This window comes from Balaenoptera ricei, chromosome 20 (assembly GCF_028023285.1).
Source record: "Balaenoptera ricei isolate mBalRic1 chromosome 20, mBalRic1.hap2, whole genome shotgun sequence".
NCBI classification, from domain to species: Eukaryota; Metazoa; Chordata; class Mammalia; order Artiodactyla; family Balaenopteridae; genus Balaenoptera; species Balaenoptera ricei.
In genome coordinates, this window is record NC_082658.1 from 42,965,987 (window position 1) to 43,254,344 (window position 288,358).

At 42.7% G+C, this 288,358-nt stretch overlaps 8 protein-coding genes, 2 long non-coding RNA genes, 1 other non-coding gene and 1 pseudogene across 16 annotated transcripts; 6 read left to right on the forward strand and 6 right to left on the reverse strand.

The window, feature by feature from the left end:
• The first annotated feature begins 7,999 nt into the window (after positions 1 to 7,999).
• MMP28 (matrix metallopeptidase 28) lies at positions 8,000 to 31,841 on the forward strand. Of its 4 annotated transcripts, none has more exons than XM_059908852.1 (9): positions 8,320 to 8,340; positions 14,874 to 16,065; positions 16,475 to 16,554; positions 16,778 to 16,965; positions 22,664 to 22,888; positions 25,439 to 25,684; positions 27,042 to 27,191; positions 27,519 to 27,686; positions 28,526 to 31,841. In XM_059908852.1, exons 4-9 carry the CDS (start codon positions 16,806 to 16,808, stop codon positions 28,918 to 28,920), a joined length of 1,344 nt encoding a protein of 447 aa, XP_059764835.1. In that variant the 5' UTR covers positions 8,320 to 8,340; positions 14,874 to 16,065; positions 16,475 to 16,554; positions 16,778 to 16,805; the 3' UTR covers positions 28,921 to 31,841. The 4 variants fall into 4 exon arrangements, with proteins under 4 accessions (XP_059764833.1, XP_059764836.1, XP_059764835.1 ...); XM_059908851.1 differs by lacking the exon at positions 8,320 to 8,340 and having other exon boundaries at positions 14,874 to 14,893; positions 15,986 to 16,065; XM_059908850.1 differs by lacking the exon at positions 14,874 to 16,065 and having other exon boundaries at positions 8,000 to 8,340.
• On the reverse strand, positions 30,505 to 34,205 carry C20H17orf50 (chromosome 20 C17orf50 homolog). Its single transcript, XM_059906425.1, has 3 exons — positions 34,130 to 34,205; positions 30,987 to 31,317; positions 30,505 to 30,885 (listed from the first exon to the last, which is right to left on the reverse strand). The coding sequence occupies exons 1-3, from the start codon at positions 34,203 to 34,205 to the stop codon at positions 30,675 to 30,677; spliced, it is 618 nt and encodes a 205-aa protein (XP_059762408.1). The 3' UTR covers positions 30,505 to 30,674.
• Positions 34,206 to 43,493: 9,288 nt separating this feature from the next.
• On the forward strand, positions 43,494 to 51,006 carry GAS2L2 (growth arrest specific 2 like 2). Its single transcript, XM_059908849.1, has 6 exons — positions 43,494 to 43,915; positions 45,290 to 45,534; positions 46,387 to 46,494; positions 47,604 to 47,700; positions 48,303 to 48,555; positions 49,117 to 51,006. Exons 1-6 carry the CDS (start codon positions 43,531 to 43,533, stop codon positions 50,669 to 50,671), a joined length of 2,643 nt encoding a protein of 880 aa, XP_059764832.1. The 5' UTR covers positions 43,494 to 43,530; the 3' UTR covers positions 50,672 to 51,006.
• Positions 44,694 to 46,547, reverse strand: LOC132356101 (uncharacterized). Its single transcript, XR_009499748.1, has 3 exons — positions 46,065 to 46,547; positions 45,209 to 45,414; positions 44,694 to 44,998 (listed from the first exon to the last, which is right to left on the reverse strand). It is a non-coding gene; the product is annotated as an uncharacterized LOC132356101 (long non-coding RNA).
• Positions 51,007 to 51,648: 642 nt separating the features above from the next.
• RASL10B (RAS like family 10 member B) lies at positions 51,649 to 62,886 on the reverse strand. The gene is made up of 4 exons (XM_059907979.1): positions 62,654 to 62,886; positions 59,405 to 59,767; positions 54,581 to 54,705; positions 51,649 to 54,104 (listed from the first exon to the last, which is right to left on the reverse strand). Exons 2-4 carry the CDS (start codon positions 59,618 to 59,620, stop codon positions 53,834 to 53,836), a joined length of 612 nt encoding a protein of 203 aa, XP_059763962.1. The 5' UTR covers positions 59,621 to 59,767; positions 62,654 to 62,886; the 3' UTR covers positions 51,649 to 53,833.
• A 6,943-nt stretch (positions 62,887 to 69,829) lies between these two features.
• Positions 69,830 to 189,157, reverse strand: AP2B1 (adaptor related protein complex 2 subunit beta 1). 3 transcript variants are annotated; one of them, XM_059908701.1, is made up of 22 exons: positions 189,089 to 189,157; positions 177,960 to 178,019; positions 173,670 to 173,775; positions 170,798 to 170,933; positions 168,869 to 169,114; positions 154,805 to 154,995; positions 152,568 to 152,789; positions 151,926 to 152,046; positions 151,698 to 151,793; positions 144,988 to 145,103; positions 142,962 to 143,127; positions 141,324 to 141,422; positions 133,622 to 133,881; positions 127,702 to 127,894; positions 115,218 to 115,259; positions 114,219 to 114,365; positions 111,352 to 111,497; positions 108,155 to 108,284; positions 82,879 to 82,963; positions 81,855 to 81,941; positions 75,088 to 75,242; positions 69,830 to 70,285 (listed from the first exon to the last, which is right to left on the reverse strand). In XM_059908701.1, the coding sequence occupies exons 2-22, from the start codon at positions 177,994 to 177,996 to the stop codon at positions 70,211 to 70,213; spliced, it is 2,856 nt and encodes a 951-aa protein (XP_059764684.1). In that variant the 5' UTR covers positions 177,997 to 178,019; positions 189,089 to 189,157; the 3' UTR covers positions 69,830 to 70,210. The 3 variants fall into 3 exon arrangements, with proteins under 3 accessions (XP_059764684.1, XP_059764683.1, XP_059764685.1); XM_059908700.1 differs by lacking the exon at positions 189,089 to 189,157 and adding an exon at positions 184,079 to 184,429; XM_059908702.1 differs by lacking the exons at positions 115,218 to 115,259; positions 189,089 to 189,157 and adding an exon at positions 184,079 to 184,429.
• LOC132355951 (glutathione-specific gamma-glutamylcyclotransferase 1-like) lies at positions 103,245 to 103,896 on the forward strand (annotated as a pseudogene).
• A 101-nt stretch (positions 189,158 to 189,258) lies between the features above and the next one.
• PEX12 (peroxisomal biogenesis factor 12) lies at positions 189,259 to 192,930 on the forward strand. The gene is made up of 3 exons (XM_059908703.1): positions 189,259 to 189,905; positions 190,202 to 190,755; positions 191,578 to 192,930. Exons 1-3 carry the CDS (start codon positions 189,780 to 189,782, stop codon positions 191,975 to 191,977), a joined length of 1,080 nt encoding a protein of 359 aa, XP_059764686.1. The 5' UTR covers positions 189,259 to 189,779; the 3' UTR covers positions 191,978 to 192,930.
• Positions 192,931 to 193,498: 568 nt separating this feature from the next.
• Positions 193,499 to 196,064, reverse strand: LOC132356026 (uncharacterized). Its single transcript, XR_009499737.1, has 3 exons — positions 195,805 to 196,064; positions 195,599 to 195,690; positions 193,499 to 193,790 (listed from the first exon to the last, which is right to left on the reverse strand). It is a non-coding gene; the product is annotated as an uncharacterized LOC132356026 (long non-coding RNA).
• On the reverse strand, positions 193,911 to 194,007 carry LOC132356255 (Z30 small nucleolar RNA). The gene has a single exon (XR_009499780.1). It is a non-coding gene; the product is annotated as a Z30 small nucleolar RNA (small nucleolar RNA).
• Positions 196,065 to 203,029: 6,965 nt separating the features above from the next.
• On the forward strand, positions 203,030 to 210,607 carry SLFN14 (schlafen family member 14). The gene is made up of 4 exons (XM_059908393.1): positions 203,030 to 204,089; positions 205,357 to 205,485; positions 206,401 to 207,115; positions 209,773 to 210,607. The coding sequence occupies exons 1-4, from the start codon at positions 203,030 to 203,032 to the stop codon at positions 210,605 to 210,607; spliced, it is 2,739 nt and encodes a 912-aa protein (XP_059764376.1).
• A 14,212-nt stretch (positions 210,608 to 224,819) lies between these two features.
• Positions 224,820 to 248,887, forward strand: SLFN11 (schlafen family member 11). The gene is made up of 5 exons (XM_059908885.1): positions 224,820 to 224,938; positions 234,888 to 235,951; positions 236,869 to 236,997; positions 245,281 to 246,004; positions 246,667 to 248,887. The coding sequence occupies exons 1-5, from the start codon at positions 224,871 to 224,873 to the stop codon at positions 247,448 to 247,450; spliced, it is 2,769 nt and encodes a 922-aa protein (XP_059764868.1). The 5' UTR covers positions 224,820 to 224,870; the 3' UTR covers positions 247,451 to 248,887.
• Positions 248,888 to 288,358: the final 39,471 nt, after the last annotated feature.

Genomic DNA, 288,358 nt, shown 5'->3' on the forward strand with positions numbered 1-288,358 from the left:
CCCTGGTCCGGGAAGATCCCACATGCCGCGGAGCAACTAAGCCCGTGCGCCACAACTACTGAGCCTGCGCTGCGCGTCTGGAGCCTGTGCTCTGCAACGAGAGGCCGCGACAGTGAGAGGCCCGCGCACCGCGATGAAGAGTGGCCCCCGCTTGCCCCAACTGGAGAAAGCCCTCGCCCAGAAACGAAGACCCAACACAGCCAAAAATAAATAAATAAAATAAATTTTTTTTAAAAAGTGATTCAATATGTTTGGAGTTTACCCACGAGGAGAGTGTGGTAGGAGATGAAGCCAGAAAATTAGGGGGCTAAAGAGCTGAGACCTTGTAAAGTGCATTAGAGTTTGTGCTTTATTGAAGGAGTGGGTAACTCCTGCCAGATGATTTTAAAGAAATATCAGATTTGCATTTTCGGGCTGCAATATGAAGAATGTTTGGAGATAAGAGGTGCCTAAAAGCAGGGAGACCGATTAGGTGACCAATGCAATAATTCTGGTGAGGGATCATAGTAGCCTGGACTTGGGTTGTAGCTGCGGAGATGGAGGTAAGTGAAAAGATCCCTGACATACTTAGGTAGTAGACTGGGCAAGATCTGGTGACCAATTTGGGTGGGAAAAGAAGTGAGAAGTCCAAAAATAATAAAAAGGAAGCGAGAAGTCCTGGGTAAATTCTGAGTTTCACACCTGGACAAGTGGGCAGGTGGTGGTGTCATTCACTGTGATAGGGAACAGGAGGAAGAGCAGGTTGGGCTGGAGGTGGAGGGGTAAGTTCAGAATTACTGCCTTCAGGTCAGAAAAAGAGGCATGAGGTCATCTCTCTTCATTATACTAGCAGTAAATGAGAGCTCAGCTCTAGAGGTAGAGGGTCACAGAGCTCTCTAGGCAGGTCCAAATAAGCAAGGCTAAAGTAATAGAAATTCTTTCATGACTAAAAACGATTTAGCCATTCAGTGTACATATTGAGGAAGGCAACCCCAGAGGAGGAGATGTGCAGGAGAGAATTCGGTTATTGCCAGTGGGGGGAGCAGGGAACACGATTTCTAGGTTTTTCTTCCTCTTTTTTTCTTTTTTTTTTTTTTTAGTTTATTTATTCTATTATTTTTGGTTGCATTGGGTCTTCGTTGCTGCACGCAGGCTTTCTCTAGTTGCGGCCAGCGGGGGCTACTCTTCGTTGCCGATTGCCGGCTTCTCATTGCGGTGGCTTCCCAAACTTGAAACAGAGAACTCCTCCCAGGTCTGCATTGTTCTGGGGCTTCTTTCCAAGGGTCCTTCTCTACCACAAACTGACTCCAGATTGACTCCTGTGCCCTCCTGCCTTCCAGGCTTTTGCGAGGATGATTATCTGCCACAAACTTTAACCCTCGCTCTATGTATTTAGGGAAGACAGCAGGTACTTTTCATACATCAGCTTTAGCAGAATGCATCTGGGAAGGTCTTAGTAGTGGGTCTGTTGGCCCCTGATCCATTCCTTGGGTCCTCACTTGGGGAGCTGACCCCTGCAGGCTGGTTTCAATTTCAGAGATTCCCTTAGGCGGTAGCTTCCAGCTAGAATGGCCAGGGAGCATCTCGGTGGGAAATTAGGTGGTAGAAGAAAGGGAGGATCAAGGGTTATTTCTCCTCCCCCACCCCCCCTCTGTCTGCCACAGGAGGTGTCTCAGGCAGCACCTGTCTTCTCCAGAGACCCAGTTTCCCTTGGTGACCCTGGCTCTTGGGCTCCATAACCCTACCCCTCCCTTCATCCCTCTAGCCTATGGTTGGTAGAGTCTTCTCGCTGTTGATCATTTCTGAGTTGCCTCCACCCTGTTTGGCTTCCCAACTCGTCCACCACTGGCGTAGGGCCTTGTAGGACGCCGCAAGGACTGTGAATTTACTCAGAATGAGAAAGGAAACCAGCAGAGGGAGCCATTTATCAGAGCGCCAATAGGATCTGAGCTCTTTTACCAGGATTCCTCTGGCTGCTATCTTGAGAACAGATTGTAGGGGGCAGGGAGAGGTTATTACTCCCAACAAAGTAAAAACCAGACCCCAGTGATCTTTTGCCTCTTTCAAAATCCTGTGGAACTCACAATTGGACCACATAATTCAAGGCTTGCCTACCTGCTTAGAGGCCAATTTGTTCTGTAGTTGGGTTGCATCATTCATCTCTGAACCCCCAGTGCCTCATACAGCACCTGAAACAGTAGGCACCAAAAAAGGAGGGGGGGGGGACTTGAATGAATGAATAAATAAATGATGAAAAAAATGGCATGACTTGTCTAGAAACTCCTCAAGCTCGAAAACCTTGTCCAGGACTTCCCTATGTCTCCCATGGGGCACAGAGTAAGTGTTTGGTGAGTATTTGTTGAACACTGTAGGCCTGCTCTGTGCCAGGTGCCCTCATCACCCACCCCCACCCCACAGAGGGGTCCCTGGAGCCCCACACCTCCAGCCTCCCTAGAGAGCAAGCCTCCCACGGAGGTGAGCTGAGACTCCGCTGCGGCAGGGCGGGAGGAGGTTCCTTGTGAGTGACCGGCTGTCCTGTCCTCTGGACAGAGGCAGGCACTTCCTGTTTGGGGTGGAAAGGAACCAGACACTTTCCTGTTAGCAGGTCTTTTAAGCAAAGCCACAGATGCTGAACAGGTCCTGGCCCGGCCTTTCAGGCCAGATGCCTGGAGGTTAGATGGCCTTTATGTAGAAGGGAAGTGGGGCACAGGGCCAGATTGGCCAGCCTTTTATTGTGTTCCTGGCAAGTCCCCTGGGTCCTGGTGTGAGTAAAAAACAAACCAGAAGAGGCTGACGCCCTGCAAACTGTGATGAGGGTTAGGGTTGATGGGGCGGCTCTGAGCCAGAAAGCATTGCTTGGGCTGAGGTAGGTGTGCATGCAATTGTCCTGGGGCAGGACAGGCTTGTGTATGTCGTGTGGATATGAGTGCGTTTGAGTGTGAAACCCATGTGAAGAATACATGCAAGTCGCTTATGTCTGCACACACAATCCCCAGCACTTGACAAGACTGAACAGAAATTAATTGTCTAGCTTGCTCCCCATAGCAAATCAGGGTAGTAGAAAAGGCAGGAATTATTATTGTCCCATTTTAAATGGCAGACACAGAAAGGCTAGTTGACTTGTAAGGGTCAACAGAGTGTGAAAAAGGCAAGGTTCAAACATGGTCTGTGTCGCTCCGAATTTCTTGCTTCTTCCAGTCCCCTAGGAACATGGCAGGTGTGTATGTACAGGGTGGTAGAAAGGGAGGTATACTTGTGAATGTGACCCAGGCTGATGAGACCACGTCCACCTGTTCTGGAAAGAGGAGATCTCTCTTCCAGAGGTGGAGGTGGTTGCTAGAAAGTCAGGGCTTCCAAAATTGAATCACAGCTTAAAATGCACAGAGGTTATGGTCAGTAATAATCCAGATTTTCACAGCTAAAGTCGTCGCATCTCTGGAGAAAGCCTCCTCTTCAGCTCTCCCAAGCTAATCTCACATCCTCATTATTCCTCTGATTATTCCTATCATTGTGGTTTTCAGAGGTTGATCATTCCATTAGTGCTTTTCTCCAGAGCTCAGAATTCCTTCTGATAACATCTACTTTGTGTTCTGCACATTTCCTGGGGAGAAGGAAGGGGCAGAGACAAAGCTGATTGTTTCTCATATTATGAAGAGAGAAACTGAGGCCCAGAGGGGCCTTGTCCAGGTCCACACATCCTGACTGATTCAAGGGGTCCTGGTCAGGAAGAGGACCCAACGGCCAGCTGTTGCCTTCTGTCAGGGAGGAACGAATGACTGGGCAGCAGCCAACTATTCCCCTGGGCAGGCAACTTGCACAGGCCCCGGCATGAGTTCCTCAGAAGTTCTGTCCACTCTGGGAGGGCTGGGAGGCACTGTGGATCTAAACTGAGCCCCAGTCTAGGAGGAGGGAGGGAAGGGAAGCAGCTCTCTTTGAAGAGGAGCTATGGAGAGGACTGCCAGCTAGTTGGGTCAGGAACCTGCTCAGCCAAGATGGGGAGGGAGAGAAGGAGAGAGCCAGAGTCCCAGAAAACCTAGAGCTATTTTCCTCTTAAACTTTTTTTTTACAAATTTATTTACTTATTTATTTATTTTTGGCTGCCTTGGGTCTTCGTTGCTGCCCGCCTGCTTTCTCTAGTTGCAGAGAACAGGAGCTACTCTTTGTTGCGGTGCACGGGCTTCTCATTGCGGTGGCTTGCTTGTCTTTGCTGCGGAACACCGGCTCTAGGCCCACGGGCTTCAGTAGTTGTGGCTCGTGGGCTTAGTTGCTCCACGGTATGTGGGATCTTCCCGGGCCAGGGCTCGAACCTGTGTCCCCTGCATTGGCAGTCGGATTCTTAACCACTGCACCACCAGGGAAGTCCCTCCTCTTAAACATTGGTAACTAGTATTTAGTGATCCAGCAGGTCTGGAGTGGGACTCAGGAATCTGAATTTTTAACAAGTGTCTCCAGGTGATTCAGGGCAGGTGTCCAAGAATCACATTTTTTAAAAATGAAATCTAGGGCTTCCCTGGTGGCGCAGTGGTTGAGAGTCTGCCTGCTAATGCAGGGCACACGGGTTCGAGCCCTGGTCTGGGAAGATCCCACATGCCGCGGAGCAACTCGGCCCGTGAGCCACAATTACTGAGCCTGCGCGTCTGGAGCCTGTGCTCCGCAACAAGAGAGGCCGCGATAGTGAGAGGCCCGCGCACCGCGATGAAGAGTGGCCCCCGCTTGCCACAACTAGAGAAAGCCCTCGCACAGAAATGAAGACCCAACAAAGCCATACATACATACATACATACATAAATTAAAAGAATGTAAGCAGACAAGAATAGCATTTAAAATAAATTTAAAAAATAAAACTTACGAATTAGATATTAAATTTCCCACTTACTAAAAAAAAAAAAAAAAAAAATGAAATCTACAATTGACTTTAATGTACGACCCTAAGTAAGAACTTTTTCTTTTTCTTTTTCTTTTTTCTTTTTCTTTTTTTTTTTTTTTTTGGCCGTGAGTCATGCAGGATCTTAGTTCTCTGACTAGGGATCAAATCCATGCCCCTCAATTTCCTCATCTGTAAAATAAGGATGCTTATAATAGTAGCTTTCTCATAAGGAAACTGCAAAGATACAATAACATGATTTATGTAAGGCACATAGCACATACATGGTGCATGTTAATTCCTCAGCAAGTATTAACCATTATTATTTGTTCCAACTCCTCCTTCCCACCTCCACCCCGACTCCCACCAGAGGAAGATACAAGTCCCTATTGGATTAATATAGGGACTTGTCACCACAGTATTGTTTTGGATGTGGGTAATCTTTGGTCCTTACTTTGAGGATTCCTGCTCCAAAGCCATTCTCCTCCCATCACTCTTCTGATACACTTGCTGTGGATAATTTCTTTCCAGTAAACTACCCTGCCTTTCTCATCTCTCTTTCCTTCTCAGTCTCCCTGCCAATGGCAAACAGCCCTCCTTCCCATCATCCAAAGTGATTTGGCTCGGGATGTGTCCAGGGAAGTAAAAACATACAGCAAGTCAGTTGTGGAGCTGCGAGTAGGCCCCAGGCTTCCTGAAGATCACAGAATCTGGTGCTCCGGGACTTACGAGTAAGCTTCATAGGCGGTCAGGGAACTGAATCCTCCCACTCCCCACATTATAACCATGGATACACGCTGTCTTTTTGGGAAATAGACATATCCTGTACAGAGGCATGGTTGAAGCCCAGGGTGGGTGTGTGGGCAAAGGAAGCTCTGTTCTGCATAAACTCTTGCAGGCACTCACAAGCAGAAATGGAGTGGGGAGAGGTGAGGATGAGATGAAATAATCCAACCAAGGACACAAAGGGAAAGCAGAGGAAGTCAACTTTCGAACACAATAGTGGTGCTAGTTTTCAGGTCCCTGGACCAGAGCTAACCTCGGATGCAGAGAACGGCCGGGTCAGTTCTCTGGGTGGCTGAGCCTGCCTCCTTCCAGACACTCAGCCCTCCAGAGAACCCCTGCTTCCTGCCTTCCCCTGTCCTCCCAGTGCAGCTGAAATGGAGAAACCCCAGGGATGTGCTGGAGGAAGGGATGGCAAGATTCTCCCTGGAGAACAAATTGGCAAACCTGGGTTTGACTCCAACTTGGCCCACGGTGTCCTTACCAACTGGTGCTCCTCAGAGCTTCCTGCCCCAAAGCAGAGCCGCATCTGGCCTATCAAAATCCATCTATTAATCAGGGGCACCATGTGCCATGTCATAACTGCAACCTTCTGACACCGCCCCCCCACACACACACATGCACTCTCTAGGATTGCCAGATAAAACAGAGGATGCCCAGTTAAACCTGAATTTCAGATAAACGATGAATAATTTTTTAATATAAGTATGTCCCAAATATTGCTTTGACACATACTTATACTTAAAAATTATTTGTTGTTAATCTGATATTCAAGCTACCGTACTAGATTTAGCAACCCTTCTAGATGTTGAGCCCTTCAGCATCTCCCTCCCCCAGGCTCACTGCAGGACTTTGCCTGAATCTGTAGCTGTGTCCACCTCTTCTGTCCTTAGCTGAGAACCTTGGTTCCAGTCTGCCCGCTAGACTGAAAGCTCTCTGAGGGTAAGACCCAGGCCTTGTCCACCATCTCCGTTCCAGGCAGAGATGCTCCCTACAGATGTGCACAAGGGCACCGGCGGAGAGGGGGCATGAATTTACAAAGAAATCCACCCTCAACTCTGCCCGCCGCGGAGCCCTTGAAGGGCGCCTTTTTCTCATTGATCTGCCCAAAGGAGCGCCTGTTTCTAATTGGTTCGCCCAGAATGAGTGTCCCCTTTTCATTGGCTAGTTGTGCGGTGGGCGTGGCCTATTTCCAAACAGTCCGCCCCGGGAACGCCTATTTCTGAGAAGTCCAATCAAAGAGGCGCTTTTTAAAAATTCCTCCGTCCAAGTAGCGCCTTTCGCTAACAACACAAAAACATCTTGTGCACTACTAAGGCCCTAAGACTTCGGATAAGAACACTGCGTTACATTTGGTTAGCGCTTTATAGATTCCAGATTACCTTTACACACATTAACTCATCTAAACCCCACATCGACCCCCAGAGGTGGGTATCACTGTGCCATTTGCCTTTTACAGGTTAGCAAACTGAGCCTGGAAGAGAGACAGCAACCAGTCTGCAGTCACTAAGGCGGATAATGAAAACAGTTCACTTTTTCTCAGTACGAGTTTGACTAAACTTTTCACGTAAATCATCTGTCCACCCTTACTAGGACTGTGTGGGATATATAAAGCCAGGCACTTTACACACATGTTCTCAATCTTCATGCAACTCTGGAAACTAAATATTATTCGCTATCATTTCATTGATGAGAAAATTGACCCTCGAAGTAGTTAAATGCTTTGCCAAAGGTCACACAGCTGCGGTCTACCTTTTATTGATATAAAATGCGGACTGCATGATGCCAGGTACGGTGCTCAGTTATTTACAGGCATTCTCTTATTAAATGTTCCCTATTATCACTTGATGTCGGTATTCTATTATCCCCATTCACTGCTGAGAAAAATAGGTTCAGAGAGGGTGAGTGACTTGCCCAAGACCACACAACCAGCAGGTGGCTGAGGCAGGATTCACACGGCTAGCAAAGAAGCAGGTCTGGAGCTCAAATTCAATCCTTCTGACCCCAGCCCAGGGCTCCTTCTCTCACACCTCAGGGCCTCGGCCCCTGCCAGCCCGGCTGAAACCATCAATGACCCTCGGGTAGGCCAGAATCCCTCTTCATCGAAGCCTTAGGTAGCCACAACCGCCAGGAGAAGACGTTTCCTCCCCTGTCCTCCCCAGAGAGATCCGGATCGACTGGAGGTGGCGGACTAGAGGACGGGTTCGCAAGACGGCTGGCGCCGGGCGAGGCCACACAGCCTGCGGAAGAGGCTCTAGCACCGCCGCTTGTTCCAGGAGCCGAGGCGTGTGGGTGGGACCGGAGTGCCGGGGTCCCGCCTCCTCCTCTCTTTTTCGCCTCCCTCCCTCGCCTCTAGGTCCCTGGGCCGGCGGACCCGCGGGCAGGCACTGCCGGGCTGGACGACCTCGACCCGGCTCCCGGCGAAGCGCCGCGGAGGAGCTGCCCGGCGCGCGGAGCCCGGGCACGGGCGAGCCCCTGCAACCTTCCCCTCGGCGCTGGGCCGGCGCAGAGCTGGAGCATCCGCGGGGGCCCGGGCACGGCGGACCGACGGCCGGCTGCCCCGCGTCCCGTGCCCCGCGCCCAGCGGCAGGGACGGCGGCGACATGGCCGCGCGTGTCGGCCTCCTGCTGCGCGCCCTGCCGCTGCTGCTGTGGGGCGGCCTGGACGCCCAGCTCGCCCAGCGCGTAGGCCAGGAGCTGCGCAGGGAGGCGGAGGTACGCGGTGTGTGTGGGGCGGAGAGGGTCCGCGTGCTGGAGACCCGCCCGAACTTTGCAGTCAGGCCACCCAGCCGCCCCATCTGAGCTGACCATCGGCATGACCCTCCCTTGTCCTCCGCACCCTTCGCACTTGCACACAAAGAGCCTAGGGCAACATTCTCTCCCCTCCCACCCCATCACCCTACCCCACCCCCGAACCCCAAGCCAGGGCTGGAACCACACGGGCAGGCGGATCTGCACTGATTTCCCAGGACAAGGGGAAGGGGCAGCGAAAAGATAGGATAGACATGCAAGAACTGAGGGAGAGGGAACCCCTACACCCCAGTTTAGCGCGGAGCCACTGTCCCTCACCGCCTAGTCTGGGAGACGTAGCAGTTCATTCATCACACGTCCTCCCCAAGTGTCGGACGCTGCCGAGACTCCCAGACTGCTGGCGAGAGCGTACTGTCTGGTCCTGGCCGGGGACACGGGAAACAGCTCTGGCTTCCTGGGCCGGTGCTGCCCCTGACCAGCTGGGGCTAGTGAGCGCCCAAGCTCAGAACTTTCTGCATCTGTAAAATGGGTGAGAGTAGCACACATACTATCTCTCTCCCTTTTTTTTTTTTTTTTTTTTTTTTGGCTGTGCTGCGCGGCTTGTGGGATCTTAGTTCCCCGACCAGGGATTGAACCCATGCCCCCTGCAGTGAAAGCGCGAAGCCCTAACCACTGGACCGCCAGGGAAGTCCCAAGAGTAGCATACTCTTAAGAGTTGCTTCTAAGGAGCTTTAAACAGTGCTTCAGGACTGAACTGGAGAAAAGGGGGTGGGGAAGTGGAGGTGAACCTTAAAGATTTCCCATTTCATTTTCCTCCTTTGGACTCAACTGCTTGGTGTAGGTTGCACAAGGGGAATTTTTGTGAGGTGGGGTTAGAGGTGAACTTGGGGCGTCTACTTTCTAGATATAGGTGATTGTAATAATACACCAGTTTCATTTCTTTCTTCCCCAAAGGAACATCACTGTCTGTGTTCTTATCTCTTCTCTGGATTAGAAACTGGGGTCACGACTATTTTAAGGAGAAGGGAGGCAAATAAGTTTTAAATGACTGAGCCCAGCACTTTGCCCTGAGACTCTCACAGAGCATCATTCCTGCTGTAAAACTGCCAGTTGTGAGCTTCTCAGTATCCCCACTCCCCTCCCCTAGAAGAGAGAGACATGCTGAATTTAAGAACCCTGCAAAATGAGGAGGACCACCTCTGAACCACTCTTCCTTCCACCAGCCCTTTCCCATTACTGCTCTGGAGTATTTGGAAAAGACCCTGCTTCCACCAGGGGGTCCGCTCTCCAACTCCTTCACTCCCTCCCCATCTAAGCACTAGTCTCTTGCTCTGTGCTCTCTGCTTTTGCACATTCACGAATCACTCTGTTTCCCTGAATTTAGAGTCTTACAACATCAAGTGCAGAGTCCTCCTGGCCCCAGGAGAAGGCTTCTGTGTACCAAGCCAAGTCTTGTTAAGAGTTCCATCCCACCTTCCCCCAGGTCCCCGTCCCAGGCAATCCTTGGCGAGAGAACAGAGACCGTATCTCTGCCGCCCATGCCTGCGGTGGCCCCAGATGGAGAGAATTTCATCTTGGGGTGTGCTTGGGAAATGTAATATCTAGCCGATTAAGTCTCTTTCCATCTATTTAACATAACTGGGGGAAGGGGATTTTTTTACCTCTGAGAGCAGGAAATATTTTAAAAGCATAAAGAACTCTGGAAATGTGTAATGGGGATGTGTCCCTATATGCATATATATATGCAAATTGTGTGTGTGTGTCGGTATGTCTATATGTGTTTCTGTATATGGTCAATTGCATGGACTTCAGTGTCAGGCAGACCTGTGTGCAAACCATCAGTAAATTATTTATCCTCTCTGAGCCTCAGTTTTCTTCTCTGTGTTATGGGGGTTAGTAATGCCTATTTCACAAGATTTTGGTGTGGTTTCATGAGATAATGTATGTGAAATACATTCTAGGCTCAGCACGGTACCTAGTATGTAGAAAGCAGTCTATCAAAGGAAGTTGCTCTCAATGTTGTTCTTGTTGTTGTTATTTTAGAAAACAGAGCTTCAAATTAAAGCCCTGGCTTGGTGACTTGCTCTCCTAGAACAATAATACAGGACAAAGTATGTAAGACAACAATTTTCAGCATTTGACAACAGGGCTATAATTCTTAAGAGACGGTGTTGCAGTTACTATGGCTACATTATAAATTACTTCAAAATTCAGTGAAGTAAAAGAACCATGTATTATGTCCATAGATATTGTAGGTTAGAATTTCAAATAGGGCACATCAAGGCAGCTTGTCTCTGCTCTGCAGTGTCTGGGGATGGAACCATCTGAAGGCTGTTTACTCACCTCTCTGGCAGTTGATGATACTGGCTGTCAGCTGGGGGCCTCAGTTCTTCTCCATGTGGGCCTATCCACATGGTCTCTGCATGTGGGCTAGTTTGGCCTGCCTCCAAACATGTTGGTTGGGTCTCCAGGCTGAGAGCAGAGAGAGAGAGAGAGAGAAGAGAGCGAGAGAAGCAGAAGTTGTATCTCTCTGTGACCCAGACTAGGAAGTTGCATAGCCTCACTTCTGCTGTACTCCACTGTGTGGAATCACAAACTCCAGGTCAAGGGGTGGGAACACAGACCCCACAGTTGGTGGGAGGAGTGCTGGAGTCACATCGTAAGGAGAGCATGAGAATGAGAGATGTGATCATTTAGGGAAATACAACCATCCACAGAAAGGAACCTGCACAAAGTGAGCCCCCTGATCACCCCAGCTCTTTGCTCCGGTTCATTTCCCTGACCGCAGTGCAGGGAGCCAGACCCCAAACAAAGCACAGCAGTCCTGCTGAGCTCACAGACAAAGGTCAAAGTTCAGGAGATGGAAAGAAGGAAATAGTAAAACAGCTGTGTGATCTTAAGCTTGTCTTTTCCCTTCTCCAGTCAGCAGATTCCTCTTCTGTAAAATAAGGGAGTTAAATTTCTTAAATGATTTTTAAGATTCTCTCCAGCACTAACATTCTTTAACTTTGGTATGCTTGCACGCCTTTGCCTCTGTGTGTATGTGTGTATGCATTTCATCTACCTATGTCCATGGCTATCTATCTGGGTGTCTCTGTGTGTATTCCTGTGCCCTGCATGCATGGCTCTATGTGTCCCCTGTGTGCACACAAAGAAATAAAATCGAGGGCTTTCCAGAGTGGGCTTTGCCTGGCAGGGGACTGACGGCTTACAAAGCTGCATTGTGAACAAGTTCATTGCTGCCCACTTAAGAAAACTAGAGCTGCTCACAACATTAGCGGGCAGGAACAGTCTCCACTGCTGAGTTGCAAGATTGAGGGTTAATGAATGACATCATCACCCTGGCCCCCCTCCCATTCCCAGCCAGGCCCTATCCTGTTCTTGGGCAACACAGACTGTCCCGAGAGATCTATCTACCATGCATTGCTTGGACCTTCTTTAGCGCAACCCGGCAATGTGTCCAGGACCTGCCTTCCACTCAGTAATCAAGCACATCTTCACGGCTATTCCCAGTGTGCCAGGGCAACAGGAAGCTGGGTAGTTTGTTTCTCCAGGGAGACACTGGAGCTTCTGTGGAGTATCCACCACCAGGTGCAGTGTCTGCTTCTCATACCACAGATCCATTCATTTTATTTTGTGTGAGTCAGAAACCCAGAAGCCCGGGCATGGAAGCCTTTCCCAAGAGCTCAGCTCAGTGATTCATAGGGTGCAGACGAGGCTCTGAAGGGTCCCAGAGGACCACAAGTTGATGGAAAAGCAATTGCCAAACCAGTCTGAAAACCAAGAAATCTATTAATAGTAAAAGCTGGATGGTGGAAGCAGGAACATAGAAGGGAGAGATTGTTGGACAACTCCTCCTAAACACAATCTTGGTTAGGGCTTTATTTTGTGCCTTAAACTTTGCCCCACACCCAGTGAGGACCATGGGTCCATACAGTCTGGTTATTTGGCATTAGAAAAAAATACAAGATGGGATCTGGATTGAGACTAGCCAGCTAATGTTTTCCAACTTCCTTAAGGATGGAAAATGAAAGAAGGCACGGGGATTACAGTAAGAGGTATCTAAGTTATACGTAGACAGAACTTTGTGAATATGGGACCAGGGACAAGGGAAAGGAGGAGAAGAGGAAGGGAGTCAGACAGAAGGGAAGGGGAGGTCTTTGCCCAAAATAAAGGAAAGGGGCGGAGCTTGTCCCACTGCCCTGAAAACTTCAGTAGGTTCCAGAAGTCAGAGAGCAAAAGCAATACATTCTGGAAGCAGATGTTTGTCTTTGTGAAGAACATACTTGGGTGCTATTGAATACCTGTGGCTTGTCAGAGGGCCCCTGTGGATTGTCATGGGAGATGGGATCCTAGCCTCTTTGGAGTCCCCTGCCTGAGCAGGTTCTTCCCTCTGCTCTGCCCCTGGGCCTGCTCGCGGAGGAGACAGAAGGAATCCAGCTAGAAACACCCCCAGTTTTACCTTTCTTATATTTGAGGGCCATCTCCCAGTGGTGAGAGGAGCTTGGACCCTGCTCCTTCGGTTTTAAAGCCTCTGAGCCACTTGCTTAAATGTGAAATAAAACATCCTGGGATAGGTGTCAGAGGATTTAGATTCAAGTATGAGACACTATACTCCCTTGAGATTTACCTTCCTCATCTTTAAAATGGGAATAACAACACCTGTCCTGCCTATGTTCTTGCAAGGTAGTTGTGAAGCTCAAAGAAGGTGAGATGCCCTGAAAAGCTTTACAATAGGCAAGAGCTCACTGTGCTCCTGATTACCAGAAAACATTTTTATTTATGGGACATGCTAAGGCAGAACATCAGCTGTCATCCCCTGTGTCTTGACTTGGCTAATAATGCCACAGGTGTATCAGATGATAAACACAATCACCCAGAGTCACTATCGAAAGATTAGAATCATAATGAAACATAACAGGAGAAGTAATAGATCATAGGTGAAGCAACACGGTTTTTGCATGAGCTTGCAATTTTTTAATTCTTGGTTTCATTTTTGCTGCTGCAATTCTTTGATATGGAGGATGTCACCGCCACTCTGTGGACAGGAGACTGGAAGCTGACCCCTCCTAGACTAATCTACCAAAGGTCCCTTCCAGCAATGAGGCTCTGCGACTATAAATGGAAAAATAACGTTTTTAACGGAGCAACTATCATAAAGCTTTCCCAAAGCTTCTTCTTGCTGGATTGTCATGACACTCCTGTGAGAAACATAAAGCAGTATTCCTACCCCCATTTTATATTTTGAGGCACAGAGAAGTTAAGTAACTTTGCCGTAGTTCACATAGCTAATCAGTTGCAGAAACAAGGCTACAATAAGAGAAGGAGCTGGAGTAGATCTTAGCTCTAATCCAACCCCCCCATTTTATAAAAGAGGAAACTGAGGCCCAGACAGGCACAGGACTTGCTTAAGGACACACAGTTCACAGCAGCACCAAGAATAAAACTCAAGACACTCAGTCCAGTGCTCTGGCCCTGCCGGGTTAGTGACTCAGAGCTCGGGGATTCATTTGGCTACACCTCATTGCTAGTTTTGCCTTACTCAGTAATGGCCAGAATTTCCCCTTCCTTCAGGCACTGAACGGGCTGGGCTCTACACACACTCCCAGGACAAGTCAGGATGGATGGAGGACTAGAACCCCCGGAATTCTGATGCCTCTCAGCTTTCTGGGTCTGGGGAGAACCGTCTTCATTTTCCCCAAACACCACAGCCACTCCCAGGGCTTTGCAGAGGCAACTCCCCCAGGGAAGTGGCCCCAGCCCTGACCAAGTGGGTGAGGCAGGTTGGCGCAAGCTTTCGGACCTGAGCAAGGCGAATCCCTGGAGGGGCACAGCCCTCCAGCTTCCTCTCCATGCAGCTCCAGCCCTGGGCTCCATGGGAGAGAGGATGGGTGGAGGACAGGGCAGAGAGAAAACCTGATGTTTGAACTGTGAGGCAAAGAGGAGCAGCCTGGGCATGGCTGCCATGAAGGGGGACAGCGGTGATCCCAGGTGGAGCTCGGAGAGCCCCCGAGAGAGCACAGGACAGCCTCCCAATCCTGCGTCTTCTCCTGGGATCCCTTTGCCACGCTGTCACCTGCCCCACACCCCTGCTCTTTCTCCCAGGCAGACGGGCGTTTCTCCAACCTTTGCAGGGGAAAACAGGCACGGCAAATGGGCAAGCAGAAGAGGGTTAGGGAGGGCTGCAGGAGCAGAGGGCATCTCAACCCTGCGTCCTCCTCACCCCGGGATGTGGGTCTCCCTCCACTCAACAGAACTTTAGGACACTCAGTATTAAGGGCCCCCTTCCTGTAATTAAAAATGTTTTAAGATATGTGCATAGTGAACATAGAATAAGTATAAGGGAATTCTTAAGTCCTGATAATCCCCATTATAACACTTCGGTGCTTTTATGGAAATATTAAGTGTCAAATTCTTAACATTTCTTTTACTCATTCTTTTGGTGTCTCTTGGCTGGTGTCCTGGATACTTGCTGACTCTGCCTTCTGGAAATTCAGCTCTGCCTTGAAACCCACAGGTCAGCCCAGGACTTCCCCTCTGATGGACCCCTGAAAAAAGCCTCCACTCCCATCCTGCCCTCCACCCACCTTGCCTGCCAAAGTACCAGGCACGGCAGCCCAGCCAGGAAACAGGAGACGCCGCTCGTCAGTTTCCCCTGTCCTCCGCCTCTGTCCAAGGCTTCCAAGTTCCTGAACCGGAGCCAAGTCCCTGATAAGGGCTGGGTGGGTTTGGGGGGAGAGGTACAGAGAGTGCCAGCCTGTTAGCCTGTGACCCAGTCTCCCCCAAGTCACTCACTCAGCAAAACTGCTTCTAAGGAAACAATTAGCTGACTTCCTTTAGAAAGCCACTCTGTCCATCCTCACCAAGGGAGAGGCAAGAGGCATGGAAGAGAACCAGGCACCTGGCTGGGGTGAGGCAAGTCTGAGATAAAGCACCTAGAGGTGTAACTGCCTTGTTCAAAGCACTCCCGTCTTATAGATGGGTTGCATTCCAAAAGTCTCTTGTTAATTTCCCCACTAAGGTAAATCAACCTGATCAACTGTTTATTGAGCATTTACTATATACCAGACAACTATGCTAGATGTACATTGCTATATTTAATCCTTCTGAGAATCCTGTGGGGTTATTTCTGTTCTCACATTGTGAGTGAAGAAATGGAGGCTCAGAGAGGTTAAGTAGTTTGTCTCTGGCCACCCAGCAGAGTCATGGTTGGGAACAGATTCTTGATTCCAAGACCAGTGGCTATTCTATGACGCCACACTATGTTGAGCAGTAAAGAGTCTTCCAGATTAAGCCCCTAGAACTCCTTTAATCCATTATGCATCCCCAAATGGTATACCTATGCAAAGGGAAAGAAGAAAACAATAGTGCTGAAATACTAATAAGTTAGCTCAGGAAAACAATAAAATGGACTTGGAAAGAGTTTGTCTAGAATAAGGGTTCCTTATGGAAAGTGGCTTTATTGAGAAGAGGATGTGGAGGTCTCTGGAGACAGATATAACGAAATCCACAAAAAGGAGGGGGGATACTTGCAAAGGTTTAGGGGCTTGCGGGTCCTGGCTCTTAGTGTCTGGTTTCATTCCCAACTTGTGCCTTTTCCTTAACGCAGCAGCTATGATTGGAGTTGATCTGAGTTAAGAAATACAGCAAAGAAGAGAACAAGGAAAACAGAAAATTATTTCTGGAGAGGTAACACAGCAAGGAGGGGTAAAAATGAAGAGTCGATGTGTGTCTGTATAAGAATTCAGCAGCCGAGGTGATTTTTTTAATCCATTCGTGGGGCTTTATGAGTGAGAAGGGCAAGCAGGGAGCTGAGTGCATCATTCCCCTGAAGGGTAGGACTGGTGATAGGGATGGGCAATGAGTCACACACTTCTTTCCACTGGCTTCCAAGAACTATATCCAGCTGATCTGTTGTTGGCCTGGAACTGAGTCCAGGTTCTGACTTTGATGCCAGGACTCTTTCTGCTATAGCTCATAGACCTTGTTGGGAAAAGGCATGAGCCTGGGTGTGATGTATGTGACATGGACCCTCGGAGACCCAGGGAGGGGAAAGGGTGCCACACCGTAGGAAAGCTGACCTTTCTCTCTCCCCCAGGCATTCCTGGAGAAGTACGGATATCTCAGTGAACCTGCCCCCAGTAGTCCCGCCTCCACGCGATTCAGCAATGCCATCAGGTAAGACAGAGGGATGGGGAGGACTTGGTGGTGCTGGAGTGCAAAGCTCCGGTCACCTCCTCCCTCCTCCTAGAAGGCTGGTCTCCCACGTGTGCCCAGGGGGTCACACTCCATTGCTCCCTCCCTTGCCCCCAGCATCCTGCTGTCTCCAGGGAAGCTCCCTGCCTTCATCCCCACCAGCCAGCCTCGCACTGTGGTCCTTTATCTCAATTCCTCCTAACAGGGAGTTCCAGTGGGTGTCCCAGCTGCCCATGAGCGGGATGCTGGACCCCGCCACGCTGCGCCAGATGACGCAGCCCCGCTGTGGGGTGGCAGATACCGATAGCCAGGTGGCCTGGACCAAGAGAGTCAGTGCCCTATTTACTGGACGTCGGGCCAAAATGAGGCGTAAGAAACGCTTTGCCAGGCAAGGTGAGCACTGTTAAAATCTAGCTGGGTTGGGATTCCCCAGTGCCCTGAAGCCCCATGGCCAGAAAAATACGTCTCATCCTCGGACTGGGCTCTGTGAATAACCTCGCTCCCCTAGGGTGGGTGAATAGGACCTCTCAACCCAAGGACCATGTTTGTGAACACAGATATTTAAGTCAGAATTATGCCTAAATTGATGAATTTTCTTTCTTTTAAATTTTTCTTTATTTTTTCATTTAAAACAATTTATTTATTTATTTATTTATTTTCTGCGTTGGGTCTTCGTTGCTGCACGCGGGCTTTCTCTAGTTGTGGCGAGCGGGGGCTACTCTTCGTTGCAGTGTGCGGGCTTCTCATTGTGGTGGCTTCTCTTGTTGCGGAGCACGGGCTCTAGGCCTGCGGGCTTCAGTAGTTACAGCACGGGGGCTCAGTAGTTGTGTCTTGTGGGCTCTAGAGTGCAGGCTCAGTAGTTGTGGTGCACAGGCTTTGTTGCGCCATGGCATGTGGGATCTTCCCAGACCAGGGCTCAAACCCGTGTCCCCTGCACTGGCAGGCGGACTCCTAAGCACTGCGCCACCAGGGAAGTCACTAAATTGATAAATTTTCCTTGTGCAAGTATTTTCCAGAGCAAACCCCATCAAGCCCACTTAATGCCTTGATCAATTTGCTATGTAGGGCAGTTAAACGATTGCCAACATTTTCCTTTATATTTGACTGAAGTCATTTTCAACAGAATCGATTCTTTTTTCATAAGAATTATTCAACAAAGATGTGATTCATCGATCAGTTTTATTTTGACCACGGCACATTTTTTAACAGCATTATGGAAATACAATTCACATACCATAAAATTTACTCGCTTAAAATGTACAACTCAGTGATTTTTAGTATATTCACAGCATTGTGCAACCATCACCACAATCTAATTCCAGAACGTTTTCATCACCTCAAGAAGAAACCCCATGCCCAAAATGAAACAGTCACTCCCACTCTCCCTCTTCCCAGCCCCAGGCAACCACTAATCAATCTCCTCTCTGACTCTGCAGATTTGCTTATTCTAGACATTTTCACATTACAGTTTCTGCCATTGTGATTTTCCTTGTGTAGTTTTGGGTTTTTCCTTCCCTTCCCCTCCTCCACTTTCTCCTTCTTTGTCCAAATCCAATCTTCCAGGATCAGATATTACAGATCTACGCTTTATGAAGGAGATTTGATTCTTCTGTCAATTCTTCATCAATAACAAGTTTAACTGCGTGTAATTTTTTTTAATTTATATATTTTATTTTTATTTATTTTTGGCTGCATTGGGTCTTTGTTGCTGCATGCGGGCTTTCTCTAGTTGCGGCCAGCGGGGGCTACTCTTCGTTGTGGTGCGTGGGCTTCTCATTACAGTGGCTTCTCTTGCTGCGGAGCATGGGCTCTAGGCACGCGGGCTTCAGTAGTTGCAGCGTGCGGGCTCAGTAGTTGTGGCTCGCGGGCTCTAGAGCGCAGGCTCAGTAATTGTGGCGCACGGGCTTTGTTGCTCTGTGGCATGTGGGATCTTCCCGGACCAGGGCTCGAACCTGTGCCCCTGCATTGGCAGGTGGATTCTTAACCACTGCACCACCAGGGAAGCCCTAACTGTGTGTAATTTTAACATCTTGTTTGTACTAAGTCTAGTTTTCTCTGCTCAGTTTTCACAGTTTTCAAGATTTCTAACAAGACGGGGTTGCTCAGTTAGGTTCTCATCTCATTCATTTTACTGTGAGCACTTAGGGCCATTGCCTCTTTTAATTTGCATTAACTACTTTGGCTGACAATACCCATTATGAACAGAACAAGAGGCACACTGTTTTTATTTCTTAGTTAATTCGTAAGAAAATTGTGAGCTGTTCCCCTCAGCTGTTGGAGGACGTCTGTTTCCAGGTACTTGCCAATCCAATTCCACTGTGTCTACACATCCAGCCACTCTGGATCCCCAGTACTGCCTGACCGCATTCTGGTAAAACAAGGAGGAGCGATGGGGTCCAGACTCTGGGGTCAAGATGTCCCTGGTGTCAACATGTTCTGCATCCCCCAGAACATGTGTTTCTGGACAGCAGAGGGGAAGGACAAGGTGGAATGGAGGAGCGTTGTGAGCTGGAGCGGTGTCCCTGGATCTGGAGCTCTGAGTTTAGCTGTGTGACCTGGGCCACGTCACTTTGCTCTGTTTCCTCATCAGAAACAGCTTGTTCAGGTTGCAAAGGAGAGGCGCTGATTACTAAGGGGAAGGGCTTGTTGGGAGAACACGGTGGAAAATGGGGCAGCCCCAGAGAGTCTCAATAGCGACACTGCCAGCCTAGAGTCGGTGTCCCAGAGAACTGAGACGATGCTTCCTGAGCCCTCAGGACACGACCTGAGCACGAGGGACGCTTCCTCCGGCAGCATCTCTTCTTCTCATGCCCTAAGGGAGGAACTGATGGAGTCCGTTTGTCACTATCCAATGTGGAGCATCCCTTTTGGACAGAAATTCACGCTAAGGCACCTCCCTCTCCATCTCATTATCTGACACTGACTCCTGGTCCAGACAGCAGTGGCCAGACTAGACAGAGAATTTCTCTCTTATTCACAACATGAACCACAGCAGCTTGAATTCTTTACCTCCTGGGTGGGAAGACATTCCCTAGAAAAGAGCTGTGAGCTTGGCAGGCACCGAGCACTTCCTATGCCTTAGGAAAGAAAATGTAATAATAATAACAGTTAATACGCACTGAGCCTTTATGACCATGCCAAGCATGGTTCAAAATGGATTAACTCATTTAATCCAATAACAACCCAATGAGATGGGTACCATTATTATCCTCATTTACAGATGGGGAAAATGAGGTACAAAGAGCTTGAGCGACTTTCCCAGGGCCGCATAGCCAGAGTGTGGCCAAGCCTTCTTTTCACTGGGAGGACTGATTGCCGGATGTGAAAAAACCCAGAACATGGGAAGGTGCTTAAAACATGATGTGGATTTCTAGGCCAGTGACTTTCCATTCTGTGGGTAAATGCTATACCGATGAAATTGGGTTCCAGGTTTGCCAGATAAAATACAGGATGCCCAGTTAAATTTGAATTTCAGATGAACAACTTAACTGTTTTGTTTTCACATACTTATACTACAAAAAGTATTTGCTGTTTATCTGAAACTCACATTGAACTAGGCGTTCCGTATTTTCATTTGCTAAATCTGGCAACCTCATTCCAAGCACCAGGTCCGGACTCTGTGCCTGCAGGGCTGATCTTCAATGTCCCTACTCCCTCACACAGCTGGTGGAGATGGGGAGCCCTGGGGCGGGGAAGGGGGTGTATCTGGGATGGAAAATGAAGGAGCAGGGATATTTATTGAGCACCCACCACATGCCAGGCAGCTTTGTGCTGCCTTTTCATTTGCTATTTCACTTTTACCAGGAGGTGAGTCTTACCAACCCCACTTTGCAAGTAAGGAAACTGAGGCTTGGAGAGAGTCTATAATTTGATACACGAGGTTGTAAGCAAAGGGACTGGGATTTCAACCCACGTTCTCTCCACAGTATCAGTTGCCTGTTGGGAGTCAGGATTCCAGGGTCCCCCAGCCCCAGGCAAGGAGTCTAGCTCTCTGCCCTTCCCCATCTCCTTTTCCTTCCCCTTCCCTTTTGAATTTTGGAGCAAGGGCGTGGTGGGTGCAGTGCCAGGTGCTGCTGTGGCCTGAGGGTTGCCATGGAAACCAGCCCTTTCCAGCCAGGAGTTTGGGATGGGGGCCTGAAGTGGCCAGCCTGCTCCAAGGACACAGACCTACAAGAAGATAGGGACGAGGGCTCAGGCTGCTGGCCAGGCGGTTCCTTTCTCACCAGCAGCCCCACCAAGGACCCCCCCATCCAGCTCTGCTCTCGAGGAAAATTAGTCTCTCAGTACCAGTCCTATCTGTCCTCCGTAGCCTCCCCACTTCTTGCCCATGGAGTGAGGGGCCTCTTTAGCTGCAAAGAGGCAGAAGGAGCTGCCTCACACTCTTCTAGAAGCTTGAAGGTTTTGGGGGGGGTGGGGGAGAGTCTGAGAGTTGGTCACCCATAGCAGGGTGTGAAAGAGCCCAGCGCCAGCCTGCCCTGTGCCTGGTGAAACTTACGATTCAATGAGAAGTGTTACTGGTACCTCGTGAACCCTCAGGCGGCGCCTCTGGCCTTCCTCCAGGCCTTCCTCGGCCTTCCTTAGACTCCTTCCCTCTTCCCTCCCTGAGGGTTGGTCACTGGCTGGGAGGGGTTGGGTGGCTGCCAGGCCCAAAGGGGTGAGAGAAGGGACACCTCCTCCCCGCTTCCATGGAGGATGGAGGGGGAGGGAAACTGTGCTGAGCTCTTCTGCCAGCTGGAGAATTCAGGAGAATTTCAGCTTGCGCAGAGCCCCCGCTTTGACCCAGAGGAGCGATGTTTAGGCAAATTTATAAGCCTTGAGTGTTAGCAAACGGGCCTGCTTATCTGTGTGGTACAGTGGCCAGCGCACTGGATTTGGTGTCAGGGCCTGGGCTCAGGGCCTAGCCCCACCACTCACTCATTCTGAGGCCCTTCCTCCTGGTCTCAATTTCAGCAAACTGATGGATAAGGAGATGGCCAAACGTCCATGACTTCACTCCTCCTACCTGGTTCAGGCAAGGATATCCCCAGGACAAAAAGGCAGGAGATCTGAACCTTCACCTGCCCCCCAAGGGGAGAGGGGGCCCTGTCCTCTGGCCTGGCCTCCTAGCACAGCCGGGCCTGCCCTGCCCACTCATCACCTGTGCTCCAGAGAGTCTGGGCCATTTGGGAAACTGAGACCCAAAGACAGCATGATTCTCGGGTGCTCCCAGGAGTCCTGCCTCCAGAGCTGTGAGTCTCCCACAGTTTCAGTCCCTGAGCTTGCAGGGCTCAGAAATAGCCCACGAAAAACTCTGGGATCTGGACTTTCTGAGCACCCTGGTCCTGGGTGCAAGGCGAGCTGCAGAGGGACACGGTTGACCTGGGGCTCAGGCAAGAGGCCAGAGTCTCAGGCCTCAGGGAGGAACTGCAGTTTGAGGCAAAGGAATAGGAACTCTTAACTAAGTGGAGATGGAAAAATTTCTCTCGGTCAGTGACAGACACACCCTTTGTTCTTACTTGTTTTCACCTCAGAGCTCTGCAGAGTCCCTGAGGAAGTGAGGGGGAGGGCCAGGGGTCAGAGAAGGACCTCGAATAAATGGGTCTTGTGGTCTCTGGTCAGCAGCAGGCCCAGGGCACGGGAAAGGGAGCCAGCGGGAGGGTGTGAGGGGTGGAGAGGAGGAAGGGGGAGAGGGCAGTCATGGCTGTGGCCCCCGTGGCTCCACCCCGACACGGTAGACAGGGGCTGGGATTTGCTGCCAGCAAGAGACGCAGCACGGTTTTCAAGCTCAGCCCAGATTGTAGGGAAGATGGCCCCAGACCCGGGACTCCTTCAGGTTGGGGACTCTTCCCGGGTAAAGGCTGCTCATCCCCTGTCATACTGGGACCTCCCAGGTCGAGCCACTGGACTAGGGACCGTGCAGGACAAGCGTAGTCTTGTCAGTCTGAGAGCAGTGTCTCCACAGCCAAACAGGGGGCTTCCCATTTGGGCTGTGTTTCCTCCATCACATCAGGGACTTCCTGGAGGAGGACCTATCTCCCCATCAAAAGGGTCCGCAGGGAGCAGCCCCAGGCTCTGCAGCAGGTGTGACTGATGCGGCCTCTCTGGGTGGCAGGCAACAAATGGTACAAGCGGCATCTCTCCTACCGCCTGGTGAACTGGCCCCAGCACCTGTCTGAGCCGGCAGTTCGGGGGGCCGTGCGTGCCGCCTTCCAGCTGTGGAGCAACGTCTCGGCGCTGGAGTTCTGGGAGGCCCCGGCCACAGGCCCCGCTGACATCCGCCTCACCTTCTTCCAAGGGGACCACAACGACGGGCTGAGCAACGCCTTCGATGGCCCAGGTGCTGGCACAGAGCCTCTCTCCCACATGGCAGGAGGGAAACCCAACTAGGAGAGGCAGTCTGGGGAGGGCAGTGGAACCTTCACTCCCCCTTTGGCCTTGGCCAAGCTGCAGCCCCCTCTGAAGAACCTTCAGTCTTCCCATCTGTAGAATGGGAACAGTGGTCCCTGCCCTATTAGGTGCCTCATGGCTGAAGGGACGGTCACATGAGGTTCTCCATGGAAAGTGCTTTGCAAACTCTAAAGAGTATTATCTCTTTTGGGAGAACCTTCTGGGGTCTTGTCATCCATCCCCTGCCTCTAGTCAGGCCTGTGCCTCTCTTGTTCTCCAGGAGTGGATGTTCTCCAGACCAAGGCTCTAAAAACATCCAGAGGCCACAACAACCCCACTCCCGCCCTCCCACCACCCACTGCACAGTCACTGCCACAGGGCAAGAGGCATTCTACCCCCTCCCTGCCACCTGCTTCACACACCCACAGCCCAGACTGTTCTCCTGTTTGCCCCTGACCTAAAAGCTTACGGCTGCAATGTAAACTGCTCTCCTCCCCATCTGCCCAGCACTAGCCTTCACAACCTGAATGCAGGCCATCTGTGCATCTCCTCCCCACTAATGAGGCGAGGAGACCTGATCAGACCCCTTCACGGTGGGGACTTAAGCCCTTGTGTCGCCTGGGTACTTGGGACCCACCTCCCCTGCACTCTCCTGCTTTCCATCAAGCCCACGCAGAGCAAAGCCCACTTCCAAGCCCTGCTGCTGAGACCCAGGGTAGGACTGGGAGAGACCTAGGCTCTTCGAGAATCCACATGTAGCACACACACGTGCTTGCATGTAACTCACTTCACCCATGATATCTCCATGAGACGTTGATATCCATACCCAGGTCCCCAGGTGGAGTCTGGTCACTAAGACAGCACTGAGCTGGGAGTCAGCTCTCTGATTTGAGAGAGGTGTTTTGTCTGAGTTTATGTCTTCTCCCTTCGAAACCCGCCCATCTGTCTCCCAGGATTATTGTGAGGGTTAAACAGAAAGGGCTTACATGGCTCGAAACAGCTTGGGGCATATTCAAAATTAGAAGCATGTATTCCTCCTACAAATGGCTGGCTCTCCGTGCCCCAGGAAGCTCTCTTTAAAGGCAGCCTCCCAACTTTTGTCAGTCCCCTCTGGCCTGGACTCCAAGAAAGCAACTCCAGAAGGACCTTCAGTGGGCTTCTAGGCCAGCATCATTGCAGTGCTGTTTGCCGACTCCTGCGGAAAGTGAATTGTGAGGGAGTAGGACCCTAGAAACTGTAAAACTGCATCTGGGGCCCACTACAAGCTTGAGAATCACTGATCCAGCCCATCTCCCTCTGCTCATTCCTATTACAAGCAGGGAAGCAGGGAAGTAGAGACCCACACAGGGCCCTGGCAGAGGGAAGGCAAGAGTGAAAGAACGCAAGAATATATATACTTTTTTTTTTTTGCCCCACCGCGTGGCATGCGGGATCTTAGTTTCCCGACCAGGAATCCAACCCATGCCCCCTGCAGTAGAAGTGCAGAGTCCTAACCACAGGACCGCCAGGGGAGTCCCCTACATACGCTTCTCTCTCTCTCCTTTTTTTTTTTTTTTATAAATTTATTTATTTTTGGCTGCGTTGGGTCTTCGTTGCTGCACACAGGCTTTCTCTATTTGCGGCGAGCGGGGGCTACTCTTCATTGCCGTGCGCGGGCTTCTTATTGCAGTGGCTTCTCTTGTTGCTGAGCACAGGTTCTAGGCACGCAGTCTTCAGTAGTTGTGGCACACGGGCTCAGCAGCTGTGGCTCGCTGGCTCTAGATCTCAGGCTCAGTAGTTGTGGCGCACGGGCTTAGTTGCTCCACGGCATGTGGGATCTTCCTGGACCAGGGATCGAACCCATGTCCCCTGAATTGGCAGGCGGATTCTTAACCACTGTGCCACCAGGGAAGTCCCCCCTATATGTACTTATTAATAAATAAGCTATACCTACCCATAAACACACTCAGCACCCAGATCAAGAAACAACACTACCAACACCCCAGAAGTCTCATTAAGCCCCCTTCGGGGGTAACCACTGTCCCTACTCCTAGATCTCTTCGAAAGTAAGTAACAGTTATTACCTGCGGTAGACACTAAGTATTACATGTAACATACACAAGTACACACATCCCTTTTTAATACTCAGAACAACCCCGTAAGGAGCAACTCCCTTATCAACATGCCCATTTTTCAGATCTAAAATCTAAAAGCTAAGACACAGAGAGGTTAAGCTATCTGTCCAAGGTCACACAGCTAGTAAGCGGATAAAACCGGGATTGGAAGCCAGGCAGTTTGGCCCCGTGCTCTTTGTACACCACGCTCCCTCTTAGGCTTCCAGGCCCCATAGCCTAATCATCTGTTCATTGCTCCACACGTCAGCTTCTGCCAGACTTAATTAGGAGGGAAATTACTCATCAAAAACGCAGCCATACACACGCCAATGGCATTTGAGCCGGGCGGTGGGAAGTTGGGGGGTGTCGCGGGCGGCGGCTCCACCTGACCTCCTCGCCGCCTGCAGGCGGCGCCCTGGCGCACGCCTTCCTCCCCCGCCGCGGCGAAGCGCACTTCGACCGCGACGAGCGCTGGTCCCTGAGCCGCCGCCGCGGGCGCAACCTGTTCGTGGTGCTGGCGCATGAGATCGGCCACACGCTCGGCCTGACCCACTCGGCCGCGCCGCGCGCGCTCATGGCGCCCTACTACAAGAGGCTGGGCCGCGACGCGCTGCTCAGCTGGGACGACGTGCTGGCCGTGCAGAGCCTGTATGGTGAGCCCCCGGCGCGCTCGCCACTGCGCTCTCCCCTGTCCCCTGCGACCCGGGATCCCCAGGGCTCGGACACCGGCTCTTCCAATAGGATCCCCCATCCTAAGCGCAGGAAGCTGGCCTCCCCATCACTGGTCCTTCCCGATGCTGAAGCTTCGGGCTCGCCTCAAATCTTGAGAAACCTCATCTCCTGCTGTGCTCCACCCGCATGCCTGGCCTCTATCATCGCAACCAATTCCTGGGCACAGCCCTCCTCTGCGTTCCAGTTGCTGATTCCTGCCCAACCAGGGCCGCGCAATTCCTCTCGTATCCCCGCCCCATCACCCAGACCCAGTCCTCGGTCCCACCCAGACCCCAGAGCCCTCGCTCCTGCTCCCAGCTGCAGTGGCTCTTCTCCAGCATTTCCCTCTCCGTGAGCTGATGCCCACTTTTCCCCCAAGCCTGGGCCTCTGCCTGGCCGTGGACTTAGACAGGGTCTTCTCCCCCAGAATGAACTGACTGGTGCTTCCCGGAGATTTATCTGGACCCCAGCCCGGGGCTGTGACCCTGAGTACCTGGTGCGGTGGGCAGGGCCAGGATCCCCAGGATCAAGTCACCATTCCATCCGGGTTAGCAGTTGCTCTTGGGCAAAGCAGTTCCCCTTTTAGAGCCCTCGGTTTTATCTTCTGGGGAAAAAAAAAGGGGGGGGGGGATAATAATTGAGGCCCTGCTTACCGCCCAGGGCTGTTGTTCTGGTGGATATGAACATGCTTTGTAGCCTAAGAAACCTACACAAAGGTAATAATAATAGCTGCTATTTCACGAGTGTCTACCATGGGCCAGACACTTAACACACCCATGAGGTATCTTTTTATCCACAAATGAGGAGAATGGGGCTCAGAGACGTTAGATAACTTGTCCAAGGTCACCCAGCTAGGAAGGTGCAGACCAGGATTCAGGAGTTGGTGCCGAATTCTAAGCTTGTTAGACTCTGCCTCATTCTCATAAGTGAAGTATAGTGATGTCGCTATTATAACTGCTGTAATTATCACAGCCCAGGCCCCTGAACTCTGCCCTCATGCCATCTGCATTGTCCAGGACTTAAGGAAGAGGACCCTCTGCCCTTTTTAGTTCCAAACCCTTGTTTGGTTCCCCCACTCCGATTTTACCCTTTTCCAGACTGTTCAGCAGGAAAGAGGACTTCTGAGTTTGGTGCTATGGTTAACACCAACAACCAAGGACAGCTCTTAACTCCCCACCCCTGCCCTCCTTCCCTGCCCCTCATGTCAGATAATGAAATGAACCAAGGGGGAGGTCTCGAGCCCTCAACACACCCCCAACCAGTGTGCATTCTCTCCCGCTTCCCTCCTTCCCTGTGAAGGGAAGCCCCAGGGCGACTCAGTGGCCATCCAGCTCCCGGGAAAGCTGTTCACGGACTTTGAGGCCTGGGACCCCCACAGACTCCAAGGAAGGCGCCCCGAAACCCGAGGTCCTAAATATTGCCACTCTTCCTTCGATGCAATCACTGTAGGTAAGATGGTCCCGCCGGTTCCTTGCTTCCTTCTTCCCTCCTCCTCCACATCTCCAGGGGTCTCCGGAGCTGGAGTACAAGGTTGGGGGATGAATTATAAAATCCAGAACTCCCAAGTCACAAGCATTCTGCAGGGTAGCAAGCCCACGCCAAGCAAAACGCTTCTTTCTCCTGCACTTTTCCCTCTGCCCCAGCTGTGCATGCTGTATCCTCTCTGCTGCATCCTCTCTCGTCAGTTTGGGAAGCTGGGTTCTAGGGAAGCACCTTCCCTGGAAAGAAGGCAGGAGGCTGATGGTCACTCCTCAGCTTTCTCTTGTCTCTGGGCAGATGGGCAACATCGACTGTACATATTTCAAGGGAACCAGTTCTGGGAGGTGACAGCTGATGGCAACGTCTCAGAGCCCCACCTACTACAGAAAAGGTGGGCAGGGCTGCCCCCCCATATTGAGGCTGCCGCGGTGTCATTGGAGGATGGAGACTTCTACTTCTTCAAAGGTACCAGCCCTGGGGCAGATGAGAAAATTGAAGCCTAGAGAGGGGAGGAGTCTGCCCAAGGTCAAAAGAGGGGAGGAGTCTCAATTCCATTCTGAACCTGTGGACCCAGGAACTCTCCCAGGAGATTCCTTTAGTGATGGATTGGGGGGCACAGGTGTCACGGTTGTCCCAGAGAGAGAGAGCGGGTGGGAGAGTTTCAGAGAAGAGTCTAGAGGGAAGCAGAGGATGGCTCTGAGCTCTGCAATACAGCAGAAGGACAAACCTTCCTTGGAATCCTGGCTGTGTGAGTCTGGGCCTGTCACTTAACTCTTGGAGCTTGAATTTGTTGAACGGGGAAAATAATCCCTCAGGTTTGTTGGGGAAGGAGGATTAAAAGAACATAATGCCTGAGGAATGTGCAGTATATTACATGAGAAAATTGTGTTCATTCATTGATTCAACAAATATTGAGTGCCTTCTACAAACTCGGCTGGAGGTGTTGGGATACAGTAGTGATCAAAACAAAAATCCCTGCCCTCACAGAACTGTTGGTAGTAATGGCCGTGGAGAAAGCCCCTGGACTTCCCTGAAGTCTATTATTCACCTGGGAGGGGGCGTGCTTCCTGCCTGGGGTGGGGAGGTTCCTTCAGAGCAAGCTGCCCTCTGCGGACACCTGCTGGAAGTGGAGGCCACAAGTGTCCCTCCTCTACTGTTTACAACTGATCTATTTTGATTATCACGAATACTGACCACCTTGGGCTCCAACATGAAGGGGAGTAGGAATATGGGGGGACAGAGGTGGGGTAGAGGACCAAAGGGCGAGCGCACCAACTCACCCTGGCTCTGCCGATGTCCCACAGGGAGTCGATGCTGGAGGTTCCAGGGCCCCAAGCCAGTGTGGGGCTCCCCACAGCTGTGCCGGGCCGGGGGCCTGCCCCCCCACCCGGATGCTGCCCTCTTCTTCCCTCCTCTGAGCCGCCTCATCCTCTTCAAGGGCGCCCGCTACTACGTGCTGGCCCGAGGGGGGCTGCAGGTGGAGCCCTACTACCCCCGAGGCCTGCAGGACTGGGGCGGTGTCCCTGAGGAGGTCAGCGGCGCCCTGCCCAGGCCCGACGGCTCCATCATCTTCTTCAGAGACGACCGCTACTGGCGCCTTGACCAGGCCAAACTTCGAGCAACGTCCTCGGGCCGCTGGGCCACAGAGCTGCCCTGGATGGGCTGCTGGCACGCCAACTCGGGGGGCACCCTGTTCTGAAGATGCCCCCACCTCTTAGGGAATTGCTGGCGCTCTCATGGCCAACGTGTATCCCCAGCCCCAAGGGCAGACCCCGTCTGGAAGCCTCTGAGCCTCCCTGCAGAAGTCCGGGCAGGAAAGTTCATCTGCATTTGTTCCCTGGAGAATGTCCTTGTGCTGTCAAGACATTGATCTTTGTGGGATCAATTCAACGAGAAGCCGAAAAGGATCCCAGACCCCACGGCCCTTTGCCCAAAGACTCATTCCTTCCCAGGCCTTGGGGATTTTGTTTCTTCCCCTAAAGGTGCAGTTCCTGTCCATGAGGCCACAGCACTGGGCAACCAGGAAAGATGCAAAACTCAAGGAGAAGTTGGGACCACTTTGCAAGACTGTCCCTTCCCCTCAGGACCTCCTGGCTCAGTCCTTGGAGAATTGTGTCTTATTTAATCTCCAACCTCAGGGGTGTCAGGACCCAGAACAAGAAGGAGGCCGATGCAGGCCTGCTGGGCCCCGTTTCTTTCAGGGGTTGGGGGGAAGGCTGGAATAAAGAGGTGCTCCCAGCTGGTGGGCCTGGAGGGGGGAAGCAGCCTTCCTTGGACACGTTTCCAGTGAGAGCAGGTGGGTATGGATGCCAGGGAGGCCGCAGCCATGTTCTTCCGGTCAAAGCCGGAACCAGTGAGTTGTGCGTGTGTGTAGCTGTGATGGGGAGAGGCGCCCTGCCTCTCTCTTCAAAAATCAAAATATCCTTCGCCCACCTCATCCCTCAGGCCAGATGAAGGACCCTGCGTGGCAGGGGGAGGACAGGAGGCTCTCCGGAGGTCTGCACTGCTGCAGTCGCTGGGGGCTCTGCAGGCCGAGAGAGCTTCGTGCTCACAATGGCCCCATTCTCCTGGCCACACACGAAGCATTCCAGGAGCTCCCGCTGGCCGGCCGAGAATAGCTGGGATTCCTGGCGAAGGCCCCAGCTCCCCGGCCTCCCTGTCTTCTGTCTCAGCGGCTTCTGGGGCTGCTTCTCTAGTCCTCCCCCCTCCACACTTGCCAGTGCCTCCTCTGCACACACACTGACCTCAGCCAGACCGGGCTTCCCGCGGGAGGGGAGGAAGGTCCGGCCAGCTTCAGCCCTCAGCTGCCAGTGCGCATTCCTGGCCCGGCAGCTTCATTTTCTTCTCGGCTTGGTGGGGAGAACGGCCTTTGACTGCCCTTGGCTGCAAGTACTTTGTTCCGCCCCGTCCGGGGGGAGTTGCAGGGAGGAGGCTCTCCGCCTGCCCTTTTCCCTCTGGCTTGAACCCGGGGGAAGGGGAGGAGGATTGATCTTTATCCCACGCCACACCTCAAGGCACTGACACTTTGATTAGGGGCTTTATTGAATGATTTGAGGGAAAGGGCAAGTTTCCCAGAGGGGTTATTCTCTCTAGGCGACGCCTCTGCTCACCGGGCCCGAAGGACGTGAAATACCCCCGAGATGAGCGTGAGGCTGTACCAGGGGGCGCGAGTCAGGTGGGCGGTGGGCACTGCGTGCTGACCCGGGCGCGGGGGCCCTCGGGAGGCGCTGTTGGAGGAATGGAGCTCCAGGTGATGTTGGGCTCCGCATTGATGACAGGTGGGGCCAGTCATCAGCGGTGGGCCTGCTGGGCTGCTCGGAGGGGGGCGCTCCGGGAAGGCGGCTCTCAGGCACGTGCTGGAGAGCGCTCCGCGTCTGGGGAGAGGAGAGGGTGGCGGGGAGTTTGGAGTCAGGCGAGGATGGAGGGCCACAGAGGCCGGGGATTGGGGGGCGCTCAAAGGCCCACGGCAGCCCCTGCGCCTCCAGAAGCCCGCGCCTCCCGCAGATCCGGGTGCTCCAGAACGCAGTGCGCCACGTAGTTCGGCGAGCTGTGCAGGTTCCCGCACTTCTTGCAGAAAAGGATCTCGCAGCGCGCGCAGCCCCCGCCGCGCAGCCGCCGCCGCCGCGTCTCCAGCACGCATGGCTCCTCCGGGGGGATCCGCTTCCTGCGGGCGGGGGCCGGGGCGCTCAGGGCACCGCGCCGCCCGCTCCCGCCCGGGGCCCTGGCGCCCGTGCATCCCGCCCACGCCGAGCGGCGCTCCCTCACCTGTTGGCTGGAGCGGCCAGGCCGCCGAGCAGTGCGAAGGAGCTGAACCAGCCCCAGAAGCCGCTGTCCGCGCGCCGCAGCAGCGCCACCTGCTGGGTGCTGGACTCCTGGCGCAGCGGATAGTAAGACACGGAGCCCCGCTCCCGGCCCTCGCCGCCCTCCGCCTCCCCGCCCTCCGCGTCGCCCTCGGCCGCGCGCTCCTCCGGCGGCCTCTCCTCGTCCTCCTCCTCCTCGTCCTCCTCCGACCCCTCCTCCGCGGCCTCCGCCTCCGCCTCCGCCTCCCTGGTCCCGGGCTGCTCCAGCTCCTTCTTCCACAAGGGGGTCTTCACGCCTGCGGGGGCGGGGGGCGGGGAGGAGGTCAGTGAAGGGCCTGGGTACCCTGGTACCCTGACTGTTGCCCACAGCCCGACCGCCCGCCCCCCCCCCCAAAAAAAATAGGCAGTTGTTCGAAGGACAGTGCGCACGAGATGCCCGGGGCCAGCAGGATTCCAAGAGAGGGTTACAGAGTGTGCAGGATTTCCCGTGCAAAGGAGGGCCTGATTTTCTAGGTCCCCGCACTTCCTAGCTGAAGACTCGGGGCAAGTCACGTCGCTTCTGTCACCTCCGTTTCCCTATCTGTAAAATGGGAAAAAGTAGTGCCTATCTCAAGGGTTACTGTAAGGCAGGTATCAGATCGAGTGTGTTTGAAGCGCCTGGCTCAGGGGCGGCGGGAAGCCATCAACAAACAGGTGCAATGAGCCTTGCGAACCCGGAGATGGCGGTTCATCGCCACCTTCCTTCTAATTGGCTCCGGGGTGGGGACTGATCTCTGTGCAGGCTGTCAATAAACATTAAGTGCACTGATTGGAATTTTAATAGGTGGTTTATATTTTGTTTTCTGGTTGGAACGGGATTTCTGTCTTCAAAGTGGGCCTTACCTTAAGAAAGCCCAGCAACACCTGCGGCAGGGTGGGGCAGGCAGGTGGGCACACAGCGCCTCTGCACTGTTAGAAATGGACGCCTCCGATGAGCAACACAGGAAAAGTGCCCCTTCTGAGCGGACTAAATAGAAGTTTTCTTGCCCTCCCAGCCCGTGGGCAGACCGATTAGGAAAAGGCTGCCCTAGGGGGGAGCCAATTAGGAAAAGGCGTCTATTCCTCCTTCTAGGCTTGACCCGAACTGCCAGCTGGATTTCAGCCACAACTGTCCCCCTTGCTGGTGTTCAGGACACAAACTCCACAACCCCAAGCGGCAGTCCTGGCAGGCGGGAAGTTCCTGGACTGATGTGAAAGTACCTCTGCCGGTAGGTGTCCACCACTCACTCAGCACTGACCCAGCCCCACCATGTGCCCTGCTGTCTGCTGGATCTGGGAAGCTAGACTTGTAATGAAAAAAAGGGGGAGGAGGGCAGGGAAGACACAATTCCTGGGGTTTGCCCTGGAAAGGTCTAGAAATTTTTCTATTGATCCCTGCCCATCATGTTTAAAGAGGTTGGAGACAAAGCAGAATGATAATAAAGCTAGTGTTCCAGCCCACATGTATTGAGCACCAATTGCACGTAGTCACCGGGCTAACCTCTTCATACATCATGCCCCTTCATCTTCCCAACCCTCTCAGGTAGGTGACATGGTAGGTAACAGAGGGGCCTCTGAATTTCAAGACTTTTGAAACCTTTCAAGAAAAGTTGTTTCAAAGATTCTGCCAGTTCTTGGTATTGCTAAATGTGGAGAACCAAGATCCACTGTACCTTTTTTTTTTTTTTTTGCCTACGCCGCACGGCATGTGGGATCTTAGTTCCCCGACCAGGGATCGAACCCGTGTCCCCTGAAGTGGAAGCCCAGAGTCCTAACCACTGGACCGCCAGGGAATTCCCAAGGTCCACTGTACTTTTTATTTAGGAAAACACATGAAGGAGCCTTCTGGTTGTGAAAGGCCAGACGTAGTGCACAGCCAGAAAGGGGTGCTGGGAACATTTGGGGAGGATGAGGAATTGGAAAGGAAGGTTGGGATTCGGGGGGCCAGACTATGGAGTTTGGACTTTGTCCTTCAGCAGTGGGGAGCCACTGAACGTTTTGACACGGGGATGTGCTCAGAGCCATCCTTTAGGATGTTCCCTCTGACAGAAGGAGACAGAGAGAGACCTACTTAGGAGTCATTACAGTGGTCCAGGCCAGAGAAGACAAAGATCCGAACAGCAGCAGGTGAAGATGAGCGAGCAGATGTCAAGAATATTCAGGAAAGAGAGAGAAGAGGGCTTGTACATGGATGGGTAACTGAGAAAAGGTTGGGCTTCTACTCTGGGGTTGCCATGGTGATGGGTTGATTGGTCCACCCTGGAGTCAAGAGACCCTGTCCTCCGGCCCCACTCACCGTGTTTATCCATTCTTCCCAAAGCTGTGCTGCCCTCTTCCCTTCATCAGGCACTGGGATGAGAGGGAGTTCCCACAGAACTTGGTCTGGTCTCTAGGGCCTCTGTTGGATTATGAGGGGGCGGGGCTAGAACCCCACCTGCCCATAGGGTTCCACCCCAGAATAGTTGCCTTTTCTAGAGCTTCCAAAAGCACCCCCAAACAGTACCTTTTCTCTTGGGAAGGTATTAAAGGGGATAGAGAGCAACTTTGGCCCCCAATAGACTGGGGTCAAATCCCAGCTCTACCACATAAACATAAAAGCTACTAGCATATTATCTCTCTGAGCTTTAGCATATTATCTTTCTGACCCTCAGTCTCTTTATCTGTAAGTCAGAGATGGCAGTGCAGTACCAGACTTCACCTGGCCCACAGAAAACACTTAAAGCATTATGTTTATTTGCATCACTATTTTCTCTTTCTGTTCTATCCCTGTCCTTCCTCACCCTTGCTCCCCACCCCACCGACTTCCAGCTCATTGCTTTAGCTCCAAGGAGCAGAGGACATGGTGTGAAGTCCTGTAGGAAGCAGAACTCGGGCAAGAGCTGGGTGTAGCTCCTGGATGTTCTGTATGTGTGTGAGAGAGCTGGGGCTGAGGAAGGGAATAAAATCATAGAAACTTGGGAGACTCCTTTTCCTGGCCTGACAGTGGGGTGTGTTGGCAGAGTCAGGGGTATGGAGAGGAGCAGAGGATGCAAACCCAGATCTGAAGAGTCTCAGTCTGATGGGATACAGTTGCTGGAGTCAAGGAGATACCAGCCTGATAGGGGAACATGATATGGTCCTCCATCCAGGTCTGAAGCGGGGGGATGGGGTCTCTTCCTTCGGGCATCTCCTCGTTTGGTGGAGCCAGTTTGGTGGGAGGTAGAACAAAGAGAGCAGACCAGTCCCCAGGAATCTCATGGGGGCAACACTGTCAAGAACTGTAAAGAGTCTAAACTTTACCCTACTTGCAAATTAGCCTGCTGTACTTTCATGGGTGCTGCCAAAAAAACATGAGACTCCTGGGTTGGAGATAAAGAACCTCATTACTCAAGGCACAGCCGCATAAGCATACATACCTGTGTCATCTCCTCTTGGCCCACTGTCCCATGGGTGATAGGGATGGGTGCCAGGAAATACCTGCATATGCAGTCATTTGCATTATAAGAGGAACCCTGAGCTTAGGGAACCCTAATCTTTTATACTGCGCAGTAACCAAACCTCTCCTTTGCTCCAGAAAAAGATACTATCTCTACTTCCAAGGTTGTTCACTATATAAACACCCTTGAAAAGTCAGTACCTCTGCTTGCAAGACATGCAAAAATAGGAAAGACCCATGCAGAATTGTCTCCCCCAAAAAATCCCATTCTCCTTACATTTATTAAAAGAGGCTATAGCCACCTTGGCTCTTTTTTTTTTTTTTTTTTTTAATATGGTAGCGTGCACATTACTTTTTTTTTTGAATTTTATTTTATTTTTTTATACAGCAGGTTCTTATTAGTCATCAATTTTATACACATCAGTGTATACATGTCAATCCCAATCAGCCAATTCATCACACCACCACCCCCAGCCCCTGCCGCTTTCCCCCCTTGGTGTCCATACGTTTGTTCTCTACATCTGTGTCTCAATTTCTGCCCTGCAAACCGGTTCATCTGTACCATTTTTCTAGGTTCCACATATATGTGTTAATATACGATATTTGTTTTTCTCTTTCTGACTTACTTCACTCTGTATGGCAGTCTCTAGATCCATCCACATCTCAACAAATGACCCAATTTCGTTCCTTTTTATGGCTGAGTAATATTCTATTGTATATATGTACCACATCTTCTTTATCCATTCGTCTGTTGATGGGCATTTAGGTTGCTTCCATGACCTAGCTACTGTAAATAGTGTTGCAATGAATATTGGGGTGCATGTGTCTTTTTGAATTATGGTTTTTTCTGGGTATATGCCCAGTAGTGGGATTGCTGGATCATATGGTAATTCTATTTTTAGCTTTTTAAGGAACCTCCATACTGTTCTCCATAGTGGCTGTATCAATTTACATTCCCACCAACAGTGCAAGAGGGTTCCCTTTTCTCCACACCCTCTCCAGCATTTGTTGTTTGTAGATTTTCTGATGATGCCCATTCTAACTGGTGTGAGGTGATACCTCACTGTAGTTTTCATTTGCATTTCTCTAATATTTAGTGATGTTGAGCAGCTTTTCATGTGCTTCTTGGCCATCTGTATGTCTTCTTTGGAGAAATGTCTATTTAGCTCTTCTGCCCATTTTTGGACTGGGTTGTTTGTTTTTTTAATATTGAGCTGCACGAGCTGTTTATATATTTTGGAGATTAATCCTTTGTCCATTGATTCATTTGCAAATATTTTCTCCCATTCTGAGGGTTGTCTTTTCGTCTTGTTTATGGTTTCCTTTGCTGTGCAAAAGCTTTGAAGTTTCATTAGGTCCCATTTGTTTATTTTTGTTTTTATTTCCATTACTCTAGGAGGTGGATCAAAAAAGATCTTGCTGTGATTTATGTCAAAGAGTGTTCTTCCTAAGTTTTCCTCTAAGAGTTTTATAGTGTCCAGTCTTACATTTAGGTCTCGAATCCATTTTGAGTTTATTTTTGTGTATGGTGTTAGGGAGTGTTCTAATTTCATTCTTTTACATGTAGCTGTCCAGTTTTCCCAGCACCACTTATTGAAGAGACTGTCTTTTCTCCATTGTATATCTTTGCCTTCTTTGTCATAGATTAGCTGACCATAGGTGCGTGGGTTTATCTCTGGGCTTTCTATCTTGTTCCATTGATCTATATTTCTGTTTTTGTGCCAGTACCATATTGTCTTGATTACTGTAGTTTTGTAGTATAGTCTGAAGTCAGGGAGTCTGATTCCTCCAGCTCCGCTTTTTTTCCCTCAAGACTGCTTTGGCTATTTGGGGTCTTTTGTGTCTCCATACAAATTTTAAGATTTTTTGTTCTAGCTCTGTAAAAAAATGCCATTGGTAATTTGATAGGGATTGCACTGAATCTGTAGATCGCTTTGGGTAGTATAGTCATTTTCACAATATTGATTCTTCCAATCCAAGAACATGGTATATCTCTCCATCTGTTGGTATCATCTTTAATTTCTTTCATCAGTGTCTTACAGTTTTCTGCATACAGGTCTTTTGTCTCCCTAGGTAGGTTTATTCCTAGGTATTTTATTCTTTTTGTTGCAGTGGTAAATGGGAGTGTTTCCTTAATTTCTCTTTCAGATTTTTCATCATTAGTATATAGGAATGCAAGAGATTTCTGTGCATTAATTTTGTATCCTGCAACTTTACCAAATTCATTGATTAGCTCTAGTAGTTTTCTGGTGGCATCTTTAGGATTCTCTGTGTATAGTATCATGTCATCTGCAAACAGTGACAGTTTTATTTCTTCTTTTCTGATTTGTATTCCTTTTATTTCTTTTACTTCTCTGATTGCCATGGCTAGGACTTCCAAAACTATGTTGAATAATAGTGGTGAGAGTGGACATCCTTGTCTTGTTCCTGATCTTAGAGGAAATGCTTTCAGTTTTTCACCATTGAGAATGATGTTTGCTGTGGGTTTGTCATATATGGCCTTTATTATGTTGAGGTAGGTTCCCCCTATGCCCACTTTCTGGAGAGTTTTTAATCATAAATGGGTGTTGAATTTTGTCAAAAAGCTTTTTCTGCATCTATTGAGATGATCACATGGTTTTTCTTCTTCAATTTGTTAATATGGTGTATCACATTGATTGATTTGCATATATTGAAGAATCCTTGCATCCCTGGGATTAATCCCACTTGATCATGGTGTGTGATCCTTTTAATGGGTTGTTGGATTCTGTTTGCTAGTATTTTGTTGAGGATTTTTGCATCTATATTCATCAGTGATATTGGTCTGTAATTTTCTTTTTTTGTAGTATCTTTGTCTGGTTTTGGTATCAGGGTGATGGTGGCCTCTTAGAATGAGTTTGGGAGTGTTCCTTCCTCTGCAATTTTTTGGAAGAGTTTGAGAAGGATGGGTGTTAGCTCTTCTCTAAATGTTTGATAGAATTCACCTGTGAAGCCATCTGGTCCTGGACTTTTGTTTGTTGGAAGATTTTTAATGACAGTTTCAATTTCATTACTTGTGATTGGTCTGTTCATATTTTCTGTTTCTTCCTGGTTCAGTCTTGGAAGGTTATACCTTTCTAAGAATTTGTCCATTTCTTCCAGGTTGTCCATTTTATTGGCATGAAGTTGCTTGTAGTAGTCTCTTAGGATGCTTTGTATTTCTGCGGTGTCTGTTGTAACTTCTCCTTTTTCATTTTTAATTTTATTGACTTGAGTTCTCTCCCTCTTTTTCTTGATGAGTCTGGCTAATGGTTTATCAATTTTGTTTATCTTCTCAAAGAACCAGCTTTTAGTTTTATTGATCTTTGCTATTGTTTTCTTTGTTTCTATTTCATTTATTTCTGCTCTGATCTTTATGATTTCTTTCCTTTTGCTAACTTTGGGTTTTGTCTGTTCTTATTTCTCTAGTTCCTTTAGGTGTAAGGTTAGATTGTTTGAGACTTTTCTTGTTTCTTGAGGTAGGCTTGTATAGCTATAAACTTCCCTCTTAGAACTGCTTTTGCTGCATCCCATAGGTTTTGGATCGTCGTGTTTTCATTGTCATTTGTCTCTAGGTATTTTTTTATTTCCTCTGATTTATTCAGTGATCTCTTGGTTATTTAGTAATGTATTGTTTAGCATCCATGTGTTTGTGTTTTTTACGTTTTTTTCCCTGTAATTCATTTCTAATCTCATAGCGTTGTGGTCAGAAAAGATGCTTGATATGATTTCAATTTTCTTAAATTTACTGAGGCTTGATTGGTGACCCAAGATGTGATCTATCCTGGAGAATGTTCCGTGCGCACTTGAGAAGAAAGTGTAATCTGCTGTTTTTGGATGGAATGTCCTATAAATACCAATTAAATCTATCTGGTCTATTGTGTCATTTAAAGCTTCTGTTTCCTTATTTATTTTCATTTTGGATGACCTGTCCATTGGTGTAAGTGAGGTGTTCAAGTCCCCCACTATTATTGTGTTCCTGTCTATTTCCTCTTTTATAGTTGTTAGCAGTTGCCTGATGTATTGAGGTGCTCCTATGTTGGATGCATATATATTTATAATTGTTATATCTTCTTCTTGGATTGATCCCTTGATCATTATGTAGTGTCCTTCCTTGTCTCTTGTAACATTCTTTATTTTAAAGTCTATTTTATCTGATATGAGTATAGCTACTCCAGCTTTCTTTTGATTTCCATTTGCATGGAATATCTTTTTCCATCCCCTCACTTTCAGTCTGTATGTGTCCCTAGGTCTGAAGTGGGTCTCTTGTAGACAGCATATATATGGGTCTTGTTTTTGTATCCATTCAGCGAGCCTGTGTCTTTTGGTTGGAGCATTTCATCCATTCATGTTTAAGGTAATTATCGATATGTACGTTCCTATGACCATTTTCTTAATTGTTTTCAGTTTGTTTTTGTAGGTCCTTTTCTTCTCTTGTGTTTCCCACTTAGAGAAGTTCCTTTAGCATTTGTTGTAGAGCTGGTTTGGTGGTGCTGAATTCTCTTAGCTTTTGCTTGTCTGTAAAGCTTTTGATTTCTCCATCGAATCTGAATGAGATCCTTGCCGGGTAGAGTAATCTTGGTTGTAGGTTCTTCCCTTTCATCACTTTAAGTATATCATGCCACTCGCTTCTGGCTTGTAGAGTTTCTGCTGAGAGATCAGCTGTTAACCTTATGGGAGTTCCCTTGTACGTTGTCATTTTTCCCTTGCTGCTTTCAATAATTTTTCTTTGTCTTTAATTTTTGCCAATTTGATTACTATGTGTCTCAGCGTGTTTCTCCTTGAGTTTATCCTGTATGGGACTCTCTGCGCTTCCTGGACTTGGGAGGCTATTTCCTTTCCCATGTTAGGGAAGTTTTTGACTATAATCTCTTCAAATATTTCCTCTGGTCCTTTCTCTCTCTCTTCTCCTTCTGGGACCTGTATAATACGAGTGTTGTTGTGTTTAATGTTGTCCCAGAGGTCTTTTAGGCTGTCTTCATTTCTTTTCATTCTTTTTTCTTTATTCTGTTCAGCAGCAGTGAATTCCACCATTCTGTCTTCCAGGTCATTTATCCTTTCTTCTGCCTCAGTTATTCTGCTATTGATTCCTTCTAGTGTAGTTTTCATTTCAGTTATTGTATTGTTCATCTCTGTTTGTTCTTTAATTTTTCTAGGTCTTTGTTAAACATTTCTTGCATCTTCTCGACCTTTGCCTCCATTCTTTTTCCAAGGTCCTGGATCATCTTCACTATCATTATTCTGAATTCTTTTTCTGGAAGGTTGCCTATCTCCACTTCATTTAGTTGTTTTTCTGGGGTTTTATCTTGTTCCTTCATCTGGTACATAGCCCTCTGCCTTTTCATCTTGTCTATCTTTCTGTGAATGTGGTTTTTGTTCCACGGGCTGCAGGACTGCAGTTCTTCTTGCTTCTGCTATCTGCCCTCTGGTGGATGAGGCTATCTAAGAGGCTTGTGCAAGTTTCCTGATGGGACGGACTGGTGGTGGGTAGAGCTGGCTGTTGCTCTGGTGGGCAGAGCTCAGTAAAACTTTAATCCGATTGACTGCTGATGGGTGGGACTGAGTTCCCTCTCTGTTGGTTGTTTGGCCTGAGGCGACCCAACACTGGAGCCTGCCGGCTCTTTGGTGGGGCTAATGGCAGACTCTGGGAGGGCTCACGCCAAGGAGTACTTCCCAGAACTTCTGCTGCCAGTGTCCTTGTCCTCATGGTGAGCCACAGCCACCCACCACCTCTGCAGGAGACCCTCCAACACTAGCAGGTAGGTCTAGTTCAGTCTCCCCTGGGGTCACTGCTCCTTCCCCTGGGTCCCAATGCGCACACTACTTTGTGTGTGCCCTCCAAGAGTGGAGTCTCTGTTTCCCCCAGTCCTGTCAGAGTCCTGCAATCAAATCCCCCTAGCCTTCAAAGTCTGATTCTCTAGTAATTCCTCCTCCCGTTTCCGGACCCCCAGGTTTGGAAGCCTGACGTGGGGCTCAGAACCTTCACTCCAGTGGGTGGACTTCTGTGGTATAAGTGTTCTCCAGTTTGTGAGTCACCCACCCAGCAGTTATGGGATTTGATTTTATTGTGATTGCGCCCCTCCTACCGTCTCATTGCGGCTTCTCCTTTGTCTTTGGATGTGGGGTAACTTTTTTGGTGAGTTCCAGTGTCTTCCTGTTGATGATTGTTCAGCAGTTAGTTGTGATTCTGGTGTTCTCACAAGAGGAAGTGAGAGCACATCCTTCTACTCTGCCATCTTGGTTCAGGCTCCTACTTTTTTTTTTTTTAATTAATTAATTAATGTTTTTGGCTGCGTTGGGTCTTTGTTGCTGAGCACGGGCTTTCTCTAGGTGCAGTGAGCAGGGGTTACTCTTCAATGCAGTGCGTGGGCTTCTCATTGTGGTGGCTTCTCTTGTTGCGGAGCACGGGCTCTAGGCGTGCGGGCGTCAGTAGTTGTGGCATGTGGGCTCAGTAGTTGTGGCTCGTGGGCTCTAGGGCGCAGGCTCAGCAACTGTGGCACATGGGCTTAGTTGCTCCGCGGCATGTGGGATGGTCCTGGACCAGGGCTCGAACCCGTGTCCCCTGCATTGGCAGGCAGATTCTTAAACACTGCAGCACCAGGGAAGTCCCAACCACCTTGGTTCCTGATTGCAAAATTCAAAAGCTTACTCTGGCTAATTTAAGGAAAAAAAAATAGAGCTCACAGAATGGCTGGAAGACTTGACAATTGGAAGTCAGGTTCTCTCTCTGGGGCTGGGCTCATCTTCCCTAATTTCAAGAAAGTCCTACCTAATACCTGAAAATAGGATTTTATTAGCAAGAATGGAAAAGAAATAGCTCCTCTGTATTGGGGTAACCAGTCTCTAGAATGGCTCCCAATGACCCTTGTCTCCTGGTATTCACACTCTTATGTAGACCCTTCCCACATGAAATAAGGCCAACCTGGGTAATTGATAGGATATTGTGGAAATGACAGAGTGTGACTTTCAAGGCTAGGTAATAAAAGACCCTGTGGCTTCTGTCTTGCTCTCTCACTCTAGAGAAAGCCAGCTGCCATGTCTTGAGGACACTCAAGCAACCCTATGGAGAGGTTCATTACACTGAGGAACTCAGGCCTCCTGCCAGCTTCAGTTTTCTTGTTTCCTCATCCATAAAATGGGTACAACAATCATCATCTTGATGCCTTTAAAAGGTAATTGAGGGACTTCCCTGGTGGTCCAGTGGTTAAGACTCTGCGCTCCCAATGCAGGGGTCCCAGGTTCAATCCCTGGTCGGGGAACTAGATCCCACATTAATGCTGCAACTAAGAGTTCTCATGCCACAACGAAGATCCCACATGCTGCAACTAAGACCCGATGCAGTAGAAGGGAGGGAGGGAGGGAGGGAGGGAAGGAAGGAAGGAAGGAAGGAAGGAAGGAAGGAAAGAAGGAAGGGCAGGAGAGAGAAAGAAAGAGAGAGAGAGAGAGAAAGACAGAAAGAACGAAAGAAAGAAAGAAATTGAAAGAAAATTACCTTCCAAAAGGTAAAGAAAAGCCCTGCATAATCTGAAACCCCATTTCCTCTCTTCCTCAGAGTCTACCTGTCATTGCCATTCCTGAGATATGCTAACCATCCCCCTGCCTAGAGTTTTTTTTTTTTTTTTGGCTGAGCCACATGGCTTGTGGGATTTTAGTTCCCTAACCAGGGATTGAACCCAGGCCACAGCAGTGAAAGCACTGAGTCCTAACCACTGGACCGCTGGGAAATTCCCCTGCCTGGAGCTTTTGCACTGGCTGTTCCCTCTGCCCGAGTACCCTTCCCGAAGATATGCTTCCTCACTTCTCTTAGGTCCCTGCTCAGTCATCACCATGTCAGTGAGGCCTTTCCTGACCACCTTATAGAAAATACCTCCCCGCTTCTCCTTTAGTCCTTTAGTTTTCTCCCTGGTATTTATCACCATCTGACTTACTATAGACTTGTAAGTTTGTTGTCATCCAACACCCACCAACATATAAGCAGCCTCCATGAGGTCAGGGACTTCATTTATAGCTACACCCTCAGGGCTATAATAGTGCGTGGCACACAGTAGGTACTCAGGAAATATTTGTTGAATGATTGCATTGCTGTGGCCATGGGGTGAGGTACTATGATTGACAGCCCACTCTGGAGGAATCACGTGGGTAGAGTGGGAGGGGTGGAGAAGGTTCTCCAGAGCAAGTAGGGAGCATGGTGCACAAACGAGGCTGCTGGGAGAATCAGGGAGAGCTGGGACCCCCCCAGTCTTAATAGTCTGATACTTTCCACATTCACGATTCCTCTAATTCTTCACAACACCCTGGAGAGGTAGATATTATTATTCCCATTTTATAATTGAGGCAACTAAGGCACAGAGAGGCTAGACAGTATATGAAGGTCACAGAGGGCTTCAGGAAAGGGTCCAAGGCCAAACTCATGTGTATGGACTCTATCGCTGCATCTATTTCATCCCTGTCCTACGGTGCTCACTAAACACCAAGGGGCATGGCATGCCCTGGCCCTGCTTCTCTCCCTCATTTCCCAAAAGCCCCCACCAGTGTCAACCAAGTGAGAGAAGCCAGCCCCAGCCTTCCTCTGCTCCCCAGGCTCCAGGGCGGGCAATGCCAGGAAGGGTTAACAAGGAGTGTTTGTAGCAGTCACTGTCTCCAAGGAGAGGAAAGCAGAGTGGAGAGGCCGACAGCCAGACTCCAGGCCGGCCGGTGGCGAGTGGGATGCAGCTAGCACGGCCTGTCCAGCCCTGGGGGGAGAAAGGAGTGTCCTCACCTCCACCTGTCCTGGGAGGTGGTGACCTCTGAGCGGACTGGGCAGCTGGGGTGCGAGGTCGCTGCAGGGCTACCAAGTAGGAAAGTTCTGGCAGGGACTGAGGAATGGGGGGGGGGGAGGGGGAGGGCCTGGCCCAGCCCAGTGGCGGCAGTGACAGTGGCTGAAGCCAGCGGCAAGTAGCAGAGCTGTCCTGGGCTCCGAGAGGACAAGGGGAGCCCCTGAGTCAGGGAGAACCAGCCAAGACCCAGCAGGTGGTAGGAGTGAAGACACAGCTGTGGGAGAGAGGAGGCACCCGCCACTTCCCCGGCTGGTGGTCCAGCCATGTCCCAGCCTGGGGCTGGCAGGAGGAGGCCTGGGACCCCGAGGCCTCCGGTGCGCAGCGTCCGGCCCTTTAAGTCCAGTGAGCAGTACCTGGAAGCCATGAAGGAGGACCTGGCCGAGTGGCTTCGGGATCTCTACGGGCTGGACATTGACGCAGCCAACTTCCTGCAGGCGCTGGAGACGGGCCTGGTGCTGTGCCAGCATGCCAACGCCGTCACTGAGGCCGCCCTGGTCTTCCTGGCTGAGGCACCTGCCCGAGCCCAAAGGATTCCCCTGCCCCGGGCCGGGGTTTCCTGCAATGGGGCCGCCCAGCCAGGCACCTTCCAGGCCCGGGACAACATCTCCAACTTCATCCAATGGTGCCGCAAGGAGATGGGTATCCAAGGTAAGCACCCTGGGCCCCCCTCCCCAGACCCTTATCTTGCCAGGCGTCAATCTCCTCTCTGAGGCTCAGGCTGCATCAGGGGTCAGGAACCATGGTCCTCCTTCCAGATTTGCCTTGGGCCAGCTCATTCCTTTTCATGCCTCAGTTTCCCAATCTCATTGGAAATCCCCAATAAATAAATGTGTTGATTGGATGATTCGAGCACCTATCTCCTTTGGGTAGAGCGTCGTGCTGGGCACCGAGCGCTGAGAGGGCTGAGAACCAGTGCCAAGAAGTTTGTGGCCCAGGAAGAGAGACAGCTGAGAAGATGCATAAATTACAGCCCAACGTGGTAGAAGCTCAAGTAGAGGCATCTGTGCTGGGGAGACAGAGGCAGAAACAGCCGCCTGATGGGCCTGGAAAGACCATATAGTGGATGGAGATTTGAGCTGAGTCTTGGGGAATAAAAACAAGTTTGGGGGACAGGGAGTTCTAGGCAGGGGGGCACAAAGAAGGCGTGTGTTTGGGCTACAGTGGGGTGGGGAGGGGACGGGGAGGAGGCAAGTGGATGTTAGGGAGGGGCCAGTCGTGTTTGCGGCTTCCAAGACTCTAGGACTGATATCAGGCTCCCTCATCTCCTTGGCCTTGGACCCAGCAGCGGGGATGAAGCTGGATGCTGCACCATCCTTCAGACCAAAGGCAGTGTGGGTGTGGCAGAGGAAGGGGTCAGGCCTGGCCTACGGCCGGTGGCAACACAATATGGCACAGGACTGGAGGGCTGATAAAGGCTAGTGTTTTATCGGGCACTTACCACGTGCCAGACATTGCCTGCAAACACATAACTATCCCTACAACAACCCCATGAAACAGACTACTTTCCCGTTTTACAGAAGAGGAGACTGAAGCTGGGACTAGCCCAAGGTCATACATCTGGTGGGTGGGAGCGTCAGGATTCCAAAGCTGGCAGTCAGGCTCCAGAGCCTGTACTCACCCCAGCCTGGTTGTGTGTGGGCTGGGAGTTGAGTCTGGGGTGCCTGGTGGTTACTGGAGGTGAGAGGCGCGGACGGGAAGCAGAACAGACTGCTTCTTGCTCCTGGACCCATCCTGGCAAACAGAGCGGGGAGAAGGGCAGGTGGAGTTAGGCTCCTTCGCTTGGCTGTGTCCCCTCTTCCCCCCCACCCCCCACCCCCAGCCCATAAGGCAGCCACCTCGTCTTGCACTCAGTACCTGAGCAATTCTGTCCAGACCCTCCTAGGGGCTGGCTTGCCGCCAAGAACCTAAGACGAAAACCCCCATCCCCCAAGGCTCTCCCACCTGTTCCGCTTGCTTGCTCCGGGCAGGTCGGCAGGGATCTCAGGCTGCCTACCCTCCTCTCCCCTCTCCCGCCCCGGCCAGAGGTGCTGATGTTCGAGACGGACGACCTGGTGCTGCGCAAGAACGTGAAGAACGTGGTGCTGTGCCTGCTGGAGCTGGGCCGCCGGGCCCAGTGCTTCGGCGTCGCGGCGCCCACCCTGGTGCGGCTGGAGGAGGAGATCGACGAGGAGCTGCGGCTGGAGCTGGCCCTGCCCGCGCCCGACCCCCCGCCGCCGCCCGAGCCCCCCACGCGCCCGCCCTGCCACTTCCGCAACCTGGACCAATTGGTGAGGGCTCCGGACACGCCCCTCGGCCCCGCCTTCCTTCGCCCCGCCTCCCTCTCCCCCTCCGAATCTGGCCCCTCTGAGCCACCCCCTTCTTCAGCTCCAGTCCCTCCTCGACACTCTCACCGCGTGGTTGTTAGTAAGTCGTGTCCTCTTTGAGCCTCGACCCTCATCGTTTTCTTTATGAATCCAGCACCCCACGCCTCTCTCGTTTAAACCCCGTGGGACGGTTGTTAAGAACGCAGACTTCAGCACCTTTTCTGACTGCTTGGTTTAAGTCTTAGTTCCACTGCTTTGCAGCCGTGTGACTTTGGGCAAATTATTTGCCCTCTCTGTGCCTCAGTTCCCTTATCTGCACTGTGGGGATGTAACCGTGCCTACCTTCCACGACCGTGCTGGCTGTTACATGAGCCAGCGCACGTGAAGCGCTCAGCCGGTGTCTGGCACAGAGCGTCCTCTCCTGGGAGTTAGCTCTGACTGTGACTAGGAATCACTTCTACCACCAAGGAATCGAGCTCAGGGGGGTTTCTTACCTTGCCGAAGGCCTATAGTGCGGTGGAGGCAGGATTCCCACCCAAACCTGTCAGGTTCCAAGGTCCACCTTAACCATCACACTCCGCGGCCTCTGTCAGCTGACTCACGAGGGTGCTGGGCCGTAGGTGGCCACTCAAGGTCTTGTTCTCGTTGAGCCATTAAAAGTCTTCTCTACTTGCTTCTCAGCCCCCAGCCCTGACTCAGCAGAAGCCTTGGGGCTGGGGGGCAGGCAGGCCGCCCGTTGGGCTTGACCCAGCGTGCAGGGGGAGCTTGGCTACCTGGGCAGAGGGGAGGGCTGAACCCATTGCCCACTGCCCGCAGGTTCAGAGCCTGGTGAGCCGCTGCACGTGCCCAGTTCAGTTCTCCATGGTCAAGGTGTCCGAGGGGAAGTACTGCGTGGGAGACTCCAACACCCTCATCTTCATCCGGGTAAGTCCCAGGTCGGGGATGGAGGGCCCTCTCTGGGGTCGGCAGAATCAGGTTTCCTTCCTTGGGACTTCGCCCAGGCCTGAAGGCAAGGACAGGAAATCACCATTCATCCCCAGTTATCAGGCCTTGGGGCTTTCCTTCTCTCCCTTGGAGAATTCCAGAAGATTCCTGCCAAAGTTGGCAAGCATGTCCCCTCCTCCCATGAGGGCAGCCAGAACCAGAACCCCCCCACCATCTGCCTCCACCTTAGTTCAGAAGGGGGTCTCCCCAGTCAGAAGTGAGGATAAAGCGTACTCCCACTTTTCCACCCACAGGCTTGGTCACAGCAAGGGGCCTGAGACCCCGCCCAGTTTGTGTTCCCTGCATGGCCCAGCCGCATAGACCCCGCGGTCCACGGCTCACATGCCCAGCTTGGTGCCTTCTGAGTGGCAGTACAAGTCTGAACTGTGCCTCCCACTACTCCCCACTCCCCACCCCCTCCACCCTGCCCCATGCCTGGCCACCTGGCCAGAAACAGTCTGCACCTGGGGGTGTGGCCAGTGGCTCAGGGGCACAGCTAAGCCTTCTCCTTGGGCCGGGCCATACCTGGGGGCAGAGCCAGCTCCCTGGGTCCTCACCCAGAGCCTGAGCCAAGAGCTCTGTGAAGTAGGTGGGGATGGATTGTGGCGCCACGTTTCCACTAAGGAAGTGGAGACCTGGAGAGGCTACGTGACCTGGAATGGAGTCAGGCCAGGACTCCTGAGGGTCCTTTAACACACACACCAGGAGAGCAAAGTCAGCGCCCCCCGTTTCTGATACAAACGTGTGCAGGTGTCAACCGTTTCCCAGCGAAGGGAGAGGAGGGAGTCGGGAGGTAGACTACACAGTGCTTGGGAGATCCCTTGTCTCGCCGTGGGGCAACTTGCTGCTTGTCAGCTTGGCCTCCACCCTTGACAACGTGGTATCTGATGCCAGTCCTGGAGGGGACTCAGGCTGCAACATAGGCACGCTCCCAACTACACATGTGTGCGTGTGTACGTGGATGGGAGCAAGGGCTGAAGGCCTGCAGGCTGGTCCATGGAGAGGGGACGCCCTCACCCTGCCCTCCGCCTCACCCTTGCCCCCTGCAGATCCTCCGGAACCATGTGATGGTGCGTGTCGGGGGCGGCTGGGACACACTCGGTCACTATCTGGACAAACATGACCCCTGCCGGTGCACATCCCTCTGTAAGTCCCCTGAGAGTCCCTTCCCTATGACTCCGGGTCGGGAGGCCGGAAGCACACGCAGGAGGTAGGCCTGATCTCCAGGGGCAAGAGGTGTGCAGGGGATGGAGGAAGGAAGATACTGTAGAAGGTACAGGTGTGGGTGGCCTCTCAGCTCTAGGGGGAAAGCGGGCCAGCCACAGTGCAGTACCAACTTGAGCCACAGGATGGCGCCAAACACACAGAGAATCAGCATTTGGTCATGGGTGCATGTGGGCAGGGCTTAGGTCTGGCTCTGATGGAGGCACCAAGCATGACTTGGAAGGGTCTGTAGTCTTCCCGTAATCTCCATCAGCACCTCAAGCTACCCCAAATAAGCATGCAATCTAAGTAAAAGATGTGGGCTTGCAGCTTTAAACAAGTCCCCCAGCCAGGCCCTCTGACCAGATTTCATCCCCTAAACCCCTCCCATGAGGAAATTCTGGTGCTGTCATTGTCACAGTAGGTCCCACTGTCTCTAATGCGGGATTCAGGGTGTGGGACAGCTGGGGGAGGGAACGGTGGACCCCATCAGCAAGAGTTTAACCCTTTCCTCCTCTCCTCTCTCTGGGGGGCTGTGTTGGTAGCACACAAGACGGGCAGCTTCCTGAAGCCTCCTGTCCCACTGGTGCAGCATGAAGTGAGGGTGGAGGATGGGCCCTCGCAGCCCCAGCCTACAATGACCATCAGCCGCTCCCAGAGCCCCCTGCCCTCCGTGGACTGGAAGACATATACTTCTTCAGGTCGAAAGCTGAGGCCCCCTGCCGCCTCCTCCCCTACACCCCACCGTGAACGGAGAGCAGGGGCAGGGATCCTCAGAGAGACAGCACCATTCCCAAGGTACTGGGGAGGGACAGGGCAGGGCCTCTTCCTGCTTTGGAGTCCACATTCTCAGAGGCCACCCCACCCCAAGTTAAGGGGAGCAGGTCTCCCAGCAGTGCCCCTATCCCAGCAAGACCTCAGGTGTTCAGAACCAAAAAAGCACCCAGTACCTTTAGGATCATCTAGTTACTTCATACACCATCCCATTTCACAGATGAGGAGGCTGAGGCCCATAAAGGGAACAGACTTACCCAAGGTCCCTCTGCCATTTCATGGTACAGCAGAAAGTAAGACCCTCCCCACCCAAGACTGGTGACCTGTAGTTGTGGGATCTGAAGCAACCTGGGGTCCAGACCAGGCTGCTTTCTATCTGCTGCACAAGGAATGGAGGAGGATGGGCTTCAACAGTATCTGCTGTAAGGAAGAGTCTCTGGCAGGCACGGGGGAGAGGGAGCATCTGCTTCATTCGACATGAAGTCTGACCCCCTGGGAGTTCTGGCTGGGGAAAAGCCATCCCTTCCCAGAGCCAGGGGACTGGATCAGATAACCCTGCCGATGACCTATGATTCTCCCTTTCAGGTGCCAGGAGAAGTCACTCGCCCCGTCTTGGAGGCAGCTGCCAGCTGGGGACAGCCCACCCAGCCCCCAATCCTCACCCACTCCCAGGGGCCGAGACCCACAGTGCACCTCCTCAGGGAAGAGGGAGGACAGATGCCCCCCTGAACTCCCCAGGAGAAGGACTCCCACATCTTGGGTTCATGAGGAGACAGACAGCTGGGGAACTCGTGCCAGGACCCCCATCTCCCAGGGACTCCAAGCCCCTGAGGCCACTACCACAGGGACACCAGCAGGAGGACCATCTCCCCTGCCTTGTTCCTCCAGCCCGGCCAAGCCTGTGGGCCCCAGGCCACCACCCCGGGGTGAGGCCGAGGGTGCTTCCTCCCAGCTTAGGGAGACAGCATCTGTCCATTCTCCATCCCCTGTTAAAGGACCCACCAAAATCCCGGTCCAGTTACCCCCAGCTTGCCCCCTGACTCCAGGAAGCAGCTTTCCAGGGACTGCAAGTGGAGGTCCCAGGACAGAACTGGGGAGAGGCCCCATTCCATTAAAGGCCGTCATTGGGGACCTGTCTGGGTCCAGACATGGGGACTGCTGTGTGGAAGAGAGGCAAGAGGACCAGAAGCTGGACGTCCAGGTGACAGCAGAGGCCGGAGAGCCCTGGGGCCTGGGCCCACAGCACCGGGAGGGGAGGTGCACTCCCCTGCCCGCGGGTGGGATCAAGGAGCAAGCCACCTACCACAGCCTTGGGGAGCAGCTTTTGGCCAACATGAAGCTGCTAGAGGTGGCGGGTGCCTGCCCCCAGGGCACAGGGTCTGGAGTCATTCGTCGCAGTGGAGTCTACGTGCCCAGTCTGGGTGGGCGGTGGCCTGAGCCTGGGGGTCCTTATGACAAAGTCATCCAAGAACTGGCTCAGGGCCCCCCACCCCTCCTTAAGGTGGACCTGGGAGCCTGGAAGGCAGCCCCTACAGGCTCCCCTAAGCCGGCTGTAAGTGCAGGCCCAGGAAGCCCAAAAGGGAAACTGGGAGCCGAAGAGAGTGGGCTGAAGACAAAAGCAAGCCCAAGTGCCAAGGGTGCCAGGACAACGAAGGTCCCAGCTCAAGGGGGGCAGGACTGCTCAGCCCCTGCTGTGTCTGCCACCCCAGAGTCCGCCACACCTTCACCCTCCACCCCCAGTTCTGATAAAGCCAAGGCATGTCCAGGCAAGGGCAAGAGAACACTCCGGAAGCCCCAGAGAGTCCCATCCATCTACAAGCTGAAGCTCAGGCACAGGATTCGGCCCCGGAGAGACCACAGGCCTGAGAAGCAGCCTTCACGAATCCCCAAGCCGTTGACCTACCTCCACCTGGGTCCAGCCAAGGCACCCCCCAGGGGCAGGCTGGTGAGAGCAGTGCGGGGCAGCAATGGAGGGAGGGCAGCCCTGGTGGACGGAGCCTCGGCGGGGGAGAAGGAGGAAGGAAAGGAGAGGAAGGAGCCAGCTGCACCACTGGAGAGCAGCGCCCAGCCTTTGGAGGGCCAGGGGCCTCAGCAGCTGGATCAAGCGCCCCTCTCACCTGAGGAGGAGTCTTGGGTGTGAGAAGGCGCGTCTCCTCCCCGAGCCTGTGGGTATAGGGGAGGAGGGAAGTGAAAAGATGCCCGTGTATTCATTGCACTCCCAACTGCAGGAACAGAAAGGAAGGTCCCTCACCTCAATACAGGGCCTTGGCCAGGAGAGGTTAGAAGACAAACAGAGACTCCATCTGGTCGGTTGAGCAAAAGGGCAACCCATGAGTCCCACTCCAGTTCCAGGGTGGTAGGGCTACTGTCTCCCAGAAGAGCTCCCCAAATTCCTGTGCTCTGTCCTCCGGCCATGCCCATTTCCACAGCTCTTATACGTTATTAAACATGAGTGGGTCTGTCCCTGAGCCCCCAGCTCTTGAGTCCTTCACTCTACCCCGGCGCAGGAGGGCGAAGCAGCATTTTCCCGCTGGAGGGGAAGAGGGGGAGGGAGCTGGGGTGAGAGAGGTTTCCCCTCTGCAGCCCCAGCCAACCTTGCCAGACAGCCCTTCTCTCCTGGAAGAGGCTCCTGCCTCAGCATCACGGGCAGGGACAAGGTCGCCCCACACAGGCTCCTGCAGGACTTCAAAACTTTGCTCTGGGGCTTGGGAACTGAGATCACTGAGTCAAGAGGGATGGCTGAGAGCGTTCCTTAACACATCTTCACCCCTGGAGTTATGACGGGTGTGGGCCGGGGGGCTGCAGAGCCTCGGCCATGAGTGGGAGGAAGACACAAAGGCAGAAGCTGGGATTGAGTCCACTTCTAAAAGTCTTCCCAAGAAAGTGGCAGAGGGAGATGTTATGCTTCTCCTCTGAATGGTTTGGCTCACTTGGCGGGAGGTGGAGAGGAGATGAGTCCCCAACTCTCTCCCTTTCCCTTCATTCTCCTGGTTGACCTGGGCTTTAGGACTCAGGCCACCTCATCACCCAGACCGTCTGTCCTTCCAGAGCTCAGCAGGCAGAAACCCTGTAGGGAGTCCCTTCCTTCCCACGGCAGGAACTGAGCCAACACCTTGGTACAGAAACGAGGGAAAACACTCCCTGATTTTTAATCTGACTTCTGATCACAGCGCAGTGGGCGTCACACACACTTCCAGACCCTGTGGTGGGAAACCCTGGGGAAGGGAGGGCAGGGTGAAGGACAGACACTCAGAATAGGGGCAGAAGGAATCAAAATCAAAGATCTGGGGTGAAGCGGGGGTGAGAGGGTGGGTGAAGGGGGCCAGCCAGGCGATACATTCCAACGGCTCCCACAGGGGGCAGCCAGAGGCCTGGGTCCCTCACCCTCACCTCAGGTGCCTCAGAGCTGGGGGTGACAGTGATGGGGCAGGTGAGATGCTGTCACCACTCACCCCATCCCCCTGGTGAATCAGGGGGCAAGGACGCAGGGGATAAAGGGGGGCAGCCCCTCTTCCTTACCCGCCCAGCCACTCCAAGGTGTGGGGGGGAGGGGAGCCACCTCCTCTGCTTCAGAGGGAGGCTCAGAGAGGGCAGGTCACTTGCGCAAAGTCATGCAGCACAGCAGGGACCAGAACCCCAAAATACTGGACTGCCCAAGGTCAGGGCAGTCACTGTCGGGCTGTGTTACCCCCAGTGAGTGGAGCGGGAATCACCTGGGGAAGCAGAAGAGAGAATCGAAGCTTCCCTCTCACGCTGGATCTGGATGAGAAGTTCGCCACCCATGACGCCTCCCCCAGACTCCTCTCCATCAGCACCCTGAGCTACCTGGTTTCCTGGTCTATACGCCACAGTTTGGCTACATCGAGGCTAGGCTGTTCTATCCGTCTCTCTTCTAGTAAGGGACCTCGCTATCCTCCCACCAGAGCAGGGCTGAGGGCTCGGCCTCAGGGAGAACTTGGCTAGGCGGCCGGGGACTCGCACCATTTCTCCCGCCCCCCAAATCCCCCAGTAATCCCGCACGTCACTCCTAGTATCTTCATTACTTTTGTTATTTCTAAATCGGTACAAAACTGACAGTGATCAGCTCCGGTGACAAGAGGTAGAAACTGGCCAGGCAGCCGGAGAAAATGGGGCGGAGTGAGTCAAGGCATGGGGCCAACTGGTGTTGGGACGAGGGGGCATCAGATCCTGAGGGCCTCCATCTAGGGGTGGGGATGCCGGTATATCTCCCCTAAGCATAGGGGTTCCCATAATTCTTTTCCCGGCTCTGCCCCTCCCCAGATTAATCGGGGTAATCTGAGATTCAAGGCGGGCAAGGTCTGGGGCAGTCAGCTTGGGGTCAGATGGGGAGACGGAGTCTTCGCTGGCACGACCTGACTGCCTCCCTCCACACCCCGCCCACCACCAGACCCCCCCCCCCGCCCCCCCCAAACATCCTCCAGTCTGGCAGACCACTCAACCCAGAAGGGGACGGAGGGCTGGAAGCTGGCATCGTGGAAATAAATCTATCATTTGGGGGCATTCCCTCTCCACACTCGGTCAAGAAAAAAATGTTGAACCCAGGGGGTGATCTGACTTTAGGGTCAGGAAATGGGTGAGGGGCACCCGGCAGGGACGGACCATCGAGTTAAGGCTGGAAGGTAGCTTGTTGCGTCTATAGGGGCTGTTGGGCGGGGAGGTCTCCCTGGAAGCGGGGGGAGCTCTGCCTTCTCCCCCTGACTGATCCAGGACCTCAACCCTCGGACCCCGGTTGTGGTCCCTGGGCCACCCGCATCGCTCCGCCCCGTGCCGGTGGTGCTGACGGTCCGAAGGCTGGCCTCACGAAGAAGCTGCCGGGACCTGCGACAAGGGGCTGGATGAAATGAGAGCCCTGTGAACGAAGCTGGAGGCGGCGAAGGTGGGTAAGACAGCTGAGGACCAACTGACGCTTGGGCAGACAGACAGACACGGAAAAAGAAGACGCGGAGCAATGACAGACACACTCTCTGGAGGAGACGGGTGCGGGCCCGGCCAGGGCAGCACCTCTCCACCCCCGCCCTCCGTGTCACGCGCTCACCCCGAAGCCCCGGGGGCGGCGGCGCTCCTAGGGACCGGGCCGGGCTCTGCACGAACTACAGCACTAAAGGCGGCCGTCCCAGGAAGACAGACGCGGGAGAGGCGGGAGGACGGGGCAGTTAAGGGGAAGCTCCCTCTCGCCCTCCGCCTCTCCCGGGGAGGGCGTGGCTGCGGGGGCGGTCCAGGAGTTCTCTTCCTGCCCCTCCCCGCTCGGGCCTGCGGCGGCTGCGGCCGGCGGGGCGCGGCGTCACATGACGGCGCAGCGGTTGCGGCGCAGCGCGCCCTGGAAGCGCAGGGCGGCGTGCACGTGCTTGCAGCGGGCGCAGCCGACGCTCTTGAGCAGCTCGCTGAAGAGCAGCAGGATGTGCCAGTTGTACTTGGCCGAGCACTCCACGTAGCCGCACTTCCAGGTCTTGCGCACCAGGTGTGACACGTTCCAGCGCGGGATCACGCGTCCGCGCTGCAGGTCCCTCTTGTTGCCCACGATGATGATGGGCGTCTCCGAGGTGCCAATCACCCTGCGGGGCGAGGTGGGAATCTCAGAACCCCCCAGTCTAGTCTCACAACCCCGCCCCCCGCCAGATTTCAAGAAGGGCGGGCTGTGCCTGGTCAATACTGCTACTACCATCCATCTGTTCCAGGCGCAGCGCTGTAACTGACACCAACTGATCCAAAAGGTGGATGTTAATGTTCTCCCCATTGTACAGATCAGGAACCTGAGCCTGGCTTAAAGTCATGCGGCTGAGGCGCCCTGGAAGTCTCCTTCCCTGAGCCTCTGCTCTTAACTACTGCGCTAGACTAGCCACCCCATGGTAAGGGTCCCAAAATGAGTTAACAGAAACGGGGATGGCAAAATGTCGTGAGTGTGTGTTTGAGTATGTGTGGGAACCAGAGGCACTTGATCTGTTTCCCTCCCACTGCACCCTTTTCACGGGAAGTGGCCAGCATAGGGGCATCCACTGAGGTGGCAGTGGAGTGTATCCCGGCCCCTCACCTCGTCTCTAGGATCTGCTGGCGGATGGTCTTGACGTACTCAAAGCTGTCAAAGCAGCAGATGTCGTAGACCAGGATGTAGGCGTGGACGCTCCGGAGTCCCCTGCAGCAGGCGTCTGCCCACTCCTGCAACACCCCCAGCCAGCACCAAGGTCAGAGCAGCCATAAGCCCCCAGCCACCTCCCGCCATACACAGCACTCTCACTTGCCACTGCACCCTAAGCCTTGCACACTCACCGATCCCCAGGAAGCCAGGCCCAGGGCACAACTGGCAGAGCTCAGGTGTGGCTTCCCACCTCCAAGCCAGGATGCCGCAGGGCCGCTGTCTGTCCTGTGCACGCCTGGAGCTGAGATCTGCCTTGTCCCATTTTGTCCCCCAATCCATCCATCCAGTCCTTTGTTCGATTACATTTATTAAGCGCCTCTATGAGCCCAGCCCTGAGCTAGTTGTTGGACCTGTTGAAATCCTCTGTATCTTCCCAGGCCTCAGCTCAGATGCCTCCTCCTCCTCTAAGAAGCCTTCCTGCAAGCAGGGGACTATTCCCTTCATCTTGTGTTCTAAGAACAGTTCAATTATACCTTGGTCAGAGCTGTTTCCATTCCCAGGTCCCCACTTCTGCTGTGAGCTCCTGAGGACCAGAGTCCAGCCTTCCTCATTTTTATATCCCTCCTCCTCCTAGGCTCTTAGCAGGCTCTTTAACTGCACTACCTAGGCTGGTGAACTCTCCACAGTCCTGAATCCCACCTGGTCCGTGCTGGGATCAACCCAATTCCTGCCTGTAACGCAGCCCTTAGATTGCTACCTGATGTGCCCCTTCTGTTTGCTTCACTCTGCCCTCAAGGTTGAGAAGAAGGAGGCCTGAGGAGAAAAAGGTTGAGACTGGATGCCGAATGGGGGCTGATGTAGAGCAGGGCCCCAGGGCAGCTCCACGGAGATGGAACTTCCTGATGAACGCCTGTGGCAAATTCTCTGGGAAGGGCCCGCAGCTCAAGCTGAACAGGCCCCAGGCAAGGCTGAGTGCAAGAAAGAGAAGATTCCTTAAGAGATTAGTTAGCTAATTAACCTGCCAGCAGATGAGAATTGCAAGGGCAGCAGCAGAAAGCAGCCAGAGTGTGGAAAGAAGGGCCTCCCTGAAGTTTGGGGAGGCAGAGGCCTCCCAGGACAAGGGGAACTAGGGTTTTCTCTAGGAACTAGAGCCCAGCCCCGGCAAAAGACTAGAGGGAGAGGCAGGCGTACCTCCGGTGCCAGCTTATGAGCTGAATTGGGGTAGGGATCAGGCATGGAGGACTACAGCTGGTTCTACACTGCAGAGAAGGATTAAAAGGGGAAAGACTTGGGCGACAGTGGTGGAGAGTTCAGTATGACTCCAGAAAAGCACTTCCCGATTCAAAGGCTTAGAAGCTGGTGCAGTGGATTTCTCCAGGGAGATGATGTGGCATCTTTTCTTTGCGCTGAGTTTTAACTTTGGTGCAGGGGGAAGATGCTGAGGACAAATCTGAAATCATAGGAAACCATGAACTGGTTTCTCAGGCCAGGAAAGACTGTATTCCACTGGACACAGGACCTCTGGGAGCTTGGGACCCCAGAGTGTACGCTGTTCCTCCTCCATCCCATGCAAGGAGTGGAGATCAGCAGGAAGTGGGAGGGATGGGGAAATAGGCAGGAGGCTCCCACATTCTTCCGGCTCTCTGCTGGGGAGAGGGAACAGCTGCTAGCCTTCGAGGGTGACAGCCCCACCTCTCTCCCAACATGCTACCTCCTCAAGGGGGCCTCCAGGCTGCCTCCCACCCACTCCTCTCTGGGGGCTCCTAAAAGGGAGAGGAAGAAGGCTCCAGATTGGCTGGGTTGTCCCTTCACCCCTGATTGAAGGGAGGGAGCAAGAAAGCTCAGCTTGCCTTCCAGCTAGCTCCATGCAGCATTCCAGATGGTAAAAGACCATCTTGGGGCTGCATCAAGACAGAGAAGGAGCAATGGAAACTGAGTCCAGTTCCAAGGACACAGGAGCTGAGGGAGCCTCAGCCACCTGGGTGCCAACCATGCATTTGCTGCTCATTTCTTTGGTGGGTTGCACACGCCCTCTAACCTCAGCTTCCTTCTCTGATAGGAGGAGAGAGGCTGCAGAAGCAACAGCTGAGACTCAGACCCTAGAAACGCCGCTCTCCTGGGCTGGGTCTCATCTGGCATTGGGGAAGAATGTATTCTTATTTTCAGACAGTAACCATTGGGATTCTACTATTTGATCTTCGGGGCATGCAGGATCCTGTCTCAGCATTTCTTTGCTCAAAGTCCCTTTCTTGTGTTTCAGGGGTGAAGTCTTGGACATCCTTGGAGAGTCCAAAACTCAGCGTCAATCAGGAAGAAAAAGGCCAATGATCCAACAGAAAGATGAGCAAAGGCATTAATAGTTTTCAGAAAAAGAAAGGCAAAGGCCCTCAAACATATGAAAAGATGCTCAACTTCACTCATAATCAGAGATGTAAATAAAAAGTACACTGAGGGCTTCCCTGGTGGCACAGTGGTTGAGAATCTGCCTGCCAATGCAGGGGACATGGGTTCGAGCCCTGGTCTGGGAAGACCCCACATGCCGCGGAGCAACTGGGCCCGTGAGCCACAATTACTGAGCCTGCGCGTCTGGAGCCTGTGCTCCGCAACAAGAGAGGCCGCGATAGTGAGAGGCCCGCGCACCGCGATGAAGAGTGGCCCCCGCTTGCCACAACTAGAGAAAGCCCTCGCACAGAAACGAAGACCCAACACAGCCATAAATAAAATAAATTTAAAAAGAAAAAAGAAAATGCTCCCTATTAAAAAAGAAATTTTAACAAAAAGTACACTGAGATTATCCTATCTCATCTATCAGACTGTCAAAAATCCAAAAGTTTGTCAATACACTCTGATGGCTTTAGGGAAACAAGCGCTCATGTAACATCCCTCACAGGAGCACAAACTATGCACCTTAATGGGGGGGGGGGGTGGCGGGGTGGAATCTGGCACCTTCCAAACTCCTGTTGCATTTATCCTTTGACCTAGCAATGCCATTTCCAGAAATCGATCCCACAGATATGCCTTCCTGTGTACAAAATGACTATTACAAGGCTATTCACTGTGGCATTGTTTTGAAGCAAAAGTTTGGAAACAACCCACTTGTCCAACAAGAGGGGACTTCATAGTACATCTTTCCAATGGAATACAGTGTAGCCATGAAAAAAGAATGAAGAAGACCTCTAGATACTGACATGGAAAGACCTCCAGGTTAAAATGTCAAGCCAAAAAAACAAACAAACAAAGAAAAAACCCAAACAAACAAACAAAAGGTGTAGAACAGTTTTGTTTTTTTTTTTTTTTTTAATGCAAGAAGGGGAGTGGAATAAGAATATATTTTCTTATTTGTGTAAAGAAAAACTGGAAGTGTGAATAAAAAAACCAATGAGAATGGCTATAGAATGGGGCAAGAACTGGGGTAAAGAGAGCAGGGGTGGGACTGAGATTTCTTTGGGTGTACTTCTTGTTTGTTTGTTTTAACAAAGTTTGGGCTTTTAAATTGTATCTTCCCGATTCCAAAATCGAAATTACAATTTAAACACACAACAAAATGTGAAAAATAAACCCAGCTCAATGCACAGGACCAGAGCGGGATCTGAGCATCCACTCAGGCTACTGTTAGTCTCCTTTGGAGGAGAACTAGAACACCTGACCTTGGACCCACTGCCCTGACCTCACTGTTTCCAAGGCGTGATGTGTGTTTAAGGCTTTTGTCTTTGGTGCTGACGCTCCCACACCTGGGACGGGAGAGGCAGGTGTCCCCGAGGTTGGGCGAAGGTCCTCCTGCCCGGAGTTGCTAACACAGTGCTGAGCCTGAGCCCTTCCCCAGCCCCCAGCCCCCAGCCCCCAGCCCCACCCGAGAGATTGCTATATTTGCACAGTTACAACTGGCCAAGCGGTGGCCCCTGCCCTCCGGGCCTCCACCGTGCCTAGCCTTCCTGGAGAAACTCTGCGCTCTGGTCAGGGGCTTCTTTGGTGAGCCAACATGTCTAGGGTTCAGCTTCCCCCTGCACCCGACCCCCGCTCAAGCCAAAGGTAGAGAGCAGGAAGAAGGACCCGGTCTGCAGGCTGGACCCTGTAAGCCAGGGCACTGGGGGCATCTGAATCCAACCCCTGCAGGAAAGGCTGCCCTGAGGGCCAGTCCTGAGGTCAGGGGACAAAGCATCACTTAAGAGAAAAGGCCCTTGGGCAAGAGATCTGATTGGGGTCTCCAATCTCTGAGAACACACCTTTCCCAGGTCCCAGCCTTTCCTTCTGCTGTCCCTTCTACAGACGACGTGGGTCTGAGGCCATGGGAGGCAGTGCCCAGAATATTAACAGGCATCCGGCGCTCTATGCCTTTCTCTCCACTGCCCTTTACCTGCCCAGATCCTACCTAGCTGAGACATCACCTCCTGTGACCCCCACCCTCACACCCCTTCGTGGGATAGATGCCCCTTAAGGGCTGTCTTAGTTCCCCGCATCCCCTGCAAACATGACACTCATGGAACTATGTAATAGTTGACTGTCTTCTCACCAGACTATGAGTTCCTTGAGAGCAAACTGCTCTGTTTTGAGCACCATTCTACCCCAGTGCCCACCACAGGGCCTGGTACACATTAGACATTCATCAAATATTTGTTGAATAAACCCGTGCACAAATGAATGGATTCCTGGCACGGCTCTAAGTAGGGTGGCCCGTGCTGCAGCGCGGAGTTCTCAAAGCCAGCAATAGGGCGGGAGCCAGGAGAGGGTTGGGGTCCAGGCTCTCCTCCACCCTGTCCCCCCCACCCCCCGCCCCCCTACCTGCAGCGTGTTGACAGGGAAGGCGCTGATGGGCGGGAAGTCGAGGATCTGGAGGTCGTGCACGTGGCCGTTCATGACGACAGCAGGCAGGTAGAGGCGGCGGGCGGTGGTGGGCACGCAGACCTCGCTGAACTCGTTGTACAGGAACTGGCGCACGATGGCACTCTTGCCCACGCCTCGCGCCCCCAGCACGGCCACCCGGTAGGTGGAGACCATGCCTCCCGCCCCGCTCCGCCACCTCGTCCTCGCCGCTGCCTGGGGCTCCCCCGGGCTGCATATTCCAGGGGCTGGGGGCTCAGCCACCGTCAGGACCAATCATCGCTGCCCCTGCTTGCCCTGGGCCCTCTGCGGCCTCCACCTGGACTGTGGAAACAAGAGGTGGGCTTGGTGGGCTGCCTTCTCCTTGGACATATCCTGTACTTTTCCACCTTGGCGACGTCACTGGAGCTGTTACTCCTGCCGCTTGGGATGCCTTCCCTTCCCCAGAGCCCTTATCCCATCTATCCAGAACCTCCCCATCCTTCCTTCTCCATTCTCCCTGCCGTCAATCCCATCAGTGGGAATCAGTCTTTCTTGACTTGTATTAAGACCTGACTTTTGGCCAGTCTGACTCCCAGACCCGGGCGGGCCGCAGAGCGGAGTGGAAAGAGAACTAGACTTGGCTTCAAGTCCCAGCCTTCCCACTGAGCCTGGGGCAAGACAGCAACGCCTCGCAGTCTTGGTCTCCCGGTCCTCAGGGGTGAGACCAGGCCAGTGTGTCTCCGTGGAGGCAGTCCTGGTGTTTTGTGGAGAGAGAATTCTTTATCGAGCAGGGCATTTCACATCCCCAGCTGCCTGGAGGTACTTGCCAGCAGCAGCCTCTAGTGACCATGATGACCCAAAATGCGCTCCCCCCACCTTCCCAAGCACCCCCTGCTGAGAATCCCTGGACTGGCCGATGGCTTTGGCTCTGGAGCGCGACACTTGTGGAGCAGTTACTCTAGGTCAGCATGCCCACGTGGTTATCCTTAGTCGATACAGTATCCCCAGGTGATAGGTATTCCCACTTTGGAGAGAAGACCCAGAGGGAGGGAGACACGAGCCCAGGCACACAGCTGGGAAAGGCGGCTACTCCTTTCTACAATGTCGCAGTACTTCAGCTTCCAAGTTTAGTGATTCTAGCTGGCGAAGGCCACAGGCCAAGGGCTGTGTCTGATTATCTGGCAACCCCTTGAGTTCAGAGGACCTGGCGTGCAGCAGGTGCCCGGGAAAGGGCTGCTACAGGATTGAACCTTGACATGGATTCGTTAGCTCCTTGCTTGCTCAGTTTCAGTGACTTTAGAGCATGGGTATAAATCCCAGCTCTGATGTTTCCTGGCGGTGGGTCAGAGGGCAAATCAACTGCCTGATCTGAGCCACATTCTGCACACTTATAAAGAAGGATCATTAGCCCCTACTTCTGAGATAATCCAAGTAAACCTCTTAGCCAGGTGCCTTCTCTTTCTGTTGAGGATGGTGACCAGGGAGGCTGGTACATGCCTGAGACCTCCTGTCTGGGGACTACTCCCAGGAGGGTGACACCAGTGCCTGCTAAGTGGGTCCAAGGCAGATGGGTTTGCTGGGTTTGGATGGGGCCATGCTTTCCAGCACATATGCATGTTTTCTCTGTGGATGCATGCCCTTTCCACATATTCACAGCTCACGGCTGAATGTCCCTCAGTCCAGTCCGTCCCGGTTCAGAGGACCCAATCCACAGGGCATGTGCACATACAGCATAGTAAACCAACGGCAGGATCTGGAGTGAGATCCACCAGCGTTGGATTCTCCGCTCTGCCACTCACCTAAAGTGTGATCTTGGGCAAGGAACATCATAGGGTGTTGTGAGGCCGTGCCTGCACAGAGTAGGTGTTCAATAAACAGTGGCCATTGTTATGCACAGGGGTCCTTCACTCATCGAAGGCTTTCCACGATCACAATGGGACCTCCTAGCCATCCCAGATGGGTCACTCTGCACTACTGCACTGTTGCTCACATACATGTAGTGTGTGTTTGTGTGTGCGTGCACGCGTGCGTGCAATTCTCCCCATTTTATTGAAGATAAAAACAAAACCAAAAAAAAGAAAACCCACAGATTTAGGGACGTGAAGACCACATAGCCAGTTGAGCTGTCAATTAAGACTAGGACTCTTATCTCCTTCCAGTCCCATGCAGTGTCCTTTCCCCAACAAGTGCTTCTCTATTTCTGTGAGCTCCCAACTGGGGGAAGTACCAGCCCCTCCTCCCCATAAATCCCTCCAGGGCCCTGGGCTCCTCAGGCATCCCTGGACACTGTCAGCATGGCAGAGAGCCTCAGCTGGGTTAATTACATAACCAGCACAAGCAGGTGGGGAGGGGGCACCTTAGGGGAGGAAGAGAAGGCAAAGAATGCCAGAAGCGTCCCGGCCTCCCCCTGGGTGTGGCAACTTAGAGGGATCTAGGATGTAGCCTACCTGCAGATTCTCCTGGACAACCCATTCCCTGCCCTGAAAGCAACCCTTTCTGGGGGAATAGCTGGGAAATAAAAGCGGGGCACAGCGCTAGAGCCAGGGAGGGGGTGCCAGAGAGGCCCCTAGGCTGGGGACAGCCTCCTGGAAGTCACCAGGCCCTGACTCAGAGGTGACTGGTGTCCCTTCCCGCTTCCCAGGCGGGGGTCCTGGGTCTAAGTGTTTGTTAATGCAACATCCCCAGCTGGGTGGGGGTGGAAGAGGGCTGTCCGGAGAGGCAGGGACCAGGCCCCTGAGCCTCCCTCCCCAAGGCCTGTGCCCTGCAGTGAGTCTGCAGACAGCGCCCGGGGACATACACTGGGGCCAAAGCCTGCTTCTGGTTCCTCTACCCTGGACCTGGACGCCTGAGTCCCAGCCCCAGACTGAGGGCGGGGGCTTTGCAGGTCCCGTGGGCCGAGTCACACGTCTGCCCGCTGTCTGTCCCCATCACATTCATGTGGGAGTGGGTGGGTGCGGGCGTCGGAGGATGCTGAGCTCCCTATGACCTGATTGGTGGCAGTTCTGGGTGAGGGGGATGCCGGAGCCCAGCCTGCTCTCCGCCTCCAGCACCTCGCAGGCACCCCCCCCACCACCCCGCCAGCACCAGCTCTCACGTGGCCGCCCCGCGCCGCTTCCCAGCCAGTCCGCCGGCCCCCTCCTCCCTCCTCGCCCCCGTCGCCCCCCCCCATTCCCCCACCGACCCACCCCGGCCCCGGCCCGCCCGCTCGCCCAGCCTCCCGCCGCTTACCCGGGGCCGTCCTAGCTACCCCCAGCCCGGGCCGGCCGGCCGGTGGGGCCGCGCTCCCCCCGGGCTCCGGTGCTGCCCCCCGGCTCCCCGGCCCGGGGGGAGAGAGGTGGGAGCGCCCCCGGCTGCGCAGTCGGGGCGGGCTCAGGGCAGGCGCGGGGGGGGGTGGGCAGGTGCTGGCCGCCGAGTGGGTAGGACACCTCCAGCCCGGTTGTCCCTCCGGAGCGCGCCGCCCGCTCGCGCTGGGAGGAGGAGGAGGCGGGAGCGGGGCGGGGGGCGGGGGGCGGGGGGGGCGTGCCCCGCTGGCGTTCCGCTGGGTCCCTGAGCCTGCCATATTCACTTGGGAAGCCCTGGACAAATTCTTTAATCCCGAGCCTCGACCTTCACCCCTCCCGACTGTCCCTGCGGTATTTTTAGCTCTAACCTGGAGGGCTGGGAGAAAGGGACCGGAAAGGCCCTAAAGCCTTTGGCTTCACTCCATATCCCACCCCCGCCACACACCCCAGGTTCCCTCTCTAGGTCTCTTCTGACCCTTCCCAGTTCAGTCACTGGACGGGCGCCCACTGTGTGCCTTGCACCGTGTGCTAGAGAGGCATCCCGACTCCTCTCCTCCACCCCACCGGAGGGCTGCGAAGGGTGGTCACTTTCACCTTTCACTGCAGCAGGGAAAGAAGAGCGGAGCAGGCTGGCAAAGCAAAGCTCATCCCAGGCCAATGAATGACCTCCATCCCCTGAAACGACTGCTCCCCTCTCCTCTCCAGACGGGGTGATACCAGCATTTGCCAGGGGAGAGGGCAGAATCGCCCGTGTATTTATTCTAAAACAATCGTGGTCAGTGTCATTCCTCACGGGTAGCTAACATTTAATGAGTATGTGCCAGGCAATGTGCTCCCAGCTTCGCCTGCATCTTCAAAGTTAAGGCTCACAATACTATGAGGTAGATTCTGTTTCCCCCGTTTTACAGATGAGATAGTTGAGGCTGAGAGAGGCTGAGTGACTGGTCTTACTGAAGTGTAAAATGCGAAGACAAAAATTGGGAGTCTCTAGCGGGGCAGCCACTGACGAACTTGGCCAGGGGCCCACAGTTCATCAGGGAGGCCAGAAGCACACATGTGGCGCGAATACGTGCTGTGTGCAGAGTCAAGGTTCTGGGGAAGGGTAGAGGGAGCAGGCCAACTAGTGAGAGGAGTCAGTGGAGGCTTCAGAAGAGGCAACTTTCAAGGAAGAAGCCTTGAAAGAAGTGGATTTTGGGTGCCAGGGTGGGGGAGGGTGTGGAAGAGGAGGGTTCAGATGAGAGAAGTTGGGAGCAATTACAGGGGTTTGAGAAGGGGGTCCAGGACACAGACAGGCACGGGGGTGGGGGCGGGGGGCTGGAAGCACAGGGAGAGGAGGCTGAGAGGTTGGTGGAGGTTAAGTCACGAAGGCCTTGATTGCTGAGGAAGGAGTTGGGATCTAGCCCTGTCTGGCTGGGATAGCCTGGAAGGGTTTTGAAGCAGAGGTGCAGGGAGGAGGAGGGGGAAGCTGGGAGAGATCTCCCAAGTGCTTTTACCCCTGGACCCAGCATCCCGCACTGTGACTTCCTATTCTTTCTAGTACTAGTGGGCTGAGCACCCTCCCACTCGCTCCTCTTCCCTCTCCTGTCCAGACAGACAGTACAGTGGTTACGAGCCTGGGCTTCAGAATCAAGCAGATCTGGACTTAGGCCCTGGCCCCTACCACTTACTATGTGACTGAAGGCAAATTACCTGAACGCTCCGAACTCTATGCCTTATTTGTAAAATGAAGAGGTGACCAGTTGTCCCCACAGCATAAATGAGCCTGTGGTGTGTAGAGTCTGTAATGCAGTGCCTGGCGTGGAGTCTGTGTGGCCTTTCGTTTTTCTTTTCTGTTTTAGAGACACAGCCATTCAGAGGGAAGGTTGAACATGACCTTGGGAAAGCTTTTCCATTTACGCTAAGACGGCTCCCGCCCAGGTGTTGGGTAGGGCTTTGAGGAGAAGGGCCAGGGCAGCTAGAAGCAAATGCAGGGCTGAGAAGGATACAGGGGGCCCCCTCCTGGAGTGCCACTTTTGTTCTGGAGGCATCAGATTTACTGGCCCTGTGGAATCGCAACAGTCAACCAAGTCAACCAAGAGACTCCTAACTTGATTAAATCATCCAGGGCACTACCAATCCCCCCCACTGTATTTGAAAATCTTTCATTCTTACCCCGCCCAAGGATCCCAGAATTTATGTCTACTCCCCCAGGCTATGGCCTGCCATTCTGGTTCTATTTCAGCCCAAGGGAGACTAGAAACCAGAAATCATGCAATGCTCACACACACCTTGTGGCCAGGCTTCTCAGAATTCTCAACTTAGCTATACTAGGAGAACACAAAGCCACAGGTTCATTACGGGGCCTCACACTGGCAGGCAGTGATAGGTCATTTAAAGCATTATATCTTATATAAAAAACAAACCCATAGTGTTAACATAAAATGCAAAATGTGCCTGAATTTAAGACTCGGTTAAATCATCTTGGTTCGCTGAGAGTCACTTTGGTCTAAGGATGTACGCCCCTAGGAGCCTGTTCACTCTCTTCTATGATTAGAATTACCTTGGTGAAAAAACCTGAGAGGCTCTGTCTGTGGCTCTGGTTCAGCTGAGGACGCCTGAGGTTTAAGGGGATGGAATGCATGGGTCCACCTGCAGCATCTGAAGCCCAGACACGGAGTGGGACAGAGAGGACGAGGACCCGAACCTGCCACTCCGCCGCCCTTGCTCCATCGTAGCCGAAGATCCCACTGGCTTTCAGAAGCTGGCTAGCCAGATCCTGGTGCCTTCGACCGTAAGTGGAGAGTGAATGAAACAAGGGAGGGAAAGCCAGAGGCTAGGCTAGACTTGAACATCCTCCTCTAACACCTACCCGGTGGGAGAAGGCGGGTAGTGGAGTTCTCTCAGTCCCAGAGTGTTGGGGCAGTCCTGTCTCAAAAGGGTAATTCTGGAAATTAAGTCCATCTGGGTCTAACCAATCCCTAAATTAGTCTTCCTCTTGTTGGCAGCATCAGGAACGGCAGGGCAAAAGCTAAATGAGAAACTGAGATGGCAAGTTTGGAGCCAACTCGGAAACTTTTCAAGAAACATCCTTGTTGCTAATAACATGTCTGGGGGCTGGTGGGGATTCTAGGATTAGTGTTCAGGAGACAGAAATGGGTAACAACGGGGGAGGTGTGATATTTCCCAAGTGCCACACCAGGTATTAAAATAAACAGGCTCTTGCCTCCTGGAGCTGGGGGTGGCAGGAAAAGAAATCTGGGTCCAAGCAAAACCAGAAAAAGCATCAATGCATGAGGTGGGAGTAGGAAGGCTCCAACCCGGGAGTCCTCAGCTGTTCTCTGGTCTCAGAAACAATGTACCTGAGATCTCAGTATTTCTTAGTTGCCACTGGTGGCGGGGGGCGGGGGCAGAGAAGAAGGGTGCAATCTCAGGTGGAGGTCTGGGGGCCAGTATACCCTGCTTTTGGAGACTGAACACACTGGGACCTCAGGGGCTTAGCAAGGCTGGCTTTTGGCCTGGTGGCACAGATGAAGGGAAGCTGTAGTAGTTAAGGGCAGAGGGAATCAGAAGACGTGGCTCTGCCTCCTCTCACCTGAAAAATGGGGATAACGCTCTCAATTCACGAATGGGCAGGCATCTCGTGCATGAAAGTGCTTTACCGTTTTTCAACTGCCACAAGAGCACCATTACTGCAGGAGAGGCAGGAGGCAAACAAGTGTGAGTCTTTCTCTGGCAGTGATTCTCAATCCAGCACTTCTAGAAACATCTGAGGAGTTTTTTGAAATGCAGATTGCCCCAGGCCCCACCCGACTGGCCAAGAATCACCAGCCTTTTGTGAAAGCTCTTGGGTGATATCAATGTGCACCCAAGAGTTGAAAGCTTCTGTCCTAAGGATTTTCTTGGCCAAAATTGACATTCTTAGCTGGTGAACCCAATTAGACCTCAGTCAGGCCCATCCCTCTTCATGTCTCTGACTCTGAACCTCCGCAAAGACCACCCTGACCCCACTCCACCCCAAGTGTTATTCCAGTTAGAGCTCGGGCTAACTGCAGCCAGCACGTGGAGACAACCAAGAGCTCCTAGCTGCCAAAGGCAGCTTGTTCATGGTGTTTGGACATCCGTGTAATAAAAGCAGTTACTCTGCTGAGCACGGTGCAAAGCACCTTACCTACACTCACTCTACTGGTGAGAGAGGCTCAGGGCGTCTGGGCATTGGATCCCTCAGCCTCCTTCCCCCACTCCAGGCTGTGGGAGACTTCAGACGCTGTCCACTCATCACAACCAGGGGCAGGGCCTCTAGCTTGACCACACCTGGCTCACGTGTCCCCGGCAACACAAATGCAGGTGATTAGATCTGAACTCCTTGGCAAGTTTGCTTGAAAGCAGCATTAATTCTATCCACTTGGGAACATGCAGGCCCTGAGTGCAGATCTGAGAGGCTTTTATAAATTCACTAGTGAAACGCCCTGGGTAAGAGGACACCGATGAGCAGCTCTGCTGTGCTCCTTCTGCCCCTGTGCCTGGCTGGCCGCCTGCCCCTGGACCATCTGCTTTGGGTCCTAGCCGGGGACCTGCCAGGGAAGAGGATGGGCTCCTCCGAGCACTCCCCGCCTGCGGCGAAATGCCTGTGTGGTGACGGTGACAGGGGGCTTGGTTAAGAGGAGCCTCTGAGACATGTGATTCTTCCTCAGGCCAATCTTAACATTTCATCTGGCTAAATCCCTGGGAGGGCTAGGGCAGCCAAAAGGCAAGTTCTAATAGCATGGTTATTAATGCCCATCCCTCCCTTGGCCAGCTGTGTCTTGTCCTAGATTGTCACTTCTGGGAACAAAGTACATAGGCACAAACTTCATTTTATGTAAATGAGAGTTTATTGACGAAGACAAAGTCAAGCTTCCCCCGACCCCCACCCTCCCCAAGAACAGATCCCAACAACAAAAGAATGATAAGCCTTCTCAGGGCAACGTTTACCCCCCCTCCCCTTCTCTCCAGAGTCCCAAGGTTCACAACACAGACACACAAAACGGGCTCGGGCGAGGACAGACACTCAGGGAATCTCTGACCAGCAAGAGTTCTGGGTGTGTGTGTAGTTCCCTTGCCCTTTGGAAGACACCAGCTGACGTTACAAAGACACACTGAGGCAGAGGAGAGGGGAATACAGGGCAACCTCCACTCCGTTCCCCAGTCTGGCCAGGCTTGAGATGGGCCCAAAGGGAAGCTGTGGTGGAGGCAACAGGCTCTGTCTCCTCAGGAGAGAGGTCCTTTCTGTGGAGCAGAATCCCTCCCTAACTGCTCAGGGGCAAACCGGTAGGCAGCCTCTCCAAGGAGTGAAGAGTTCGCGCGCGGATTGGCTCAGTCAGGTCAGCTGAGAACAGCAGCTGTTTCCCCTCACTGCCGGGGAGGCTGAGAGAAGCCTGGTTTCAGGGGTGGAGGAACGTATCTTGGTACAAACTTGTCTTGTCTGCTTACCCTGACACACGCTCTTCCTTCTGGAACTGCAGTTTGCTTTGAGATGAGAACACTGCACTTGTAGTGTGGACCTTCTTCACTGCTTGTATCCAACTGACTCCACGAGAGATTTCCCAAAAAGGGGACTTCACCCACCTGCTTTTCTACCCCACCTGTCACCAACTGACCCCCCTCCCACACGCAATCCTGTGCTACTTCCTGTTCTCCACGTGCCTGAGGGGCGGTGAGCGCAGGACATGGCTCCTGACCCCCACCCCAGAACTTCTTCTCTTGGAGATTCTCAAGGTTTAAAAAGCTGCTTTGGGGGACCTGCACCCCCAAACTTTGCAACTGATATGAATCAGAGTCATTTCACTTGTGACAGGGTTGGGGGGTAGTTCCTGCTCTTGTTTTCTATGATCCCTCCTCCTCTTGGACTCACTCTTAGGTCTGGGTCCTACATGAGGCCTTTGGACCCAAGCGCCCCTGATTTGAGCAGGGGCATCTGAGAAGCAGTCTTGGTCACGGACCCTGAATCCTGGGTGCTGGTCGGCACAGGTGCCCACAGATGAAACAGTGTGAACACTGCTAAACAGACTGGTGTTCCAGGCATGAAGCATTCTTTGACAGACCACACCCAATGTGTCCAGGGGGCAGGGGGTCCTCACATCTCCCAATCTTTTGAGAGATGAAAAGAACTGCTTGGCCCTCTGAGGTGATCTCAATTGCCTTGCAGCCTAAGCAACACAAGTAAAGAACAGATCAGAGAAGTGAAGGATCAAGTGAATCTGTGGCATCCCGAAGCTCACTTCATCCCTGCACCCATCCTGCTGGCCTCAAGAACTGTGGCTCCAGGAGACTATTAGCTACTCCTTCATTCTGGCATCAGGATTTACCTTCAAGTCCCTGGAAAGATACGCTGCTGCTGCCAGATGCCAATGAATGGAGTGCCAAAATCTGTATGAAGTATGAGAAGAGCCATAAAGAAGCAGGCACAGAAAAGGTAAAAGAAAGGCATTGAAGGAAGAAAATTATGGAGACGGTCCTGCAGTGAAGACAACACTGATGAGGATTTAGGAGACCCACTCCCCCACCTCTGCTACTGATCAGTTAACAGGCCTTAGGCAATAACATCCTGTTTGTCTCTTATCTTTTTCCTTTTTAGAAAAACAAGGTTGGGTAAGTTATTACTTAAAGTCTGTTTCAACTCTAAAACTAAGATTTTAGATCTGAATTGGACCTGAGAGTTAAAATAAATCCAGAGCAGGAGATGGGGGAAGGGCATTTTGGTTCCTGTTTCCCATCTCTACTCAAATTCCTTAATCAGTGTTATTAATAGATTAGATCAGTGGAAAGGAATGTAGTAAGTTCTCATTTTTCTCAGCCTCGATGCTGACAAGCCCTATTTCCTGCACTCTGCAGCACCATTCAAGAAAGACCACCATTCCTAACTGCAGAGCATCAGAGGAGATGATAATACGGGGCAGGGGGAATCACAAGGAAAAGGAGTTTGGAGAGAAAAAAAAGGGATCAGGGACAAGGCTGCCACAGACAAAAAACCCCTAATGGGGTGGGCAAGAAACTGCGTCTCTTCCTCCAGGACTGTGCGGTTGTTTTAACACTTTTTATCAGTTACACACTATTCCCTCAATTTCTCATATGTACAAAAATATAAAACAATAAAGTGCAGTTTACGTTTCAGTGACACTTTTCCTTGCTTTAATTTTTTTTTGTCTTTTTCTTCTTTTGAAACGAGCTCTCGATTACAAAATATCAAACTACACTCAAAAATGCCAGCCACTGGCACAGGATGGAGAAGTCCACAAGTAAGGACAGATAGCAGCAGGTGGCACGAGGTGGGAAGTGATTGAAGCAGTGGTTACAAATGGTCACAGGAAGCTAAAACTATCCAACAGGTTGTGCCCTAATGTTAGCACAGGTTAGACTAGTCACTACCTTGGTGGGTGGCCTCAGTGTGTTTGGGTTCAGATTCTACACGGCAATACAATTTTCTTCCAGTTAAGAGTTCTTGGCTTGCACCGATCACAGGGTGGCCAGAGGGCACCGGACCAGTCTATTAGTTTTTCAAAATGCTGTCGTAGACCTGATAGATGTACTGGGAGACTTCAGGAGCTCTACACTTCAGCGACAGCTGTTTGGAGGAAAAGGAGAAGGAAGATTAGCACAGAGGATGGCATTAACTCGAAAGGTATCCAAGTACTCAGTGCCAAGGACACCTCTTCCTGATAAAAGGGGAGAAGAGCTTCTACCACTGAGTAGCCAAACAAAGAGATCCTGTTAATAGGTTACACGGGTTTTAGAATTTCAGTTTAATCAATGTCAAGCTGTGCTGTGTTTCCACCCACATTCTATGTGGGTCTACGAGGTTAGGAAATAATCCATATGAAAAAATGTAGGGGAAAAGATACTCTACTGCTTTGCTAAGAGTCATAAGGACTACTACCAAATGAAAAGGGAAGGGTTAAAACCCTTAACGTGGTCGTCATTTCAGCTGTCTGCTCCAGTTTCTGTCTGACAAGGATGGTTATCTCGGTCCCAATTCAGGAGGATGTATATTCAAGTAAAATAAAAGCGTAAGCTAGATACTAGCTCCAAGGTACTAGTCTTTCCTTTATTACACTGAGAAGAGTATACACTGTTAAGGAGGGAAAACAAGAACCAACACAAAAAGACATTTACTGAGTGTAACTGTACAGCCATTTATGCCAACAGCATAATCTTTCATTTTCTGCCTCTTATTCAGGCCTATCAGGTACTTCTGACACTACTCTACTTCTCTACCACCACCTCTTCTTCTAGTCTAACAATTACCAAATTAAAATTAAAACATTAAAAAGATTTCAATGTTGAACACTGAGATTTTCACTTTGTGGGTCAACAAGTGCAAAATTTAAACCCATATTTGGACTCCTGAATTGTACTAGATTAGGCAAAACACTATTAACAATAACATAACAGCAAAACCATGCAAACTGCATTTAGAACCAGAAAATTTAATACTTGTTTTTTGTATTACTGACATCATTGCTCTTGTCTATTAAGGTAGATTAACAAAAGTTGTCTTTAACGATGTATCACCATGAGATTTTAGATTACCTCTTTATTCTCTTATTAGAGACTCTGGATGATTTAACAAAGTACAAAAGGTGAGAATGTTTTTGGCAAAAACGTCAAGATGATGATTGGTCAACCCTGAACTTCTTGAGAAAACTCACGTCCTCAAAACTTAGTGATATTTTAAAAATGCAAAACGAAACAGAACCAAGCCAAACAAAAGAACATCAAAAGAGGCTCTATTTATTTGCAGCTTTAATATTCAGTCTCTAAGCCATTTCCAAAATTGCTGCTTGACATTAATCAGGAAGACAATTCTGATAAATGTAGAACAAAACAAATGAACAACTAATTTAAGAATATAAATACAAATAGAGGACTTCCCTGGTGGTGCAGTAGTTAAGAATCCGCCTGCCAATGCAGGGGACACAGGTTCAATCCCTGGTCTGGGAAGATCCCACATGCCGCGGAGCAACTAAGCCCGTGAGCCACAACTACTGAGCCTGTGCTCTAGAGTCCGTGAGCCACAACTACTGAGCCTTCACACCACAACTACTGAAGCCCGCGTGCCTAGAGCCCATGCTCCACAAGAGAAGCCATCGCAATGAGAAGCCCACGGACCGCAACAAAGAGTAGCCCCTGCTCGCTGTAACTAGAGAAAGCCCACGTGCAGCAACGAAGACCCAACACAGCCATAAATAAATAAGTAAAGTAAGTAAGTAAGTGAAAAACAAAAAACGAGTAGAAAACAGCTCCCTTCTTTGGTCAAAGTTGCAGCTATAGGCATTTCCCTGACTTTCAAGCTCCCTATAGAGGCAATCTGTACCTCCTCCTCCACAGCCTCTTCACTGTCAGTGTTGTAGAAAATTCTCGTGGGAGAGTATGTGGGTTCAGAAAAGGAGGAGGAGAGGAAGCTAAAAAGAGTAAGAACTGCCTAAGGGAGTTAACTCCCAGACTAAAGAGAGGGTAGTTCCTCCCCTTCAAAATACTGTCCTGTATTTTTTCACATCTTTGTAGCAATACTGGAACTTCCAACCAGTTGGAGATCCACTTTTTCGTTCACGAGTGATAAGGAAATGTTGCCTTCCTCAATAAAAGCCCTATCTGCCAAGGATGGCACTGGCAGGGGTCATGGACTGACCACGCCTGGACCCTGAGAATTTCAGCTGCTCTTTGGAGGGGGAAGGAGGAGGGAGGCGAAGGAAGAGAAGAAAGAATCTCTCTTTCTGGACTGTTCTATCACCTCCCTCCCCCAGACATCCCAGCCTTTAACAAATGGTTAAGTTTAGACTTAAACCCATTCCTTGCTTTCCAACTAGTACAGCTAAAACAAGACAGAATAAATTAAAAAAAAAAAAAAAAAAAGAAAAGATTTTTTTGTTGTTGTTGCTAATTCCTAAAGAAAGCAAAAGGGAAACATACATAAAGAACAAAGAGGCTAAAAAATCTGACTTAGGACTCTGGGTCTCATTTTACATGGCTCCTAAGGGAAAAGAGGCCTTACCAGGGTTTTAACTTTTGAACCGCTAGCCTGCTTATGTGACACATCTTTAACACCAACCACTCAGGAATGCCACCCACCTAGACTCACGCCCCCTGCCTAGGTAAGCCAAGGACTTACACATCCACTTCTGGTTTATAGCCTGGGACACAGACTTCTTCACCTGGGACAAGTTATCTTCCCAGGTGAGATAGAGCTACTTAGAGATATGAGGCCTCTTCCTCATGGGATAAACATACTTTCTTAATGAAATACAGTAAGGGGTTGGCGGAAGTGATTTATCATGTAGTGCACCACTACTTACTTGGTCATAAAAAAACCAAATTATTAACACATGCAACGACTTAGATAGATGTCAAGGGTATTATGTTAAGTGAAAAAAAAGTCTCAAAAGGATACAGGCTGTAGGAATTGAATTTATATAACACTCTTGAAATGACAAAATTACAGTAATGGAGAACAAACATACCAGTGGTTGCCATGGGTTAGGGCTTGGGTGAATGTGTAACTATAAAGACATAGCAAGAAGGAGTTTTTCTGTGGTGATGGAACAGTTCTGTATCCTGACCGTGGTGATGATTATACAAATTTATATGTGTGATAAGATTTCATAGTACTGTATAGTCCTTAACCAAATAAAATAAAGTAAGAGTAATGATGTAGAACCTGGTGAAATCTGAATAAGGTCTGTAGTTTAGTTAATAGTATTGTACCAATATCAATTTCCTGCTTGAAAATGTACTACGGTTGTTAAGATGTTCTCAATGAGGAAAACTGGGTGAAAGATACATGGGAACTCTATGTACCATTTTAAAAACTTTCTGTGAGTCTTAAATTAGTTCAAAATAAAAAGGTTTTAAAAATTTTAAACAAACTATGTTGTTACTAAGAGGTCCTTCTCAAAATTCTCACTACCCTTATAATGAATAGAAAGAATATGGTAGGAAGTGTTGAGATACCTGAGTTTTCTACACACCACTCACCTACCAACAACTTATGTGATCTCGAACAAGTCATTAATCATTCTTAACCTTGGTTTCCTTACCTGCAATCTGGGGGTAATCATGCTTCTTTAACCTAGCTGAGATGGAATACTATATACAATAAAATAATGGATGATTAAAAAAAACACACACACAAATATGCATACTTTGAAGAAATTTCTAGGGAAGCAAATGGAGTTATTTTACAAGACCTTGATTTTACAGTGAAAACCTGTCCCTCCAGAAAGAGCACAGAGGGGTTTTCCTTTCTTAGGGAGCTCAAGGAAAATGACAGGGTAGTTTCTTACAAAAAAAGACAAGGCACTGGTGGTGGAGGAGGTGGGTGGGAGGAGCGTACACTTTATGAGGGAAGCCTGATCTCTCTCAGCTCACAAATGCTTGGCCAAAAATCTAGCTTGGTGGGACTCAGTAGCTCACACACACACACACTAGTCCAGCTTACTTCAAGGGAGGGAACTAGTGGGGAAACACCAAGAATTTTCAGTTCTGGGTGGTATTATTTCCTTGATGTATGCTAATGAAAACAGGCTTGCCTTAAAATTAAGGAAAGGAGTCACAGACTTTTCTCAGCTACATGGCTAAAAAGCTCCCTTAATCTACTGAATATGAAGCTTCCTTAGAGTTATTCAATTCAAAAGCCTTAAACATAACAGAAGAATAAGATATTTCCCCCATCCCAAGGGTTTTTCTTGTACTTGACAAAGTGCAGATGACAAGCAGCATCCTATTGGGAGACTGCATTTTACAACAGCAAACAAACACCGGGTGCCTAGGGTATTAAAGCTCTGTTGTTTAACAAAGCAACTGGCTCCTCCCCTAAAAGTACTGCCAGGATTCCAATTTTAGTCCAGTGTGGTAATGAATGAAGTTTTCTAAACTAAAGTCCCCTTACAGGCTGTGAAAGGTATGTCCCATGTTGCTTTAACTTTTCAACAACCATTTAGGATACACAACACTGCTAAAAAAGGCTCATATGTCTGGGATTCTGATATCCTAAGAAAAGCAGGAATGAGCTTGAAATGAGCTACGGAAACAATCCTCTTAGCAGCTTGTTACAGTACCACATGCATAGATATGCTAGGTTAAGTATTAACCAATACTGATGAAGTTGCCAAGTTTTGTGAGCAACTCTGTATATACCAGGAGGAGTCTGAGACACTCGTGCTGCGAGGCACCGTGCCTGCTGGATGGGGCAGACACTGCAGACAGAAGGTCTTCTAAGGAGGCAACTGGGGACTTCTTTACTGACTGCTTGTTTTGGATACCTGGCGTCTGAAGCACCTCTACCAGGTCTTTCCTGGATGCTGAGAAAAAATGAAAGGGCTCTTACCCCCCTCCTTGAACCCATCTCACCCATTCTGAGAAAGGTCTTACCGTGTAATTGGGGTTTCCTGGCTGGATACGTAGCTCGGCCAAAATCCAAATGCCATTAGTGAGCTTCAGGGATTGGTACAGCATGTCCTGCCCTTCCACATTCCTCTTCGCAATAGTATAAACATTGTTGTTTTGCAACTTGCTGGAAACAGTGTCTAGAAACACAGATTCAAAATCCAACACCTTCAGTTAAAATACCAAACAAATGTACTATGAGTTATGTGTGCTCAAGTCTCCTGAGAAGCACTGTTACATGCATACATGCACATTTCAGAAAGCCCTTCTTCCACAAGAGCGAAGGGTAAGGAAGAAGCTCCTGAAGTGCCTGTGTATCACATTCCAGGACAGAAAACAGAATAAGGTGCAAATAAGCATTAGTGTAAGAATTACCTGTGGAGATTATGGTGGGTCTAAGGAGTTGGTAATCTTAAACTAGGTGCTAGACACGTAAAAATGCACTGATGAGGACAAAGACAGAAACAGGTACATGGGTGTGCCACAGTGACTGCCACGTCAGATTCATCTCTTCAATGCTAGTCCCAGATTCACGGGGATACAAAACTGACACTCAAATGCAAAACACTGCCTCGGAAGTTGCTACTACCTCACCGTGAGCCATTCTGGCCTCAAGTGCCAGGATCAGAAAAGCACCCAGTTGCAGAAATCCTGCAAGTCAAATTTATTAATCTGGATGTTTAAGATTTTTTTTAAAAGCAGGCAAATGATTTCTTAGGTCTTAAATTAAATTATTAATTTGGGGGAATACCATGCCCCAAATTAATAATCAAACAAACTGTCTCAACAAAAGACTCTGAGGAAGACTGAAGTTGTGCAAAGATGATCGCTCCAAGGCCCTGTAAGCCTGGCTGCCGTTGCTGGTCAGAGTGGAGGACTTCATAGTCACCAACACAGGGTAAGAACAGGTTGGTGTTTGGGGTCTTCCTTGTGACTACAGCATCAGAGAGACATGACATTCTAGAATTAAAGGTCATTTCTCTCTCCTTGTTCTCTGACTGCTAACATGAGATGTTGCAGCATCACAGAAAGAGAAACTTTAAAAACACAGATGATAAACACTACTTCTTTGTTGATAGTTTATTATGTTCATTTCTGATGAGAATTCAAATTACTCAGGGACGAAATTCTCTCCACATAAAAACCTGTCATGTTCTATTGTGCTCTCTAGGAAAAGGCTGTTGTGATGGACAGTCTTTCTGTTCTCCAAGACAGTAAGCTCTCTGAGCACAGGGATCCTAGAGTTTTTCATCACTGTATTTCCCACAGTATCTGGGACACAATGGATACCTGCCATCAATACCTACGAATAAGCCTCTGACTCAGGTGCTGGAGACGCCGATATGTACATAATGCCATAGGCATTAAAAAATATCTATTTAAGACATTTCTTGGTGTCAGTCTATTTATCTCTTGTAAAAATAAAATACAGTGTGTGTGTGTGAAAAAAAAAAATGTAGCACACAGAAGATCTTAAAAAAAAATAAAATAAAAAAAAATAAAATTATGGCTAAAAGTATACACACAAAAAAAAAAAAAAAAAAAAAAAAGAAAATTAAACTGAAGGGAGAAACGGGAACTTTAAGGCACAATTCCCTTTCTCTGCCTTGAAAATGAATCTGTCCCAGGGTGATTTCAACAAGTGAAATTTCTATAAATGACAGAAAGATAACTCTTCCTTTCTTCTTGTCATTGATAGAGGTAGTATGCAAGAGACAGGCTCATAACTGCTCCTCCTGCAATATTTTGATGGATGGTAAGCTTTCTATGAATGGATTAGTTACTATTCCCTGGGGAAGGAGGATGAGGCAAAGATGGACATGGATATTGGAAATATATTTTTTTCAAATAATTTTCCAGTTCAAAGGAATGCTTCTTATCAATGGGCCTAAAGAAAGAACTTGGGAAGAGGAGCATCTGTACTTACAAAGCCCACAGAGCTAACATCCAAAGTTAGTAATTTCCTCAACACAAAAAATGTCTAGGCACGTTTACCACACTCAGAAGACCTAGACTCATTTGTCACTTTTAAAGAATACTACAGTTAATATTGGAAATATATTTGCTTCCTTCCTGGGATGAGGATTCGGAACCTGACCTCAGGCCATTCTTTATGGATTTGCAAAGTAAGGCCCTAAATGAAAAGATGAGTCTTTTCAGTTCTTTCTAAAGGTCACCATGCTGCAGATCATGGTAATCTTTAATATGTGAGTCCCATGGCACCAGAAACACCCATGTAATACAAACTGAGATTTTTTTTTTTAAATTTTGTCATCTAGTGTTAATAAAGTTCACTTTTCAAATATACATACGTTTAAAAATCAAAAAAAAAAAAAAAAAAAAAAAAAAGACATTTCTCCAAAGAAGAAATACAGATTACCAATAGGCACATGAAAAGATGCTCAACATTTCTAATTATTAGAGAAATGCAAATCAAAACTACAATGAGGTGCCACCTCACACCAGTCAGAATGGCCATCATTAAAAAGTCTACAAACAATAAATGCTGGGACTTCCCTGGTGGCGCAGTGGTTAAGAATCCACCTGCCAATGCAGGGAACACGGGTTCGAGCCCTGGTCCAGCAAGATCCCACATGCTGCAGAGCAACTAAGTCCATGTGCCACAACTACTGAGCCTGTGCTCTAGAGCCCACGAGCCACAACTACTGAGCCCACACGCCACAACTACTGAAGCCCATGCACCTAGCAGGAGCTTTTGTTGAAGATCTACCTTGTTACATAGGCACATATTCTAGACAATATACACAGCAAGGCCCAGATGCCTACAGATGTCTCGTGATTTTACCACCTAAGTAAGAGATGATAGGCTAAGAAATGGAAGCTCACAAACACACATACACACTCACCCTCCCAGAATTAGAAAATGTGGCAAACAGCCAGGTAGAATAAGCAAGTTGAATGGATGTAACTTTACTGTGTTTGGAAGCATTCCAGTTAGGAACCTGGCTCTGCTCCTACTAAATGGCTGTATCATGATTTCTATCAGAAGACTGAATGGAGGGAGGAGGGTTCTATAACATAAGTATGTGTGAGTCAATTTTCATAAACCTTCGCTATTAGGTTTGAGCTAGAGGGTATGTAGATGGCAGGATAATCAGACTCTGCTAAATGAACCTATTAAGAATGGCAATGCGAGCCAATGTTAAGGAGGCTTCCTTGTCAGACTGGGACAGACTTCTTTACAAGATGTCAGTTTTTTGTAGTTGTTGTTGTTGTTGTTTTAAATATACCTGAACTCCTGGGAAACATGATGGAATCTTACAGTTGTGAGACTGAGAATGACAATGCAATGTTAAGACACTGAGATTTGCCCTAAAGGACAGAGTTTTAAAAGATGGTCAAATATGGTTACAACTGCATCAAGGTGTGATTTCTTTTGGTTCATTTGTCTCCTACCTCAAATCTGGCTTTGGGCCTGAGGCCTAAAGTCTTAGAAGGTGTGAATGTGGTCTTCCCCCCTTCATTTTCCTACTTAAGCTAAGGTCGCACCTCTTCCAGCAGCCGTAAGGGTGAAGAAGGTACACAGTGAGTGGGAAGGGGGATCTGTACATGCATGGGTCCTGGCTGTGGCACATACTCATCAGGAAGTTCAAAACCATTATGCCTGCTGAAAAGAACACTTTGTACCATGTGAACAACCAAACTATATTTAAGTGCTGGCTGGCAAAGCATTTGCATTTATGAAATGTTCTGAGGGATGGGGAGAACCACGACAAAACAAAGAAACAGAACTCATCCTCACCTAGTCCCTGTGGCAGAAGAAATATTTGTCCCTTACTAGAGAGCCCAACTAGTGAATATAGATACAACATGTCTCTGAGCTTTTCACAGTATAATAAACACTTAATTTAAAAAACAGGTTTGTAGACTGCTTGCCAGAAAGATTCCTTTCTGGATATGGCTGGAGATGCAACTACTTCTTGTATACTTAAGATAGTGGTCCCAGACATGTACTAAGCCCAAATACAGCTGTAATATAAGCTGTAAAACAGATTCATACAGACCGCTTGACGCCAGTAGAGATGACCAGTGCTAGGAAGCAGGGAGACCCATACATTGGTGCCTTTCTGATCTAATATTTTCTAGTATTTACACAACTAGTGGCACCATAAGCACCCCATCATATACACCTTTCTATTAAGAACTGATAAATGATTAAGGCTTAGGAAGAGGGTTTCTTTTCTTCTTTCATCTCTAGAAGAAATGGAAGAGCAAAAGTAAAAGCTCAACGCTAGGTGGTCAGCCCTTTAAGCCTGCGACTTCCTGTTGCCCTCAGAGTGTTAGCTCCATCTGTCAAATGTCTACTCTGGCACAAAAAAGCTATTTAAAGGCTTGGTGCTATTGTGATTAGGACAGATCAGCTGGGAAGGATGGTATTTTTAGCTCTCAGCTAGACCCAGGGTGTTGAATCAGAAGGCACTAAACCTGAAAATGTTCATGTTAATAGAGCTCTCAGACTGGAAGGAAATGTAAAGGCCAGGGTACTCCAGACCTTGGGGTGGAGGCAGAGGAAAAGCTAGAAAGGATTAGTTGCAGGAAGTGGTCTTGTAAGCGATTAGCAATGATTCAGTGTGGGAAACGATGGCCTCGGGCTCCTGGGGAAAACGAAGTGGCTGTTTCCCCTCTGCTCCATGTGCTGCACTGCCACGTGCTGCACTGTGTGTCACTGGAAAACTGGTTTGCTGGTATTTGGAGCACCCGAGGCAGGGAGGAACTGGCATGAGGCCACGGCAGAACTGATCAAAACTGAATTTGCTTTGGGAAGCTGTTCCAGTTTATATCAGAAGACAAAGACCCTTTGGGAGCAAGACCAGACACCCCTTCTTTGGGCAAGATCACAAATGTACACCAAGGTTCAATAAGGGTTCAGAACCCCAATCTGGAAGCAGGGGGATCTTTTCTATAACTCTGACAGGCCACAGTAAAGCCCTCAATCATCCAAACTTCCATTTTCTTTTTTGAAAAAGCATGTCCCTTTCACACCAGACCTCTGAAACCAAATCTGCTTTCCAATTACTCTGGCCTTTCTCTGCTCTCTATAGGCCAGAGTTTCCCAGATCGTGCATGTTCAAGGAACGCTGGTGTTCCATAAGACGTTAATAATAAGCATTTTGTGACTTTAAATTCCACAGTGAAAAAATTCAGTTAATGTTGAGTTAGACTGGTCTCCTCGATGCAGGAAGCCTCAGCTTCTAGTGTGCTCATGTGCTCACCCAAGACAGGCACATCATACACTGTATTTTCCAACCTTTTTGACCACAGAACCCTTTTCTGAGGGACAAGTGTTCTCAGGAGCATAATAAATGAAATGTCCTGGGACTGACTACACAAGGGTGACTATAACTCTCGCCATGAACCACTGCAGATTCTGCACCTGAAGCTTCCTGAAAAACAGCTTACACAACGGAAAACTGCCCAACCTCCCAACTCATCAAATGAGGCTTGTGGTAACTAACCAGTAAGCCTAGGAGAGAGAGAACACCGTCACCTACCTAGAATATGGCATAAAAAGCAGCTCAATTTAAGTATGACTTTTTTGTGAAAACTCAGCAAAAATCTGGTTTTGTTTAATAACTACATAACCAGTAAGGCTGAGAAACCTAGACCAAGAATATGTTCAAAAGAAGGCAGATATGTGTGTGGTATTCCTGAAGAGAATCGACAAACTAGTAGCGACAGTGGACATTACAGAAAACTATCTCCTCAAACACCTCTCCAAGGGCTCAGGAGAAGCCCTGTAAGAAAAGACTTGTCTGAACACAGAGGAGGAATGCATCATAGAGCACTCCCACTCCCCGCAAAAAAACTTTTTAAAGAACAAGTTGAGCTGAGAAGACAGTGAGTTGTTTTTTTTTTTCTTTCTGTACTGCTGTACTGCCTCTTTCCCCCACTCAATGCTCCAGCTACAGTGGGAGGGCGGCAGCCAGAAGGAGGAAATGACGGGTGAATGAAGAAAAGAGGAAAAGAGGCGGCACCCAACAGCACCAAGGCTCACTTTCATTCAAATGCCTTTCATTTCATAAGGCCTTATACTAACCTTAAAGAGAGACTGGAACAAAGGCAAGACCCTGAACAGCTGAAGGCTCCTTCCACTCCTGAGGATGCTTCAGTGAAACAAAGCCCTAGGCACTGTCAGCTGCTATTGTTTCTCCTCCTGGGTTCCCCGTTTGATGTTCTAGTACAGTAATAAAACTAACTACTAAGGGGGCTGGAGCTTTCTCATGGTGATTAAAGAGGTCAGTATAACCATATGAAAGCTGACACAAGGCAAGAAAGAAAAAGGCTACCAACTAGGCTTTAATCAACTATGATGTAGTCTTATTTACTAGTAAACACAGGATTCCAAATAAGGATCTCAGAAAGAGCCACTACTGAAGGCTGACGTAAAATGACAAACAGTCCTTTTAATTTTGGGGAGAGTGCATATCTTCAAGTGCCACTTCAATTACCTAATGCTTAGAATGTTCAAGTAACATGACTCATACATGTTCAACTACTAGAGAATTGGGTGGGTGGATCCATTCTAGTTCTTTTCTTAAATCTGTTAGTTTGTAAGTAATCTAGTACCTACATCAAAACATCCCAAGTTTTTAAAGAGAAGTTTGCATAGTAATACCATATACTCACTAGAAATAAGGTAGATGTGAAAAGATAGGTAAAGAAAAGACAAAATTTTCAAATATCTAATTTAATGCACTAAGATGAAAATGAAATTTAGAGTCATCACTCACCAGCATTTAAATGACATTCCTTAATCTGAAACTGAAGTTCATTTTCATTGGGAATATCCTTCCATGTTGCAAGGAAGACCTGGCGCTCTGTACGGGGAAGCAGAGAGAAAGGAAGGATGTGTACAATCTGTCAATATTCTGACATCTAAGCCCTTGTACCATTTCTCCTTTGGAGTGCTGGCTCTAGCAGTACAGCCAGCAGTAGCCTGGGACTGGAGTCACCTCTTAGCTATGCAGAGGTGCTACACTCCAGGTCAATTAAGCCCTCATGAGTAGCACTAAGATACACTGGAAAAGAGTTTACATCTAGGGTTTAGTTTTACCTCCAGTGTTTTCCTATTTGGGTGACTTTGGTAAGTCTTGTGAACTTTCTGATTCTTAATTTCATCATATATTATTACATCCGCCTACCCTACCCAAACAGCTACTGTAAGAATGAAACCAGTGTTAAGTGCCAATACAACTTCATATGTATCACTACAAGCTAGTTTTATTAGATGGTGGTTTCCTAAGTAAGGGAAGAGAGAAATATCAACAACCACATGGGGAATACCAATAGATTTATCACAAATTATTGAATTCTTATCTTGAGACAGTAAGAACTCAGGACAGGGCTAAGTGCTGAATTTCCATGTATTATCTCAAGTCATTATAAAAACTATTTCTGCTTTGTAAACTGGGAAACTGAAACTCAAAAAAATTAAGCACCTTGCTACAGTCACATAGCTAGTAAACAGCCAAGCTGAGATTCAAATCCACATCTACTTGTCACCAAGCCACTTACTCTGTATGCTGTGGTGACTGGCTTACTCGGATAATGGGCATTGTGACTTGGAGACCAACAGCAAAGCAAGATCAACTGTGACTCAGGAGAATATATAATTAGCAATTATTAGAGCTTTAGAATAGCCTTCCTCCATTTTTTTAAACCTCAAAATAACTTGTCCTTCTGGGGCTATGCTCTGCCTGACACATTCAGAGGAAGGGCAAAGGTATATTTGGCAGGACAGGAGGACATACTTACCCATTTTGCCATCTTCTACAAAAAGCACGTTGAGTGGGATGAGGCAGCTGAAGTAGAAGACATCAATATTGTTTTTCACAGCCACCTGCCAGGAAAGTAGCAAGGGAAAATTAGGACATCATAAGAAGCCAGGTAGGAGGGAAAGAACAGTTATGTGTCTAGAAATATATCACCCAATTTCCTTCCTCTTTTATTTATTTATTTTTAAATATTTATTTATTTGGTTGCGCTGGGTCTTAGTTAGTTGCGGCACGTGGGATCTAGTTCCCTGATCAGGGATCAAACCTGGGCCCCCTGCATTGGGAGCACGGAGCCTTAGTCACTGGACCACCAGGGAAGTCCCAAAAATCTGTTATTTATTTATTTATTTATTTATTTAGCCTCACTGCACGTCATGTGGGATCTTAGTTCCCCGACCAGGGATCAAACCTGCGCCCCTTGCATTGGAAGCGCAGAACCTTAACCAGTGGACGGCCAGGGAAGTCCCTCCTTCCTCTTTTAGACAGGGCAGGAAACCCCAAATCAAGACATACCAGCCCATACACTGCAAAGCATGTCCTTATTCACTCCACTGTCAAGAGCACCGTGGACAGCCTGCAACTCTGCCTTGCTCCAGGAGGGGCCCCAGGAGGGATGAATTCAAGGCACAAATTCTATACCTGCGACATCTAGTCAGTTGTTTTAATAGTAGTTTCTGCTACCACTTACTAAGTACCTATTAATGACAATATTTCTAATCCTCATTATAACTATCCCAAACAAAGTACTGTTACTCCCCTCTCATTTTACAGATGAGGAACTGAGGTTCAGAAAGCTTAAGTAACATCCAGTATCACACTGTCAGTACACAGAAGAACCGGGATGCAAATGCAAAATTGACTCTAAACCTTGGTTTTTTTCTCTCCACAATAACTGGTGGCATACTTCCCCTTATCTTTTCTCAGATATCAGTTTTAAAGCGCTTTCTTTTATAAAATCTTACTTTCCTAAGTCATAAGGCTGGAAAAGCTTGTTGGGTCAAACACTCGTAAATCTGATGACTCTCGGAAGGAAAAGTCTTTGAACAAATGAAGAAATGAGTTTTCTTCTCACAGTACAAACTTCTGGATTTGGGCAGGCTGTGATTCTACCATGGCCCATTCAATCCAGAGCATGCTGTTCATATTTTTTTTTTTTTTTAAGTGGTAAATGTTATGTGTTTTTTTTTTTTTTTCACACACACACACTGTATTTTATTTTTACAAGAGATAAATAGACTGACACCAAGCATTGTACATGGATGACCACAACAAAAGCAACAATGATTGCAATTACCAAACATGAAACACACTCATACTATGTCATAATATTGACATTCAGTCCAGTAATCCTCCACTGTAACAGCTCCTTCACTTTGCAGTGAAAATTGATTTGTATATTCTTTGCCTCTGAGTCCTTGTTGGATTTTTTTTTTTTTAATTCAGAATGAAAGTCACAAAAATTATACTCATCCTCATCAGTTCACTCAGTCCCATGTAATTAAATTTTTTTTTTTCATCTTGATCTTTTGTTAGCACTTTCATGAGTTCATCAGTTTTTCATTAGAGTTCTGAAAATGCTTATTCATTCAGTTCAACAGTACAGTCAGTTACCAGAAACCTGTATGAACCGTGTTCATATTTTTTAAAAAGCTATAATAAGTACTTGTGTTCAGGGGCAACACTGATTGGTTTCTCTATTCAGAAACAGGCAGACTCCACTGTGGCAGATTATAAGAGCCATATACTGTAAGAGGGGAGAGTAGAAGAACTGCTCGAAACTACCACTTCCCACTGGTTTCTGTCACTGGTGACTTTCCTATCTATGCTCTTGGCACTGCAGAAAACCATTTCTCTAGGTGAGTTTTATAATCAGTAACCATGTCTATTTCTCTCTAAGAAAATCAAGGTAAAAAGTGCTTATCCAGCACCACTATTCTCTCCCCGCCCCTTCTTGGGGCAAATGTCTATACTTCAACAGCACATTGAGATTGAAATATCCTCTTTCCGAAGTACTTCCAGTTCTTTTACATTTGTTATCAACTCATCTTCCCCACCTTTTTTTTTTTTTTGTCTGCATTGGGTCTTCGTTGCTGCGCATGGGCCTTCTCTAGTTGCGGCAAGCGGGGGCTACTCTTCGTTGTGGTGGGCGGGCTTCTCTTCGTTGCGGAGCATGAGCTCTAGGCACGTGGGCTCTAGAGCGCAGGCTCAGTAGTTGTGGTGCATGGGCTTAGATTCTCCGTGGCATGTGGGATCTTCCCAAACCAGGGCCCGAACCCATGTCCCCTGCATTGGCAGGTGGTTTCTTAACCACTGCGCCACCAGGGAAGTCCCTTCCCCACCTAAAATAGTACCTTTATTTCATCTTCCAAAATTTGATTTGGGTATGTCTCCTTGATATCTTTCTGCCCTCTTTCCTATAAGAATTCATCAAATTACTTTCCTTGTAACTTGTACATTTAACCTTTCAATGACCCACACCCAGGAGTTTCTGACCTATATCACATAATCAGATGCCCAAAATGCTGAGACAGCAGGAGTCTCAAAAAGCTAGAGTCTGGTGAATACAAGCAGAGTAACTAGCCTCAGGAAAGAGGGACCTTAGACATTCTTTAAGATGTACTAGAGCACCACTTCAAAAGATCTATACCAGCTGTGGGCTTCTGGGAAGAAGGTATTTTCTAATTCATCTGGTACTCAGCAATGAGAGAATGGGAACTCTTATTTCAAATAAGGGCACCAAGAAGACCTTGAGGGAGTGCCAGGCTCTGTAAAGGGCATTTAGAAGTGAAAACTGGAAGTGGTTCAAGTGGGCTAGTGTGGGTCACATGTCCTCCAAGAGATAATATTAGTGGTTCTCAACCAAAGACTTATATTAGAATCATCTGGAGAGATTTCTCAAAACAGAATCCGGGACTCCATCCTATATATTTTGGAAAAAGTTCCTAGGAAGATCAACCAGACAAGTAATTAATTTAGAACAATGTTACCTAAGAAGTCTGCGTGGGCTTATAAATAGATCGTTCTTCTGAGGGAATCCTTATTCCAACTGAAGCCCTTTAACAATGGAAAAGACATGAAAAGCTCTTCTAGGTCAGCAGTGCTAAAACCATTCTGCCCCAAGGACCCTTTTGACAAACAGATGAAAGTCAGGGACCTTCTTTCTGAAAACCGTACGTGCAACGTTTCCACAAAAACTTCAGGGGTTTCAGGACACCCTGAAGACTATCCCTGGACTTCTGCTCTAGAATAATTCTCTGAGAAGCTGGGACACCCAAATCAGAGGCAGCAGACACAGTGGCTCTGAACACGGACCTGGGAACCAGACCAGACCACCTGATTTCAAATGCTGACTCTGTTACTTACTAGCTGTGTGACTTTAGGCAGTAGTACTCAGCTCACTCTCCGGTCTGAAGGATGGAGATAACAACAGGACCAAATGCACGGGGTTGTTATGAGGCTAACGAGTAAATGTTTGCAAAGCACTTATAATGGTGCCTGACTTACAATTAAGTACTATTAACAAATGTTTCTCAAAGAAAAGTTCCCTCTTCTTTCACCATTTTCTGCTTTACCTTTTTACTCAGAATTTTTCATAATTAAGGAAAACCATATTAGACTTAACTGACATCTTACACATGCTCAAATGTAGTATTACAACTATGCTAACAAGAGATCAGTGAAGAAGCGTTTCATCTCTTTTACATTAGATTTTCAAAATCTGCATTTTGCAGCTCTCAAACTTTTACTCTTGGCTAGGACTGCATTTATTTCAAATATATATGGTTCCCTTGGATCTGGGCCCTGCCTACCTCTCCAGCCTATTTCCTTAACTTTAAGCACATCAGAATTACTTCTTGCTCCCCAAACACTGAAACTGACACGCTGTTTCTTGTCAGATGTTGTTCTTTCTGCTTAATATGTTCTTCTCCTAAAACTTTATCTGTCTGGAAAATATCTATTTAATCTGAAGATTTAGTTCAAGCTTGACAAGGATTTCTCAGGAAGGCTCTAGTTCCTCTCCGTAGCACCCACTCCATGCACCTCTATATAGAATAAATAATTGTTTATCTCTGCCTCACCCACAACACAATGATCTCTCAGTACAGGGGCTCTCATCTTCACTCGCATACTAGTGACTCAATAAGTATTTGCTGCATGAAATTTAAGGGGAAGAAGTTGAGCTAATGGAAGGAAACACTGGTTTCTCAACCTTTTTTTTTTTTTTTTTTCTTTTTAACCTGTACATCGTTCATATGCAAAACATAATTTCAGGGACTTCCCTGGTGGCACAGTGGTTAAGAATCCACCTGCCGGGCTTCCCTGGTGGCGCAGTGGTTGAGAGTCTGCCTGCTAATGCAGGGGACACGGGTTCGAGCCCTGGTCTGGGAAGATCCCACATGCCGTGGAGCAACTAGGCCCGTGAGCCACAATTACTGAGCCTGCGCGTCTGGAGCCTGTGCTCCGCAACAAGAGAGGCCGCGATAGTGAGAGGCCCGCGCACCGCGATGAAGAGTGGCCCCCGCTTGCCACAAATGGAGAAAGCCCTCGCACAGAAACGAAGACCCAACACAGCCATAAATAAATAAATAAATAAAATTAAAAAAAAAAAAAGAATCCACCTGCCAATGCAGGGGACACGGGTTCGAGCCCTGGTCCGGGAAGATCCCACATGCCGTGGAGCAACTAAGCCCATGCGCCACAACTACTGAGCCTGCGCTCTAGAGCCCACGAGCCACAACTACTGAAGCCCGTGTGCCACAAATACTGAGCCCACGTGCCACAACTACTGAAGCCCATGTGCCTAGAGCCCATGCCCCGCAACAAGAAAAGCCACCGGAATAAGCCCGCGCACCGCAACCAAGAGTAGCCCCCACTCGACGCAATTAGAGAAAGCCTGCGCACAGCAACGAAGACCCAACGCAGCCATAAATAAATAAACAAATAAATAAATTTATTTTAAAAACCCCATAATTTCACCAGTAACATGGTTCATTAGGCACAGAGATACTTGATGAGGCAAGGATTGGGGGACAGAATGATACGTGGGCTCTTTTGGTTTCAAATTCACTGGGCTAAAATAATATTTAGATGTTGAGGAAGAGTAACATAGGCAGTAGATCGCAACCCAAAGAATATTAGATTCTCCAAGGATATGCCAATAACTCTTCAGGAGTCTCAGCAAAAAAGATTCAAGGAAAACACAGTATGAAGCCAGTCCAATTCCAATCCAGACGGCAGCTCTCTCTCTTTTTAAAGTTTTATTTATTTATTTTGGGCTGCGTTGGGTCTTCCTTGCTGCGCGCAGGCTTTCTCTAGTTGCGGCGAGCCGGGGCTACTCTTCGTTGCAGTGTGCAGGCTTCTCATTGCAGTGGCTTCTCTTGTTGCAGAGCACGGGCTCTAGGTGCGCGGTCTTCAGTAGTTGTGGCACGTGGGCTCAGTAGTTGTGGCTCACGGGCTCTAGAGCACAGGCTCGGTAGTTATGGTGCATGGGCTTCAGTAGTTGTGGCACGTGGGCTCAGTAGTTGTGGCTCGCGGGCTCTAGAGCATAGGCTCGGTAGTTGTGGTGCACAGGCTTAGCTTCTCCGCGGCACGTGGGATCTTCCCGGACCAGGGCTCGAACCCGTGTCCCCTGCATTGGCAGAATTCTTAACCACTGCGCCACCAGGCAAGTCCCCAGACGGCGGCTCTCTTAAACAGAACTGAGTAAACCTTAGAGTATGATATTGACCGCTTCAGCGGGAGAGAGGGGAGTTCTTTGGTTTCTTATTTTGAAATTCACCATCCCAACAGGTACAGAACAGAAAGACATAATCCAGACAAGCTGGAGAAGTATTTTCCAAGAGCTTTAACATCAATGTCTAGCTTGCCTATGGTAAATCAATTATCACATATATATCCAACTGCCTACTTAGTATCTCTACTTGGATAACTACTAACAGATATCTGAAAATGAACATGTCCAAAACCAAATTCTTGATCTCCCCATCTCATCCCTAAATGGAACCTCCTGCTGACTTTCCAAACTCAGTAATATGAAACACTGCCAAGCTTTTTATGGTGTCCCTGCTTCTGCACTTGTCTCTCCCCACCCTCCCCACCTAGCTTCCCAGTCTACTGTCAACACGGCAGAGTGATCTTAAAATGTAGATCAATTCATAAATACTTCCCTGCTCAAACTTTCAATGACTTCCCAAACTTACAACTGCCTATAGTTGGATGTCCCTTACCTCTCTGTTGTCATATGCTATGACTCTCCCGTCAGCCACAGGAGCCTGCTGTTGTGCCCTGCACATACCAGGCATGCTCCTATCTCACAGCTTTTTGCCTTTGTTGTTTCTTCTGCTTGGAATTCTCTTCCACCAGAAATGTGCAAGGCCCATTCTGGCCTCCTTTAGGTCTTTGCTTTAAATCAAATATTATCTTCTCACGTAGGTCTTCCATGACCAACGTGTTTATAAAATTATACCACCCAACCTCCAACTCTAGGACTCCCTATCCCAACCTCTGCTTTTTCTCCACTGCTCTTATCTAACATATTATTTTACTTATTTGTTGGTGCACTGCCTGTCCCTGTGCCACATAATTCACCTCGAGTAAAATGTAAGTTTCACAAGGGAAGGGATTTTTGTCTCTTGTTCACTACTGTATTCTCAGTTTCTAAAACAGTGACTGGCACAGAGTAAGGGCTCAATAAGAATAATGACTGTAAAATACACTACTCAAAGTTCCTGACAGCCATTTGGGTTTAGACAAGATATGAACTTGGTCTAAAGTTTCCAAAAGGACAGGACTTCTCAAGTTTTTTCCAGTGTACTTCCCTTAACAGAGGAGGAAAGAATGGACATATATAGTGGGGTGGAGGTAGGGGTGAGGATCAGGATTAGGGGCATAATATGAAGTAGCCCATCATAAGAACAAAATTTCTTTGAAGTTCCATGCTATTCCATAATGAATCCACGTGTTTTAATATGAAAATGTGTTTCTCCATTTTCCTTTAAATAAAACTGATGCTCCAGGCGAACACACCATGTGTATTCTTCAGCCTCAAGTACCTCCTAACACATGGTGGTTTTAAAAGCCGTGGGTCACGACCAACTGGTGTTTCTTAAAATTAATTTAGTGGGTTGAAACTGGCATAAAAAATAGAATAGAAAATGTCATAGTGCGTCTCATGAAGAGTAAGTAATGTTTCCTGAAACTTTCAGTTTTATGTATTGTGTGTATACACTATGTAAGATATATCTCTTACTGTAAATTGCAGTCAAAAAAGTATAAAAACCATAATACTCATACACCAAAGTAAGGAAGCAGTGAGGAAATGGGCTCAGTGAGCTTAGGAACAGAGTGCACACCTCAGTTTCTGCTTTGAGGATGCCTAAAGCAGATCACAGATGGTACCAAGGAGCTGATTACCTAATCCTCTGTTCCTCTGGTCTGTCACGTGTGACATGCGGACATAACAATATTAACTTGCCTCTCAGGGACATCAATAAGAAGAGCAAATAGAAATGATTATGAGGCACTTGGAAAACACAAAAGCGGGCTATAAATGCTTAGTAATAATAATGATTTTTAAAAGTTACTTTCAGTGGCTGCCGGGGAAAGAGCAGCCTGTCAGCTTCAGCCTGTAACCGGCAATTAGTTTCTTTCCATAGTATAGGAAGCCTGCTGCAGGAGCTGCAGCCTCTTTATGGTGGCACAGCTGGAGAGGAGCAGGCTGAATTAATATTCTAACCTTGTTTCAGTGTGCTCAAAAGTACTATAAAAAGGTACGAGATGAACTCAGTCTGAACTCTGGCAAATGCGGCCTCTCCCCACAGATCACCACAGGAGGCACTGCCACAAGAAAATTCAAGGCAAGCGGTATATAGCTCACCTTTGAGAGTATATCATCTACTCTTCCGTGACGTCACTTGTGACCTTTCCAAGTCTCTGAGGAATTTTTTTTTTCCTCCTCTCCATTTAGCTTTTAGAAAGATTATTTGCAGGCTGGTCCAAGCCAGGACCAGGCAGTGACGCCAACCATCGCCAGTTGTCTGAGGAATGATGATTCAGATGTGTGTTAAGCACCACACCACCTGGTCAACAGAGCCTAGGGGAATGGCTCTGAGTGACAGGTTTTTAATGACACTGACTCCAACTGTGTGGTATGTCATCTGAGACTCAAGCAGAAGAGACTCTCTACTAGCTGCTGGAGTTAAATGTACCTGTAGTTCTGCATTCCTAGTCAATGCCAAAAAATATCTACCATCTTTAGTTTAAATATGGTCTTCCATTTCAAACCCTATTGACCAATAAATTATCTGAGACTTCTCAGAGACATCCTGACAAAACAGGGCTATCTATAATATTTGACAATGTCTGAATACAGTTAAAAATATAGCAGAAATAAGTCATGCAACCCACCATAGAAAATGTCAATTTACTTTCCTTCCAGTGCCAATGACATTTTAACTTGAACAGCCATCTTTAGTTTACTCCCATGGCTAAGATTCAAACAAGAAGCCTCTATTTTCTTCTTAGTTCACCCAGCAGATCAGATGGATTGCATGGCAGCTGAGCAGCCCTCAAACACTGACAATCTGCTGTCATTATAGATAAAAGCCACACTTGTTGATTTTCATTGTTAAGAGCATGTGGACGGTGGAACCTCTTACAGGGAAAACTTGACAGGTTCCTCTCTTCCTGATAAAGGCAGTAGCTCCATGTCCCTAAGCTAATTTCCCCTTGGGCAACAACATGCACTTCAGCATCTGAAATTTCCACGTTTAAGTGGCTCTCAGAATGGAAAGGAAAGCTCTGAACAGACCCTCAGATGATCTCTTAAACTTAAATCTTCTAGTGGTACACATAATTACTGGGTTTTAGAATGCCAATGAGGGGGCTTTCCCTGCTGGTCCAGTGGGTAAGACTCTGCGCTCCCAATACAGGGGGCCCGGGTTTGATCCCTGGTCAGGGAACTAGATCCTGCATGCATGCCACAACTAAGAAGTCCGCACGCCACAACTAAGAAGCCCGAGCCTGCATGTTGCAATGAAGATCCTGCATGCCTCAATTAAGACACGGCACGGCCAAAAAACAAATACATAAAATAAATATTAAAAAAAAAAAAAAAAAGAATGGCAATGAGAACCTAAGAGACAAGCTCTCTTGGTGGCCCCTGTTTTGAAAGGCGAAGAGAAACTAAAAGATACTAAAACTGATGTAACTATGACTCCTCCTGAAGTCCCCATTCGGTCATGCAATTTGCTTAATCTCAATCTCAGAAACCTCCCACAGAGTTAACACCATGAATTAGAATGTAGGCAGATTAAATCTCCAGAACACCAAAGAGAAGATTAACATTGTAAAGTGGTACACACAGACGTTAGTTTAGAAGAGGAAGGAGTATATCAGAATGATAGTCTCCAAGGCTGTACACTGGAAGAACCCTAAAGCACAGTAGGGTTAGAACTACTGGAATCAAATTCTGTAATTCTTCTGCAACTTAAGCTAGACTCTCAAGTATTGCTTTAAAAAAGAATTCCCCCTCTCCGTCAAAGCCATTTGGAAAAAAAAGTGGAAAGGTCACAATTTTCATGAAAGACTGCCTCTGTGGACAGAGGCAGTCTTTGATGAAGCTTCTTTTTGAAGCCCACCCATAGCCACCACTAAAGCCATCTGAACTGCAGAGAGTCAGCCTGAACTCACACCCTTAAAGTCCCAGCACAACCTCCAGTGCCAGCATTGTGACACCTCACCCCAGAGTGAATTTCAGTTTACGAGTCCCACCCTTTTTACTGCTTACCTCTGAACTTATAAACAATCACACCCATTCCCACCAAAGCAAACACTACTGATAGCAAGAGTGGAAAAACCTGGAACTGGGACGTGCTAGACCATTACCTTTTTAAATAAAAAAAAATTTTTTTCCCTTTTAAAGGCAAAAGTTAGACTGTTTTGAGTATTATTTGAAAAAACTGTTTTCTGAAAGCAAAGAACTGAGCGACAAGATACAATGATCATCTACTGGCAGAAGGCAAACCCCTTTGCCCTTCCTTTTAAAGCTTGCCTTCTCATCACTTCATATCCATCAGAATTAGAAAAAAGTCAGGCTTCTTTCTGGTCTCATAGAAAAAGGGGCTTGCTCAGCTCCATTTCCTGTCAGACAGCTAAATGATTCTGGTTTTCCCTGGGGCTCCAAGACACACAGAGCATCCTTAAGCTTCCAAATTTACTCTGAGAATATGATACAAAATAGTCGGAGGGAATTAGGATAATGGTTTAATAGTTGTGTGGTGACAATTTGTTTTTATTTTGAAGTGGCACACAGACATAGGTTAGTAACAGAAAAAGTTCCCCAAACGTTAGAATAGTCACATGTTCTATTTTCCTAGTTATCGCCAGCCTTGGAAAGAGGGTCCATTAACATGCTGTGATCTTGCCTTTTCAAATATCAATGAACAGAGTAATGGAAGCAGCAGCTTCTAATGTTTGTTCTGCCCATTTGAGAGAAAATGAATCTGTGACTGTAGGTTCTCAGATTAAACTTGGGATCAGGACCAGACCCACCCAAGTAAAAGGGTATTGAAATGGGCAGGGGGTAGACTGCAAGGCCACTAAGAAACAACTGGCAGACAAAGTGTTTAGGGATACCCTGTTTGCTAAGATGAGGAGATGGCCTTGCTGAGTTTGGTTCAAGAACCAGATGCACCTGATATTTGTAAACACTTTCTTAAATGAAAGCAAAAAGAGTCATTCAACAACAAATATTTATTAAGCACCTATTGTGTGCCAGGCATTGTTCCAGGCACTAGGAGATAAATCAGTGCAGAAAAAAGACTAAGACAAAAACTGTTGCCCTTTTGGAGTTTGCGGTCCAGTGACGGGGCGGCAGGAGGTGAAAATGAATAAGTACAATAAACAGTATTTAAAATGGATAAGTGCTCTGGGGGAGAGTAAGGGTAAAGGGGATCAAGAATACTGGGAGTAGGGCTTCCCTGGTGGCGCAGTGGTTGAGAATCTGCCTGCCAATGCAGGGGACACGGGTTCGAGCCCTGGTCTGGGAAGATCCCACATGCCACGGAGCAACTGGGCCCGTGAGCCACAATTACTGAGCCTGCGCATCTGGAGCCTGTGCTCCGCAACAAGAGAGGCCGCGATGGTGAGAGGCCCGCGCACCGTGATGAAGAGTGGCCCCCACTTGCCGCAACTGGAGAAAGCCCTCGCGCAGAAACGAAGACTCAACACAGTCATAAATAAATAAATAAATAAATAAATAAAAGAACATGAATTTCTTTAAAAAAAAAAAAAAAAAAAAAAAAAAGAATACTGGGAGTAGAGTGAGGTGGCCTTATCAAAAAGGTCCTACTTTAGCAAAGGCCTGAAGGAGGCAATGAGCCATGCAGATATGGCAATTGGGAGAAAGAACATTCCAGACATGGGAAACAGCCAATTCAAAGGCCTTGAGGGGGCAGCATACCTGTTTGAGGATCCACGAGGAAGCCAGTGTGGCTACAGTGGAGTGAGGGGAGGAGAAGCAGATCAAGTCAATGAGGTAAGGGGGAGGCGGAAGGCATGGCTAGATCATACAGGGACTTGTAGACCATTGTTAGGACTTGGGCTTTTCCACTTAGAAAAAATACCAATGCAAGTTCTTCCACACTGGCGATGTAAACCCATGTATAACAGGGCAGTGGTACAGCAAGAATTAAGCAACTGCCACAACTCTGATAGGACCATACCTAGGTAGAGAGGTTCACTGGCAGCTGTGTGCCTAAAAAGGAACACAGGGTCAAGGGAAAATAATGCTAAGATATACTGCATCCGTTCCTGCTCCAGGCAGCTTCCTCAAAGTTTTACATGTTAGGCAAAATAAATCAGAAACTTACAGCAAAAAGCATACTCGATCTCTTTCTGTCAATACAGAACCCACCTGCCGTGCTATACTGACCAATCTGGTTACTACCCGTAAGTAACCAAATGCTAACCAAATTCATCACAAGCCCCAAATGCTCTCCTCCTCCAGCAGCCTACAACAGAATTACTCTACGCAGTTTCAGCTGCCAGAAAGAGCCAGCAATATTTTCACAGGCCTTTCAGCCTGACAGACAGATAAGTTCCCCAAACCCAAGGTGTTACCTTAAACAGGTTCTGCCCGACCTACATAGGCTCCCACCCTAAAGGCACGATCTTTCTTTTTCCCTTTAATGACAGATTTGTGTACCTTGCTAGGACTGGGTGACGTGCCCTTGGTTGCAGCTGTTGCACCATAGAATACTATGAATACACAGAATACGAGTACACAGAATACATCAACAGCATGAACTATTTGTTATGCAGGGCTTACTGTTAAACTTTAAAATACATTTTGTACATACAGTACTGAATCACAAAATGGTGAAGGCAGGACTAATAAACTATCAGTTAAAGTTATTAGCTATTCCACACCCCAGTCTGGTATATCATGGGACTGAAGACCCAGTGAAAACTCAACAGAAGAACAGACTTCAGTAATGAGAGTGAATGAATATTATTCATTTTAAAATCCTGAGGTAAAACTGATCTAGAATCTAATCTAGGTTCTAGGTGGTAAACACACAGATTAGTTCATAGCAAGTTAGAAATCAAGAGGGTTCACAGGTGTGCCTATGTACTGCCCACTATATTATTTAACTTCAACATGGACAAAAAGGCAGGCACACGTGGCTGTCAAGATGACTGGGTACGTGGGTAAGGCCACTGTGCACAGATGCTATCTCTGGGCAGTTTTACTGGGGAATCAGGTCATATAGAGAAGGGGCAGAAACTACTGTCAGGAGCACAGCGTGAGCTATGGAATTGAGAAGTTTGGTGCTTTCATATTTGGAGTATCTGCCTTCCATCTCCCTCAATGGCTCCTGGAAAGGATTGTTGCCACTAAGCTAAGGACCACCATTCATTCACACACTTTTCAAAAATAATTAAATAATGTTTTCCTTTGTCTCCAAACTGTAACTGAGTCTAAGTACATTTACCAGTGTCTCCACTTCTTTTTTTTTTTTTTTAATATTATATTATATTATTTATCTATTTTGGCTGCATTGGGTCTTCGTTGCTGCGCACGGGCTTTCTCTAGTTGCGGTGAGCGGGGGCTACTCTTCGTTGCGGTGTGCAGGCTTATTGCGATGGCTTCTCTTGTTGCGGAGCACGCGCTCTAGGCACGCGGGCTTCAGCAGTTGTGGCTCGCAGGATCACTAGTTGTGGCTCACGGGCTCTAGAGCACAGGCTCAGTAGTTGTGGCTCACAGGCTTAGTTGCTCCGCGGCATGTGGGATATTCCCAGACCAGGGCTCGAACCCGTGTCCCCTGCACTGGCAGGCGGATTCTTAACCACTGTGCCACCAGGGAAGCCCAGTGTCTCCACTTCTAACCGTTTTTTTTTTTTTTTTTTTTAATTAGAACAATAAAACTGATATCTATTTGCAGAACACACAAACATACGTCCTTCCATAAATTTAGGCTTTCCTGAAGTGGAATAAAAGGGAAAATGAATTCAAACTGAGTATACTTTCATTATAGGCCCACCTGACTGATTTTCAGGCCGTATGAACCTTGATTCAGAGAGAAACTTGTTCTATAAAACCTCAAACTGTAGAATTAGGATCTACAGATAGAATTTAAAGAAAGACAAATTTTAGTTCAATATAAATAACTTCCTAAGAGAGTTTTAGGAAGATGGAACGGGCCATTTTAGGGTAGTAAATCACTAGTAGTATTCATGTAGATGCTGAGGCTCCAATCACAGCTAATACAAGGCAAATTCCATCAGAAATAGGGTTTGAAACAGACAATATTAAAGGTCATCCTTACAACCAGGAGATTTTACATTCTTTCTGTCTGCACACTCATACAGCTCAAAGCTTTTCTCAAGTTTTATTTTCAACATGTATGAACCTCAATACCATGAAACCTATGTATAACCTCTATATTAAAAAATTGTGAATAAAAGAAATTCTTTTCCTATCTCACTGAACATGACACCATAGCAAAATAGCAATATAAAGAGAGCAACATGAATGAGGGCAAGATATGGCTCTCAAGTGGACTTCAATCCAGCTCAGGAAAATCCCAGGGTGTTTCCTTTAATTCCAACCTATAATACACCCTAAGGCTTTGCGTAAAAATTATTAGCCATAATGAGAACATAAGTACTAGAAACAAGTACCTACTTTTTATTCAGAATTTAAAGTCCCCTATTGCAAAAAAGATCACATGGTTCAATCTATTTTCAAATCATTTATCAAACCAGAAGTACAAAACTAATTCCATTTTTCATCATCAACTCCTGACTTACTATCATGATATAAAGATGGCTGAGAATTTTTTTTAATTAATTAATTAATTTATTTATTTATTTTTGGCTGTGTTGGGTCTTCCTTTCTGTGCGAGGGCTTTCTCTAGTTGTGGCAAGCGGGGGCCACTCTTCATCGCGGTGCGCGGGCCTCTCACTATCGCGGCCTCTCCTGTCGCGGAGCACAGGCTCCAGACGCGCAGGCTCAGTAGTTGTGGCTCACGGGCCTAGTTGCTCCGCGGCATGTGGGATCTTCCCAGACCAGGGCTCGATATGGGCCCATGTCCCCTGCATTAGCAGGCAGATTCTCAACCACTGCACCGCCGGGGAAGCCCGATGGCTGAGATTTTAATAGATGAAAACACACAAATCACTTATTTTACCCTGTAGAACTACTTAGTGAAATTTATTACCATTTGCTCAAGATTCTCAGCATGGGCTTCTGTTACTTGAGTACCTTAGCTCACAGGCTCTTTTCAATGAGGGACTAGCTCCCAAGCTTGGGTGTTTTACGAACTGAATTCTGGGTTTCAGGAACAACTGTCTCCTACCCCTGAGGGCAGATTATTTTTGGCCACGCACGCAGCATGTGGGATCTTAGTTCCCCAACCAGGGATCGAACCCACACCCCCTGCAGTGAAAGCACAGAGTCTTAACCACTGGACCACCAGGGAAGTCCCTTAGAATACAGAATTCTTATCTACTGCTTATGTGTGGTTATTCAAGCAGGGCCGTTGCTATTAACAAACATATTCCTGGGACTTCCCTGCCGGCGCAGTGGAAAACAATCCGCCTGCCAATGCAGGGGACACAGGTTCATTCCCTGGTCCGGGAAGATCCCACATGTTGAGGAGCAACTAAGCCCGTGAGCCACAACTACTGAGCCTGCGCTCTAGAGCCTGCAAGCCACAACTACTGAGTCTGCATGCCGCAACTACTGAAGCCCGTGCGCCTAGAGCCCATGCTCCACAACAAGAGAAGCCACCGCAATGAGAAACCTGTGCAGTACAACGAAGAGTAGCCCCTGCTCGCCACAACTAGAGAAAGCCCGTGCGCAGCAACAAAGACCCAACGCAGCCAAAATAAATAAATAGATAAAAATTAAAAACCAAACATATCCTAAAAGAGAGTCCCAGAAGCCAGTAGTTGAGTTCCGGTTATAGAAAGACAAAAGATACTGTCTAGCAGAATCTTGATTACCCAGACAAAAAGGATAAAGAGGGTTCTTACTAAGGCCAACCTAGTGAAAAAGGAACATCTAGTATATAAGATATCCTATTTCTCAGATGAGATTAAAAGAAACATTTATAGTCCTGATGTGACATGAAAAATACATCAAATTTGAAGCAGCAATCAGAAAAAACAATTTTTTCTTTGGTGGTAAAATATTTTCATCTTTCATAACCATTACCTACATACTGCTAATGGAATATTTCAGATTCTGTCCTGTCTAACAGGGGTTATTTTCAGCATTGGATCTATCTGTGACCTGGGAATCTCTTAGAGTTCTCCTAAGATCCACCACTTCAAGGACTCAACGTCTATTCAAGCAGCATGTGGTTCCATAAAAGCAATCAGAGTGCACAGTCCTCAACTGTGGATCCCGGAAGACCAAAGGAGGCTTTAATACTGTGGTTGTTTGGCTTGCACAACAGTCAAGAAAAGTCAGTAAATGCCAAGCTGGTTTGCTTCCTTTGATGGAAGCTGCTGAAAAGGTCTTCCATTTGGAAGCATTTACCAGTTTTTCTGGTACAATAGCTACAGCTGTGGGCTTTCTGAGTGTGAACAGACATATGTAAGACATGAAATATCAGGGACAGGCACCATCTGCAACTGACTGTCTCACAGGCTGGGACTGCAATGTAGGAGGAGCAAGGGACAGACTTTTCTCAGGGCCATACACTGGCAAAAAAAAAAAACCCTTTTGGGGACTTCCCTGATGGTCCAGTGGTTAAGAATCCGCCTTCCAATGCAGGGGATGTGGGTTTGATCCCTGGTCAGGGAACTAAGATCCCACACGCTGCGGGGAAACTAAGCCCGCACTCTAGCGCCCGGGCGCCGCAACTAAGACCTGATGCAGCCAAACAAAACGAACAAAAAAACCCTTTTGGCTGACAAAGATCTTAAAGATGTGAATAAACGGGATTGTAAGACTGTGTCCTTTGCAGCTAGCATCCTCAGCACTTCCTGCCCTAATCATTCAAAGGTTAAATGAACACAGTTGATGAACACTGCCTTGTTTTAGAAGAGACATTCAAAGAAAAAAACAAGACATTATGGCTTTTCCCTAATTAATATCCACCCTCTTATTAAACAACACTTATGTGGGGGTATAAAGGGGATACAAAGATAGATAATAAATACCATATACACTATAGGACCAATTCTTTATCCATAGGTTAATCTCTAACCATAAAGTAGTATAGAAGGAAAGAAGAATTTTTATGAAGGTGCCATCAGACTTTCAGGTAAAGATAGTAGACTGAAAATCACATTTAAATTTTCTTTCTCTTGGAAGAAATTCTGCCATAATTAAAGGAAAAAAATTTAAAGGTATAAATTCATAAAGACGGGGAAGAGAAAATACAACTGCAACAAAATCTTGGTAACTGTGAAACAAATGGTGTTAGCAAAAACACCACAGAATTCTCAAAGGCTCAGGACTGGTAGCGCCTCTGGAACTGCATGGAGGGGAAATGGGGGGAGGGGATGTTAAAAGAAAGAGGATCAAGAAACTGTTACAGCCCTAGATCCCCCCACCATTCTAAGCTACCTCAGCCCCTCAGCCCCTGAATAAAACTGAAAGATTGATTCTTTCAGAGAAAATAAGATAGATGGCCCTTTGGGACTTCCCTGGTGGCGCAGTGGTTAAGAATCCGCCTGCCAATGCAGGGGACACGGGTTTGAGCCCTGGTCTGGGAAGATCCCACATGCCGCGGAGCAACTAAGCCCGTGCGCCACAACTACTGAGCCCACGTGCCACAACTACTGAAGCCCGCACACCTTGTGCTCCGCAACAAGAGAAGCCACCGCAATGAGAAGCCCGTGTACCCCGACAAAGAGTAGCCCCCTGTCGCCACAACTAGAGAAAGCCTGTGCGCAGCAACGAAGACCCAATTCAGCCAAAAATAAATAAATATATAAAAAATAAAATAAAATAGTAAGATAGATGGCACTTTGAAGGGGATGCCAGGCATGGCTGAGGGGTGGTGAAGTAAGTGAATTTATGCATATACTGAATGCTGAGACTCTCCAGCCCTCTTTCCCAATTTAGCTCCCAGGAGGCTGGTAGAAACTCTTTATATTCTAAACAGGAGAGGCAAGGATAATTTTTTGAAAAATTAAGCCAGCCCCTAAAGAAAGACATGAAAGTACTGACATAGAGGATTCCAGCTACCCTCAGTGATGGGTAACTGGAGCTCCTAACCTGGCCCTCATGGTTTAGAGGGCCATACTCTGATCTTCCTCTGGCCTCCTCGGAACCCCTGTATAGAAGAATCCACACGGCCAAAGAGACATGCCCAGGTAGAACACATAGAATTTCCTGGCTAAAAAGCCCTAACACTGTTTCCAGGGCCTGCTTGAGATACTTCTACTGGTCACTTTTCCTGAGGGTCAGTAAGCATATCCTTAGGCCCAAGGGATGGCCAAAGGGTGGAAGTTGAATAAAGGAAGACTAGGCTGTGAAACAGGATTCTTCAGTTGCACTCCTGAGTGAACAGATGGAGAATTTTAGCAAAGAACCAAATGGAAGTCCTAGAACTGAAAAGTACAGTATCTGTTGTTGTTTGTTCGGTTTTTTTTGGCCATGCCATGCGGCCTGTGGGATCTTAGTTCCCAGACCAGGGACTGAACCTGTGCCCCCTGCAGTGGAAGTGCAGAGTCTTAACCACTGGACTGCCAGGGAAGTCCTGAAAAGTACAATATCTGAAATGAAAGTTATACTGAATGGATGTAACAGAACACTGGAGCCTATAAAAGGAGAGTCTGTATACTTGAAGACAGATCAACAGGAATCACCCCATCTGAAGAACAGAAAGGAAGAAAACAAGAACAACTAAAAACCACCCTTAGTTATCTGAGTGACAATATCGAGTGGTTACACATATGTGTAAGTGGAGGTCTGAAAGGAGGGAATAGAGATGCTGGGGCGGAAAAAAATTTAAAGAAATAATGGAAAAAAAATTTCCCAAATTTGGGAGAAACTATCAATTTACAGATCCAAGCTCAGTGAACCCAAAGCCAGATAAATACAATGAAAACACCTAGGTACATAACAGTCAAGCTGCTGAAAACCAAACATAAAAGAAAAAGAGAGGGTGCCCATAGATCAGCACTGTCCAACAGAACTTTTTGTAATGATGGAAATGTTCTACTTCTGCACTGCCCAATCTAGTAACCACCAGCCATGTGAACATTTGAAATGTGGCTGATGCAACTGAGGAAATGAATTTTTTATTTTATTTATTTATTTTTTTATTTTATTTAATTTTAATTAATTTCAATTTATATAGCCATAAGTGGCTAGTGGCTATCATACTGAACAGTGTAGCTAAGGAGCCTTATGAGATATTAACCCATCATAATATGTGCACTTCACTGATTCAAACAAACAGTAATAATAAAAACAAACAAAAGTTTAAGATATGGAGATAATTAGAAACTTGAGAACTGACTGGATATTTGATGTTAATGAATTCTTGTTAATTTTTTAATGTGCACATAGTTATTGTGGTTACGTTTTTAATAAGACACCATCTGTTTTAAACATATATATTGAAATACTTACAGATGAAATGATATATATGTCTAAGATTGGCGTCAAAACAATATGCTGTGGACAGGGGTATATATGAAACAATATTAACTATGGGTTGATAATTATTGAAGCTAGATGATGGGCATACAGGGACTCATTACACTATTTTGTTTACTTTTGTAGAGTTAAAAATTTTCCATAAAATGTTTTTAGAAAGTAGAGCAAAAGGAGAAAGAGATGGAAAAGAGAATAAAAAAAGGGAGATCGGACCAGGAGGGTCAACATTCAAATAGCAAGACTTCCAATAAGAGAGACAGAGAAAATGGAGGGAGATCTATAAAAAAGAAAAACTCCCAGAACTGAAGGATACAAGTCTCTACATTGAAAGAGCCCAAAAAGTACCTAGTAAAATGGGTGAAAAGAGACACACACACCATGGGCTTCCTTGGTGGCGCAGTGGTTAAGAATCCGCCTGCCAATGCTCTGCAACAAGAGAAGCCACAGCAATGAGAAGCCCACGCACTGCAACAAAGAGTAGCCCTCGCTTGCCGCAACTAGAGAAAGCCCACGCACAGCAACGAAGACCCAACACAGCCAAAATTAAATAAATAAATTAAAAAAAAAAAAAAAAAAAGAGACACACACACCAATGAACATCACTGTGAAATTTCAGAACGTGGAGGATAAAGAAAGGATCGTGCAAGCTTTCACTGAGAAAGAACATGGCACAGAAAAGGATCAAGAATCAGAATGGCTTCATACTAGGAAGCAAATTATTTTCCTAACCTAGAATGATATACAGAAACCATCAGACAAGTGTGAAGATAAAAAAGACATTTTAAAACAAGTGAAGTCTCAAAAACTTTATTCTCTACATACCTATTCTTAGGAAGCTACTAGAGGATGTTTTTCATCAAAATGAAGGAGTAAAACAAGGAAAGAAAAATACAATAGGAGACCCAACATACCAGACAGGTGAAGGGAATGAATCCCCAGGGCTATTATGAAGGGCGATCCCAGGATGACAGTTCCAGGTGTTGAAGGAAGTCAGTTCAGACTGATGCAGTCAAAAGACTCCAAAAGGAGACTTTAAGAAAGTGAAACCGATTAAGACTATTTTGAAGGGTCTGATCTCACTGCAATTTGGGAATGAATTACAGTTACACAAAAAATTAAACAAACAGGAGCAGCCAAGCGGTGCCAGGCCAGGTGGGTACGTCCGTCGGTCCTGCCGTGCCCTCGCCGGAGACCAGCCCTGGAGGCGGCCCGGGCCCGTCCCTGTGGCCGGCACCATGAAGCAGGAGTCGGCAGCCCAGAACACCCTGCCCCCCCAGGACGATGGCGGCCCCCAAGCGCTGTGGATTTCCGGGTACGGCTCCCTGGTGTGGAGGCCCGACTTCACCTACAGCGACAGCTGTGTGGGCTTCATGCACCGCTACAGCCGCCACCTCTGGGAGGGAGACACCTTCCATCGGGGCAGCGACAAGATGCCTGGTCGTGTGGTGACCCTCCCTGAAGATCGTGAGGGCTGCACTTGGGGGTGTGGCGTACCAGGTGCAAGGTGAGCAGGTCAATGAGGCCCTGAAGTACTTGAATGTGTGGGAGGCAGTGCTTGGCGGCTATGATACCAAGGAGGTCATCTTCTGCCCTCAAGATGCCCCTGACCAACCACTCAAGGCACTGGCCTACGTGGCCACCCTGCAGAACCCTGGTTACCTGGGCCCTGCGCCTGAGGAGGCCATCGCTACGCAGATCCTGGCCTGCCGAGGCTTCTCTGGCCACAGCCTTGAGTACTTGCTGCGCCTGGCAGACTTCAGGCAGCTCTGTGGGCCCCAGGCACAGGACGAGCACCTGACAGCCATCGTGGATGCTGTAGGCACCAGGCTGCCCTGCTTCTGCCCCACTGAGCAGGCTTTGGCACTGGTCTGAGGGGCTGAGCCCCTACATGGACACAGGGGCCGAGCCCCTACATGGACACAGGGGCCAGGTCCCCACTCCAGTGCACACAGACAGACTTGATATAGCTGGAGCCCACTGAGAACACTTGGTGGGCCGACTGGGGCCTCTCTCAAGCCCCTGCCTGTCTGCCAGCCCCCAGATCTCCTACCTGACACTGACTTACTACTTGAAACTTTATTTATTGCACCATGTTGGTGTGGTGGGCAGGGTGGGGGGCCTGCCCTAGATATAGGGGCCCTGCTGAGCGGTGCCCTACCCCAGGCGCCTGGTGCCTGACCAGATTCCCCCCAGTGCTGCTGCTATCCCCATACTACCCAGGCCTCCACCTCCCCAGGGAGCCTCCAAGAGCCTTGACCCTCTGTCCCCGACTCCAGACCAACCATTCCCTAGCCCCAGAAACAACACCCGTCAAAGGTCCCAGCCTGCTGGTGAGGGTAGGAGGGAGTGAGGAGAGGGGGCCCTACAAGAACTCAGGCCGCTGCCAGCCCTGCTCATCCCCCACGTCCCCAGGGCAGAGCTGGATCTGGAGGCCAGACACAGCTGCTAGGCTGGGCCTAGGCCTCTTACCCATTTGGCTTTGTTTCCCTGTCCTTCTGTCTGTCTGTCTGTCTGGGCCACTCCTGTCTGTTTGTTGGTCTATTCCTGAGAAGCTCATCACTATAGGTCCTGGCACCTTCCCAGTCTGTCGCATACTATAATCCATAAACTGATCTCATTAAAAAGAAAATAAAAACTAAACAAATAAAAAGACAGGTATTAATGGGTAAATATCTAATTACTTATAAAAACTTTTATGGAGAAAAAATAATCACACTATATAGCTCAGCTATGAGGAGTATATATAATCATAATAACATAAACAATGAACACTGATTAAAGCAAATTCTAAGACAGCTCTATCAGGAAAATAGGAGGATTGGAAATATGTATGTAGATGGCGGCCATAAGTGGGGAGAGAAGGCTGGGGACTGGGTTTTTCTTAGCTAACTATAGAACTAGTTGACTCTAAACTGTATTTTTATAATCCCGATAAAATTAAAACTTGAAAGAATGGTGCTATCCATGTTCTCACAAGAGTTTACAGCCTGGTGAAAAAGGAGGCCAAGCAGCTGTGAGAACACTACAGCATCTATACAAAGATTGGGATGAACACGTGTTATATCATTGTTCTACTGTCTTTTTGCAGACACTGACTTGAAGAAGCAGTCACCTGCCAGGTATCAAGTTTGAAGGAGTATATTGGGAAAATGTTTCTAAGCAACTGACACAGATGAAATGAAAAACAAGGATCTCAAAGTCAGAGAAAACTCAGAGAAAATTCATTTAGACATTTGTTAAGGTTTTTGTTTTATTTAAATAGAGGGAATCAATTCTCTTTTTTTTTAAGGAATATAATTATATGATATAAATAAACTCAAGAGAGGCTCCCAACGGGGGCAAGTTAAGCTTTACTTTGTGTAATATCGATAAGCTGAATTCACAAAGGCTTTTACGACCAACATTATTAGTACAGTAGAAAAAATTTTCTAGGTTCAAATTTCTAGTAGGTATCTAAGGTATAACCTATTTTACATTTTAAGAGGGAACAGTGTCTTTCAATAATGTTTCAAAAAGACTATAAGCCAATAAGTAGTTTGACGATGTTTTTAATGAAAAGTTTTTGTACTAAATGTTACATTACAGTTTTGGCGGCTAGGTTTGATTTATCCGTCCTATGTTGATATCAAATTAGCCAAAATAGCTACAACCCACACTGTTTTCAAAATTTCATTTCCTAAACCCCCATTTTTTCTTTCCTGATTTTATGGTCTGGAGTACTAGATAAGTACTAATTTTTCCTGCATGAGCTCTTGAATTTAAACATTATGTTTGCATAACATTTAAATGCCAATCAATCTTTACCTGGCTTTATCTGGATCTTTATGGTCTAAGCTTGTTGAAGTTAAGATCTGATTCTTTTTGTTCATACTAGGACAAGAGCAGAATGGAAGCTGAAATCTAAAGTAGCCCACCACTTTAAGCTAGTCATTAGTTTCATCTTGCACTAGCAGACATTAAATAGAGCTGCTCATAGGGGGAAAAAAAACTTCACCTCTTTTCAAGTTTTTGCTTATCTTCTCCATTGGGCAATGCCAATTAATGAGAAAATAGCCATTATTATGACATCCTTGCAAGAAAAGAATCCATGGGGAAAACATGGAGAATCAATAGTTGACTACAGATGGAAATTTTGTTTTCCCTAGAGAAGCTGAACTGCTTTATTACATTCTGCTTAGATAGAAAATTTTTAAGATTGTTTTTTATAATGTCACATTTGTGAAAATGAAAACTTGCTAGTCCTAATATCATATCAATACTTTTGAGGGAGGGGTTTGGACTAAGATTCAATTTCTTTTATGAGGGTTCCTATTTGGGATGTTCATTTCACTGAATGTGAAATGCAAATGCAAATAGGGAAGTAAACGGACATTTATTTATTTACTGTTTCCTTTTGGTTTTAAGAGTAGGAAATTTGCCCTCATTTCTGTGACCCAAATTCCCTTTCCTAATTCTAAAGTAAAGCATTCTCGCACCCATGCTGACTGTCCTCAAATATTTGGCTTGAGGCTCTGTGGGCCAACAAGAGGTTAGATTTCAATGAAAAGAGAGGAGATGTAAATTTGGGTTAGTTAGTTTCTTTTAGGATTCTGTGCTGGAAAAGCCCCTTAACACATTAGTCTCATTATAGCAACACAGCCAATTCCTTCTGCACAGAAATCCTTGTTTTGTTCTTCTAGACTGAGCCAAGTTATATTGTGACTCACTCATCGTCACTCTAAATCATTACACCCTTTGCTGAGAAAGAAGCAGTCAACTGCTGAGGCAGCAAGGTAGTTAGTCAACTGGCAAGCAGGCTTGGTGCGCTGGTATTTAAACTATTGGAGAATGTTACTTTTAACTCTAAGTAATTTTATTGTTGATGTCTCACCATAAGTACTAGTATCCCACACTGGTATTTCCAGGAGATTGAGCAATGGGATCCCACCTGTCTGGATTGGAAAGTGGAAGGTTGATATTTTTTGCTCATCATTTAAAACATATCTTATAGTCTCATTCATACTATTCTATCATTTCAAGTTCTCGATAGAAGGGGATACCAATCCTCTTTGTTGCATCTTCTGACTGTCAGTCACAGTGCATCTTTCCCTCGTTTTTTTTTTGGTTAAATTGTGAGCTGACTTTCAGTAGAGATTTTCTTCTCAGATGGGAGTCCTGATGGCCTTAAAGTTCAAAACCATTGCAAAAAGGCCGTTTTGCATTTGCTTCTGCCAGGTACCCTGGGTTTCACCAGTTCTGGTCCAATTTTACACTAATTTACTGGTTTGGAGAATTCTTCACGTACACAGTATAAATTCAGGCCCTGGATTTCTCACAAGAGGTCGCCCAGAACCCAGGTCAAAGAGAACTCTCTCATCACTTGCCCCTTTGGAAATGTTTTTCTCATTCCCCTTTCATTGAGGGACTTGCCCTTCCAGGGTCTCAGCTTTGTGCAGGGATCAGTTACAGTTCCCCATCTCAGGTCAGCCCAAGGTGGTCTCTTCTGTCCTTGTGAGCACTAAAACCCTCAACTTCTTGGGCTTATATCTGTATTTTATCCCTTGAGGGTTGCTACAGCTTCAGCTTACATGCTTACTACTCTGCCTTCATGTTGCTTGAACCCCAAAAGGCTTATATTTCAAAGAGAAATTCAAAGTGGTGAAAACAAAATGATACTCTAAGCTAGGACCTTAAGCATTCTAAAAATTCAGTATTTTCAATATGGAGAGGCTCTTATAAACTTGATAAAGTTCTGAGCTCCTCTAAGATGCTGCTACACTCACCACACACTTATCATATTTAAATCCAGATAACCCAACTATTTATGGCTGTGTGTTCAAAGATGACCTCCACACAGCTCTACTGAAATCTATTTTTGTGACATTCAAATTCTCTATGAAAGTCTTAAGAAAAAAAAAAAGTTTGTACGTAACACCTTGAAACGTTTGTTTGTTGAGTAAAAAGAAAATAACTTTCCGTGTCAATGCGTGACTTGTGTGTGTATTTTTAATGAAAAATAACAGTCTTCTCCACAGATTTATTTCAAACCCTATTCCATGACCAAATCTAATATAAGAAAGAGAGGGGTTGCTTTACAGATAAAATTGGCACGATATAAACCTGTACCCCCTGAGTGAAGTAAAAGTCTAACCTGCAGGTTGTTCAGAGGCTCCATCTTCATGACTGGGCCCAAGGTGTTGAGAGGCAGGGAGACGTCAATGCTCTGGTTTGGCATCAGTGGTGTGTGGATGGCCAGAGGAGTGCTGGGGATGACACCAAAGCTAGGAGAGAGGATGAAGAAATCCCAGAGGTTAATCAGGAGGCAGCATTTAGCCACGTCTTTAGGTTTCAATGGCTCTTTACTCCATTTGAAGGAAACATAAGGAATAGCAGGCACTAAAGTGCCCAATTCTAATTTGCTGTAACACTAGTTACAACATAACCTCTCTTTTCCATTAAAAAGATTTGAGGAAGGAGAAAACATTCACAAGTACAGAACTGGTTTGCTAATGCTCTGATTCTGAAAGTTTCTTATGTTTATCATGCCACTAGAGGGACAGGTTTGATAAGCATCTTTTTTAAATACATCTTTCTTTAGATAATCTTTGGGAGAAAGAACACTTAAGAATACCCACCCTGTAAAGTATAATGATATTATTGCACTTGCTTGATAACCTGCCTGATCAGACCAGAGGATGATTTACTGGTAACTCTCATTTTCTTTCTTCTTTATTTACTTACACAGGATACAATCATTGGGAAAGAGCCAGTCTAAGTAAAGCAGAGTTGATTGGCTTAAACATTCCAAACAACACCCCAAAGATCCTTTAAGTTGTAGACTCAAATCTGGCCACTTTCTTCACCTAAGGCAGGCAGTGAGTACTCACCAGTTTGACTTCTCAGAGAAGCCTGCCTAATAATAATACAAGAATAGTAAAGAGATGGGAAAAGCCTGAGTCTCAAGTTACAAAAAAACCCAAAAATATATGAGGGAAGACAGACATGTCTTACGTCTCAGAAACATAAGAAAACAATTTTAAAAAGATGGAGCAGAAAGGGAAAAGTAGGCCCTTAGGTATAACAAATAAACAACTTAATGATATAAATTTATAATGAATTTATGTTCTAATGTGCCTCAGGAAGGAAGATGGGATTTTATTATTTATAAAATAATTATTGAGTTTATATAGGTAGTATCAATTTCAAGAGTCACAGACTAGCAGAAGAAACATTTTCCTTTTTGTAGATAAACTACACTTTAGAGTCCCAAATGTAATAAAGAAATGATTTTGAGTAGACACATCACTCATTTTGGTATCAACATTTATGGGTCAAAAAACCCTTTTGCCCTTTTTATCTTGCTCTCATGATTTATCTATGTGGAAAACCATAAGGAATCTAAAAAAAGGCTACTAGAACTAATAAGTAAGTTTAATGAAGTTTTAAGATACAAGTTCAATGCACAAAAATCAGATGTATTTCTATATACCAGCAACAACCAAAAACTAAAATATGCTACTTACTATAACATCAAAACTATAAAGCACTTAAATGTGACTAAAGATGTGCAAGATCTGTAAACGAAAAATTATAAAACACTGCAGAGAGAAGTTAAAGACGACCTAGATAAATGGGGAGATATGCTATGCTAATGGATGAGAAGACTCAATATTGTTTGATGCCAATTCTCCCTCAAACTGATCTGCACATTCACTGCACTCTCAAGCAAAATTCCAGCAGGCAAAAGACCTAGAATTGCCAAAACAATTTTTGAAAAAAGAACATACATAGTAGGAGGGTTTATACTATCTAACTTCAAGACTTACTACGGAAAAAAAAGTTTACTTTGACTCTTACTTTACACATATTATCTCACTAAAATTACCTCAAAATGAATTCTAAAAGGTAAAGGTAGGAGCTAAATCTATTAACACTTTTATTTAAAAACATTTAAAAAAATTGTAACTGTGGGTCAGGCAAAGATTTGTTAAACAGAACACAAAAAGCAAAAGACATAAAAAGGAAAAAATTGTAAAAGTAAACTTTATTTAAATAAAAAACTTGTGCTTCCCTGGTGGCGCAGTGGTTAAGAATCCGCCTCCCAGTGCAGGGAACACGGGTTTGAGCCCTGGTCCGATGAGATCCCACATGCTGCGGAACAACTAAGCCCGTGCGCCACAACTACTGAGCCTGCACTCTAGAGACTGAGAGCCACAACTACTGAGCCCACATGCCACAACTACTGAAGCCCACGCGCCTAGAGCCCGTACTCCGCAACAAGAGAAGCCACTGCAATGAGAAGCCCGCGCACCTCAACGAACAGCAGCCCCTGCTCACGGCAACTAGAGAAAGCTGGCACGCAGCAACGAAGACCCCACGCAGCCAAAAGAAAAAAACAGTGTATATGTGTCAATCGCAATCTCCCTTAAAAAAATAAATAAATAAAACAAAAAATAAAAAACTTGTTCTTTGAAAAACACTGTTAAGAAAATAAAGGCAAGCCACAAACTGGGAGAAAATATTTGCAAGACATATCTGACAAAGGACTTGTATCCAGAATATATAAAATACTTTATTACTTGATAATAAGATAATCAATTAAAAAGAAAAAAAGAAAAAGGAACGATCTGAGCAGATACTTCACCAAAGAAGATATAAGAACGGTCAGTAAGATTATGAAAAGAATGCCCAATATCACTAGTCATTAGGGAAATTCAAGTTAAAATGAGATACTACTATACATGTATAAGCATGGCTGGCATTGGTAAGAATATGGAACAGCTGGAACATTCACACTTATTACCATATGACCCAGCAATACCACTGCTAGGTATTTATCCAGGAAAAATGAAAACATACATCCACACAAAGACCTGTACCTGAATGTTCACAGGCGCTTTAGTCATAAAAGATAAAACTGGAAACAACCCCCAGTTCCACCAACTGGTGAAAGTGTAAACAAATCATGGTATAAGCATCGATGGAGTACTACTCAATAAAACAGAACAGACTGCTGAAACATCTCAAAGCGTTATGCTAAGTGAAAGAAACCAAATGAAAAAGACTCCATACTATGTGATTTCATTTACAAAACATTATAGAAAAGGTATGATTATAATGGCAAAGACAGTTTTCTTATTCTATATGGATGAGTTTTCCCAGCAAAATTCCCCAGGGCCTCCAGTGTTGAAGCTGACCACGGAACAGATGTGCAAGAGCCTCCGCTCACTCTACATCAGGCATCTGCCAACACGAGAGTTTTTACCCACTGCTAAATGGAACACTCTCTTGTTGGACACAAAGTACACTGCTGTCTCAGGATTGAGCTGGGGAACTCAGATTTCTTACCTATTCTTGTTAAACTGAATTGCAAAGTCTGTCATGTGCTGCAGAGCTTTGTTGGTGAAGTTCATTTCCATATAGATGTGCCCTTGGCGGTGAGTAAACGTTCCCGAAATCTCCAGGCCCTTAGCCTTTACTGCAGGCAGCCAGACCTGAAACACAGTATAAAGCCCAATGAAACCAGACAGGACGCTTCTGAATAAAGATGAAATTAAGATTTCACTTCCTTAGGCAACTAAGGTGATTTTTATACCATAAATACCAAGCCAAATGCAAAAGGCTCTGGATAAAGTCATATTTGCTGAATTTTGAGATCATTCTCAACTATTTAAGAACCAAAAAAAACCCACCAAAAATCAAAAAACAAACAAAAAAAACCCCAACCAAACAAAACAAAAACCCAACCCAAAACCAAAGCCAAAAACAAACAAAAAAAGAAAAACAAACCCCAAAATAGTCTCTGGGTAACCATGGCGAAAGGAGAAATTCCAATGAGCATAACATGGGGTTTCTTTGGTTAGTAGCTTTGGTAAAAGGCTTAAAAGGGAAAAACTGATCTAATGAAAATCGCATGTTTACAATATTTGAAGACTTTTAAAAATCATTACCAAATTCCTTATCAGTAATCTGTTAAGGGCAAGGACCATGTCTTATGTATATTTTTAACCTTCATTATAGTCTCTGGGAAATAGTTAAGTATTCAGATGTCGTTTAAGTAATCTGAATGCCTATTCTCTCTATATAATTCATTCGTGACCCACCTCTGGCCCCAGAATCTGTAATACTCCTGGACTGTACCAGTTTATATATATATATAAAATAAAACCAACAGGAATTCATGAACTGTCCTGACTAAAGACAGAATACCCATTAGCCAGTGGGTGGCTAGTAAACAAGAGAATATACTCAACCACATTACAGGAAAAAAAGGAAAAAGAAAAGAAGAAAATGACACTATTTAATAGTACAAGATACTATTTTTCATCTATCAGAGGGTCAAAAATTCAAAAAGTCAGTAATAATGAAGGAGAATATAAGGAATCTGGCACTATTACATTCTGCTTTGGAGAATATAATTTGATGTCACCTTTTTGGAGGGTAAGTTGGTAATGTCTTTTTTTAAAAAAATAATTTATTGTTTTATTTTTGTCTGCGTTGGGTCTTAGTTGCAGCACACAGGATCTTCGTTGCGGCATGCAGGATCTTTTTGTTCCTGCGTGGGCTCTTCGCTGTGGCACGTGGGCTTCTGTCTAGTTGTGGTGTGTGGATTTCTCTCTCTCGTTGTGGCGCACAGGCTCCAGAGCACATGGGCTCTGTAGTTTGTGGCACATGGGCTCTCTAGTTGAGGCACGCGGGCTCAGTAGTTGTTGCATGCAGGCTCAGTAGTTGTGGTGCGTGGGATTAGTTGCCCGGTGGCATATGGGATCTTAGTTCCCCAACCAAGGATTGAACCTGAGACCCCTGCATTGGAAGGCGGACTCTTTACCACTGGACCACTGGGGAAGTCCCTGTAATGTCTATTTTTAAATGCTTAAATGATCAAGCACATTCCAAGTTTATCCTATAGATATGCTTACAAAAATATACCATGATACACGTAAACAAGAATGTTCATGGTAACATCATAATAACAAAAAAGGGGGCGGGGATAGGACTAGATGAATAACCTAAATGTCCATCACCAGGAGAAAGATTAAATATGTTGTGGTACACATCAATAAAGTGGATACAGCCATTCAAAAGACTGTGGTAGAGAAAAAACAAGGTGCAAAACAGTATATCCCACTGACAGTATTTAAAGGATACAAACATACAGGTATATGCATGATCTTTTTTTCTTCTGAGAGGACACAGAAGAAAGTTAATAGTGGCTACTTATGGGGAAGTGGGGACAGAGGGAAACTTAATTTTCCACCTGATCTTTCAACATTATTTAAATTTGTCATTTCTAGGTATTACTGTAATGTTAGTAAACAAGTACCTCTTGTTACCTCTTAGATAACCTCTTAATCAATTAAAAGTCTGTGGGGATAATATCCAACGTAGTAACCTTACAACAAAGCTACTAAGTTGTGCCAAAACACTATAGATCAGTTTTGAATCATATTTCTGGTTACTCTATGTAATGGGTGTGTACACAAAGACAAGACTCCTGGGATGGACAACTGGTTTACTATCTGCAGCAGGGATTCCCCACACTGAGCTGGATGAGCAGGCAGAGAATTCAGAAAGCAACCAGGCATGCTGCCCCTCAGAAAGGCAAAATTAAAAGAAACCTAGCTTAGCCTGGAAGGCACTATTCCCAAGGGCCGAAATATGCTTCATTTACAAGGAGTTTCCCCTTCCCCTTTTGAATTTCAATCTGAGCATGACATCAAGTGAGGCTGAGACTAGAGGGACACCAATGACACGAAGCTAAATCAAAGCTCTAAAAAGGTGTAGTAAAATGCATGACAACCAAATCTGAGCAATGGCACTCTAGAATCCATATGCAGTACCAATGGAAAAAGGAGAGTGGAAAGAATGCAAAGTAAAATGTTACTTCTCTATTATGTCTTTTTCCTCCTGCTGTTGCTCTGTATTATCAGATCTACACTAGACTGACTTCAGTGTTGACAAGCTAGGCGGTATTTCTAAACTAGAGAACAAAACCTAAATACTTAGTATTTCCAATTTTAAGTCTAATTATACAAATGGTTAATAAGGATGCTATGGTGCTTCTTATTGCTAGGTTTGAGGCCGCCTTTCATCTTCCTCATAAATCCTCTAGAAAAAGAGCCCCAACCTTGGATTTATTATCAGTGAGAGTAACACAAATGTCAGATGCTAAATAATTTAGGTCCTGTCCACTAAGAAAGTGTTGTTTTACTTACAGCCTTAGGAGCCACATATCCACCAGGTGCCATGCCTATCCCCGTGGAGAGTTCAAACAGGTCATTCAGACCACTGCTGACCACGGCAGGAGTAGGTGAAGGAGCAAAGGTTGCAGGCACTGATGATGGGATGAAGGATTGTCCCACCTGCAGGGAATAAAAGGGAAGGGGAGCAGGGAGATCAGGAAGAACTGATTAATCGTCCTTAAAATGTTGCTATATATTTTAATAGTATTGATAAATCAATAAGAACACACCAAAATTACAGTATTCTTAGGCGTTTAATTCATATTTTCTTTGTCCTTCAAATCATCATGGTTATTTTTCATCATTGAAAAGATACACACACTCTTTAGAAGTTCTATCAAGAGAGTAATCAGTAGGATCAGGAACACAGTGATCCAAAGTTTTTTGTTTGTTTCCAATTTTAGCTTCCATGATTCTGTGCAAAAGGCCTACAGGTACCCTAATGAAGGGGGAATCTGTTTCTTCAGAAAGAAGGAGAAGCATCCAACTTAGACAGCAGTTCCATTTCCACTTGGGCCCAGGCAAGTCTTATTTCCCCATTTAGGCATAAATATCTAGTAGGAAACTCTCCTGGGGGAGATGGATACTCACACCCCCCTAACTCACGTACGAGGTGAGTCTCACTCTGAGTCCAGCTGACGCTCAAGCTCTTTCTAGACGACAGAAGAGAAAAGAGTATTCTCTCGTCAAGATGGGAGGTTCCATTTCCTTTAGCCCTTTAATGTCAGGAAGACAAAGAACTCTGTAGACACCAGAGCGCCAAGCCCTAAAGAGACCCCTACACCACATGTGGTGTATGGTCCCAAAGATTCCAAGTAACCCTACGCTACTTTCTACTCTTCATACACTGCTACAGAGGTTCTGGTGTACAGGGCTAGATAGCAGCGGTGGCTGGTCTGAGAACGTGTGCATAGGAAAGGCATCAAACAGGGGGCAGTGCATCCCATGGTGAAAAAAACCGATGGCACTTACTGCCGGACTTCCTCCAATGCCCCCGCCAAGGTCACTGCCAAGCTGAAAGAGAGAAAGGAGAGAGAGGAGAGAAAGGTAGAGTTCATTTAGCTAAGTACTAGATGCCCATATAGAATCTGTAAATTGCTCTACCAAGTTGCGGGGAATACATGTTATTCAACTTGACTCCCAAAGCCTAAAGAAATTCTAGATTGCAAAGAAATATAACCTAGGGGAACTGAGTAGGGGAAGTGATGGTGTGTGGGAGTTTTGAGAAAACGTGGAAAGAAGACGGAGCTGGGACATCTCAGGGATGTTTCAGATCCAGTCTTTCCACTGGGGTACATAGGCACAAACCCAAACAGGATTTAAAGAGTTTACATATTCCAAGAAGCTATATCTCTAAGTCGTAATGTTCTGAATATGTTTATTTTTTCTTTAAAAGGAAATTTAAGGGGGGAAAAAAAAAAGAAAAACTAAACTGTGTTTTGAACTACAAAACTTGCCACCCCACTGAGAAAGTGGGAACCAAACCAGTAGTGAGCTGCAATTTCAAGCTTCAAAAATTATAGCTTGAATAAGAGTGATTTTTAGAGTTTAGAACTTTCCTAAGAAAGCAAACGGCTGGGTTAGGAAGATATCCTATCTGGGTAGGAAATGCGACAGCATGCAATTCTTCAAATCTCTCCCACAGTCAATACAGCTAAGGAGAAATGCTGTGATTTATCTGGAGTAGATCATTTAAAAGGATGCTAACTATTGGAGAATTAGACTAACACAATTAGCTAGGTGACAGGAAAATAATTCCACATGGTCTTACTTCTGCCTCTTTTTCCCGTCAGGGCTCTGATATAATTCACCCTGAATTCCAGGACAAAAGCATTAAAGAAGAACTGAAGCTGAAAACAGCTACCATGAAAAAACATAAAACGTATATACCCACAACTAATGGTGCTATTCAGAAAGCAAACAATACGTTTTTGTGCTACGATTCTATACTGCTACTTCCCTAGCTCTCACTGTGCATCTAACATTCCCCTCTGAATCACCAAATGCCTTGTCTGCTTTACAAAACACTGTTTCCTTTATTGTCTGTCATTTAGTGGTAGAAACTTGGAGAGCTCTAGGCTGTGGTTGTGTTAAAAAAAAAAAATTGTATTTGTCTTCAGGATTTGAGAGAGGGGATTTATTACCTTCTCAATGGACAGATATATAAAACTGGGTTGCCAAAATCTCAAAAATAATATATATACTGAAAAATAATGGGACTTATTTCCACCACGACAGAACAAAAACCCCAGGCAGGTGTTTCATAACTGGCATGAATAAGCATGTTTTGCACTAAGCTACAGAACACTCCAAACCTCAAAGAACCAACATTTACGAAGTCTGGTTCCTGAAGACTATTTACTGGTTGGACGTGGGGCGAGAAATCACAGGCGTACAGATAAAAAGGTCATCACAACCAAGAATTTGAATAACTGGAAAAGAATGACAGCAAATAGAAAAGATATTACACACCTACCTTCTCCCTGTTTCTAGAATAACACACATCCATAGCATGACATCTGAAAAGCATGAGATTCCTTTTATTCAAACACACACTCACATTTGCTGGACATAAGGTACTATGGGGACTATAAAGATGCCGGGCGATGAGGGGAAAACATAGATGAACAAGATCCAGGCTTTGCAAACTGGCAAAAAAACAAAACACGAATGCAAAAACCATACAGAATATACTAAAGCAAAAAAAGAAAGTTCTGAATAGAAGAGCCTCCTTTTGGCTGAAGGATAATGAAAAGAAGCTTCAAAGACATGGTAGTGTGAAATTATAGAATGCAAAAATGGGGGAAGTTATTTCTCAAATAGCCTGAACAAAGGCTGAAGAAGTAGGAATAAAAGCATGATCCAGAAGGATGAGCAGGGACTTCCCTGGTGGTCCAGTGGCTAAGACTCCATGCTCCCAATGCAGGGGATCCAGGTTCGATCCCTGGTCAGGGAACTAGATCCTGCATGCCGCAACTAAGAGTTTGCATGCTGCAACTAAAGATCTCGCACACCGCAACTAAAAGATTCCCTCATGCCACAACGAAGATCCCACATGCCACAACAAAGATCCCGCATGCGGCAATGAAGATCCTGTGTAGCCAAATAAATAAATAAATAAATTTTTTTTTTTTTAAAAAGAAGAAGAATGAGTAGTCTAATTAGACTGGAGCACAGGGTAGATATGTGTTAAAAAAAAAAAAAAAGTCTCAGAAAATAAGTTTGCAAAGGCAAACTGATTATGGTAAGTCTTTAGTTTTCAATTCCTCCATCACAAAAACCTGGAGGTTTCTTAGGTAAGATTCAATCTTTCTAAGATTACTAATAACTACTTCAATTGTGTTCTATTAGCTATGGTTTTCAACCTTAGATACACAATGGAATAAACCACCTGTGTGTGTATAACTGTGGAGGGGAAGGGGATTTTTAAAAGTACTGATGCCCGAGTCTCAATCCCAGCCATAGTGATTTAATTGTTCTGAGTTGTAGCCTGGACATCAGAATTTTAAAAAGCTGCCCTAGTGATTCTAATGTACAGACAAGGTTGAAAACCACTGCCTTAGAGAATTAACTATGATCTGGAATCAGACAAGAATATATGTTCAGGAATTACTTTGGAGCTAACTCCTGAATTGAAAAGGAAGCTAGAACTTAAGCAGAAAGAAAACTCCTTTTATTTATTTATTTTTTATAAATAAATTAATTTAGTTATTTATTTTTGCCTGCGTTGGGTCTTCGTTGTGGTGCGCGGGCTTCTCATTGTGGTGGCTTCTCTTGTTGTGAAGCACGGGCTCTAGGCACACGGGCTCCAGGCACATGGGCTCTAGAGCGCAGGCTCAGTAGTTGTGGCGCACGGGCTTAGTTGCTCTGCGGTATGTGGGATCTTCCTGGGCCAGGGCTCGAACTTGTGTCCCCTGCATTGGCAGGAGGATTCTTAACCACTGTGCCACCAGGGAAGTCCAAGAAAAACCCTTTCTAAGGAAGGGAATGATGCAGAATGTCTCTTGTCATCTTGTCCTGATGCTGGTTTTGATTTAGTTTTATGACTTTCTGATGGGCTTATATATCCTCCCCCCAGCCACTCTCCTCCCTTCTGGCCTATCTCACAACTGAAGCTTGAAAGAGATGGAATTCTTTATGGACCTTGCTGGCACTCGATGGCAAGAAAGAAAAAACACACTGGAAGAGAAATGGCAGTATTATCAAATATGCTACATTCAATAAAAGGCATTGAGAAAAGGCACTCACTAGTGGTGTTATTTCCAAAGGAAATAAAGCCCATTTATAGCCCTTATTTTCTTAGATTTCATTCTTATTATATTTGAGTATTATATGAATATTATCTTAGCTGGACAGGATCTAAATGTACTCCCCCCACTCCTCCCCACCTTGCTGCTTGTCAATTTTATTCAAAAACATGTAAGAGAAACTGAAAAGTAATTCTGATACTCCTTTGTTTATGTTCAGCTTATCAAATACAACTCAGCTGCAACCCAGAATCAAGAACTCTTGATCTTACAGAGACAGAATCCAAAGGGTGTTAGAGACATGTAGCCAGAAATATAAAGGTTCACATAACTGTGCTATGTCCAGAGAGCAAAAGGAAAGGACAATTTCAATATGTTTTCTAACTAGCAAAACTATAGCTTACTCAGACTTTATTCAGCATCTTTCCTTTTGACTGAAAAGTTTCTAAGGGAGGTTATCATCTTCCTCTCTGAAAATATGACACAGGTGACAGCACAGTGTTGGGCAAGAGTAACTAACAGGGAGATGTCAGCAAGGATGGGAGCCAATTCCCCAGTGAGGGCCTCTCCTATCTACAGCGACAAGCAGGATGATGCAGATATTAATCGAGGAGGCGGGGGAAGGCTAGAAAGCTGAACAAAACACAGCAATGTCGTTGTCATGTTGGTCTGAACTAGCAACTAACCATTTCAGTTCGGTTGCTGATATCATCTGGAGTCAGACAAGAGTCATCTGTTTGGTAATACTTACTCATCAGGTAGAGTACAAAATCAGTCAAACTGGACTTGTAAAAATTCAGTGATATCTGTTATCCAGTAAGTTGGGAGAGGTGAGTGAAAAGTGCCAGAGGCATAAGGCATGGCTTTAATCTCAATCTTAGGTGTCTAAATACTGTGTACGTTTTAAGTGTCTTTTGGAGCTGTCCATTTCCCGTTATTCCCAGGACTGCCTTAATGAGGCTGCTATTTTCTCCATGAAGGAAATAATGTCAACTACAGACCAACTAAATCAGGATACAGGAAGATGAAGGAGAGGTGCCAATTTCAGGAAAAGAACACTTCAAATGCTGAAAATTGAGCAGAATTTTCCTAAAGGTCCGTAGCTGGACCCATACCCAAGTCTAAAATTTCTGATAGTGGTAAAGCTTCCCCAGCCCCCAATCTAAATCACATTAAATGGCACTAAGAATAACATTAACATTTGGCTACCGCCACAGAGTGGGTGCTTTATCATGCCTGAAGTAGTACTGAAGTAGGCTTAGTTCATGTTGAACTACAAAATAATGTGTCGCTGCACTGTTCATTCAGTAATTGGATGGAAAGTAGTGATTTCATGGTGACTTATTTTATGGGCTAAAGGGATTTCAGCACGGTTGCATGAGCTCTGCTGCAGAACCAGGTTGAGTCGAAAGTTTGAGAGCTGAGTCTGCATACCAAAAGGAAATACCTTCATCCAATGGCAACATGCTACAAAAGCAGAAGTACAGAGAAAGAACTCAAGACTGAGGTTCTGTAAGGGACCAAGTCTGCCTGACTCCAAGAAAAGGAAAAGTCTTGACATGGCCACCAAGCAGACCGAAAACAAAACAAAAACAAAAACAAAAAACCCACATGGGATTTCCCTGTTAAGAATCCGTCTGCCAACGCAGGGGACACGGGTTCAATCCCTGGTCCGGGAAGATCCCACATGCCACGGAGCAACTAAGCGCGTGTGCCACAACTACTGAGCCTGTGCTCTACAGCCCGCGAGCTACAACTACTGAGCCCAAGTGCCACAACTACTGAAGCCCGCAAGCCTAGAGCCCGTGCTCCGCAACAAGAGAAGCCACCGCAGTGAGAAGCCCGCGTACCACAACGAAGAGTAGCCCCCACTCGCCACAACTAGAGAAAGTCCCTGCGCAGCAACGAAGACCCAATGCAGCCAAAAATAAATAAACAAGTAAAAATAAAATTAAATGCAAAACCCCAAAACCCCCACAAATGTTCACAATCACTGCTCTGGGTCAGCCCCTTTGAGGTCCATCTGACCAGTCTAAAATATACCTGTCTGCTTCTGAAACTGGAGCTGAGTATCTGAAGACATTCTCTTAATTAGAGGTGTAGATCTTAAGCTCACACATTTCTTTACTCCTGTCTAGAATTATCACCTCCTTTATTTGACACTTTCCAGAACTGATTTAATTGAAGGGAGTCTAAGGAATGCTTCAGGTCATATAGCTTACCGATAGCTCTGCTAGTCAGGAGTCAAAACTACTGATTTTACTGATGTAAAAATAGTACACAATGATTCCCATCACAAACAAAACTTATACCAAAATCCTACTGGTGTCAAAAACATCAGTCTGTGTTTTTCCTATTAGTTTTTAGATTTTAGAAGGCACACACTATCTCCAAGGTAAAAGTATGGTTTTCCAGCTGTTGGGCTACAAATTTTAATTTAATCTTCAAAGAGCTATTTAGAAAAGCACCATAAAATATAACTAATCAAACTGGTGAAAGAATCTGTAACCATGCAAAAGCTATTAGACAAACTCATGGTGAGAATAGATTTGATGTGGAATAGCATAAATGAGTTGAGATCATACAAAATCATCAGAAGACTCCTTAACTTGAAGGAAAAAAAGTCTTACATCAACAGAAAAATAGGGAGATATAATAGATTACTTCCTGAGATGGGACAGGGAATAGAACGTGACAGAAAGTCCTTAGAATGGCCACTACTGGTCTCTTAGTTCAGATATAACTCAATGTTCAATGCAGTAAAAATCCACAGGAGAAGCTCCGCATCCTGTCTCATTTTCCTTTGCAGTAATTACTACCTATGTACTTGTTTGTCATTCGTCTCCCCTCACTAGAATGTATGTTTGTAAGGACTCGCCACAACTATATTCCCAGTACACAGAATAGAGCCTGACAAGGAATAAGCACTCAAATATTTACTGAGTGAATGAATTTCCATATAAGCACCACTATGGCAGTATTATTTCTTGGGCAGACAATTTGGAAATGAATCATTTTATTGGTGAAAATTATCACAAAATGGACAGAAGGCTGACAAAATTGTTTCCCCAACTGACCTAGAGCACCATATCTGCATCAACACTGCCAACACATATGAATACAACCAATTGGGGGAAAAATGACCCCACCCCCTCCGTTCCCACCCCAAGGCCAAAGCTCTTTCTAGAAAGGAAATGTATTGTCTGAGTGGTTTTGATTGCCAGTTTTCAGCACAAGAATGTCCTGTGCATCATTTATTTGCCTTCAAAGTACTTGCTTTATATCACAATTCACCACCAAATAGATGGGAACACAGGATTTTGTGGCTCTACTTGAAAGCAATCTTATTCCTTTTGCTGTCCAGATAGATGTATAAACTTATCCAATCCCTCTCCTCATTAATGAATAAACTTCTAAAGTCTTTCTCAAACTTTCAAGTGCCTCCTAATGATAAGCTAGCCCAAACTCACACACAGGGCATCTGGGAGGTATAGCATGGAGAGGCCTAGGGCAAACAAGCCTTGTGTTTTATCTTAAACATTCATGCAATTTTACATTCTAAGCCTTAATACAGTGTGTTTACATTCCTTACCATCAAGTAAGACTGACACTGCAAGATGATGAACCAGGTTTATCCTGCAGCTTCAAATGCACCCTGTACTCTGCTGTGTACTCCAGAGACTATGTACCCTAGTCTGAGAAGGACCAAAGTTAAGTGAGACTGAACTCTATTCTGGAAAATGACAATAACAAAAAAACTGGAGGAATCACAGGACAGTGGAAAAGTGCGTATAAACTTTAAACTTTTGAAGAAATCTGGGTTCAAAATCCTGACTCTGAGTCTTACTTGCTATGCAACCTTCAGTTTTTTGTAAAATGGGACCCAATACCAATTACCTTGCAGACTTATTTTGAGGATTAGGAATTATAAAAGTTCTACCACAGAGACTGGCACAGAAATAGGCACTCAGTATTTGGTAATTATTCCCAACACTGCCTGAGGCCAGTCTTCACTAAATCTATGCATTGATAAAAAGACAGTGGTTACAAAAGCCACTGAAGAATTTATCAGACAAAATTAGGCTACAATTTACAAAACTGTCTTCACAAGACTACCAACTCTAAAACTTAAGCTCTTAAATCACAGCAAATCTCTTCCAGAGGAAGAGATATGAAGATGCAAAACTAGTATGTACAATGGATTTCCCATGGGCTAAAAAAACCTCAAAATCATTACTACAATAGTTCATGAGTTGAAATATCTGAAAGGTAAAAACCTGTAAGAAACAGGGTAGGAGGTTCTGAAAAACGTACACTGGAGTCAGGAAAAGGCAGTTTCTCCTCTCTTCTACTCCATCCTAGCTGGGCACACTGAAGCACATTATCTCTGGCAGGAAACTCTTCATCAGCACAGAGAAAGGACAATCTGGATAATGCTTCCTTTCTATTCTTGATGCACAATAGCACCATTTTTCTAAATAGAATAATGCACAGCACCTTGAATAAACAGAAGGCCGTAATTTAGCCAAGGCCTGACAGTCTGCTGACAGTCTAAAAGTAATGGCAACAAATAATTGAGATTCAATTATTACTCTAGCGATCCTCAGCCATGTCAGACTCATTAGCAGATGGTGTATCTTTATAACATGTATGCAAGATTTACATACTTGGGTGCCGGGTCACCTCTCACACTACACCAAACCAGAAGGATCTGCACCACCGTCAGAAATGTCACACTACCCAAGATGAGCAGTTTCTTAGATTTGGTAGCAGGGGCATAAAAAGACACCTATACTGCTTCTAAAACAAAGAAACAAAAACCCCAATAACATCTAAATAGTATACTATCTTGCTCTATACACAGATCAAAGTTTCATTACCTGAATTCATTCCACATCAAGGTGACAGTTAAGTTTACACTAACAGAAGGAGGAAACTATCTACGTTTAGGCAAAAGAGAATACGCTAAAGGGCAAGCAAAAACTAAGGAGGAAAGTGAAGAGTATGTAGGAAATCCATTTTGATTTGAGTTTTGTGATGAAGAAGTATCATTTCAAAAAATCTGAAGCTCTGCCGACATCAATGATTTTCAAAGGCACCTGTCTCCAAAAACAAACAAAAAACCAAACAACAACGAAAACACCATCTAAAAGTCACCTGGGAATGGTGTGCACGTGTGTGTGTTTTTTACATCACAGCAATATACCTACCTCACTCTCTTTGGTTTAAGAATCACAGCTGTTATATATGAGTCACGATTATTGATGGAAGAAGGCTGGAGCCTTCAGGTAGCTTGTGACAAATAATAATAATGAATAAATAAATTGATAAGTATTTCCTGAATGATAGTTCTAGAAAAGTCACAATTCACTAAATCTCAAAATTTCACAAGTGCAATGATGAAAGAGAGCAAACAAGATCTAAAGGGAGGGTCACCAGGATATGAAAATGGAAGAGTAATACTATCCTCTAGTGAATATCAAGTTTTAAAACAGAGGAACAGAAAATGGGTAGATAATCCAAAATACAAGACAATTTTCAGTCTCCAATTATGGAACATGAGCAAGGGTGAGAAGAACCCTGGGAATAAGCAACTAAATCTAAATCGGTCAAATTCAACTCCTGGCCAATTTCTGGTAGGCTGGATCACCTAACAGCAAATCACAACAGGAAAATGTCCTGGGGTCAGGGGGTGAGGGTGTGGAGGGGCAGGAGGCAGAACAAAGGTAAAGTCAGAGAGGTCTGTTTTATAGGAGGTGCCAGAGGCTCACCAAAATATAATTCTTCTGTGGTAATCACTGCCTTGGCTTAAAGATCAATTTTTTAACGTCTCTACCTAACTTCATCTGGAGCTTCATTTGGCTCAATGTTCTCAATCTTGGCTGCAAAATTAAAATAACTTCGATTTTTTTAAAAAAATACCAATGTCTAAGGTCCTGTCTCCCAGAAATTCTGTTTAATTGCTCTAGGGTTGGGTCCAAACGCTGACAATACATATTTTTAAATACCAATTATGCAGCTAGAGTTGAGAACCACAAAGCTTGAAATAAAAGGTTAGTAGCTGCCACGCTTCATTAGCAGCACACCACTGACCTCTATGGGTAAGGTTCTGTTAGAAACCAGTGACCCAAATGTAAAACAGATAGCTAGTGGGAAGCAGCCGCATAGCACAGGGAGAGCATAGCACAGGGAGATCAGCTCGGTGCTTTGTGACCACCTAGAGGGGTGGGATAGGGAGGGTGGGAGGGAGGGAGACGCAAGAGGGAAAAGATATGGGAACATATGTATATGTATAACTGATTCACTTTGTTATAAAGCAGAAACTAACACACCGTTGTAAAGCAATTATACTCCAATAAAGATGTTAAAAAAAAAAAAAAAAAGCAGCAAAAACGCTGCTGATAGCCGTTCTGAGATGAACACCCACGTAACCTGAGTGCTGCTTGCCAGACAATCACATAACTCTAATCCAGGCCATATTTTAAATGGGGACCTGGGTCAAATTCTATCACACCCAGCAATATTCTTCTTCCTAGAGAGTGAAAGACAGACCTTTAACAAAATAATTTCAAGAGTTTCTTGCCCTCTCTCAATCTGACGCAGAGTAGGAGCCCTCTTTCCAGGAGTGTGTTTACTACTGAAGTCAAGAGAAAAAGGCATCTGGGTTTACCAACAGCTATTCAAACACTAAAGTGAAGTGGTTCACAGTGATCACAGATATTCTATGTCTTTACTATGCAAAATGTGGTCCGCAGACCTGGGTGTTCGTTAGAAACGCAGACTCCTAGGTCTCACCCCAGAGCAACAAGAATCTGTCTTGTACAAGATCTCCAGTTGATTTATGTACACATTAGCTTGAGAAGCACTGCTGTAAGGCAACAATTCATTCAAGAAACAGCACTATCTGTATAGACTAAGTAAAAACTTTGAGAACTATTTTCCTCTTTAAATTAGATAATTTACGTAAGAATAATAAAAGCATTTTAAAAATGGCATAGACTACTGCTGCCACAGAAACTAGTCTTCCACACAGCCAGATTTAGGCCTCTTCCTTGTGATGTTCTCTTAAAAGGAATCTTGGTTCTTTGAGTGATATATATTTAACTACATACAGATCCAAAGCAAAAAGGGGTTTACTCCTCATTTTGATTTCTGGGACATATTTATATCACAGAATAAGCTGAAGAAACCTGCATGTAAACACTTTCTGGGGCTATAGCACCAATTATACCATTTTAAATCCCAAAGTCAGAATAAGTTAAAATTTAGAGTTACACAGGAACGTTACTGGGCCTACCTAGCAAAGGCTGTATAATATTTAGAAATTCAATTATAAAAACAATTTATTCTCCACCCCAAAGAGAATATCCTTTGCAAAAAAAGAAAATGAAAAAAGGCCCATGTGTAACTTGGGCTACTACAATCTGAGAAAGTTCTAATTGTTTTTCTATCTGATGTAAGCTTGCCAGAATTCTGACACATGACTGGATTAGCTGTGTAAAATATAAGGAGAAAACTCACTAGTGTTAAGGGCCAGCAAGAGCTGATACAAAGCCAAATGGAAATAACATGTTTCTTCCCCTTCCATGCTAAAGTGGGTTAAGAAACAAGAGGACAGAATCCTGGGCCAGGCAACATCAAAATATAGAGCCTCTTTCTCCCCTCCATCCTTCAAACTTAATTTCTTTGTCTTCTTAGGTTCAGCGAGTCCACTATGTTGTAAACCACTAGGGAAATAAGCAGGGTTGTTAAGGCATAACCGTGAGGAGGATGTAACATTTAACTTGTAGCTCATGGGTCAACAGAATAGGATGAGCTATTTCAATGTTTATAAGGGATTTCTGAGAGTCTCCATGAATATTTCAATATTCATTTGTCAGCCTCCTGAGTCTATAAAGGAGGTTATACAGCAACGCAGGATATCACACGAGGAAGCTATTCAGTCAACTCTATTCATTAGAGATATGAAAATGAAAAGCAAATGCTTTTATTCCCAAGGAAGACAAAAGCAGTGCTCATTTGTGTCACCATTAGCTAGAGTCCAGAGCTTGGTCAGTGTATAGACTCTGGAAGCAGTGACTTCCATTAGTAAAACGCATCACCCACAAAGATATGACGGTAACCCTATCTCCTTAGGCTCTCTGTCAGCCAAAAGTAAATGTACCTGTACCAGCTGGCATAAATCCCAGACATAATACTGCTCATAAAGTAGAAGAGAAAATGCCAATGTATGAAGCAGAAAGTAAGGTCGTTTTGTTTATGTAATCTCTGAGAATATATATTTTTGTATCTATGGCATTGCCTTCCAATTTCTGATGCTGGGAAATAAATCAGTTTGTTGGGCATACTTATAGTCATCAGGTTGATGAACAACTTATTTTCAAGTGTTCAACTAAAAAAGCTCCTCTAATTACACCACAGTTAAGCATCTAATTTGCAGGGAGCCGTGTGATGAGACCTGTTATTTTTCTGGCCTTCTCTACACAGATGGAAGGTCATCCTTAATATTTCTCATTTATCTTTTACAGCAACAGTAACTAATTGGCTTCCACTGGTGGCACATATTCAGATACTCTGGACATTGGAGCCTTTTAGTATTAGAATCCTGGAAGCTAATTAAATTGGAAGTATGACAGGGTGGAGTGGGGGGGTGTGGATGGAAAAGGGGAAAAAAGAACCAATCAAGAAGTACTTCTCAACTATAAGAAAGATACATTTTTTTAAAAAAACACAAATGGCTCAAATGAACCTTTTGGAATTAGACAAGGCATAAGCCAATAAAATACAAAAAAGGCAAAAGTTTGAAAGCCTCAAAATAGGATGATCACTATGAGGTCATTTGAATGATGTTCAGGTCAAAAGGGGAATTACAGGGGCTATCCAGAGTTAAGCAGCAAGAGCAATAATAAGCTCTGGAAAGGTGACTAGGTTGGTTAAACATCAAAAGTTCTATTCAGAGGCAGGACAACAAAATAATCCTGTACACTTGTAGACATATCTCATACCAATGATGAACAGTATCAATTAAATCTCTAGAAAAAATAATCCTGTCCTTTATCAAAGGACATTGCTCTGCTCGTCAAGGAAAGGTCTAGTTCTAAAAAGCGGAATAATTTAAAGTTCTTCAGCATATCAAGAATTAAAAATAACCCCAGAAATTTAAAAATAAAAAATTTAAAATAACCAAAAGAAAGAAGAAAGATGCTTACCAGACTATCTAGTCCTCCTCCCAAGAGATCCACTGCTCCCATCTGCATGGAGGATACCTGTGGCACATTGACTGGGGGACCAAGGTCAAGGTTTAAAAGATCCCCCAGAAGGTCACCTTGAGAGGGGATAACCTGAGGCTGTTCCAGGTTGGTGGCAGTGGTGGTGCCAATAGGGCTGTCACCCGCATCAGTGCTGCAAGTCACACACAGAAAGAGGGGAAAAGAGAAAAGTCAGTTTCACCTGGGACATAGTAACAAGGCAATGGGTGAAGGTCAGATATACAAAAACGGGAGGGGGAAAAAACTCTTATACTACATAACTTCATCAGTCAATCAATTTTAATTGAGCACCTACTCTATAAGGGAGCACTGTAATGAGAACTCTGGGGAAATATATCTTTTTTTTCTTTTAAAAAAAGGAAATATATTTCCTGTCCTCAAATAACTTACACTCAAACAAACAAAAAACCAGCATTCACAAAACAAGTGAAAAGCACACTCACTGTGTAAAAGCAGAAATGACTATTGTGTGTCTGCACACTGAAAGGATACAGATGAGAAGCAAAACAGAACCAGGTGGGGCTGATCCCAAAAACTTCTGAGAATGGTTTTATGGCTAGATTTTCAAAAACAGCATAGTTATGAGGAACTACCAGGGAGAGACCTTCAGAAAAAGAAAGGATAGCTTGTGCAAAGGCACAGAAATGAACAATTTGACTTCAGGGGTGGTGAAAAAATTATACTGGCAGGAGCAGACACTGTAATTGGTAAGATTTGGGGGAAGTGAAGATGAGGGAAATACAACTCTGAAAACAGGTCTGGAGAGTTAATTTTTATATGATAGGCAATGCAGAATCACTTTTATTTGTTGAACAAAGAACTAAAATTAACATTTAGAGGAACATTACCCAAGCAGCTGTGTGTATAATGGACTGAAGTTGGGAGAATGGACATGAAGATGAGCTAAGAGTGACCTAAACCGCTACTGCTATCACACTGTAAAAATAAAAACGAAGTGGTGAGTTCCAAGAGATGTTAAATGGACTAGGCAGGGGGAAATGATCTTAATAGGTGGTGCTGGGTCAACTGAATAGCTGCGTGGGACAAAAATGAGCCTTGACTCCTACACCTCACAACATAAATAAAAATTAGAGATAAATCAGACATAAATGTGAAGGGGAAAACCAAGAGGATTTCTATGACCTTGGAGAAGACAAAAGTTTCTACAAAAAGCTCTAACCATAAAAGAAAAAAAGTGATGAACTGGACTTCATTAAAATTAAGAACATTTCTTCTTCAAATGACACCATTAAGAGAGAGTGAGAAAAGGTATTCTCCACAGACTGGGAGAAGTTTGCAAAATATCCATCTGACAAAAGACCTGTATCCAAATTATATATAATTCCTACAAATCATTCGATCATTACACATAGAATTCCTACAAAGATGATAACTCATTATAAAATAAGGAAAAGATCAGGCATGACACAAAAAAGGATATACTAGCAGTCTATAAACATGAAAAGGTACTTGCATCTTTACTCATCAGGAAAATGCAAATTAAAACTATGAGGCACCACTACAAATCAACCAGAATGGCTAAAATTAAAATGATTGACAATACCAAGTGCTGCTAAGGATGTGGATCACCTAGAACTCTTATATATTTCTGGAAGGAGTGTGCACTGGTACAATCACTTGGGAAAACTGGCAGTATCTCCTATAGCTAAATATTCATCTATTCTATAACCCAGCAATTCCACTAAGTGTACACACAAGAGAAATGAGTATATAGGTCTACCAACAGAAATATATAGGAATGTTCATAGCAGCTTTCTCCATAAGAGCCCCAAACTGGAAACAACCCAAAGATACATCAACAGCAGATATAAATAAATTGTGGCATATGCAGGCAATGGGATACTATGCACTAATAAATAGGAACACACAACTGATAACACGGCATTAGAGTAGTCTCAGATATTATACTGTGCAAAAAAGCTAGACACAGAAGAGCAAATGCTGTATGGTTCCATTTACATGATGTTCAAGAAGAGGCAAAACTAATCTACAGTGATAGAAATCAAAACAGTGGTTATCTCTGGAGGGTGGATATAACAGCAAAATGGCATGAGGAGTCTTCTGGGGTGCTGGAAATATCCTGTATCTGATCAGAGTGGCGGTTATATGAGTGTATGCACACATAAAAATCTATTGAGCTATACACTAAAGATTAGTGCACTAATACTAAGATTATTATAAATGACATATTAATTTAAAAAGTGAAAAAAAAAACAAAGAAAATTTCAGGTTCAGATGGCTTCACTGTGAATTATTCCAAACATTTAAGCAAAAAGTAAAACCAATCTTAGATAAACTTTAAAGTAGAATAGAGAATGACAATTGAAAAAATCTGAAGTAGTTCAGTTTTATTGAATGTTAAGGAATTACCCCTAATTTTGGCTTGATAATATATTGTGATTTTTTTTAAAGTCCTTATCTTTGAGAGATACCAAGTAAAGTACTTATTGTTGAAGTGATATGAGGTCTGGAATTTAATTTAAAATACTCCAGCTCCCTCAAAAAAAAAATTTGTGGGGGTGATAAATGAAACAAAATTGGCAAAATACTGATGACTGTTGAAGCTGAGTGATGAGTACACGTGTTTGTTATACCATTCTATCTTCTATGTTTCCTAAGATTTATATAATTTTTTAAAAACTAAAAAACCACTATAAAAATTCCATTAATAAACAAATGCTTTCTTAAAAAATGAAAACCCTAGGTAGGTTCTGACAACGCTTGAACAAAGAAGAATGAAGAATCAAACTCAGAAAAAACAAAAACGAAGAAGCGAAAGACTAGTGATGCTCCTTATAAGAGGAACCTGGAGGGATGATGGGGAAAATAATATGCTGCTTTCAATTCTGTTAAGTTTCAAGTGAGAAAAACAAGTAGGGAAGTCCAACAGACAGCTAAGGAAAAGGGACTGGCAGTCAGAGTTACAGAAGTAAACTTGGGAAGAAATTCACACACACACCTCAGGTGAAATGAGCAGAGTAACACCAGGGTGCTGTGGTAAGAGCAGGGCGTCTAGAATAAGACGACTAGGACCAAGCGCTGGCTCCACTAATTACCACTTGCATGCATCACCTTGGGCAAGTGAAAACCTCTCTGAGACAAAGCTTCCTCACCGATAAAATTAACAAAACAAAATTAACAGAATATATCAGTGGTAACTGTGCTTAGAAGATAAACCGCCTAAGGGAATACACAGAGAAGGTTCAGAAGGAGCCTTGTGATACAACCAGAGAAGAGAAGGAACACAAAACTGCAAAGATTAAAGAGAGAAAAACAATCTAAAAAAAAGAGGACTTAGGAGGAAAAAGTGTCAAGGAAGCCAAAAGGAGACGTATCTAGACTGGGGAGAGGGTGGGTACAAATAAAGCCAAAAATTAATAAGGAAGTCAAAAGGGGAAACAATTTCATATACACCTAGCAAGAAATATATGAAATCTCCATAAAGGGTATCCTCTGCCCATGAAATTCTATCATCTCTCAACATGTACCGTTTGGGAAATGTGACAAAACACATGGATTTATCAGCACCTTTAAATAGAAGGCAGAATAGGCACATATTTTCCTCCACTCTAATAGACAGGTAAGAGTATTATGAGAAGACAAAAGTGAGTTAGATGAAAAGAAGTAAATGATCTTACAGCTTCTACAAATTAAGAACATGATAAATCATTATTATGTATTTTTTCTAAACGGAAGACACAAGAAAACTAACATGAAAATCTTTCCCCATTGTGAAGGCATGGGAAATAACTGCATAAAACTGTCATCAAAGCAGTATTTTTAAAAGGTGAGATATTTCCAAGTTAGACAACTATTTACCATCTCACGCCCACAGAGCAGCTGACAAGTATAGTAAGCAATACTCAACTAAAAAGCACTTTTCCCTTTCCCAAGTGATTTTAAAAGACCTCATGAAGTAAGCATTTTTAAGCCTCTAAGGTTTTATGGTGCAAATGCATTTCATGTCAGAGGCATATCACTTATTACCCTTAGGACGCAGAAGAAAGCTAGGTGATGTCAGTACTCTTACAGACATGCCATTGCGGCAACATACCCATATTTATTTCAAAGGGGATTTTTCTGCACTTGTGTTTCTTTTTTAAAAACAAAAAACAAGCACAAATGGACAAAAAGGTCATCCAAAAAGGAACCACATAAGGAATTGTGAAGGTAACAAATTGAAGGCTATTCATCTGATAAAGACTTTACGTAAGAGACTGTGCTTCTTTTTACATAGTTCAAATATTGGTTCTCTCTTTGTGTTCTAGGAAGAGTTGTTTTTGTTTGTTGATTTGTTTCACTTTCCCCATCCCATTTGAGGGTCAAAGTTATCAGGAGAAAGGTAATTTAAATGGCAAACAACAGAAAGTCCGTATCTATTTATCAAAACTTGAAGCACAGACTGGGAGATGTACTTAGAAGTTAAATGGTCATATCTAGCAAATGTTAAATATGCTTGCCTACGAGGTCAAACACGCTGTAACGAGGCCTGATTCTCATGAAACCACAAGTTTCCTTTGGGTGAAAATCACAGCACTGCCCTAAAACCAAAGATTCAACTCAAGGGCTAATGAAAGATTAATAATCATTTTCTTGGGTACTGCCCTTTTCTTTTTGTTTATCTGTGTCCATAGTCTGTTAAAACAGAGCTACAGTATTATAAACGTTGACTACACTAATTTGTAAAGCAATAAATCCTACACTCTGGCTATTCATGAACCACTTAAACAGCAATATATATTAGACAATATGAGACACTCATGAACGGTGGAAGTGCAGGTACTCTGAACACTCAGAGATAAATTCTACTTAGATTTGAGGTTTATTATAATTAATGAAGGAAGGAGATTCTGAAAAGATTCCAAGATACCCATTGTAAGAGTTTATTAGAGTACTGCTCCTCCCAAATTAAAATTTTAAGGTTATCTATAAAGCAAGAGTTCCATGTTACCTGACAGTCTGTTCATAATAACATTTCCTTACTGATATGGAGTAATTTATTCTGGTAAAAAAGGTACAGGCAACTGAACAACTATGTCTACACAGAATCTAGGCTGCTCTTATAAAACAATCCTGCAAACATTATTTCATTAACAGCTAGCTTTACAGCATAAGAGAAGCAGTATCTGCTAACTTCATCCATAAGCTTGAACCAAAGTTACAGTAAAGGATAAAAATAGCTAAATGTATACATGGGCGGACCTCATTTTATTGCACTTTGCAGATATTGCAGTCTTTACAAATTCAAAGTTTGTGGCAACCCTGCATTGTCAGATGATGATAAGTATTTTTTAGCAATACAGTATTTTTAAATTAAGGTATGTAGACTTTTTTTTTTAGACATAATACTATTGCACATTTAATAGACTACAGTATAGTATAGACATAACTTTTATATGCACTGAAAAAATAACAACAAAAAAATTCATCACTTCAAAAAAAAACACAACAAAAAAATTCACCACTTCATCGCAGTGGTCTGGAACTGAAGTGCACTATCTTGTGGTATGCCTGTACAGGCTTTTTACCAAGTTTTCAACTCTGGGAAATTTTCTAGCCTCATCTTTCTGGAGACTTAAGCAACTTTCAAACTTTATCCATTTAGAAAATCTTCACCACAATTTTCTAAAGGCATAACCTTACCTACCCTGAGATTAGAACACAGAGGGGCCTTTTAACCCATTGTGTGTGGTCACTAGTATTCAGATGAAGCCTCCAGGGCAGTAGAGTAGGTTTGCCAAATGCATAGCAAATTTTTCTAGGCTATAAAAGCTTGAGGAAGACCAACTTCGTCTAAACAGAGAATCACTTCTCACTCAAACCTAGTTTACCTGCTTACCTCCCATGATGTATTGGCAAGTGTTTGCGATGGATTCCATGACTTCCTTCCACAAAAGCATTGGGCGGCTTATGGTATACTGAGGCCAAAGAACCAATGTGGCAGATGAGCTCATCCAACAGAGTTGGCTCAATAAGATCTGTCTCCTCAGAGATCAGTGGCTTCTCAGACAAGACTACTTCTTTGGCTGTGACAGGATCAGTTGAGAGAAGGCGCCAATAAATATAGCCTCGGTCTCGAAGGTCAGGATTATCAGAATCCTAATGAAAAGGCAATGGCAAGAAGGTTTAAATGTAACCTTTCTCCATACAGAAAGCCAAACTACTGGATTTATTATCAAGGCAATGCTGAAGTGATTTACGTAGAGTTGGCCGTTAAGAAGATATTTAGACTCCATATATTGTTAATATAGTCATAATTCTATAATCTCTAATGTTTCAAAGAATTTAAATATAAATTGAAGTGGGTTAGTTCTAAGACTCAAATTCAAAATGAAGTTGGGAAAAGGAAAATAAAGTTTAAGCCAGTAAAAATCAACTGCTTATGATGGCCTCAGGACATAAAAATAATGTTTTTAACTGCTTTAATATTAGCAGGATTATTCATGAAACACATCTTACATATATTTCACCCATACCTTCTTTCTTCATTCAAATATTTATTAAGTATCTCCTATGGAGACACTGGCTAGGCCCTGGAAATAAAGAGACAACAACACAGTGTCTGACTTCAATGAGCTCAGCTCAGTGCCTGACTTCAATAAGCTAATTATTACAATATAGTATGAGAGGTACTATTACCTAAATAATAAAAAAAACTGTTAAAGAGAGCACATAACTAAGTGCTTCTAAAAGGGGTGACACTTGAATTTAGTGGTCTCGTTTTTTTTTTGTGGCTGTTTAAAAATAATTTTATACATGGTCATGGCTAAGAAAAATTTATTATCAATGACACATCACAATTTAGAAATGTATAATATAACAATAAGTCTCCCCCTATCATCCAACCCTACCCCACCTTAACTCCCCATCCCCAAAATAGCCATATTAACAGTGCACTATATATCTTACCAGAGAGCTCCCACACATACATATATTTATTTTATACAAAACCAGTTTCATAGTATATATACTGCTCCTCAAGCTGCTTTCCATATTGGCACATACAGCTGGCATTTTCCACTGTATATGCAGCACTGCATCATTATTTACTAGTGTCCTACTGATGAACATTTAGACTGCTGCCTCTTTCTCCCTCCTTCCTACCATTTATTTTTGCAATCATTACAAAGTGGCAATAAATATCCTGGTATCCACCTCTCAGAATGTCTATATAGTGGCATTCATTTATGCATGAATTGTTCCAGTGGTATCATGTTATTAAAGGCAACAATCAGTCCCATTTCAATTTCTGTATTTAAAACACATACAAAAATATTTTCTTTAAACTAGGCCAAGGTTTTCCCCATGAGTTTCTACATAAGCAGATGAACTGGTTTATAATTTAGCCATTTAAGACATGTATCATTCAGCTCAATACCGGAAGTGACCCTGATGGTTTTACATAGATTTTCTTAATCATGTATTATTTAATTTGCACTCAAAATGGAGTGCTGGTTAAAAACAAAAAAGCATAAAGAACACTGAGATACAAGCTAATACAGTATAAAAATGGTAAATTTTACCTCAAGATAATCTTTATCACATTCATAGGTTGCATTATTCTAATAGAAATGCACCTATACATGTATTATTTATATCAAAATGTTTGTAGTATTTGAAATGCCAGGGTTAAAAAAAGGAAACAGTGATACTATCCAATTTAAATGAGTTTGTTTTGTTGCTTCTTGGGAGGGGGGCTAATTTGCTCCTGAGGAAGTGTTTATAAATAGCAGCCTGAAACCTCCTCACTTAGATTTTCATTCGGAAACAAAGCTTGAATATTATGAAACATAAACAAGTTGATTTTTTAAAAGAGCAGAATACAAGTTTCTCCAAGTATCATATCAGGAAAGCAATCCTCTGCCCAGCTTTTATTGATATTTAAATTAAAGTTAAATTTTAATCTGTATATTCAGTCCCCAAAGCATGTCATTTAAAATTTGTAGACTATGCTTTTTATTACACAGTGAAAATGAACACTACACATCACTTAACTGGGAAAACTTAATTTGCCTTTATATAGTAGTAAAGTTGTTAAACATATTAAAATAAACTATATAATACAGCTTAATAATATATTTATCAAAATTATTTTTTTTTTAACTTCAAATTATTTCTCTCATATAGCCAGTACATATGTAACCAAATGGCCAAAAAAAAATTCCTGTGGGGATTCACAAAATATATACTTCTGTGAAAAAAGCTTGAGTCCCCCCACAAATTCAAAACACTGCAACAGGACAAACTTCTGGAGATAGAATCACTGGATCAAAGGGTATACGTACTGTAAATCTTAACAGACACTGACTTAAAAATTTAGTCCTATGAGAAATGAGAAAATGAGTGCAAATTTTCCAGGACTGGAAGTGAAGAGTGGGCAAGGATCTCCACTGTCCAAACTCAGTTATCCTGAGGGGTGACCTGTTAGGACTACTATCAGCTGGCTTTCACTGCCTCACTGTTCACATGGAGACCACGATAAATCAGGCCCAGACAAGGCTAATGACAAGAAAATAGAAACTTTTTATGATTTTAAGGTGCCATTATGTGTTTGGTGACTCAGAAAATTTGGTTTCGGATCTATTGTACTGCTAGTCTGATAGGCCCCTGTAAGGATCTCGAGAAAATAGTGTATTTCCAAAAATTTGAGAGCTTCCAAAACAATTCTTACCAGGCAAGCTCTGAAACAGTAATTCTCAAACTATAATGTGCATCAACATTTTAACACACCAGGAAAGCCACTGAAAGTGAAGATTCCAGAGTTTCTGATTCATTATGTCAGAAGTGGGGCCCAGGAACTTTTTATTTCTAACAAGCAGCACAGGTGATTTTGATGATGACGGTCTCTAGTTCACAGATGGAAAAACTAAGGTGAAGACTTCTTTTCCATGTACTAAAAAGAGTAATTACTAAAGTTTGGACACTTTTATGTGTATTCTTTACTAATTCCTCTAAAACTATCAAAGCGAAAAAGACAAATCTTTGAAATAAAGCCATGGGTTCAAGGGTTGGTTTTCTTTTCCCCTAATAATATTTCTAATTATACCACCATTTTATTTAAAATTAGAAGCACAAAGATTTCACATATCCTTCACTGAATTCTCAGAATAAATACACAATAGGATTAAGTCTACTATAAAGACAGAACAGTAGTATGACAGAGAAATTTGCCCAGTCACGTCCTGAACCAGTGGATGTAGCAGAAACAGAACCCCACCACCCAATTCAAATTAACATAACTCAGCAGATCATGCTGCCCTCAACTTAAATATTTATGGCTGGTAACATAAATATTAAATTAGGTTCTTATTTCACGAACTTCAGAAAAAAATTCCAGAGGAAAATTCCAGTGGAAAAGACTTATATAAATGTGCTTATTCTATTATGCTAATGCCTCAGATTTCATTAACTGGACAGAAAAGGCCAGTCTAGAGAAACTGTTTATTAATTATTTATAGCCAAATATGAAATAATCATCCACAATAATCTTAAAACCTCTCAGTTCACTTATTTATACTGGCTTATGCACAACAATGCTTCAGGCAGGGAAGACAGGGAATGCGTATTCTCAAAAGTCATTCTTAACTTTCAGACTTGAGAAGCAGCACTAACAGAGTAGAAAAGGGCAAAGACTCTGGAGCCAGGCTACTTGGGTTTGAGTCCTAGTTCCATCCCATACTAACTGGGCCGGCCTCTCTATGTCTCAGTTTCCTCACCTATAAAATGGGAAGAGTAACAGTATTAACCCTTACTGAAAGCCTGGCACATAGTAAGCACTATACAGATGATTGTTGTTACTAAGATTCTCTACTAGTCCTTGTACAGAAAATCTAGAATTAGGAACGTCTGATGGTTTATTTATACCCTGCCCTGTTCTAGAAAAGGATTTAGCAAAGCTTATAAAAATACATCTAAGGCTAGAGAACATAAATTAGAAGCAAAGGCAGAAAAATGCAAGCCACAATGACCCACACATTTTCTACAGGAGATCCTTAAATTTGATTCTAAGGTTTCAAACATCTGATATGAAAAACAAGTCTAGTCAGATAAGCCATTCAGAGGGGCAGTTAATTACACACTAATGCATAAGAGAATCCAAAACTGGTTAGGAATTTGTTTATGGGGTTTCATAAAGAAAAAAATATATAATGGAATAAATACTTTCATAACAGATCTAAAGAGGATAGTTTCTCATGACAACCCTTACTACAGGACGATATTAGTGTAATTCAGTAAAAACAATTCTAATAAGGGTCAAATACAATGCAGTCTAGATCCCCAGCTCTCTACTAATCTGGCTTGATTCAGTGGTAAATTTCAACATCTATAAGAACATAGGGAATCCTCCCTAAACACTTTATCTCAGGCAAATACTGTAATAAGAGTGAGTTTGAACTCTGACAAGAACCTAAAACACAGCTCTCCTATGCTGCCTGTTAAATACAGATACAGAGGCCTTAAGAGACAATGGAGATGAAGGCAGGGTTCAGAACCTGTGAATACAATGGAATCTACCAAAGACACTCACTTGATTATGAGGCTAGCCTTATCTATTCAGAAGTGAGTAGACAGGACTTCCCTGGTGGCACAGTGGTTAAGAATCTGCCTGCCAATGCAGGGGACACAGGTTTGAGCCCTGGTCTGGGAAGATCCCACATGTCGCAGAGCAACTAAGCCCATGTGCCACAACTACTGAAGCCTGTGCGCCTAGAGCCCGTGCTCCACAACAAGAGAAGCCACCGCAATGAGAAGCCTGTGCACCGCAACGAAGAGTAGCCCCTGCTCGCTGCAACTAGACAAAGCCCGTGTGCAGCAACTAAGACCCGATGCAGCCAAAAGTAAATAAATAAATAATTAAATTTAAAAAGTGAGTAGAAAAGGAGCAAAGCCAAGATTCTTTTTAGAAAATTGTTCTGACTCCATCTTAACAGAGATACAAATGGGTAATCAAGGGTCTAGACTAGGAAATCTAGAATGCTCAATATAGATAATATTAAATAACCATTGCCTTGATGGTTATGGAAATTGCTTTGCTTCAGGCAAAGGGAAGTTTTAGAAAAAACACTTCAAAGAGCTCTAACAAATAAATTTTAAAAGATGTAAAATTAATAATAGGAAAGGTGTATCTATTTTCCAATGTGGATGAATGTCAAGTGGCCTCTCAGCAGTTAAGATGATTTTGACTATTCCACACATACATAAACACAGAATCTTCAGTTTGGCTGAGGCATGAATCTGTCACACAATGTAAGCCGAGACAGTCTCTTACCTGCTGAGTGATTCTAGGTCACCACCCAGCACTCCCACCTCTACTTTTTCTCTTTCCTTCTTATTTTCTACTTCTTGTGGTAACTTTCACGGAGGGCCAAATATTGCTGACGCTTTGAAACGTGGCCGTCAGGGGAGAGTAAAAAATTTGGGATACTTTAATAAACAGAAATCCCATGATTCTTGAAGAAAATGAGATTTCTGAGAAAGCTAAGAGACTGTATAAATATGTATTTATCTGTGTTTAGGGAGTTTTCTGAAGTGTTAGTACATAGGCCTCGTTAAAATCAAGTTTACTATATTACCATCTAGAATAAACACAAGACTTCTTTGAGTCTGGTTAATTTATACAGAGCTCTTTCTTTCATACAAAGCAGAGAGGCTCCAGGGCCTGTAGCAAAAGACAGAAATGAACTTCAAGGCCCTAAGATGAAGTCAAGTACATGGCTAATTTAATGGCAATCACCCTACAGAGTCTGTAATAAGCACTACATAATTAAGAAGGGGCAATTTCTATTCCAAATGGCCCCCTGTAGATGACCTATTAAACATTAACGTGAAAATTAACGTCTAACCTAAACTACTTTGATTCAGAAGATGACCAATTTCTGCTCTTAGTGCCAAGACACGCCTCATCAGTGATGACAACCTCCCAGTCCACTTTTCATGGACAGATGGTGAGCCATGGCCTGCCCTTGACTCCACATACTCATATGGATGCTTCTTCACACTAACCATAATGGGGTCAAGTGAAGGTTTAGAGACTTGGGGAAATAGCACATTAAAAAAGTTCATTCATTATTTGTTGGAGAAATGGAGAAAACTGAGGTATAAGGGGTGGAGTGGGACACCTCAATTTTCTGTGAAGTGAATTTTCTGACATCCTTTAACTCAACTACTGTTGGTCAACTGCTTCTTAAAAGATAATCAAGCGATAATTCTCAGTAATGTTTACGTGTATCAGTAATCAGACAAGACAATTATCTTAATTTTTAGTTTCAGGTCTTCTTCACATTTGAGTTCATTGACTGTAAAACATCTGTACTTGAATCAAGTGTCAGAAAGTAGCCTTTGACTCTAGCAGTTTTCTTGGCTGTATTTTTTTTCAGAGTTGTAGAGCATATTCTATAAACAATTTAATTATGTTGTCTGCTTTATAGTATTCCATTAAGTATTCAAATGCCTTACCTGCCTGTCAAACTTCTTTTCCTTAAAATGGATTCCTGGCATTTCTAAAATTAAATACTGTCAGAGGAAAGAAGAACTTTGCATTTATCAATGTACCAAATGATGCGCTTTGACCACTTAACAGATGATGTATTGCCAACTATTCAAGGTTCACATTTGTGGTCTCAGTTTGGAACTGGGTTTTAAGAAGTGTACTAAGTGCACACCCCAACCGTACTAATTAATTACAGGATTTACCATATTTAGTCCTCCAATTGTGCTCATTATTGATATGAAATAAAGCTCTCCAGAGCAAAAAAAAAAAAGGAAAGATGACAGCTCAGAACTAGGTTAAAGAACTATAAAAGAGTTCAAATTTTGTTAATATACAACTATAAAGAGATGAAAGAGGAAAATGGTAAATTGAATATCTGAATCACATTCCATGTGTAAACACACATCGTAACTCTTGACAGCCTGCTAAAGCCAGCCTGTTCTCAAATTCAATTAAGAACATTACTGGATCATGATGGACTGATCATTATACTAGTTACATCAGAAAAAGCAATTACTTTGATTTCTGTGTATCCAGCTGGTTGCCACATTCCTGAAATCAGAACCCTCCCTAAAAGGACCAAAAATACTAAATAATTAAGGAAGCAGCATTAGCACTTTAAAATTACTTAAAGAGAAAGGCAACTTGTCTAGAAGGTAGAACAGCACACGAGATATTTATCAAAGCATTTACCATCTCTACAGGGTACTTTCATTTGAAAGCTGAAATTAAGTCCCCAGAAGGAGATACTGTGAGACTCAATGTCATTTTCACAAAGTCATGTCCTTCATTAACACTAAAGAGTCTAAGTTCAATTTTCATGAATTATCATTAAAACTGGAGTCAGTCAATTCATTTACAAGCCATACAACCAGTTCTAATTCAGTAGAATATGTAAAAGAGGCACTGTTTTTATTTTTTTAACAGAATCTAAAGACTGCACTCCTTCCGTTTAAAATCTCTGCAAATGAACCTTCTTGGGAGAAGTTACACAATTTCCTAGAATTTAAAACAAGACAAATCAACTCCATGCTTTTTTCAGATTTCTTACCTGTGTTGCCAAACTCAAGACCTGCTGTACCAGCTCCTGCGTTTCTGATGGTTTCTTGAGAAACAGCTTCACTATGGCAGTAAGCAGAGTGAGCTGTACCTAAGCAAATGTAATTTAATAGGTAGTGAAAGGCATTTGCATTATTCCACACCATGAATTCCAAAGTGGTATTTTCCCAAATATGACTTACTATGAGGTCTTTCTGATTTTGATTAAGAAACAAAGGTTAAAACTCAGCCAATATCAACAATAGCAGTAAAAGGTTTTCATCAACTGAAAACTCACTAGCCTCCTATCTCCAAATTGAACTTTTTGGCATCAAAAACTGCTGGTTTGTTTCTGGCCCAGATAATCACCTGTATTTCTTAAAGTACATGCTAACATACTGATGGCAATAAAACTGGTTCCTGACCAAATTCTTTATTATTTACTTCCACCAAAAGCTACAACTTCTAGGGAATTAGGGAATCATTTATCATACTGAGGCAAGAGCCAAGACAGTAGAATTATGCCAGATCACAACCAATTAAGAGTGGCATGCTAGGGCTTCCCTGGTGGCGCAGTGGTTGAGAGTCTGCCTGCTAATGCAGGGGACACGGGTTCGAGCCCTGGTCCAGGAAGATCCCACATGCCGTGGAGCAACTAAGCCCATGTGCCACAACTACTGAAGCCTGCGTGCCTAGAGCCTGTGCTCCACAACAAGAGAAGCCACCACAATGAGAAGCCCTCGCACCGCAATGAAGAGTGGCCCCTGCTCGCGGCAACTAGAGAAAGCCCGCGCACAGCAACGGAAGACCCAATACAGCCAAAAATAGATAAATAAATAAATAAATCTATTAAAAAAAAAAAGAATAAAATTTTAAAAATAATAATTAAAAAAAAAAAAAAAAGAGTCGCCTGCCGAACCATGAAACTACTGGCTGGTATATGTTCCTTGTAGGGCCTATTAAAATTACTATGATAGATTACACACATGAACAATTTGCAGTGAGTACAAATGCCGGGGAAAAAGGTTTAATAATTTATCTGCTTCTCTGGGCCTTTGACTCGAAGGTCTCTCAGTTTTGGTAGAAGACAGACAAAAGATGGGAAGGAGTCTAACCACCCACAAAGAATCTTTTCAAACTGCACATGCCAGCCTTCACCCCAGACAAAAACCCCAGCTGCAACTGAGCCACAACCATTACTAACAGTAATGGGTAATCATCTTTAGGTGACAGAAAATGAAAAAGTAATAACTACTGCTCTAAGTCAGTAGTTGTCAAAGTGCGGTTCTGGACCAGCAGCAGCAATAGCAACACCACCCTCAACCTTGTAAGAAATGAACATGCTTAGGCCCATCTCAGACCTACTGACTCAGAAACTCTAGGGGTGGGGCCCAGCAACCTGTCCTTTAACACAGGTTAAACACCAGTGCTTAGGTGCTTCTAAGGCTCATTAAAGTTTGAGAACCATTGTCTAAATTAGGCAGGCTTGTTCCAACAGAAGTTAGCACAACTGAAAAAGGTCACCCCTTTTGGGAGAAAAATGAACATACTATATGTGTATATAAATTCGCACACACGAAACTGCCTAACCTTTACCTTTCCTGAAATCGTCCCCAAAACATCCAATACATAGATATAGATGGGAACTTACCTGGGTGCTTTCATCATGAAAACCTTCCAGGAAGCTCTCTAGTAACTCATCTGCATTGTCAATTCTTTCAGCATATTCTCCCACAATCCAAATCATAGCTGCTCGAGCATCTGGCTCATCCAGTGAGTCTAAGTTCTCACACAAAGTGGCAATGATACTTTCATATCTGATAAAACAAAATGGACTACGGTTACTGAAGGCAAAACTGAGACGTGTATTTAACAATGAAGCCTAAAAGCAAAAAACCATGGACAAGGTACCCTAAACCACCACCAAACTACAAAGACTTTTAGTCAAGAGAATGTACAGGCTTTAAAGCCAGAAAATTATAAATGTCTTCAATTTTCCTTCAATTATGTTTTAATAACTAGACCATAAATCTTTATAAAAGCTTATCAGATATTCTTTTCACAAGGAAAAACTAACCTATGGTGTAAGATAATACCACTACCTTACATTTCTCACAGTCTTTCTCATAACTAGATCAGAGAATTTTCCTATTACTTCATTTTACCTTCATCGTAGAGGAACAGAAATTCCACTTTACTATTAGGAAAATGGAGTCAGACAACAATAGCATCCAGAAACAGTAATTCTGTCTCTTATCCACCTATCTCTGCTTTCTGTAGAGATCTTTATGTTCCTTCCTCCCAAGGCACCCACACTAATGACGTGTTTCTCTAAAGAAATAAGCAATTCAAGTATTTATTTTTACAGGTCTATAGCTCTCATTCTTTACCATGTTAAATCCATCTCCTTGGCTAATGTAGTTTTAAACATCAGAATGAAATTGGATAATAAATGAGATATGGACAACTGAATAATACACTTAATTGTTTGCCCTATTTCCACTGATTAAACCAGGTTCTCGATAATGTTTTCTGAAAATTAATCTATCATAATCCCTCAGTAATACAAACCAGAAATGGACACATTTCTTTACCAAGCATATTAAGATATACACCTCCACACTTAATCAAGAAGTTTAGAAACCCAACCCTCCTCTTTCCTGGGAGAGTGGTAAAATTATATGATTCTTTTTCCAAAAATACCATTTCTAGAATTAAAAATAAATAAATAAATAAACAAATAAATATATATAGTATATATAATGCTTAATAAACCACTACCTTATTAAAATATTTCTTCTAATTCTGAGTCCACCACTAAGCTAACTAACTGCAAGTCACTTCATTTCACATTATCTTTAATGATAATCAGAAGCCTTAGTACAGTTCATCTCTATGATTATAAGGTAAAATGAGATTTAGGATGCTTATAAGATCTGCTCTTATTTCACTCTTTCAGATTCCTTAATTGTTTGCCTTCAAAAGCAAATCTGAAAAAGTATTTTTGTTTCATAACTAAGAGGCTTCAATGTGAAAATTTTTGTGGAGTGAAAATGTAGATTTTGTATATCTTAATGGAAGCAGCTACAATACTTCAGAAAAGGCCTGAAACTCTGACAATTTATTGTTGCTATATAGTAACATATAGTAATTATGTTCTATAAAAACATATAGTAATTATGTTCTATAATTTTCTACAAGTACTAGGTAACATACTACGTGAATAGTGAAGCTGTCACCTCCCTGGCTTTTACAATAAGGTGACCATATAATTTATTGTTCAAACTGAGACGTTTCTGAGAGTGAAAAGGGACACAATTATTAATTATGCCTGGTAAGAGGCGTAAAATGGATTACGCCCAGACAACCTGGAATATATGGGTATCCTTACTTAATAGTAACTTCGTCACCAAAGAATCTGGCTAACTTTAATATATGCCAATTGACAATGCATATTCAGACAGAGCTTCAATTCTTCTAAAAGTGATAAAGCAGGGTGAAAAATCAGATTTTAATCCTTGTGCTAACCAACTTATATGCTTCTGATTTTTAATAAAGTATTCAATTATGACCAGTTACTTTACAAAGACTAATTCTTACCTAGCCAACCTCAAAGTGCCTTACTTAAACATTTCCTAAATGATCTGAGGAAGAAGGGCAGAAGTATTTGGACATACTTGTTGGGGTATTTGCGGAAGATATCCCTGATGACCACAATCGCCTCTTGGACCACATAATTTACTTTGGTTTGGATGAGATCAAGCAATGTGCTTACACAGCGCTCTGCAGACTGCTGCAAAGAGGAACATAATGAGAAGTCAGATGATCTATCTAATAACACAACCTCAACATAAAAAATATTTTTTTGGAACATTCAGGTGTATCAACTGAACTAGACTAAAAGATGAGGCACTTAATTTGACCACCCTATACTAGAGGCTGGGTTATCTGATGGAGATATACAGAAGTTCTAGATATACTCCAAATTTTACTCATTACAAGAAACAGTTCAAGTGAAAAAAAATCATCTTGGATAGCCAGGATGACAGAAATGAGAAGAAAGCATAAGTCAAGGTAGGAGGAAAGAATAAGAATGAAAGGATAAGCCAAGGTAGGAGGTCTTTATCTGCAGTTCATGAATGAGCACAGACAGAAGGCATCTTTAAACCTCTTGAAATGAAACTGCCAAATTTCATTTGTGCACACAAGCATATGTTCCTGGGAGAAGGTTTACAGTTTTCATTATATTTTCAAAGTTATCTGTGACTCACAAAACTCTAAGAAAAATCTGCCATCTTCTGGGCTATATAACTGAAAGTCTATGGCCTTAGATAAACTGCAATTTTCCACAGCCTATGGTTCATCTATAAAATAGAATTTAATCTATTAGTCTTTTATTAATGAAGGGAATACGGAAGAATACAAGTGACAAAACTAATGTATTGAAACAGTAAGTCATAGTTTTTAAAAGAAGGGTTCCAGAAGAGAGATCCTAAAAACCAAGGACTGATTTATCATATATTACAATGTATTATGATGGGTCATTCCATTATATGCCTCCTGATAAGATGCAATAGGAAATACACAGCAGCATCTAAGAGGTATTCTTGCCAAAAACACTGAACATGAATATTACCAAGCCTCTAGATTTAATTGTCTAAAGGGGATGAAGGAATGAGATAAACAACATCACTAAAATACTATCAGCCAAATCTAGACTCTGGAAAATTCTACAAGCCTAATGATCTAGTCCTTTCAATAAATGGCACCCAAATAAATAAGTAAAGACTTAAGAGACATATTAACCAAATGTAATGTATAGCTAGTTCTTGTTTAGATTTTGATTTGAACAAGGCAACTGTAAGAAGACATTTAGACACAATTAAGGAAAACTGAACATGGACTAGGTATTCAATGAGATTAAGAGTTACTGTTTGTTGAGTATGGTAACGATATAATGACAATTTTTTTTTTAGAGGATCTTATCTATTAGATATACACATTGGACTACTCTAATAAGATCATATCTGAGATCTGCATTAAAATATAACAGTAACCCACTCCCTTGAAGGGGGAGGGAGAGGGAGAAGATCAAATGGGAACAGCAATGTGTTGATATTTGTTCAAGATGGATGGTACATGGGTACATGAGAGCTCATTAATCAATTTTACTTTAGTGTATACCTAAAAATTTCTGTAATAAAATCTTTTAAAGGTACTATAATTTAAACCAAGCAATATAATGAAAACAAAATTGCATCTTGAGGTTATTTATATGAGGTCATATATATGATGATTCTGTTCTCTTTTATTATTGTAGTTTTCCCATTTTTGAATTCTATTTTATTCATTTTCAACTAGTATTTCCTGTGCTGTTATTACAACAGCAAAACAGTTGGGAAATTTTAAATATAAAAGTTATGATAAATTATAAAGCATGTAAGGGTTAAATTATCAAATTAGATAGTACAAATAAAGTACTCAGCATAGGGCTTGATAGAAAGCTAACATTTACTGAACCCTTAGTTTCATTATTATAATAAAGATAAACAAAAGGCCATCTCCCATGATGCATCAATATTCGAAAACATTTAAGTCTAGGATAGTAATTTTCAAGCAACTTGTCATCTCACCTATGTTGCTTTTGATTAAATTTTAAAAACACCATTAAAGCAGTATGGAAGAGGAACAAAAGTAAATATCCAATCATTGTATATACAAAGTAAGTCCAGAAACAGAAAAAGGCATACAGACATATAAAATTTAGTATATGATAAAGGCAACATTTCATAACAGTAAGGAAAGGATGAATTGTTCTGGTGTTTGATCCCCACACTCTTATGTTTAACCAAACCATTGCCATTAAAGTAGAAAATAAAAGTGAATTTTATATAACTTTGAAGTGAAGCACAATTTTCTAGGTGTGCCACTAAAGAGATCATTGGGAGAGGGACTTCCCTGGTGGCGCAGTGGTTAAGAATCCGCCTGCCAATGCAGGGGACACGGGTTCGAGCCCTGGTCCAGGAAGATCCCACATGCCACAGAGCAACTAAGCCCGTGACCACAACTACTGAGCCTGTGCTCTAGAGCCCGCGAGCCAAAACTACTGAGCCTGCATGCCACAACTACTGAAGCCCGAGCACCTAGAGCCTATGCTCCACAACAAGAGAAGCCACCGCAATGAGAAGCCGGCGCACCGCGACAAAGAGTAGCCCCCACTCTCCGCAACTAGAGAAAGCCCACACACAGCAACGAAGACCCAATGCAGCCCAAAATAAATAAATAAATAAATTTATTATTTAAAAAAAAAAGATACCATTGAGAGAAAATGGATAGAACTCACTACATAAGGAAATGCGAACTTCTATGAATCAAGAAGTCAAATGAAATCAAAAGGAAAATAATTGGGAAAATAACTATTAATGAAATGAAGGGGTATTAAATGAATTAATACCTTTAATTAATTATAAAAGACTTTAAAAAATCAATGTGGAAAAGATAACACATTGAAAAAAGATACACACTCCATGAAAAAGCAATTCCAAATGGCTAAGTGTAATGAAAAAAATGTCACCTCAACTAGAGATCAAAGATTTAGCTACAAGGATCCTCCTTATAACCATTATTTGGAAAAAGAGCAGAAACAACTTTAAGGTCCATACAGGAAGAGAAAGGCTAAATAATTATGAAGCAATCACATACAGTTATGTCTACAAACCACTAAAAATGATGTAAAATATGATCAGTAACATGGGAAAATGTCCATGTATAATAAGCAAAAAAAGCAGAATACAAAACATAAGTAAATAGCATTTGTAGAATGATCTCGTTTTTGTAAAAAACACACCTGTTTATGGAGGACTATGTAAACAAAGACTTAAAATCATGTCCACATCATCTCTGGGAGGGTAGAACAGGGGTAGGAGAAAGCAGAGTGTTCTACTTTTAACTTGTCTTATTTTATGATTTTATGTAGTAAATACATATGCTTTTTGTTTGTATAAGACATAAGTCAGTACCTTATCTTGAGCTACAAAAATGAGAAATGGTAAACACCAAAGAACAGAAGACTGGGAAGTGAGGAATACCTTAACTTAGTGACTTAATCTCTCTCAAACAAAACCAAACAAATAAATAAATCTCGCAAACAAATAAAATCATTTTATTTGTAAGAAAAGGAGGGCAGGGGTTTATTTCCTCCTTAAAGAAACAGGTATACACTGTAATATACACAGCTTTAAATCTGTCAATCATACCTCAATAAAGCTAGAGGTGGGGTGGACAGTAAAATCTATTAAAAAAACCAACCAAACAAAAATGAATAGGCAGGGCTTCCCTGGTGGCGCAGTGGTTGAGAATCTGCCTGCCAATGCAGGGGACACGGGTTCGAGCCCTGGTCTGGGAGGATCCCACATGCCGCGGAGCAACTAGGCCCGTGAGCCACAACTACTGAACCTGCGTGACTGGAGCCCGTGCTCCGCAACAAGAGAGGCCGCGATGGTGAGAGGCCCGCGCACTGCGATGAAGAGTGGCCCCCGCTTGCCGCAGCTGGGGAAGGCCCTCACACAGAAACGAAGACCCAACACAGCCATAAATAAATAAATTTATATAAAAAAAAAAAGGGTCAGATGCCCTGAGAGAAAAGCAGCAGCTCAGTCTGGAAGGTACAGAGAAAGGCTATTACAATTCCCTCGCTGGTTCTTGCCCCTGTCCCACGGATAGGTTAGTTAAAAACAGGCAATCACTGCCTCTCCTGCCCCAATTGAACTGTGTCTGGACTAGCCAACTCTTTCCAACTAATAACTTTCATGATTTAACCAGTTCTAAGAAAAGTTCTTAGGCAAATCCAGGTAACTGGAGATAAGAGAACACTAGCTAAAAGGCAGGATTCTTGAAGGTTGATCTTAAGCTTCCAAAGGAAGTTCATTCCCCACACACTCTCATATTCCCACCAGGGCACCCTGAATCAAAGGAAGAAGTGAGAGCCACCAGAAGTTCATCTCTTCCAGAAGATGATGGATAACTTTTCCATTTAGTCATAATAGACGGTACTAACAGCTGCTAGGAATCTAGATGCTTTGAGAACACTTTCTAGTAATTCCAGGGATAGAAAAACCTCTTTAACTTTGGGATGAGACTCTTTGCAAGAGCACTGTCAGAGAGGTTAGTAAGACAATGACATTCTGGCAGTGAAAAGCACAAAATGACTCTTCTGCTACCAAAATAGCTCTGAAAATTGTCTGCATTAATACCATAAGTAGGTGGCTATTCCACAATGAGAAAAGAAAAAGAAAAAAGTTAAGTAGTGGTGGTAAGTTAAGAAGTGTGGTAGTAAAAAAAAGATGTAACACATCAAGATCCAATAAACAGATTTTCCCATTTCTCAAATGGAGCAACAGAAGTATATATTAAGTATCTGAAGCAACTGAGCTGGCAGAACCAGAAGTAGAAACCAGGATTAATTAACTTCTTGCTATAACAACTAGTCTACTAAACGATTTATCAGTGGTAACTACATGAAGCAGCATTCAGTAAATAAAAACAAGGAAGGCCAATAAGGAATTTGGCTTTCAGAGACACTTCTCTGACACAGCATCTGTTTCCTTCTGTTCCTGTGAAGCACTGGTCATACTGTACAAATTATTTTAGTAACTATCCTTGTGAAATCATATGGTCCAATCTGACTCAAAGTAGAATTACAGGGACTTCCCTGGTGCTGCAGTGGTTAAGAATCCGCTTGCCAATGCAGGGGACCCGGGTTGGAGCCCTGGTCCAGGAAGATCCCACATACGGCGAAGCAACTAAGCCTGTGCACCACAACTACTGAGCCTGTGCTCTAGAGCCCACAAGCCACAACTACTGAGCCCGTATGCTGCAACTAGTGAGGCCCGCGCACCTAGAGCCCGTGCTCTGCAACAAGAGAAGCCACCGAAATGAGAAGCCCCCGTGCACCACAACGAAGAGTAGCCCCCACTCGCCACAACTAGAGAAAGCCCACGTGCAGCAATGAAGACCCAACGCAACCAATAAATAAATAAATAATTAAATAAAATGTCAAAAGAAAAAAAAAGCAGAATTGCACATAGTCAAGTAGTAAGAACAAATATGGAGCTCTGAATCCACAATACTGTTGTGAACAGAAGCCATCATTAATTGCAACAAATTTCTGAATGAGGAAAAACAACAGGGGTTTGGTGACTGATGAAGCAGTGCATTGTAAGTTGTAGCCCTTAATACCTACTGGAAGGCTGCAACCAAGCTAGAACCAATCTGCCCTCTAAGACCACAGAGAAGCTCTTCAAGAGAACTGCCAAGTAAAGATCAACTCCCTGCCCTAAAGCAGAAACCTGCTAGTCGACAGCCCTGCCTATGTGCACAGAAATCCTGAAAACTTTTCTGTCATCTCATTCTTAATATAAATAGGCATCAATTTACTGTAAGTATGGTATACACTTCAATTAAAAAATCACATATAGATGTGCAACCATCACCATAAAATACTCCAGATAATTAAATTCAAACTGCAGAAACAAAACCAAAAACTGTAATCCACATCCCAAGAGATTTAAGAAACTATTGCAACCACAAAAAAAGGAATGCTATGAAAAAGTATCCATAACAAGAAACAGCAATGAAGGGAGGCTGTATGGAAAGACGGCTGTGCAGAAGACAAGAAAGCAACCACCCAGACTGGAGTAAGGACTGGAAGGACAGAGGACTGGAAGAGAGAAGGGTCTAGAACAAAAGAAAAGTTTTATAAATTTGATATTATGCTTGAAAAGCTGGAAGAAGACAGGAGTGCAATGAAGGCACAATGAAATTAAAAAAAAAAAAAAAGGCCATTATGAACTCCAGAAAAAACAAAAGCCTGTATAAGAAAGAAAACACAATCATTTGATTGTGTAGGCTCTACATATTTACAGGCATAATACGCACACTAAGCTTTGCAAGACTCTAGTTGATAGAACAAGAAATAAAGGTATATTATCTCAATTTACAAAGATAATATAGGAACAAAAACCTCATGATATAACTATACAGGGGATCAGAAGGGTAGAAGTAGGAGTGATGGAGTATATGAACTAAGTTGCTTATCTCATAGCGGAAAGTTAATAGACAATGTCTACAATTGGTAAATCAATAAATAGTAGCATAAGGATATTAGAGATATGGAAGTAATCAAAATAACTAAAACTAGGAACAGAGTTAAACATGATTCCCTCGGGAAAGAGAGGGACCAGGGACAGCTGCTTTTCATTAAAAATTCTTTAATATTTTAACAATGTGCTTTATTATTTTGATAAACTTAAAAATGTATTTTAAGGAAAGAGGTGAGGAGAATACCCAGAGTCCCATAACGTGATCACAACTACCATGGGACACTTGCCTCCACCTTGATGGCACACCGTCCAATGGCCCGCACAGCTTTGCGCACAAAGTCGACATCCACCTCTGTGGCATACTCCTTCAGTTCTGCCAGAACCTGTTAAAAATCCATGAAGCGAACAATCATTAAGGGTTCTCCAACAGCAATTTCATGGCCTAGGTTTTTCTGAAGGCCAGATCTTAAGATCTAAGTTATTAGATCTTAACTTGAATCTACTTTAAGTCTGACCTGAGCAATGTTGGCTTGGGATGCCAAACGAATCATGATGTCCAATTTCTCTAGTTTCACATAGATGGGATCATTGTACTTCACAAAGAAAACTTTTATCTCTTGCTTCAAGATTTCAGGCCTGTGGTACACAGAAACACAAGATAAGGAAGGTGAGGCATATATTGATATATCCTTCTGAGTCTGCATTAATACCTAACCTGTGCTTCTCTGCTCTCCATTCACACACTCCACTCCAGGGAAAAAAACTCACAAACTTCCTCTACACCCCTCTAACCAGATCCATCTGGCAGACTATTTTTATCCTTTTTAAGGGGCAAAGTATATATTGCCAAGAAGAACCACTGGAAGAACAACAACCTGATCTAAATTACAGCCTGAGCCATATTAAGCAGACACTAGCTATCATGCAACTAAGAGTTCCTTCAGAAAAGAAACTAATTTGTAGAGCAACACCAGGCATTCATTGTAGGAACACTCTAAAATCAACTGTTAGCCTCCTGACCCTGGGCAAGTTGCTCTACCATACAGTATTTTCACTTTCATTAAACAGAGTTTTAACACAGTCCTCTTTAATACTGATGTTATTAAGTTTAATTCAAAATTACAAACACTTTAATCACCAATTCATTTTTTCCCAACCTTTTTTGGACGATTAGGTTGATGTTCCTCAGGGCGACGTACTGCACCTCTGGCTCCCCAGACAGCAAAGTGACAAGAGGAGGGGCCAACTTCTTCAGCAGCATATTGTAGTAGTCAGAGTCCTTGGGTAACAACTCTAGAAATTTCATTAGGACTTTTACTGCTGAAAGCACCACTGCTGAGTTGGCATGAGATAGCCGAGGAGTTACCCGTTCACAGATACTGAGGACAGAAAATGAAAATTAGTACCTTAAATTATAATTTCTTTGCTCAATCCAATCTATAAGGTAATGCTGTCAGAGGTTCCCATGGCCCAAGTATAAAGAAATTAGAAAATCAGTTAGAAAAGTCAAAACTCCATACATAGGTAAATTTGGGATCCAATACTGCAGACGCCTCATTCCCAGCAAACTACAGGCAGAGCAAGGATATCAGAAGACTTTAGGAAACCAGCAATAAGGGATGTTCAAACTGGAAGGAAACTAGCCAATACCCAAAACACCTGAAGCTCACACCATTTACCTTCCTATTTTATAGTCCTCTCTGTCTCCCCATATTATGTAAGGGCTCCCTGCCTCACAGCCCATTTCTCCTCAGCCTATAGGAAGTCAAATTAAGCATTCTGAGAGTTATTTCACAGTGAGAGATATCAACCAACTGTGGCTGAAGTTTCACTGTAAGATGCAGAAGGAGATGGGCTGACAGGGAAAACCACCCAACCTCTTGCATTCAGGATAATAAGGGAATCTCGGAAAGGGTGTTTGTTTGTTTTTAACAACACAATACCACTGCAATACTCTCTCAACCTCATCCCCTTCTCCTAGTCCCTGCCACCTACACTTAAATGTCTCATAAAATATAGAATATTTAGTTATCTGTTGAGGGTTCTTCAGAAATTAACCTAATTTTTATAGCTCTTAGGCAATGTGAGTGGCTAGCTGACTCAGTTAAGGACACAAGATAAGTAAGCTGTGTTTTTCTCCCTTCCTCCTGTATCTACTTGGCTGACTCCCTGACCTCCTTTAGGTCTTTATACAAACGCTACCTTCTCAGGGAGACCTTTCCTGACCACCAAGCATTTGTTAGATCTCTTCCTTACTTTATCTTTCTTGTTAGCACTTATCATCATCTGACCTATTATATGCTGTATTACGTATACATATTATATATACTTCTGCCCTATCCCTCAGAATAAGCGGTCCATAAGAGCTATGATTTTTGTTTGTCCACTGCTATATCCTCAGAGCCTAGAACAATGCCTGGCATACAGCATGGGCTCAATAAATATTTGCTGAGTGAATGAGTAAGTGTGACATGTCAGTGACCAAGAGAAAATAAAATTGTATGTAAAGTTCTTTCCAGAAGATATTTGTACTTTCAGTGATGGAAAGAAACTATCAGGGTGAGCTTTGGTTAAATCCAGAGGGAACAATTTCCCAGACAAGTGAAGAGCACTTACATTATAGTAGCTCGAGCTTTAGCCGGGCAAGGAAGGTTCCTATCTACCATAATTAAAATGAAGAGCCAACAATTCTTCAGAATTATTTTGCCTAGTACAGTGCCTATATACACAAAATGTTCAATAAAAACTGATGATACCTCCAATTCTGTAAACTAAAATGTATGTATGTGTATATGAAATTTAGTAGTGAGTATCTGATAGTCAAAGAAAATCTGCAACACTAAAGTGGTAGAGAGCTGAGCAGAACAATCCAGGTGTGCCTTCCAAAATCTTCTCCAAATTCAGACTGATGTGATTCCTATATCTAACGGAAGACATCATACATTTTGCTGGCTCCAACACAGTTTCTCTAGTACTAATTATAAGCCAGCTCAATAACTAGTATCAAGCCACTTACTATGTATCTAAAAGAACGAAAATTTTGTTACTACAGTGAGAGACACTCAAAAAACCTTTGTTTGCCAAATGGCTAGGAATTGCTGTATGGGAGATGTGAGACCATGATGAGGGAGAGTTTTTTCAGAGGGTTGAAACTATACTGTTCAAAAAAGAAATGAAAAATACACATCTCCTCTTAGGAAGAGCTAGTTTTGCATGGTTTACTCTACCACCTAAAATGTTCCTAAATACACTGAGAAAATACCACGGGATAGCAATATCTATCCCGTAAGCCACTGATTTTCTCAACGTAACAGACCCTTATTCTAATACAGACTTACTAGAACTTATTGAACCAGGCAAGACTCCTAGATACTATCCAGAAAAACAGACTGACCTCTGAGCCTCCCGGTCATCTTTAGGGTTGTAATTAGACAGGCAGTCCAGGATGAAAATCTGGCCCCATTCGGTGCACTCATTCAGGGCTGTCAGTAGCTTATTAATGTTCTGTGGATTCAGATCGAGTAAGTTGCTGTTTGGGTGAGATTCACTGATTTCAGATAATGCTGCTACAGCATTAGCCACCACCTGGGAAAGAAGCAGATATGACCTTGATTTGTCAAGAACAGTACAACTATTTCTCTGGATCACTTCATAGATCTCAATTCATAACCGTTCCTGAACATTTTACCCAGTCAGCTAGAAAGAGATATACTGCTTTCAAAACGTATAATAAACCACCAATGATGGCATATATAGCTTCCTCATGGTCAGGCAACACAGAATTAAAACAATTCACATAGTAGCAGAGAGTCCCTCATGATTTACTATTAAAACATTAATAATTTTAATAGTAGTCAAAACTATCAGTAGAATTAAGACACATGAACAGCTGTAAAAGAAGTGAAGGTTAGGGACTTCCCTGGCAGTCCAGTGGTTAAGACCCGTGCTTCCACTGCAGGGGGGCATGGGTTCAATCCCTGGTTGGGGAACTAAGATCCCACATGCCTCGCAGCCAAAACAAAACAAAAAACACAAAACAGTGAAGTTTAAATATGAAACGTGTACATTAGGCAATGGAAAGAAAAATCTAGGCCAAACAATTTTACAGGTGTATGGGTGTGCATGTACTGGGGGGTGGGGAGGTGATACTTCAGGTGTCAATCACACCTTAAGTCTCAGAGTAAGAAAATGTGACCTTGAAACCATAGTTCACTGTAACATGATGTTAGGAAAGCACATAATCTCCGTGAAATTCAATTTCCTCATCTGAAAATGGGATAATTTAATCCACCTCACAGATTAGCTTTAGTTTGAGGATAAAATCAGATGACTTAGGTATAAGTGCTTTCTACAAAGCCTTATACAAAGTTAAGGTGGTAATATTACCATAATTCATCAAGACTAAGTTGCACAGTTTTTCATATTAACATCTCTGAAGTTCGGATATATTTAATAATCAACGGCATGTCAGTTTAATAGGAGGTATTTTTCTTTCTACGTAATACAGGAAATAATAATGCATCTTAGAATCGATGAAATATGGTACCTCAAATGTATCCTTAACTCAGGCAGTATGATAAATGAAAAATTGCTACCAAATATAAGAAAGTATACTTGTATCCTGACTTACAGACCCAGAAATCCGTACTAGCTGCAAGAAAAAAAAGTGGACACTTTATCAAAATTACAGATTATGTCTAATTTAACTAAGAAATCTACAACCAATGAATGTTTAAAGTAATTTTAAGATTATAAAAACACCCAAAAATAAACAAAACAGACAAAAAACTATAGCTCTGTACAAATGAATTTAAAACCACATTTTGCAGTGAGGCTCTCAGCTGTCGCTAAATATTAGCACAGGAAGGCTATATATAAATATTCTGTAAGCATAAATGAGATGCAATAGGTAGCAGCTTCATTAATTATGTATATTGAAAAGATTCTCAAAAATGTCAACTCATTTTTAGTTCTTACTAAAAAGCTTGAGAAACTAAGAGTTGTATGATTATCCTATTGCTAGCAAGAGAAGAAACATAATGGTTACAGTTTAGCTATTGATTTTAATATCCACATCACTTGGGTACTCTGCAGATTATCCCAGTATATGATTTTACCTAGAAGATAAATTCTAGAGAATATGATTTTTTAAATCAAATAATACATTTATGACAGTATCCATTAACTAAGATAATGATGCCACAAATGGAATCACCTTCAGTTATAATTTAGTGATCAGGACAAAAAATTCCAAGATGAAAAAAAATCAAAGGTTCACTTGGTAAGTATGATTATGGATATAATATTTTATTGTTATTAAGACAAATCGAGAAGGATTATCTAGTCCACCTATCACATGGTAGCATGCATGAGGTTCTTTCCTGACTTAATTTTTGTTTGCCAACCACACCATCAAGCATGGCCTTTAGTAAAAATTAAAAAGCATGAAGAGTGAAACAATAATCTCCATCATCTCAGTGCTTTACAGGCAGGGAAAAGATACTGTGTTTCCCCTGTATAATACGCTTAATACACTGGATTACAGGATAAAGGATCAAAATGTCACACTGGAAGAACAAATGCCTGTTTTCCTCTCTTGCTGCCAACACATGCCCAGTCTTGGTTACCAGTTCGTCCAAAACAAATGTCCTGTCACAACTTACCATTTCTGCCAGTCAAGTTTTTTTAATGCTAAAAAAAAAATTAAATATAAGGTCTGTTACCAGGAAATGTTGAACAGAATGAACAATTAGAATTCCTCTGCTAACATCACAGGTAATTGGAAATTAAACCAAGTATATAATGCAGCTAATGAAGTATATGTTCTGGTGGTAAAACAGGCAATTTTCACTTATTATCACATTAAAACAAGAAAAGAAACAGGGAAAAGTAAATCTAATTAAAAGATCCAGAGAGATCAGATTATGTGATTATGTTTAGAAAAGTCTGCATGGGGAAAAAAGATCACTGCCAAATGGTCACTGAGCCAATGACTGACCAGAGGAGATGCACCCCCAATAACAAAACTCTACTGCTATTCCTCTAAAATTCCTTCTATTCTGCCTTTCCACTTTCATCTCCTAATCTTCACATTCATACTGCTAGGTTTTCAGAAATATACTGAGGAGGGCCCATAAAGAGCTGCTTAGAGTTCTCCTGGTCAGTAAGCCATGCTTCTCTCACTCTAATGGAAACTTAAAATGAGCATCGAATCTCAAGCAGGCAAAGAATGACTTCAAGACAGCAGCTGGGTAGCTGGGGTATACAGGACAACTCACCTGTCTCTGTGTGTCTTTGGAATTTTGTATAGAATGTAGTACATATATTATCTCTTTTTAAAAATAAACTTTAAAAATAATGTATTGAAACATGATTTACTTCCTCTTCCCAGAGGGCCTTCTCCAAACAATAATTCATTATCAAAAGAAAAAATCTGACTCTTACAGTAACTGCCCTGGTTTACTAGTGTATTAAAACAAAGGTTATGTCTCTTTCTCTTGTACCATCACTTTGAATCTGAACTAAGACTAATACGCATAACATTTTCCCCCCTAGAAAACTGGCAGTTCTTTTAGGAAACACTGCCATGAAGAGAACAATTGCCTTTTAATTATAATCTCAGAAAAACTGGAGTTCCCAAGAAAGAAAGGGGTTTCTAAAGGAAGTTTTGCTTTAAAAATGGATTTATAAATAGGGTTTAAGTGAGTTTTCTCAGCACACTGGTTGATTTACAAAAAGCTGGCATCTAGGCTACAAAGGAACATATCCCATAGCATCAAAAAATTTTTTAAAAATTCATCTTGCCTCCCAATTATGGTAAATTCTGTTCCTTGGGAGACTGCAATGAAACATTCCTCCTCCCCATCCCACCCCCACCCCCTGTAGACCTAATATAATATGTATACTTTACAGATACAGATATTAAACACAAACATATACATACATACAAAAGTATGTGCACACGTGCATGTGTGTGTATAAAATCACACTCAATACTAGACAAATTTTTCTCTGCCCTAACTACAGACTTCCCTTCAATTTGACAGTTCACTGTGGACCCCTGGAGTCTGCTGAATTTTTTTTTAACATAAGCAATTTGTGTTTTGACTTACTTTATACTATACCTAATAGAATTGGACAAAGAGATAAAAGACAATAATAGCTAAAACTTACTGAACACTTACTATGCCATTTACCTTCCCAGCAACTCTAAGGTAGTTGCTATCAAAATCCACCTATTACAGATAAGGAAATAGGCTTTAAAAATGAATTTATAAATAGGATTAGAGAAATTCAGTGACTTGCTTAGCCAACAAAGCTGGAAAGGGAAAATGGTTGAATACAAACTCAAGGCCTGTATCTGATTCTAGTGTCTGAGTACTAATCACTCTGCCGCCTGCATTTATAGAAGTTCCAAGAGCTGTGAACTTCAAATGGGGGAAAGGGAAAGAAAAATCGGAGCTGGGGAGAATAATATAATCAAAACATTACAAGGAGAAAAATGTATTCTCCTACTTTATATATTTCAGAGATAATCACATCTTAGCAGCACTTAAAAGAGGCAAGATTTACTATCCAGCTATAAAATCTGATTTATAAGCTACCCCTGTCTCATATGCAGCAATTCTGAGGACATAAATTTGACATTACTTTTTTTATTTTTATTTTTTGGCTGCGCCCTGCGGCTTGCGGGATCTTCTTCCCTGCAAGTGGAGTCTTAACCACTGGACCACCAGGGAAGTCCCAGACCTCATTTTTTTTTTTTTTTTTTTTTTAAAGGAGCAAGCTGGAGTGGTGGGTATGATTAAAATAAAAATGATCCTGTAAAAAAAGAACTCTAGAAGGAAATCTAGATATACATTGGGAGTGGAGTATCACAGAAAGAAGCTCCTTTAGGAGAAATCTCTCACACATTTCCCTGTCCCTTTGAATGATCTAATTTCACTCATTTTCATAGCCTCATAACCCAAGAAAGATAGCACTTCCCAATATAGTGACTTCCTCCTATTAACTATATTTAGAAGACTTTCATTTCTAGCAATGACCTTCAAGGTCACACTCTGAACAAACACTTCACTTTTCCAGCTCAATTTACAATCCTTTTGGCTGCTGCCCCTGAAGACTTGAATAAATTGAACGCAGTAGAATAACTGACCAAAACTATTATAATGGAAAATAAAGGTGATTTGTATACTTTTGTCCTCTTGAAAATCAGCGACAGTTCAGAATCTCACTTTCTTCTTTATGGATTTGCCTCAAATAACACATTAAAGCACAGGGCATTTATTCTAAGCATGTTTCAGTCATTATCATCTCCTTAAGAACACAATGACTGGACTTCTCTGGTGGCGCAGCGGTTAAGAATCTGCCTGCCAATGCAGGGGACACGGGTTCGATCCCTGGTCCGGGAAGATCCCACATGCCGCGGAGCAACTACTGAGTCTGCGCTCTAGAGCCCTCGAGCCACAACTACTGAGCCCGTGTGCTGCAACTACTGAAGCCCACGCACCACAATTACTGAGCCCACATGCCACAACTACTGAAGCCCGTGTGCCTAGAGCCCATGCTCTGCAACAAGAGAAGCCACCGCAATAAGAAGCGCACGCACCGCAACGAAGAGTAGTCCCCGCTTGCCGCAATTAGAGAAAGCCTGCGTGCAGCAACGAAGACCTAACACAGCCAATATAAATAAATAAATAAAAATTTTAAAATGTATTATTTTAAAAAAAAAAGAATACAATGACTATACGGAACCAGTTAATTTTACAGTCATGCTTTAATCCAAGACACTGTCCAGACTGCCAACTAATAATATGCTGACTACATATGACATTCTGTAATGTTCTGGTTTTTTTCCCCATCTTCTTTCCCAGAATGAGGAAGCTAAGTGAACACATCTACCTAGTGGAGTCAACACATCCCATTACAGCAAGAAAGTCTGAATATCTGGTAACAAGTAAGATTTAAAAATTAGACTCAATAAAACTCATTACTTACTTAAGGGGCTTACATAAGTAGCTTAAGATGTGTTTTGATGAAATGCGAATATTCACAAAGCTAAAACACTACAAATAAATATCTACAAATGGACAAAAGGCACTCCTAAGAAGCCAAGAGTTACTTGGCCCACCAGCCCTAAAATCACACAAAAGCATGCTGCAACATGAACAAAACAAAAAATTTATTATCACACCATTATCTCCCTTTTGATAGTAAGTAATCCCCTGCCAAATGAGAGCCTTGAGATCATTTTAAAAGGGACACTAAGAAATGAGTAAGCCGTGATCTTTCGGTACACTACTGAATTACTATGTACAACAGATTCAGTTTTCAGGAAGTTGCCGAAGAAAACTGCTTTAGGCATATCCTTGAACAATAATCTTTTAAAAGTAATCCTGCAATGATGTGTTAAGTAATATTGTAAATAGATTTAGCTTCATTTGTAGATAAGCTGCCCTCAGAATCACCCTAAAAAATAATGTCTGGCTTTAAATAATGTATACAAAAGAATTAAGTATCTTTGGGACTTCCCTGGTGACGCAGTGGTTAAGAATCCGCCTGCCAATGCAGGGGACACAGGTTTGACCCCTGGTCCGGGAAGGTCCCACATGCCGCAGAGGAACTAAGCCCGTGTGCCACAACTACTGAGCCTACGCTCTAGAGCCATAACTACTGAAATCCGCGAGCCCAGAGCCCATGCTCTGCAACAAGAGAAGCCAATGCAATGAGAAGCCCGCACACCGCAAGCAAGAGTAGCCCCCGCTCACCGCAACTAGAGAAAGCCCGCACATAGCAACGAAGACACAACACAGTGAAAAATAAATTAAATTAAAAAAAATAATAAAAATAATAAAAACAGCTTTATTAAAAAAAAGAATTAAACACCTTTAAAAAATAAATTTGCCGTTGAAATATTAACCCTTCTAAAATCATTAATAACCAGCACCACGATCACTATACAATAAAGAAACGTTTGTTATTATTAAGGGCTTACTCTATACCAGGTTCACTATTAAGTGCTCTGCAAGCCCTCTTTTATTTTTCACAACGATCCAACGATAGAGGCACTGTTCATAATCTCCATTTTGTAGACGAGGATACTGAGATGTTTAGGGAGACCACCAAGCTAAGAATGGCAGACCAGGATACAAATCCAAGTCTGGTTGGTTTCAGAGCCTGAGTTTTAACCCCCATGTGTTAGTACTGAAGCAAAAAAAAAAAAAAAAAAATTTCACAGTTACAAAGCACTTTTCTGTTTTTGAGATACTTTCATAAAGAGTGAGTCAACTCTTTATAAGAGGAAGTGATTAAATGCAATTTGGTATGCTGGATTGAATCCTGGAATAGCAAAAGGATATTTGTGTTGAAACAGGTGAAATAAAGTCTGTACTTCAGTTTATAGTAATGTACCAACGCTTATTTCTTAGTTTTGACAAAGGTACCATGGTTATGTAAGATGTTAACATTAAGTAAAACTGTGTGAAGATAGGTATATAAGAACTTTCTGTATGGTCTTTGCAACTTTTCTCTAAATCTAAAAACCCGCCCCCAAAATGAGATTAAAAAAAAAAAAAAAACCTAAGTTAGTAGTAACTGATAAAATGAAAACTGATGATTAAAATTCCTAAGGTGAGAATACACATAAAAAGATCTCCACAAAGTTTATCATAAAGGAAAACAAAAATTGTTTCCTTCCTCTGCAAGAATTTAAAGACCGAAAAGCACTGAGATGGGCACTTGCCCTTACAACGGAGCAGCCTCCAATGATTCCACTTACTCAACACTCCGATCCTGCAGAAATTACCAGCAACTCATCTTTTAGTACCAAATACAACATTACTTACTTGGGGCATCCAGACACAGACTGAGTGAACATGTTACCTCCTACATCATTCTTACCCAGTGCCTACCACATACTGACACTCTCACACATGCCTAAAATTCTACCAGCTCTGGTACTCCTTTATGGACGCTGGGCATGAAGAGCATTACGCATTTCTAATTTCACTTCTGTGTAATATTTTAATTTTATAACTCTTCTATTTATTGATATATGTTTAGGGATAACAGAATTCATATAATTAAAGTACTAAATTAAATGAGGTCATTAATAGACGATTTAACGTTGCCCACGAGGACAACAAACATATTCTGACAAAAATCCTTCTCAAATTTACAAAGTGATCTAGAGAGACTTCAGTTTTTCAACATTTATCATCTCAGACTGACAGCAAACCACCACAAACCTTCTAAAGCCTAAATAGAAATTACAATAATCAGAAAGTACGTCACGTTAGATCTGTTTCTCAAGAATAGCTGTCATTTATTAAGCATTTACTATATGTCAGGCATTATTTAAATTTTTAAAACAAATTAGTCCTTCATGTTGTTGTAGGGGGCTCCCTGTGCACTGCAGGATGTTTAAAGCATCCTTGAGCTCTACCTACTGGATGCCAGTAGCAACCTTCCCATCAGTTGTGACAACCAAAAGTGTTTCCTGACAATGCCAACTGTCCCCCGGGAAGCAAAATCGCCCCTAGTTGAGAACCACTGTCATAATCTCATGTGGCTTCTACATGCTGGCTAGCACATGGTTAAAATACACACTTTTTCTGAGAAAAAAAATGTTATTTTTCATAAAACAGCTTTCCAAAATAAGTTCATATTAAAAGAAGCTGCAGTTTAACTAGAACCGTTGCTAAAGGCCACACTGGGCCAAGTTCTGAGAGCATGCTGCTTGTGCAGAAAAACCCTCAGCAAACAAAAATATGTTTCTGGGGTTTTTTTTGTTTTGTTTTTTAAACTAATTCAGTAGTCTGTGCTTTGACAGAGAGGACAGAGCAATGGAAGAAGGGCATTCCCAGGGGCAGTTCTCAGAGTGATGGTAGAACTGAGAAGGCTTAGAAGACAAGATGAAAGGGGCTAAGGCCCTGAGCCAAAGGATTTAGGAGACCTGAGCTCACAAACAAAAAGCAAAGTACATGTGGTGGGGCTGTCAAGAGAGTCTCTGGAGTGGCAGATTCTGGTGTAAACATTAACTGAAGCCTCTGAGAGAGAAAAGAAAAACTGCAGTAAGGAGGGAAAATCCTAATGCGTGGGCAAAAGCTAGAGAATTATCACTATCACCTAAAAGTGTATCTTTCTTGCAAATACCAATTTAGTGAGACAGAATTTTCAAAACTCTGATTATTTGTGAAGAAATCACAGGAGCTATTTTCCTCTTGTGCCAAAGTGCTTCCTCATTCTGAATATGTTTACTTTCAAAATAATGGACTAATAAATCTGCGTCTGGAAATAAGTTTAGCTTTAATTCCCTCAGAAAGATTTTACCATATGAACCTGTATAGCTATCAAAGGGATGAGAACCCTTTAAATTAATACTGTAACAATAATGTTAACCTTTGCCTAATGCCTACTTCATAATCACGGCAGCAGCGGCCATCATCTCATGAACTCTCACGAGCCAGGCACTTTCACAGATGCTTTTTATGCAAGAGCTCAATTAACACTCCTAACGACTCTCTAAGATGGTACCTCTCACTCTACAGAAGAGGAAACAGACTCAGGGAGGTTAACCTAGGACTTAACAGTGAGAATTTTTTTACTTCAAACTATCTTTTCTCTTTCAAATAGTATTTCATGCAAAGTCAGTTTTAACTAAAGTATAAAATGGTAAAAAACAACTGCAGGAAAATGAGGTGTGTGAGATTCCCCCATAAAAGACAGGAAATGAAAATATAATAAAGTCCTATTACTTGTAGCAAGGCATACTACCAGGAAGCAACCTGAAGGTCAAAATAACCCCAAGAGTAGTCAGATTTTTATCAACATGTTACCCTCCAATTTTAAAGTAATTTCTCCAGATGTTCTGGTGCTTTCACATCTTGGATGCCCTTCTAAAGTGAGCTACAAGAAAACTACTAAGGCAGAACACCCTAGAAACATTAATTCCTTTTGCAAGAGGTTCTGATATTTGCTGGTACAGTGCTGCCACCATGTGGAGCAACTTCTGAAAAAGTGGAACAAAATTCCCCCTCAAGAACAGTAAAACAGGACTCATACCCATCATCAGATTAAGAGGATTTCGAGGATTTCCATATTAAAACAGTTCTCAGATAATTAATGCCTTTATCCGTTCAAAATTTTAACCATTTTGAGAAAACGAAACAGTTCTAAACATGTTGTATATATATACTCATGAAGGCAGTGACCAGTAATGTGTACTGGGACTCAGACCTAGGTTAGAATCCTGGCTACATTACCACTAGCTGTATGACTTTGGGATTATTCTTTAGCCTCTTCGAGTATACACTGCTTGATCTCTAACATGGAATAACTTCTTTTTTTTTTTTTTTTTTTTTAGGTAAGAAGTGTATTTATTTAAGGAGAAACACACTCCACAGAGTGTGGGCCATCTCAGAAGGTGAGAAAGGCCTAGAATAACTTCTAATTCAGAATAACCTCTAGTTCAGAAGATATGAGGACTATAAAAAACACTGTAAGTAAAAGCATCTGTCACTGTGCCTGACACAGAATGCACTTAAATTTAAACTTCCCTTTTCTTAATGACATTAGGAAGGTCATCATTAGCCTTAGGACCTTCTCAGATGTTTGAGTCACTACACCTTACATCTACCACTAGATGCTGGAATTTACTTGACATTCTTGCACTCATCCATTTCTTATCAGCAGCATTTGACCCAACTGATAAAAGGAAAATCAATGATCTAAAGACAGTTGTAATACTTTTGGCAAAATAACAGGACATACAGTTGAGATGAAAAGTATGGGTTCAAGAATGAAAGCAGGGCTTCCCTGGTGGTGCAGTTGTTGAGAGTCTGCCTGCCAATGCAGCGGACACGGGTTCGAGCCCTGGTCTGGGAAGATCCCACATGCCGCGGAGCAACTGGGCCCGTGAGCCACAACTGCTGAGCCTGCGCGTCTGGAGCCTGTGCTCCCAACAAGAGAGGCCGCGATAGTGAGAGGCCCGCGCACCGCGATGAAGAGTGGCCCCCGCTCACCAAAACTAGAGAAAGCCCTCGCACAGAAACGAAGACCCAACACAGCCAAAAATAAATAAATAAATAAATAAGTAAATTTAAAAAAAAAGAATGAAAGCAGGCATGTGGGTATATGTGTTGGTTATCTCTTAGTCCAAGCTTTTCAGTTCTTCACTTAAGTAACAAGAATGAAGAGCTCAAAAAATGATTTGAATGTATGTAAAATAAGGCCAGGACAGAGTGAGGCAATCGAGGTATCCCACTCTCAGGCTTGTGCAGGTAGAGTGGGCACCTGAGAATGAATGCCTCCTTAAATTCTGTATCCTGGGCACCTTGCTAGCAAGACGTCAAACAATATCAGGGAACAGTTTTGCTACTAAGAAGTCTGACAAGAATAAGAAAAATTTCCTATTTAGTTAGAGGGGAGTAGGTCCAACAATTTAATCTCTAATGCTGACACCTGTTCTAGGAAAATCTGTAATAAAGATACAATAAAACATAAGGCATTCCTGAAACAGTTTCTCACAAACCTACCAAGTACCTTAAATTTTCTCTAAAAGTTTTCTCAAAAATACTTAAGAAAATCTCCCCAAGTCACCTCCTGATTTGTTGTATAAAAACAGGTTAAGAATTATTAAAAGCATTACAGTTTACTATAATATCATGATACATTAAATTCAAATAGAGACCCATTCATGTGCAGCCTCTTTAAATTACCTATATATAGATAGGGGATGGGGGAAGAAAACAGGTAAAACAAACTGGCATATATTAATAATTATTGAATCTGGTGATGGTAACTGAGTTCATTTTTTCATTTAGTCACTCTAATTTTGAATACGTTTGAAAATTCCCATATTGAAAAGTATAAATAAATAAATGGCAAACATATACTACTTGAGTACTATGGACTGGACAAAAGCCAACCCTTCTACTACAATGAAAACTTGGAATAACTCAGACAAATTAGGCTTGTTCCAGAAATTGTTCCATCCTCTCAAATGATTTGGATAAAGATCTCTAAGTGCTACGGGGGTACCAAAAAAAAAAAAAAAAAAAAAAAAAAAAGCCTTTACTAAATCCTCAGTTAGTCCCTTACCCTTGATGATCTAATTTTACAGGTTCTGCTTTGAAAAATTTACATTAGTGTAAAGATGCCTTTTTCTCCCTGAACTGGAATTGCCTATATGAGCTAGAACTCATTTTTACCTCACTCCACTCCACGTTCATAGCCCCACTGAATATTTTTAAAGTTTCCACAGGGTACATGATATTCTGCTCATCTGGATGCCCAAAGCTTGGAGAGCAAAGCCCAAACACTTTCAATCTTCTCATCTGTCCTCAGGTAGAAAATTTCAAGAACATTTGCTCAAAATAACAAAGTGAATCAAAAGCAATGTCAAAAATACAACTTAGTACCAGCTAAACATTCTAAAAACAGATACTACTGCCTTATAAATTTATTTCTTTATGGAATTTTTAAAAAGGTGACACACAGGGCTGCTTGAGTGAAAAACACAGGGTTGAATCTTCTAATGACGGTGGTGATTATACCCTGTAAAGTCACGGTTTAAGCATATACACCCACATCACTTCTATGCCTAGAAGGTGGCTAAAAGAATCCTGATAGTAGTTAGAACAACAGTATCTTTTTAAAAATGTGGCTTACTTCATTTTTTGACCTTGATACTAAGTTTGAAAGATAATAAATAGAAGCCAAGGTTACCCAAAGAGTAAGATGAACCAAATGAAGTGTCAAAGCAGAGATCTGAGCAGGTAATTTGCAAGTGAGACACGTCTATTTCACAGCAAATCCAACTCTCTTTTTCAAAAAGTTCAACAGTGAAATATTCAGAGGTTATCCACTGATTAGCTCAATGTTATTCACCTCCACATAAAGAATGCCTTAGGCAAAAAAAGGAGAGAAAGTGGCTAAATTCCTCCATCTTCTCAGTAATGATACTTAATGACCAATCACTCAATTCAAATGAACTTCAGTTACTAGCAGAGCCAATGTATCACTTTGAGACTTACTCTCCTTCACTTTATAGGCAAAATTAAAAATGTCAATAGGAGAAATAAAAGGTCCCAAAACTTTAAGGTAAAGTTTAAGAAAATGATGAAAGAACCGGTTTGTTTCTGAGCAAATACAGGGGTAAGTATGATACAAAGATTTGCTTTAAGACCCTTGTATTTTAGATACATGCACCCCAATGTTCACAGCAGCACTATTTAGTACAGCCAAGACATGGAAACAGGGACTTCCCTGGTGGCGCAGTGGTTAAGACTCCACGCTCCCAACGCAGGGGGCCCGGGTTCGATCACTGGTCAGGGAACTAGATCCCACACGCGTGCTGCAACTAAGAGTTTGCATGCCACAACTAAGGAGCCCGCGAGCCGCAACTAAGACCCGGCACAACCAAATAAATACATAAAATAAACTAAATTTTTTTAAGACGTCTAATCTTTAAAAAACAAAGACATGGAAACAACCCAAATGCCCATCAACAGAAGAATGGTTTAAGAAGATGTAGGGTGTGTGTGTGTATATATACACACACACACACAATGGAATATTAGCCATAAAAAAGAACAAAATATTGCCATTTGCAGTAACATGGATGGACCCGGAGAATATGATACTAAGTGAAGTAAGTCAGACAGAGAAAGACAAATATTATATCATTTACATGTGGAATCTAAAAAATAATACAAATGAATCTATATACAAAACAGAAACAGACTCACAGACATAGAAAACAAACCTATGGTTACCAAAGGGGAAAGAGGGGGGATAAATTAGGAGGTTGGGATTAACATATACACACTACTATATATAAGAGAGATAACCAACAAGGACCTACTGTATAGCATAGAGAACTATACTCAATATTTTATAATAACCTATAAGGAAAAAGAATCTGAAAAAGTGTGTGTGTGTGTATATACATATATATATATATGAATCGCTGTGCTAACACAATACTGTAAATCAACTATACTTCAATTAAAAACAATTTTTAATAAAAAATAAAAATATTAACCTAGAAAAATTAAAAAATAAAACAGAAAAGCAACAGGATTTACTGTATAACACGGGGACAATATTCAGTATCTTGTAATAATCCATACAAATCTATACAAATCTATATATATGTATCTGAAAATACATATATATAAAAAACAGAATCACTTTGCTGTACATGTGAAACTAACACAATATTGTAAATCAACTATACTTCAATTAAAAAAAAAAAGAACACTCTTGTATTTTAGTACTTGGTTTTCAGCTCAGAAATGTGTAGGGTGTGAGACAGACATCTGTGGGACACACCGAAGTCATGCTTCACATAGCTAACCTATGGCTCAATGTCCCAAAAATAAAATTTATTTTAAACATGCTTTTTAAAGGGACCCATTTTAAATACTGCTCTCTTATAAACGCAGAAACATATTACCATTGGATTTGAATCTGCTATGAGATCCCGCAGAGAGTCCAGAAATCCCTGATCTTCCACCATTTGGGCATTGATGTCATGGAGTTTTGCCACACAGACTGCTGCTGTCTTCCGAACATAGGGATCTTCATCCTTTAAGCACTTGCGGAGGGGCTCGCAGAGATATTCTGTAATCTTGTCCACCCGGATGCACCCCATGGTTCTGACTGCCAAGGCCCGAATCAGAGGATTGGGATCTTCACAGTCCTATAAACAACAATCATTGACAACTGCAGGTGTACATAAACCAGAAAACTAAACAGTCTGGTTTATATAAGCAACAAAAGAATATTTAATTAATGTAGGCTTCCAGTTTCATTCTACATCAGAACCCACATCTCCCATACGATTCCTTTCCTAAGTACCATAGTTGCCTATTTAAGAGTTTAGGCTAGGAATTCATTTAACTGCTTTACATACACAATGAAGAAATGCCCTGTAGGATTCATTCCAGAGCTGGGTAGAAGCTTAGATAGCTGGTGTTACCATCCCCATGGCCATTGTTGGACCTGCACTAAAAGCAGAAAAGGGCTTTGGGCTTGTATTCTGGTATAGGAAAAAAATCAGAAATTGGAAAGATATGTCCCACTCCACAAATATTAAGCAGGGAGAAAAGAGGGCTGGATATCTGGGGCCTACAGCCAAGAAAGCAAAGGAGAATCTAGAAGCTGGTTTGGGCCCAACATAAGTTCCTTGCGCAAAGCAGCACACAGGGCCCTCTGAAATCCTGATTAACATACATTCTCCTTTCCTAGCAAGTGCCTCCAAATACAGTACAAATAGAACACTTACCAAGAAGGAACACCCCTTAAACTGCCCTATATTAAAAAATTTCTTTAAACATTATAAACCTATGCACACGCTAACTTCCAAAAAATGTAAACTAAATTCTTTCCAATGATATCATCCATCTATGAATCACCAGACAGAAAGAATGAAATGTTATAATGATTCTGTACATTGTAGCTAAACACAGAAAAAGAACAAAAATTCCATGAGAAGGAAGAAAGCATGTTTATTTTCCAAAACAATTTAACAGAAGCTAACTTTAGAAATGCTGTCTGATTTTTGCTTTTAATGTAGACTAAATTCCAGGCAGAGGAAAAAAAAGTAAACAAAACAAAACAAAACAAAAACCCTAATAAGAACAACCTTATTATTGTGTTCATCAAATCTAATGATAGGAGAATTCTGACTGGATATCCAATAATATTAAGGACTTTCTTTAATGATCAGCTGATTAAATGATTTTTTCATTCTTAAGATGTTTGGGATTTGCTTTAAAATCATCCAGTAGGAGAGGAGGTGGGGGTCAGGAAAGCATGTATGGAGAGTTTAAGTTAAACAAGACTGGCCATAGGTTGGTAACTACTGAAACAACAAGGTAGATATTTAGGAATTTATTATACTATTCCCTCAACCTGAATATGTTTGAAAATTTCCACAATAACAAAAAAGTTAATCAACTATTGTTAAGACCTATTCAATAAAACAAAATTAAAAGGTAGCTCCTGTAGTTTCCACTACTTCTGAACCATAAGCATAATTTCTACGAAGATAAAATAGGTAAAGCCCCAGGTTACTCACACTACAATGATATGCCCAACCTTTGTCAGCCTTGGAAGATAAAACAGTGAGGTTTCACCTGGCTTTCTTCTCCCACCTGGCAAGGATGCACCAAGCCCAGCTGACAGAAGGCTCACCATATGGTCTGAACTGGATGACAAACTCTGGCATACAGAATGCTTAAATCATGAATATTCCTACTCAATGGCTAATACTTCTCTAGAGGCCCTCTTTTGGAACAGAGGTTGTTTATTTGCAATGCAGACACTAACCATACCAAGAGAGGTAGAAGAGACTGTTCTTGAGTCCCTGGGAAAAAGTTACCTTCACAAAGCTGTTGACAGCCATGATGGCCATGTCTGGCTGACTCTTGGCATAGTTCATCAAGTAGAGATACACGAGCTTCTTTAGTTCCAGGTTGTCAGTCTGCATACAATTCACTACATCTGGAAAGAGAGAGCTGAGAAAAGAGGAAGGGAAAGTGAACAGATGTTGGTGCCAGGCTGTTGGACAGAACACAAAGAAACAGCCTTAATTTAAAAAGTGATTTGATGTGAGGACAAATGTCCACTAGTGATAATACTTACCACAGAAATTAATTACTAAAGAATTTATAATAATGGTCCCAAGAAGATGTCTAAAAATAGATTTTTAAAAAACTTTTTACTATGAAAATTTTCAGAGTAGAGACAGCAGTTTAATGAACCCATGTATGCATCACCCAGCTGCAAACAAATACTGATACATACCCGATCTTGTTTCATACACAACCTCAACCCACTCGCCTTCCCCCAGTCCCTACCCCATCTAGTTGCTCTAAACAATTTCTAAACAAATCCTGGACATACATTTCATATATAATATTTTAGTGTATATCTTTATAAACTTTTTAAAAAATCACTATGTCACCCAAAAAACCCATAATTTTTCATATCAATTCTTTGCAGTTCAAAGCACTACAGATGTTATGCTTTTTAATGCACATATTCTTCCATCCCTGACCAGTGGGAACTCATTTGGTTAGTTTCCTTATTAAAACAGTTCTCAGATAATTAGGGCCTTTGTTCAAAATTTTAACCATTTTCAGAAAATGAAACAGTTCTAAACGTGTGTGCCATGTACACATTTAAATTCTATTGTATATATACACCCATGAAGGAAGTGACCAGTAGCAGGTATTGGGACTCAGACCCTAGGTTAGAATCCTGGCTACATTACCACTAGCTATATGACTTTGGGATTATTCTTTAGCCTCTCCAAGTATACACTGCTTGATCTCTAACATGGAATAACTTCTAATTCAGAAGATATGAAGACTATAAAAAACATTGTAAGTAAAAGCATCTGTCACTGTGCCTGACATAGAATGCACTTAAATTTAAACTCCCCTTTTCTTAATGACATTAGGAAGGTCATCATTAGCCTTAGGACCTTCTCAGATGTTTGAGTTACTACACCTTACATCCACCACTAGATGCTGGAATTTACTTGGCATTCTTGCACTCATCCATTTCTTATCAGCAGCATTTGACCCAACTAATAAAAGGAAAATCAATGCATTTCATATTAACATAAATATTTTAAAGTAAAAATCTACCTATTTTACTTATTTTTTTAAATTAAGATGACATTGTTTTAATGTTTGCCAATCTCTTTAATGTCTACTTTAAACAAAAACAGCTGGATTCTCACATGTGCTCCTGCATTCAACCTGTTGTAGAATGTTGTTTAGCTGAAGTGTAAGAAGAAAATCCATCTTCATACACGTATATAAACTGGAAAATGGAGGAGTATTTTAATAGCTTTTTCATATAACTGGATGTTCTTCTTTGATACATTAAAGCTAGACAAATGGTTGTTTTTCTTTTTCTTTTGTTTTTAGTCCACAAATGGTAGTTTCTTAAAAGTTAGGTACAATATGGAATCTGAAACCATATTGATAAACTTTCTGTACTTGGTTGCATTAAAATCCATTCATTTATCACTTATTTTGAATGGATATTTTACCCATGCATAATTTTATGATGTATGCACTGGTCATTTGGAAAATATTGGTTCAATGAGTTATGTAGATCTTCTCTATGGTGGCATATTTCATTATACAGCAGCAAATAATCACATTCATTAATTTCACCACCAATCTCATCAGAAAAATCTCTAAGTATTGGGAAGCTATCAAGCTCACGATGGGAGATACAAGTTTTCCAACACTCTAATTTTTACTTTAAAGTCGAAATTTATCTACTGTCAAATTTTTTCCCTTGAAGTGACAGGTTCACTTTGTTCATTTTTTATAAAATGTCTCCCAAATATTGAAGTCTGATTAACTATAGTTCTGTCTGTCAATCTTTCTTTCACAAAGAAATGGTGTTCCCAAGTCAAACAATTGCGCAAGGACTTTTTTTCAAGTCAACCGTCACACTTTGCTATGCAGTAGAAGTACTTTATGCCTAATTCCTATTTCATCACACAGAATATTAAAAAGACCTGAACTCAAGGTTCAAGGTTTACTGAAATAAATTTTTAGTGCTTCATGCAGGACAGTCCTAAGTGAAACTGCCCTTTTTTCCTGCACCACTGCCTTAATTCACACTAAGGCACCAGCCATGCAAATGTCAACACAGTGAAAAGGGTAAATAACACCTAAGTATTATTACAAGAATAGCTTTGACTTCATGGATTTCATGGAAAGGATCTCGGGAATCCTCAGGGGCCTGCAGACAAGCCTTATTTATTTCCAAATGGTCTCCCTAAATTACAGGAAAAAAGGGAGGGGAAAAAAAAAGACCCTTTGGATTTTGTTACCACTGATTTTCATCTTGAATTCGGCAATTAAAGGCAGAGTTGTAAAGTTGAGGGCACTGGCTTGAGCCAATTAAAGTACACATGGGCTTCTGCGTCTCAGTGTATTTTTATCATCTTCTAAAACTACCTCAGCAACAAATTTGTAACTGTGTCAGCTCTCAGGAGGTTTTATGCTAGATCTGTATGCAAGTGAAATCAAACTCGTTTCACTCTTAAAAAAAACAAAAAAAAGTTAGTCACAGAGTTAATATAAAAGCAACTACACTTCCTGATGTTTCCAGTGAGACAAACTCATTCTTATACGTTCTGACTGTAATAGCTTTAAATAAAAAGCAGTGAAAGCCATAGAGTAAGAGTCTAAAATGAGCAAAGCAGAAGAGATTACCCTTACCTAACATCTTTCCCCACAGTCATAGCAGCAATCACTTTCTTCACAGCCTCCTTCCTCTTTTCTTTCTTTTCATTGTTGAGTTCAGCCTTTAATTCAAAGATTTCTCCTAAAAGACAACAAACGGGTGAGGTCCCAGGATCAGAGAACTAGAGCAGAACACTGTACTATGTAGCAAGTAACACCACAACAGCTGACCAGTGGCAGGGCTGCAACTGAAATAAGATTACTTAAAAATTATAGGATAGGTACAGTTCGAATCCCTAGAATATTAACCAACCCATTGATAAGGATGCTATTTTGGGGTTATGGCCAGAGAGGAAGGTGTAAGCCAGATCTCAGGAAGCAGAGAAGTGGGAAAAAGGAAAGATACCTCATGATATCTTACTACGATGGGGAGAGAACAGCATCTGAGGGATGATCTCCTGTCAGAATTTCAAAGTCCTGGGAAAAAAAATAAATGTAGGCAGGAAACAGGTTCACAAATCAATGTTTTCAAACCAGAAGAGACTCCTTATTCACCTACTCTCAACTCCACAGAGAACTGAGGCTCAAAGGTCACCAAGTGAGCAAGTGACAGACCTGGCCTTAGAACTGTTTCTCCCGACTCTTTAATCCAGAGTTTCTCAACGTTGGCTACACACTATTACCCGGGAAGTATCTAGAAATGCCAATGCTCAGGCTCCACTCTGGACCAAATAAATCAGAATGTCAAGGAGTAGAACTCCTACGTTCATATTTTTTAAAGTTTCCTCAAGTGATTCTAATGTATAATCAGGGTTGAGAATCACTGCTCTAATTAGTACTTTAAGATGTTAATGGGCTTTAAGGCCCTATCCTGTTCAATCAATCTAAGAACAGAAATAATAATCCTGAAGCTTCAAGAATGGTACAAACCAGAGTCATTTCTAAAGGTACAATCTTAAATGACTGACTGCTCAGGCCCTGCACCGTGAAATGCCAGGACTGTCACCACTATTTTAAGGCCCAGGCTCACCTATCTTCAGAAAGCAGGAGCTGAAATAAGAAAAAAGGTTAACAACTCTCAACTGGTTTTAAAAGAAAGAAGAAAATATACTATAAGACCACGAAAAAGAAGTTGACTATTGTCACTTCAACTTTCCGTCTACAGTATTGCCTCATTTTCTTCCACCTTTATGACTGTTCTTGATGTTCATTTTAACCTCATTCACCAGTATAGAAATAGTGGGGGCAGCAAACTAGGTAATCTGCTGAAGCCTCTAAATGGGAAGGATGCACTGGTAAGAAGCACAGAAGTTGAGCACTAAAAAAGCTTGTTACATCAAAATCCATTGCTGACAAAGCAAACAAACTGTTACAAATATCACCCTTCTATTTGACAGCTGCAAAAATAGCACAGACAGAAAAGCTGGGCCCTTTAAAGAGTCACTGTCCTCTTCTCCAAGTCCTCTGCTGCCAAATCCAGCTCTTAGGGTTCCCATCATTTACTTCCAAAAACAGTAAAGGACAAGCAGCACGGTTTCAGAAAATCTGAATTGTGAATATCAGCAGGAGCTGAAGAATCAAAACAGGATATAACTGAAATTATTCCAACTCCAACAGCATAAATTTAAAGAATATGCTCCAGTGGCAGTTCTGGTGGGTGTTACAGGAAGTAAAAGGAACACAGTCTATCCATTTTTTAAAATGTGGTATTTATCCAGCTGTGATTCATCTGTAAGTCTCAAACCTTTATAAAAATCCCTGAATTAAAAAAAGGTTACCAGGACCCATTATAAGCGAAGGTTTGAAAAATTAGGTGAGTTTTTAAATTACATCTTTTTGTGTTATTATAGAAACATCTTGGTCATCAAAGCACACAAAATGTTAACAGAAGAAATAAATACGTTTCAGAATGATAAGAGAATCAGAAAAAAAAGCTGAAAATGAATGACAAGGGGCTAAACGCTTTTGTATGCTATAAGCAATAAAAACAGCAAGAAGTTGGGTGGAGCCAAGGAGGAGCACGGAGGCAAGGTATCTCTCATACATACTACAGCTTTATTAAACTCTTATCTTTCCCCCCTCCTTTTCCCCTGAATCAAATCTACCAAGCATTGCTAGCAGCTAGCAACAGTTCTCAATCTCGGCTACACATCAGAAAATTCTGGGGAGCTTTTAAAAAACCCCCACGTCTAGGCCATATCCCAGACCAAAGAGATCAGGATATCTGCAGGGGTAGGACTGGACATCACCTACTGTCTTTTACTTCACTGGGCAATTCCAATGTGCAGGCAAGGCTGAGAGCCATGGACTAGTAGCTAATGTAATTAAGCAACTCTCTATGGTGTTTTCTGTATTATAATAGAAGTTTACCCTTAAATAACTCCAAATGACAGAAATATGCTTGTGCTTTCTAGAAAATTTTCTGGTGCTCCAGGCCACTATGTGTGCCCTCCCATTTTCTTTTTCTTTTGAAATCATTTTAATCTTAAAGAAAAGTTGCAAAATTCCCCATCTGCTAACATTATGCCACATTTGCTTTATCATACTCTTTATATATTTATACATTTTTTTTGATTCATTGAATAAGTAAACTGTAGACATCATGTCTCTTTAGCTCTAAATATGTCAGTGTATAATTTCTAAGAACAAGGAATTATGTTACATAACTATAATACAATGATGAAAATCAGGAAATTTAACATTGATATATTGTCATTATCTAATCTATAAACCTTATTCAAAGATCTTGATAAAGTCTTTTATAGTAATTTTACCCCCATCCTCCTTGGGCCAGGATCCAAGGCAGGATCATGCATTACATTTACCGTCATGTCTCTTTAGTCTCCTTTAATCTGAAACAGCTGGTCAGCCTTTGTCTTTCATGATAATGACATTTTTAAAAAGTACAGGCCAGTCATTTTATAGAACACCCTCAGCTGTCATGGGTGTTCCCTCATGATTACACTGAGATTATGCCTTTTGGCAGCCATAATTCAGAAATGATGGTATGAAATCATCATGTGTGGAAGGATAAGAAAATATCAAATTTCCATGCATTGTTTCACATAATCATTTTTTGTTAAAATTTTTAAAAATCATATGTATTAATACATGCATTGAAAAGATTGAGGATACATACCGAGTTCCCGTCAGGAAGAGGAATAGGGAGGGAGAGAACTTTCATTTTTACTTTTTATTGCTGTATTGCTTTAGTAGTACTCCTTGTAATAAAATGTTTATTTCCAAGTAAAAAATAAAAGAATTTGGTGCAACCACTATGGAAAACAGTATGGAAGTTCCTTAAAAAACTAGAGTTACCATATGATCCAACAAACCCACTCTTGGGCATATATCCAGAGAAAATTCTAATTCGAAAAGATACATGCACCCCAATGTTCACGGCAGCACTATTTACAATAGGACATGGAAGCAACCTAAGTGTCCATCCACAGATGAATGGATAAAGAAGATATGGTTTATACATACTATGGAGTATTATTCAGCCATAAAAAAGAATGAAATACTGCCATTTTCAGGAACATGGATGGACCCAGAGATTACCATACTAAGTGAAGTAAGTCAGACGAAGAAAGACAAATATATGGTATCACTTTTACGTGGAATCTAAAAAATCATACAAATGGACTTATCTACAAAACAGAAACACTCACATAGAAAATAAACTTATGGTTACCAAACGGGAGGGGAGGAAGGGATAAATCAGGACCTTGGGATTAGCAGATACAAACTAGTATATGTTAAATAAATGACAAGGTCCTACTGTATAGCACAGGGAACTATATTCAATATCTTGTAATAACCTATAATGGGAAAGAATCTGAAAAAGAATATATATATGTATACATATATATATATATATATATATATATATATATATATATATATATACACACACACACACACACACACATACATATATACACACACACACAACTGAATCACTTTGCTGTGCACCAGAAACGAACACAACATTGTAAACCAAGTACACTCAGTTTTTTTAAAAAAGAGAAAATAAATGTGCTTCTTCCTTTTACCCTCCTCAGATCTATCAATCTTCAACGGATCAATCTTGGATCTTTTCCTTTCACTAAGACCTTCAAGTCAAAATGATGTGCACCACAGCCATATCTTTAAAAACCCATACTTTAATAATTTACTCAATACACTTTTCTGTAGAATATCCCCAATAAGATGGTCCAAGACATGCATGTCTCAAGAGGTCAGGAGCATTCTACTTGGAACAATCTTACACCACAACTTTTGAAGAATCTTCAAAATAGGCTGTGATCAGGTTCTCATACTCACCTTTTTTATTGGTTGTGAAGTACTTGGAGTCAGTCATGGTTGTGGATCTTTAATGTGCACCTACAACAAGAGAAAAGAATTCCTTTATCCAAGTTACTTATGTCCAGAAAGGCATTCAACTAATTTTAAGATCATTTATATACAAGACTTTCTGCATTCAGAAAGTATCTTCATCCTTACCACCATCACTGGTGATCCAAAGGGATGCAAGGATAATTAAGAACGTAATCCTTGCCTCAAAAGCTAATTGGAACAAAATCCAAAGGCCTAATGGAATAGAGTGATAATCTGAACCTATCATAGTTTTATGATTTTATCCACAATTATCTCCTCAGAGCCTCCAAGACCTAAAGCTACATCTTTTTATAAATACATCTTCAGTTAGTCACTCCAATATTTAAAATAAGGAAAAGTTTGTTTCAAAAGATCTCCCCATTACTTTCCGTTAAAGCAAATCTGATTTACTTTCCCGCCTCAAGATGGAGTCACTCCAAGACATATATTCTGAAGCAGAGTAAAACTGAAAGAGAAAAAAATTTTATCAACCTATTCACCATTACATGCAACTATCAATAAAAGGAATTTCTTTTAGAAAAAAAAGAAAAGCCTAGATTAGTAGGACAATACTCTTTCATGACAAACACCTAGAGAGGCAAACATCTAGAGAGGTGTTATGCATGGATTTTTTTTTTAATTATGGATTTCATATTTCCAACAACCTACAATTCCCCCGAGTATTCCCCAAAATAAAAAATATCAGTTTACAGTTAAAAACAATGCAAAAAACTGAGATATTTGTTCAGTCACACTGAGTACTAAAGAGAATCAGAACTGGTGTTAAAACTTAAAAGAACATGGATCCCAGCTTCAACTTTAACTTTTCTGTTCCAATTTCCAGAATTAATCCAGTTGACATAAGGCTCCACTGGTAAAACAAAAACAGCATGGACTGATCACATTTCTCCCCAAATAATGAGACAATGTTTTCTGATTTGAGAAACCCTAAGATTTTGTCCAATGTACCCGACTTCTTTAAATATATTAAAATTTTCTTTTAATAATATTCCTGCTGCACTCAAAAATGAGTATCTTGGGGACTTCCCTGGTGGCACAGTGGTTAAGAATCTGCCTGCCAATGCAGGGAACTCGGGTTCGAGCCCTGGTCCGGGAAGATCCCACATACCGCAGAGCAACTAAGCCCATGCAACTAAGCCCATGCGCCACAACTACTGAGCCTGCACTCTAGAGCCCGTGAGCCACAACTACTGAGCCTGTGTGCCACAACTACTGAAGCCCGTGCACCTAGAGCCCACGCTCCGCAACAAGAGAAGCCACTGCAATGAGAAGCCCATGCACCTCAACGAAAACCCAACGCCTCCAATAAATAAATAAATAAATTTATATATATAAAAAAAAAAATGAGTATCTTCTGGGATTTCCCTGGTGGCACAGTGGTTAAGACTCTGCGCTCCCAAAGCAGGTGGCCCAGGTTCGATCCCTGGTCCAGGAACTAGATCCCACATGCGTGCCGCAACTAAGAGTTCGCATGACACAACTAAGGAGCCAGCGAGCCTCAACTAAGGAGCCCGCCTGCCACAACCAAGACCCGACACAACCAAATAAATAATTTTTTAAAAAAATGATTATCTTCTAACTGACCACCATCATTACTAATACTTATCACCAAATTTTGGATAGATGCCCTGGCACCTACTCATTATTTTCTGGTCAAAACAACATGAGTGATAATATATTTGGCAAACTTGAGTGATAATACCTCCACAAACAATGGTAATTATGGATCTGAGAAAAAAGACCTAAGCACTCAACAAATCAATGCAATTAAGGAAAAAAGCCAGAAAACCATAAAATAATGAAAAAAGGTTGGCTCAAATTTCTTCTCTAAAATGTACTACTTGGACTATTTAAGGGAAATTAGACTCATTTGTTATCTTTCCAAGGAGCTACTTAATGTTTATAGTACTGATCCTTATACAATAGTGCTTTAGGTTGTACAAGAATTTCACTGAATTTACCTTGTTAAAAGAAGTGAGCTAGAACTCACACAAATCATTATAGAATACAGAAATTTCTGATTTGACACTATTTGTTAAAATTTAAAGTGAGCCTGTAACAGAGGCTTGTCTTATGTAGTATTTTCATGTCTTTTCTAGCTAAAATTCAAAGAATTATAATCTTTTAATCCATTTAATCATTTAATCCATTCACAATGTAAACTAAATGTGAAGTAGGCAAACTGAAGAAAGGAGTCCTTCACATAAAAGACCTGGAATAGGGACTTCCCTGGTGGTGCAGTGGTTAAGAATCCACCTGCCAATGCAGGGGATGTGGGTTTGAGCCCTGGTCCAGGAAGATCCCACATGCCACGGAGCAGTTAAGTCCATGTGCCACAACTACTGAGCCTGTGAGCCACAACTACTGAGCACACATGCCACAACTACTGAAGCCCACAAGCCTAGAGCCCGTGCTCCGCAACAAGAGAAGCCACCGCAATGAGAAGCCCACACACACCGCAACGAGAGAAAGCCCGCGCACAACAACGAAGACCCAACACAGCCATAAATTAATTAATTAATTATTTTTAAAAAAGACCTGGAATAAATCTGAAGTTATCATCTAAGAACTTATATATACAAAAAGGAAAACCAGTATACAGAAATGATTACAGTACTAGAGCCTGACAGGAGGGCCGTAGCTCAAGGCCATTATGGTCTATCCAGGATGTTGTTACGCCACTCTAATCCTTTGGGATCATCAAAACTTAAAACTTGCTTAAGATTTAAAGACAAAAGCTGCTTGGAATTTCTCACTGTTTCTTTGAAAAAGGGTCCCCAAATCGTTCTGTTTTCTAAAGCTCTCATACACATTCACATATATTAAATTTTTAACAGAAAATTTCAGCACAATCTGTTAAACATTAAATTAACCTAGTCTTAAATCATACCTTTATTAGTGACCCACACATTTCATTACTTCCCCTAACAAATTTCATCATCAAGGAATAGATTTCTGTCCTTTTACATTGTGAGCACTAAGTTCTTAACTAGAGAATAATGTGCCAGCCCACAAAATTTCAGGGAAGAGGAGAGAATCAAGTACACAATCTTAGACCCTAAATTAAGAACCCCTGCTTTTAAAGAGAAAGGAGAAACATACCACTCTCTTATCTCGCACTGTCCTACACAACAGTAATGAAATATCCCTTACACATATTGGCAGAGCAACATTTTATCATGTCAGTTCCTGACTTAAGCCAAAAGAAATTCCCCAAAAATAAAAATAAACTAGACTAAACAAAAACAAATGAGAAGAGGCGGGGTTGCACAACACTGTGAATGTACCAAATGCCACCAAACTGCTCACTCTAAAATGGTTAATTTTATGTTATGTGAATTTCACCTCAAAATATTGCATATGTATGTATTTTTTGGCTGCGTTGAGTCTTCGTTGCTGCACATGGGCTTTCTCCAGTTGTGGCGAGCGGGGGCTACTCTTCGTTGCGGTGCGCGGGCTTCATTAGTTGCAGGACGCAGGCTCAGCAGTTGCAGCACATGGGCCCCAGAGTGCGTGGGCTTCAGCAGCTGCAACGCGTGGGGTCAGCAGTTGTGGCACACGGGCTTAGTTGCTCCGTGGCATGTGGAATCTTCCCACACCAGGGATCAAACCCGTGTCCCCTGCATTGGCAGGCGGATTCTTAACCACTGCACCACCAGGGAAGTCCCTATATATATTTTTTAATGAGACACTCTTAATCACACACCAGAAATGAATATAGTCAGATTCTCTAAAACATAGGATGGTGAAAACTGTTGTCTGCTTTAGAAGCCAAAGAAAAAGCAGCCAAGATAAAGTTCAAAGAATAAGTCAAGTATTTGCTGAAGAGCCTCAAAAATCAAGTTCCTTCTGGGAGCTGGGGGGGGGGGGGGCGGAATTTATCCCTCAGGAGAGTCCCAGGGCAGGGCAAAGCCAAGCCATCATGGAGTTGGAAGTCACACTACCTTTTTACCAGATCAAACTAGAGAAGTCACCGGCTGTTCTGAGGACCTGAGGTATGACCTCAGGACATTGTTAAAAAAAAAAAAAATAATGCTGCCAGTCAAAACCACAATCACTCTAACTTCCCTAGCCCAGAGTATGATGTCACTGCATTTCAGAAAAGGTCTCCCTGTACAGGATAATACATCTAGATTTAACATAACCTAGTTTCTACTAAATATAGGTTGTGAAAGTCCCTTCTCAACTATTCCTCCCTCCTTCCGGTGCCCGTAGAGAGAATAAGGCCAGAAAAAAATTAATAGGGTCTTAACTTCAAATGGCTCTCTGGGAAATGGCAGCTAAATTAGAGTTGGCGAGGCCACTAAATCCCCTCTTCGCATAAAGTAGGACTTTACACAGTTGGTGCTGGTAGGGAAAAAGTGAACAGTTGACCAAATTATAAAGCAGAAAGGTCACTTCAGCAATCTTTCATTACAAGGGTGAGAGGTGCTAATCAGATACTTCAATAATGCAAAGACAATGGCATCTTCAGATATCATTTATTGCATAAGAAATGACAGCAGACAACTCATTACAACAGACACACCGGCAATTTCCATTTAAAAGTGACCACAAAGTAATTTGTTAACATTATTCGGTAAGAAAAAAGCTCTGAAGTTTTACATCCAATTCTTAACTGAAATAAACTCTGGAAAACTTATGCCTGGAAGGAGAGAAAAGAAGGAAGAAAGGAAAATGCGTCCTACCTAATTCGTTCCCTGTTCAGCTTGGTTCGTAATATTTTAAAATACGGGTGTGTTAAAGAAGAAAAAAAAAGATGGAAGAACTGGACTTTCTTGAGTCTCTTAAGCCACAGAATGTTAGCTTTGTATTAACTTTACCACCCAATTTTCAGTGAGGCTATTTGCAGAACACTATACTTTCTGCTTCTTTGGAAGTTTAAAACTATTAAGATACCTGCAAACAGTTCTCATCTTACCACCACGCTTAGTCATCATTGGAATGTGTTACACGTTTTCTTGTACAGCTGCATCTCCTTCATCTGCTGCTTTCTATTATGACTTTGTAAGTGTACCCTGAGGCTAAGCAACAGAATTATACCAGGGAGGTGATTAATAATTTAAATTGTTCCTCACTGAGACCACTTTCTTTGTCATTCTTCCTTTTCTAAGACTTACTGAGTTTTCTTTACTTTCTCTTTTAAACCACATGATTATAACAGTGTTTGGCATTTAAAAAACACTTCTTAAAAATCAAAGTTTAATGAAGCATTCACACTTTATTCACACTGCTTCGTAATGAAGCAGCCAGGTGAGTTAAAAAGAAGTCTGCCCCCCAAATGGGCACTGTTTTCAGTGCTCTGAAAACAAAGAGCATGAATCAATTCTTTGGATTCAAAGAATATGGACTAACAGGAAGTTCCAGTTTCTTTACCTCTGTCTTAATCTACAGTCTTTCTCAAATCAGACCGTTCCTTCTAAGACCAGAAAGAAAAATCTCCGGGCTAAGATTTACTCCCACTTGCTTCCCCCTCTCTCACATCGGGTCAATTCTGGAGGTTTCTCTTCCCTTTCTCCAATGTCAGGAATTCCTCTTCTTTCCCCAGGTGGTCAAGATTCTAGGGATATGTTCCTCCATTACGAGGTGAGGCAGAGGTGTCTCAACCTCAAATTACAGAAGACGGGCGAGGTCTGCCCATCTATGAGCAAAACTTTGGGGGAACCCCTTTCCCCTTCTGGTACCTGGACACGTCCCAGCCTCTCAGTGAACGACGCCAAACCGGGTAGAAGGTTCTCTCCTCGGCCTCCAGTCTCTACCGGCCACACCCGTGGCCTCTGGCCCTCCTAACCCCCCACTTCGAACATATCTTTCCCCCAGTGCCCCCCAACTCCCAGCTGCCACCCCGAGGATTCCCTCACCCCGCCCCAGCGGTGGAGTCCCTTTCTCCAACCCTCTTCCTCACAACGGTCACACCCGACGGCTCACTCCATCTTCAACGGTCACGCTCCTAAGATTCCTCTCCTCCGCCCGTCTCCAACCAAGCCTGGCCCCCTTCCCCATGAAAGAGGGACACACCCCAAAGTTAGCCGCCCTGAACTCACCGGAGGCAAGGGCAGGGGTGGCAGCAGCGGCCAGAGAGCACGGCCCGAGCGGTGTTGTAATGGTTTCCTGCACGTCACGACTCCTTCTCCAGGTCTAAGCCACTGCGCAAAACCCACTTTGCCAGGGACAAAGATGGTGGACAGGAAACTCTGACGTCAGACAGCCTCGCCGTGTGACGTCATCGAGGCGCGCGGGAGAACCAGAAAGGCGGTCATCTCTGCCGCCTTGGAGACGGAAAAATTTTGCGCAGTCGGGAAGCGACCTGAGGTCCGGGCCTCCGAGGAAGTTCACTGACTATCGGAATGGATCTATTAAACAAGCTGACATTCCCTGGATTTGTTTCCTCGCACAAGAGTTCTCTAAAAACTTACACATAGGGATAGTGAAACACCCTGTTTTCTTAAAAAAACAACAACAAAAAAACCCCAGCTAATTTCCCTGGCCAGTTCAGGAATGTGGACAATGGTGATCCAGCCCAAGACCATACAAGGGTGTGGGACTGGAGGAGAGTGGTGCAAGGAAAAGAGGTTGACATGGCCTCAGATCTGAGTTTGAATCCATTTGAGATCGAATCCCTGTCCTGAATGTGATTAGGAAAGTTACCTAACATCTCCTCAGCCTTAGTCTTACTTGTGAAATAAAGCCAGTGATATAACTCTCTCCAGCTTGTGAAGCTTAAAGTATGTAAGGCGCCCAGCATGTAATAGGCGTGCTTACACAAAAGTAAGTTCCTTTCAGAAACCAAGACCTAGATATCTCTGTACCTTCCCCTCAAAATGAAAACTTCCCACCTAAAACTGCTCTAAGTAATAATAAAGTCTTTAACCAAAAAAGAAGAAGAGGAGGAATGTGAAGAATGAGAGCCTGAGGCAGAAGTTGGGAAACCAAAGTGCAAAGGGGACTGAGAAGTAGAGAGGTAGAAGAAAAGGCAGGTGGTCATAATCATTTAGGACGTTTTTAGAGTTCTATGAAAGTATAGGAACTATATACTGTATCTCTGAGGCCTAGCCGCCCCCTCCCCAAAATTTGTTGAAGGGATAAATGTATGAGTGAGTGGTCAACAATAACAGTTGCTATAGAGAAAAGGAGGAAGGGCCGAAAAGTGTACAAGGATTTAGCAGCACAAAGGTCTTTGATGTCATTGCTGAGACCATCAGCAGAGATAATGAAGGCAAAAGCCATGCTACAGAAGTTTGAAGATAAATGGGAGGTAAGGAAATGAAAACAGATAACTCCGTAAGAAAGTATGGCTGAAAGAGAAGAGATATAGGATGGTATTTGAGGGAGAAAGTAACAAGCTTTTTTTTTTTAAGTTCTATACTCATACATTTTCTTTACACTATCCCTTTAGCAATACCATGGGTTCAATCATTTTTCCTACCCATATGACTCCAAAATATCTATCTCTAGCCTTGACCTAGTCCCCAAACTTCACCACCAAATTGCTAACCACACTGATGGGTAAGTCTGCACATATGGCCCACCCAAATTAAGCAAATCATAAGAGTATGGGGGGGCTGTTTAAAAAATGTGGTTCCAGGTACAACTCACAGAAGACAGACGTGGATTTTGTAAAGAGATGCCACCAGAAAAATCTTTGATTCCTACCTCTCCCCAGTTCAAAAACTTTCAACAGCTCCTCGTTTCCTAATTTGTACAGAACCTATCCTTCTCCCAGTTTTCCCCATTTCTTTGCTCTTTAGTTTTCTCATCTATAAAATGGAAGAAATACTAATATCCAATCATAATATTATTACAAGGATGAAATGAATTCGTGTATGTAAAGCACTTAGAACTATGCCTGCACATAGTATGGACTATGTAAATATTTGCTATGATTGCAATTATTTGAACAAATTACACTGCCAGAAATTACTAGCCAGAAATCTGGGGGTCATTCTTGATTTCTCTCTCTCTTAACTGCCACATTCATTCCATCTCCAAGTTGTCAATCCTACCTTCAAAATATATTTCAAATTCATCCAATCCCTTCTATTCACCTCATTATTCCAAGCCACCATCGCCTCTTGCCTGAACTACTAGAAACCTCAACTCTCCTCCCAACCATTATTCATACAGCAGCCAGACTTTTGTTTAACTTTTTTTTGAAGTATAAATGAACATTCCAAAAAGTGCACACCAAAAATATAAAGCTTGATGAATTTTCACAAAGTAAATGTAACCACATAACCATTAGGGGGTCATCTTAAAAATATAAACCTAGTCATGACTCTAGTGTATAAATCCTTCAATGACCTCCCATTATACTTTGACTAAAATCCAGTTTCCTTCCCATGGCCTATGAGTGGTTTGGCTCCTGTCTACCTCTCTTAACATCATTTTATCCTTTTCAGTCACTCCTCATTTCCTCTTCATTTCACCTCTTGCTAGCTTTTGCAGCTCTCAAATACGCCAAGCTCTTTCCCATCCTAGGGCCTTCACAACTACCGCTCCTCCTACCTAATATTCGTTTTCCCCAACTCCACACAGGGCTGGCTGGCTCATAATTTAGGTCTCATTTTAACTGTAATCTCATAAAGGCACTCCCTGATTACCCAGTCTAAAAGGTTCTTCTCTCCCAGGCCCCACTGCCACCCCCATCATAGCCCTCTTATTCCATTTGTAAACTATGTATTAGTTTCTTTACTTGTTTATTATCTCTCTCCCCAACTAGACTGTAAATTCCATGAGGGCAGATACCAAGTCTGTTTTTATTACTACTGTCTACCCAGCACCTAGCATAATGCTTGGCGCACAGGATGTATTCAGTATTTACGGAATAAATGAATGAATGTCCACAGGCAAAGTACTAAAATTAGCATTTAAGAGCCTCCATAATCTATATTATGGTCAACAGTATAGACTATGTATTATTGGTCTATTTTCCTCTCTATATTTAAAGCAAACAATTTCCTCCTCAAATACAATCCATGCTGCTCCCTTAGCCTGGAAAACCCTGTCACCATGACAGTGACTTTCCCCAAATGTACTCATCTTTTGAGGTCCACCTAATCCACAAAACTTTCTCAGTGGACATCTGGTCCTGATATAAGATGCAGGAGATACCAGGTTACATCGCTGTATTAGAAAGCCAACTGGCAGAAAGAAGCTGAGATAAAACGTGAGGTTAGAAACGACCTTCCCTTTGGTTACAACGGCCAATATAGCTTCTGTTTAAGCTAGTTTGAACAGCCTCATTTCTCCCAGCTGTTACTGTCTCTTCCTCTAAACTCACCATATTAACCTATCTGATGGCTCTTAACACCTTTTAACATAAGTGCAATCAATTTTTGTCTTATTTATTACACCACAAACCTGGGAGTGGGATTTATGATGAGGTGTTTATTACTTATTGGCTGTAATAATTGACATTGTTATTTTTGACTGCCTTTTTTCTCACATAACATCAGTTTACTTTTGGAATATTCTCAAAGGACTATTAAGATGTCTTGCACTCTTCTGGCTAAGAGTGAAACGGAGTGGAGATGAAATCTGAACCAAGGTCAGTCAATAGGGATCTGAATCATAAGCACAGTGACAGAAATTTGTTGAAGCTCATTCATTGCAACAACGATGCCTGTATGAGACTTTGCTAATTCTTGCTAGAAACATCCAGTAGGACTGTGTAATTCCTGTTCCCTCAGAGCTGGTTTTCCTTATTTTGTTAGCTACTCCATATTCTTCTAATAAATTTTTTAGTTTAAATTAGCCTGTTTTCTGTTGCTTGTAACCAAAGAACCCTAACTGATAACAATGTTTAACTAACTTCCCACTCGTCTTAGGTGATGCTATTTCTCAACTTTGTCTTTTTGCTGTTCACTTAAGAAAAGCCTCTCTGTAAGAGCTACCACTGACCAAGAATCTAAAGCTAGGTGTTTTATATAGATACGTTATCTCTACTCCTTAAAACTCTGTAAGGTAAAATCTTCCATCAATGTGACTTTCTCCAGCAGGTATCCAATCAGACTATAAAACACTTTTTTTTTTTTGGCCACGCTGCATGCAGGATCTTAGTTCCCCTGGCCAGGGATCCAACCCATGACTCCCGCAGTGGAAGAACAGAGTCCTAACCACTGGACCGCCAGGGAATTCCCTGAAACACTTCTTGGAACCACAATTAAGGTTAATTTGCAAGATTTTATTTCTCCTATTGAAACAACTAAACCCAAACCCTGTTCGAGCGTTCTCATTATGTGAAACAATTAACTATCTTTATACCATAACGTCCTCTACGGTGTAAAGTAAGCAAATAATACCTTCTATTTCTAGCTATTTAGCCCAGGGGTTGAGGGGAGAGGTTGGAGAGAGAGGAGATGAACTTTAACTATTATCCAAATTCAGTAAACCTGCAGCTACTCAAGGCAATTGCATACGATGTAAAAGCAGTTTGCAAAAGGTCAGATTAATTACATTAACTTTGGTATACAATGAAAAGTACCTTCTCTGCCAAGCCTCCCCAATTCATGCTAGTTAGAATTCAATAGCATCACTCCGTTTTAGCACTGTATTCATATCGCTAATGTGACGCATCCTACCGTGTTCGAGGGTAGGAACCATTTTCATTTACTGTAGTCAGTGCCTAGAGTTCTGCTTGAACGTAACCTTACCTAGAAGACAAGCTACCAGCTTGAACGAAAAATAATCGTCCCAAGTTCTGAACAACAGCAGGAAATGTTTTTTTTTTAATAACTGGCAGCCATAACGCTAAGGCTTCCATCTCGGCTATGTCGCTTCAAATCCTTCCCGAAGGCGGCAAAAATAGTGAGCCACCACCCCCGCCCCGCAAGCAAAGTGAGCCTTCCATCTCCACATTCCCTTGGGTCCCTCGCCTCTATCTCTATCGCCCCAGGGAACAAAGGCCTCAGCAACAGGCCGAGCTCTGGCTCCAGGCGCCAGACGTCAGTGCGGCGACCCAACACCTTGCCAAAAAGACTCTGTAGAGAGATATCAGAGCTGTGGCTTTCCAACAAGACAGCGATGCAAAACCAGCTAAGAAAAGTAAAACCAACCAGCGGAAAGCTCCTCTCCAACCGAGCCCGCTAGAGCCTTCTTTACTTTCAGCTGGGGGCGGAAGCGGAAGTCCCTGTGAGATCATAGAGTTCTCTAGTTCCGGTCGCGGGGCCGCGTTCGGGGCTAGAGCGCCTCTCCACGGCCACCGGTTTCCAAGCGGCTTCTATTTCCGGTTGCGGCTTCTGACATAAAGCCGAGACCTCCTTTCAAACGCGGCATCGCGGGTTCTTCGCGCCTCGCCTGGGGCCAGCGCGCAAGGACTGGCGCGGGCGGGGGGATTGCACAGCCCACAGCTGAGCCAGGCCGTTGGGGCCGGCCTGCACTGGCACCTTCGATCCCTCAGAGCCGCCTGGCTTTTGAGCCCTCCGGATTGAGAGTCCGTGATTGGCCGCCTCCAGGACCGCCGCTCGAGAGGCCAGCGCTCCTTCGCCGTACCTGTCCCCCCATAGTCACGCTCTTCCCTGTGAGGTGCAGCATTAATCAACTCACCTCTCCCACACACTACTTCTCTAACGTGGGTGTCCGCGTTAACTTCGTCCTTCACCTTCACTTGAGACCCCTGCCCTCTGCCTCCGGAAGAGGTCTTTTTTGCCCAGTTCCTGTAAAATAGCACCCATCTGGCACCCCCCGAAAGTTCATGCTTACTAGAGAGTTTGTGGGCAAAGTAAAACCCAGTGCACACACGAAACTATGGCTGAGCACGGGGCTCACATCACAACTGCTTCTGCGGTGGATGACCGGCCATCCATCTTTGAGGTGGTAGCACAGGACAGTTTAATGACAGCAGTGAGACCTGCTCTTCAGCATGTGGTCAAGGTAAGGATCTAATTCTCTGAAAAGTTTTAGGAACGTCCGGGTAAAAACCAAGCCAATAATCTGAATTTATTTGTTGGCCTAAGTTTTGAAATAACCAATTAGCATATAATTCACATCACATGATTTAATGGTTATGGAGTCTCTTGTTATGTGTACTAAATACCCAGCACTTCAGGGAGGTTAAGGTAGACCCAGAAAGAAAAGTGTGGAAATTCAGAGGGAAAAAAAAGGAAATATAAATACAAGGCATAGTAGCTGTGTAATGGAATGAATTTCATTCATTTCTTTTGCTTTAGGTTCTTGCAGAATCAAATCCTGCCCGCTATGGGTTCTTGTGGAGGTGGTTTGATGAAATCTTCACCCTTTTAGATCTTCTGCTCCAGCAACATTATCTGTCTAAAACCAGCGCCTCGTTTTCTGAAAACTTTTATGGCTTAAAGAGGATCGTAATGGGAGACACACACAAGCTTCAGAGATTGGCCAGTGCTGGTCTCCCAAAGAAGCAGCTTTGGAAGTCAGTTATGTTCCTGGTTCTTCTTCCCTATCTGAAAGTGAAGCTGGAGAAGCTGATTTCTAGCCTGCGAGAAGAGGATGAATATTCCATCCATCCCCCTACTTCCCGCTGGAAACGATTTTACAGAGCCTTGCTGGCAGCCTACCCATTTGTTACCATGGCCTGGGAAGGCTGGTTTCTTGTACAGCAGCTTCGATACATCCTAGGAAAGGCTCAGCATCACTCACCACTGCTGAGTCTGGCTGGGGTTCGGCTAGGTCGACTTACAGTTCAGGATATACAAGCTCTGGAGCACAGACCAGCTGAAGCCAGCATGATGCAGCAACCAGCTGGGAGGTAAGGCCTTAACATTTCCCCAACATACTTGATTAATAAATCCTAAAATCTTATCCCAATTTTATGAAATTTACCTCCCTCAGTCCACTTTGGGGTATTTCATAAAATCATGAAAAAATTCTTGTGTCCATAAAACAAGGATTGCCATCCCGGTAACCTTCCTTATCATACTGGCTACATTTTTGCACACACTTGCCATGTACCAGGCCCTGTGCTAGGTGTTTATGTATATTATCTCAATCCTCATCACAGCTCAATGAAATAAATGCATTAGCACCATTTAACAGTTGAGGAAACTAAGTTCTAACAGTTGAGTACCTTGCCAAGGCCACACAGCTAATAGGCGGCGGAGCTGAGATTCAAGCCAGATCAGTACAATTCTAAAGACTGCTCTTAACCATGGTGCTATCTCATTCCTAGTGTCTGTGTTCTCTGACAAGTTCAAATATATTCCACAGTACTGCTGAGTTGTTTTTTAAGTGAGTTATTTCTTTTTCTGGATATACTATCTTCCACCCCCATAAAAGGTCTATATAATCAATGGCTCATTAATTTCTTTCTCAAAACACAAAACAAACAAAACCCTAGTCATTAAAAACAAAGCTTAGCTCCTAGAACTCCTAAAATATGGTAAGTCAGAAAGAGGGAATTGTTTCGAATAGACACTTAAAGAGAAAACGCCAGTCCAGCAACTATTCAATCCCCAAGCTGAATCAACGATTCTAATGAAAAGTGTAAGAATTACATGCATATTAGTCGTTCTGTGATTGTACCTAAATAAACAGTTTCTCCTTTTGCCTCCTTGTTCTGTTCTCCAAACAGCGTTGGCGAGAAGATAAAGTCAGCTCTGAAGCAAGCTGTGGGGGGTGCCGCCTCATGCCTCTCTACTGGCCTTTCGGTGGGTGTATTCTTCCTGCAGTTCCTTGAGTGGTGGTATTCATCCGGAAACCAAGAAACCATCAAGTCATTGACTGCCCTGCCTACTCCACCACCACCCGTACACCTAGACTACAATTCTGATTCTCCCCTGTTGCCCCAAATGAAGACTGTGTGCCCACTGTGTCATAAAAACCGGGTGAACGACACCGTTCTCGCCACCTCTGGCTATGTGTTTTGTTACCGCTGTGTGTTTAATTACGTGAGGAGTCACCGAGCTTGTCCCATCACAGGTTATCCAACACACGTACAGCATCTGATTAAACTGTACTCCCCTGAGAGCTGAAAGGGATTAGCACCTTATCTCACAACGAAATGACTGTGCTATAAGGCCAGAGGGCTGGTTTTCCGCATGGTAAATAGCATTGTTTGATACTTCTCATCCTCAATTAATAATTGTATGAACTTTAAACAGCCATATGGATTTCTTTAAAAGGATATACTCGTTGATCTTAACCTTTTAGCTTGCTCCCTAGACCTCTACTTAGAGTTGACCAAGCTGGTCAGAGTGAGAGAATCAGGACTGGCAGGGGATTAAGGGTCAGCGTAGAGAAGGGGATCAAAGAGGGTACTCGGCACAGAAGCTTTTCCTGTCCCCTTCCTTAAAGGACAAGAGGTATAGAAGCTCTCAGGAAAAACCCAAGTTAGACCTCGTAGAGTGGGTAGTGAAGGGGAAGCAGGCCTTTTGAGAAAGGAAAGCCTTTATCTGCCTATGAGGAATAGGTTTTATCGGTTTGCAAACAGTATGAAATATGGACCTGCTTTTTTTTTTTAATTTATTTTTTTTATACAGCAGGTTCTTATTAATTATCGCTTTTATACACATCACTGTATACATGTCAATCCCAATCTCCCAATTCATCCCACCACCACCACCCCCCGCCCCCCCCACGGACATGCTTTTTATAGAAATACTTAGAAACACTTTCTCCTTCCATATGCTGGGACTCATTTGTTAAGTAACATTTGCTACAGTTTATCACCTTTTAAAGATCCCTTTGTGAACCACACATATCTTCCTTGGGAAACTGGTTAAAGGAAAATAGGGGTTGAATGTATATACAGAAGAGTCTGAAGACTTCAGTGTGAAAGCAAAGCTATTAATGAAGAGATGAAGTAAAATACTGCCCTAACTGTGACTGTGTAAAGACAGGATCTTTTCATAAGCTCTTTCTGCTTGCTGTTAAAGAGTTTGCTAAGCTGACATGAATTATTCTGGCTACTACTAAAATTTCTATGAAACGCTTAAGTAAATTTTAAAGAATAAATGTTTTTTGGCAAAGAACTGTTCCATGTCATGATTATGTGGAAACTGAAAGATTAGTCGAGTTATTTAGAGTAAATTTTTCATTCAGGCCACCTTTCACTTTTTGAGGCATTCTGTATTAACATTTTACTTTTTTTTGCTAATCCAATATTGGAGAGAAATCCTCTCCTCCAACAGCAAGAATTCAGTCTTGAGTGAAATACCTTATTTCTCAAGTGAAATACTGCACAAACACTTAAGTTGCCACTGGATTGGCAGGTTGGTGAAAACATATGGGTTAAAAAAAAAAAATCATTACTAGAAGAGGAAGGATGAAAATGATTTTTAAGTGCCTCTGCTGAGACAGGTGTCCAATACAACTCATTTTAGCAATTCAAAGCACATTTTCTGATAGCACTAAGATAACAGAACTAAATTTTGAAATAGAATATCCTATAGCTTGTAAAATATTAACACTTTTATATACCACGAGAAGAGTATAATGGATATTTGCAAAAATTCTTATTAAACCACAAGGTTTTACCGGAACAAATACCATAGTTAAGTAAACTTTTTTTTTAATTTTAAAATTTTTTAATTTGTTTCAAAGTTAAACCCAAGACACACTGACTTCACAGGAAATCCAATGAGAAATGTTTTTCTAGGCTGAACACCTGTTTCCCCTTAGTCTCCCCCCAAAAAACATGTACATGTTAATTACTTTCATTTTACAATCACTGCTAAATAAACATTTTTAATATAGTAATAAGTCAATAAGGGAACCGAACCAGATTCAGGATTGAAATAATGCAGTTTTCCATGAAGATATCAAAGCCATATTTTTCACCTCAACCTACAAAGAAAAACAGGAAAATATCAGTAATTCAAAAGAATATTAAACACTCTTACACATAATAAAACCAGTATCCAAAGAGGCTAGAACATACCAATGTGGAAAAACCACAACCAGAATCAGCTCAGAGAGAAGATTAAGGGGTCATACCCTGGTCAAAGCCAACACTGAAGCAATGGCAATACCAGGTCAGACTATACTTCACTCATCATTGCATCATTGCTTTTCACCTCCTTGTATTATCTAAGAGCAGCCCAACACCCTATTTTCACATCCAAGAAAACTTAGGTTTACCCGTGAGAAAAAAAGACTTCTTTTTAGGTAAGTTGCAACTGTGGGCTTTCAATATTTGATCTTCCACTATGCACCTCAAGCAACTCTGCTGTACAAAAACGCAAACTTGAACAAGTTTTGTTTTGGAGGTGCTTTTTTAAAATTTCTGTAATACAGAGTAGAGTGGAGAAGCATTTACAGTTCAAAAACATTTCTTGTTTTAGTGAGTCCAAACACCATGCATGATAAAATCTCAGGGATGTCTGTGAAGGGATTTATAATCTAGTTCTAAAGCAAAATCTTTAGAAAAGATTTTCTCCTAAAATCCTTTATAAAGTAAACTCCAGTTCATTTAACATACAATTTGATTTACAATTCTGCTGCCAACAAAGATGAAAAGTATAGTCATAAAAATTTTATACAGGAGTCTGCTAAAGAGTCCAAGACCCAGGGAGGCGAGGATTTGACAAAGGTCCATAGCAAAATAACAGCAATGCTGGAAAGAGAAACTGAGGTCTGATTACCAGATTTATATTTTTCCACTACCAGCTAAATACAAGGTTTAATTTCATTTTTCTCCAGGCCATGGGCAAGATAAAGGAAACAATGCAAAGCCTGGGTAATTCACAACATGGATGATTAATTTCTGAATGAGAAAGCTGTTTGCATTTTATTTATTCTAAATGACACCTTCCCGTGGTTTACTGTCGCTGACATGCTATGCTAAAGTACTAGGATCACAAACAATGTCAACCTCTCCAGCTTTTCAGCATTGTGTTTTCAGTATCTAAATAACAATTCTGGAGACACAACATGCCTCCTTCAGCCATTTATAAATGTCAATAGATTGATACTCCATAGTTAAAAACGTACAGCTATGGTCTGTGTTCTCCATTCAGCAACTGAATTCTACAAAGAGGGAAACTAAGTCAAGTGCCTGTTTAGAGGCTCAAGCCTTTATCTCATCAACCTCTGCAGAAGTAAGTACACGTTACAAAAAGCAAACAGGCTAAGAGAACTTAAATAACCTTGTCTAAAAGCATGAAACTTGTGAGCAGAGCTCCAAGTGTGCTCCAGCCACATACAGAGGGCACACTTTCCTAGTTCTCTTCCTCAGTATGCTTTCCTCTGTCTGGAGCGCCTTCCCTACCCCTTTCAATCTGGAGAAAGTCTGTAGTTCTAAAACCTTGTTCAAACGTCACCTTCTCTGTTAAGCGGTCCCTAACTCCCTCAGTCATCTCCTCCTCTGACTCCCACAGCACTTTTTCCCATCACAGTACGCATCACACGCCAATTATTCACCCATTCACGTCCCCCACCTCCCGTCTCTCCCACCAGCCCCATTACACAGAGCTCCTAAAGAACCAGAACTTCCTTTTACTGGCCTTTGCATCCATTACACTCAGAATGATGCCTGGGACACAGAAGGCGGCTCAGTAAGCGAGAGTTTAATTCAGTCAGTGAACGACCCTCCCTACTAAACCCTAAGCGCCTGGATTATACAAGCATCAGCACAGTTTATAAAGCCGACTTACCTCCAACATTTCACGTAGGTTAAGGACGTCCCTCAAGCATCTCTAAGCCCTCCGTCCTCCAGCTTCAAACTCATGGCATTCTGCATGGCGCCCTGCGCAGGACCACCAATACTTATACACGGTGTATCCTCAAAACGATAATAATAACAACAATAACAATACTACTGCTGATAATAATAATAATAATAATAAAGTCCAAACCCCACCAACTTCAGGAAAGACTGAGACGCCATCCTTCCGGGGAAACACAAGGCCGGATCCAGGGCTCAAACCAAAGCCTCAGGCAGGGGTCCGCAGCCCGCTTTCCGAAGCCCCCAAAACTCTTACGCCCTAGACTCTCAGGAGGCCTGCCCAGGCCTGCGGAGGCTGCCCGCAGTCCACCCGCCGCCGTTCAGTCCCAGAGGTACCGGCTTGGGTCTTCCCACACCGCTCCACCTCGCTACCCCGCCGGCTGCCGCAACAGCCCGATCCGGGCAACCAATCCCGCGACTGCCAGTGGACCACGTGGGCCGCAGCCCTGCGGCTCGGCTGGTGCGAGGAGCAGCCAATCGGAGGGCGAGGCGAACGCCGGGGTTGGGGGGGGGGGTGGAGCGGGCCAGAAGGCGCAGGCGCCTTTGCCGTCTCTTGTTGGCGTGGCGGGCTGCATCCTCAAAGTTAAAAGCTAGACCCTGAGTAGTCCCCGCACTCCCTCCAATTCCCTCATCTCCGACCGTGGGGAGACTGTCATCCGGAGTGGTTTTGCTGGTGCCTTGTTTCACAACTGGGGAAGGGCATCTGAGACGGGCTGTAGAGGGTGTGTGTGCCCTGGCTTTCCAGGAAGAACTATTGATTCAGACAGTGTTCCGACAGTATCGTGCTTGCGCCGAATTCCCGCCTGAGGGCTAGGGGTTGAGGTGGACTTCGATGAATGTGTCCCTCTCTCCCCGTCCAGGAGAAACTCATTGGCTTGTCAGGGGCTTGGACGCTTCCTGAATAAGCAAGAGGTGCCACTAAATATCAAAGAACTGCGAAAGAGAGCAAGAAAGACTTCCTGGGAGAGGTGGCATTTGATCTGGGTCTTGAAAGATGCGTTGGATTTGAGAATTAGGAGATTCTGGGAGAAAATAATTTAACTCCCGAATTAAATGAGAAAGCATAGGGGAGCTTACCAAATTTAGGTAAAGTTGAAACTGGTGTAGTGTTTTCCAAAATTCAGTGAGTTGGAAATACCAGGAGGAAACTTAACAACATAGATGTCCCCCAGCATCAAAACTAAACGACAAACTCCCACAATCCAGACTTACAGAATCATTAAGGTTGAATCTGGAGTTGGAACCCAGGCGTGTATATTTTTAATAAGTACCCCAGGGGAGATTCTGATTCACACCAAAGTTTGAGGACCAGTGTTAGCATAAAGAAAGGGGGTGATAAGAGATTTGAAAGACAGGGCAAGACTTTGTTAAAGATAGTGGCTTGCTGGCTGTGTAGTTTAGACTACTCTGGAGAAAGTGGGAGATGTAAAGATTTCAGAGTCTGAGGAGATGGGTGATCAGAGCTGAAAACTCAATATGCAACTGTGTTTTTAAATAGATTGAAGGAAGGCAGAGTGAAAGAAGGGGAAGCTATTGCCAAGTGATTGCAATGGTCCAGGTGAGAGCTAGTAAGAAATAGAGAGGTGGCATATGAAGGACAGCAGGAGGAATGTGATGAGTGTCAGATAGGGATGGGGAGAAAGATATGAGGAAATAAATGGAGAAAAATGGAATGTCCTCTGTACCAGACCTATGAAGGACCTCCATTGTACTTTAAGGACAGACTTTAGACAGTGAAGAGAATGGGCCTTTGCAAGTGCTGTTTCCTCTGCCTGGTTTTCCCCTTCCTTCTCCAACGCCCTTTCTCAACCTGGTGCATTCTTTTTTTTTTTAAGGTAAGTTTTTTTGCTTGTCTTTATGGAAATGAGGTTAGTGCTTTTTTTATGTTTTTTATTTATTTTATTTTATTCTTGGCGTTGCCGTGCGCGGACTTTCTAGTTGCGGCGAGTGGGGGCTACTCTTTGTTGTGGTGTGCAGGCTTCTCATTGTGGTGGCTCCTCTTGTTGTGGAGCACGGGCTCTAGGCGCACAGGCTTCAGTAGTTGCAGCACGCGGGCTCAATAGTTGTGGCTCGCAGGCTCTAGAGCACAGGCTCAGTAGTTGTGGCGCACGGGCTTAGTTGCTCCGCAGCATGTGGGATCTTCCCGGACCAGGGCTCGAACCCATGTCCCCTCCATTGGCAGGCGTATTCTTTTTTTTTATTTTTTTTTTATTTTTTTTAAACATCTTTATTGAAGTATAATTGCCTTACAATGGTGTGTTAGCTTCTGCTTTATAACAAAGTGAATCAGTTATACATATACAATATGTTCCCATTTCTCTTCCCTCTTGCATCTCCCTCCCTCCCACCCTCCCCATCCCACCCCTCTAGGTGGTCACAAAGCACCGAGCTGATCTCCCTGTGCTATGTGGCTGCTTCCCACTAGCTATCTATTTTACATTTGGTAGTGTATATATGTCCATGACACTCTCTTATCCTGTCACATCTCACCCCACCCCCTCCCCATATCCTCAAGTCCATTCTCTAGTAGGTCTGTGTCTTTATTCCCGTCTTGCCACTAGGTTCTTCATGGCCTTTTTTTTTTTTTTTCCTTAGATTCCATATATATGTGTTAGCATACTGTATTTGTTTTACTCTTTCTGACTTACTTCACTCTGTATGACAGACTCTAACTCCATCCACCTCATTACAAATACCTCCATTTCATTTCTTTTTATGGCTGAGTAATATTCCATTGTATATATGTGCCACATCTTCTTTATCCATTCATCTGTCGATGGACATTTAGGTTGCTTCCATGTCCTGGCTATTGTAAATAGAGCTGGCAGGCGTATTCTTAACCACCGCACCACCAAGGAAGCCCTCAACCTGGTGCATTACTTGCAGGTTTCAGCTCACATACCATCTCATTTATGAAATCTTATCTTGTTCTCACAAGCATAGTCACTGTCACTCCTTAGAACACCCCAAGCACACTGTTCATATGTTTCCAGCTCTCCAGAATGGCACTAGAGTGTAGTGGTCATGCATATGGACTATAGTATTTGCAAGCACCCTCTTTGCTCATCTTTCACATTATCCTTCCTTCTCCTGATTTGGTCCCTAATAGTGCATTAAAGAATAAGAAGGAGAAAACAATACAGTTCCTAGTTCTTCTGCCCAAAAAATGTCCTTCCTGTTGATTGGGAAGGAAAAAGGAGGTACTTAGGTAGATTTCAGATTTTGAAGACTCCAAAGCAATCCAGAATCCCAAACTTGAAAGGCAGTGGAAGGAGTAGGAGCATTTGTATTAAACAGACCTGGCTTTGCATGCCAGCTCTTCCACTTAACTGGCCATGTAATCTCAGGTTCCGTATCATGTGCCACACTCCCAGCTTGGTCCCTTGTGCCCAAATGCATATGTCCAGTAAATGACGGTCCTTTTTATCTTTCTAAAAGTAAGTAATATCAGAAGGATTTCAGTGTGAGAGTGAAGCTGAGTATTAAGGTAGATAGTAGAACTAAAAAGTGAGACTGGGGACTTCCCTGGTAGTCCAGTGGTTGAGACTCTGTGCTTCCACTGCAGGGGGCGCGGGTTCGATCCCTGGTTGGGGAACTAGGATCCCAAATGCCCAAGGCACGGCCAAGAAATAAGAAAATAATAATAATAATAATAAATTTAAAAATTAAATGAAATAAAAGTGAGACTGAATTTGGAAATGACATGAGTGAAAAAGGGTTAAAGTTGAAGCTGAGAGCAGACCTTTGCAGTTTACTATGTTGCTGTGCTGATTATTCGTCACAGTATGTATTCTGCCTCCTATCTTGGAAATAACTTTTGAGCCAGACAGGTACAAAGTGTCATGCCAACAAAGCAGAACTTCAGTAGTTCTGAAGGAACTAGTAACCGCAGTTAAAAAAAAAAAACCCGAGGGGGTATTCAGAAACCTATTTCAGAATGCCATTTCATCATAAGCAAATTGGAGTAGAAACAAAGAGTTGTTTGATGGTTTGGCTTATGGGGAGAGAAGTATGTTAGTTTCCTGTGTCTGCAGTAACAAATTGCCACAACCTTGGCTGTTTAAAACAATAAAATTTTATTCTCTCACAGCCAGAAGTTTGACATACAAGGGCAGGAATCAAGGTGTCAGCAGGGGCTGTGCTCCCCTCAGACGCTCTAGGGGAGAATCCATTTTGTGCCTCTTCCAGCTTCCTGTGCCTGCCGGCATTCCCTCACTTGTGGCCACATTACTCCAATCTCTGCCTCTGTGGTCACATTGCCCCCTCCTCTTTTGTAGGTATCAAATCTGTCTCTACCTCATTTTTTTTTTTTAAGATTTTTTTTTTTTTGATGTGGACCATTTTTTCAAGTCTTTATTGAATTTGTTACCATATTGCTTCTGTTTTATGTTTTTGGTTTTTTGGCCGCGAGGCATGTGGGATCTTAGCTCCCTGACCAGGGATCAAACCCGCACCCCCTGCATTGGAAGGCGAAGTCTTAACCACTGGACCTCCAGGGAAGTCCCTCTACTGAATTCTTATGAGAACACTTGTGATTGGATTTAGGGCCCACGTGGATAATCCAGAATAATTTCCTCATCTCAACATCCTTTCTTAATCACATCTGCAAAGACCCTTTTTCCTTGTAAGTTAACATTTATAGGTTCATCATCATCATCATCATCATCATCATCAGTAATTGGTGGCCAATATTCACTTGTTCCAGTTTAACCAGCATCCCCAAAAGAGATAACTGTCTCTTACCTGTTTATTTTTTTTCACTTAATTGTTTTTTTAAATTACGCAATTGATGTTCATTGTAGACCATTTAGAAAATACAGAAAAGTTAAAGAAAAAAAGGAAAGGAAAAGAAATTCAATGAAAAATCATCTGTAATCCTCTCACCCAGGGGTAGCCAAACCTTCACCAAAGAGTATTTTTCTAGGCTGGGTCTTGTGTCCAACAAAGAGGAAAAGTAGGAAAAAGAGAATAAAAGTAAATAGAATAGAACAAACGATTTGGAAGGTGATAGAATAGGTTAATATTGTTCATAATAGATAGGTACAGGACAGCTTAATTTAAAATAAATGTAGAGCTTTGAAATGAAATTAACCGGGACAGGAGATGCTTGTATGATGTATAGAAATAACACTCAGCCCTTTAGAGGAGGGACGTTTTAGCTTTGGCCCCTCACTTGAAAAGCCCTGAATTTTCCCACTAATACTTCATTCTCTCGAGGTCAGACCCTGGCCTGCCAATCTGCCCTGTCATAGGCTTTTTTTGAGTCCTTATCAGCCTTCCTCAGGGGTCAATGTTATGAAGACTAGGGGAGTCTGGCAGAGTTCCTGCTCCTCCCAGGCTGATATCAAAGGGCAACAGGGGCTGTGACAGAAGGCAAACATTCAGACCAAAGCCAGATGTGGAACTAAAGCAACAAGAGGAAAAGCAAGAGCATCAGGTAAAAAAAAAAACCAATTTTAAAAAAAAATCTCATTCCTCTCAGTTTATGTCTGAGAGCATGAAGAGCTTAGTAAAATCATAGCTCAGGAGCAACTTGTAAAGGAGAATGAATGAGAAATTTGGGGAAATGTGGAGCAGATGTTCATATGGAGCTAGACTCTCAGAAAACTTTGTATCTATCATGGTTGTTATCAGCAACCAAGTAACATCAATGAGACTTGGGAGTCATGAGAGTATAGTTCTGCTAGTTCAAAAGCAATTAGATTCGTTAGTGAGTCCCAGCAGGTGGAAGTTATAGGGAGACAAATTATAGCTGAAAATAAGGAAGCTATTTCTAACAGAGCTGTCAGAAAATAGACAGGGACTAATTTGAGAGATAATGAGTTCGTTGTTATCGGAGGTGTTCAAGCAGTTGCTGGAAAGCAATTTGTTCAGAGTTGCAAGTATTATAGAGCAGCGGCCCCCAACGTTTTTGGCACCAGGGACCGGTTTCGTGGAAGACAATTTTTCCACAGACTGGGGAGGGGGGAGGGGGGAGGGGGAGGGGGGATGGTTCGGTCGGTAATGCGAGTGATGGGGAGCTATAGGGAGCGGCAGATGAAGCTTCCCTCGCTCGCCGCTCACCTCCTGCTGTGCAGTCCTGTTCCTAACAGGCCACAGCCCAGGGGGTTGGGGATCCCTGTTACAGAGGGTATTTAAGATAGATGGTTGGACCAGATCTTTCAAGTCCCTTCCAACACTTCTGTGATTCTATGATATAATAGAATCTTATCAGAAATTACTCTAAGAGCCAAACATTTACATTTGCCTATAGGAGATGCTCACCTATGAAAAAACAATTCATCAGGTTGATTTTGGTTTGCCTGGAGGAAGTGAGAAGGCAACCAAGGCAAACTAACAGCAGAGGAGAGGACCCATCCTGCTGGATGCCTGCTTTTTTTCCCTCCTGGTGGATATAAACAACACCCACATGGCCTCTGCTTAGCAGAGATCACACAGAAAAAAAATGGGTTCCCTTCTTCTAGAGGAAGAATTTTGGTTTGGGTTAGTAAATATTTTATTTTGCAGTTAACAAAGACTAAGGGGGCCGTCTCTGAACCATCTGCTTCCAGGGTGCTAACTTCAATTTAGGTGGCTGTTTTCTGGTCTGGGAAGCAAAAGGAGGTTGACCACAGTTTAATATCTTTGTCTCAAAGGCTCATGTCCATTCCCCAGTCTTAGAGGTTCCCACAGCACAGGCAGAACTATTAGGAGGAACAGAAAACTCCTGTTCCTGCATCACACTGTATAAGAAATGTACTTTTAGAAGAATGCCCGAAGAGCTTAAAAGATTTCTGCATTTGGTATCAATTGGCATTCTTTCAGGAGTAGAATAAGGCTTTTTTAAATGTATAAAATAGCACATAAAGAATACCAAGTTTTATGCTTGTTTTTATAGCCAGATCTTCTACATCAAATATACTCCAAAGCTATACTCCCTTGGTCCTTTGTTGTCTTCTCTTCTTTCCCCTCTGAATTATAAATAGGAGCATCTTCTGACGGCAACTACTACTTCTGTGTAATTTGCTTTGGCTCCTGTGCCAACCCATGCCCTTTATATCTGGGCTCACTGTTGGTGCTTCCTGATTTTAAATGAAAAATGGCTAAAAGTTCAGCAATTTTTCCATTATGGTAAAATATTAAGCATTCAGTTTATCTATTCCTGTTCATGCTGTGAAGGCTAAAGGTCTTGGCAAAGTTGTGAGAAAACAGTAATATCAAAGATGATTTCCAATGCTAAAATGTATCTCCAATAATCTATAGCTTTGAAGAAAATTTTGTAATCTCTGGAATTCTTGTTAACATAGAAGCAACATTTCTGTCCTAATTATTTATTGGAACCCCTTTCTGTCATTGTTTGGGGCACAGAAGGGCTGCTGAGATGGAGAGTCTCAAGATGGATACGGAAATGCTCTATCCCGAGATAATTGTAGAAGTGGGCAAAGTCACTCTTGGAGAAGAAAACAGGAAGAAGATGACCAATAGCTATTTGAAAAGAACTGAGAATTCTAAAATCATCCAAGCGACATGTGCACTGTTAAATTCTGGAGGGGGTGTGATCAAAGCAGAGATTGATGATAAAACCTACAGTTACCGATTCCATGGGCTGGGACAGGATCTGGAAACTTCTTTTCAGAAGCTCCTTCCTTCAGGTTCACAGAAATACCTTGACTACATGCAGCAGGGGCACAGTCTTATGATTTTTGTGAAGTCATGGAGCCCAGATGTCTTCAGCCTCCCCCTAAGGATTTGCAGCTTGCGCTCCAATTTATTTCAGAGAGCTGTGACTTCCACCGTCAACTTGAGTGCCAGCAGTGCCCTGGAGCTCCTCCGAGAGAAGCAGTCCAGAGCTCAAAGAGGAAGATCAAAGGTGCAGGAACTGCATTCTCAGAAAGCTCTTGACAAATACATTCAGGAAGAGGAAGATATGAGGATGTGTGCCTCAGAATTTGTTAAAAAAGATAAACTCATGTATAAGGAGAAACTCGACTTCAGTGAGTCCACACATGTTGAGCTTAAAAGGTTCACCACCAAGAAGATCGTCCCTCGGATTAAAGAAATGCTGCCTCATTATGTTTCTGCATTTGCCAACACCCATGGGGGATACCTAATTATCGGGGTGGATGATAAGAGCAAAGAAGTGTTTGGATGTAAGAGAGAAAAAGTGAACCCTGAATTATTAAAAAAAGAAATAGAAAACTGCGTAGAAAAATTGCCTACATTCCACTTCTGCTGTGAGAAGCCGAAGGTGAATTTCACTACCAAAATCTTGAATGTGTATCAAAAAGATGTCCTGTATGGTCACGTCTGTGTGGTACACGTGGAGCCCTTCTGCTGTGTAGTATTCACAGAGGCCCCGGATTCCTGGGTCATCAGGGACAATTCTGTCACAAGGCTGACGGCTGAGCAGTGGGTAGCCATGATGCTGGATATTCAATCAGGTAAAGCAGACAAGAAGTCCTTGTCCAGTCAGCAGGGAGGAGCCCCTTCTCTGCCTTCTTTTGGGTATTTGGTCAATATTTTGGTTAGAGAATAGAAAGCTGGTTTTGCTTACAAATCTTCTACTAAAGGGTTATTTTCTAACATTTTTAGTTCCAAAGACTCAGAATATGAAATGTGTGAGGTCAAGAAGTGCTTGGATTTTCATTTCTTTGGGGAAAGTTATAGTATGCCATCAGCCATGAATTCATGAAAGTTCCTTTTTATGCACTGTAAAGGTGTGCTGAAAAAAAAATTGCAGGCTGATAGTCTTAGTCTAAAACATTCATCAGTAGTCTCTCTCTAAAGACGATATTTCAGAGAAACATTGTTTAAGAAAGACTCTCCACTAATTCTTTCAAGGGAAACTTGTTGACAAATTTGAATTGTTTCAGTAATATTAGGAGCCAGTGCCTTGAACCACTAGGCTGAGGGCACCACCAAGTGGAGAAAAACTTATGCAAAAGAAGGTGCTGGGGAGGGGATGGTGGTGGGGGAGGAGGACTCCTTGTGTTTTCACTTCCTTACGGTTTTGCTGAGCATCAGCCCTGGTGATTTCAAATCAATCCATAAAGGACTTACTGGCTGAATGAAGTTTATCGGTTTGCCTTCATGGTCAGTAAGTTCCAGATTTGATAAAAGAAGCTCGGATCAAGACTTCAGAGATTTTATTGGATACTTTCTCTTATCTTAAATTTGTTTGAGTTTACTTACACACACAAACACACACACACACACACACACACACACACACACACATAAACCCCAAACTAGAGATCCTACCACTTTCCATTCCATCTAAACTTTGGGGTGGGGGGGACTTTAACAACTATAATAATATTTTAAAAATACTGTGCTTACTTTTTCTGACACCACCCTACCACCACCACTACCACCACTACTGGAAGCCTTTTCTTCTTAGAGGTGACCTGTAACTGGAATATTAGAGTTGGAAGGAACCTTAGGGATCACCTGCTCACCCTTGCAGGAGAGAGAGGTGAAATGACTTGCCCAAGATAAGTCACAGGTGACTTAGAAGATGCATGGCCCTACAGGAGTCCCAGACCTCTTTTCCTAACATATGTGAACTGTTTGAGGCATAGAAAGAATGAGAACAGCTCAGGCATGACACACACCATATGTCAACAGTAGGAAGAGCAATGGAAACATTCTTTTACTTTTTTTTTTTTTTTTTTTTCATCTGAAACAACTCTCCATGGATTTGTTTAGCTCCTTCTAATTTGGCTGCAGACTACAGCCTTCACCTGATTTCACCAGCTTCATCTACACGAAGAAGCCCGTCATCTCCCATCAAAGTCCTGGAATTTAAGGGGGCTCTACAACAACGCTTGTTTCCAGGTATTCCTTCTTGATTTCAGCTGAGGGGATTATTTATTAAAATTAAGGGGATTATTTTCTAAAATTAAGTTGGGAGGAATTGGTAGCAATTCGTCCAAGCCTTTCTCCTTAGAGAAGGTCAAATGTAGGGCTTAGCAGACACAATTGTCCTGAATTAATATACATGGCAAATTCTTGATTTCAGTCATCAAATCCACCCTACACCTCTGTGCGTTTTGGGCTTCCAGGCACAGATAGCTTTTGTTCTCCAAATATGAGAGAATAAATTTGAAACAGCTGCCCCCTGGCTTTCCAAGGCAGAAGGAGGTGAGCCATGGGGTCACCTAGACTCTTCCTAAGGCAAGAGTTTCTCAGTCTTGACCCTATTGATATTTAGATCAGATAATTCTTTGTTGAGGGAGGCTGCCCTGAGAATTGTAGGATGTTTGGCAGCATTCCTGGCCTCTAGCCACTAGATGCCAGTAGCACCTCTCCAGCTATGAAAAATCAAAACATTTCCAGATATTGCCAAATATCCCAGGGGGGCAAAATTGCCACAGGAAAAGGAAAGTTCTTAGTTTCCCAAAAGCATCAGGTTCTCTCTCTGTCTCTCTCTGTCTCTCTCTCTCTGTCACACACACATACACACACACCCTTAACAGGAAGGAATACCTTCCTAGTACTACTGGACCATTTGGGGTTGAGGACAGAGTGCTAGAAGGCTGTTCTGTGAAGACCCCTCCCTGATTGCCTTCCCCTGTATGAGAGCTGCCAGAAACAGGGACTTCCCAGCCCTGGCCTGTGAAGAGGAGGTGCTTTCTTTGCAGACAAGGAAACCCATAATTCCATGGCTAGGTTCATCTCTTCTTACGATGTTGCAGGAATACTTAAATATCCTTTGTAAATTTTAGTAACTTCTATTCCTTGAATTTTCAGTGACACAGGAAGAGATACAATTTAAACCAGAATCCCTCTGTAAGAAGCTCTTCTCAGATCATAAAGGACTGGAGAAATTAATGAAGACACAGATATATCCTTGTTCTCAGGGGTTTGTGATATTTTCCAAAAGCTGGGCTAGTGATGTTGGCTTCAGGAAGGAGCAGAATGTCCTGTGTGATGCTCTCCTAATAGCAGTGAACAGCCCCCTGGTACTCTATACAATCTTAACAGACGCCACGTGGATTGGGGGACCTGTGTACGCCCGGAGCACTGCTCGTCGATTAAAGCAGAAACTGGGAACTGTTGGTGGTTACACAGGGAAACTGTGTGTCATCCCAAGGCTGATAGACCTGCCCAGCACACGGTGTACACCCGGTGAAATCCCCATGCACTATCCCCGATCCTACAGGCTTGCTGATGAGGATGAAATGGAAAATTTGTTGCAGGCCCTTATCGTGGTCTCGCTCTGCTCTCGATCTCTTCTGAGTGACCAGCTGGGCTGTGAATATTTCAATTTGCTTGTAGCAGAGCAGTGCGAGCTGCTTTCAGAGAGCCTCCAGGAGACACGAGAATTGTTCCTCCACTGCTTTCCAGGAACCAGGAAGACTGCCCTGGCCATAAAGATCATGGAGAAAATTAAGGACTTGTTCCACTGCAAGCCCAAAGAGATCCTCTATGTTTGTGAAAGTGACGCCTTAAAGGATTTTGTGACGTAAGAGTTTCACTAACTAAACACAATAAACATATTTAATCAGTCTTTCAACAGTATCACACAAGTAATTTGTGTCTTTACTTTAAGATTTTGCAATGCCTTTGCTGCATATGGACAAGAGCCCAAACTACATACACATTTGCAAGTGATCAAGTAGTTGAGCTAGAAAAGGGCACTTTGCAATGTTCAGGCTTAAACATCTCATTAGAAATTAGCTACGTATGCATAACTTTAAATTTATATAACTAGAAACATTTTCCCCCCGCAATCTATGGCCTTAAATTTAAGAAAGGTTGAAACGAACCTATCTTGTTTCACATATACTTTTTGCTTGATACTTAGTGCTTTAAAGTCATAGGGTATTTCAGTCAATTAGACATTACACCTAACGGGAACTTGAATTTAAATACCATTTATTTCGTTTATAAAATATTTTTACTTGTTTGACTTGTTCTGAGTCACTAATTTTAGAAAACGTGCACATTTGCTTCTGATTTAAATCTTTTTTTTTTTTAAAGATTTATTGATTGATTGATTGATTAATTGACTGATTGCTATGTTGGGTCTTCGTTTCTGTGCGAGGGCTTTCTCTAGTTGCGGCAAGCGGGAGCCACTCTTCATCGCGATGCGCGGGCCTCTCACTATCGTGGCCTCTCTTGTTGCGGAGCACAGGCTCCAGACGCGCAGGCTCAGTAGTTGTGGCTCACAGGCCCAGTTGCTCCGCGGCATGTGGGATCCTCCCAGACCAGGGCTCGAACCCGCGTCCCCTGCACTAGCAGGCAGACTCTCAACCACTGCACCACCAGGGAAGCCCTGATTTAAATCTTTAGCTTTTGATTTAGTAAAAGAAATTGGTTGTTAGTCAATCCAGCAAATGAGGGCTTTTAATTTTGATTTGCTTGACTTACTTATTCAACTAATCTTTTTGAGCACTATTTATATGCTAGGTACTGTGTACATTTAGTGTTAGAGGAGAAAAACATATTGCAGACCTTGACGTAAAGCCCAATAAGAGAGACAAAGAGAAAAATCAGCAATGGGAGTGTTGTGTAACTATTATGATACTAAAGATATGCTTAACTTGGGCTGGAGATTGGTCAGCAAATACTCCCCAGTGAAGGAGATCTTGACTTCCTTCTTAAGAAGTGAGTAGGAGAAGTGAATAAAATCGGGGCTTTTTGGGGCTTCCCTGGTGGAGCAGTGGTTGAGAGTCTGCCTGCCAATGCAGGAGACACGGGTTCGAGCCCTGGTCTGGGAAGATCCCACATGCCACAGAGCAACTGGGCCCGTGAGCCATAATTACTGAGCCCGTGCGCCATAATTACTGAGCCTGTGCGTCTGGAGTCTGTGTTCTGCAACAAGAGAGGCCGCGATAGTGAGGGGCCCACGCCCTGTGATGAAGAGTGGCCCCCGCTTGCCACAACTAGAGAAAGCCCTTGCACAGAAACGAAGACCCAAAACAGCCATAAATAAATTAAAAAAAAAAAAGGGGGGGCTTTTTAGGCAAAGGGCACAGCAAGTGCAAAGGCACGGAGATTAGAGAATCAGAATGGTAGGTCTGCCTGGAGCAATGACGGACTGTGGGTATGCGACAGATGAAGTTGGAAAGGAGGCAGATGCCAGACTATGAAGGATCTTGTAAACTGTGTTAAAGGCTACGTTCTTTATTATGCTTTACAGGTATAAGTTTTTAAATATCCCCAGTCAAAAGGCAAATTCAATTCAACAAACATCTATGAACTTAATGTGAGTGGGTTACGGAGATGGCTAAGAATCAATGCTTTTCTTCAAGAAGTCTACAGAGTCCAAACTGGAAGAGAAGAACATGAATAGTTATGATGCAGGACATAGGGAGTAAAGCCCCAGGGACTGCACATGCAGTCCCACATCTGCAGGGATGGGTGATATGACTTGAATCCAAATTAGAGGTGGCAAGAAACAACCAAGTTTGTTTAAAAAAAAAAGTATACACACACACACACACACACACACACACACACACACACATATGCTAAAACATACTAAGAAGGAAAATTGAGCTAAGTAAGTAGGATTGGTAGCTCCATAGAGGCAAAGCCCTGCAGACTTGGTACCCTGCTTGACGTGTCATGGAACTCAGCAACCTCTTAATGTTTTCCTTACCAAAATCTAAAGAGGCTTCTGCTTTTGTACTACAAGTAAGTGGGGAAATAGGATTTTCTTTAGAGGAACTTGTATGAGCCCATACCTCTTTTGCATACGAAAATTATGATATGCCTTTAGGTGACTGTTCTCCAGCTCTAAAAAAGACAGAAAGTAAAGAAATAGTAGTAACAAGTGTAAATTCCTTTTGAGATTTCCTTTAGATGTAAGGAATTTACCTTCAGGGATTGTCAAGCAGCAGAAATGGACTATAGTAGAAATAATAAAATCTCCTACCTGGGTTCATTTCAAAAGTTTCGCATGCAGATTTTACTTGATAACCCCAAAGAGTAGGGTTTGCAATTATGTATTCTGTCTATCAGGTAACTTGTAAGTAGAGCATTTGTGTAGTATTGAATCAGTGAATCAGTCTCCAGATGAGAACCAGTCTCTAATGCTAATCCAGAGAGTAATAAATGCATGGTATTTCCTTTGTTTATATGCCTGAAGCCCTATTTTCTCCTTCATCCTTACAGCCAGCAAACCACCTGCCAAGCTGTGACCCGGAAAACCTTCATGCGAGGGGAGTTCCCAAAAATCAAACACATAGTGATGGATGAGACTGAGAATTTCTGCAGTAAATATGGTGACTGGTACATGAAGGCTAGGAGCATCACCCATCCAAAGGTGAGGGGCGCTGGAAGTGAAAACCTTCACCACGGGATTCTCTGGCTTTTTCTGGACCCTTTCCAAGTCCGTCACGCAGATATCAATGGCCTTCCCCCTCCATCTGCTCAGTTTCCTCGAAAAACAATCACCAGTGGGATCCACTGTGCTCTGGAAATAGCGATGCTGATGAAAGAAGAAATGAAGAGGATCAAAGAAAATCCTCACCCCAACGTGTCTCCAGACACTTTGGCATCGTTTAGGGAAGCTGCCTATGAGGAAGCAATGTGCGCTCAGGCTCTGCCTGGGGTTTGTGAGACAGAGACGAACCTGACCACAGAAGAAATTGCGAAACACGTGGCAGAAAGATGTCACCACCTGTTCCAACGTGGATATCTGCCCAAAGACATAGCAATTCTGTGCAGGAGAGGGGAGGACAGAGGACGCTATGAGCTTGCACTACTAAGAGCGATGGAATTATTTGAGACCCACGGAGCAGCGAAGGTCGTGTTCAGCCAGGTCTCTGGTGTTTTGGATGGTCACATCGTTTTAGACAGTATTCAGCAGTTTTCAGGCCTGGAGAGGAATATTGTGTTTGGGCTTAGTCCAGAATGTGCCCTGTCAGAGGAAGTTCATAAGCTCTGTTTTGCCTCGAGAGCCATGAAACACCTCTACCTGCTTTATGAAAAGAGGGCAACCTTCTGAAAATTATTTCAAACAGTACAGGAAGGGAGAAAGAGCAGAGTCCCTGCTCCCAGGCAGGTGGCAGCTATGCCTTTTCATGTGTTACAAGTGAGGAAATCAAGGCACAGTCAGAATAGCATGGAGCCACAGAAATGTCTCTTGGGACCGGGCCTTTCAGTCTGTTTGCAGTGTCACTGGCCTTTTCCCAGTCCACTCCACCTATTCCCTGGTACTTATCATTGGTCCCTTGCCTCTGGTTTTTCTAGTCCAATCCAGCTTCCATCTTGTCAACCACAGAAGTCCTCCTCAAATACAGAACTGATTTTGTGACATCCCTGCTAATGTATCCCCAGGGAGTCCCCACAGTCAAACCAAACTAATTTTCAAGGCTTTCCAGGATACACCCTGACTTACTGTCCTAATGCATCCTTTATTATACCTCCATCTCCCAGTGTTTCTAATGCACCCCAGCCTTGCTGGCCTATTTTGGGGGTGGGGTAGGGTGCCCTCCAGGCACGAAACCAGGAGAAAGTGAGGAAATATTCTTTTTGGCTATAATTTCAGATAAAGCCCATCATCTTTCCAAGAGTTGGAAGAGCAGGCGGGGCTTGGAAAAGTGCCCTTAGCCGCCTCTCTGAACTGCTCAGGCCACCAAGCCAGCCGGTCTGAACCTAGTGGTCAGCTCTCCTGATACTGGATTGAACAGAAGAACCTCCCCCCTTACTCCTGTTGCTCCAGCTACCTGATATTTCGTCATTTTTACCTTTCCTTGGGGGCTTTAGGGTACTTTTAGATGGGAGAAAACAAAGTTCAGCAACTAATTAGTTTTTGATGAAGCAAAAGATACCAGCGTGTTAACATTCGGAGAATGGGAAATGTGTGAATTCTCTAAAAATAAAGAGTCAAAAGTGGAGGAGGATTGAGGGAATGGAGAGAACAGGGGTCTGCTAAATTTTAGTCGTAAGCCTCAGTGCCATTTGACTTTGAACTAGTTGCATACATGGTATAATTTTTGATAAAATAATTGATTTTTTAAAACAAATTAATTGTTTTAAATATTGCATTTGAGAGTCTTCGTCAGTTCTATGCAGACAGTTTGGTCGGGCTCAAAGTAGAAGGCCTAATCCAGTGGTTCTCAACACTGGCTGCTCATTATAACCACCTGGGGAGCTTTAAAAAATACCAGTGATCAGGCCAGAAAGGAGACCAGTTAAATCAGCATCTCTGGGCATGGGCCTGGGCAACGGTATTTATTAAAAGTTGTCCAGGGACTTCCCTGACGGTGCAGTGGTTAAGAATCCACCTGCCAATGCAGGGAACACGGGTTCGAGCCCTGGTCCGGGAAGATCCCACATGCTGCGGAGCAACTAAGCCCGTGCGCCACAACTACTGAGCCTGTGCTCTAGAGACTGTGAGCCACAACTACTGAGCCCACGTGCCACAACTACTGAAACTACTGAAGCCCACAAGCCTAGAGCCCATGCTCCGTAACAAGAAGCCACCGAAATGAGAAGCGCGCACACCACAACAAAGAGTAGCCCCCGCTCGCTGCAACTAGAGAAAGCCCGCGCGCAGCAACGAAGACCCAACACAGCCATAAATAAATAAATAAATAAATAAATAAATAAATAAATAAATAAATAAATAAATAAAAGTTGTCCGGATGATTCCAATATGCCACCAGGGTTGAGAACTCGTGAATCTTCTAGTCTGTTCTTTCTGTCCCCAAATGTATGTGTACAGATTTCTCTTCCCCTTAGACTGTGAGACCCCTGAGAGTAAGGATGGCACTTACACATCTTTATTTCCCTGAAAGTAACTAGTGCAGCACCTTGAACATGGCAGGTGCTCAGCAATTATTTATTGAATGGACTTGCTGCTTTCAGAAAATCAGAATCTACTAGGACAATGCTTCTAGCCAATGGAATGAATATCTAATTTTGGAGACTTCAGAGGTCAGTGTGGAGAATAATCAACACTGCCATAACGGAGAATAAGAGACTAAAGGAATTTAAACTGTTTTTAGGCAACAGCTAAAGGTCCATGTTGATGGAAGTTTGTTAGATTTGAGTTTGAGATTAGGAACTGGTGGGGACTAAGAATAAATGGCTAACTTGAATGCACTTAGAATTCTACATTTTTCCTACAGACCCTTAATATAGTAGATAAAACAATTAGTTTGGTGAAATAACATGCCTGCCGTAAGAAACTTCTAAAACTTACTTTAAAAAAGAAAGGTACTATATTATGTAAGTTTGAGAAATGGAGAAAGGCAAAATAAACAGTTCTTAGCCACTTGTTATCCAGTCATGATTTTTTTCATTTTTGCTTATTTATTTCTATTCTTTGTTGAGTTGCAAAAAATATTTTTACATAGTTATGATCAAGTTGTACAATCAATTTTATATCCTGTCCATCTGTTTTTTCCATGTAATCTTTTTGTGAGGCACTGTTGTAGACTGTATTATTCTTCCCAATACTTCATCACTCCCTATACCTATACCATGTGTAGTTCCTGAGATTACAGCTGGAGTATATTTTCCACCCCCTTGATGTCAGCTTGGCTGTATGACTTTATTTGGCCAATGAAATGTTAGTAGTTGTGATGTGTACAGAGGCTTTACCCATTTCAGTGCTGGGTCTGCTCTCCTGGGCTTCTGCTACCACCTTGTGAAGATGATGTCTTGGGCAGCGCACCAGTCACGGAGGAATGAGAGATGTGAACTCAACTCATGGCTGGAGCCAAGGTGCAACTGATCCTGACAAGATTAGCCAAAATCCAGCTGACCTGCAAATGCAGAAGTGAGAGAAAAAGACTTATTGTATGACTGAGATTCTAAGCTTGTTGTTTGTTTTGCAGCAGTAGCTGACTAATGCAGGCATTTCCCCATGTTGTAGTGTAGTCTTCAAAATGATCATTTTTAATGGTTGCACAATATTCCAGAAGATTATACAAAATTTCAGTAATCATCCTCCTAATAATTTGGGTGACTAGAAATTTTACACTTTTGAAATCAAGCCAGGCACATACTCTGCTCAGGCATATGACCTTTTCTTTCCTTGGTATATTTATGAATCCCCAGAGGTGAGATGACTGGCTCAAAAAGGTGACCTCGATAAAAGATTCACCTTATTCATACTGTACATAACAACATACAGATTTGTTGCCTTAAACAAGAGAACAAAATGCTGACATCAGGTTTTGATGACAAAAGAGGCACTGGCGTCTCAGAAACAGGTGGCTCAGAGCATGCTGTCCGCATGCAGAGTAAAACCAAGGCCCATCACCATAACCCAGAACCTCAGAGGAAGAATCTAACTTGGAGAATTACAGATGGGAACATGAATTATGTAACCTTAACATTATATATAAATAAAAAGCTCTGGTCACTTGAAACCAATGTAGGGTGTTATCCCAGAGAAAAGAAAAGGCAGGATACAGCTAATCATCAATAGAACTCTGTTTGTTTTTTTTTTTTTGGCCACGCTGCGTGGCTTGCGGAATCTTAGTTCCCCCAACCAGGGAGCGAATCCACGCCCCCTGCAGTGGAAGTGCAGAACCCTAACCACTGGACCGCCAGGGAATTCCCATATAGGACTTGTTTTGAAGAAAGACTCTGCCATCCATGAAATGGAAAGAGGAAGAACCAGAGAGGTAAACTAGATTTCTTATGAAGCTGAGCTGCCTCCGTTTCCCCAAGGTTTTGGAGAGGCTGAACATCAAATTATTTTCAAGAAGCTTCAATTTGAAATAAGCGCAAAATTTATAATAACCCTATGTTACTATTTACTGAGATGTTTTTACAACCAGCTACTATTTGCTAATGCTTTGCATACATTCTCGTAACTCATATGAGGTATACCATATACATGTTATCACCACTTCATAGATGGTAAAACTGAGGCACAGAGAATTTAATTTTCTGAAAGGCACATGTCTAGTAAGTGTCCAAGCTGGATAAATACAACATTTAAATAGATTTAGTCATCTTAACTCTGAGAATGTAGAAACACTCTGAAGATACTCTCCAGAGGCGAGAGTACTCATGTTTGCTAACAGGATCCTTGGTCAAGCTCTCATCTCTAGAAAGCATTGGCCTCCACTGCAAGTGAAAACAGCTGAGTAGTCTATACTGTTTCCTATACTTAATATCTGTCAGTTCTCCCAGAGCCTCCTGATCGTTCTAGAAAAATCTGAATTTCTTCTTCTGCAAAGCTCAGGATCAGACTCAGGTCATATTCCTGACCTGTCCAAAGTCAGGGACTCCTAACGTGAACTGGCAAATCCCCTCCGAGGCTGCTGCATCTTGGCTTCTCCCACTGCAAACCTGGAGGAGTTTCCTGGTGATTTAGTGTAAAATCCCCATTTTCCTCCTTTTTGCAAAGTCCCTTGGTGGGGGGAGGGGAGAAATATTCATCTATCTTGCTGGTTTTCAAATGGAATGGGCATTTAAAAGTTCCAGAGACAGTGTTTTCCTTCTGAATCTACCTCATGCACAAGCGGAAGGAGACTCAAGCTGCCTCTTAGTTCAGTATCTTCAGTTGACAGAGGTGACATGATTTTGAAATAAATGGGATCAGTTTTCAATTTTGTTCCTTCTTTCATTCTCAGCCTAAAATGGAAGTGAAGAACGAGGAACTAGGACACAGCCACTATGTTTGTCCTCTTTTTATTGTTTATTGCTTCAGAATCATCTCAGACCATTTGCATTTAAAGTCCACCTTCACCTCTGCTTTAATCAGGGAAAGTTGTCTTCTCTGCCCAATCATACAGCTTGGAAGAAGCATGTCTTGGGTGAGGGGGAATGAGGGAAGCACGGGCTCCCTTCCAAGACAGCCAGATATGACAAATAAACCCCATCAGTCAGTGGCTAATACATCAAAATGCCTCTACAGCTCCATCCCTGTATCCTCTGATACCTAAGATTATAGCTAACATATAGTGAGTGCTTACTATGTGTCAGATACTGTGCAAAATGTTTTAAATACATTATATCTTTTCTCATCCCCTCAATCTTTGAATTATGTATAGCAGCCTCAAGCAAGGTAGGATAAAGTCGTGTTAAGAGCTTGACTCCTAGGGTCAGATTGACCAGAGCTTTGAATTCCAACCCTATTTCTTAAGCAGCTGAATGACCTCAGGCAAGTTAATTTCCCCCTTTAAGACTCAGCTTTCTCATTTGTAAAACAGAAATAAAATTCATACCTAGGCCTTAGATAAAGATGAAGGTTGAAATAAATAATATATTTAAATAAAGCCTGGCATATGGAAGGCTCTCAATAAATTTTGGCCCTGATTAGCTTAAATTTACAGTTGAGGAAAATGTGCCTTGCCTGGACCACCTAGTAAATTCTGAACCCAAGATCTGAACCCATGTCTGCCTGACTCCAAAGTCTACTTTAGCCTCTATGCTATTCTGCCTTCCTGCACGTCAAAGTTAAATGCATGAGTCTCCATGTTAACAGTAATTTATTTGCTTTGATATGGAGACTCGGATTGGATATACTCAGAATATTTGTGATATTAGGCAACATGGTTATTGTTAGCTTCTACAAATTTTCTACAAAATCAGTATGATAACAAAAATGACTCACGTAACAGAAATGTTTAGAGAAAAGTGATTTCTACAGTAAGAAACTTTAAAAATATACCTTTCATAGGGGCTTCCCTGGTGGCGCAGTGGTTAAGAATCCGCCTGCCAATGCAGGAGACACGGGTTCAAGCCCTGGTCTGGGAAGATCCCACATGCTGCAGAGTAACTAAGCCCGTGCGCCACAACTACTGAGCCTGCGCTCAAGAGCCCGCGAGCCAGGACTACTGAAGCCCGCGTGCCTAGAGTCCGTGCTCCACAACAAGAGAAGCCCCCTCTCGCCGTAACCAGAGAAAAGCCCACGTGCAGCAACAAAGATCCAACGCAGCCAAAAATAAAATAAATAAAATAAAATAAATTTATTTAAAAATATATATATACCTTTCATTATGAGGTCTATATAATGACATCACAGAAAGATTAAAAAGTAGAGAATGACAATGGAATATTACTCAGCCGTAAAAAGAAACGAAATTGAGTTATTTGTAGGGAGGTGGATGGACCTAGAGTCTGTCATACAGAGTGAAGTAAGTCAGAAAGAGAAAAACAAATACCGTATGCTAACACATATATATGGAATCTAAAAAAAAAAAAACGTTCTGAAGAACCTAGGGGCAGGACAGGAATAAAGACGCAGACATAGAGAATGGACTTGAGGACACGGGGATGGGGAAGGGTAAGCTGGGACGAAGTGAGAGAGTGACATGGACATATATACACTACCAAATGTAAAATAGCTAGTGGGAAGCAGCCGCATAGCACAGGGAGATCAGCTCGGTGCTTTGTGACCACTTAGAGGGGTGGGATAGGGAGGGTGGGAGGGAGATGCAAGAGGGAGGAGATATGTGGGTGTAGGTATATGTATAGCTGATTCACTTTGTTATACAGCAGAAACTAACACACCATTGTAAAGCAATTATATTGCAATAAAGATGTTAAAAAAAAAAAAAAGTAGAGAATGACAGGGAATTCCCCGGTGGTCCAGAGATTAGGACTCCATGCTTTCACTGCTGAAGGTCCAGGTTTGATCCCTGGTCTGAGGACTAAGGTCCCATAAGCCGTGTGGTGTGGACAGAAAAAAAAAAAAAAAAAAAAAAAAAAGGTAGAGAATGAGAAAACTCCTTCCTACCACTGTATCATACAGTTGCTTTCACTTTTGCTTATTCATTTCCAGTGTTAGTCCATTGGCAGATATATTTTAGCAAAGTTGTAATCATAGTATACACTGCGTTTCACATCCTGTTGGGGTCAGTTGTTCTGGAGGCCCCTTCCCACTCTGCAGTTTCCCACTGAGACACTGTCCACATTACAGCCTAAGAAGGGGTGACTCCCAGCACAGCAGATCCTCTAATGTTCCAGTTGATTTCTTGGCCAAACCCACCTGAATTTACGCCTACAGAGAGAAAGATGATGATGGGCAAGTAAAAGATACAGAAGCTCTTCACCAAACTCCATCACGTACGGAGGTAGGGGTGGAGTGAAGACATTTTAGGGAACTCAGCAACAGAGTAACACGATTAGGACGGTCGCATTCTTCTCCCCTCATTTCCCCACGGGTCAGTGTGAGAAGCTGCCATTGGTGGTTGTGCCCTCCCTCAAGGGTGCCTGTTGCCAGGCACACAATGCAGGAGGTCTGTAAAACAGACTCTCTTCATTCAAAGATACCTAAACAGGGTTGTCCAAATTTTCCTGATAAGAATCATCTGGTGTGGTTGTTAAAGTTCCAGATCCTAGGCCCCTCTCAGCTCTAGGGCAGGGGCCTAAGACTCTGGAATTTGGAGATCATTTAGGAAATGGTGTATTGACTGTTGAAATGGGTGGAGACTGTGACTGAATTACAGGAAGAACACCCACTCACTACTTACAGTGCTACCCAGGAATGACCAGAGCGTCCATCAGACTGAGCTTGGAGGAAGTACCCATGTACTTGTGTGGGTTTCAGAGCCAAATGTGACAAGGTTCAAATACAGCCTCAGGTACCCAAATGTGATTTGGGCAGGTTAACTGCTCTTTCTTACATAAAATGGAAATAACAATATTATAGCCATGTCTCAGACGGTTGTCATAAAGATTCAATGCTGTGTTCCATGTGCTTGGTACAAAATCCAAGTGTCGACAAACAGTAGCTATTAAACCACTACTAAATTCTCAGTGCCTGGCGTATGATGAAAACACTGCTACTTAACCTTTCTGAAGCTTAGTTTCTTCCTAGGTATAAGAGATGTCGGGGAGGGGGAAATTTCCCCCCTACCCCTCGAGTTCTTTTAGCTGAAGATTGACACAAGACAAATTAACAGGAGAAAAAAAATTAATTAGAATGCAGAGAGGTCTCATAGAAATGCCTCCCCAAGTGACCAAAGGCTGTTCATATAACATTTTTAGGCAGAGAAACAATTATTTGTGAAGATTTAACAAAGGGGTTTGTGCTTGGGGTAGCAGGCTCAGGAAGGAACAGAGTTTGTTTATTCGGCTTTCTTAGCCTTGAATTCCTTAACTGGTGATAAGGGTACTTTCTAATCTCCTGGTATAGGGAGGATACTTTCACTCGGGAGATTTATTTCCTACTTTCTGGGGGAAAATGGGGGGGGGGGGGATCGTCAGAATGTTTTTTTTAATATCAGTCTTTCCCCCACCAGCTGTTTCTCAAGTAATTTTCACTCAGAATAATCAATATGCCATTGTGGCATATCTTGGGGCAGCCTGCTCTGAACCCCAACACAGGGGTTCTATGAAATGCTGGCCTAATACTAAATCCTCTGTGAATGGTGGCTGCTAAGACATGCCCTGGAGATTAGATAGTAATAATATATCAGTGTTTATTTCCTGACTTTGATGATTGTACTGTGGTTATGTACAATAATGTGTTCAGGGATAATGGGAAATCAGGTTAGTAATTTACTTTCGAATAATTCAAGAAAAAGTTATTTACACTGTACTTGCATATTTTCTGCCAGTTTGAAATTGTTTCCAAATAAAAACATTATACAAAAATGTACACTATTGAGGATTAACCAAGATGGCAGAGTAGAAGGACGTGCTCTCACTCCCTCTTGCAAGAGCACCAGAATCACAACTGGCTGCTGGACAATCATTGACAGGAAGACCCTGGACTTCACCAAGGAGGATACCCCATGTCCAAGGACAGAGGAGAAGCCACAGTGAGACGGTAGGAGGGGCACAATCAGAGTAAAATCTAATCCCATAACTGCTGGGTGGGTGACTCACAGACTGGCGAACACTTATACCACAGAAGTCCACCCACTGGAGTGAAGGTTCTGAGCCCCACGTCAGGCTTCCCAACCTGGGGGTCCGGCAACGGGACGAGGAATTCCTAGAGAATCAGACTTTGAAGCCTAGTGGGAATTGATTGCAGGACTTCGACAGGACTGGGGGAAACAGAGACCCCACTCTTGGAGGGCACACACAAAGTAGTGTGCGCATCGGGACCCAGGGGAAGGAGCAGTGACCCTGAGGGAGACTGAACCAGACCTACCTGCTGGTGTTGGGGGGTCTCCTGCAGAGGCGGGCGGTGGCTCTGTTTCACTGTGGGGACAAGGACTCTGGCAGCGGAGGTTCTGGGAAGTGCTCCTTGGCGTGAGCCCTCCCAGAGTCTGCCATTAACCCCACCAAAGAGCCCAGGTAGGCTCCAGTGTTGGGTTGCCTCAGGCAAAACAATCAACAGGGAGGGAAACCAGCCCCGCCCATCAACAGTCAAGTGGATTAAAGTTTTACTGAGCTCTGACCGCCACAGCAACAGTCAGCTCTACCCACCATCAGAGCCTCCCATCAAGCCTCTTAGATAGCCTCAACCACCAGAGGGCAGACAGCAGAAGCAAGAAAAACTACAATCCTGCAGCCTGTGGACCAAAAACCACAGTTACAGAAAGATAGACAAGATGAAAAGGCAGAGGGCTATGTACCAGATGAAGGAACAAGAAAAAACCCCAGAAAAACAACTAAATGAAGTGGAGATAGGCAACCTTCCAGAAAAAGAATTCAGAATAATGATAGTGAAGATGATCCAGGACCTCGGAATAAGAATGGAGGCAAAGATTGAGAAGATGCAAGAGATGATTAACAAAGACCTAGAAGAATTAAAGAACAAACAAACAGAGATGAACAATACAATAACTGAAATGAAAACTACACTAGAAGGAATCAATAGCAGAATAACTGAGGCAGAAGAACGGATAAGTGACCTGGAAGACAGAATGGTGGAATTCACTGCTGCGGAACAGACTAAAGAAAAAAGAATGAAAAGAAATGAAGACAGCCTAAGAGACCTCTGGGACAACATTAAATGCAACAACATTCGCATTATAGGGGGTCCCAGAAGGTGAAGAGAGAGAGAAAGGACCAGAGAAAATATGTGAAGAGATTATAGTCGAAAACTTCCCTAACATGGGAAAGGAAATAGCCACCCAAGTCCAGGAAGCGCAGAGAGTCCCATACAGGATAAACCCAAGGAGAAACACGCCGAGACACATAGTAATCAAAGTGGCAAAAATTAAAGACAAAGAAAAATTATTGAAAGCAGCAAGGGAAAAACGACAAATAACATACAAGGGAACTCCCATAAGGTTAACAGCTGATTTCTCAGCAGAAACTCTACAAGCCAGAAGGGAGTGGCATGATATACTTAAAGTGATGAAAGGGAAGAACCTACAACCAAGATTACTCTACCTGGCAAGGATCTCATTTAGATTTGATGGAGAAATCAAAAGCTTTACAGACAAGCAAAAGCTAAGAGAATTCAGCACCACCAAACCAGCTCTACAACAAATGCTAAAGGAACTTCTCTAAGTGGGAAACACAAGAGAAGAAAAGGACCTACAAAAACAAACCCAAAACAATTAAGAAAATGGTCATAGGAACATACATATCGATAATTACCTTAAACGTGAATGGATTAAATGCCCCAACCAAAAGACATAGACTGGCTGAATGGATACAAAAACAAGACCCATATATATGCTGTCTACAGGAGACCCACTTCAGACCTAGGGACACATACAGACTGAAAGTGAGGGGATGGAAAAAGATATTCCATGCAAATGGAAATCAAAAGAAAGCTGGAGTAGCTATACTCATATCAGATAAAATAGACTTTAAAATAAAGAATGTTACAAGAGACAAGGAAGGACACTACATAATGATCAAGGGATCAATCCAAGAAGAACATATAACAATTATAAATATATATGCACCCAACATAGGAGCACCTCAATACATAAGGCAACTGCTAACAGCTATAAAAGAGGAAATTGACAGTAACACAATCATAGTGGGGGACTTTAACACCTCACTTACACCAATGGGCAGATCATCCAAAATGAAAATAAATAAGGAAACAGAAGCTTTAAATGACACAATAGACCAGATAGATTTAATTGATATTTATAGGACATTCCATCCCAAAACAGCAGATTACACTTTCTTCTCAAGTGCGCACGGAACATTCTCCAGGATAGATCACATCTTGGGTCACAAATCAAGCCTCAGTAAATTTAAGAAAATTGAAATCATATCAAGCATCTTTTCTGACCACAACGCTATGAGATTAGAAATGAATTACAGGGAAAAAAACGTAAAAAAGACAAACACATGGAGGCTAAACAATACATTACTAAATAACCAAGAGATCACTGAAGAAATCAAAGAAGAAATCAAAAAATACCTAGAGACAAATGACAATGAAAACACGACGACCCAAAACCTATGGGATGCAGCAAAAGCAGTTCTAAGAGGGAAGTTTATAGCTATACAAGCCTACCTAAAGAAACAAGAAAAATCTCAAGTAAACAATCTAACCTTACACCTAAAGAAACTAGAGAAAGAAGAACAAACAAAACCCAAAGTTAGCAGAAGGAAAGAAATCATAAAGATCAGAGCAGAAATAAATGAAATAGAAACAAAGAAAACAATAGCAAAGATCAATAAAACTAAAAGTTGGTTCTTTGAGAAGATAAACAAAATTGATAAGCCATTAGCCAGACTCATCAAGAAAAAGAGGGAGAGGACTCAATTCAATAAAATCAGAAATGAAAAAGGAGAAGTTACAACAGACACCGCAGAAATACAAAGCATTCTAAGAGACTACTACAAGCAACTCTTTGCCAATAAAATGGACAACCTGGAAGAAATGGACAAATTCTTAGAAAGGTATAACCTTCCAAGACTGAACCAGGAAGAAACAGAAAATATGAACAGACCAATCACAAGTAATGAAATTGAAACTGTGATTAAAAATCTTCCAACAAACAAAAGTCCAGGACCAGATGGCTTCACAGGTGAATTCTATCCAACATTTAGAGAAGAGCTAACACCCATCCTTCTCAACCTCTTCCAAAAAATTGCAGAGGAAGGAACACTCCCAAACTCATTCTAAGAGGCCACCATCACCCTGATACCAAAACCAGACAAAGACACTACAAAAAAAGAAAATTACAGACCAATATCACTGATGAATATAGATGCAAAAATCCTCAACAACATACTAGCAAACAGAATCCAACAACACATTAAAAGGATCATACACCATGATCAAGTGGGATTTATCCCAGGGATGCAAGGATTCTTCAATATACGCAAATCAATCAATGTGATACACCATATTAACAAATTGAAGAATAAAAACCATATGATCATCTCAATAGATGCAGAAAAAGCTTTTGACAAAATTCAACACCCATTTCTGATAAAAACTCTCCAGAAAGTGGGCATAGAGGGAACCTACCTCAACATAATAAAGGCCATATATGACAAACCCACAGCAAACATCATTCTCAATGGTGAAAAACTGAAAGCATTTCCTCTAAGATCAGGAACGAGACAAGGAACCTAGAAAAATGGTACAGATGAGCCGGTTTGCAGGGCAGAAGTTGAGACACAGATGTAGAGAATGGACATATGGACACCAAGGGGGGAAAACTGCGGTGGGGTGGGGATGGTGGTGTGCTGAACTGGGCGATTGGGATTGACATGCATACACTGATGTGTATAAAATTGATGCCTAATAAGAACCTGCAGTATAAAAAAACAAACAAACAAAACAACTAATACTAAACTTTCATTGGGTTATTTGTATGGAAATATGTTAATATAAATGTTTCAGACATTACATGAAATTTCTAAAAATCTTATATTTGTATTTGTATGGAAATATGTATGGAAATATGTTAATATAAATGTTTCAGACATTAAAAAAATGTACACTATTAACAATGTACTATTTATAATATAATATGTACTTCTTTGATTTTCATTTCTGATATAAACCAAGATACCTTGTAGAGAGATAAGAGAAAAATGTGAGGAAATGGCAATAAATCCAATTGTTAATTATTAAAAAAAAAAAAAAAAGACATCCCCTGGACCCTGCTGAGTTTTTCTCACTGGACACGTCTCAAGTATAATTTTTTTAAAAAATGCTGTGTCTCTGGGGTAATTTGTGGGATGTATTGCTTTTTTGCAATCAGATAATTACCTGCTTTGTTTGCCGCACGTAGGCAACGTCATGAAGTGATAATGCTCATGAAGTGATAATGCTCGCCGTATTAGAACCAGATTTGGTACAAACTGGATTTGTGTGGCAGTCTGTAATACTAGTAATTTCTAGGACAATTCACCATGAATAGTGAGCTGAGAGATTGTAACAATGGGAGACAGGAAATATGGAAGTCCAGTAGTTCCCGAATCTGGCTGACCATAGAATCACCTCGGAATCTTTTTTTTTTTTTACAGCATGGTAGAGTTGAAGTAAGAAGCCTCTACTCATTCTTTTTTTTAATTAATTAATTAATTAATTTTAATTTTTGGCTGTGTTGGGTCTTCGTTTCTGTGCGAGGGCTTTCTCTAGTTGCGGCAAGCGGGGGCACGGGCCTCTCCCTATCGCGGCCTCTCTTGTTGCGGAGCACAGGCTCCAGACGCGCAGGCTTAGTAGTTGTGGCTCACAGGCCTAGTTGCTCCGCGGCATGTGGGATCTTCCCGGACCAGGGCTCGAACCCCGGTCCCCTGCATTGGCAGGCAGATTCTCAACCGCTGCGCCGCTAGGGAAGCCCCTCACCTGGGAATCTTAAAAATACAGATTCATTGTTTGCTGCATCGTGTCTGGGGAGAAGCCTGAGAATCTCCTTTTTTTGTTTGTTTTTTTCTCTCTTTTAAAAAAATTGTGTTTATTTTTATTTAAAAAAAATTTTAGAATCTGCATTTTTAAAAAGTGTACTGAAAGGCTCTGATGAGCAGCCAAGATTGGGAACGAATTATTTGGCTGTAGTGTAGAACCTGATAGTTGACTTTTTTTCTTTCCTTAACTCATTTCAAAGATGGCTATCTTGATTAAACACATTGCCAGCCACCTCCCGGCAACGAGGCGGCTCTTTTGTTTTTGAGAGCTTGGTTGATTTCATAACTGACCATTTGCGTTGCTGGACTTTTTTTGTGTTTTGTCTTTTTTGGTCGCACGGCTTGTGGGATCTTAGTTCCTGACCAGGGATTGAACCCAAGCCCTTGGCAGTGAAAACACTGAGTCCCAACCACTGGAGCGCCGTGGGTCGCTGTTTTTCGGTTTTTGTTTTTTTATTTCTTCCTGTGTTTTACACTCCCGCCCTTATGTTTCGAGTTCACCAATAGGGAGTCCGCCAAACTCTAACCTCCCATCCTCCACCCCAGAGAAAGCGAAACCCCAGGCCAGCATGTTCTCTTTTTCTCTCTACCGGCAACCGTGCTGTGGCCCCAGGTCTGCTGCGTATTTCCAGATCCTGTAAGTAATAACCCTTTATTTTTTTCAAAGGTTCCTGATGGTTATTGCTGAAGGGTGTCTCGCAATCATAATAAGAACCAGAAGGGCCAGTCAATTCCCTTTGGTGCACGACACCTTTTCTCAATATTAAAAATGATTGCTAAGTCCAGACTGTAACAATTTTTGCAATCTATAAGGATGGCTACCCAAAAGAAACCAAAAAAGAGCTCCAGGGCTCTAATAGAACTGTGATTTGTGTAGGCTGTAGAGGGAAGCTGCAGATCAAAGTAGTAAGTAGAAGAAACTTAATCAAAACAATACTAACAGTATTAGCAGTCAAATCAATAACAGGAAACCCAGCAGTAGTTTCAACAGGATTCAACTGCAACTGTTGGGCTTACAGAGGCTACCAGAAAAATTAAGAAAGTCAACGAGATGCACTGCTTAATTACCTATCTGACTCTAGCACTGCTTTCTTTTCCTTATTGCATTAAACATTTATCGAGTAATACAGGCATATTGTACAAAATAACAATTCCTCCTCCCCTTTCCATCTTTCTTTCCAATTCCACTCCCCAGGGTGAAATCCTTAATAATAGTTTGATGTGTATCCAAACAGGCTTTTCCGTAGCATTGTTCTCCAAGAAGTTTAAAGTTTCAAGCCAGAACTAACTTGCTTTTCACCTACTTATTAAAAGGACAAATTTCTATTGATAGACAGGCAATATTCAGCTTCCCCCCCCTCCCCCTTGAGGCTGGAAAGGCAGCCACTAAGAGGCAAGTGCCTTCTAATTAGTTTTCTGAGAAACTGAAACCTAAAAGACAGGAGCACGTTTACCTTTGGTTTCAGGAAACCAAAAATTTAAAAAGGCGGGAAAATTCTCGTTTCCTTTCTTAAGGAAATAAAAATTTCTCCTGGGCTTGCTTTTTGTTAAGCTGCGGACACCGGAACAGGTCAGGACTCAGGTGTTTTCTCTTCAGCACCCAGACCCTAAGGAATCTTCTAATTCCCAAGGTAGGCAGAGACTACCTGGAGAGACCCGAGCCATGCCTGTTCAACAGAAAAGATGGGCTGAAAAACCGACCACAGAACCCTAAGATAAAAATCCACCCTGCGGCTAGAGACCCTTCCAGATATATCTACTTTAGGCAAGAGAGGCTGAGGTGGACCTGTTATGCCCACATTTTTCTTAAGTGAAATAGACAGGAGAACTGGCCCTTAGATGGGACTCACCTGCTAGCTGAGGCCAGGGATGCAGGATTCCAGCCAGACAACCTGACAGAGGTCTGAGACAGTGCTGTAGAGAGTTATAAGGTAGACTGATCAACGAACTATCTGGAAACAAACTTTCAGATGGGACAGGGAGGAGCTAGAGTCTTGGCGGGAAGGGGTGACTGTCAGGATTTTTTGTCAGGTACCCAATTGGTTGATCTCTACGGAAAGGGTTTTCTTGTTTTTCATAATGTATACACTTTCATTTTCAGAAAAAAAATTTAAAATATATTGACCCGGAAGCTCTGACCTAGTTGGATTTTCCAGGTTATTTTTTGCAAGTGTGTCAAAAATTCATTTAGTTATTTTGTTTACCAACATTTATTAAAGCACTGTAAAGTAACTTGCCCAACTTTATTTTTTATTTATTTTTTTAATAGAAAGTTCTCTAAGTCTTTTTATTATTATTACTGAGATATAACTGACATGTAACACTGTATTACTTTAAGGTATACAGCACAATGATTGATATATGTATATATTGCAAAGTGATTACTACAAAAAGTTTAGTTAACATCTGTGACCACACATAGGTACCTTTTTTTCTTATGATGAGAACTTTTAAGATATACTCTTTTAGCAACTTTCAAATATACAGTAAAGTATTCTTAACTGTAGTCACCATGCTGTGCATTATATCCCAGGACTTATTTATAACTGGAAGTTTGTACCTTTTGACCACCTTAACACATTTCACCCTCTCCCCCCTCACTTCTGGCAACCACCGATCTGTTCTATGAGTTCAGTTTATTGTCATTTTTTAAGATTCCACATATAAGTAAGATCATACAGCATTTGTCTTTCTGTCTGACTTATTTCACTTAGCATAATACCCTCAAGGTCCATCCATGTTGTCACAAACGGCAATATTTCCTTCCTTTTATGGTTGAGTAATATTCCATCATATATACACGCCACATTTTCTTTATCTACTCATGGACAGTTAGGTTGTTTCCACATCTTGGCTATTGTGAATAATCTTTTTTTTTTTTAATTTTTATTGGAGTATAGTTGCTTTACAATAGTGTATTAGTTTATACTGTACAGCAACTTCCCAACTTTAACAAGTTGCTTCTTCTAATCTTTTTGGAGATAGGGCACAAATGAATGTAAAATTATGAATAATTCAGCAAGTGGATGGTTGAGAAATATTTACCACTCTATAATAGGAAAAAAATCATCTGTGATAATAGATACGTATTTTACTAGACACAGGCAACACCTACAGATATTCTGGGTATTTTCTAGACATCAATTGCCATACTCATTTTTACAACATAAATATGCTTTTATTACTGCAGCCATAGATGTAAGATGATTTTTTAGACCCAAATTAAATGAGGACAAACTACTAGAGACTATACTTAACAGCATTGATGTGGGGAAAAGAAATAAGGCAGAGGAGGTCATTTAATCCTGAGCAGGTCATAACTTCTCTGGTTTGAGTCTTCATCTTTGAAATACAAGATAGCATAATGCCTGGGGCAGACAGAGCCAGGTCTGAGGTTGTGGGTCTTCTCTGTCCAGGGTCTGATTCTTTGTTTGTTTGTGGATTGCAATTTTCTCAGCCCCGGGGGCTCATAACCCTTCCGCATTCCATTCTTCCCCTTGGGCCCACACGCAGAGGCTCTGCTTCCCTTCTTAGACTATTATTTCCCAACCTGCGCGCTCAAGAAACCCGCCGGGTTGGTGGCCGGGAAGCAGGAAAAATGAAACCAAAGCGCCAGCTGGAGGAGGTGCAGGGCGCAGGCACAGAGCCGAAGGGCAGGAGTGCGCAAGTGCGAGCAGTGAGCGCGGGAGAGAAGGTCTCGTGTGTGCGACTTGAGCGCGGGAGAGCGGGACTCTGTGTGTGTGTGTGTGTGATGTTACCTTAAGACTCTAAGGTTATACACTAATATGTATAAAATAGATAACTAATGAGAACCTGCTGTATAGCACAGGGAACTCTACATAGTGCTCTGTGGAGACCTAAATGAAAAGGAAATCCAAAAAAGACGGGATGTATGTATACATATGGCTGATTCACTTCGCTTTACGGTAGAAACTAACAGAACATTGTGAAACAACTATACGCCAAGTCAAAAATAAATAAAAATCCAAGAATTTCGTGAAGAAAAAAGACTCCAAGATTAAAGACTCAGGGGTGTGTGTGTGTGTGTGTATGTGTGTGTGATGTTGCCTTAAAACTAAGATTAAAATACCTCCCTGCTACTCTTCTTAAATAATGCTTCTCTATACCTTCTTGCTACTCATCTTAAATAATGCTTCTCTAGAATACTTTGTAAATATATATTACCAAACAAATGTTTGTAGTTATTGAGATAATTTTGACTTTCTATTAATGTTCCTGTGACTTTTTTATTAATTAATGGTTTTTCTTGTATTGTCTAATCTTGTATTCTGGGCTAAACCCAGTTTGGGTCTGTGTGTGTGTGTGTGTGTGTGTGTGTGTGTGTGTGTTTAATAATAGCAATAATAATAAACTTAAATAAGCACAAAGAACAAATCTAAAAAACTCTTCTTTTGTTATCCCCAATTTTTGTTACTTCATTACCTCAAATTGACAACTGCTGGCATCTTGCCATAGTTACTTTAAGCTTTTAAAAAATTCTATAACTAAAATATTATAGATAAATTTGAGGGTCTCTTTGCCTTCTATTTCCAGTTTCATTTTTCTCTCCTTTTCTCAGAAGCAACCAACATTCTGAGTTTACTGTATATCTTTTACACTATTTTTAACACACTGGTTTACACACACACACATCCAGGAATAATATGTAATATTGCTGTGTGCATTTTTAGCTTATTTAAATTGTTTTATATGTATATTTCTGCAACTTGGTTTTTTAACTCTACATTTTGTTTCTGATACCTATGTCATTGTGTGTGTGTTTTCGTTTATTCTCTTCAAGTGGCTCACAATATTCCTTTCAGTAAACATTACCACGTTTCATTTCCTTATTTCATTATTGATGGACAGTTAGGCTATTTCCAAAACTTGGTGTTACAAACAGTGCTAAAATGACTGTTCTTGTCTCCTTGCACACATTGTTTACCCATTCACCTGTTGAAAAACATCTCGGTTGCTTCTGAATTTTGGTAGTCATGAGCAAAGCTACTATAAACATTCATGTGCAGGTTTTTGTGGACATAGATATTCAACTCTTTTGGGTAAATACCAAGGAACACAATTGCCAGATCATATGGTAACAATATGTTTAATTTTGTAAGACGCAACTAAACTGTCTTCCAAAGTGACTGTACCATTTTTCATTCCCACCAGCAATGAATGAGAGTTCCTGTTGCTCCACATCCTCATCAACTTTTGGTGTTGTGTTTTGGATTTTAGCCATTTTAATAGGTATGCTGTGGTAGCTCATTGTTGTTTTAATTTGCAATTCCCCAATGACATATGATGTGGACATCTTTTCACATACTCCTTTGCCATCTGTGTATCTTCTTTTTTTTTTTCTGGCCGCGAGTATGGCTTGCAGGATCTTAGTTCCCCAACCAGGGATCGAACCCAGGCCCATAGCAGTGAAAGCGAGGATTCCTAACCACTGGACGACCAGGGGACTCTCCCATCTGTATATCTTCTTTGGTGAGGTGTCTGTTCAGATATTTTACCCATTTAAAAAATTGGGTTGTGTGTTTTATTGTTGAGTTTTAAGAGTTCTTTGTATATTTTGGATACCAATCCTTTATCAGATATATGTTTTAAAGAAATTTTCTCCCAGCCTGTGACGTACCTTATCATTTTCTTCAATGTCTTTTGCAGAGCAGAAGTTTATAATTTTAATCAAGTCCAACGTATCAGTTCTTTTCATGAATCATGCTTTTGGGGTTGTATCTAAAAAGTCACTAATTACCAAACCTAAGGTCACCTAGATTGCCTCCTATGTCATCTTCTAGAAGTTTTATGTGTTTGCATTTTACATTTGGGTCTGTTATCCATTTGAGTTAATTTTTGTCAAAGGTATAGGTCTGTATCTAGATTCATAGTTCTGCATGTAGATGTCCATTTTTTTCTGCACCATTTGTTGACAGGACTCTCCTTTATCCATTGAATTGCCTTTTCCCCTTTGTCAAAGATCAGTTGAATATATTTGTGTGAGTCTATTTCTGGACTCTCTTATCTGTTCCACTGATCTGTTTCATCAACATCACACTGTCTTTATCACTACAACTTTATAGTAAGTCTTGGAGTTGGTTTTGTCAGTCTTCTGACTTTGTTCTTTCAATATTGTGTTGGCTATTCTGGGTCTTTTGCCTTTCCATGTAAACCTTAGAATCGGTTTGTTTATAGTCACAAAATAATTGCTGGGATTTTGATTTGAATTGCACTGAGTCTATTGATCAAATTGGGAAGAACTGATTTCTTGACAATATTGAATCTTCTTATCCATTCACATGGACTATCTCTTCATTTCTTTAGCTCTCCTTTGATTTCCTTCAACAGAGTTTTGTCATTTTCCTCATATAGAACTTGTATATGTCTTATTAGATTTATACGTAAATATGTCATTTCTTTGTTGTTGTTGTTGTTCTAATGTAAGTGACATTATGTTTTAAATTTCAAATTCCAGTTGTTCATTGCTGGTATATAAAAAAGCAATTGACTTTCGTATACTAATCATGTATTCTGCAACCTTGCTATAATTGCTAATTAGTTCCAAGGGTTTTTTTTTGTTTTTCTGTGGTTTTTTTTTGGTTGATTCTTTGGAATTGTCCACAGGGATAATCATGTCATCTGTGAATGCAGACAGCTGTACTTTTCCCTTCCCAGTCTGTAAACCTCTTATTTCCTTTTCTTGTCTTAATGCATTAACTAGGACTTCCAGTACTATGTTGAATAAGAGTGGTCAGAGGGGATATGCTTGCCTTGTTCCTGATCTAAGTGGGAAAGTATCTAGTTTCTCACCATTAAGTGTGATGTTAGCTATAGATCTTTTAAATAAATGTTCTTTATCAAGTTGAGGAAGTTTCCCTCTATTCCTAGTTTGCTGAATTTTAGAGTTCTTTATATATTCTAGATTTGGGATATTTGTCAGGTATGTGATTTGCAAATATATTCTCCCAGTCTGTAGCTTGTCTTTTCATTTCCTTAACAGGAGGTTTCACAAGGCAAAAGTTTTAAATTTTTGATGAAGTCCAGTTTAATGATTGTTTTTCTTTTACAGATTGTGCTTTGGGTATCCTCTGAGAGCTATTTATCAAGCCCTAGGTCCTGAAGAGTTTCCCCTATCTAACCCTTTTGTTTGTGCAGAGTTCTTTTTAAATAATAAAAATGCTAGGACCTTGGGATTAACATACATACACTACTATATATAAAATAGATAATCAACCAGGACCTACTGTATAGCACAGGGAACTCTGCTCAGTATTCTGTAATAAACTATATGGGAAAAGAATCTGAAAAAGAGTGAATATATGTATATGTATAACTGAATCACTTTGCTGTACACCTGAAACTAACACAACATTGTTAATCAACTATACTCCAATAAAATTTAAAATAAATAAATAATAAAGATGCTAGTGGCTTATCTAAAAACAAAAACCAAATAAGCAAAAAGCAAAACAAACAAAAACAAAACTCTCAATCTTGTTAATTAATCAAATAATTGCTTTTTAATTTTCCAACTTCCTTCTGCCCTTCCATCTATTATTCCTGTTCTTTTGTGTTCCTCTGCGATCTGGTTCTTTTTCTAAGTTCTTTCAATGTTGATGCAAGTCACTCTGTTTAAATTTTTCTCTCTTACCAATATAGGGATTAGGGCTATGGATTTTTCTCCGCATATTGTTTAAGCCATATCATGGTAATCTGATGCACCCTAAACCATACATCTCCAGCAGTCAGATTCTTTGTGTCTCTCACAGCAGTTAGTGTGCCCATGGTGAATGCTCATTGAATGTTTCCTGTGCTAAAAAGTTAATAAATGAAATGCTTCGATGGCATGCTTCAGTATATAATCAAGCAAGAGAGAAAAATGACTGTAGGTTGCAACACAACGCTAAGAGTTTTAAGAGCCCTCTCCTCACTATGGTACTGTTGAGTTTTATTGATTTGCTCAATCACTCCCAAATACAAGTATTTTTTTCCACTGATCCTTCTTTTTCCCCATTTCTCAGATCCACCTTCTGCCCTGGCCATCTTTGTTTTCCACCCTATCCACCTAAGAATGCATAATCCAAAAGTTCAACCATTTTCTTACTAATAATCTAAATTCATATGCCCTACTCACCTTTAAAAATTTTTTGGAGGCAAAAGTTTTCTTTTTTATGTCATGAATAATTTCAAACTTACAGAAAAATATAGAGAGCAATATAATGAACACCAATATGTCCACCACCCAGTTAATAGATGAAGTCAATTTTAAAACTTCTTATTATGGAAACTTTTCAAATATGCACAAAAATAGAAGGAGAGAATAGGAGAGTGAATCTCCATTTATCAATCACCCACCTTCAATAATCATTGATCTTTTGCCAATAAGTGGTACCACTAACCACCCAGTTGCCCAAGCCAAAACCCACTTACTAAATTTTACTCCTTTCTCCTGATCTCTATCTGTTCAATACAGAGTCATGTTAATTTTATTTTCTAAATGTCTCTCAGATATACTCACATCTCTTCATTCCCATGGCCCCTACTGTGGCCCAGGCTACCATCATCTCTCACCCGGATTACTGCAAAACACTCCCTACTGGTTTGCTCCTCTCTAACTAGTTCTCCACCTGTAATTAATAATGTGCCCCCCCCTTAATAATTTATCATGCAAAAAAATTAACTTTTTTGGTGTGCAGCTCTATGAGTTTTAACACGTGAATGGATTCATATAATTACAACCACAATCAGGAAACAGAACAGTTTCATCACCCCAACAAACTCCTTTGTGTTATCCCTTTGTAGTCACACCCTTCCCTCCCCATAACCCTTGGCAACCATGGATCTGTTCTTCATCATTAATGTGTCTTCTAAAATGTCTCGGGACTTCCCTGTTGGTCCAGTGGTAGAGAATCCACCTTCCAATGCAGGTGATGCGGGTTCGATCCCTGGTCAGGGAACTAAGATCCCACGTGCCGCTGGGCAACTAAGCCCGCGTGCCGTTACTGAGCTTGCGTGCCTCAGTGAGAGAGCCCACGTGCCAAAAACTACAGAGACCACACACTCTGGACCACGCGCGCCGTGACCAGAGAGAGAAAACCTGCATGCCACAACTAGAGAGAAGCCCATGTGCCACAACAAAGAGCCCATGCCACAGCAAAAGATCCTGCATGCCACAACTAAAGACCCAAGGCAGCCAAATAAATAAATAAATAAAATAATAAAATGTCTATGTGTTCATGTCACTCCCTTCCTTAAAATCCTTCTTTGGCTTTCCACTGTTGTAAGCAGCAGCCCTTTTCTAACTTTCAAGTCTCCTCTTTCACCACTTCCCATCTCCCATCCTCTGTCACTCTTTTTTTTTTTTTAGCTCAGTGTAAACTTTTTTTAAACATTTATTTTATTGAAGTATAGTTGATTTACAATGTTGTGTTAATTTCTACTGTACAGCAAAGTGATTCAGTTATACATATATATATATATACATTCTTTTTCATGTTCTTTTCCATTATGGTTTATCACAGGATATTGAATATAGTTCCCTGTGCTCTACAGTAGGACCTTGTTGTTTACCCATTACATACATAATAGTTTGCATCTACTAATCCCCAACTCCCAATCCATCCCCCCCGCCCCTCCCCGGCAACCACAATTCTGTTCTCTACGTCTGTGAGTTGGTTTCTGTTTTGTAGGTAAGTTCATTTGTGTCATATTTTAGATTCCACATATAAGTGATATCATACAGTATTTGTCCTTCTCTGTCTGACTTACTTCACTTAGTATGATAATCTCTAGGTCCACCCATGTTGCTGCAAATGGCATTATTTCATTCTGTTTTATGGCTGAGTAGTACTCCATTGAATATGTGTACCACATCTTCTTTACCCATTCATCTGTCGATGGACATTTAGGTTGTTTCCATATCTCGGCTATTGTAAATAGTGCTGCAATGAACATTGGGGTGCACGTATATTTTCAAATTATAGTTTTCTCCAGATATATGCCCAGGAGTGGGATTGCAGGATCATATGGCAACTCTAGTTTTAGTTTTTTGAAGAACCTCCATACTGTTCTCCATAGTGGCTGCACCAATTCACATTCCCACCAACAATGTAGGTCCTCTGTCACTATTAAGGTCTGGCCAGACTGAACATCTCTCTACCACTCCAATACACTATTCCCTTTGATGATTTCAGGCCTTCCTACATACTTTTCACTCTGATTGTAATGCAATAACTCCTCCTAACCTCAAATTCCTTAACATGGCTAATTCAGATCTTAGTTTAAATGCCCTTTCCTCCAGGAATGCTTCCCTGTTCATATTCGGTTGATTGTTGCTGTTTGGTGCGTCCTTTCAGGGTATGTATCACACATTACTGCAATTACTCTATTCAATGTTTCTGTCCAGACTGTAAGCTCTGAGAGTCAGGGCTATGCTTATTTTTTATTTACCACTTAATTTCCAGCCCCCAGCACTTAGCAAGAACTCAATAAATATTTTAAAATATATTTAAAAATGCACTTTTGTGTACTATGCAATCTACTTCTTCATCAACATGAGATATGTATTTTAATGGTTTCAATTGCAGAATGAACATGGAGGAACATAATTCATCTTTGGTGGTAGAATCATCTTACCCAGACTTGGTCATCAATGTAGGAAAAGTAACTCTTGGTGAAAGAAACAGAAAGAAGCTGCAGAAAATTCAGAGAGAGCAAGAGAAGGCAAAAGTTATAAAAGCTGCATGTGCTTTATTAAACTCAGGAGGAGGAGTGATTCAGCTGGAAATGGCAAACAACGATGAGCATCCTGTGGAGATGGGACTGGATTTAGAAGAGTCTTTGAGAACACTTATTCTGTCTTCAAATTTGCAGGCTTTCTTCAAGACTAAGCAACAAGGGAGGTGTTATTACATTTTTGTTAAGTCTTGGAGCAGTGACACTTTCCCTGAAGACAGTTCCTTTAAGCCCCGCATTTGCAGCCTGAGTTCATCGTTATACTGTAGATCTGGCACTTCTGTGCTTCCCATGGATTCAAGAGAGGCATTCAGGTTCCTGAAAACCAAGAAAATAAATGCAAAAATCTTGGGGAAAGAACCTTTTGGTAAAGTTGTCAAGGTTATACATCAAGACCTCCGTAACTCGGATCCTACTTACCTAGTTTTCCAAAAAGACCAGCTTGAATACGGTGAAATCGTGCCTTTTCCCGAGTCTCAATTCATAGAGTTTAAGCAGTTCTCTACAAAACACATTCAAGAATATGTGAAAAACAGAATTCCAATGTACATCTCTGCATTTGCAAACACTGAAGGAGGCTATCTTTGTATTGGAGTGGATGATAGGAGTAAGAAAGTTCTGGGATGTGCTAAAGAAAAGGTTGACCGTGATTCTTTGAAAAAGAAAATAGAAAATGCAATATACAAATTACCTTGTGTCCATTTTTGCCAGTCTCAATGCCAGATAGATTTCACAGTCAAAATCTTGGATGTGTTAGCTGAGGGAGAGCTATATGGCTATGTCTGTGTGATCGGAGTGAAGCCATTCTGTGGTGCACTTTTCTCAGAAGCTCCCTGTTCCTGGATGGTGAAGGACAAGGATATTTGCAAACTGGCAACTCAGGAATGGGTAGGCATGGTGATGGACACAGATCCAGGTAAGATGGAGAAAACTCCCTCCCTGTCCTTTCTACCTCTTTGGAACCTGTATATTAAAAAGGTTTCCCTCTGTTTCCTATGACTTTGAACTTCTCACACACACTAAATTCTGTGTTTTTTGAATCTTCAAGTATCCTACTTTCCATACATGAGAAAATTTTGTTGGGTGATGAGAAGCCCAAATGAAGTATCTTATAAAAGGCAATTTCCCACATCAGATGAAAAGAAAATTGTCTGGGGATGATTGCCTTGCAGTGGTGTATTGGAACTGGCTCTTACTGGCTCGAGAGGCATTTGTTAACTTTTCAGGAATGTTTTGAGCCAGTTGTTAAACAGTCATTGCTAAAAATTAAGTTTTATAAATTTACAGTTCAATAAATTGTATTTAAAACAAATTTAATAAATACAAAACCTAATGATTTACTACATTTTAAGATTATCTATACGCGTGAGGTTATTTACATCTACTGTATCTGTATGATGGAAATACTATAAAATGGTGTGTTACGGTGCATGTCTTCACTCTGCGTTTAGTGACATCATATTGGTAGCTTAAAATTGTCCGTGGTGGGAATATTTACACCACAGATATATGCATAGATAGGTGTACTAAAAGAATGTGCTATGTACTATAAAAGAAATTCAAACAAAACGATATCCAGAAACAGAGGGTGGAGACATATTGAATGGGAAACACATTCAAACTTCCAAATAACATCTCTTTTATGATGGATTTGGCAACTTTCATATGCAATGAAGGCACTTGTCCATACAGTGTGAATGGGGTGTTATCTTGCCATTCTGTCTCAAGTCATACCTAGACAGTCATATAATACACCCACTCATAAGGTCTTTTTCAGTGGTAAAGAGATGAACTAACATGTCAGAATAACATGAATTTCCCTTCTTTGTTAAGATTTTACATGGTTGTGCAAAGACTTTGAATCTCAGCTGAGTCTGTCTAGCGGGCCTCCTCTTAGCAGACCAGTGTACTCCAAGAAAGGCCTGGAACATAAGAAGGATCTCCAGCGACTTTTATTTCCAGGTAGTAACTATGGTTTGCCTACTTGACACCAGCCAGTTTCTATGTTAGGATAAGGGGAGATAAACTGTTATGTTTGTTACTTAAGGTCCTGAAAGTACGCTCTGCAAAACCTGTGTGTGCAAGGTGGTAATGCTACAAGCATATTGATGATAAGTAGTTTAGAAATGAACCCTCACTGACCTCATTAGCTGAGGCAATACCACATACAGAATCGAGGAACATTGCTGCCCTTAAAGACCTTTCGGTCTTGTAGTTCTCAAATAGGACTGATCATCAGTATTTCTGGTTACTTTAAAAAGTACAGATACCTGCTTCCCCACTCCAGACTTCATAAATTAGAATACCTGAAGATAGCACCTTATAATGTGTATTTTTTCAAGCTACTCACAGGATTCTGACACTCATCCATATTGGAAACTTTTTATCTAGTTGAACTAGAGGCATACATTGCACTAGGAGCAAACAATTGCCCTCCTCTGCCGAATTTTCCAGAGGAGTGCAGGAAAAATATGAAACAAGAATAAAGTTGTATATGAAACAAGAATAAAGTTTTATATCAAGATGGAACACAAAACAAATAAAATGAAGATCAATTACAACATCCATGAACATGTTTTGGGTTTAGGAGAAACAGTCGTGTAAAAGCGCGAAATCACGTTTCAGAACCAAGGACAGTGCCTGTCCTCTGCTCTCATCCCTGGCTCCCACCATGACAGGCTTTAGCTAAGAGTCCATTGTTGTCCTCTTTCTACACTTCTGGAGAGGAAGAACCACTTGATCAACTCTATGAAGTAAATCAGTGGCTTATCTGGCACTAGAATCTGATGCATAAACGTCCTATATATGTGTAAATGTCTATTGAGGACCATAAGTTAATAAATAATGACTGTTCAATTTAAGATTTTATTTTTCACCTTACCTAACTGAGGTCTTTGCATTCGCTTGCATATCAAATTTATATTTTAAAAACTGTCCACAATAAACAGTATTAGATCCAAGAGTAAACGTAAACATTGGTAATTATTCTCTAAACTCAGTAAACTCTGTTTTAGTAGAGCTTATTATCATGGAATAAATTATATCTAAAAACAAAATACTGGGCTTTATCCTCATAGAGTGATAACCTATTATTCTGGTATAAAAAAATTAATTTTCCAGGAATTGTACCAAACATTTGAGGAATAGACACTTCCAACACTATTTAAACTTTTCCAGAGCCATAGAAAAAGAATGAAAATTCCCAGGTTATTTTTAAAATGGGAGTAACAGTAATTGCAAAACTTGACAGAGATAGCATAAAAAAGAAAAATTCAGACTAATCTTACTTGTGAATGAAGACGCAAAGACAGAACTCTAAGAATGAAAGGATGGATGAACATTAAGAGAGTTATTACTATAATCCATCATTTCTATACATTTATGCAGAAAAATTTTATGATTGTCTTCTAATATACTGAAAAAGTTTTGAAAAACATTAATATAGATTTTGATTTTTAAAAGACTCCATAAAATACAAACCCATACTTTAAAGATTTTTTAAATTATTTTTTTAACATTTTTTTTATTCAAAGTCACAAAAATTATAATCATCCTCATCAGTTCACTCAGTCCCATGTAATTAATTTTTTTTACCTTGATCTTTTGTTAGTACTTTTATGAATTCATCAGTTTTCCATTAGAGTTATGAAAATGCTTATTCATTCAGTTCAGCAGTATAGTCAGTTACCAGAAACCTGTACTTGTCAGAGTTTTTTCCATGAATTCCTTGAAGATGAAACCCTTTTATAGGAACATTTTTGCAAAAGCATCAGAGTACACCCAGAACTGTCTGTAAATGACAAAAGACTTTAAAATGACCACGGTTAATGATTTGATGAAAGTTCATAATAATGCAATTGACAAGGAAATTTAGTTATTTCTGAGATACACATTTTAAAGTAATAACTAGAATTATGACTTATAACATTATAACAGAACATATAAGATTTTTAGGAATTTCATGTAATGTCTGAAACATTTATATTAACATATATCCATACAAATAACCCAAAGAAAGTTTAGTACTAGTTTTTTGTTTTTTATTTGTTTTTTTTTTAAATTTTTAATTTAATTTTATTTTTTTATACAGCAGGTTCTTATTAGTCATCAATTTTATACACATCAGTGTATACATGTCAATCCCAATTGCCCAATTCAGCACACCACCATCCCCACCCCCCCACGGCTTTCCCCCCTTGGTGTCCATATGTTTGTTCTCTACATCTGTGTCTCAACTTCTGCCCTGCAAACCAGTTCATCTGTACCATTTTTCTAGGTTCCACATACATGCGTTAATATACAATATTCGTTTTTCTCTTTCTGACTTACTTCACTCTGTATGACAGTCTCTAGATCCATTCACGTCTCAACAAATGACTCAATTTCGTTCTTTTTATGGCTGAGTAATATTCCATTGTATATATGTACCACATCTTCTTTATCCATTCGTCTGTCGATGGGCATTTAGGTTGCTTCCATGACCTGGCTATTGTAAATAGTGCTGCAGTGAACATCGGGGTGCATGTGTCTTTTTGAATTATGGTTTTCTCTGGGTATATGCCCAGTAGTGGGATTGCTGGGTCATATGGTAATTCTATTTTTAGTTTTTTAAGGAACCTCCATACTGTTCTCCATAGTGGCTGTATCAATTTACATTCCCACCAACAGTGCAAGAGGGTTCCCTTTTCTCCACACCCTCTCCAGCATTTGTTGTTTGTAGATTTTCTGATGATTTCCATTCTATCTGGTGTGAGGTGATACCTCATTGTAGTTTTCATCTGCATTTCTCTAATAATTAGTGATGTTGAGCATCTTTTCATGTGCTTCTTGGCCATCTGTATGTCTTCTTTGGAGAAATGTCTATTTAGCTCTTCTGCCCATTTTTGGATTGGGTTGTTTGTTTCTTTAATATTGAGCTGCATGAGCTATTTTTATATTTTGGAGATTAATCCTTTGTCCTTTGATTTGTTTGCAAATATTTTCTCCCATTCTGAGGGTTGTCTTTTGGTCTTGTTTATGGTTTCCTTTGCTGTGCAAAAGCTTTGAAGTTTCATTAGGTCCCATTTGTTTATTTTTGTTTTTATTTCCATTACTCTAGAAGGTGGATCAAAAAAGATCTTGCTGTGATTTATGTCAAAGAGTGTTCTTCCAATGTTTTCCTCTAAGAGTTTTATAGTGTCCAGTCTTACATTTAGGCCCACCTCCTAAAGATTTAGTTTTTAAATTAAATTTTATTTTTTTAATAAATTTATTTTATTTATTTCTTTTTGGCTGCGTTGGGTCTTTGTTGCTGCGCACAGGCTTTCTGTAGTTGTGGCGAGCGGGGGCTACTCTTCATTGCGGTGCGCAGGGTTCTCATGGCGGTGGCTTCTCGTTGCGGAGCAAGGGCGCTAGGTGTGTGGGCTTCAGTAGTTGTGGCACACGGGCTCAGTAGTTGTGGCAACTAAGCATGGGCTTAGCTGCTCCACGGCATGTGGGATCTTCCCGGACCAGGGCTTGAACCTATGTGCCCTGCATTGGCAGGCGGATTCTTAACCACTGTGCCACCAAGGAAGCCCTAGATACTTCTTTAACATTATACTTATACCTATATATCTATATCTATCAATATCCCCGAAAGACCATTATGTTAATTGGGAGATATTAGAGGCATTCTATTAAATTTGGGAACAAAACCATCATCGCACTGCTACAACTTTTGTGCAATATTAATTAGCCAATGCAATTAGATAAGAGAAAGAAATTAGAGGGATAAAAATTGAAGAAGATAGGACTATATTCAAGAGAGCCTAATGAAAAACACTATAAACAATAAAAGAATTCAGATTGAATATAAATAATTTTATTAATAGAACTATATGAAGCATATGTCAAAATTAATATGCAAAATTAATTATCCTGCTGTAACAAACAAATCAAAGAAAATACCCAATTTTCTATAGCAACAAAAATTTAAAATATCTAAGATAAACTGATCTGAGAAAAATTTTTAAACAATATTGAAGGACACAGAAGAAGGATAAAATGGAAACACATGTCATGTTCTTGAAAGGAAGAAAGCTGTCAGTTTTCTCTAAGTTATTTTATAAACTTAATGAGATATCAATAAAAAAAACCAAAGAGATTAACTTAATCTAAACAGTCTTATCCTAAAGTTCCAGTGGAAAAATAAACAAGCAAGAAGAGCCAGGAAATAAAAACCTGAAAAAGAAGAGCAAAAAGAAAGGCTATCCAGATATTAAATCATTATAAAGCCTCAAATAAAAATAGAGTTGTATTGGCATATAATTAGATCAAGGGTACAGGATAGAAGGTCCAGAAATAGTTGCAAACACATCAGAATTTAGTTCGTGATGGAATTGGCCTCTCAAGTGGAGAAGAAAAGATGTTTCAATAAAGAGATATTGGGAAAACTGGGTGGCAATTTATTTTAAAAAAGATGGATTCACGCTTTATGACATACCAACATAAGCTCTAAATCGATCAAGAATTTTAAAAAAATTAAAGCCATAAGTGTTCTAGAAGAAGACATTTGTAAACGCCTTTATTATACTTTTGGCATGAGGATTAGAAAAGTCAAGATTCAAAATCCAAAAGCCGTGAAAGTAGACTGATATATATGATTACATTAAAAGATAAGCATTGTGCATGGCTAAAGCAACTAAGTAGAAAGCCAAAGGTCCATTGACCAGCTAGGAAAAATATTTGCAACTCATATTACAAACAAAGGGCCAATGTCTCTAATATATCAATATAAACAGCTTCCAAAAGTTGATAAGGATAAAGGACAACTTAAAAGAAAAATCAACGGGGCTTCCCTGGTGGTGCAATGGTTAAGAATCCGCCTGCCAATGCAGGGGACAGGGGTTCGATCCCTGGCCGGGGAAGATGCCACATGCCGCGGAGCAACTAAGCCTGTGCGCTACTGAGCCCACGTGCCACAACTACTGAAGCCCGCTCGCCTAGAGCCTACGCTCTGCAACAAGAGAATCCATCGCAATGAGAAGCCCGCGCACCACAATGAAGAGTAGCCCCCGCTCGCCACAACTAGAGAAAGCCCGCGCACAGTAACGAAGACCCAACACAACCAAAAATAGAAACAATTAAAAATTAATTAAAAAGAAAAATCAACAAAATCAGTGCAGAGCAAATAAAATTCAAATGGCTTTCAAACATTTGAAAATATGCTTAATATTAATCAAAATAAGAGACTTGCAAATTAAAACAAGCTATCATTTTTATCTATTGGATTGTGAAAAATAAAAAAATCTGACATCTTTTATATGCTGTGCTATGGGGAAACAAGCCTCTTGTACATTACTGGCAGGAGTGCATATTGGTACAACTCCATTGGAGGACAACTTGGTAATATCTATCAGAATTACAAATGCATTTACCCTTTTACCCAGTAATCCCACTGCTAGGACTTTATTCTTTATATATACCTGCATGCATACAAAATATACAAGGTTACTCATTGTAATATTCTCATAATAGCAAAAGGTTGGGGGGAAACACTCAAGAACCCATCAACAGGGACATATGTCACATCCATAAGATGGCCTGTTAGACAACTGTGGGAAAAAATAAGCAAGTTCTTTATGTACTGATATGGAAAGATCTGGACAGTTTGCTACCTATTGTGTAAGAAAGGGGGAAATATTTGCTTGTATTTGCACAAAGAAGTTTTGGAAGACTAGCTGAGAAACTGAAAAAAAAAAAGGGTCTGTGTTAGAGGAGTAGGATGGGCTTGGGAAGGGAGGAAATGGAGTGAATAGAAAGAGGAATGTTTTGGTATTTGGACTATGGGACTGTATTGCCTAATTAAAACCATTTTTTGAAGCAAATTTTCATTTTCAGAGACCGCTATCATTAGATTCTGAGCTCTCACAGTGGTAACTAATCAGTTCGGTTTTGGTTTTGCAACTGGACTCCAAATACTAAGAATAGGGATGTCCTCATTACATTAATTATTACTATTGATTGACAATAGTTTAGCTTCAGATTAAACACTGTAAATCTTTCTTTTGAAAAAACTGCAATGACTGTCTGAAAAAGAAATTTTTTCTATACCTGGAGTGATGGGTTCTAGAGAAAGTCAGGGGTTAGAGTAGTAGATCAGATTCAACCAACCCCCAGCGACCTTCATCCTGATGTCCTAAACTGTTAGGAGTCCTCACCTGATTTCCTGTAGTTGGAAAACCATCAGTCTGGACACTTCAGTGCTCTGTTTTTAAAGATTTCCCTAGATAACCTACTGTATAGCACAGGGAACTCTGCTCAATATGCTGTAATCTAAATGGGAAAAGATTTCGAAAAAGAATAGATACATGTATATGTATAACTGAATCACTTTGCCGTACACCTGAAATTAACACAACATTGTTAATCAACTATACTCCAATATAAAATATTTTTTTAAAAACCACATACACACACACAAAAAAAGATTTCCCTAGATCCATGAAGAGATTAGTGCCTAGTATGGATACAAAGTTCTGTGGGAACTCTGAGGAGAGAACAGACATGGGAGTTCTAGAAGAAATGAGAGGAATCTATCAGGTGACAAAAGTAGAAGAGGGCATTCAAGTCTCAGGGCACGCCTACACAAAGGCACAGAGGCCCCAAGTCACATGGAGAGTGGTAACTACTCTGGTGCACGTGGAGTGGTGGACATTTATTGACACCTAGTCTGGCCCCTATAATTGGTTAAGTGCCATGTGGAATATCAAAGAAATGAAAGGGACACTTCTTGTCTTCACATAATTTCCTTAGGAAGCATGTCCCATTATATAATTAAAGAAAAATAAGACCTATTTGACGATGAGGCAAAACATATTTGCTATGAACATCAAATGCTTTAGTGACATTGTCCGTTTAGCAGGCAGGGGTAGTCTGTGTGGCTTGCAAGGCCACAGTAGAGACAACAGAGGGTCTGGTGTCTGAGACAGCACTGGGTCCAGACGCTGGCTCTGCCATTTCCCAGTGGTGTGACCATAGGCAAGGCACTTGACCGGTTTGAGTTCCCATTTACTCATATGAAAAAGAGAACAGTAAGTATATCTGCCTTGCAGAATTGTGAGAACCATAGATGTGTGCAAACTCCCTGGTATAAATGATGTGTCTTCTTATTTTATACTTTTTTGTTTTATACTTCCTTGGGTTTCTAAAGCTGCATTTTAAACATATCCTTATATTACCCTATTCCTTCCATCCCAAGATGCATGTTTCCCCAGCCTTTTAACATCTCCAAAATCTGGATGTGTCTCATAATAGAGTCCATCTCCTACTCAACCATCATCCAGGTTGCAGGCAAAATCAAGTTGTGCAAACACCTGGTACAAGTGTGAGAACACCACCACAAGGAACAATAAACAACTACCAATGAAATATGGGTAATTTCACTGGAAATTAACCCTACAGATCCAGATTCTGGTGTGTGATCTGACACCACCACAACAGGATGACAACAATCTCTTCATTTTTTCCCTCCCTTTGGAACAAATGATCATTGACATAAGTTTAAAACCCTACAGTGCAAGTTTATTCTCATGTCACAACATTGTTCCTTGCTCCTTCATGACAAAGGCTAGACTCTTGTGATAGATGCATTATTACATAGATGTGTAAGTGAGTGATGCTTCAGGAGAGTTATCTCAGGGTCTAATCTTAGGATCTCCCAGTGGAGGGCTGCACAGAGGTCCCTCCTAGTAAAGTTTTCATAGCTCCATCTTCTCCACAGATATTTAATGAGCACCTTCTTCCTGGGAGGGCTCTTCCTACCTCCATCAATGGGGACTGTTAAGGGACATTTTGAGATTCAGGTGCTTTAAGAGTAGGAAGGGAAAGAGAACTAACATTTCTCAAGCAGCTACAACGAGCAGATACCTTTATGCTATTTCATTTATTCCTCACCGTAAGAGATGTGCTATTTTTGTAAATGTGGATTTTTGTTTGTTTTACAGATGAGGGAACAGAGTCTTAGAGAGGTTAAGGAATTTTCCAAGGTCATAAACGTAATAAGCACATAGGCTTAGATGAAGTGTGCCAGACTTTTCAAGGCTTCTTTTCCTTCACTGTAATATAATAATATTGGCAAAAGAATGTATACAAAAATAAGTAACATCATAATTAATAAAAATTAATTATAATTAAGTACAAGTAGAGTAATTTTGATTAATTACAATTAATCATTAAAATAAGTGTGATTTTTGCCACTAAATTTATAATTCTTTCCATATCTAGTGCTACCGGGACGTCTGAAATATACTCCCAAATCCCTCTGGAAGGAGCTGTCTTCACAGAATGAAGGTTTGGAGGAATTAATAAATAGGCAAATATATCCATTCTCCCAGGGAATTTTAATCCTTTCTAGAAGCTGGGCTGTGGACCTGAACTTGGAAGAGAAGCAAGCAGTCATCTGTGATGCTCTGCTGATAGCATGGGACAGTCCCCCCATTCTCTACACCATTCTCAGGGAGCAGGATGCAGATGAGCAGTCCTATTGCACCAGCACCGCCTTCACTCTGAAGCAGAAGCTGGTGAACATGGGGGGCTACTCTGGAAATCTGTGTGTCATTTCCAAGGTCCTCCACCTGCGTCCTGAGAGCAATGCAGAGTCCTCAGAGGGTGCGGCATCCCTGATTGATTACCCTAGGTCCTATTACTTTGCAAACACTCAGCAAATGGAAGAGTTGCTGCAGTCCCTCGTGATTGTCTTGCTTGGCTTCAGATCTTTCTTGAGTGACCAGCTTGGCTGTGAGGTTTTGAATCTGCTCACAGCCAAGCAGTATGAGATCTTCTCAAAAAACCTCCGCAAGAACAAAGAGTTGTTTATCCATGGCTTACCTGGCTCAGGGAAGACGATCATGGCCGTGAAGATCATGGAGAAGATCAGGAATATGTTTCACTGTGAGGCAAATGAAATTCTCTACATTTGTGAGAACCAGCCTCTGAGGAAATTTATCAGGTAAGCAGTTGGATCTTCTGTTTTTCTTTTGGCCGTGCCCCACGGCTTATGGGGATTGAACCCAGGGCCATGGCATAGAAAACACCCAGTCCTAACCACTGGATGGCCGGGGAAGTCCCAAGCAGTTGGATCTTACTGTCAGCAAATGAGTTGCAGTCTAAATTCCCTCCGAATCACCTTGTTCCTTTTTTAAATTATTAATTATTTTTAATTTTTTTTTCAATTAATTAATTTATTTTTGGCTGCACTGGGTCTTCATTGCTGCACACAGGCTTTCTCTAGTTGCGGCCAGTGGGGGCTACTCTTCGTTGAGGTGCTCAGGCTTCTCCCTGCTGTGGCTTCTCTTGTTGCAGCGCTCGGGCTCTAGGGTGCCCAGCCTTCAGTAGTTGCAGCACGCAGGCTTAGTAGTTGTGGCGCACGGGCTTAGTTGCTCCGTGGCATGTGGGTTCTTCCTGGACCAGTGATCGCCCGTGTCCCCTGTATTGGCAGGTGGATTCTTAACCACTGCGCCACCAGGGAAGTCCGTGAATCGCCTTGTTCCTTGAGAGTAAGATGGTAAAATGATTGTGACAACAGTATCGTGTTCATAGGAGTATGAAAGAGTAATTTTCCTCCTTTATTGACTCAGAGAAAACCTGAATGTGTCTTTTTAATTTTTACAGTGACAAAAAAATCTGCCATGCAGTGACCCGGAAAACCTTCATGAAAGATGACTTTCAAAAGATTCAACACATCATCATCGATGAAGCTCAGAATTTCCGCAATGAAGATGGGGACTGGTATGGCAAGGCGAAAACCATCACTCAGAGAGACAAGGATTGCCCAGGAATTCTCTGGATCTTTCTAGACTACTTTCAGACCAACCACGTGGAGTGCAGCGGCCTCCCTGCTCTCTCAGCCCAGTATCCAAGGGAAGAGCTCACCAGAGTGGTCCGCAATGCATATCAAATAGCCGAATACTTACAACGTGTATTGCAGGAGGTCAGAAAAAATCCTCCACCTAACATCCCCCCTGGGTCTCTGCAGATGCTTCTTGAAGCTGATTGGGCTCAGGGTGTTCAGGGAACCTTAAATATTGAGGACAACTTGACTCTGAATAAAATAGTGACACATGTGGCAGACACTTGCAAGCTTCTCTTTGAAAGGGGCTATTCTCCCAAGGATGTCGCTGTGCTTGTTAGCACCGCAAAAGATGTGGAGTATTACAAGCAGGAGCTCTTGAGAGCGATGAGGAAGATAAAGGTAGTGCGCTTCACCGATGCAAGTGACATGTCAGGTGATCACATTGTGTTGGACAGTGTCCGAAGATTCTCTGGCCTGGAAAGGAACATCGTGTTTGGGATCCATCCAAAGACAGTTGAGCCAGCTATCTTATACAACCTTCTTGTCTGTCTGGCATCCAGAGCAAATCAACAGCTACATATTCTGTGGCTCCGTGACGTTTAGGAAGAATTCCAAACCAAAACAAGATGAAGCGATTACTATGTAAATGTCCATAGGTGACAATCTGCTTGGTATTGGGAGAAACTTCTCTTTTCTGTTCATAGGTCAGCTAGAGATTTGGGCAGAGCTGACACACAGAATTTGGAACTTTCCCTCTCTGGCTGTCTCCTTTCAGGGATTCCTCCCCTACCCCCTTTCAGCAGCTATTGTCCCAAACTCTGTCCCCGATTCTTCCAGCCAGAATGATAGTGGTTTTCTGAAGGAGCTTTAACCACCCTGCACAGCACAGACTATGACCCACCCTGCGGTTAAAAACCATAAAAACAATACACTCGTCCTGTGGCCATTCTTTCTTCTAAGTCTGGACCTCCACAGTGCAATTTTTTGTTTTTTAGAATTTGTCCAGGGTTTATATTTATCTGCAGAAGGGTGGCCTAGTAGAAACTACCTTGGCCATACCAGAAGCAGAATTTTTGGTTCCTGAATTCTTGACATTTCTCTTTGCTATATTGATCCAGGACTTGGGAGATTCCCAAGATAATTCAAACTGTGACCAAGTGGGCCTTAACAATTTTGACAGAACAGAGAGCACTGATACAATTATTTAATCCTTTAAAACTGTAATCTCCATTTTTTTTTTTTTTGCCCTCAGAATAACCCAGATCAAGCTTTAATTGTGATAGTAAGCATTAATTGTCACTTTACTGAGAAATTATAGGCCATTAGAAAACAAAAATAAAGCCGTTTTCTCTGGCTTTCAGTGAGAGATAGCATTAGGAACCAAAATCTGGTTCTAAAGATACACATAGGCCATTAAGTAAACAGAGCTAGGAAAGATACAGTCTTTACAGATCAACTTCTCAACTCAGCTCTACGTATTGTTCTATAACATATCAACCTAAATTTTAAGTCAAGTACATTCTTGAACTGTATTTTTCCGCTTTACTTTTATATTTTGGTGGGCTACAGTTATGGACTGAATGTTTGTGTCCCCCCGAAATTCATAGGTTGAAGCCCTAACGTTTAGTGTGGCTGTTTTTGTAGATTTGTAAGGAAGTAGTTACAGCTAAATGAAGTCATAGGATGGGGCCTTGATCTCATAGGATTAGAGTCCTTATGAGAAGAGACACCCAAGAGCTCTCTCTGTCCCTCTCTCTGTGCACACATAAACAAAAGGTCATGTGAGCACAGAGAGAGATGGCGGCCACCTCCAAGCCAAGAGAAGAAGCCTCAGAATGAAATTAATCCTACTAACACCATGATTTTGGACTTCCCAGCATCTAGAACTATGTGAAATATATTTCTGTTGCTTAAGCCACCCTGTCTGTGGTATTCTGTTATTGCAGCCTGAGCAGACTAATATAGTCACAGAATTATTCTTTGAACTAAAACACATCATTGTTATCACTTAATAATGCTAATACAATGACTTATTTTTCTGTTTATACAAAACATTTAAAAAATGTTTCTAATCTAAAAAATAACAATAAATATTTGTATAACTAATGGAAATTTAAACATTACATAATATTCCACATATTAGTAATCCTAGTCTACTGATTTCCTCCATATTACAAGTTGTGAATTTTTCTGCCTGTCTTTCTCCTATCTGTGTTTACTCATGGAATTCCAGCCTCTTGCCTTGAAACCGTAGGCTCTTCTAACTTCAGCAAAATAAAATATATCAGCAAAATAAGGGGAAAAAATGTTCTTTCTTTCCGACTACATTAAATCAGATACAACTCTGCACCAAACAGTTATCCTTGTAAATGTTGTTTCTAATAAATTGGTTTTGTAAGATCCCTGGACTTGAGTTGCAATGTCTGTGAAAGTAATTCTTTAGAAGTCTAATTCTGGAGCGAAGACTGCCACCATGTCCTGCCGCCGTCCACCGCACAGGGTGGGGTGTTGCTCCAGGACCTTGCTTCAGACGTGTAAGCTCCCACATCCATTAAACCATTGATGTGTCTGTTGCTGACCCCGGGCTCTTTCTTCAGTCTTGAAGCTGGACAAGCACAGGCATGGTAGGCCTGCGGGGTGCAGCCCAATAATTGGTGGAGCCAGCCAGGAGACCGAGGAAACTCCCATGAGCGCCAAGATGTCGGAAAATACAGGATGGGGAATGGAAAGTTGCAGGGGCCGTCCACCAGCGTGTGGGGCCCGAAAGTTGCAGGGGTGATCCTGAGGTGGCTGTCCTTGCTGAATGGGGGCTCCCAAGAGATCTGGAGAATAATGGCCTCCAACGGCTCTGCTATTGAATCAAATGAGCATATTGTATCAAATGAGCTAAGCTATCTTTCTAGAAGGAATTGGTATTTCTCTTGTGCCTTTGAGATATAAATGATCTACCTGGGCTCTCTGGAACTTTAATCTTATGTGATCTCTAAGAGTAAAGGAGAAAAAATAGCTTTTAGGTAAACTCTATAGAAATAATTATGTTTTGGGAATGTCTATTTAAAGTAGTCTCTCTAGATTTTGGAAACTTGAAAATAAAGTTGAAAGAAGAGAATTCATGGGTCATTTCAAATAGGATAAAATATTAATTGCTGGGCGACTCTAAGTTAATCTACCTTTGACTGCTTAGGAGAGGAAGACTCAAGCATTAAGTTTTCCATTCAGGAAGTGCACAAATACTTGCTTCTTGGTTTTTGCCAGAGATTAAGGTTTTCAAGGGTTAAGGTTATAATCAGTCATAATTCCTGTAACCAAGTTTCTTTATTGATTACACTGTGGTCAGGTGTTTAACTGTGCCTTTTAAGTCTTTTGTCATTTGTAGACAGTTATTGTTGTACTCTAATGTTTTGGCAAAAATGCTTCATCTTCAAGAAGATTCATACCATTGTAAAGCAATTATACTCCAATAAAGATGTTAAAAAAAAAAAAGAAGATTCATAGGAAGGACTTTTTGACCATAACAGGTCTTTGATAAATTTCAGATCATACTGCTGAACTGGGTAAGAACTTAAAGAATCCTAATGGAAGACATAATGGCTTCATAAAAAGTTAACAGAAAGATTGGTTACTGAGTGAACTGGTGAGTATGGTTATAATGTTTATGGGTTTTGTCTGGAATGTTACTGGTTTTGATCTGTGTTTTGCAGATATGGGGAAGCCCTTCCCCTCAAGTTGGTTATGATTTATAGCAATTTGGTAAACTACACCTGTGGGTAAAATTCAAGCATTTTTTCTTTTCTCTCTCTGCCTGGTCCCTCCAGAAACTGGGGACTTCTGGGTTCGGAGCAGCCTTACCAAGTGAATGGGAAAGAGTGTCTCCTGGCATGTGCAGGAATCTCAGTATCTTGGAGACAGAGAAATCCACCAAGGCAGAGCCTGATAGCAGACCTTGGGCATGCTTTGCTGGCTTTGAGAGGACTTTTGGGAATTCAGTCTGAGACTCGTGAGTTCCCCCTCAGCCAGTTTGGAGGAGGCTATGTGGTCAACTGACCACACTTATTTTGCAAACAAATTAGTTTTGATTGGCTGTGTTTGCTGGAGATGAGGGCAGTTTTAGAGAGAACAACGTTATGTTTCAGTGGATATTAAATTCTAGTTCTGTTAATTGAGGTCTGTATTTATAAAAGTTATTGCATTAGCCATACTTTTGCCCTGATGTTCTGGATGGAAGGAAAATTATCTAGTGAAATTGTCAGAGTATAACTACTCAAGAAGTGCGACACTGCTTGCTTTAAGTCTGCTACTAAAAGCACATGTATAATGCTTGTGTGACAATTGGGTATAAGTGATAAAATATATGACCTATAAAGTGTTGCCCGATTAACGTACCTCTGAGCCTGTTCACGAGGTCTGATTAGTTTTCCCCCAACGTGAATGGCTAGGCGAATATAAAGGAGGACTAGCACCGAGGGACACGATCTGAACCTGGGGTAGGAGTCAGCACCCCAGCATTGAGGGATGGATATTTTGATCATCCATGCTTTCTATTGAAAGATTTGCAATCAAAAGGGGAAATGATGGAAAAACCTGCACATACTGAGGTATGGGGAAGTCAGAAGGCTTATACATGGTTGAACTTAAAGTTTACGGACCAGAGCAGCGTGGTTTTTGGTTTTTCAGACATGCGTTGTACATCTGCTTTGTCCATTGAGGAAGGGAATGCATTTGGAAGTCAAAATGGAGTTGCTGTGGTTCAGACAACCAAGGTGAAACTAGGTGGCCACTGTATACATGATTTTGGACATGCTCTTGTATTACTGAACACTCAAGTTTTCTGAACTGTATTGCAGACCAGGACAAAAACCACAGGTGGGTGTGGTATTATCTCTGAATGCAGTTACTGCTTGTTTTTTGCTTAACTGTCATGATCTCCCCTGTGTCGTGCCTGTTAGATGTCTTACGCTTCATCCCTAGCCTGAGTGGAGGAAATCTATTCGAGGACTGAGTAGCAACGCTGGCCTCACTGTGAAATAAGTCTAACTGCTGGGTCTACAGTGAGATGCTCCTCTAGACTTCCATGAAAAATCAACCCGGCTACTGTGACTAGTGGGGGAAAGACATCCCATATGCCAGTACATCCGAAGGACCCCTGTCAGTATATGTTAATGTACAATTGACTGCCCATGAGCCCCTCTGGGCTATGCTGTGTGGAATGGAATAGGCTGTCTTCTGAACACACAAGTCCAACTAGTGGGATTAATTGTTTTTTGTTTGGAAAGACCTAATGGGTCCCCCCCTAATGGCACTCAACATAACATGGGGTGACAGATCTGTACTGTGCCTGCTGACTCCTGGCTAGGCCACCAACCAGAATGTTTCTTTTAAAGCCGGGCCTTCCCCTCCCCATAGGGGTGGCTCTGGGTTTGTGAAAACCAGGGGTGACCTGCCTGTATTGTATTTGTGGCATCTGGTTGCAGCACCCCCTATACACTTGGCCCCAGGGATATCATGGAAGAGGGGCGGACCAAGATGGTAAGGGTCGTGCAGGGTAAGTAGCGGTGGAGTATATGGTCAGGCCACTCAAGATGGCTGCTCTCTTGCTCTCTGTACATCCCCTGCCCAACCAGTGCCTGCTTCACCTACACCCTACTTACATGACTGACCTTCCTGCATACTTGTCCCAAGCCCCAGCTAGTAATTGTTCTTATCAAAGGGGCAGTGAGGGGCTTGCCCCTCTACTGGTTTCCTTGGTAACTAATGAGCCCACCCAACATCAATTCCTCTATAACTGGCAATCTCCCTCTGCCCACCCTCCCCAGCTCCCCACCCCTCCTCCGGGAGCGAAGACTGCCACCACAGTGGGGTGTCTCTCCAGGACCTTGCTTCAGACATGTAAGCTCCCCCATTCATTAACCATTGATGTCTCTGAAAAAAATATATGAAAATAAAAGTCTAATTCTGACTGGTTGTGTCACTTAATGATTTATTTATCACTCTAGTAATAATATTTTAAAACTATAATATTTTAAAAATATATAAATACTCATGAGTTTCTCTTTAGACTGAAGAGGATTATTGATGCTGCCTTCTTCTTCCGTATGAATGAGGAAAGCTTTACCTTGTATATCTGCTGCATTTCTGTTTTAAGTAAAAATTTGAGAGTTTGTGTCTCATTAAACAGAAAAAAAAAATGGTGCTGTAAAATAAATGATTAAATTTTGGGAAAAGGGAGCACGGAGGCCAGTGACTCCATGATAGGGTCAAATATGAGCCAGCAAAAGGTTAAGCAAGATTAACCTCCAGTTGGGTTTTGCTGGGGTACCTGCCTATCTGCAATCTGGCTCTAACCATTTGGGACCTAACTTCACTAAGATCTGAAAATCTACCCAGCCATTGTAAAAATAAAACAAAATGTTTTTTAATTTTTAAATTTAAATTTTGTTTTAGACTTACAGGAAAGTTACAAAGTAGGTACAGAAAGCTTCCGTATACCCCTCACTCACTTTCTCGTTTTGTTAGCATCTTATCTATGGTTCATTTGTCACAGCTAAGGAACCAACCTTAGGACACTACTGTTGGGACTTCCCTGGTGGCGCAGTGGTTAAGAATCCGCCTGCCAATGCAGGGGACACGGGTTCAATCCCTGCTCCAGGAAGACCCCACATGCCATGGAGCAACTAAGCCTGTGCGCCACAACTACTGAGCCTGCACTCTACAGCCTGCGAGCCACAACTACTGAGCCCACATGCCGCAACTACTGAGCCCTCATGCTGCAACGACTGAAGCCCGTGCACCTAGAGCCCATGCTCCGCAACAAGAGAAGCCACCGTAATGAGAAGCCCGCGCACCGCAACAAAGACCCAACGCAGCCAAAAATGAATTTTTAAAAATAAATAAATAAATAAATTTTTCTTAAAAAAGGACACTACTGTTAATTAAACTCCACACTTTATTTGGGTTTCTTAGTTTTTCCCTAATGTCCTTTTTTTGTTGTTCCAGGATCTCATCCAAGATACCACATTACATTCAGTAGTCATGTCTCCTTAGCTTCCTTTGGTCTGTGACAGTTCTCAGACTTTGTTTCTGGTGACCTTGACAGTTTTGATGAGTACTAGTCAGGCATTTTGTACAATGCCCCTCAATGTGGGTTTGTCTGATGTTTTTCTCATAATTGGGCTGGAGTTATGGGGGGTTTTTTTGTTTTTTGTTTTGGATGGGTTTTTGAGAGGAAGACCACAGGGGCTAAGAGTCATTCTCATCACATCATATCAAGCACACAGGCTCTCAATGTGACTTATCACTGATGATGTTAACTTTGGTCACCTGACTGAGGTAGTGCTTGCTAGGTTTCTCCACTGTAAACTTACTTTTCCCCTCTCTTCATGTCAGTAAGTGCAGCCCACACTCAAAGGATGGAGATTGAAGATCCACCTCCTTGAAAGCAAGGAAATCTACATAAACTATCTAGAATTTTTTTCCATTTCCTGGTGTAATGCTTTAAAATATTTTTTAAATTTAATTTAATTGTTTTAATTAGCATACAAAGTATATTAGCTTCAGGTGTACAATGTAGTGATTTGATATTTTTATACATTATGAAATGATTATTACAATAAGTCTAGTTACCATCATCACCATATGAAGTTATTACAATATTCTTGACTATATTCCCTATGCTGTACATTATATCCCTAGGACTTATTCATTCTTTAAATGGAAGTTTGTACCTCTTAATCCCCTTGACCTATTTTGCCATCCTCCAACCTCTCTCCCCTCAGGCAACCACCAGTTTGCTCTCTGTATCTGCAAGTCTGTTTCTGTTTTGTTTGTTCATTTGTTTTTTAGATTCAACAAAGAAGTGAGATTCAAACTCAGCCTGTTGGCAAAGATGCAGTTAATGAAGTGGCTATTAAACCCATGGGTGAAACCTCTGAATCAATTAAGTTGGCAGTGAATAAATTATTTCAGTGGACAAAATGGCTCAGAGAAAAGAGCCTGAATACATGGGTCTCCTATGGAAGCCTGCTAAGTTCAAGGTACATGGAATTAAATCTAAAGAGAGAAGTATATCTCAAAAAGAATTCTAGGTATTGACACATGGAGTTAACTGGAACCAAACAGATTCAAACAACACTAACAAAAAATGTTTTCGAGAAAGTTAAGTTGCCAGAGAGTCATTGACTAACAAGCCAAAAACTCTGACTTCCTGAGACTTGAGACAAACCTTGGGCCCCCATCATTCTAGGGGCAGGTGGTATGTTGAGGAAGCTGCTCAGCATCCAGGGAGAGAATGGTTCCCAATTTCCTCTTTAAATGTGGCAGAAGAAGATGATGCAAAAGGAGGAACTCTCTGAGGTTGAAACCAAGAACCTTGGGGAGTAATGGACAGGGGAACCACTTACTGGGAGCAAAACTGATCAAAGTACACTCTCCTCCCCAGGTCAGAAGTCCAAGTCAATGTCTGACTGACCAGACGAATTTCAGAATTTTTACGGATCAGTGACTATCCTGTGCCTCCCATTCTTCCCCTGTCTGAGTGGGAGAATTTACTGAGGTTATCCACTTACTGTTTCACATTGCATAGTGTGTATGTGTTGTGTTGGGGGCGGGGGAGGGTAGATAACTTAAATCTCCAAAAAGAGTCCTCTCCAGACCTAATATGAAGACTATCACAATATCGGGACATCCCACCGGGATGGAATTTTTGAGTTGTTTCCTTTAGGGATGGAGGTATATCTTGAATATGAAAGGAAGAGAAGTGAATCTTTGTAAGCAAATATTTGTGATGTATTGTAGTCTTTTCCAAAATAGTCTGTCCCGCCTTGGGTTAGGATTACACTTACTGCCCCATTGAAATCAAACTTGGCCGTTTGATTTGCTTTGGCCAATTAAGTATGAGAAGTGATGTGTGCTACTCTGAGCAAAAGCTCTAAGACCATCATGTAGTTTCCCCTTGCTCTTGTCTTCTTCTGCCACAAGACTGGTGATGTCTCAGATAGGGTTCTTCTGGCAGCCTGGATCCCCACATGAGAAGGATGTGGAGCAGAGCCGAGGTGAACCAACAGACATGCAATGTAAGTGAGAAACAAAATGTTTGTTTTAAGCCACTGAGATTTGGGGATGGTTTGCTCCTGCACCATGACCTGGCCTATACTGATTAACATGTGAAGCATGTCAAGTGAGGCAGAGCAACAAAATGGAAGGGGTCTTGGACTTTGTTGACTTCTCAGAGGAATAACACATCATTTTTTACTTCTTTATGAGAAATACACTTCTAATTTCTTTAAGCCATTGTCAATTTGAGGTTTCTGCAAAAGCATCAAAACCAACATCCAAACACATGCCAACTTTACCCTCATCTCCTTTCATGCTAAACCATGGGCCTCTCTTTCTCCCTCTTACTCATCCTAGGTAGTGAAATACCTTTGTTCATATATCAACTTATGTCTGCCACACTACGTATCTTTCTTAGGTCTACAGAGTCTGCTATATCCTCTCACATCATGTTGCAGGTTGAGTTCTCCAGAAGCAGATGCTGAGCTGCAGTTTCAGGTGCAAGATGTTTATGACAGAGCAACACCCTGAATAGAATGGGAGGAAGCAGAATTGGGCAGAGAAAGAAGTTGAACTGGGATGCAGCCCTCAACAAACCTTAGCCAACCTGGCAGGTTGCTGTGCAGTGAATTTTGCCCAACAGAGTTGTCCTGCATTGAGCTGAATGGTTGAGACTTTATATTGTCCATAACTCATTTTCCAGTTGTCAGTTGTAGATTGTGAGTCTGGGAGTGGTTTGTGACCCCAAGCAATGCAGCTCATTGCAGCTGAGGCAGGCCTTGAAGGAGCTGACATTTAGAGGCTGGTCTGCCGACTGCCTTCTCCAAATCTGGGCAGGAAACCTCCCTTGAAGGGAGATCTGGGTGGTGCATCCCCCATGTCTACCACACCCCACCTTCCTACAACCTCCTTTTATTCTCTTATGTATAAAGCTGGAATGATCTCTTTCCCCAAATGTACTTCTGATCTATTCTGCTGTTCATGGCATCAATCACATATACAATGTATTTCATGTAGTTTTAAAGACCAGGATGCAGTTGCCTTTATACACTGGAGAATCTATATAACCAAAAATTCTACAGTACCTGTTCTTACTCTTTTTCTTTCCTCTATATTCAATACAAGGGAAGGGAGGGAGGGTCAAAGTGTTTTGTTCAATTTCTTTTACTTTTTAGCAGAGAAGAGCTATCCATTTGCAATCTGAATGTCCCTAGGTTCTCCAGCTATCCGTGTCACTGAGATTTTTGATGCCCATCTGATATTGTCAGCTCTCATTATGTGTAAATACAGAAAGTTTGGTCTTTTACCTAGTTTCCCTGCATTAAGATTTCTGAGGGTGCCAGAAATGCTTCCATGCACCACAGATCTCTTCTGGTGCTCTCCTCTCACTTTTTGCTCTGGACTGCTGTTCCAAGACCTCTGCCGGTTACCTCCTTGATTGACATGACAGCTCTTCCAAGCTCTGCCCCCTCCATGCTCCTCTGTATCCCAAGAAGAAAAAGAAGCTCTTCCTTCATCTCCCAAGTTACAGGAAACATCAGGCCCTAATTTTAGCAAAACATAGTAAAGGTTTGCTTACGGTGAAAGGCAAATATTTAAAATTAGATGTTCGATATCACTGTGTCCAGAGTCCTTTGACCACAGATTATCCTGATGGCTTTTTTCCTCCTTGTCTCCATGCCTCCTTCTACTGCCATTTTTTCCGCTGAAACATTTGAGAGTAAGTTGCAGACATGATACTCCTTTACCGCCAGTACTTCAGGGGTGTTTCCTAAAAATAAGGACATTAACAGCACAATAATCAAAATCAGGAAATTAACACTGATATAATACTCTGATCTACAGACCTTATTTGACTTTTATCAATTGTGCCATAAATGTCTTTATGGCAAAAGAAAAAAAATTCTGGTCTAGGATTCAATCTAGGATCACACATTACATTTAGTTTTCATGTTTCTTTTTTTTTTATAGCCATTCTTTTAATTAATTAATTAATTAATTTATTTATTTATTTATTTATGGCTGTGTCAGGTCTTAGTTGTGACACATGGGATCTTCGTTGCAGTGCACACGCTCTTCGTTGTGGCGCACGGGCTTAGTTGCCCTGAAGCATGTGGGATCTTAGTTCTCCGACCAGGGATCAAACCCTAGTTCTCTGCACTGGAAAGCGGATTCTTTACCTGTGGACCACCAGGGAAGTCCCTAGTTTTCATGTTTCTTAGTCTCCTTTAGTCTGGAACAGTTCCCCAGTCTTCGCCTTTGATGACCTTGCCACTGTTGAAGAGTTTAGGCCTGTTATTGTGGAGGATGTCTCTCAATTCAGGTTATGCAAAGGTTATAGAAGTGTTTTTTGTCCTTCTCAGTGCATTATATCGGAAGACCCACGATATTGATTTATCCCATTACTGATGATACTAACTTTGATCACTTGGATAAGGTGATGTCTGCCAGTTTCTCCACTGTAAATTTACTACTTTTCCCATTTATAATTAATAAATATCTTATGGGGGTGTTTTTACTTCTTAAAACATAATATTTAGGATTTTTCCTATTAAAAAGTAATTATTCAAGAGAGTTCAAAGGAGTGATATTATACCAACTACACTCTTTGGCTCCACAATGCAAATAAATTAGAAATTAGTAGTTAAATACTAACTATAAAAACCTTCATATGTTTGGGAATTTTATTTTATTTTATTTTATTTTTTAACATCTTTATTGGAGTATAATTGCTTTACAATGGTGTGTTAGTTTCTGCTTTATAACAAAGTGAATCACTTATACATATACATATGTTCCCTCATCGATAAAAGTAGAAATTCTATAACCATTATACATAATGAATTATTAATAAAATACTTTCCCTCAATTATCACAAGTTTTTCGTTTTTTTACACAGGAGAACATCAAACAAAAGTTTAATGACATGTATACATTGGTAAGGTCCAGAAAAACATAGTAACACTATCACAGCAAATTCTAAGACACAAGTTTAAGGAAGAGAGTTTCCATATTACACAAACTCCCCACAAAAACAGAAAAAGAGGAAACACTGCCTAACTAATTTTATGACGTTAGCATACTCTTTTTTAATCCCTTTATTTTGCATATTTCTTCTAGCAATTTCCTGGATTTACTTTTTTTTTTTAATTGAAGTATAGTTGGTTTACAATGTTGTGTTAGTTTCTGGAGTACAGCAAATTGATTCAGTTATATTATATATACAAATATATATACACATATACATATATATATTCTTTTTCAGATTCTTTTCTATTATAGGTATTGAATATAGTTCCCTGTGCTTATACAGTAGGTCCTTGTTGTTTATCTAGTTTATATATAGTAATGTATAATTAATCCCAAACTCTTAATTTATCCCTCTCCCACCCCTTTCCCCTTTGGTAACCATAACATTGTTTTCTATGTCTGTGAGCCTGTTTCTCTTTTGTAAATAAGTTCATTTGTATCATTTATTTTCGATTCCACATATAAGTGATATCATATGATTTTTGTCTTTGACTTACTTCACATAATATGATAATCTCTAGGTCCATCCACGTTGCTGCAAATGGCATTATTTCATCCCTTTTTTAAAATGGCTGAGTAGTATTCCATTATATATATACACCACATCTTCTTTATCCATTCATTTGTGTTCATCTGTTGATGGACACTTAGGTTGCGTCCATATCTTGGCTATTGTAAATAGTGCTGCTATGAACATTGGCTAGTATAATCTCAATAACCAATTGGATAAGTAAAATATGAGACGAAAGTTGCAGATCATCACCATTCAATGTCTAGATGAAAAAAATTCTAAACAAAATTTTAGCAAACCAAATCCAACAATATTTAAAAATGATAATGCATCATGACCAAGGTGGTTTAAATCAGGAATTTATTTTTTCTTCCAGTTTTATTGAGATATAATTGACACAAAAGATGTGCAAGACCCTTACGGAAAATTGTATATAACTTTATTGTGAGACATTGAAGAAAATGTAATTAAGTATAGGATATATTATGTCCATGTATCAGAAATTGTAATCTCATAAAGATGTCACTGTCTCCAAACTGATCTACAGATATTTGCAGCACATACAACCAAAAAAAAAAGTAACAACTACAATGATCAGAAAAATAAATAAATAAGCGTCTGAAAATATCAAACTTTGGAAAGTCCTTAGAAAACGAGAAAAAGAGCCCCAAGAAGAATACACATAATATTGTTCCAGTTACTATAGGTGCATAACAAGTTATCCCAAAACTCAGTCGCATAAAGTAACCATACTTGGGGACTTCCCTGGCGGTCCAGTGGTCAAGACTCCGCACCTCCACTGCAGAGGGAGCCGACTGGATCCCCAGTCGGGGAACTAAGATCCCACAGGCTGCGCTGCGCGGCCAAAAATTAAAAAAAAAAAAAAAAAAGATTAAAAAAATATATAACGGGCTTCCCTGGTGGCGCAGTGGTTTAGAGTCTGCCTGCCAATGCAGGGGACACGGGTTCGAGCCCTGGTCTGGGAAGATCCCACATGCCGCGGAGCGACTAGGCCCGTGAGCCACAGCTGCTGAGCCTGCGCGTCTGGAGCCCGTGCTCCGCAACAAGAGAGGCCGCGACAGTGAGAGGCCCGCGCACTGCGATGAAGAGTGGTCCCCGCTCGCCGCAACTAGAGGAAGCCCTCGCACAGAAACGAAGACCCAACACAGCCAAAAATAAATAAATATAAATAAATAAATAATTAAAAAATATATATATATATATATATAACCATACTCACGGATCCTGTGAGCCCAGAATACGGACAGGGGACAGTGGGGAAGTCTGGTCTCTGTTCCATTCATTTTCAACTGGCTTGAAGGTTGGGGTTGGAATCCTCTGAAGGTTCTGTCACTCACAGGTCTGCGGTTGATGGTAGAAGACTTCAGTAGCTCAGGGTTCCTTAGGCATCCCTCCCTCCTTCTCTCCCCCTCCGCCTTCTCTTTCTCTCTGTTTTAAAACAAGGTTTCTGTGCGTTTCAAAGTCTGTGGGTTCTGAAGACAGGTTTTAGACCTGTTGAGCTGCGGAAATATCCATTACCATAATTACCATAAAAAAGGGGGCCCAAGAAAAGTAAAGTGTCAGGAAAGCTTTATATCCTGAGAGAAGCCATTGGAGCCAGCTCTGGACTCATTATCCCAGATGTCCCCAAGGTGCTCCTTATACCACGAGGGGTTGTGTGTCCGAATCCGCCTCCCGCGGAGCAGACCGCTCTTCTCCCCTTTCGTCCTTTCGGTGCACTAACAGCTCTCGCCCGGTCCCCAGAGGCTACTGCGCTTTTAGTCCACGGGAGAGTAGTACGGCTCGAGGAATGCGAGTAGAGCTGGAAAGTCCCGAGTAGGATCACCCCGCCAGAAGCCCTGATCCTTCTTCAGTTGTGAGGGGCCAAAGAAGACGCCAGTCGCGCGAAAGCTCGAGGGAGCTCACAGCGCGCGGGGGCACTTTCTGAAAAGTTGATTGGCTGCCCCTCTAAGGGCCACCCGCCGCTCGGGAAGCCAGTGCGCCAAAGGACCCGGACCTGGGTCCGCTTACCTGGTGTAGAGCGCGCGGACGGGGACCGGAAGGCGGGCTCCGCCCACTTCTTTCTTTCTTTGTTTTCTTTCAATGCACTTCGTTCTTTTGGTCTTAGAAAATACAGATAACCAAATACGAAAGGAGAAATCTGCCGGCACCACTCTGAGACACTCACGCTTTAAAGTCCAGTCGCTTCGCGCGGCAAGTTTTGGGGGCGGGGCGGCGTCACCATTGGCTGAACGCTCCGCCTTAACTCGAGTGCACCAGCTCTCCCCGCAAACGGGGGAGTTCTAGCTCCCCTAAGAGTCCTGCGAATCCAGAGCAGCGCTCCTGGGTAAGTTTGTCCCCTCTCCGTTGCCAAATATCGGAATCTCAGCTTCTTATCCCTTTTAAGTCTAGTCTGCTGGCTCTTTGACGAGGTGGGGTGCAGCCAACACAGCCCCGTCCACCCCGCTCCCGGGGAGGCCCTCGGCTGTTATCTCCGGTCTGGGAATCTTGGCCCTGTGATGCCTGTCTCAGTAGCAGCATCTACCAAATAAACTACACTGTTAAGGACTTGCGATCAGGACACTTGGGAACTTGAGGTCAGGGCAGGACGTCATCCCCTGTGTGGGCTGGGAAGCGCCTTAAAGAGCCTGGGGAGAGGAAGTTGGAGTTTGGCATGGACTAGGAAGGGAGGAAGGGCACGGTGCTGTAGGGACAGGTCAGGCAAGTGCAGCTCCTTGGGGGTGCGCTGCACGCCTGGGGTCTGAAATAAGGGGAGTTAGGGAACAGGTTCTGTTGGTAAAAATGTGGCTGACCAGGCACTGACGAACTGTCTTCTAAATCCAGAAGGAGAAACCAAGCACTGTTAGTGTCCTGCCGAAGTTTATAACCTAAAAGGGGGCGGGGATGGGCGGAGATAAGAACCACGCCCTTTGAAACTAAATACGCAGTGCTAAAGGAGGAGGGCAAAGAATGAACCACGGTTTTTATTCCTCAGAAGGTAGTTCCTGTCCTACCTTTCTGTGCAGTTCCCACCAACCTGCATTCTGGCATAACTAAGCAGATGTGAATGCCTTCACCTTTCCCATTAAAAATAGCTAACAGCACAGGCTAAATCCCCAGTCCAGGTCAGAAAGAATTTTCCCCACAGTCAAAAGTATAAACGATTTCAAAAGCAACTAACCTAGGGCTTCCCTGGTGGCGCAGTGGTTGAGGGTCTGCCTGCCAATGCAGGGGACACGGGTTCGAGCCCTGGTCTGGGAGGATCCCACGTGCCGCGGAGCGACTGGGCCCGTGAGCCACAACTACTGAGCCTGTGCGTCTGGAGCCTGTGCTCCGCAACGGGAGAGGCCACGATAGTGAGAGGCCCGCGCACCGCGATGAAGAGTGGCCCCCGCTTGCCGCAACTGGAGAAAGCCCTCGCGCAGAGGCGAAGACCCAACACAGCCAAAAAAAAAAAAAAAAAATATATATATATATATATATATATATATACATATATATTAAAAAAAAAAAAAAAAAAAAAAGCAACTAACCTGTAAACCTAGATCCAAGGTTCCAGGTGAGGTCAATGATTTTTAGGCCCTAGGGATTTGGTAGGCTCCAGTCCCCAACATATTTTTTAAGGATTGTGTTCCAGATGTATGCCTAAAGGCAGTGGTTTTGCACCACAGAAAGTTCTACGTAGTGACAGTGTTGGACTGGTGTGGCCAGGATCTCATGCTAACCCACAAGCTCTGCGTCCTTCCTCTATAAGGTGGCTCAGCTCCAGCTCCCGTGGGTTCCAGGTTGCCCCGCAGTACGGGAAGGCATCCTCCTTAAGCACTTTGGGGGTGAGACGTGCATACTGTGGGTGAACCAGAAGGGTTCACCAGTGGTAGGGCCTCATGCAGAGGGTGTTAAGGCGGGAGGAAAGGTGAGAGGATTCTAGATACAGAAGCTACAAGAAGAATGGGAAGCAGGGACTTCTTGGCAGGGCTTGTATGACCAGAAGATAGTAGCACTGGGACTGTGTTCCTGGGCATAAGTGGAACTGATTCTCCTGCACCCGTGGGATAGAGGTGGAGAGTCTTCCGTCAGGTCAACAGGAAACATGGACCTATGTTTGAGGCAGCCCTCATGTCTAAGAAATATGAAGAAACTGGGTCTAAAGAACATAGCTGTGCTATAATACTATGGAGAAAGCATAGGATGGCAGGCATACATATCTCCCTCTGCTTTTTTTCTTTTTCTTCTATTAATTTAATTTAATTATTTTATTTTTTAATTTTTATTTTATATTGGAGTGTAGTTGATCAACAATGTTGTGTTAGTTTCAGGTGTACAGCAAAGTGATTCACTTATACATATACATGTATCTATTCTTTTTCAAATTCTTTTCCCATTTAGGTTATTATAGAATACTGAGCAGAGTTCCCTGTGCTATACAGTAGGTCCTTGTTGGTTATCTATTTATGCAACATTAAGACTTTTATTAAGTTTTAAATACTTAAATGACTGTGCTCACCTGGCTTTACTGTTGTTTACCTATCAGGAGTGGAGACTTACTCTGTTAGTTTCTCTTTTGGGGAAATGTTTCTTCCTTCAGGGTCATGTTCGAAAGCTTTCTTCTAGGGACCCAGGCCCAGGAAGCCTATTTGAATGAATGACTAGGTCCTCATCTCTTAGAAAGGCAGCTTCCTTCTGGCTCAGCTCTGAGTTTTGGACAACCCTGGGGAAATAGTACCGCCTTCCAGTAGACTTAGAACCATAACCTTCTCCCTCCAAAAGGTACAGGGCAGAGCCCTGTAATCCTCCCTAGGATAAAGTTGCTAGGGAAAAATCTGGGCAACTCTCTTCCTCTCTCTTCCCCTCTCTCTCTCTCTCTCTGAGTCTGCCCTTGTGTGCCTATTCACATGTGCTTTTACCTCCTAATAAACACCTTGTTTCACTAAAAAAAAAAAAAAAAAATCTGATACAATTCTTCAGGAAACCATTTGACAATATATATCTAGATCTTTAAATATTTCATCACTGGATCTAGTAATTCGACTTTTACAAACCTCTCTGTGTCTGTATATACTTTATATCCTTACATAGAGTTATAGAATTTTCACTTATTTACGTACCTAAGACCAAGTATAACCTCATGTTTTAGCTTCAACCTTTATTTCCACAGATCTAGACTCTTCCTTGACTTAAAATGATTTTTCCCCTATAGGGCTCCATTCCTACTACAGAAAACAAATTGCTTCTTTTCTGTCTGCTTGCTCTGGTCTCCATTCCCCATCCTAAAAAGTCTTTACATATGTTTGAATCATATTTGTATACAGAATTGAAGTACTCTGTCAGGTGACTCCTAGACTCAATGCAAATTAGGAGATGTAATTAGCCTATCCAAGCCTCAGTATAACTGATCCAAGATCCTAGTACAATTTATTGAACCATTAAAAGCAACTTCAATTCCCAGCTGTAGGGGAATAAGTAAACAATAGTATGTTAATACTATATATGAAATTATAAAGCAGTTAGTCACGTTTTTAAAAATAACTAATCATTATTTTACAAACATGATTATATATAACATATTATTACATGGAAAAGCAAGATTCAAAACTGTCAAGTTCAGTAGGGACCAGACAAAGTCTTCCATTAAAAAAAACGTATCATGTTGAGTAAAATGTTAAAAGAATAGAAAAACAGCTTACATCTCCAACTCATATTATGAAGCTACTATAACCTTGACACCAATATCTGTCAACAGTAATATGAGAAAGGACAATTTTGTGACAGTCTCATTCATGATCATAAATACAAAATCTTAAACAAAATATTGCAAGTCAAATTCAGTATTAAGAAATGATAACAGGAGTGATGTCAGCAAAATGGTGGATAAGGAAGCTCCCACCCTTCATCTCCCCATGAAAACATAAAAAACAACCAGAAACTGGATGAACCAATTGTAAGCGGTCTAAGGCCACCAAGTGGATATATCAAGAAAACACGAGGGTTTATTCCAGGAATGCAAGGATTCTTCAATATACGCAAATCAATCAACGTGATATATCATATTAACAAACTGAAGGAGAAAAACCATATGATCATCTCAATAGACGCAGAGAAAGCTGCAAAAGTTCGACAAAATTCAACACCCATTTATGATAAAAGCCCTGCAGAAAGTAGGCATAGAGGGAACTTTCCTCAACATAATAAAGGCCACATATGACAAACCCACAGCCAACGTTGTCCTCAATGGTGAAAAACTGAAACCATTTCCACTAAGATCAGGAACAAGACAAGGTTGCCCACTCTCACCACTATTATTCAACATAGTTTTGGAAGTGTTAGCCACAGCAATCAGAGAAGACAAAGAAATAAAAGGAATCCAAATCGGAAAAGAAGAAGTAAAGCTGTCACTGTTTGCAGATGACAAGATACTATACATAGAGAATCCTAAAGATGCTACCAGAAAACTACTAGAGCTAATCAATGAATTTGGTAAAGTAGCAGGATACAAAATTAATGCACAGAAATCTCTGGCATTCCTATATACTAATGATGAAAAATCTGAAAGTGAAATTAAGAAAACACTCCCATTTACCATTGCAACAAAAAGAATAAAATATCTAGGAATAAACCTACCTAAGGAGACAAAAGACCTGTATGCAGAAAATTATAGGACACCGATGAAAGAAATTAAAGATGATACAAATAGATGGAGAGATATACCATGTTCTTGGATTGGAAGAATCAACATTGTGAAAATGACTCTACTACCCAAAGCAATCTACAGATTCAATGCAATCCCTATCAAACTACCACTGGCATTTTTCACAGAACTAGAACAAAAAATTTCACAATTTGTATGGAAACACAAAAGACCCCGAATAGCCAAAGCAATCTTGAGAACGAAAAATGGAGCTGGAGGAATCAGGCTCCCTGACTTCAGACTATATTACAAAGCTACAGTAATCAAGACAGTTTGGTACTGGCACAAAAACAGAAATATAGATCAATGGAACAGGATAGAAAGCCCAGAGATAAACCCACACACATATGGTCACCTTATCTTTGATAAAGGAGGCAAGCATATACAGTGGAGGAGAGACAGCCTCTTCAATAAGTGGTGCTGGGAAAACTGGACAGGTACATGTAAAAGTATGAAATTAGAACACTCCCTGACACCATACACAAAAATAAACTCAAAATGGATTAAAAACCTAAGTGTAAGGCCAGACACTATCAAACTCTTAGAGGAAAACATAGGCAGAACACTCTATGACATAAATCACAGCAAGATCCTTTTGACCCAGCTCCTAGAGAAATGGAAATAAAAACACAAATGAACAAATGGGACCTAATGAAACTTAAAAGCTTTTGCACAGCAAAGGAAACCATAAACAAGACCAAAAGACAACCCTCAGAATGGGAGAAAATATTTGCAAATGAAGCAACTGTCAAAGGATTAATCTCCAAGATTTACAAGCAGCTCATGCAGCTCAATAACAAAAAACAAACAACCCAATCCAAAAATGGGCAGAAGACCTAAATAGACATTTCTCCAAAGAAGATATACAGATGGCCAACAGACACATGAAAGAATGCTCAACATCATTAATCATTAGAGAAATGCAAATCAAAACTACAATGAGGTATCATCTCACACCGGTCAGAATGGCCATCATCAAAAAATCTAGAAACAATAAATGCTGGAGAGGGTGTGGAGAAAAGGGAACCCTCTTGCACTGTTGGTGGGAATGTAAATTGATACAGCCACTATGGAGAACAGTATGGAGGTTCCTTAAAAAACTAAAAATAGAACTACCATACGACCCAGCAATCCCACTACTGGGCATATACCCTGAGAAAACCATAATTCAAAAAGAGTCATGTACCAAAATGTTCATTGCAGCTCTATTTACAATAGCCAGGACATGGAAGCAACCTAAGTGTCCATCATCGGATGAATGGATAAAGAAGATGTGGCACATATATACAATGGAATATTACTCAGCCATAAAAAGAAATGAAATGGAGGTATTTGTAATGAGGCGGATGGAGTTAGAGTCTGTCATACAGAGTGAAGTAAGTCAGAAAGAGAAAAACAAATACAGTATGCTAACACATATATATGGAATCTAAGGGGAAAAAAAAAAAGGTCATGAAGAACCTAGTGGCAAGACGGGAATAAAGACACAGACCTACTAGAGAATGGACTTGAGGATAGGGGGAGGGGGAGGGGTGAGATGTGACAGGGCGAGAGAGTGTCATGGACATATATACACTACCAAATGTAAACTAGATAGCTAGTGGGAAGCAGCCACATAGCACAGGGAGATCAGCTCGGTGCTTTGGGACCACCTAGAGGGGTGGGATAGGGAGGGAGGGAGGGAGGGAGATGCAAGAGGGAAGAGATATGGGAATATATGTATATGTATAACTGATTCACTTTGTTATAAAGCAGAAACTAAGACACCATTGTAAAGCAATTATACTTCAATAATGATGTTTAAAAAAGAAAAAGAAAAAGAAAACACGACATTTAAAACTGTAGGAAAATTTTTAAAATATTTATTTATTTACTTATTTGGCTGCACCAGATCTTAGTTGCAGCACATGGGATCTTCAGTCTTCGTTGCAGCATGTGGGAACTTTAGTTGTGGCATGCAGGATCTTTAGTTGCAGCATGTGGGATCTAATTTCCTGACCAAGGATCGAACCCAGGCCCCCTGCACCGGGAGCATGGAGTCTTAGCCACTGGACTACCAGGGAAGTCCCTAAAACTGTAGGAAATTTCATGACGTTTTTGCTTGCCCTTGGCTCAACTTCTCCCTGGTGTGGCAAGGTCTTGTTCTGGAGGGGGTAGCAACTCAGTTCCCACTTCACTCCCTTGAAATGAAGGTGCCAGAACTGGCCTTATTTGCAGTGTTCTAACCTGCCTAATGCTGCCTGAGGGATTGGTCTCTCTATCACCTAATTCAGACTTAAGGTGGGGAAAAGTGACAGCCACTGCTCGTGAAATCTTCAAGGAGATTATAGACGTGCAGATGCATGGGACAAAAGATTACAGTTGAAGACATAGAATAACTATCTAAAGCCGGGAGGAGGAGCTGGGGTGAGATTTTGGGGAAATGAAGGCATTCAAAAGCAACTGTGTCTATGGAGAAATTGGATAAAGCTCAAGGCAAGACTTATGATCAGAAAAGACCTGAGAAGACCTTAAGCTTTCACGTGAGGCGGATTCACTATGCTCAGACCATGCTCAGCTAATCAGTGAAGGACTGCCCTGGCACAGAGCCAGTCTGCAAAGACTGGGAGAGGTAGCTATTTTTTCAGATGCCCGATTTTCAACAAAAATTTGCAAGGCATACAAAGAAACAGGAAAACATGGCCTATGCAAAATAAGAAAGCCAAATGGCAGAACTTTTCCCTGAGGAAACCCAGATGTTAGACATACTAGATGAAGGCTTTAAAACAACTGTTTTCAGTATGCTCAAAGAGCTAAAGGAAAAAATGGACAAAGAACTAAATAAATCAGGAAAACAATATATGAACAAAATAAGAATATCAACAAAAATAATAGAAATTATAAAAAGAAGACAAATTCTGGAGCTGAGAATTACAGTAACTGAATTAAAAAAATACATAGAGGAATTCAACAGCAGATTTGAAAAGGCATAAGAAAAAAAATCAGTGAACTTTAAGACAGGACAATTGAAATTTTCCAGGTTGAAGAGCAGGAAAAAAAGAAGGAGGAAAAGCAAACAAAGACTTGGGGATTTGTGGGATACTATCAGGCCGACAAATATACACATTACAGGAGTCCATAAGGAGAAGAGAGATTATTAGAAGAAATAATGACTGAAAACTTCCTAAATTTGATGAAATATGTGAATCTACAGATCAAGAAGCTCAATAAACTCCCAAGTAGGATAAACCCAAAGAGATCCACACCAAGACATGTTATAATCAAACTGTCAGAAGCCAGAGGCAAAGTGAATCTTGAAAGCAGCAAGAGAGAAGCAATTCATTATGTCACAAGTGATCTTCAATAAGATTAACAGCCAGTTTCTCAGCAGAAACCTTGGAAGCCAGAAGGCAGTGGGATGATATATATTTAAAGTGTTAAAAGAAAAAAAGACTGTCAACTGAAAATTCTATATCTGGCAAAACTGTCTTTCAAAAATAAAGGAGGAATTAAGATATTCCCCAAACAAAAGCTGAGGGAATTTATTTCCAGTAGACCTGCCATAAAGGAAATGCTGAAGGGAATTCTTCAAGTTGAAATGAAAGAACAATAGACAGTAACTCTAAAAACAGTCATCGGTAAAGGAAAATACGTGAACAAATGCCACAAAAGTATTATTGTAATTTTGGTTTGTAACTATTTTTATTTTCTACAGGATTTGAAAGAAAAATGCATAAAAATTATAAATCTAAGTTAATAGTACTTAGTATATAAAGATACAATTTGTGACATCAATAACATAAACTGAGGGAGGGACGAGTTATAAAGAAGTAGAGTTTTTCTATGTGATTGAAGTTAAATTGGTATTAATTTAAGAACATTGTCATAATTTTAAAATGTTATATGTAATTTCTTTGGTAAACACACACAAAAATCTATAGAATATACACAAAAGGAAATGAGAAGGGGACTAAAACATGTCACTACAAAAATCAATTAAATTCACCAAGATAGGGACTTCCCTGGCAGACCAGTGGTTAAGACTCCACATTTTCACTACAGAGGGCATGGGTTGATCCCTGGTTGTGGAACTAGGATCCCGCATGCTGAGTGGAGCAGCCAAAAAAAAAAAAAGAAAATTCATTGAGATAGACCATATTCTGGGCCATAAAGCACACCTTAACAAATATAAAAGAAGAGAAATCATACAATGTCTGCTCAGATTACAATGGAATTAAACTAGAAATAAATGAAGATAACTAGGAAATCCCCAAATACATAGAATTTAAAGAATATACTTCAAAGCTACACATGAGTCAAAGAAGAAATCTCAAGAGAATTAAAAATTATTTTGAACTAAATGAAAATACAACTTATCAAAATTTGTGGGATGCAGCAAAAATAATGCTTAGAGAGAAATGTAGAGCATTGAATGTATATATTAAATAAGAAGAAGTATCTAAAATCAATAGTCTAAGTTCCCATGGAAGGAAACTAGAAAAAAAGCAGATTATATCCAAAGTAAGCAGAAGAAAAGAAATAATAAGAATTAGAACTGAAATCAGTGAAATTGAAAGCAGGAAATCAATAGAGAAAAGCAGCAAAACCAAAAGCTGGTTCTTTGAAAAGATTGGTATAATTGATAAGCCTGTAGCCAGGCTAAGAAGAAAAGAGAAAGGCTACAAATTACTAATATGAGAAATGAAAGAGGGGACATTGCTATAGGTCCCATGGATATTAAAAGAATAATCAAGTAATATTGTAAACAAATCTGTGCCCATAAATTTAATAACGTAGATGAAATGGACCAATTCCTTGAAAGACACAATCTGTCAAAATTCACATGAAAAGAAATAGGCAATCTAAATAGGCCTATATCTATTAAATAAATTGAATCAACAATAAGAAACCTTCCAAAAGAGAAAGCACCAGGCCTAGATGGGTTCATTGGTGAATTCTACCAGACATTAAGGAAGAAATTATACCAATTTTCTACAATCTCTTTCAGAGGATAGAAGCAGGGGGAATATTTCCTAATTCAGTCTCTGAAGCCAGTATTACCCTAATGCTAAAACCAGAAAACAACATTACAAGAAGACTACAGATGAATATCTCTCATGAACATAGATGCAAAAATCCTCAACAAAATATTAGAAAGTTGAATCCAACAATGTACAAAAATAATTATACATACCATGACTAAGTGGGATTAATGCCAGGTGTGCAAGGCTGGTTCAACATTTGAAAATTGATCAGTGTAATCCATTACATCAATAGGCTAACAAAGACGAATCACATGATCATATCAATAGATGCAGGAAAAACATTTACCAAATTCCAAGACCCATTTATGATAAAAACTCTCTGCAAACTAGGAATAGAGAGGAACTTCCTCAACTCGATAAAGAACATTTACAAAAAACCTATAGCTAACATCATACTTAATGGTGAGAAACTTGAACCTTTCCCACTAAGATTAAGTTGAGGTAAATCTATCTCCTCTCACTACTTCTTTTCAACAGTGTATTGGATGTCCTTGCTAAAATAATACAAGAAAAGAGAATAAAAGTATACAGATTGGGAAGGAAGAAATAAAACTGAATTTGTTCACAGATGACATAATCATCTATGTAGAAAATTAAAAGAATCAATAATAAAACAAAAACAAAAACTACTGGAACTATAAACAATTTTAGCAAGGTTTCAGGATACAAGGTTAATATACAAAAGCCAATCATTGTCCTGCATACCAGCAATGAACAAGTGGAATTTGACATTAAAAACAGTACCATTTACAATAGCACCACCCAAAATGAAATATTTAGGTATAAATCTAAAAAAAAAGTGAAAGATATATACAAGGAAAACCACAACACTGATGAAAGAAATCAAAGTAGAGCTAAATAAATGGAGAGATATTCCATATTTGTGAATAGGCTTAATATTGTCAAGATGTCAGTTCTTCCCAACTTGATCTACAAGATTCAATGCAATCCCAATCAAAATCCCAGCAAGTTATTTTGTAGACATCAACAAATTGATTCCATAGTTTATATGGAGAGGAAAACAAAACAAGCCAAAACCTCAAATAGCCAACACAATATTGAAGGAGAAGAACAAAGTTGGAGGACTGACACTCCCCAACCTCAAGAAAGTACTTTAACTTCAATGAAGCTACAGTGATTAAGCCAGCATGGTACTGATGAAAGAATAGAAATAGATCAGTGGAACAGAATAGAGAACCCAGAAATAGACCCTCATAAATATGTCAGCTGATCTTTGACAAATGAGCAAAGGCAATACAATGGAGCAAAATAGTCTTTTCAACCAATGGTGCTGGAACTACTGGGCATCCACATGGAAAATTAAAAAAAAAAAGGAATCTAGACACAGGACTTCTGTGGTGGCACAGTGGTTAAGAATCCACCTGCCAATGCAGGGGACACGGGTTCCATCCCTGGTCCAGGAAGATCCCACATGCCGCAGAGCAACTAAGCCCGTGCACCACAACTATTGAGCCTGCACTCCAGAGCCTGCAAGCCACAACTACTGAGCCTGCGTGAGGCAACTACTGAGCCCACGTGCCACAACTACTGAAGCCCTCGTGCTCTAGGGCCTGTGTGCTGCAACTACTGAAGCCCGTGCACCTAGAGCCCGTGCTCTGCAACAAGAGAAGCCACCACAATGAGAAGCCTGTGCACCACAACAAAGAGTAGCCCTTGCTCACCGCAATTAGAGAAAGCCCGCGTGCAGCAATGAAGACCCAACGCAGCCAAAAAAAAAAAAAGAATCTAGACACAGACCTTACACGTTTCACAAACATTAACTCAAAATGGATCACAGACATAAATGTAAACTTCAAAACAATAAAACTCCTAGAAAATAATGTAGGAGAAAACCTCAGTGACCTTGGGTATAGCAATGACTTTTTAGGTACAACACCAAGGGCATGGTCTATGAAATAAAGAATTGATAAACTGGACTTCATTAAAATTAAAAACTTCTGCTATGAAAAGAAAATGTCAAGAGAATGAGGCATAGACTAGGAGAAAGAGATAAAAAGAAAGACATTTGCAAAAGACATAGCTGATAACGTTTTTTTATCCAAAATATGCAAAGAACACTTAAAACTCAACAATAAGAAAACAAACAACTCTATTTTTAAACGAGCTAAAAAATCTTAACAAGCATTCACCAAAGAAGATATACAGGTGGCAAATAAGCATATGAAAAGATGATCCACACCATATGTCATCAGGGAAATGCAAATTAAAACAACAAGATTGGGCTTCCCTGGTGGCGCAGTGGTTGAGAGTCTGCCTGCTAGTGCGGGGGATGTGGGTTCGAGCCCTGGTCTGGGAGGATCCCGCATGCCGCGGAGCGGCTGGGCCCGTGTGCCACGGCTGCTGAGCCTGCGCGTCTGGGGCCTGTGCTCCGCAACTAGAGAGGCTGCGGTGGTGGGGGGCCTGCGCACCGCGATGAAGGGTGGCCCCAGCTTGCTGCAACTGGAGGGGGCCCTAGCACAGAAACGAAGACCCAACATAGCAATCAATCAATCAATCTTTAAAAAAAAAAACAAGATTCCACCCCACATCTATTAGAATGGCTAAATTCCAGAACACTGACAACACCAAATGTTGGAAGGATGTGAAGTAACAGGAATTCTTACTCATTGCTGATCGGAATGTAAAATGGCACGGCTACTTTGGAAGACAGTTTGGCAATTTCTTACAAAACTAAACATACTCTTACCATACAATCCAGCAATTTTGATCTTTGGTATTTATCCAAAGGAATTGAAATTTTATATCTTCACAAAAACCTGCGCATGGATGTTTTAGCAGCTCTATTCATAAGTGTCCAAACTGGGAAACAACCAAGATATCCTTCAGTAGGTGAATGAATAAATAAACTGTGGTGTATTCAGGCAGTGGAACATTATTCAGTGTTAAAAATAAGTGAGCTATCAAGGCATGAAAAGACACAGAGGAACCTTAAATGCATATTACTAAGTGAATGAAGCCAATTTGAAAAGGCTATACACTGTATGATTCCAACTATATGACTTTCTGGGAATGGCAATACCAAGAAGACAGTAAAAAGATCAGTGGTTGTTGGGGATTTAGGGCTGCAGAGAGAAGACTAGCTGGAGCACAGAGGATTTTTAGGGCAGTGAAAATGCTCTGTATGATAGTTTAATGATGAATTCATTGTACAACCCACAGAATGGGAGAAAATATTTGCAAACAATGCAACTGACAAGGGATTAACTCCCAAAGTATACAAACAGCTTATACAACTCAATATCAAAAAAACAACCCCATCAGAAAACTGGGCAGGAGACCTAAATAGACATTTCTCCAAAGAAGACATACAGATGGCCAACAGGTATATGAAAAGATGCTCAACATCACTAATTATTAGAGAAATGCAAATCAAAACCACAATGAGGTATCACCTCACACTGGTCAGATTGGCCATCAAATGCTGGAGAGGGTGTGGAGAAAAAGGAACCCTCATACACTGTTACTGGGAATGTAAATTGGTGCAGCAACTATGGAGAACAGTATGGAGGTTCCTTAAAAAACAAAGAATGAGGACCAGGAGAAGATGGCAGAAGAGTAAGACGCGGAGATCACCTTCCTCCCCACAGATACATCAGAAAAAACAAAGAATAGTGTTACCATATGATCCAGCAATCCCACTCCTGGGCATATATCCAGAGAAAACTGTAATTCAAAAAGATACATGCACCCTAGTGTTCATAGCAACACTATTTACAATAGCCAAGACATGGAAGCAACCTAAATGTCCATCAACAGGTGAATGGATAAAGATGTGGTGTATATATATATATATATATATATATATATATATATATATATATATGGAATATTACTCGGCCATAAAAAGGAATGAAGTAATGCCATTTGCAGCAGCATGGATGGAACTAGAGATTATCATACTAAGTGAAGTAAGTCAGACAGATAAAGATAAATATCATATGATATCACTTATATGTGGAATATTTAAAAATGATACAAATGAACTTATTTACAAAGCAGCAATAGACTCACAGACATAGAAGACAAATTTATGGTTACCAAAGGGGAAAGGCAGGGAGAGCAATAAATTAGGAGTTTAGGATTAACGTATACATACATATACACACATAACATATATATAAAATAGATAACCAACAAAGGCCTACTGTATAGCACAGGAAACTATATTCAATGTCTTGTAATAACCCATAATGAAAAAAGAATAGATTTATATATATATCTGAATCACTTTACTGTTCACCTGAAAGTAACACAGCATTGTAAATCAACTATACTTCAATTAGAGAGAAAGAAAGAAAGAAAGAAAGAGAGAAAATTGCAAAAAAAAGCAGAAGGATAACTGGATGAATGTAAGTTAAAGGATTTCATTCAATGCTTCAATAAAATAATAAAGCCACAGTATATTCTTAAAAAAAAAGAGGAAATTAGGGACAAAAGACTATAACACATGCAGAAAGCATACAACAAAATGGCGATTATAAGTCTTTCTCTATCAGTAATTACTTTCAATGTAAATAGATTACCCTACCCGATCAAAAGACATAGATGAACAGAACAGATTTTTTAAAACTAGGATCCATCTATATGCTGTTTACAAAAGACTCACTTTAGATCTAAGGACACACATAAGTTGAAAGTGAAAGATGGAAAAAGTTGTTCCATGCAAATAGTAACCAAAAGAGAGCAGAGGTGGTTACGCTAATATCAGCTAAATGGACTTTAAGTCAAAAACAGTTATAAGAGAGAAAGAAGGACATCATATAATGATAAAAGAATCAATTAACCAAAAAGATGTAACAATTATAAACATGTATGCACCAAACATCAGAGCTTCTAAATATATATGAAGCAAACATTGATAGAATACTAGAAAGAAATAGACAGCTGTACATTAATAGTTGGAGTCTTAAATATCCCACTTTAAATAATGGATAGAACAATCAGACAGAAGATCAATAAGGAATTAGAAGATTTGAACAACACTGTAAACGAATTGGATCTAACAGACATATGCAAAACACTCCACCCAAAGATAGCAGAATATATATTCTTCTTGAGTGCACATGGAACATTCTCTGGGATAGACCACATGTTAGGTCACAAAACAAGTGTCAGCAAATTCTAAAGATCAAAATTATACAAACTATCTTTTCTGATCACAGTGTAATTAAACTAGAAATCAAGAACAGAAGGAAAACTAGAAAAATTACAAATATGTAGAAATTAAATAGCACATTTTTGAACAATAAATGGGTTAAAGAAGAAATCAAAAGGGAAATTGAAAAATATCTTGAGACAAATGAAAATAAATACACAACATAATAAAACTTAAGGAATGCAGCAAAGGCAGTACTATAGTTTATAGTGGTAAATGCCTACATTAAAAAAGAAAAAAGATCTCAAATCAACAGCATAATTTTATACCTTAAACTAGAAAAAGAAGAACAAACAAAACTCAGTGTTAGCAAAAGGAAGGAGATAATAAAGATGAGAGCAGAAGAAATGAAATAGAGAATAGAAAAACAATAGGAAAAAAAAAACAATGAAACTGAGGTTTTTTTCTTTAAAGCTTTTAAAAAAAATTTATTTATTTTATTTTATTTATTTTTTGGCTGTGTTGGATCTTTGTTGCTGTACGTGGGCTTTCTCTAGTTGTGGCGAGCAGGAGCTACTCTTCGTTGCGGTGTGCAGGCTTCTCATTGTGCGGAGCACGGCCTCTAGGCATGTGGGCTTCAGTAGTTGTGGCTCGCGGGCTCTAGAGCACAGGCTCAGTAGTTGTGGCACACGGGCTTAGTTGCTCCGTGGCATGTGGGATCTTCCAGGACCGGGGCTCAAACCCGTGTCCCCTGAATTGGCAGGTGGATTCTTAACCAATGTGCCACCAGGGAAGCCCAAACTGAGTTTTTTTAATCAACAAAATTGACAAACCTTTACCTATATTGATGAAGAAAAGAAAACCCCTCAAATAACTAAAATAAAAAATGAAAGAACGGACATTAATACCAATTTTACAGAAATAAAAGGGATTATAAGAGAGTACTATGAACAAATGTACACTAGCAAATTGGATAACTGAGAGGAAATGGACAAATTCCTAGAAACACACCTACCAAGAGTGAATTAGGAAGAAATGGAAAACCTGAATCAACCTATAACTAGTAAGAAGATTGAATCAGTAACCAAAAACCTTCTGAAAAAGAAAATCCCTGGACCAGATGGCTTCACTGGTGAATTCTACCTGGGCAAATAATTTTTTTGTGGGGCCTCTGTCAATAAAAATAATTTAAGTCAACTAAAATCAGAACGTTAGCACCATTCTGGCAATCCAGTCTCAATCCTGCGAAAGAAATAGTTTCAGCCAGTGAGGTGATCCACTTACCAGGTGTCTTAGTTTGTTCATGCTGCTATAACAAAATATCATAGACTGGGTGGCTTATAAGCAACAGAGTTTGTTTCTTACAGTTATGGAAGCTGGGAAGTCCAGATTAAGGTGCAGCAGATTTGGTGTCTGGTGAGGACCACTTCTTGTTTCATAGATGACTGTCTTTTCTCTGTCCTCACAAGGTGGAAGGGGCCAGGCAGCTCTCTGGGGAATCTTTTATAAGGATACTTATCCTATTTGTGAGGGTTCCACCGTTGTGACCTAATCACATCCCAAAGGCCCTATCTCCAAACACCATCACACTGGGGATTAGGTTTCAACATGTTAATTTTGGGGGCACATAAACATTCAACTTATAGCACGAGGCTATTCTCCAGAACCAGGATCCAGCCATGAGATCCCAGGACAACACGTTGGTATGAGTCCCAGGGCTCCTTGGGTAAAGGGCCATTGAGCACTGAAAAGGGAAGAAATGGGGACCTGGACCCATAGAGTGTTGTCCAGGCTTGGGCACCTTTCCAGGATGACACTGCTGGCCCTGGCTGGTCCCAGGCACTGGAAGGGCTCAGAAAATTTCATGGAAGACATTCCAGAGCAGGAAGAGTGCTCTGCACCCGCCGAGGTTCAGAGTCCATGGCAGGAACGAGGCCCCAGGCCTTTCCTCCTTGTGTCCTAAACGATTAGGGGCCCCCACCAGATTTCCTGTAGTTTGAAAACAACCACTCTAAACACTTCAGTACTCTGTTTCTAAAGATTTATCTAGATCTATGGTGAGATTAGGGCCCAGCATGAATACAAAGTTCTGTGGGAGCCCTGAGAAGAGGATAGACATGGGACTTCCAGAAAGGATGAGAGGAGTTTTCAGGTGACGAAAGTGGAAGAGGGCAAAGGCACAGAGGCCCCAAGTTTCACGGGGGGGTGGTGACTACTCTGGGGCATTTGGAGTGGTGACATTTATTGAACACTTAGTCTAGGCCCTGTAATTTGCTAAGTGTTCTGTGGAATATATTGTTGCTTTTTTCCCTCTGTATGGAATGGTCATGATCGACAAAGGAATTCTCTTGGTTTAACCCCAACTGTCCAAATCATCTGGAGCCCCAAAGTTACTGTTGCTGTCTTAGTCAGCTCTGGCTGCTATTATAAAAATATCATAGACTGGCTGGCTTATAAACAACAGAAACTTATTTCTCACAGTTCTGGAGGCTGGGCAGTCCAAGATCAAGGTGCCAGTGTGGTCAGGTTCTAATGAGGGTCCTCTCCTGGTTGTAGACTTTTCATTGTATCTTCACATAGTAGAGAGCAGAGAAGGAAGGCAACCTCTCCTGAGGTTCTTACAAGGGCATTAATCTTACTGATGAGGGCTCGGCCCTTATGACCTCATCTGATCCTAATTACCCCCCAAAGGCCCCACTTCCTCATACCATCATGTCGTAGGGGAGGGTTTCAACATATGAATTTTGAAGGGACACAAACATTCAATCCATACAGTTGTTTACATATGATCAGAAGTTTATAGAGACTGAGGTGTATCCACAGCCTACAGCTGAGTCTCTGCAGGATACTGGTCCAGCAGTGGACAGGAGTATTCTGACCCTCTTTGTATCCTTTCCCAGTGTAGTGATCACTACCTGTGATGAACTCTTCTCTCAGCTGTCTCTAGGCCATCTATAACAAAGCCGTAATCCCAGTAGACCTTAAAGGGACAGGGTTAATGGATTTGGGATACTTATACTTAAAGCAGATGTTTTTGTATATAAGAATTTTACCTCATTGAAAATATATGGATATCTGATAGAAAAAGGGTACAGTGACTTGGCCCACCTTGCTTAAGATCAATGGCCAAAATTTATGAATCTAACTCATCCTTGCAGGAAGGAAAAATTATTAAAATGGCATATTGCTAGATGTCTTTAGACTCCAACTGAGAGTTTTCCCAAGGGATTCCCCAATAAAAGAAGATAATTAAGATAAAGTTGAAATTATTTTAAAAAATAAAAGTATATGTAATATATAAAACTAAAATTTGGTTCACTGAGATCAGAAACATAGATAGGCTCCCCTCAGGGGCTTATTTAAGAAAAGAAGAGAGAAACAAGTTTTATAATATTAGGGATTAGAAAGGAGATATAAACACAGATAAAAATTAGATTAAAACAATTAGAAGAGGATCATATAAAACTATGGCAAAAAATTGGAAAATTTTACAGGAGTAGAAATTATTATCATCTTACCATCATTATCATTATCATCAGTTCAAAATATGTCCCCAAAACCTATTTTATATCTGTATCCTTATCATGGCATCCAGTGGAATATAGGATAAAACAAAATAAAGAATTTTGCTGGGTTTGCCTCACAATACACAATTTGCTATCTCTTTTGCTCAGGTCCTATTTTAAATGGCTCTGTCTGTTTTACAGAAAAGAATTTCTGCTTGGAAATTGAATGGCTTCTAGGAAAATGACCATCCGTGTTGTTTTGGACACTAACTATGCTGAGCTGGTTCTAGATGTGGGAAAAGTCACTTTCGGGGAGAAGAATAGAAAAAAAATGAAAGATTGTCAACTGAGAAGAAAGCAGAATGAAAATGTCTCACAATCTGTGGTTGCTTTGCTGAATTCTGGAGGGGGCGTGTGCAGGGCTGAAATTGAGAATGAAAACTATAGTTATGAAAAAGATGGAATAGGATTAGATTTGGAAAATTCTTTTGCCAATATTGTTTCGTTTGTTTCTAAATACTTAGACTTTATGCAGCAAGGTAAATATTTTCTGATTTTTGTCAAATCGTGGAGCTCAGAAACCTCTGGGTTGAGGATTGCCACCTTGAGCTCCAATTTGTACAAAAGAGATATAACCTCTGTAAAAGTAATGAATGCTACCGCTGCACTGGAATTCCTCAAAGACAGGTTAGAAACTGGAGAGGGATTTTCTTTAATACCTAAATCACCTCCAAAGAGGTACCATTTTGATGTACAAGAAGAAAGTAGCATGAAGGCCTTGGCTGCTGACTTTTTTAATAGGATGCAACTCAGGTACGGAGAAAAACTCACCTTTACTGAATCCACACATGTTGAAATGAAAGACTACTCAACAGAAAAGCTGTTACAACGCATTAAAGAGATTCTCCCTCAATACGTTTCTGCATTTGCAAATACTCATGGGGGCTATTTGTTTATTGGTTTAAGTGAAGAAAAACAAGAAGTAACTGGCTTTAAAGCAGAGAAGAGTGACCTTGACAAGATAGAAAAAGAAATAGAACAATGCATTAGCAAGTTTCCTGTCTATCATTTCTGTATAGAGAAGAAGAAGATAAATTATTCATGCAAATTCCTTGAAGTATATGATGAAGGAAGTCTTTGTGGATATGTCTGTGCGCTCAAAATAGAGCTATTCTGTTGTGCGGTGTTTGCCAAAAAGCCGAATTCCTGGCATGTGAAAGATAATCAAGTGATGCAGCTGACCGTGGAGGAATGGGGCCAATTAATGCTGGATCCTGAACCAAGTGAGGAAGGGGGATTAGAAATAAGGGTATATTTGGCTGGGGTGGCAAGGCTTTTTTTTTCTCTTGGATTTGGGGCAACATCAATAGTCCTCAAATTTCAACACCTAATTTACTAATCTCTGATGGTTACACTCATAGTTCACTCTCTCTACCCACTTAGAAGGTAACTATTCCATACAGAAAGCACACTACCTCCTCTCTGTAGCACTGCCTGGTATAAAGATCCAATTAACACTGTTTTTCTTCCCTGTCACTTCTACTCACTTTCAAGGAGAGCCTGTGAATTCCTTCTCCCTTTTCCTTCTGAGCTCGGTTTCAGTAACTGACCACTTCTCTCTCTCAGGAACACTTGCCTCTTTTATTTACTTGCTCCTTCATCTTTCTTTACACCTTTCCATTTATTTCCCTTAGAACCTCTTCCCTCTTCCTCTGCTGTCTCTTCCGTTTGTGAATCAACGTGTAACCCTAAATTGGACTGATAAGAAAAGGATAGTGTTGGTATTTCATCTGATTTTTGGAAAAGAAAAGCCTCCAATGAAATTAGACCAGCACTAGCAAGCTTCTTCCTTAGAATCTGCACAAAATTCAGCTCTCCTTCACTAGCCATCATGTCTTCTAATTTTAATTGCTTTTAAAATGAACCCAATTATATGGTGATGTATTCAATTACTATTAATGCATTTTCCTATTAGTATTCAATATAGTGTGTTTCAGCAGCCTCAAGGAATAAATTTATAACTTACGTTTGACTTGGGAATCTAACCACGATATCTAACAATATTTCTATTGGAAAAATGGGGTCATTTCTAAGCAGACTTTTGATATACTAAGCATTTTGTTGATATACTAAGCATTTAGTTGTGACAAATTGAGAAAGTGATTTTTGTTTTTTAAGATTTTTCCAGGTTATTTGAAGAGATGAACCTTCAACAAAGTATGTTATCACCTATACCCCTAGATTGGCCTCTGTATAAATATAAGAATTTGGAAAGTCAGGAGCAGAGATATCACCTTACAGGTAATTTAATTCTGGTTTCTTTGGACTTGGTGTGTGTGTTTTCAAACCTTCTCTTCACATCAGTTCTATCTTGAAACTTATCATCAAAGTATATTCTGGCATTCAGGGGAATGCTTTGGTGTTTTTATCATTGAACATGTCAAAATCCAGTTTTTCAGGTTTTGATTAGACTTTTCTTGGTGTAATAGGAACTCCTTTAATTGGAAGTAAGAGAACCCCAACTCAATTTAGTTTAAACAAAAAGGAAGTACATCATGTTGCTGGGAAATCTAGATTGAGACCCAGCTTCATACATTCAGTTACTGAAGAAAGGCCACCAGTACTCAGAATCTCTGATTTATCTGTTTTCGTTATTACTGTTTATGGACAACATGTCATTTTCTGCCATATAAACAGCGTTACCTTGAATATTCTTCTTCAGTCTTCTGGTGCATAGTTGCAAGAGTTTCTCCTGGGTCCACACCTAGGATTAGAATTGCTAGGTCAGGAAGTATGTGAATATTCAAGCAATAAGATAATGCCAGATTGTTTTTTGAAGTAACTGAGTCACTTTACTCCCAACAACATGTTACAAATGCCACGTCTTCTCCAGTTGTCAAACTTCTCTTCATCTTTCTTCTCATCCTCCTTCTTCCTTCACTCAAATAGGTGTAAAATAGTATCTCTCTGTGTCTACATTTTCCTGGTTATTAATTTGGTTGAGCATATCTTCATATACTTCCTGGCCATATGTATTTTATCACCTATGAAAGGCCTATTCTGTCTTTTGCCCATTTTTCTATTAGGCTTTTGTCTTTTTCTTACTGATGTGTAGGAGATTCTAGAATCCAAATCCTCTTTTGGTCATAGGTATTACACATTACAGAGATCTTCTCCAAGTTTGTGGCTTTAGTTTTCTCTTTTCTTAAGGCATATTATGGTAATTAGTAGTTTGATATTTTAATATAGTCAAAGTTACCATATTTTAATTTTCTGGTTTAATGCTCTTTGTGCCTTGTGTAAGAGATCATTCTCTACCTTAAGGTTAGAAAGGTATTTCCCTTCATTTTCTTCTAAAAGTTTTAGGGTTTTGCACTTGACGTTTAACATTTAAATCCTTGATCCATCTCAGTGGTGATGCAAGAGTACTATTTCATTTTGTTCCTTATGGATGGCCACATTACCCAGCTCCAATTACTGAATAGTTCCCACTTTCACCCACTGATCTGCCATGCCACCTCCAGCATATTACTAAGTATACGTATAGCCATATTTCTAGAATCCCTATTATGTTCTCTTGGTCAATTTGTCTGTCCCTGCATCCACTATACTGTCCTAATATTGTAATATTATATTAAGTACTTGGCAGGGTAAGCCACCTTACTTTTATTCTTTTTCTTTGAGACTGTCTTGGTGATTTTAAATCATTTAATATATTATACAAATTTTAGAATCTGCTTAAGTGCCACAAAAAACCCTTTAAGGATTTTGATTGCAGTTACATTGAATAGGTAGATTTGTGACATATTTACATCAATTGCTCTTTGTACAGTTGAACATAGGAAATCTCTCCATTTGTTTGTATCTTCTTTAATGTCTTTAAAGTTTTATAAGTTTCTGTGTATAAGTTTTGTACTTTTTTTGTTACGTTTATTACTAGGTTTTTTTTTAAATTTATTTTATTTTATTTATTTTATTTTTGGCTGTGTTGGGTCTTCGTTGCTGCGCGCGGGCTTTCTCTAGTTGCAGCAAGTGGGGGCTACTCTTTGTCGCAGTACGTGGGCTTCTCATTGCGGTGGCTTCTCTTGTTGCACAGCATGGGTTCTAGGCGCGCAGGCTTCAGTAGTTGTGGCACGCTGGCTCTATATTTGTGGCTCGTGGGCTCTAGAGCGCAGGCTCAGTAGTTGTGGCACACGGGCTTAGTTGTTCCATGGCATGTGGGATCTTCCTGGACCAGGGGTCAAACCTGTATCCCCTGCATTGGCAGGCAGATTCTTAATCACTGTGCCACCAGGGAAGCCCTATTACTAGGCTTTTAAAAAATTTTTGTTGCTGTAATTGTAATTGATGTCTTTTTTTTTTTCTTTTTTGGCTGCGCTGTGCAGCTTGCGGGATCTTAGTTCCCTGACCTGGGATTGAACCTGCGCCCTCGGCAGTGAAAGTGCGGAGTCCTACCCACTGGACTGCCAGAGAATTCCCGATGTTTTTCTTTAAAAGTTACATTTTCTTATTGTTTGTTGCTGGTGTGTAGAAATGCAATCAATTTTATATATTGAGTTCATGCTACCTTGTTAAAATTTATTTTAAATAATTTGTCCATAGATTCTTTTTATGTTCTTTATAAACAATTATACTGATTATGTTTTCCTAATGCTTTTAATTTTTTTACTTTATCCTTTTTTTTTTTTTTTTGGTATCCCTAGTACTCATTTATCTTATAGCTAGAAATTTGTTCCTTTTGACTGCCTTTATCCAATTCCTCCTCCCCTTACCCCCTGCCTCTGGTAACCACAAATCTGACCTCTTTTTCTATGAGTTTGTTTGTTGTTTTTGAACTATAATTGACCTACAACACTATGCTAGCTCCTGTTATACAACATAGTGATTCGATATTTCTATACATTTCAAAATGATCACCAAGGTAAGTCTAGTTATGATCTGTTACCATACAAGGATATTACATAGTTACTGACTGTATTCCCCCACACTGTACATTTCATACCCATGACTCATTTATTTTGCAACTGGAAGTTTATACCTCTTCATCTCCTTCACCTATTTATTTCCTCCCCCCAAACCCCTCTTCTCTGGCAACCATCTGTTTGTTCTCTGTTTCTATAACTCTGTTTCTGTTTTGTTATGTTTGTTAGTTTGTTGCTTCCATATCTTAGCTACTGTAAATAGTGCTGCAGTGACCATAGGGGTACATATATCTTTTCTAATAGTATTTTCATTTTCTTTGGCTAAATACCCAGAAGTGGAATTGCTGGATTGTATGGTAGTTCTATTGTTGGTTTTTTGAGGAACTTCCATGCTGTTTTCCATAGTGGCTACACCAATTTACATTCCATGAGGGTCCCCTTTTCTCCACATTCTCACCAACACTTGTTGTTTCTTGTCTTTTTGATACCAGCCATTTTTAAAAATTGAAGTATAGTTGATTTACAGTATTACTAAGCCCCAGGTGTACAACATAATGACTCACAATATTTAAAGGGTATACTGCATTTATAGTTATTATAAATATTGGCTATATTCCCCATGCTGTACAATGTATCTTTGTAGCTTATTTATTTGATACATAGTAGTTTGTGCCTCTTAATTTGTGCTTTACACAAATTTTTATATGTTGAAATTTAATTATTCAGCTTGAAAGATTTTCTAATTTTCCATATGAATTCCTCTTTGATGCATAGATTATTTTACTGTTAAATTTCGAATACTTGGACCTTTTATAGACATCTTATAGTTGTTGATTTCTAATTTAATTCCATGGTGATCAGAGAATATACTCTGTAAGATTTCAATCTTTGAAATTTATTGAAGCTTGTTTTGGTTTATTTATGGTTTATTTTGGTAGATTTTCCAAGTGCACTAGTAAAGAATATATGTTCCACAGTTGTTGAGTATGTTTTTCTATAAATGTCAAGTCAGGTTGATTCATAGTGTCATTCGCATCTTCTATAAACTCATTTTTTGTTTCATTCTTCTTTCAATTTGAAAGAGAGGTATTTATAATCGCCAACTAAAATAGTGCATTTGTCCATTTATCTTTTTTTTAAAATTTTATTTATTTATTTATTGGCTGTGTTGGGTCTTCGTTGCTGTGCGCGAGCATTCTCTAGTTGCGGCGAGCGAGGGCTACTCTTCGTTGCGGTGCATAGGTTTCTCATTGCAGTGGTTTCTCTTGTTGCGGAGCACGGGCTCTAGGCGTGCGAGCTTCAGTAGTTGTGGCACATGGACTCAGTAGTTGTGGCTTGCGGGCTCAAGAACGCAGGCTCAATAGTTTTGGCCCATGGGCTTAGTTGCTCCATGGCATGTGGGATCTTCCCAAACCAGGGCTTGAACCCGTGTCTCCTGCATTGGCAGGCGGATTCTTAACCACTGCACCACCAGGGAAGCCCTATTTATCTTTTTAATGCTGTCATTTTTTTGCTTCAAGTACTTTGGAGTTCTTATTAAGCTCATACTCATTTATAATTTTCCTGATGTCTTAACCCTTTTATAATTTTGAAAGTTTCTTCATTTCCACAGTATCTCTTGAGTAGAAATCTATATTGTCTGGAATTAATATAGCTGCTCCAGTTTTCTTATAATTAGAAGCTGCATGGTATATATTTTTTCATTCTTTTACTTTCAACCTATTTATGTCTTTGTATCTAAAATGTGTGTCTTGTAGACAGTGTACTGTTGGGCTTGCTTTTATTTTCATTCCAATAATTTTTTCTTAATTTTTTCAGATTTCAGCTTGCTGCCTTTTTTCCTTCAGGATATTCCCTGTGCATGTTTAGTTTAGTCCACAGCCAAGGATCTGTGTGGACTTTATATGCAGATTTTGGGACTCACTCCCATTGCATCTCCTTCCCTTCTAGTATTTCTTCTCTAACTTTCTGACTGCTCTACCAGCCTTGAATTTTGTCCTCTGACAGCTCAGATAATAAGACTCTTTCTGCTTTCTAAGCAGTGCAAATACTAGACAGTGTTCCTCGGAAAAATGCTGCAAACTCAAAAATCTCTCCAGTTGCAATCGTCTTTCAAGGGTAGACTGCTCTTCTATTTATATCTCCTGCTTTGGTTACTTTTCAATGCCTTCAAATACTTAATTTTTAATATTTTGTTCAGATTTTACACTTTGTATCTGTGAGAGGGTTAGTCTGACTAAGCTACTCTACCATTGCTTAGAGACAAAAACCTCTCATCTGTTTTTTTTTCTTTTTGCCTTGTTTTGGATTAAGTATTTTATTTTATTTTCCTGTTCTTCTCTTCTCTCAGCTTTTAATTACAAATTATTCTATTATTCTTTGACGTGGTTCACCTAGAAATTACAGTGTGCATCTTTATTTTGCTAGTTTTACTTCTTCCCAAGTTTTTAGCTCTGTATGAATCCTTTTATTGTTTTAAAACTGTCAATAATACTTCTTATTTGCCCAACATTTACTCTTTCCAGGAAAATGTATTAATTCCTGAAGTTTAATGCTTTCATTTGGGATAATTTTCCTTTAAGAAGAAGAACTCTGTTTGATGTTATTTGTAGTGTAGATCTTCTGACAATAAGTTATCTCTTTCTCTCTCTTTCCCCCCACCCATCTGAAAATGTTTTATTTTTGCTTTTTGTTGGATATTTGTGGTACATGTTGAATTCTAGGTTTGCAGACCTTTTCTTTCAGGACTTTAAGATGTCATTCCATTGTCTTCTGGCTTATAGGCTTTCCGTAGAAGAATGAATCATAAGTCTTATTGTTGCTTCCTTGTAGATAATGTGTCTTTTTGTCTTTCCATTTATCTGTGCCTTCTTTAATTTCCTTCATCAATGTTTTAGAGTTTTCAGTGTACAAGTCTTTCACTTCTTCAGTTAAGTTTATTCATAAGTATTTTATTCTTGTTGTTACTATTTTAAATTGGATTGTTGTCTTAATTTCCTTTAAAGATAGTTTAGGGCTTCCCTGGTGGCGCAGTGGTTGAGAGTCTGCCTGCTAATGCAGGGGACACGGGTTCGAGCCCTGGTCTGGGAGGATCCCACATGCCGCGGAGCAACTAGGCCCGTGAGCCACAACTGCTGAGCCTGCGCGTCTGGAGCCTGTGCCCCGCAACGGGAGGGGCCGCGACAGTGAAAGGCCCGCGCACCGCGATGAAGAGCGATCCCCGCACCGCGATGAAGAGTGGCCCCCACTTACCGCAACTAGAGAAAGCCCTCGCACGAACCAAAGACCCAACACAGTCAAAAAAAAAAAAAAAAAGATAGTTTATTGTTAGTGTATAGAAATGCTACAGATTTTGTACATTGATTTTGTATCCTGCAATTTTACTGAATTTTCTTATTAGTTTTAACAGTTTTTGTTGTTGTTGAATCTTTAGGGTTTTCTACATATATGATCATGTCATCTGCAAACAGAGATCATTTAACTTCTTACTTTCTGATTTGGTTGTCTTTTATTTCTTTTTCTTGTCTAATTACTTTGGCTAGGACTTCCAGTACTGTGTTGAATAGAAGTGGTGAGAGTGGGCATTCTTGCCTTGTACTGGATCTTAGAGGAAAAGCTTTCAGTTTTTCTGCATTGGTTATGATGTTAGCTGTGGCTTTTCATATCTGG

Coding starts and splice junctions, on each gene's coding strand:
- MMP28 (XM_059908850.1), top strand. CDS start 8,230: ATGGCCGCGCGTGTCGGCCTCCTGCTGCGCGCCCTGCCGCTGCTGCTG. Junction 25,685..27,041: donor GGCCGTGCAGAGCCTGTATG/GTGAGCCCCCGG, acceptor TTCCCTGTGAAG/GGAAGCCCCAGGGCGACTCA. Junction 27,192..27,518: donor CTTCGATGCAATCACTGTAG/GTAAGATGGTCC, acceptor GTCTCTGGGCAG/ATGGGCAACATCGACTGTAC.
- C20H17orf50 (XM_059906425.1), bottom strand. CDS start 34,205: ATGCCCGAAGGAAGAGACCCCATCCCCCCGCTTCAGACCTGGATGGAG. Junction 31,318..34,129: donor CATGTTCCCCTATCAGGCTG/GTATCTCCTTGA, acceptor CCGCCCCCGCAG/GCGTGAAGACCCCCTTGTGG. Junction 30,886..30,986: donor CTGGCCGCTCCAGCCAACAG/GTGAGGGAGCGC, acceptor CCCCGCCCGCAG/GAAGCGGATCCCCCCGGAGG.
- GAS2L2 (XM_059908849.1), top strand. CDS start 43,531: ATGTCCCAGCCTGGGGCTGGCAGGAGGAGGCCTGGGACCCCGAGGCCT. Junction 45,535..46,386: donor TCCGCAACCTGGACCAATTG/GTGAGGGCTCCG, acceptor CACTGCCCGCAG/GTTCAGAGCCTGGTGAGCCG. Junction 47,701..48,302: donor CTGCCGGTGCACATCCCTCT/GTAAGTCCCCTG, acceptor CTGTGTTGGTAG/CACACAAGACGGGCAGCTTC.
- RASL10B (XM_059907979.1), bottom strand. CDS start 59,620: ATGGTCTCCACCTACCGGGTGGCCGTGCTGGGGGCGCGAGGCGTGGGC. Junction 54,706..59,404: donor TCCCTGTCAACACGCTGCAG/GTAGGGGGGCGG, acceptor GGGGTGTTGCAG/GAGTGGGCAGACGCCTGCTG. Junction 54,105..54,580: donor CAGCAGATCCTAGAGACGAG/GTGAGGGGCCGG, acceptor CTCGCCCCGCAG/GGTGATTGGCACCTCGGAGA.
- AP2B1 (XM_059908701.1), bottom strand. CDS start 177,996: ATGACTGACTCCAAGTACTTCACAACCAATAAAAAAG. Junction 154,996..168,868: donor TAGCAGATTCAAATCCAATG/GTAATATGTTTC, acceptor CTTCTTTCCCAG/GTGGTGGCTAATGCTGTAGC. Junction 152,790..154,804: donor GATGACCGGGAGGCTCAGAG/GTCAGTCTGTTT, acceptor TTCTGTCCTCAG/TATCTGTGAACGGGTAACTC.
- PEX12 (XM_059908703.1), top strand. CDS start 189,780: ATGGCTGAGCACGGGGCTCACATCACAACTGCTTCTGCGGTGGATGAC. Junction 189,906..190,201: donor CTCTTCAGCATGTGGTCAAG/GTAAGGATCTAA, acceptor CTTTTGCTTTAG/GTTCTTGCAGAATCAAATCC. Junction 190,756..191,577: donor ATGCAGCAACCAGCTGGGAG/GTAAGGCCTTAA, acceptor TTCTCCAAACAG/CGTTGGCGAGAAGATAAAGT.
- SLFN14 (XM_059908393.1), top strand. CDS start 203,030: ATGGAGAGTCTCAAGATGGATACGGAAATGCTCTATCCCGAGATAATT. Junction 204,090..205,356: donor GATGCTGGATATTCAATCAG/GTAAAGCAGACA, acceptor GGATTTGTTTAG/CTCCTTCTAATTTGGCTGCA. Junction 205,486..206,400: donor ACAACAACGCTTGTTTCCAG/GTATTCCTTCTT, acceptor TTGAATTTTCAG/TGACACAGGAAGAGATACAA.
- SLFN11 (XM_059908885.1), top strand. CDS start 224,871: ATGTTCTCTTTTTCTCTCTACCGGCAACCGTGCTGTGGCCCCAGGTCT. Junction 235,952..236,868: donor GGTGATGGACACAGATCCAG/GTAAGATGGAGA, acceptor TTCTTTGTTAAG/ATTTTACATGGTTGTGCAAA. Junction 236,998..245,280: donor CCAGCGACTTTTATTTCCAG/GTAGTAACTATG, acceptor TTCCATATCTAG/TGCTACCGGGACGTCTGAAA.